This window comes from Cuculus canorus, chromosome 27 (assembly GCF_017976375.1).
Source record: "Cuculus canorus isolate bCucCan1 chromosome 27, bCucCan1.pri, whole genome shotgun sequence".
Lineage (NCBI taxonomy): Eukaryota > Metazoa > Chordata > Aves > Cuculiformes > Cuculidae > Cuculus > Cuculus canorus.
The window spans coordinates 4,946,427-5,207,727 of NC_071427.1; the positions used below are offsets into that span (position 1 = coordinate 4,946,427).

General features: G+C 48.8%; 15 protein-coding genes and 3 long non-coding RNA genes across 43 annotated transcripts in view; 10 read left to right on the top strand and 8 right to left on the bottom strand.

Moving 5' to 3' along the window:
* LOC128849236 (uncharacterized) overlaps nucleotides 1-1,085 on the top strand; it is a 5,258-nt gene extending 4,173 nt beyond the window's left edge. The window contains exons 3-4 of the long non-coding RNA XR_008447247.1: nucleotides 339-492; nucleotides 914-1,085. This is a non-coding gene — a long non-coding RNA (uncharacterized LOC128849236). The remainder of the gene's footprint in view (nucleotides 1-338; nucleotides 493-913) is intronic.
* A 27,151-nt stretch (nucleotides 1,086-28,236) lies between these two features.
* LOC128849234 (uncharacterized) lies at nucleotides 28,237-36,517 on the top strand. Its single transcript, XR_008447245.1, has 4 exons — nucleotides 28,237-28,478; nucleotides 28,985-32,452; nucleotides 32,978-33,131; nucleotides 33,745-36,517. It is a non-coding gene; the product is annotated as an uncharacterized LOC128849234 (long non-coding RNA).
* Nucleotides 36,518-40,807: 4,290 nt separating this feature from the next.
* On the bottom strand, nucleotides 40,808-53,154 carry TINCR (TINCR ubiquitin domain containing). 13 transcript variants are annotated; one of them, XR_008447236.1, is made up of 4 exons: nucleotides 52,263-53,154; nucleotides 45,576-45,690; nucleotides 43,298-43,412; nucleotides 42,492-42,627 (listed from the first exon to the last, which is right to left on the bottom strand). XR_008447236.1 is itself a non-coding variant. In XM_054049880.1 (2 exons), exons 1-2 carry the CDS (start codon nucleotides 52,520-52,522, stop codon nucleotides 42,315-42,317), a joined length of 573 nt encoding a protein of 190 aa, XP_053905855.1. In that variant the 5' UTR covers nucleotides 52,523-53,154; the 3' UTR covers nucleotides 40,808-42,314. The 13 variants fall into 13 exon arrangements, 1 of the variants encoding a protein (XP_053905855.1); XR_008447235.1 differs by having other exon boundaries at nucleotides 43,298-43,429; XR_008447234.1 differs by having other exon boundaries at nucleotides 43,298-45,438.
* A 7,195-nt stretch (nucleotides 53,155-60,349) lies between these two features.
* TPM4 (tropomyosin 4) lies at nucleotides 60,350-70,516 on the top strand. Of its 4 annotated transcripts, none has more exons than XM_009562794.2 (9): nucleotides 60,350-60,688; nucleotides 63,107-63,232; nucleotides 66,757-66,890; nucleotides 67,220-67,337; nucleotides 67,670-67,740; nucleotides 67,989-68,064; nucleotides 68,662-68,724; nucleotides 68,810-68,879; nucleotides 70,034-70,516. In XM_009562794.2, the coding sequence occupies exons 1-9, from the start codon at nucleotides 60,575-60,577 to the stop codon at nucleotides 70,114-70,116; spliced, it is 855 nt and encodes a 284-aa protein (XP_009561089.2). In that variant the 5' UTR covers nucleotides 60,350-60,574; the 3' UTR covers nucleotides 70,117-70,516. The 4 variants fall into 4 exon arrangements, with proteins under 4 accessions (XP_009561089.2, XP_009561090.1, XP_009561091.2 ...); XM_009562795.2 differs by lacking the exon at nucleotides 70,034-70,516 and adding an exon at nucleotides 69,356-69,951 and having other exon boundaries at nucleotides 60,351-60,688; XM_009562796.2 differs by lacking the exons at nucleotides 60,350-60,688; nucleotides 63,107-63,232 and adding an exon at nucleotides 64,948-65,357.
* Nucleotides 70,517-70,586: 70 nt separating this feature from the next.
* On the top strand, nucleotides 70,587-78,330 carry RAB8A (RAB8A, member RAS oncogene family). The gene is made up of 8 exons (XM_054049879.1): nucleotides 70,587-70,746; nucleotides 70,832-70,892; nucleotides 70,972-71,032; nucleotides 71,905-71,982; nucleotides 72,159-72,248; nucleotides 72,860-72,925; nucleotides 73,458-73,508; nucleotides 74,363-78,330. The coding sequence occupies exons 1-8, from the start codon at nucleotides 70,623-70,625 to the stop codon at nucleotides 74,453-74,455; spliced, it is 624 nt and encodes a 207-aa protein (XP_053905854.1). The 5' UTR covers nucleotides 70,587-70,622; the 3' UTR covers nucleotides 74,456-78,330.
* Nucleotides 78,331-78,517: 187 nt separating this feature from the next.
* CIB3 (calcium and integrin binding family member 3) lies at nucleotides 78,518-131,584 on the bottom strand (the record flags this gene model as incomplete). The annotated part of the gene is made up of 6 exons (XM_054049883.1): nucleotides 78,518-79,034; nucleotides 79,482-79,677; nucleotides 80,387-80,534; nucleotides 80,904-81,015; nucleotides 83,033-83,067; nucleotides 131,513-131,584. Coding segments are annotated over 6 exons (585 nt in total), but the record flags the coding sequence as incomplete, so codon positions are not given.
* Nucleotides 84,700-86,356, top strand: FAM32A (family with sequence similarity 32 member A). The gene is made up of 4 exons (XM_054049882.1): nucleotides 84,700-84,850; nucleotides 85,366-85,504; nucleotides 85,613-85,666; nucleotides 85,843-86,356. Exons 1-4 carry the CDS (start codon nucleotides 84,774-84,776, stop codon nucleotides 85,909-85,911), a joined length of 339 nt encoding a protein of 112 aa, XP_053905857.1. The 5' UTR covers nucleotides 84,700-84,773; the 3' UTR covers nucleotides 85,912-86,356.
* Nucleotides 86,751-94,199, top strand: AP1M1 (adaptor related protein complex 1 subunit mu 1). Its single transcript, XM_054049877.1, has 12 exons — nucleotides 86,751-86,878; nucleotides 87,428-87,584; nucleotides 87,957-88,024; nucleotides 88,574-88,704; nucleotides 88,848-88,995; nucleotides 89,446-89,572; nucleotides 89,921-90,063; nucleotides 90,840-90,911; nucleotides 91,178-91,336; nucleotides 91,999-92,124; nucleotides 92,321-92,396; nucleotides 92,968-94,199. Exons 1-12 carry the CDS (start codon nucleotides 86,837-86,839, stop codon nucleotides 92,988-92,990), a joined length of 1,272 nt encoding a protein of 423 aa, XP_053905852.1. The 5' UTR covers nucleotides 86,751-86,836; the 3' UTR covers nucleotides 92,991-94,199.
* LOC128849235 (uncharacterized) lies at nucleotides 107,606-123,660 on the bottom strand. Its single transcript, XR_008447246.1, has 3 exons — nucleotides 120,971-123,660; nucleotides 120,068-120,090; nucleotides 107,606-109,442 (listed from the first exon to the last, which is right to left on the bottom strand). It is a non-coding gene; the product is annotated as an uncharacterized LOC128849235 (long non-coding RNA).
* Nucleotides 124,666-127,377, top strand: KLF2 (KLF transcription factor 2). Its single transcript, XM_054049878.1, has 3 exons — nucleotides 124,666-124,822; nucleotides 125,212-126,103; nucleotides 126,487-127,377. Exons 1-3 carry the CDS (start codon nucleotides 124,748-124,750, stop codon nucleotides 126,660-126,662), a joined length of 1,143 nt encoding a protein of 380 aa, XP_053905853.1. The 5' UTR covers nucleotides 124,666-124,747; the 3' UTR covers nucleotides 126,663-127,377.
* A 2,271-nt stretch (nucleotides 131,585-133,855) lies between the features above and the next one.
* EPS15L1 (epidermal growth factor receptor pathway substrate 15 like 1) lies at nucleotides 133,856-177,182 on the bottom strand. Of its 6 annotated transcripts, XM_054050109.1 has the most exons (25): nucleotides 177,121-177,182; nucleotides 172,466-172,507; nucleotides 172,160-172,249; nucleotides 171,767-171,814; nucleotides 171,004-171,099; nucleotides 170,356-170,418; nucleotides 169,321-169,446; nucleotides 167,994-168,053; nucleotides 167,424-167,660; nucleotides 166,666-166,823; nucleotides 166,059-166,215; nucleotides 165,659-165,721; nucleotides 164,685-164,770; nucleotides 164,215-164,287; nucleotides 163,503-163,664; nucleotides 162,268-162,465; nucleotides 161,832-161,996; nucleotides 159,732-159,858; nucleotides 159,561-159,611; nucleotides 159,065-159,201; nucleotides 157,894-157,954; nucleotides 157,462-157,544; nucleotides 155,926-156,058; nucleotides 144,168-144,373; nucleotides 133,856-139,301 (listed from the first exon to the last, which is right to left on the bottom strand). In XM_054050109.1, exons 1-25 carry the CDS (start codon nucleotides 177,148-177,150, stop codon nucleotides 139,155-139,157), a joined length of 2,799 nt encoding a protein of 932 aa, XP_053906084.1. In that variant the 5' UTR covers nucleotides 177,151-177,182; the 3' UTR covers nucleotides 133,856-139,154. The 6 variants fall into 6 exon arrangements, with proteins under 6 accessions (XP_053906084.1, XP_009561099.1, XP_053906087.1 ...); XM_009562804.2 differs by lacking the exon at nucleotides 165,659-165,721; XM_054050110.1 differs by lacking the exon at nucleotides 144,168-144,373 and having other exon boundaries at nucleotides 139,163-139,301.
* A 1,093-nt stretch (nucleotides 177,183-178,275) lies between these two features.
* Nucleotides 178,276-183,127, top strand: C27H19orf44 (chromosome 27 C19orf44 homolog). 2 transcript variants are annotated; one of them, XM_054050394.1, is made up of 8 exons: nucleotides 178,276-178,437; nucleotides 178,964-179,596; nucleotides 179,849-180,209; nucleotides 180,703-180,779; nucleotides 180,898-181,369; nucleotides 181,858-181,953; nucleotides 182,081-182,247; nucleotides 182,675-183,127. In XM_054050394.1, the coding sequence occupies exons 1-8, from the start codon at nucleotides 178,393-178,395 to the stop codon at nucleotides 182,759-182,761; spliced, it is 1,938 nt and encodes a 645-aa protein (XP_053906369.1). In that variant the 5' UTR covers nucleotides 178,276-178,392; the 3' UTR covers nucleotides 182,762-183,127. The 2 variants fall into 2 exon arrangements, with proteins under 2 accessions (XP_053906369.1, XP_053906370.1); XM_054050395.1 differs by having other exon boundaries at nucleotides 178,964-179,506.
* A 144-nt stretch (nucleotides 183,128-183,271) lies between these two features.
* Nucleotides 183,272-195,659, bottom strand: CHERP (calcium homeostasis endoplasmic reticulum protein). Of its 3 annotated transcripts, none has more exons than XM_054050392.1 (18): nucleotides 195,539-195,659; nucleotides 194,814-194,987; nucleotides 194,141-194,322; nucleotides 193,793-193,930; nucleotides 193,428-193,579; nucleotides 192,956-193,067; nucleotides 192,535-192,624; nucleotides 191,693-191,927; nucleotides 191,275-191,453; nucleotides 190,440-190,836; nucleotides 188,294-188,532; nucleotides 187,369-187,502; nucleotides 187,007-187,093; nucleotides 186,559-186,708; nucleotides 186,323-186,439; nucleotides 185,775-185,869; nucleotides 185,091-185,276; nucleotides 183,272-183,932 (listed from the first exon to the last, which is right to left on the bottom strand). In XM_054050392.1, the coding sequence occupies exons 1-18, from the start codon at nucleotides 195,561-195,563 to the stop codon at nucleotides 183,928-183,930; spliced, it is 2,697 nt and encodes an 898-aa protein (XP_053906367.1). In that variant the 5' UTR covers nucleotides 195,564-195,659; the 3' UTR covers nucleotides 183,272-183,927. The 3 variants fall into 3 exon arrangements, with proteins under 3 accessions (XP_053906367.1, XP_053906366.1, XP_053906365.1); XM_054050391.1 differs by lacking the exon at nucleotides 183,272-183,932 and adding an exon at nucleotides 184,049-184,334 and having other exon boundaries at nucleotides 186,323-186,436; XM_054050390.1 differs by lacking the exon at nucleotides 183,272-183,932 and adding an exon at nucleotides 184,049-184,334.
* A 1,242-nt stretch (nucleotides 195,660-196,901) lies between these two features.
* SLC35E1 (solute carrier family 35 member E1) lies at nucleotides 196,902-205,090 on the bottom strand. 2 transcript variants are annotated; one of them, XM_054050450.1, is made up of 7 exons: nucleotides 204,662-205,090; nucleotides 203,180-203,250; nucleotides 202,668-202,805; nucleotides 201,856-201,981; nucleotides 201,110-201,355; nucleotides 200,414-200,664; nucleotides 196,902-200,329 (listed from the first exon to the last, which is right to left on the bottom strand). In XM_054050450.1, the coding sequence occupies exons 1-6, from the start codon at nucleotides 205,035-205,037 to the stop codon at nucleotides 200,428-200,430; spliced, it is 1,194 nt and encodes a 397-aa protein (XP_053906425.1). In that variant the 5' UTR covers nucleotides 205,038-205,090; the 3' UTR covers nucleotides 196,902-200,329; nucleotides 200,414-200,427. The 2 variants fall into 2 exon arrangements, with proteins under 2 accessions (XP_053906425.1, XP_053906424.1); XM_054050449.1 differs by having other exon boundaries at nucleotides 196,902-200,664.
* Nucleotides 205,091-207,529: 2,439 nt separating this feature from the next.
* MED26 (mediator complex subunit 26) lies at nucleotides 207,530-226,673 on the bottom strand. Of its 2 annotated transcripts, none has more exons than XM_054050270.1 (3): nucleotides 219,377-220,552; nucleotides 211,277-211,351; nucleotides 207,530-209,947 (listed from the first exon to the last, which is right to left on the bottom strand). In XM_054050270.1, the coding sequence occupies exons 1-3, from the start codon at nucleotides 219,524-219,526 to the stop codon at nucleotides 208,253-208,255; spliced, it is 1,920 nt and encodes a 639-aa protein (XP_053906245.1). In that variant the 5' UTR covers nucleotides 219,527-220,552; the 3' UTR covers nucleotides 207,530-208,252. The 2 variants fall into 2 exon arrangements, with proteins under 2 accessions (XP_053906245.1, XP_053906246.1); XM_054050271.1 differs by lacking the exon at nucleotides 219,377-220,552 and adding an exon at nucleotides 226,371-226,673 and having other exon boundaries at nucleotides 207,535-209,947.
* Nucleotides 226,674-228,944: 2,271 nt separating this feature from the next.
* SMIM7 (small integral membrane protein 7) lies at nucleotides 228,945-231,609 on the bottom strand. The gene is made up of 5 exons (XM_054050383.1): nucleotides 231,538-231,609; nucleotides 231,417-231,458; nucleotides 230,688-230,740; nucleotides 229,814-229,904; nucleotides 228,945-229,268 (listed from the first exon to the last, which is right to left on the bottom strand). The coding sequence occupies exons 1-5, from the start codon at nucleotides 231,561-231,563 to the stop codon at nucleotides 229,253-229,255; spliced, it is 228 nt and encodes a 75-aa protein (XP_053906358.1). The 5' UTR covers nucleotides 231,564-231,609; the 3' UTR covers nucleotides 228,945-229,252.
* Nucleotides 231,610-231,633: 24 nt separating this feature from the next.
* Nucleotides 231,634-237,717, top strand: TMEM38A (transmembrane protein 38A). The gene is made up of 6 exons (XM_054050382.1): nucleotides 231,634-231,827; nucleotides 233,989-234,145; nucleotides 234,696-234,880; nucleotides 235,229-235,316; nucleotides 235,413-235,530; nucleotides 235,777-237,717. Exons 1-6 carry the CDS (start codon nucleotides 231,704-231,706, stop codon nucleotides 235,996-235,998), a joined length of 894 nt encoding a protein of 297 aa, XP_053906357.1. The 5' UTR covers nucleotides 231,634-231,703; the 3' UTR covers nucleotides 235,999-237,717.
* Nucleotides 237,718-243,567: 5,850 nt separating this feature from the next.
* SIN3B (SIN3 transcription regulator family member B) lies at nucleotides 243,568-255,664 on the top strand. Its single transcript, XM_054050416.1, has 19 exons — nucleotides 243,568-243,699; nucleotides 244,317-244,423; nucleotides 244,958-245,111; nucleotides 246,071-246,334; nucleotides 246,743-246,886; nucleotides 247,136-247,258; nucleotides 247,691-247,780; nucleotides 248,217-248,335; nucleotides 248,995-249,202; nucleotides 250,303-250,419; nucleotides 250,775-251,013; nucleotides 251,244-251,427; nucleotides 251,653-252,247; nucleotides 252,805-252,974; nucleotides 253,492-253,665; nucleotides 253,946-254,038; nucleotides 254,347-254,441; nucleotides 254,850-255,054; nucleotides 255,434-255,664. The coding sequence occupies exons 1-19, from the start codon at nucleotides 243,613-243,615 to the stop codon at nucleotides 255,662-255,664; spliced, it is 3,399 nt and encodes a 1,132-aa protein (XP_053906391.1). The 5' UTR covers nucleotides 243,568-243,612.
* The last annotated feature ends 5,637 nt before the right edge of the window (nucleotides 255,665-261,301 follow it).

Below are 261,301 nucleotides of genomic sequence, written 5' to 3' on the forward strand. Positions count from 1 at the left end.
TGGGGACGTTCACGCTGGGTATCACTGCGTCTTTGAGAGAGACACTGGCACATGCCATGGTTCTCCCAAGGTCAAACCTTTTTGAGGCCATAATCAACTCGCCTGGTGAACAGTTTACCCTGGCAGCTCCAATGGAGCTGAGGGCAGCTCTGGAGACCTTGGGTGCTCGGGGGAGGCAACTCGGGAGGGGAATCCAAAGCAGAGGTGGAAGTGTCTTGCCCAAATGTGGCTCAGGGGAAGCCTGCTTCAAGGCTCCTCAGGCTTAGTCCCTTCTGGGGTGGTGTCTCCAGTGTGCAAAGAGGGGTGAGCTGACACATCAGATTTTCTCTTCGTTGCAGTGTCTGCCACTCTGATCAGAAATGTATTTTTGCTGCATTTCTTGGGAGATTCGCCTCTTGAAGACTTTTGCCTCTGTCAGATGGGACTTGTGTTGGCCAGCGAGTGCAAAATTACAGGGGGATGAGGAAGAAGGGAAAGGATACAGATGAACACGTGAGTGTGCACATGCTGATCACCTAAACCTAGTTTGTTAGGAGCCCAGACTAAAAGTAACTTGATTTGGTAATTTGATGGCTGTATTGAGAGCAGGGACGAGGTGGAATCTTGCTGGTTTGGAAGGAGAAAAATTGTGTCGTTGCTGTTCACATCAAACCACATCACATCCCCTCCACCTTGTGCAGACACGGGAGCAGCACAGGACACGCGAGGCCAGTGTTATCTGCCGGACGCGTCCTGCCTCCCAATTCCTGACCTCATCGATCGCCTCTCTGTGGGCCTGACTCAGGTTTGCTGCGTCACACGGAACCTTTGCAGATGCCAGAGCCCCTGCCAGAGAGGAGCGCGCTGTCTGCCTGAATTAAATTCAAGCCCTTGCAGCTCTCTGTTTTACTCAGGCAGGATTGATCTTTCGTAGGGGGGTGCTGTGGGAAGCAGAAATAGATGCTTGAGTCGCTTATTTGCGCCAAAGGAAAGCACGAGTCGCACTCTGAAGTCGATGGTGCCACACCAGATCTACAGAACCCTTGCCAGGACCAGCAGCTGGCCTCGAGGGTAAAGACACTGCTGCGGGAGACACTGCAGCCTTACAGAGAGGTGAGGTTTCAGGCAATTATTCTGTGCAAGGGGGGATACAGTCCTCTAATAATTCAAGTCCTGAGCTCTTATGGTGTGATGTAGAAGCAGAAATCTCCATCCTGAATGAAGAGCTTGTGAATCACAACTGTTCTTTATTCACTTTCCCCCTCTCCTACACTGCAGTGGATCCGGAGCCTTTCATCTTTGCTCTCCCTTTCCACTGTCTGCCAGGCTTCAAAAGCTGAAAGGAGAAGGGGCTTTTTTTCCTTTCCATCCTTGGGTGAGAGCCATCGAGAAGTGAATGTGGCAGAGCTGGTGACACAGGAGGTGTCAGCGCTTGCTTGGTGAGCGTGTTGAAGCAGCGGTCGGGTGTGAAGCAGAGGGGTGGAGCTGTATTGCGCTCCAGGGCCCATCTGTGGTCATTCAGGAGGGATCCTAAAAAACAGAACCTGCTTTTAGAAGCGTTTGTGTGTGACTCAAGGCCTGGTACTGTGTTGCTTTGGCATCAGCTGGGAAACCATAAGGCGGTTTTCATAACTATCGTTAGGAATTTGCTTTAGGAAAAGCCTCTCGGGAGTCGCTGTGGCTCGTTCGGTAACCAGGCTGTGAGACAGCTCGGCCGAGGGCAGCGCCGAGATCCTCTGCTGGCTACAGACTACAGCCCAGCGGGAAAGGCCTGGTGGGTTTCATGGCTTTAACTGGAGGAAACTGGAGAGGGATGTGTTTGGAGGAGGCATCCAAAACAAAAGTTTTTCACTTCTCCTTTGCCAAAGTAGAAGTAGAAATAGTTGGCCTCAAAGAGCTGTATTTGTTCCACACCGAAGCACAACTTTCTGTTGCTTTCTTGGATGCCCTTACTCTGTCCCTACAGTTTCAAACAAAATGCCTCTATTTCCAAGTGAAGCATTGAGAATATTTTGTTCTGGCTTCTTCCAAAGTGGATTTTTCACATACTGCTATTCTGACCCGAGTGTGCGAGTGGTTTCTGCTGACCTGCCCTCAAACTGTGTTTATTTACAATAGAAGGGGAAAAAGCCTCTAATCTCAAAGGGATTAAAGGTTTGGCCGATTCTGAGCAATTGCTCTGTCATAGCATGGTGTGGGAGATGCTAACAGAGATCCATCCTTTCTTTGGTTTAGGTCTTCCCTTGCTTTGTATTTTGTTTTCTTGTTTATAACTGAACTGAAAGAAGTACCAGATCCGTCAGGGCATTACTCATGGAGGCTGGGGAGGAGCAAACTAACCCAGTCCCCCCATCCCTCTCCCTGCCATGTATGTGAAGCTCCCTGGTGCCCTCTGAAGCTCCTGAAAATCAGGGGAGGTCAGCCAGCCGTGTCTGGGACTGGAGAGCCTGTGCTGCCATCAGGAAGGTGGGTTGGTTTCGGTGAGTTTTGTTCCCTCTGGGGCAGTCTGTCCTTGCTGCAGCTGCTGGAAATCCCCCAGTGCTCATCACTGGGCTTCTCCTTCCCTTTCTGTTGCTGTGGTACTTTTGCAGACCCCAGCAGAGCTCCACTGTTGTGCCTCGCAGCATCTCGCCCCGCGTGTTGGTGACAGCAGGTCTGACAGCAGAAGGGCTGGAGCACACGTTGCTTCTGCTTGAGCTGCTGTAGCGGCAGCGGGTGCCGATCCTTTGAAGAGCACAAGAGCCTTCCAGGGAAAGGGGCAGCAGGGCGCTGGCTCCTTGCACTTGTTTGAGGTGCTTCATTGTCCAATGCACATTAGCAGGGACCAGGAACATGGAAGCAAGCCCAGGAGCCCAGGGCGACTGTATTGCCAAGGAGAGCTTGAAGTCAAGGATCATTGTCTAATTAGTCCAGGCAATGCTTAGCGAGGTTATTTTTATCTCAAGCCCTTCAGAACATACATAATCGTTCCACCTTAATTCTTTCCAAACTTGGTCTCTATGGAAACCTTAATATAAACGACTGCTCGTTTCATTTTTGTATATGTGAGCCGTGCTGCAGACTCCCTCTGTGATGTGGCCGTACGCACACGCGTGTACGCACACATGCAGAGGAACACTGATTTGTGTTTTTCATCACTCGTCTCCTTTTTCACCCTTCAGACAATGGCACTTGGAGTTTATTTCTTGTTGAGATCTGCAAACCTCTGGGAGCCTTTGTCTCCAGTAAGGAGAGAGGGCAGGCATGAATCTCTGGGATGGTCGTGTCGATGTTCACACCACTCTTGCAGGGCTTGGAGCAGGTGCCTGTGGGATGCTGCTTGTGGCTCAGAGCCCTGTGAATGGAGTTTAGGGTGTGGAAAAGCCACTTTCCTATTAATTCTCTTGTATTCACGAGCACTTCTTACTGTTTTTTCCAGATTTCTCGTGTGAACACAAGAGGGCTACATTTTGTGGGGGAAAAAAAAAAGGCTGGCAGCAGCTTTACAAAGGGACAGGGAGGAGACTGAGTGGAAGAACCAAGGTGGGTGCAGCTCTGCATCGAGTTTAATTGTGTGTTGCTCTGAGATCATCAGGCTTGGGGGGAGGAGGCAGGGCCCAACTTAGGATTTCCTGCATCTCAGGCTCAGCAGCATCAATCCTTGCTTCCCTTCGGCCGTTTTGCTTCTGTGAGTCCCACAGCTGTGGTGGATGAACACATCAGGTCCAATATCTCCTCCCACCACTGAGGGCTATCATTTCCTTTCTCTACAGTGGGAAACTGAAGCTCAGGCAGGTTGCGGTTTTGATTCACTAAAGGGCACAGAGCTTCAAAATTAGCCCTAGCACCTCATTTTTAAGCAGCTGACTTGCAGATAGTAAATCCAAAATAGGACTGAAACGCCTCAGCTCTCGTCATCATGCCATGGGAGGATTTTCCTCTCCGTTCCAGGCAAATCTCTGCTTCTTGTAGGTACCTGCCTGGTCTCTGGGTCTGGGACAGCCGTGACAGATTAAGGTCATGGCTGACACATCGGCAGGGTTTCAGCAGGCTGGGTGGTGACAGATGGGCTCTGCAGGCAAGTTTAGCTGCAGCCACCCCGTGGGCAGGCAGCTGTGCAGCCGCTGCTGCTCCGTATAACTGGGAACATCAACGATGCACAGGGAGAGCACAGCCCCGGGCGGCCTGGCCACCCTCTGCTCTCTGCTATGCACCAGGCAATGCTGCTGAGAGTAGGGGAAAACCCCCTAAGAATAAACCAGATCCAAATGCTCTTGAGTGGTTTTTCTCCAAGGATGTTCTGTTCTTGGAAATCCTCTTCTAAGCCCTTGGCTGTCTCCCTGCGTCTCCACTGTCCTCCTGCCCCTCCAGGCCAGCTGAGTGGCTGCAAGGCATCAAGAGATGTGCTGGTTCCCTCACCAGCCTTACAGTTGCACTTTCCTGTTTGGAAAGGTTTCAGAGCTGCTCCTGAAGTTGTAGCTCTGTCCTCAATTCCACTCCCATTTGCTGTCAGGTTGATGAGGACCAGGCTGCCACCCCGCAACAGGATGGCAGTGAGGAGTCGGGGCCGCTCCTGTACTCAGAGGAGGCTGATTTGTACGCTGTACTCAGAGGAGGCTGGTTCATACGCTGGGTATGAAAGGCAATTCCGTTGGTCTGCAGCCCTGGCTGGGACCTAGAGCTGGCACCGGAGCCTGTTTTCATGAGTAACACCCTGGTAAAATCAAACTGGTAGCAGCTTGGGTGGGATGTGGATCTCATTCGCCCCCTTTCATTCTTGGATTGGCACAGGCAGGGTGCAGGGTGGCTGCCTGTTTCTTGCTGTGTGTGCTGTGAGTCACAGCAGTGCGCAGGCACAGGACCGGGGCTGTGATCCTGTGCTGTGCGCATCCATTGAGTCCGCGCTGGCACAGGGATACGGCTCAGGGCCTTCATATCGATTCGGTGCAGGCTCTTGGCATACCAGGCACTGGCTGACCGGGGCTTAGTGAGAAAGACTGGAGAAGGAAAGATCTTTAAGGAACAAATAACTCTGGATCAGCTTCAAATTGCCTTCACTTAATCCACTGGGCTGAAGTCTGTTGGTTCTTGCTGCAAAACCCTGTGGAGCTCTTTGCTTGTGGTGAGCAGACAGTGTTTGGTCTTCTACTCAATTAATGAAAAGCTGGAATAACGATGCTGAAGAGTTCACAGAGACATTCAACATCTTGGCACAAACTGTCGGGCTGTGAGAGGAAATTCTGGTTTGCACCTCTCAGGGGCATCTGGGCAGCATCCAGGAATCGCTGCTCACAGCTCGCTTTCTGTTGGGAGTGCAAATGCCACTGCTGTCTGCAGCACAGAGGCACGGCAGAGGTTAAACTTCATAGGTTGAGCAAACAGACTCTTCCTTGGCTTCTGCTGCTGCAGCAGACTCACTTTCTCAGGCTGAGTGAACTTTTCCAAGCTGCCAGAGTGATTTAGGAGCTCACAGGCAAGTTCACAGAGTGCAGCGAGTTGTGCGCCATCTCCTCTGTGCAGCTGTGCTGCAAGGCAGGTTCGCTGGGGTTTAAAACCACTCAGGCAGAGCTTCAGAGCTGCCAGACGGTGGCTGAGGCACTTCTATGGCCTGGAAAAGAGGGGCACCCAGCATGGCTCTCTGCTCCAGCCACGTAACCATGCCCAACCCCATCGAAGCCCTGCCAGCCACAGCAGGATTTTCCCTACTCGTCTCCAGTGGGGTAAGGGCTCTCACTGGGTCTGGCTGGAAGGTTTTTCTACCAAGAACCTTATTGTGAGAGAAAAATGCTGTGCACTGTTCTCCATGGTGATCAAGGCAGGATTTCTTAATTTGGTCTTACATTAAAAGGGGGGAAATTAAGGCAAGAAATGCAGAAACCTTCCCACGAAACGGAAGACAAGGTTCAGGGATGGGCAGTTGGATTGGGCCCCACAGCCTTGAGGATGCTGCTCAGCCCTGTTTGAGAGTCTGTTCTGTTCAGTGGGTTTATGGAGCGGGACCTTTTCCTGCTTACAGAGACGAAGCACTTTCCAAGGTGACTCACTCACCTTGAATTGCAGACAACTCTCCTCATGGCTCTGCTGGAGAAACAAGTAAAGACCAGTGGCCTTCCCTTAACCATCGAGATGATATCACTCGCTAGAAACAGCATCCAATTTCCTGATCCTTTGTTTGAACAACAAACAAATAAGATACGAGCACTGCAGCTACAGGCACATCTTCTTCATAAATACTAAGAGGCACGAGGCTCTGGCGTTAAACACCCACCTCTAAATAATGCCTCCAGCCAGAGCTGTTACCCAGGACCTCGAGCACAGCCCCTCTCCATCAGCAGGTTAAAATAATAACAAATAAAACACGGAATTATAGCTGTGCAATCCTCGAAAATGAGCCTGTCGCTTTGCGTCCGTGTTGGAAATCAATCACCCAGTCTTCGGATCAGGCTCAGCTATTAAGGCTTGGAAGCAGGAAAGATTAAAGACCTGTCCGGGAAAGTCTCTTTCTGCAGGTATGCTGATCTCCTGCAGTTTTAAACCGAACGGATCTTTTTCCTTTCCTTAGCCATGGCTTCTGTCACTGGTGTCCTTTGGGCCCTTATTATTAACTATTGTGTGTTAAAAGGGTCTATTTCACGGATGGGCAGGGAAGAGGGAGACTGCATTGGTTTCACTCTGGATGGATGGGGTAAGAGGCACGTGCAAGAGTCCTGTTCTCCTTCGCAGCAGCGAGCTGCAGGAGCTGGCAGCAAAGCCCCCAAAGCCTGTAGCACCCTTTCCATCACCTGCAATCCCACTGCTTGTGTCCCTTCTGACAAATTCTCTGAGTCAGGTCTGCAAAAGGTTTGCTGGAGAGCAGGAGGCATGGCCACAGCAGCACTGTGTCGAGGGTTCAGCGGTGGCACGCTGAAACTTGTGTTCCAGTGCACCCCCGTAAAAAGCGTTTTGTTTCATGGCATGGGAAATGAGGCCCATGAGAAGGAGTGAGGTATCTTCGGGCAAGAACTGCGCTTTCAGGGATCCAGCATGTCATTGGCAACCATTCATCACGGTCCCAATTTGGCGCCATCTCTTCTTACTTTCTTTTTCTGGCCTTTTGGCTTCTTCCATCATCCCACAGCTGCTGCTGCAGAGGCAGGAGGTGCGTCAAAGCACCAGCAAGCTCTCGGCGAGAGGGCTCCCATCTCTTTGGCTGGCAGCAGTCACTGCTTGCTGCACTGTGGATGTTGCAGCAAGGCTGGAGACACAGACGGGGCTGTGCACGCCTCAACAAGTTCCTCCTTTTAAATAGCTTTTAGTCTTAGAGAGTGGAGTGCTTTCTGCCTTTCCCTCTTCCCCCGCTCCCCTTCCCCATTCGAGTGCTGTGAGAGTTTTGTTTTAACTAAACAGCATTTTACATTTCATGCAGAACCATCATGTATCGTGCATTTGTTTTCCCTCTGCCATGACGGCTCTGACATTATTTTGATGAGAAGATTTCTCAGCATTTTGAAGCAATGCTCAGCCTTCCCTTGCTCGGGATTGCTTTTTAACCCTCTGAGCTTCAGCAGCCCTGTTGCAGTTCCTGGGGGATCTGCTGAAATCTGGGGGGCTCCAGGGACCAATTCCCTCTCCTCTTCACTTACTGCCAGCGAGATTTTGTCCACACAGGGAAATCCTGTCACACGGCTGTCCTGGGTGGATTATTCTGCTGTGGGTATGCTGGATTAGCAGCTGTGGATCTCAATTTACTTCAGAATAAGTGTAAATCCTTGCCATACAGGCAAATCCTCCTCGCAGAGACTGTTCCTGTCCACAGAAGATAGGAAGAAAGCCGTGCTGCCAAATATGAGTGAAACGTCAACTGGCGTGGCAAAAAGACCCGACGTAAATAATGTCTTCATGGCAGATGCAGACGCATGTGAGGGGCAGACGAGGTGCTGGCCTGGGCACGCTGGGAAGGTGAGCATGGGTGCAGGCAGGGAAGAAGAACGTTTTCTCACATCTTGTTAACATCAGGATGCCACCAGAGTTGGCTGGAGAGTGTCAGTGCAGGGGCTGGAGCTGTGTTTGCAGCCTGGTTCCGTGCATAGATGCATGGCTCTGTGGCGTTCCCTGCGCAGCAGCTTTCCCCAGAGCCTGGAGCTGGGTGCACGGGGACAACTCCAGGGCACATTTTTGCAGAATGGCTGATGCCTGAGCTCAGTGCTTCTGCTCTTCTGCTAATGGCCAACTCGTGTTTAGTAACTCCTGCTTACCATAGGGGTGCAGGTGTCCATCAGGGTCTTAAAATACAACCGACTGGTCCCCAAAATCAATACAAAACCCCGTTGTGGGCTTTTCAGCTTCCTCAAGCTTTCGGTTGTCTTAAGGACCTGTTTGGGAATGCAGGCAGAGTGTCCTGGCACCAGCAGCCCTGCCTGGAGCTGCGGGGAGGCGAGGGTCCTCCCAGCATTGCTCTGCTGCCACAAACTCAATTCCCCAGGCTTAGATTCAGTAATTTGATTCTGTGCTCCTGTGGGGTGCGGAAGAAGTAGGGAGGGAACAGAGGGAAGACGAGAAAGGTGCTTAAAGATCAGTAGCGGTGTTTTGTGCTTGAAACTGGAAGCTTTTCAAAGCCTTCCAAAGGAGCTTAGAGGAGTCCGCAGGTAGGACGTGCTTTTAAATTTCCTGGCATCTCTTAATCATTGGCTGCATCCAAAGGGAATTAACGAACATCAATCAACATAAATTATTCTTCATGGGAGCGTCAGCGCTGTGGGCAGTTTTTATTGTAACTTAAGCAGGAAATTGAAATATCGGCACCAGCGTGTGAAATGCGCCATTGCGGTGAGCGGCTCTTCGTAGAGCAGGAGGGAGACAGAAAGCAGATTACACACTGTCCGTCCCACTAGAGTTTTGCTCCTAATCTGCTTTAAATTGAAAAACTGTTCGGAAGCATTAGCAGCTTTCTCACGCCGTAAAGCACAGGGGGTCCCAGGCACGTGGCACCTGGTGGAGACAGCGCCAGGACGGGAGGGCGGCCAGCGCAGGGCAGCTGTGCTCTGCATTCCGACAGGGTCTCTCCCGGTCTCCTTCGCTGTCACAACAGAGCAGTGTGGTGGTCTTCCTGTGTCACCGTGGCCCTCTGGGGAGGCAGAAGAGCAGAGTCAGCACCGCGGGAGGGTGTACTGGGATGGCTTGTGCAGGAGGCAGCATGGAATCGTAGAATGTCCTGAGTTGGAAGGGACCCATAGGGATCATCGTGTCCAATTCCTGTCCCTGTACAGGACAATCCCAACACTCACACCGTGTGTCTGAGGATGTTGGTGAAACACTTCTGGAATATTGTCAAGCTTGGTGCCATGACTACTTCCCTGGGGAGCTGTTCCAGTGCTCCACCACCCACTGGGTGAAGAACCTTTCCCTAGTGTCAATCTAACTCTCCCCTGGCGCATCTTCCTGCCATTGCCTCAGGTCAGAGAGAAGAGCTCAGCGCCTGCTCCTCCTCCTCCTCCATGTGTGAGGAAGCTACAGACCGTGATGATGTCCCCCCTCAGTCTCCTTTTCTCCAGGCTGAACAGACCAAGTGACTTCAGCTGCTCCTCATATGGCTTCAACTCTAAACCCTTCACCAACTCCGTGCCCTCTTCTGGATACCCTCCAGTAGCTTTAGATCCTGCTGGCTCATCCCCTTTCTACATCATCTCTCATGGCAATAAGGTAAATCTTGAGCCCCACTAAGGGCGTTTCGTTAAATTTGAGGTACTTGAATGCACAATTCAATTGAATTCCTAATATTTTTAAGAGGGGCTTGTCCTTCCGTCAGAACAAAGGAATGACGTTTGGTAAATACCCAGGGAAAGAAAATTCCAGGAGAACATTCTTCAGGCTCTGGCTGATTGTTTTGTTTCAGTTGCGCATAATCATTTCATCTGATAACGGTGAAAGATTTCATTTGGGCTTTTGATTGTATTAAAATATTAAACACAGAGTATAAAATTATAATAAAACGTTAGCATTAATATTTCAATAGAATCCAAAGGTTGAAACAAAACATTAAAACTGCAGAGGAGGTGTAGGGTGGGGAGGCAGCATACAAACAAGGGGATTCACGCCCATCATCCACCACCTCTGTCTTCTTTGCATCGCAATTACCCTGACGTGCGCACTGCACCCCTCGCCCCAGCGTGCGCGCCGCTTGCTTCCCTCTCAGCCAGAGAAGCTCCCCCTTGCTTTAGACTTGGGAAGAGATTCAGGCAAGAGGGAGAAAACATGTCCTCGCTATTTTTGTAAATGAAGGACTCTTGATCTCTAAGTTCACACCAAAGAGACAGGAACGCAGATGCCCTGCACTCCGGGGCACTGGGCAGAATGTCACTGAGCTTGGAACTCACCGAAGGAGAAACTCCCTTCCAGGGAGAGCGTTTGTGTCCACAGTGTGTCAAGAGGAAAAGGAAAGAGAAAGGAAGGACTCGAGGGGGGTAATTTTTATAGCTTGCATTGAGAGAAGAGACCAAGTTTGAAAGCTGCCCACAGCTGGCGATCCGTCATTGCTGCACAGCTCCTGCTGCCTTTCTCCTTGGGAGAACAGGAACGGTTTCAGCGCAGGTGCAGGCATGATGCTGTTTGCCAGGCATGGCCTCATGAGGGACGTTCATTCTCTTGCTCAGAACATCCTCTTTTGATTTGAGGGGTGCTGGGGCACAGGTGGGTGTGGGATGAGGTTGCTCTGCCTCAAGTGTTCTCTGCACGCTCGGGATCTTGGGGTCACACCAGGCCAGTGGTTGCACAGCCGGAATAACTGCGTGACATCACAGGGAGAAATGACAGCTGCGCTGCAGATGCTGATGGTCTCCCAGCAGAGCTGGATGTCAGTGGAACTGGGGCTACTGGGGAGCCAGGGGCAGGCAGGGACTCAAACACAGACTGATTTTCTTTTCAGCGTGTCCTGTTTTCACTGTGAGGACCCATCTCTGTTGGGTTGCAGTGAAATACACGCTGAGGTTCAGAACTGCTTGGGCTGTTTGAAGCCATAAGCCTTGAACCTTCCCCGTTAGGTGTCCAGCAGGAGCGGCGTTAAGTTAAAGCGCTGAGGAGAGGCGGGAGGGACACCTGAAATGCTGCCTGGGAAACCAATCGCAGGTAACTCCATGTCCCCGACACCCAGCCCAGCACCACTACTTGGTGTGGACTGGTGCAGTGCCTCTGCTTCCCAGTCAGGCCAGTGCAACTGGTCGCGCATTGTCCTTCCCTGCAGCCCTCCTCTTCCTCACCTCCACACCTCAGGACGGTGATTCAGCACAGGGCTTAATGGCATGGTTCAGCTCAGCGTGGGCCTCTGAACCTTTCCAAACAGCACTGGATTAAGGAGGGCTGGGTCAGGGCCTCCCATGCCCTCCAAGCTCGTCCGCTGCCGGGCTGAAAAACATCATCTTGGCTGCTGTCTGTTGGAGACTCTTTTATCGCCAGCCGCAGGGCTCTTGCTGTAGGCAGCACAGGGGAGGAGAGGAGTCAGATTATTTCTTGCTATTGCGAATCATAAAAAGAAAGGCACAGAAGATGCAGGGAGCGGTGCTGATCAGAAGAGGTGGCCCAGGCGGTGGCTTTGAACCACTATCCCCAGCAGGATGCTCTCTCCTCGGACATCTGCTGTTTCCCACTGCTGGATGTAAGGTTGTAGACGTGGGAGCAGTGGGCAGACTCCTTGGAGCCGTGTCCCATAACAATTACCCTTATCACATCCATGGAGACGGGGATGCTGGAGCACAGGAGCTTTGTGGTTCCTGGGATCCCTGTCGAGGTTGTGCCAAACTGTTCAGAGTTCCTGGGAGCAGGGCTGAGTTCCCCCTCCTCCTTTCGTACAGAGTGAAGCAGTTTGGGCACCAGCACATGGCACCTGTTTGTCCCTCAGCTTCAGGAGCTTGAGAGAAGCAAATCAGTTACCGATAACCACAACGCCAGAAACACACCAGCTTACAATGAGCCTCCATGAATAATTCATGGCAGAGACGGTGTCCATCAGACCTGACAGTGTAACTGTTTGCCAGCAAAGTACGGGGTTTGCCTGATTTGTGACAATTATTCAGGCAGCATTTTTTTAAATAGAAAAGGGAGGGGTTTTTGTGTCTGTGCCTGTGCATAAATATATATGTAAAATGTACAAATATATAACAGCATCTATAGCTGTGAGGCGCACACACGCATATGCCGTGCGCGCTCGCTCTGTGATAGAACGCGTGTTTGTATCGCGTGGCTCAGCCCCATCAGTGATGTAACTGATTAAACCAATTGGGTTGCAGCAGCAATGAAGATTTATTTATATCTGCTCTCTTTACGGTCTAAAAATACCCAGTAATTCTCAATGACTGTATTTTGGAGCAGCTGCATTTAGAAATGCCTCCAGCCCCACATTTTGCTGTTGTGTTTGGAAAGGAGATCAGAGTTTGGGGACCTCGTCAGGAGCCTTCATATCCATGGTCTCTTTAAGGCTCCATCACACTCGCTCTCTGCGCTTTCATTCTTAAATATGGGATGTGTCTGGGCTTTATTAATTTATAGCAATAGCTGATGGAGCTGGGGAGTGAGCAGGGCTAGGAGGTATCTGACAGGGCAATTAGGGCTGCTGTCGCAGCGAGGCCTGGTTTTCCTGGAAGGGGAGCTGCTCTGACCCAAGGGTAATTAATGGCTTTTCCGGGGAAAAAAAAAGAAAACCCCAAACAAATGATCTGGACTAAAATTCTCTTCCTGTCCTGGTGTAAATCTGGAGCGGACAGGCTGATTTTTGCCTGGTTTGCATGTGCCAGAGCCCCAGCGAGCACACAGCGGGCGATGCTGCAGGCAGAGGGGATGATGCAGACAGCAGCTTCCTCACAAATCTGCCCCTCTTCGCTGCTGCCTGCTGATTCCCAAGGCATATCAAGCGTGTGGCGCAGGACCATGGGTGTTTCTGTCGGGAAGGAGAATGGAGCAGCGCTGCAAGGCTGCCTGCATCCCAGATGTCCTCACACGGTGCTTTCAGTCCAGCTGTATCAAGATGAGTCACAATCACCTTCCCTTTCCTCCCCTCGGTCTCTGGTACTTGCTTCCCTCCTCGTTCCTCTGAGCGGCACTGCTTCAGCCCTTCGTCTGGTGCTGCACATCAAGACAGGGTTGGGTCTGTGCAAACAGGAGCCTGAGAGAGCGGTCACAGGGAGAGAAAGGGTATGAGCTGAGAGGGCAAAGTTTTCTCTTCCTGGGCTGGTAGATAGCATAGAGTGGGTGGTTGTATCCTCAGTGGGTGAAACCATGACTGACTGATACCTCTCTGTCAGGGGACCTCGTGCTGAGAGCTGTGGTCCTGAGCATCCCACTGCCTTTCCTCCTCCCTTCCCAGCGTTTTGTCTGGTGCTCTGCAGGATCAGGAAGAGATGATGTAGAATGAATGGAGAGAGGCTTTGATCAGCTCGGAAATGCTGGGACACGGGTGGGTCCCAAAGACCAAAAGAGTGAAGGTGACAGGGTGAAGCAGAGGGTTTTATGAGCTGTTCATTAGAGCAGACCAAAACAACCTCTGGATTAGATGTTTTTCTTCTAGTGGAGGAAGGGGGGTTGCAGCTGAGATGTTTAGAGGACATCCCTGAGTGCAAGCACAGGAGCTGGGTGCCTCTGGTTCAGCCCTAGCTGGGGAGGCAAGAGCTGGTGAAGAGAGCAGAGCAGAGCCAGAACACCTGGGTTCTCCCCCGCTGTCACCATGTCACAGGCAAACCTTGGGAAAATCCACCTCCTGTCAAAGAACCCAGACCCTGCACAACACCTTCTGCAGCAACACCAAAGGCATTTGGCTCTGGCCCTCAGCACTGGGAAACAGGGCTGCTTTGAAGGCAGCATCCGCAGACACGTGTGTCCGCAGACACACACGTTTCCAGCTCCTCTCTTCGTCTCTGCTCCATGACCCCAGGCAGAGGTGTGACTCGACCTGCGAACACGCCACTCGAGACGGCTGATCCAAGTGGAAGTGGCAGCTCTTGGCAGTGCATCACAATCCTGAAAATTCAAACCGGGTCCTCCAAAATGTTCAGCTGAGAGTCGGCGAGGTGGGTTCTGGCTGCTGCCTCTTTCCTCTTTCACAGATCAGTGATGGAGGTGGGCCCAGAGCGCAGGTCCCCATGACATCTCTTGCTGTGGTAGGGAGTGGGCTCTGGAGGCACCTTCGAGCTGCTCCTCAGAAAGGACCTGTGCCATAGCCCACATTTGGTGCACAAACCCAGCTCTTCCTCCCCGTCTCCAGGGTAATAAGAGACACCCAAGCAATGACAGCCAGGGGGTTCCTGCTGTCTGCAGCGAGAGTGCCAGGAGGGGTACGGTACATTGCCGGGGCGAGGGGTGGTTGTCTGTGCCTCCCCCAGCCCAGCAACATGAGGAGCGAGCGGCTGTGTTGGTGTGAGGTGCACTGATTTTGGGGGTGTAGAGAGGGATAGAGCATGCCTGTGGCCATGCATGGGGAGCCAGAACGTGTGCAGAGGTGGGATGGGCTGCAGAGGTGCACATGGAGCATGGAGAACATGTGCGGAGGTGGGATGGGCTGCAGAGGTGCACGTGGGGCGTGGAGAGGGAGTGTGTTAGCAGTGGGACAGGCGGCTGTGCGAGTGTTGTGCTTGCACAATGTCTTCCAGTGGCCCCACTGTAACGAACAGAGAGTACTGGGCTCCCAGTTGCTTTTTCTCTCTCAGCCAGCACTTAAATGCCAACACAATAAAAACCACAATGCATTATTTAAAAGCCACTGTGCTTGACCCTACGAGAGCTTTTCAATCGCCTGAATGTCAAGGAGAAAGATGTTGCTGTTTCGCTGACGGCTGCTGGGTTAACCACCTCCTCATCGACAACGTGATTGAGATGAGAGGCAAAGAGATACAGAGATGACTGGGGGGGGGGCAGGCATGAAACCAACACATGGAGCGGCCTGTGGAGCTGATGCTCTGGACTGGGAAAGCAAGTAAGAGGCCGGATCAGTCCCTCAGGAAGGAATAAAAGTTTAGGAGCAGCAGCTCTTGGAAGAAGCCGCTTTCAGCCTGTGCTGTTCAGGCTTATCAAGCCAAGTTTGTTTGTTGTTTGGTCTTCATGGTTATTAGTGCTGGCACAGAGATGCCAACGAGGCTGATGTGTCTGCCCAGCTCTCACAGATAAAGGCCACAATCTGTGGCGGCTGGGCTAGCGTGGGCTGCTCAAAGTCAGTTGGTCCCCACTCCTTTTCCTTGAGGCAGAGCAGGTTTGGCCATCGGCTTCTTATTGCTCGTTTACCAGCTGCAACCCGTACTTGCTCGCTGACCACCATTAGCAAATTAGATGTTTCCGACCTCCTGTCCTGTTCTCTGGCTTCAGAAGAGATTTTTTCTTTCTCACAGACTTTCAGTGAAGCTCTCCGCAAGGCTGCAAGTCATTACCTGCGTTGCACTGCTGGAATGAGGTTGTGAGCAATAGCAAAGTCGTAAACGAGGATTTGTCTGTAAGCAAAGCTCCTCAATCATGGTATAAACAACCAGCGGTACATGTCTGTATCTGGCAAATGTTGTTCCGGAGATGAGAAAAGGTCACCAGTTGCAGTGGTGGCATTTCACCCCTTATGGCCTCATTAGAGGTTTTTCCCAAGTTGGTCACTAATTCTATTTATTTCACAATGCAACTGGATTTCTTCCCCTGCCCTGCACAAAACAGGAGCCAAAACACCTCTGCAGGAGGAGATGCTCCATGTTAAGAGCAGAGATACTTAGTGCTTGGGTGCTCTTCGCATTCAAAACACCTGCAAGGTGGCACACAATAAAAGTGAGAATTAAGCTGGGTGTGTTGGTGATGCGAGACTTTGTTTCATTGGGCAGAGCCATGAACTCAGGTGCTGGGAGGCTGTGATCAGAGCCAGCTTTGGGTGAGGAAGGGCCAAGGCAGGTGCTTTAAAGGAGATCAGCTGCAGGTTGGGATCTGGAAGCTGGAGAGCCCCTGAGGATGCTTAGCGTGCGCGTGCTCCTGCTGTGCTGTGTGGGAGGTGAGTCTGGTGCTGAGCAGATGGTGTGGCCACACTGAGCGCTGTCGCGTGGGCTGAGGGGACCCCATGCCACGTTGGGCTATCTGGCTGCTCACGTGAGCAGAGCATCATCAGCTCTCAGTCCTGGGCGATGGGGTAGAATTACTTGTGGTCTAGTTGTTAAATAATTGGAGCCGTCTTTGCACGCACTGTGTTTCTATTGTTCTCCACTCCACGGTGTTTTTTGACAGCTCTCAGTGCATCACCCGCAGTGGCCGGCAGCTTGTGATAAGGAGTAGACTTGGGGCTGTGTGTTTCCACTCAGGGGCTGCTATGGAAATACCTCTTGGGCAGGCTGGTGTTTTTTTGGCACCGGTGTATTTGTGCTTCCCTCTTTTGTTTGTCCTTTGGAAGGACCAAAAGGTCACCACTGTAGTCTGGTCTTTGTAAATGCCATAAATACTCTGTTCCATCTCGACCGTGCTGGTGCTTCTCTGTCCGTGCTGCCTCTCCAGGCAAGGCTACTCTGGGATGGAAAGCTGCCTGAAGCTTGCTAGAATGGAATGGGTCTTGGGGTGCAATAGTCAAGAAGGGAAATTTCCCATACGCTTTTAGCTGCAATATTTTTGAGTCAGGTCGGGGCACCTATCTCAGTCTTAAACTTAGAGCAAGGCTCAGGCTCCTCAGGAGAGCCTTTTAAAACTTGTTCTCAGGATCCGATGCGGATTATAAATCATTAGAACAGATGAAGAGGGATCCAGAATGGATGAGGCACCCGGTAAAATAGATTAGTTAGAATGTAGAACAGATCTAAAAGCATGAGAGCTAGAGAGATTATTAGCTCAGGAAGATGAGATTAGATAGAGCGGCTCTTCTGCTACCCTGGCTTTCCTGATCAGCCTCCCAGCAAAACTCAAACCGTACTTCCTCAGGGCTTCAAAACCAGGCAGCGTTTGAATTTGTCCAGGACTCTGCCTCCATCCCAGCCTGCCTGTCTGGACCAAGATGGAAAGAGAGGGGAGGAGGGGATGGTGAGCACTAGCAGTTAGCAAGAGCACTAGAGTTAGCAGTTAGCACCAAGCTCTTCCCTGGTGCTGGGGTGCAGTGGGCAGCTGCTCGCATGGCTCATCTGTGTTCATCCTCTGGAGCTAAAGAAGAGGGGAAGAGCCCAGGCAAGCAAAACCACTCAGTGCTTTGTTTTATTTATACCTTTACCAGCAGTTGCTGCAGTCGACCCTTTGGGTGTCCTGCTCGTTGTTGCTGTAGGGTTTTAGTGTTTGTTTTGCCAGAAGCAATAATTCCAAAGGATGGAAAAGCAGCTAAAGCTTCTTAAAGCAATTAACTCATTGCCCTGGTCCACACTGCTGGATACTGTTGTTTACTGGCAAACATCATCTATTTGTTTATATTAAAGCAGAAAAGCGAGAGGAGTGCAAAGTAGAGGCTGCAGTGAGGTGGTTCAGCCCTAGTGGGCCATCGCTGCTCATCCCGCAGGAGCGAGCGGAGCGCTTGCAGGCCCCACGGGCAAACCACAGGACCACCGTGTTAATGCGCTTCTCAGCAGTACCTTCCCTGCCTCTTGCCTGCTCGGGAATATTCATGTGCTCATGCATCATTTTAATGAACTTATCAACACATTCCTAAGCTATTAATTAAACATTTATTAGTAATCATGCTTTGGGATCGCCTCATGCATAACTCCTGGTGTTAGAAATACATTCCGCTCCTGTGTTTCACCAGCCTAGTCTGCAAGACCCCTCGACCCTTCTGCAAGGTGCAGGGCTCGTCCATCCCACCCACCCAGCTCGGCCTTGGCTCTCGCTGCTTGGCAAACTCTGCTTCCTTGGCACCATGGCACCGAGCTGGTAGGAGATGGCAGAATTCACTGGGTGATGGCCCGCATTACCAAGGCAAATGTGTGCTGTGGGCGGCAGCGTGCACAGCCGTGGCAGAGCCTCGCTGCAAGTGTTACAGGGATTTCCAGATGAGAATTAATGGACTTTCCTTGGCTGGCATAGGAGAAAATGTTCTACGTGTGGTTGTTTATTATTTCTGTTACAGTCACTGTGCTTGCTTATTGCTTCCATCTGTTGGCATCAAACTATTGGCTCTCGGCTTATCGCTGGATGGGAGCCCTTCGTGGGCAAGGAGCATGGTTTGGTGAGAGGCGTAACAAAGGTGCCTGAGAAATTTAGGTGCTTAAAGGCTCGGATGCCTTGGAGTCAGTTCCGGAGAGGAGCTCGGGGACTTAATTCCCAGAGGTTTCATTCAGAAAGAAGTATGTTTGATGGCCTGAAATATTAAGCGCATAAATTCTTACCCTTTCAGTCTTGTGAAGTCGTTTGCTCCAGACCATCGCGTCTCCAGTTGGTGCCTCAGGAGATCGTTAGCTTTGTTGTACGGGGTTCTTGAGGAACTGACAGACCCAGACCACGTCCTGCCTAAGGAATACTGAAACACTGATTTGGGCGTAACTTGATATACTTGTTCTTCCCTGCTGCCGGATCAGATGGGACAGGGTCAGGCAGGCCAACCGGGAGGTCCAGAAGCATCATTAAAGATAAAGCTGCTCTTTTTCCCCACACTCCAGGCTGTGTCTGGACCAGCATCATTATTCAAGGAGTGCAGACTGATTCAGAGGGAGCCGTGGGACCCACGAGTGACCGGTAGCCTCCACAAACACAGCTCTCGTTGGCTTCCTGCTGCCACGAGGGACCCCTTCGATAATCCCACGCAGGTGACCCCAGCTTTGCTGCTCACACGCTGCATTTGGATGAATTGGCAGGAACGGGCAGTGCTGCACCGGGTCGTGTGCTGTTTTATAAATTTTAATCCTCGCTTTGAATTTTCCAGCAGAATGGGTTTGCTCTACCTCGGGGCTGGAGGGAAACTTCTTTTTGTTACCCTGGAAACATGAAGACGACAGATCCATCGCTCATCAGCAAGAGGGAGAGAAGGAGAGAGGAAAAGCAGATGACAAAAAATTGTCGGGGGGGATGGCTGAGGGAGTGAAAGGGCCTTTCAGAGGAGCCAACTTCACCCACTGCACCAAGGCTGGGAGCCAGGAGCTCTGGGGCTGCCACCAGTGGTCAGGAGATCCCAGCGCTCCATTGGAGCTCCCACGGCACCAGATTTGCTGGAGCAATTTTGCTCAACTTTGACAATAAAGCAACGGCTGATGGATTAATGTTAATATCTCCTTGCTCCCTTCCCAGCTCTGGTGGCCTGGAATCAGCTCAGACTTTACATACTTAATCTTTTACCTCATTTAAACCTGGGATATTGTGTATGTGGAGCACGTCCGAAGGTCGAAGAGCCGCTCAGTAAGGAAATGGCCAAGCTGCAGAACAAGAGCAAGTGGCCAAAGTGGCCGTAGAGAGCACAGTCTGAGAACAGGAGGAATTCTGGAGGCCACCTCCCTCTCAAAGAGAGCTCATGAGGACTTCAAAGCAATTCACCTAGTTAAAGCTGGGCAGGAATTTAAATCTCCTGCTTGGCAGGGAAGCTGGTGGGTTATTCTTGTCCCAGCAGTCACAGAAGAGGCCATACACCCAGTGGGGCAAAACTGGCTGCGCACACAAAGCGTTGAGGAACAGGCAGGGACTGAGCTCTGAAGGACCATGCTGCTCTTGCAAGGAGCCTGTTGGCTACAGGTGAAGTCCAGGCATCTCTATGTGTCATGGCCCTGGTGGCAGCTTGAGAGCAAACCAGTGGAGCTGTCTCTCCTGCGTTGTGGGTTTTGGCACCGGCACTGCGGGCTGCCTGCAGCTTCCCCTGAGTCTGCGCAGTGGCCCAGCTCCACCAGGTTATGTCCACGCTGCAGAGTTCAGACCTAGGGCAGGAACCTCTGAGTCACTTGGTGTGACCTGTGTCCTGGAGGGCACAGGGCAGGGAAATCCCCAGTGCTGCTGAGTCCCATTTTCCCCTGTGAACTGAGAGCTCTGGAGAGGATAAACCACTCTTTAGTGTCTTGCTCAGCTCTGAGCTTCAATTAGAGGGAAAAGCATGCAGTGTTCTGCCCTTCCCACTGAACTTGCTGGAGTTTCACTCAAGGATTGCTTTTTTTTCCTGCTGAAAATATGAACGAAGAGCAGGTGAGAAAGGACTCTGCAATGCTACATCCAGCTGCTTGAAGTCATGATATGTGGTTCCTGCCCCCTAAGTTCTCTGTGCTTGCCTCCTGTTCCCAAGCCTTGATGATATAAGTCCCCCTCCTGCACTTTGCCTCCCCACTGCCCTACAAAGCACCAGCTCAGATTAATCTTCTCTCTCCTTGCTGAGTGGCAAAGTGCTTAAGGACCAGGGCTCCGTTTTCCTGCTCTTGTAACGTCCCCTGTGCTCTCGTGTCACCATGCAAATAAATACGTGGTTATGTGTAGCAGCCTCTCATCCGTGATGCTCCCAGGGCCATGGGAAGCCCATGAGCTTGCAGCAAGGCCAAGGAGAAGGTGCGTTCCCATTGCCCTGCGAGGCTGCATCCTCCATCTGCTCGGCTCGTTGTCTCTCTAGGCTCCTTCCTGGTCCCCAGTGATGCCTTTGGCTCTCCAAGTTCCTGCTTGTCACAGCCTCATGTCCCCCTCTTCTGCTGTCTCCCAGCACCGCATTTGTTAGCAGCCTGGGCTCGGCTCTAAAGCCAGACAGGAAGAAGAGAAAATGAGAAGGAAATATTTCCCCTGGAGCAAGAATCTGACCGGTGTGGACCACGTAAAAGCCATTGGCTCTGTGAGTATTTGAGGAGCTGTATGTGCTGAGTGCGGGAAGGGCGCTGAGCCGGCTGGATTTCAACCTGCCACCGCCATCTGCGGGGCTGTTCCTGCTAGCAGCCAGGCCAGGCAGTCTTAGGAGGATCCTAATCTACGTTGTGGTTATTCTTCTCTTCCCCAAGGAAGTTTGTGGTCCCTGTTCTCTCCCTCACTCTATCGCTGGAGCAGTGTCAGTGTAGCTGTCAGGCAGAGCAGCAGCAGGAGACAGGGTAGCAAGCGCTGTCTGACAGTGTTTTGGATGCATTTCAGGTGAAAACACAAAAAACCCGAGCGTGTTTGATCCTGGCTGTACCTGCCTTCCATATTCATGTTCGTGCGCCTCCATGTCATTATGGGATTAAAGCATCATTAAGCACACAACAGAAGCCTTTGATAATACTGCCTCATGCTCCTCCTCGCCTCTCTTTTTGGCATTTCTTCTGCCCCATCCTTTCTTTTTTTCCCCTATTCTCTGGGTTTTTTTAATCTCGTCTTTTCCCACCTCCCTTCTTTTTTCTCCCCAGTCATTTCAGGGGTATTCTGGAGTAACAGTTCACCGAGATACAGTCGCTGCCAGGGCTGTATTCTGGCTGTCCTTTACACGGGTGTGCGTATTGGTGGTAGCGTGGCAGACGGGGACAGAGTCACCCAGTGCCGGTCTGTGCAGCTCCTCAGCTCCAGAGCAGAGGTTGTGCTGCAGCTGAGCTGGTGCAAAGGGTGGGGAATGCCAGCAGGTCGCCAGCTTTGGGTTCTGATGTAAATCTGGGAGTTGTTCCACTGGCATCAGGGAAGCTGCTCCAGATTTACACTGGGACAGCCCTGATCGGTATCTGGTGTTCAACATCCACTTTGCAGCCTCGTTACTGAGCGCTGCAGCGTTTCAAGCCACCACTGTCGAGTGCTGGTAGTATTTTTAATAAGGGTGCTGAGACCAATCTACTCCTGGATGGCAAACGTGACAGCAATTCAGATTGAAAGCCTCTGTTTTCCAGACAGACACTCAGCCAGTTAGTGCAAACAAAAAGGCACTTGTAACTCCAGTCCTTTAATCTTACTCTTTGCTTCATGATAGATAAGGCGCCTTGACATCAAATTGCACTAATATGGTCCTGTGAAGATTAGCGCTGTGGACAATACTCGTCGTCTGGCTCTCCCTGATATGTTTTCTGAGCGCAGCAAGGTCTCGTGGTCGGAGCAGGGATGCTGGTATGGAAAATGGGTCCTTCTCCCGTTCTCCCTGCCTCTGACTCCAGGCTGCCCGCGGCTGACCTTCCCTCCTGGTTTTTGCAGTCATGAAACGGGCACAACAGATGCTAATTGTCAGGGGAGGGAGAGCACGATGGGAGATGGCTGATGATTCTTGGCTTGGGGAGAGGGGAAGAAATGGAAGGAAGGGTTTGTGGTGAGTGTAGGATGCAGGAACTGCTCTCTAGAGGTCTCAGGGCTTTTTCCTGTAAATGGGCTCGTCCTTCTCACTTGAACAAAGGGGCAAAAAAAAAAGGAAGGTGAAGTGACTAACACAAGGTGACAGGAAAAGTCTGTGAATGAACATGGGTGCCGTTGGCCTGCTGTGAGCAGCGAGCTGTGTGGCCTCTCCAGAGGGGCTGGAAGGGCTGTAGGGGCACACAGACAGCCCCTGCGCGTCAGCTCCCCGTGCTGTGCATTGGGCAGGACTGGAAGACACCTCTGCAGGCTCCACAGCTGCTCTGCTTCCACATATCCCGTGTGAGGCTAAGGAACATAGGGCCTGGGCTGAATTCTGCTCTCAGTTGCCCTCCAGGTAAACCCAGAGCAGGTTCTGGGAGAGGGGGGTGGGTGTGAGCAAGCGACAGGAGACTGGAGCCACCGCACATCTCCCAGGCTCTGCAACACACTTCTTCCTCCTTCCTAAGGACCCTCAAGTGCTCCAGGCATGAAAATCAGCCTGCAGCCCACCTGGATCTTCCATGAGTCTGCAGACGAGCCTCTGCTGAGCCCACAGCCCTGGGCTTTGCTTTGTGGTTCACTCAGACAACAGAATGAAGGCTGCTGGGCTCAAGCCTCACCCCAAGCAGGGCCACACGTGCCGTTGTTCAGTGGCTCCTGCATCCCCTGGCTCATCTCCACCCTTCAAAGAAGCTTCACTGCTTCCATGGGTTTGGGCCTGTCATAATAGCTCAGTATCCACCTGCCTGGCTTTGAGCATATTTAGGACTGAAAATGCAGGAGACTCACCTGGAATGTCCTACAGCCCCCAGAAATCCCACACTGTGTGAGGTGCTGTCATCTTCCCGCTGCTCAGCGTGGAGGGGCCGTTCCTGACCGTACTGCCAGGGATGGGCAGGCTCGAAGCCCTCTTTGACGCCGCGCTGCAGTCATCTGTGATTCCATCACAGCACCGAAGGAGATGGGAGGTGTGGGAGCAGAGTCGGCACAGCAGGGAGCTCACAGCAGCCTCACCGAGATCAAACTGTAGAAGTCTGGCTAAAACGGCCGGGGGAACAGGAGAGAGGAGGAGGATGCCTCGAGTCAATTACACCAAGAAAAACTGCGTGAGCTGAAGAAACTTCACAGCTGAGCCAAGGCAGACGAAGTGCCTGAAGTTGAGAAGCAGATTAGAGCCCTGTGGCCAGGAATAGCAACCACCACGAAGGGCCCAGCAGGCAATGCCAAGCCGTGGAGAGGCAAGGAAGGCCGTGGGTTAAACACTCAAGCCTGGGAGAGGACGTGAGGACTGTGCTGGGGGATGTTAGGATCCCCAGAGGTCTCTGCTGAGGCTCAAACCTCGGTGGATGAAAACAGTGGATACCGAGGGTTCCATATATTTGCAGGTACTGCTGGAGAACACCCCCAAAGTGAGGAATCTGGCTGTACGCTGCAGACCCAGGATGCTCAGAGGCATTACTCGTGACTGACTTGGTCCTGGAAGCCTGCAGTGATGAATTCTTTGCCAGGGCACTGCAGGCATGCCATGGGCTGGGGCAGTTGTAGATAAATCGCCTCTACATGGGCGTTAGCAGCTTTGTGTGTGAATGAGGGCGGTTTGGAGCCAGGCCCTGCTTGTGCCTCACTCCTTGGCAGTGCTGCTCCAGCTACGGAGCTCCTCGGGTGGAATAGCCCTGTTCCTGCCTGCAGGGACTGTCTGTGGGCAGAGGCTATTGCTGAGCATACAGTACCAAAGGTTTCCTGACTAGCAAGAGCCTGTTGTTGTTGTTGATGATGTTGTTCCGAAGGCTTTGAAATGTGTGCTTCATTCTTCCTTGTTCTGACATGACAAAGGGCTATTTAATAGCTGTGTGTTAAATCTATTTGGGGAGAAAATGAAGGACTGGTTCAGCCTGCGGTTGTTGGGGAGCCAGTCTGTTATCAACAGCCTGTGTTCTCCAGAGGACAGCAGGAGACAGGATCAGCCTTACCAGGGTCAGTGCTGGAGCATTCCCCAGCCCGTATTCCATGGGTGTCCCACCTCAAAGGAGGATGCCTAACAATGCGAAGGGCTGATTCTTCCCTCCTGTCGTTCCTATCCTCCTGAGAGGACAAGAGGAAATGGTCTCAAGTTGCGTTAGGAGAGGTTTAGGCTGGATATTGGGGAAAAATGTCTTTACTAAAGAGCGATGAAGTGTTGGCAGAGGCTGCCCAGGAGAGTGAGGGAATCTCCATCTCTGGAGGGGTTCAAAAAGCATGCAGGCGTGGCAATTTGGGACATGATTTAGTCGGCACCGCGGGGTTGGGCTGGCGGCTGGACTGGATGAGCTTAGAGGTCTTTTCCAAACTTTTTCTATTCCATTTTCTATTCTAATCCTGTTGACAGCCTGGAGATCCCCTTCCCTTTCACGTATTTCCATGCCGATATAACCCTGAGAACCCTGGTCTTGCAGCACTTGCCCTTGGCTGACAGAGCTCTGTCCTGCGCTGGGACTGCCCGCACGCGCTGGAGCCAGCGGGAGGACGGCAGCGGGAGGACGGCAGCGGGAGGACGGCAGCGTGACCGAGGTAGAGACGAGAGATCGAGAGTGTCTCAATATGTGGAACCTGACAGCTCAGAGTCGAGGCCCGGCTGCAGCGTGGGGCCACGTGGGAGAAAGGAGCTCATCAAACTGAGCCTGGGAAGGCTTCCAAAACCTCTTTGCGAGGCAGCGGCGTGCAGGTTTGCATAAATATCTCTAAAATTCATCAAATGGCTCAAATGAAATACACGGAGGAGGGAACCTCTCCTGCATTCAGATCCACTCACCGTCACTCCCCGTCTTTGAAACCCAGTGCTGCCGCCCCTCCATCAGCCCGGGAGCGAGGTACATTCCAGATGGTTCCCCCGTCCTAAAAACTGCACTGCACAGCCGATTAAATTCTGCTTGTTGTAATTAAGCCCGACACAATTAGCTGTCAAGCAGGGCACTCATCTGTTTTATGTTGCAATCTCTTCGACGGGCGAGGCTGCGAGACAAGATTGTCACTTCTCGAGAAGCTTTTCATTAGTTACCCTGGGCTCCATGGCAGGCGCTGAAAAATCAAAACGGGCTCAGCAGCCACGTCGGGGAAATTCTCATTTAATGTTCCTCACAGTGTTATGAAAGTAATGTACTCTGAAATGAATGCATTTTGGAACATTTCGGAAGAAATGCAATTTGTCTGCTAAGTAATAACTGCATGTTCATGGATTTACTGAATCTCTTTTTTTTTTTTTCCGATATGCCTTTAGAAAGTTGGGAGAACTTCTTCTGACCTAAAATGAGAGGAAGAGAAACTATTGATTTTAATGTTGTTCCTTCTTCTTTCTCTCCCTCTTTTTTTCCTTTGTTTCTTTCTTTTCCATCTCTTCCATGCATCTTCAGTGTGAAAAACAGGCGCTGTCTGATAAAAGCGGGGGCTTGACAGAGAAGAAATGCAGCTCGGAATGGGAAAGGCAGAAAATCATGGTGGTTGGTGAGAAACAAGGGAGTCTGTCTTTTTGTGCTGTTAAGAATGAAGCAAAGAGTCCCCTCCTACTCCTCACAGCTCAACAGCAGCATCGGTCATTGCGATCCATCGTAGATCCTTGGCTGGGTGGCACTGGTTTCCCATACTGCTCATATCGGGGCTGAGTCAGCGTCAAACACGGAGCAGTGGGGGCTTCTCCCCACCAAAATTCAGGTGCATTCAGAGTAAATAAGGTTCCAGGCCAGAGGAGCTTCTCCTTCCTGTAAAGAGATGCTGTAGGATAAACGCTGTTCCCTCTCTGGCTGATGCATTGTCTCCCTCTGCTCAATTCAGTAGAGATGAGTCAAACTTCAGCTCCAGCATTCCTGGCTCTGGGTTCAGATCTGAGAGTCTAAACTGGGATTTGGCACAGCCAGTGAGATGGGAAGTGGGGCTGAACGGCCACCAAGATGCTGCCTGAGCTTTCCATCAGCGGAGAAATGGCTGAGCCACATACTGGTTGAACTGGGCAGGAATTTGGTAAGGAGTGGAGGGGGAATGAAAAACTGGTTTATGGCAACAGGTTGGGGAAAAAAAAGAGGAAAATAAGAGAGAAATGACAGTGAGAACTGGGACTGGAGGCACCACGGGCTTGAGTGATGTGATGGGTGATGTGGTCCAGGGCTGGGTGAGCCGTCGGGGCTGAGGCAGGGCTGTCCCTGCGTCCCTCCAAGCCGTGGTGCAGAGTTGTTCTCTGATCTGGTATTGCCCCCACGCTCGCGTGTTCACAGCACTGCGTGGCCCTGAGCGGGAGAAGGGAAGCGTGGCATGTATTCACTGCCTTGATGTGCTGAACAAACCGGGGCTGTCGGTTTGTCTGGTGAGATGAAATACAGTTTTCGGGTCATGAGAAGTTATGTGGTGAAGTTTGAACCCTGCTGTGACGAGCGTTGCCCAGCTTTGTTTGCTGCCTGTTCCCGGCCATTAACTCCCCGGCAGACTCTCCTGTTCGTCATTCAAGTGGTTTTAATCAGATGGCATTTACCCCCCCTTGGGAAGGAATAAAATTCCTTTAAATTAACGCACTTTGTCCCAGGCAGAAGCACCCCTGTGAGGTTCAGTTGATCTATGACACACCTTCTCGCCCAGATTTCCTCTGCAGCAATGCTCTTGCCCAGGAGCGATTCTGGATGCTGCCCTGGGTGTCCGCGCAGGAGCTCAGGGCTGGAGCGGAGCCCGGTCCGTTAGAGCTCAGAAGGAAGGCAGGGAAAACTGCAGAAGCAGGAGACAGAGCAACTAAAAGCAGAGAGGGTGAGCAGGAAAACAGTCTCTTAATGGAGCTGGGGGAGAAGGCTTAGCGGTGATCGCAGCGCCCGTGGATCTTCGTTTACGAGAGCTGCCCCCTGCGATCTGTCCCCATTGGACAGAAGGGCCCGAGCTGACCTTACGAGCGCATCGTGCAGGAGGAACCGAACCTCAGAGGCTGCGTGCGAGGCGCGAGGGGTGCCTCGCCGTGTGCACCATTTCAGAGCTGCTCCCGAATGCCGCAGGTGCTTTTGGTCCGGAAGGCAGAGCCAGGGTTTCTCCACTCCAGCACATTCGTCTGGGGGCAGAATCTCTGTGGGGCAGCACAGAATAAAGCAGCGCTCGCCATCACGTCCCAAATAGTGGGCATCGCGACAGTCACGTGCGCTGTGGCCTGCGTGGGTGGGGCAGAACGCTGGGGAGTCACAGTTCGCTGCGGTGACAACGTGCATAAACCGAGTAAATTGAACCCAGCTGAGACAGGAGGGACCCAGGGTGTCCGTGAGCCGGGCAGTGCAGCTGCGTGTGCAGGGGGCTGTTTGACCGGGTCTCTGGACATCTGCTCTCCACCCGGAGCTACTGCTCCAGCCCAGCTGCCAGAGCTTTAACATCCCAGAGAAATGGCTCGTGTCTTTTCTTTTTTCACGCTGGGATGAAATGCCCAGGCAGAAGCAGCCTGGTGCAGGGGCACAGATGTACGGCAGCTCCGCTCCAAGTCCTCCAGCCTGGCGGGTGCTGCCCTCGACACCCAGTTTCTCCGCAAGCTGGTCACGCCATGCAGGGCTGGGGCTGTCTGCGCGGCTCGGTGGATGCTGGCTTTGCCGCTGCAGGTGGCCGGCACACGGCAGCGATGGGTTAGCAGGGACGCTTGGCTTGCTGCTTGCTGCTTTACTGCAAATGGCTTTGGCCAGAGCTGCTGTGATAACAGTAAAAACCAAACCCCAAACTTCCCCTCCTGCTCCATCCTTTAGCTGGATCTGCTGCTGGCAGGGTCTTTGCCAGCACCAGGTGCAAGGAGCAGCTCGGGCAGTGCAATGAAACCCAAATCTGATAGTTTTATGACTGTTTAACCCCTTCCTTCCCCCATTAATATTTGTCAGTGGAGCTCCTTCCCATCCTGAGGGTTATTTTCCCCTTTTGTGAGTGTTTTGATGCTGGAAGAAGACTCATAAAGAGATTGCTGAAATAAAAAGGCCTCCAAGTACTGGAATCAACCTCCAGGTGCCTCCCTTCTCCTCACACTATGGGCTGGGATGTGTTTGTCAGCCCCCATTTGGGTTCTTGCTTGGCTTTGGTTTGGGTCATCACGTAAGCAGAGGCTTCACAGTTTACCCTTGTGCTTGAGGTGAAGCCCAGACTTGAGGAGACTCACAGCCCTTTTGCTTCCTCCTCAGCGTCTCCCTGATGAAGTCCAGAGTCCTGCAGTCGCCTCTGGTTTGTCACACTGCACCGTCGACCACCACGCACTGCGCATCTCCTGCTGGTCACAGCTCCCTGGTGCCTTCATCAGCTATCATCAAAACCCCAAGTTGGCCGAAGTTTTACCACCGTGACCTCCTTCATACACATAAACCACTCAGGATCACACCCATTCTCCAAAAGAAACTGAAGGGGTGGAAGAAAAGCGCTCTGCTGTCTTTCAGGTAAATGTAAGGGCGTAGCTTTGTCTGACAGCTTCAATTGTAATTCCTGTAACTGCACGACAAGAGAGGGGAAAAAAAGATTCATCACAAAAGAGATTATTTTGGGGAGGGGAGGACGGCAGAGCTCTAGAATGTTTTATTTATGGGAAAACTGCAAATTACCTTAATAAATTCCTTTACTAAGCTGTGTCAGCTACTAAAACATTGTTCTTTGAGGGTGAATAACTTTTAATTTGAGTGTTCTAGTATTCAGCAGAGTGAGGTAATGGATTAGCAATTGCCTGTATTGTAAATGTCATCTTGGCATAATTAGGGTGATTATTGTTAACCAGTGGAGTTTAGTGTTTATCTGTCGCTGGGTGAGAGAATATAACAAAGCCCCAATTAGTTATAAACGGGGGTGGGTGGCGGGAATGGAACACAGCCTCGGAAATGCTGGTTTTGTTTTAAATTTGTTGTAGTGTTTATTTGGTTTTCACATCCACCCTAATGTGCTTTGCCCCCAGCAAAAGGGATAACGAATCACGTGCACATGTAGCTGCCAGGAATTACAGCAGCGGAGGTGGCCGGAGCAGAAGCCGGGAGCAGGGCTCCAGTTTAGGGTGCAGAGCACAGGCTGCTGCCCGCCTGTTCAGGTATGTGGAAACTGTCCTCCACTGTCATCTCTGTGGGCTCAAGAAAGCATAGAAAGATGTAAAAAAAGCTTTTTTAACTGACTGCATCCCGATTTCTCCTTTCCCCATGCACTCGCCTTCATCCCTTTGCCCCAGGAGTCATATTTGCCCTTCAGATAGGCCAAGGGAACCTTTGGTGTGCGATGTCGCTCCCCGAGAACTGAGAGCAGAGAAGCCATAGAAGTTCACGTTGGTAGAGAAGGGATGCTGAGATGCCAGAAGACAGCAAACCTTGCTCCAGCTTGCAGCAAGCTCTGGTCATGGCGCTTCTGCTCCAGTCGCTAAACGTTTGCAGTCAGTGGCTGCAGTGCTGGTTAGGTGCCTGCCCCAATCCAGCCCTCGGAGCAGCATTGCAGGCAGCAACTGTTTGGGCAGCGCTCGCTGTGTCATCATCTCGTGGACACCAACACACTCAGACCAAGGTCAGGTTTTAGGTCTTCATTCCCATTTCGGTTCTCACTGCCCATTCATTTTTAACAGCATCCTGTTTCTGAGGGTCAAATAGGTTCTTTAAGCAGAAGTGGTTTGAGTTTGGCCATGCAAGGGAAGGGATGCAAAACCTCATTACAGGCGTCCGCATTGGAAACATCCTCTCCTTCCCGCCCCAGGGCCGTCAGCAGCTGGCTCGAGGCACCAGGGTTAATGTCCTTTGCGAATACTTATCCGGCCTAATAGAACCAGGGATATTGCTATCACTCACAGATATTTCAAATCCTTCCTCTTAATCCTGACAAGCTCTTGCCCTTAATAACTTCAGTGGGACTTTTGCCAGGGCGAAGACTGTCAAGTCAGATTCTCAAACGAAATGAAAAGCAAAGCAGGAAGGGAAGTTCAAGGTGAGGGTTTTTTTTCTTGGTGCTTTTTATGGATGTTCATAGCTGGAAACTGAGGGGTTTCCTTCTGATTATCTACATGATGGATGAGTCAAACGTCCTGAGAAATATGTTCTGATCCAGCCACAAATGACAGAGGATGAAGTGAGCAAAGCCATCAGGGGCTGAGAAAAGACAGAGAGAGAAGACTCAGAGCTGGTAGGGAAATAAAAGACTCAGTGGGAAGAAAAAGAGAGATTTCTGAGGAAAACAGGGATCATGTGCTTTATGAAACTTGCACGTGGCAAGAGCTTATACATTTTTAATTAGTGGATATTTAAGTGCTCTGTAAAAATGGATTGGTTTAGGCTGTCTCAGACAACAGGTTGCTGTGGGCACAGCGCGTTAGGTGGTGGCTCTTTATTGCAGCGCTCAGCCCCCTGTGACACAGATCATCTCAGCTTTCCTTCAAATGAGAGGAACATTTCAATACTCTCCATGGCAGAAAAACCTCGAAAACATGAAGCTGAGAGGCGCAAAGCAAATAAAGATCCAGCTCTTGGTTTAAGGCATTTTCTGATTGCTGGAGACGCTCTGGCTCAAGGGAGGGAAGAGCCTTAGTGGATGGTTTGCAGGGTTTAGGGCAAGTGATGCTGATACGCGATGAGCTCCTGTCAGGATAGGAGCTGCGGGAGGAAACGAGCAGCCAGAACGGAAGATTTGAGCTGCTCTTAAAAAGAATTGGCATTTTCCTGCACCTTTTAAAAGTCGACAGAGGTGGCATGGAACCCCTCCGGGGCACCAGCTCAGAACTAGGATGGACCTTCCTCTGGCCTGCTCAGCCTTATCCAGCCCAGCACCACGTGAGGTTTGGTGAGCTGATGTTGCCCCGGGGACAATAAAAACAGGGTTTGAGGTGGGTGCAACCTGGCTTTGCTTCCCACAAGGCTGCCCAGGTACTGCTGCCATTGCAAACTCCGTAAAGCTGGTAAATACTCCGTAAGCCTGACTTAGAAATCCCGACTATACCTGAAACAAGCCCTTAACCCAATGCATTTTTCACAAATGCAGCCAAAGTTCTGCTATTATTTATTTAGATGCATCTGGGAGCTCGCAAATTTGCGATGATTTGCCAGCACAAATAGTTTTCAAAGAAGTGTTTCCCCTCTGTAAATAGTCTGCCTCCGGCCTTTGTAGGGAAAAAGATGTTTTGGCCAAAGTAGGAAAAAATAAAAAATCTATAAGCATTTATAGAACTCGTCAAATACAATTTCAGTTTGGTTTTACAGAGAAGCGGAGCTTTCTGTTCTCCTCAGCGTCTGTGGGAAGGTCAATATCACCTCTATAAACCCTTCAGCAGCGTGATTTTTTACATGGACATCTCCTCTCTCCATGGAAAGTCGATAGATCTGCTCGGTGAGATTCCTGAACAGAATGGGGGGGGATCAAAGAGGAGGTTTTGGGAGGCCAAGCTCGCTTGTATGAACTGAAGCAGAGTCTGATTCCTTCAAGGCTTGATCCAGCCTCTACTGAGTGATACGAAATTGCTTCAACAGAAACAGGCCCTGACCTTCACCGAGAGACAAGCCAGGACCTGGAGGAGCCCCGGCTGCTTAGCGCACGCAGGGACACGCCAGCAGCCGCTCCTCTCCCGGCCCTGGGCTGGATTGCACTCAGTCCTGGAAGAAAAGAGAACTTCCTTATAATGAACGGAGCGGGAGGCTTGGCTCAAGAGCACCATTTAACACCTGCTAATCCCTCGTCCCAATTTGCTTCAGTTTATTAGACAACCCTGGAAACAGGCGTGATGGAAGCACCATGGAAACATGACAGCAAGCAGAGCTGTCAGTCCACAGCCGCTCCTCCGGTGGATTCTTCAGAGAGAGCAGAGCTGGCATCTCACGGGCACCTCCCGCTTCTCTTCTCCGCTTTGTGTCCAGAGCAGCGAGACATGCCCATGCTGTAGCTGGGAGGGACACTTGCTCGTCAGGTCTGGAGAGGGAGTCAAGCCAGCCTTGTCCCCAACCATCAGCATCAAGGATCCTCCCATTGTACCAACAAAATTCCTGGTGTGAGCAGAAAGAGGCAGGTTCACCTAGCTGAGCTGAGCTGCTTGGATCTGGAGACACCAGAGGGAAGCGTTTCTTCCCTCGCCCAGCCCTCACGCTTCGGCATTGCCACTTGGCTCGGATAATTTACTTTTAATAGCCTGGTTACAAACAAGATCGCAGAGGAAGCGCGTGGCTCCGAACAGGGCTTTCTGAGTCACATTCTCATTTCCCCGCATGCCTCCCAGGCCTCCAATGAACTACAAAGAGACATTAAGAAAACACTAAGAACTCTTTATCTGCCAAGATTCGGGAACTGGTGCAGTGAGCAGGCAATAATGGATTCCTTGTATTTGTGATATGTCCTGGCGGCAGCAGCCGAACAAGGGTGACGGGAAGTTGGAGTGCTCAGGACAGACGGCCTGGCTCCGTGGCCGGAGGTGAGTGGGTAGCCAGCGAGCAAGGGCTGAGGTTGGCTGAACGCACCGTTCCCAGATGGCCTCTCGGGAGGCTTTCAGCCGTGCCCATGCCTCATTCCCTGGAAAACCCAAAAGGAATTGAGGAGCTGCTCTCTGTGCTTTGAGACATCTTCTACATCACCTCCCGGCGCGTTCTGTACCACTGGGGCCGGGTGAAATCGCAGCGTGCGAATGGGAAGGGAAGAGGGGCCACAGCCTACCTCTGCCCGCGGCGTCTCCGACTGTGACGCTAGTTCAGCAGAAAACTGCAAGTAATGGGAAAATCAGGCCTAGGGAATGGACAGGCGAATGTTCCCCCAAGGCCAAGAAATCAATGCAAAAATCAAGTAAAGGTTAAGAACACATCCACAGAACTAATTACAGAGAGAGACCAAAGCCTGGGGTGGATGCGAGCCCTTGGTGAAGGAAATGGCCCCACCAGGTAAATGGAGCTGGTGGCCTCAATGCCTGGCCTTATTTATTTTATTTTTCTCTTTCTTCATATAGGTCAGATGCCTTCCCGAGGGGCTTTCTCCTAACCTCCCTCCTAGGATCTCAATTACACACTCAAAACAGATTAACAACAACAACAGATAATAGAACAGTTAGAGCAAAAGAAACCTCAGAGGAGAAGCACAGTGCACTCAGACCAGAACGAACGGTAAGGGTTCACGGGGAAGGGAAATCAATGTGGCTGATATTTATTGCCCTCTTTATGGAGGGAGATGGGGCTCGACCAGAGCCCATTTAGAGTTCTGTTCCACTTGGGTTTCACCATAAACAAAAATAATGAGTCCAGGCCTTCATTACAGCTTTGTGCCCAGCACTTTTTAATTAGAGGTAGGAAAACAGAGGGGGAGAAAACAAAAGCAAGAAAAAAGCAAAGAGAAAGAAAAGAAGTGAGAAAATGCTCCTGCTAATTCCTAATTCCATGTTGGTTCTGTTTGGGCTTCTGCTGGGTCTTCCAAAAGCAACAGCCCCTGTCATCTGGATCGGAGAGGTTCAGATGGGATGAATGCTGTTCAGATGGGATTTTGGTGCCACACATGGAGATTAAAAAAACAACCACGAGCAGGGAGGGGAAAGGGAAAAAAGGCAAACAATGCAGTCTGTGTGGAAACTAACAGTGCACAGGGACCCACACCGGGAGGCAGAGACCAGTGGTGGTGGCTGTAATGCAGCACTAGTGGGAACAAAGTAGAAAGAGAAAGGGCAGAGGAAAAGCACTTTGTGAGCAGTGAACTCCTCCTTGCTTTCATCCTCTTGCCTCCCAGCATGCAGGGTCTGCGCAGACACACTCGGAGCCGTGCAGGAAAGCTACGCTGTATGTGTGCTCACACTTGCAGGAACACAACCACAGTCTCTGTGAGGGATTGCACGGCCCTAAGGTGATGGCTCAGGGCACGGAAACTCGTGCCCTGCTGGCTGACCAAAGCAGTTCCTCACTTACTCTGCCCCGTGCTGGCTTGCGTGCACACAAACTCAAATTCGTGTGTGTGTGTCTGTGTGCAGGTGGCTGCAGCGACCCACAAAATGCGTTCTCCTTGCTTGATCCATCCTATTACATGACTGACTGTGCTCGGACGTGGTGGAGATTGATAGCATTGAGATCGGACTCCGGTCAAGGCTTTTGAAATCTGATTTGAGGTGAGTCCTTCTTCAAGTACAGCTCAAAATCAAATCATTTCACTTGTGGCAGGGAGGGAGAAGAGAAACAGAGCAGGTGAGACAATAGCTACTGTCTAGCTAAGATAAGCCAGGCAAGACAAAATATTCCTTCTGATTCTTTTAGCACACTAGAGAGGTGATTCCATCCACCTGTCCAAATTAGAGACAGTTTCTGTCACCAATGGTGTATAATTCTGGGGTGATCAATCTTTAAACCAGATAACGATAGTAACACCCCATTATTGATGCTGTTGACAATAAGGCTGCCTGGGAAAGGGAGATCCTCTGAGGTAGTGGCTCATGTTTCTTTGCAAATGGATATGTGGATAGGCTTTAACGCTCTCTTTAAAGTTCATGAGCTTTAATGGTAGAGGAGAACTTGTCCAACCTAGACTGCATGGTGACATCTTGCATCTTCCGTTCCACGAGCCCAACACCAGACTTAATTTGGGCCATCTCCTCAAGCTCACAGCCGTGTCCATCCACTTGCTCCAGAGAGTGGCTGGGATGACTGCAGACCTGGAGGAGACCTGGCAATAAAGCCCTGCCCTGCCCCGCTGTGCTTGCTCCCAGCATTGCCTGCGATTTGCTGTGTCACCTTGAGCAATCGCTGTGGCTAGACAAGTCCTCTTTCGTATCAGGTGGCTCCTATAGGTGTCCTCATTAACCTCATTAACTAATGAGCCAAACTGATCACACACGTCTGCTGATGAGACTCGAGTTGAGTCTTGGAGTGCAAGTATTGCTCCATCACCCACAGCGTTCTGTCCAACGTGATCAAAGGTCTCTTTCCAACACTTGCCAGCACAGCAGGGGTAAAAGGAGATTGAACTGGGCTCAGTGCTTGGGAAACAGAGGTGAAACACGAGGAGTTCAGCTCAGGATTGAGAGGAAACTCTCCCCTGCTCTGTGGAATGAGTGCAGTTCAGAAAGGATACAGCCAGAAAGGATACAGACAGGAGCATCCTCTGTCGTTCCCCGCTGCTCCAGTCTCTTTGGGCAGCCCTGGAGGAGTGGGGCTGTAATCACTGCCAGGCACTAAACATGCCTCATAAACTCCTGGTTTAGGGAAGCAGGGGAACCTGTGGCTCGGGCTTTGTCTCTGCAGGAGCTGGAGAAAGCTGCAGCTTCCCGCAGCCACCTGGAGCTTAAATGCCACTTAGAAGAATTATCTCCTGCCTTTATCCCTGAGAAAAACAACTGTTTGTGTGGAGCAGACAGAGAGGGAAGCACATTGGGAATTCTTTGTAGACCTGCTTCCTCTCCTTTCCCCATGTTCAAAGTGAAAGAAAATAGAAAATTGTCAACATGGACAGGAAGGAGAGGTAATGCTGAGCAGAGCATGAGCCTCCAGAAGCTGGACTAGGAGAGAACAGACACTTGGAAGGATCCCCAGGTCTGTTTTCCTTCCTCAGGAGCCTGTGGTTGATTGCTGGCGTGTGCTCCCGAGGGACCAGCCCTGCCGCTCACCACGAGCTCCCTTCTTATGTCGTCTCTTAGGGTAGCTTTTGGTGTTACCATAATAAATGGTTTTAGGAAGTTCTCCAATAGCCCAATGCTATCACAGGGAATCTGCCAGGAAGACTTATTTCTTCTCTTCTTTAAAGAAGAAAGAAAGCTCTTTTTTCTTTCATAGGTATCAGGAATAACTCCTTGCTGAAACGAGCTGCTCGCTGTGGGAGAACAGCGCTGCACTGACGGGCTTGAAAACTGACAACTTACTATTAAACTACAAAAAGTCACCTCCCCAGTGACGGTGAAGGCTTAGCAGCAGGAGACTCTTCTCTTCCGGCATCCTTTTGCTGTACAAAAAGCTTCAGAGAAAGCAATAAGAATCCAGGAATGGGCAGGTCCAGCCTGATGTATCCAGAGCTTAATCCAGCCCTGGCTTAGACCCTGATTGGGGGTTTTTTACCCTCTTCGTTGTCATCCAGTCTTGCCCCACAACTCTCCTCTGAAGGGCTCTCTCAGCACTTGGTTCTGAGGCATCCAGGCCTCTCTGCTGCACTGCAGCAATCTGAAAGGTTGCGCCATATTAAGAATGGGCTTAAGTACTCAGAGCTACATCAAGGCTCCTCGTTCTTCCTTATTTCTCCTTTTATTTCTGATGTTGGTGTCCCCTGAGTCTATAGGTGACCCTCTACTCAGAGCTCTGTCCCACATCGACCTCGTGTCCCCGTCTCTGCTCCTTCACCCGGGCATCTGTACACAGCGATCCCTGTACATTACCTGTTGCACTGGCAGCCTTCAGCACTTGCTTGTAGGAGCACTAAAATAATGTCAAATGACCCAAACTCTCTCCCACAGCACCCCGTTCTCCAGTTCACAAGCAAGAACTATCAGCCAAAGGCTTTTTCTAGTTAAAAAACTTACCGTGCCTTTTTTCACAATGAGCTGTTTTCCTTCAACCCGTCCGGCATCGCAGGCACGGAGCGGACAACGGGGACGTCCTCAGACTGTCAGCGTGAAGAGAGATTGCTTGAAGGAGGCACCAGGTCAGTGAGACCTGTTCTGGACATTCAGATCTCATATAGGTACGATTGCATTTTAGAAGAATCAGTTCTTTAGGAAATAACACATTTCCTGGAGTTACTGCTTCCCTGGACAAAAAGCTTCATAGCTCGCAGTTTCGTCCTTTCATTTCCGTGTTCCTGACCCTGAGCTCGTGTCTCTCAGCATCTCTTCACAGAGGTCAGTACCGACGTGTCTGTCTGGAGCTGAAGATCTGCCCAGGGCTCAGTCTATTGCAAACAAGTTTCAAAGAGATTCTTGGCAAATGAAGAAGGAAAATAAAAGTCTTTTTGTGCTGTGAAATTTCCCAGGAAAAAAACAAATGCAGAGTCAAACCCATTCAAATGGCCTTTCAGGAGATCAGTGGTGGAATTTGTTAATGCATTTCTTTTTAAACAGATGGAGTTTGCAAATTTGCTTTGGGCTCAGAGGTGAACTTGTTCTGTTGCCATCATGGCCAAACCTGATTTCTGACACACGACCCAGCTCTGTGCTCACAATGGTCTCCATGCTGCCGCGGAGAGGATTCTACCCAGCATGGATGGGGTTTAATTAGAATAATTAACTTAGTAAGAATCTTGTCAAGGTTGTGTCAGCTCTTGAAGCCAGGTTACATGCGTATTCAAGTAAGTCAGGCATAAACCCACTCAGTTCTTCAGAACAGGAGATCAGAACTGAGCGTGGGCTCTCCCATCCCTCCTTGTGTAAAGCAGTGCTGTGCCCTGGGGAGAGCTGCTCTAAAATCAGTGTGACCAGTCACTCAGAGCTCTGCACAGCACAGCCAGCTCATATTTATAGCTAAAGGTCACAGATACAAGCTTGGGGCTGATTCCCCACTGCACAGTGTGAACAGTAAATTACAATTATTCCCACTTCTAAGGTCCTTGCCTAAAGAGTTTTAGTCCTATAAAAGCAAATCACTGCCCTCCCGTCTTCCTGTGCTGCTGGAGCAGAAAATGTCTTTGCAGTTGTGATTCTCTCTTGACTCCGCGTTGGTGCTCCTATTATACCCACCCCCATGCAGGGTTTATTCTCATGTGCACTCGGATCATTTAGAGGCAGGGAGGAAAAAGCTGTGATGCTGCTCAGGCTCTGCGAGGAACTTGGCAAATTGACTTTCTCCGGTTCTCTTGCGTTACACAAACTTCATGCTCCAGCGCTGCTCATGACTGCATGCGGTGCCTCCTTGTGCAGGGCTGGGATCGGGCTGGCACCCCGTTACTACTGAACCCCATTGATTTAGGGCTTTCGTTTGCTTATTTCTCCTCCTCTTGTTTTAATTAAGAAACGTTTTACTAATTATCCACAGAAAACACAAGCGCAGATTTAAAACTGAGCTGTGCAAGAAGCCAGGGTAACTGAGATTCAGGGGAAGGGGCTGACGTGGTTGTGCACTTACTCAAACATTATCTTTTCCAGTGGCTTTCACCCAGGGAGCCAGATTGGCAGCTCAGAAGTTAATTAACCCTCTCCCTGTCCTCATGAAGAGTTGCCCCACAAGCAACGGGCTCCCACGGCTTCCAGCTACGCAGTGGCTCAGGGAAGGGCAGTGACTTGCCTGCAGGAACAACACGACAGGATTTCCATTGGATCCATGAGGGAGGGATACAGCTCCGCTCTGCCCATCTGACCGAGCGCAGCAGGACAGGAAGTAAGTCACTATTTTGCTTATCTGCTGAAAGGTCTCCTGTGCATCCCAGGAAACGGCTGGCCCTGACCGCTGCTCGTGGGAAGGCAGGGACTTTGATGTGCTCTGGGAAAGCAGAACAGCTGCTGCTCAGGGCTGTGCTCCCACAAGCTCAACGCTGCTGCTCCGCGTCGCAAGCACTGAGAAAAAGGTGCGCATTTAAGTGACTCCAGAACCAAGCTTAGTGCTTCAGACTCATCAGTTAGCTTCTGAAAACGCTAGCGAGAGACGAGCTCATTTGTGGATCTGTTTTCAGGGGTTTCTTTGTTTGAAGAGGCTTATCAGCTCTTGAGATGGACAGGCAATTGCTTGAATGTAAAGGAAAAGAAAGAAATTGTTCAAAACTATTCAGATGAGGCAGCGTTGTTTGCGTTTTGATGCCAGTGCGCAGCCAACTGACAAATGCTGAGCCACAGTCTGGTGTAAATCCAGATGAATCCCATTAGCATCAACAGACTTGCTTCCAATTTATTCTGATGTAACAGAGAACATATTTCCATTTAGATTTACATCAGATTTGTTTCCTGTTTTCCATAATTCAGTCCGTTTCCATTGTGTACAGAAAACAGCCTGGGCCAGATCTTGATCTCATTTGCATTGGACGCAAACAGTTTTTTCAAATGGAGCTACACTGGATTTATAATCGCATAAATGAGAGTGGAATCTGACCTATTCCAAGTGAGAACATCCTCCCGTAGTGAAGTGCGCAGGTGCTTTACCATCGATTTCGTTGGAGAATTTTCATCTAAATCCTGGAGTGGAGCCCTGAGCTTGACAGCTTCGCACGACCCAGGTATAGAAGCCCCTCTTGCCTTCAGAAGATGAGCCAACAAGCCAGTGCGGCCACCAGATCACGACCAAACACATGATACCACGCATTTGCTTGAAGAAAAGTAGGAGCAGAGAGCGCTCAGCCTTGCCTGGCTGCTCTAAAGTTACATTGACCCTGGTAGGTTTTGTTTGTCACCCAATTATTTGTAGCCCGAGCTCCCCGTGTTGCCGTTTGCTTCCTACAGGTCTCTATCCGTTGAGGCCTTTCCCATTGTCCTTGTTCCGTTGCAATGGGAAATACTAGCAGCAACCCAGAGATGCTCTGGCAGATGAGGCTGTCTCTGCTTGGTGGCCACACTGCTAAAGATAGATTGGGTCATTGCTAATAACGGGGTTATTCCCAGCAACGTGTGCAATCAAATGGATTTACTCCTCCCCTTTGAAGCTGCTTATTTCACTGCTAGAGGGAAAATAAGGCCGTTTATTGTCATACATGGCAGCTGCAAAGGGGTTTCTGAGTAGATATATAAGGGAAGAGTGGCTGGAGAGCTGTACAGAGGAGAAGGACCCGGGGGTAATGGTTGACAGTGACTGAACATGAGCCAGCAGTGTGCCCAGGTGGCCAAAAAGGCCAATGGCATCTTGGCTTGGATCAGAAACGGTGTGACCAGCAGGTCCAGGGAGGTGATTCTCCCTCTGTACTCAGCACTGGTGAGACCGCACCTCGAGTACTGTATTCAGTTCTGGACCCCTCACCACAAGAAGGATGTTGAGGCTCTGGAGTGTGTCCAGAGAAGAGCAATGAAGCTGGTGAGGGGCTGGAGAACGTCTGACGAGGAGCGGCTGAGAGAGCTGGGGGTGTTTAGCCTGGAGAAGAGGAGGCTGAGGGGAGACCTTATTGCTCTCTACAACTGCCTGAAAGGAGGTCGTGGAGAGGAGGGAGCTGGGCTCTTCTCCCAAGGGACAGAGGACAGGACAGGGGGGAATGGCCTGAAGCTCCACCAGGGGAGGTTCAGGTTGGATATCAGAAAAAAATTCTTCACAGAGAGAGTCATCGGCACTGGAACAGCTGCCCAGGGAGGGGGTCGAGTCGCCTTCCCTGGAGGTGTTTAAGGAACGGGTGGATGAAGTGCTGAGGGACATGGTTTAGGGAGTGTTAGGAATGGTTGGACTCGATGATCCAATGGGTCCTTTCCAACCTGGGGATTCTATGATTCTATGTTGTCATATCTTCTAGGAGGACTTTGAACTCAGCTCATCGATATGGCTTCGCCACCTCACTCGTGTGTCTTGCTGTCCTCTAGAAGCCACCATTTCAACGGGACATGAACAGGAGCGTTACTCCTGCTCTGGATCTCACAGGTATGGTACAAGCTCAGCTGACCCTTAAACCACTACCTCCTCACTGCCAGAACGCTCCCTAAGCGCAGGTGTCCCACCTCAGCTCCCAGCGCTGAGGTTTGCTGTGAAAACCCCGCGCTTGGGGAAACGCAAAATAAGAGCAGCCACAGCCAGCGGCACAGCATTTGCCATTGTAAATGAACACATCCCTCCTCCAGTTGCGTTTGCAGGCCTCCTGCGTGTTTAATTCCACAGAGACTTGAGATTCCTTCACAAATTTAAATATTTCTCTTAATTTACAAACATTTTGCACCAAAAACGGGAAGACAACAATTACAAGCACAACAGCAATGACACCAGTGACAGCACCGCGCTTACGAGGCTGTCGGTATTAGCAGCACATTATGTGGCAGATTGGAATTTCAGCATCTCTGCGCTTCTCTCCCCACGTCATCCCAACCCTGTGCAGAGAGACTGGAAATTACCCATGGGTTTGGCCTGCCGTGTATAAAACAGAGCCTTGAAAAAACAAGGCAATCATCAAATTTCCAGTGTAGGCGGCAATCTGTCTGCTAGGTTTGCACACACACACATTATCGGGCCCGCAAGTGCCTAGAGGCAGCCTTGCACAGAGCAGCTCGGCAGCCCGTGCCTATAAAACACAAAGGCATACCAGGTTCTCTTCTGTCTGATGCTTCGCAGCGAGCAGCCGCTGAGCAGGCCCTATCACACGGTAACAAAGGCTGACGTAAACACTGATTTGTGATTTTGGTTCCCTATCGGTTTTATTCCATCGTGCAATATGCATTACAACCGGATCCTAATTGTCCATTTTAGGAGGCAGAGAGCAATCTGATACAGATTATAGTGCATGAGGTAACGCAGTAACGTCACAAAATAACGTAGAGGCAGCTTTCCTGTCTTCCAGGGCTTGGGCAGCCGCCGACTGAGCAACTGGGCAGCGCTGGCAGGAGTTAACGTGAGCTGAAAAAAACAGGACGGTGGGAGTCTCTGCTTAACCGAAGCAGAAGCGCCAGGAACCCTTTCACCAGGGCTTCCTGACAGACCTGAGTGTCAGAGGCAACGTAGCCCTGAAAGCACCTTTGTGGGGACACGATGCTGCTGTCCTGGGGAAGGGATGCCTGGGAAGTGACACAACGTGAGGCCCCGCCTGAAGGGCCTGCGAGGGAGCATCAGTGCAGCCGCCTCGAGGAGGAGGCCCCCGCGCAGCACGGCAGGTCCTGCCACGCCGCTGGGAGCCCCAGTGATGAGTTGTGTTTGGCCTCAGCGGCACGGCTGAGGTAGCACCCCAAAAAAAAAGCAGAGCTTGGCCTTGAAAAGAAAGCCATGTGGCTGAAAACCAGGAACAACTGAGCACTTCCAGGAGGGAACACCGCGCGGCTGACCCAACTGAGAGGCTAAGGCGGCACAGCTGCCCTGCTCCAGCGGCTTTGCAGGGAGGTGTGGAGCAGCTGCTGTGGATCGGAGGGTGTGCAAGTGCTTCTGGGAGAGGAAATCCATAAGGAGGCAGCCTCAAAGGAGAGGGATGCAGCCTCCTTGAGACCCTGCGGACTCAACCACTGCATTGAATTCTTCTGTATTTGAAAAACCTTGGTCCTCCCAGGGTCACCATTGTGGACTCATTGCTGAGAAGACAGGGCAGGAAATTAAATGAGGCAGGTGAATTAAAGCCAGACTTCACACGGTGCGACTGCTCCTCCGTTCCCTCTGGGTACAACACTGATGTAACTTTTAAAAGCAATTTTAGTGCCGAGGAAAGCTGATGGCCCCGGAAACTGGAGCATTTGATGCATCCACAGCTCAGGTAGAGGAGAAGCACGGCAGAGTCGCTGAAACATGCCTCGGTCAGAGCCTGCCCGGCAGTGGGCAGAGGGGACCCGCCTGGGCTTGTCTTCTGCTCATGGAGTTCAGGAAAAGGAGCTGGCTAGGAAGGCCTGGCTGCAGCTCCAAGGTGAAGGTGAATGCTGCAGCCAACAGCAGAGCGTTTGGGAATCCTGTCTGTGGTGCCTCATCAGGAGCAGAATCCCAAAGATAAACACTCCCAACAAGAAGAAATCCCATCCATGCTTGCAAACGTCTCCATCTTGCAATACACTCAGGCTGGTACACAGACAGGAGCTCCACGCTGTTCAGCTTTGGTCCTTGCTCTTGTCCGCACCTGTGTTCACAGAGAACAAGGGAAACGCTTATTTTAGAGCAGTTCTTGCTATCACCATCTTTCCTGGTGTTTGGAAATACAACAGCAGCCCTGTGCTCTGCAGTCTGAACCGCCTGCCTGCATCTGATGGACTTCAGCAACCAAGGAGAGACAGGGCATCTGGAACGAGACCTATTTTGCTACCGAAGTGTGAGTTCAGAAGAGGATTTGAAGCATGCCTCTGCCTGTTGGGAGACTTGACCTTCTCGGCCAGACTCAGGTAAGCCCCAAATGTCTAAATTACCTTATAGAGAGCAGCTGCCGCCCCTTCTGCCTGCACTGAACGATGTGACCCCAGCAGGCAGCACTCGGCAAGCTTTAAAGGTGCCTGAAAGTTGAGGAGCGAGAGGCAGCATGGGGAGGACAGGCAGTAGGAGAGGTAGAGTAGAACAAGTGAGTGATAGAGGTTGTCCTGCTGACCTGCCCATCCCCTCACTGGAGGTTGTGCAGTCCTGTCTGCAAAGCACTGAAAACCTCTTGAAGGAAAACAACACCGTAATGACCAGGCGAACCAAGAAAGCAGTCAGGTCTCGTTCCACCGAGCCCAGCCCCTTCTCCCGTACATCTTGCATTGGATTATGGCATAGAGGGCAAAATCAGAAATACCTCAAATAGACCCAATTAGTTTTACCTCTTTTTATGAAGGACCTGTGGCTGTTTGCAGGTGGTTTGCTTTTTCCCCTTCTTTTTCCCATGTGATAAAATCCATCATTTGAAGGACAGCAACCAAACCAGCTCCTCCTGCTCTGGAGAGAGGCAGCAACTGCGCTTAGAATAAGAGATTGTCAGGCAGATTTGAAGTGTCAATCAGAGCCTATCTCTGAAAAAAAACCATTAGCGCAGGCAGCTCCCCACCCCAGCCCAGGTAATTCACTCATCCGATATCCCCCTGAGCTGCCAAAGCCTTCCAGTGCTGGCCAGACCTGCCAGCTACAGGCTCGAGGCGTTGGAGCAGATACTGAATCTAATCCAGCTGAGGTCAGTTTGCCTCATGTGGAGCACCAGACTGTGATTGTTGGGTCCAGAGAGGTAAATTCTAATCTCCTGGGCTTTGTGAGCAAACTGCACCTTTCACTGGGAGAGGGACACAGAGGACTCGGCTGCCGAGTTTGTCCCATTGTCACTGGCTTGCCTCCACTTTAATATTATTATTATCATTTAAATTATTATTTAAGACTGCACCCAGGGCTGCACAAGGCATTTTCCAAGCACTCGGGGAAAGTACTGGCTCTGCTCCAAGAAACTCATTATTTCAGGACAGACGGACGCGCAGAGGCGCCGCATGGTCAAGTGGCAGAAACGCTGACCCAACAGCGCCGGCACGCTCTCCACTGCGTGCCTCGCTTGTTGGTTGACCTTGGCAAAGTCACAGTGCTTCTTCCCACGCTTGATCCCATCCCACTCTTTGTCCATCTCAGTTGCTTGGACTGAAAGAGTTTCAGCTGTGACTGTGTTCATGTCTCTGTCTCAGAGTCTGTTTCTGAAGTACTTGGGGGAAATATTTTGGTTCCTAGGAAGAAAATAAACCTGGGAAATTAGAAACTCCATTTTCCATGGCATTTCTTCAAATGCTTTTGTTGGAAAAAAAGAGTCAAATGTTTTCTCATCGCCAAAAAAAGTCCAGAAAGGCATGGGTTTCAGTTGTAAAACAGCAAATGCAGGTTTGGGGGGGGTTGATAGTTGCCAGTCACTGGCATTTTCTGGGGAAAGCCCAGGTTAAAGAAATTTCTCATCCTGAAAATACATTCGAGCCTAAAAACTGAGTTGTTCTGTGAGCAGATGAACCGGTGAAACCCGTTGTCCTGATTTGTCTATTACAACTGCTTTTGATTTCTTCCTCTCTTGGTGCTCCCTGTGATATCCCCAGGGCATCCTGATCCCCTCTAGACCTCTCCGGCAAAATCCTTGCTCTCCTCGCAGCTTCTTGCTTTGCCAGCAAGGGGCAGTAAGGGCAGAGGCTGGTTTGGAGCTGGACAGGCACTGAGTAACCACCAGGATTGAGATGCCAGCTGGTCACCTGGCTGCTGCAACTCCGAATAATAGGGAGCAAGAGGTGTAATTACCTTCCCTTCAGCAGGATGTTAGCTTCAATGTCTCTCTCCCATCCAGCTGCTGTTTTCATGACAACTGCAGGAATCTTAGGTCTGTGTGACCTCTCTCTTTCCATCAAACTGGGTTGAATCAGTTTAGCTTGTTCAGGAGTTGTTGGAGCGGGGAGACTGGCTCACAGAAGAACGACACGAGGAGGCTCAGTGCCTTACAAACCCTGGCTCAAAAATACAGCACCTTTGGAGGAACAGAGGGTCCCTAATGTCAGGTGAGATAGTTGCTGTCATAGTGGCCAACTGGTCTCTGCCCTTTGGATGTATAAAGGCCGTCAAGGTCTAGGGCTGTCGATGGTATGCTTGTAGTTTGTTTGCTGTATGGAGCATTCAACCTGGATTGAAATTGGGGCCCTGCCAGGCAGGAACTGCTTGGGAGCCCAGGCAGTCCCTAACCTGAGGCACAGCTGGATGGACAAAGAGTAGGAAGAAGGGAAGGGTAAGTTATCTCAGGCTTACACATAGGAAAACAGTGGCCAAGATCAGCAACTTACTGAGGAATCCTGAGCCGGCAGGAGTCTCAGGTGTCCAGTGTCCCCATCAAGGGCCCTGGCAAAGTCCACCTTCACTCACTTCATTACTCAGGTAGAAGTCACCCTTTCACAGGTGTTTCACTCTTGTTCACTGCACTCGGAGCTGAGCCCGTCTTACCCGTGCTCTGCCCTGGCAGCTGAGACCATAAGGCACACCGATGAGAAAACATCGTTTGTTGTTTAGTTTGGGTTCATTATTCATGGCCGCTGTGCTGGAAACAGTCGGAGCTGCTTTCTGAACAGTCCTTGAGCTGGCGTGCAGGGAGGGACTTACCAAACGTCGGTGGCCGGGCTGCCGTTCCACTGCCAAGCCCTCTTCCATCTGCTTCCCTTCAGCCCTCGTCACACTCCCCATCGCTCATGGCTGTGGCTGTGCTCTTTGGCATTATCTGAATAAGAGAGAGGCAAATACTTGGAGCGTTGCAGACACACAATCAGCAATGGCATTTGACCGAGGAGGCACTGACCCTGGCGTGGGGAGAATACAAACCTGAGCCTCTGCCTGTTTATTGTTTCAGTCACGCTACACAGCTGAGGATCAGCCCCTTGCAGGGTTTCAGACCCGTTTATCCTTCCGCAAAAGATGCTTTCGCCCTCCTTCAGATAACCTGCGACTGGCTGGAAGCCTTTTCCCCATACAACAGAGCTTGAGTTGCTCTAGACACGCTCACCCCCGTGTATTGGCACTAAATTGGCACTAATGGGGTTCTGAGGTTCATGAACATTTTCTAACGGGTACAGACCTTGCATAGAAGGTTTCAGTTTAGCAAAAGGAGGATTGCTTTCTTAGTTGTTCTTCCTAAACATGTAGAAATCTTCCAGGGCTGCCCCGGGAGGGTCTCCAGGACAGAAGCTGGAGGTCTTGAAGGTTTCTAGGTTGCTGTTCAGGGCTACCACTTGCCAAGAGAGCTCATGATCGTGGCTTGGACGGCAACCAAGATCCTCACGGCCTGTAGGCAGCAGCTCTTCAGGCAGCCACTCCACCCGGCCGAGCCAGAAAGTGCAGGGCTGAGGCTTCTGACTCCTCAGAATTGCTCTTTGCAATCATGCAGACCAGAAACTGAGCCTGTCCTGCAAACATTTCATCAGAACTTGAGGAGTTCAAACTTTACAGGGTGTGGTTTTTTTCTGGGTCCTAGCAAAGGACACTGCAAGCCTGCTTGAGTCAATGTCTGTCGCTGGTTGGGTTCTCTGCAGAGCCCAGATCAGGATTCATATTCCAGCAGTTGCTTCCTCACTTGGGCCTTCAAGGGATTGTGGTAGCCAAGGAATGAGCCCACTCTGCAGCACATCTGCCCATAAACACCAGGACACAGGGCAGGATATTCATCCCAACTGCACAAAAATCCTCACCTCATCATATAAATCAGCGCAACTGCAGAGAAGTGTGGGAAGCTGTGCCGTAGCGCATGGGAAAGGAACCTGGCTTACAATGTACTTTCTATTCATTTATTCTTTGCTTAGAGCCAAGATTTAGCCCCCATGGACACATCAGCTCGGTTTCATCCGCTGCAATCCCGTGCAACTGCACAGGAGAGGAATTCGGATCCCATGGACCGTGTTCTCTGTTGCTGCAACCCTCTTCGGTTAAAGGAGCTGCTTGGGCTGAACGGTGAGCAACCGAGCCAAACACAGGTGTCATTTTCTGGCCTGTACGCTGCATGAGGTCAGCAGAGGTAACTGCACCGGTGCTTTCGGAACTTAAAAATCCCTTAACTGACTTCAAGATGTGTACACCAGCAGAGAGTTTGGCCCAGGAGTTATACACAGAAACACTGCCTTCAGCCACAGAGCGGGAGACATCATTCCCCACCCGGCTGTTGCCTCAGTAACACATCTCGAGGAGGGTATGTTTTATGCCAGCGTTATTTATCCAGTAGATGGAAGCCGGCCTGTGAAGGCCCTACCAGGTCAACATATGTCTAAGCATGTGCTGAAGAACTTAATTAGTTCTCTCTGAGAAGAGAGACTCCCAGTGCCGTTTAAAGGGTCGTTATCCTACTGTGAGATGCCTCGGAGCCTGCTGTTAGGCCTAAGCTTAACAGGGCAAGTCTGTAGTGGTTGGATGGGAGCAAAGTCCCCTCTCTGTGCTGAGAAGTGATTGCTGAGCAGCCCTGGGAGCTGGAAGGTCAGCGCGAGGAGCAGGCGTCACAAAATCACGCCGAAACCCAGCGTAAGGGACTTCATTCATGTCTGGGCTGCAGTGTCGGCTTTCCATGCAGAGTCAAACTGTGTCGATTGTTATTTTTCTCATTTCTCTTTCTAGAGATCCAGCAGCATCTGCTGTGCCTGGTGGCTGCTCCCCGGGGCAATTCCAGTGAGACTGAGAGGGGGTGATAGGATTATGGAGTAAAGTAAGCCTGAAATGAGCCACTGCTGAGCGTCAATGTCAAACATCATCCCTGTGTCATCATGGCAGTCTGTGTAGGCAGTAGCTTCTTAGCATCACCTGCACTGGACTTGAGGTAAGTGGCTCAGTCATAGTTTTCATTTATGAGGCCAAAAATGAGAGCCCATAAACTGAACACCAGTAAGGGGTTAGCTGGGTTCCCCAAAGAGGGATGGTTTCATTATTCTGCCAGGAGGCAGCTCTTGAGTGGAAGCATCTTTGGAAAACCAGGCTGAAGGGCCTCTGAAGGATAAAACAGGGTCCCAAGTGTGTTAAAGCTGCGTAAGCATTGACACTCACCAGGGATACTGAGGCTGGGTTGCAGAAGAGGGAGAGTCCTGACATGTTTATCTTGACCTGCGTGGCGTGTGTACCACGTGGGACCTCGGTCTGCTCTTTTAGCTTTCAGGAGCTGTTCTGAGATGAGTTGTTATGGTAACTGAGGTAATGCCCCGAGATAGATGTTTTCAAGTGGCTCCAGGCCAGAAAATCAACACACAGAGATTCCAGATAATAGACTTCTGCTAAACCCAATGCCAGCATCTACTTTATTTAACCTATTCACCAATGACTTACTGAACTCCATTTTCTGGGCAAGCCGTATATGATGGCAATAGCTGCTTGGCCTCAACAAACCTCAGCTTCCAAAAGACTGAGGGGATCCCAGGTGATGTGTCTATGCCAGTAAATTAAATGTGCCCGGGACTGTATTCTGCATTGTGAGGACAGCTGGCACAGGATGGCCAGTGTTTTCATGTTAAATTCTTACCCTCCCAGTCTGTGTGGTTGCATCCAGACAGCCTGTGAGGAATAGTCCCCATCCCAGCTCCTGAAGTGCATCTGGACCAAACCCACAGCGTGATGCTCCGTCACTGTAACAGGGAGCAGCTCAGGTCTCCAGCCCGGACACTGGTGGATTTGTGAGTACGGACTCTGGCTGGCTGATTGCTAGAGGCAACTGCACAAGAGAGGAGCCTGGAGCCACGGGCAAGAGCTCTGTCAGTGTGCTTGTGCTTCGACCGCGTCCAGATCCAGCAGGAGCTGCACGCCCTCAGGAGCGGTCAGTGAGCAGCACACAGCATGTCTAGGACTGCTCTGATCACCCATTTACACTCTCTGTTTGAAACAGCTTGTGGGTTAAAGGGTGGATTCACCAGTTCAAGACCAGGTGTTCTCTCCACCCGGTGTCGAACATCAAAACACAGCCAACAGCTTATTGACACGGAGCAGCCGATGCCACGCGCCCACCATCCAGCGCTGCTGCTGACGGTGCCGGGGGACTCCTCTGCCTGTTGTCCCGCAGTGTGCAGCTGGCAGGGAGCAACCGGGCAGCTCACTGCAGCACGTAGCGTTCGGGCAGAGTCGTGCCAGTTTCAGGAACTCCCACATCGCCACCAGACCAGCTGAGCAGCTCCCTGGCTCTGGGGCCCTGCGCTGCCTCCGCAGCGAGCCAAACAGGTTCTGCCCTGGCGTGGTCCACAGCACCAGGACTGATCATGCCCTGGGCATTTGAGACAGCAGCCTCTGCCTGTCCTTGCGGATGCTGTAGCATCTGTGCTGGGTGGTTTCCCTTTTCACATCGAGACCTGCTGGTGGTCTCCTTGCGTTGGGCTCCGATGGCTTGAACCCCAACGACTGGCCTGAGGCCACTGCTCTGGTGAGGTTCTCTCTGCTTGTTCATTCCCAGTTCAAGTCTTGCTTTGCTTGTTTTACCCACTTGCAGACCATGTTCTTGTAAGATGTAGCCCTGTAGGGCAGAAACTGTTTTTCAGCCTGTTTCCTGCTCAGCTTCTGCTGCAACAGGATTGCAATCTCAATCAGTGCAGCAGTAATGCGATTAACGAGCTCTGCACGAGGGGGAATTGCATCCTCTGTGGATGTGATATTCCCGGTTCTGGCCTGCCTGTGTGTTTTTCCAGGGTGAGGGGTCATGTTGACTGAACTCCAAAATGGCTTGCTCGAACTTTTGAACACTAAGGTCCAAATAAATCTTCAGCATTAGCTGGTTTGCTGATCCTTTTCCTGCCAAGCTGCAGCCTTAAGTGAATTTTTATGGCTAAGTTATAAACCCCAGAAAACACGAGCAAGAAGTGGAAATGCTGACTTAGCCTTTGCTAAATGCCAATTATCTACAAAGACATTAAGGCAAGGGGGGGGGGGAATGAAAAATAGGGTCATTTTCATGTTTTCTCTGGTTCAAAGTAAACTGTCCCGTGAGCCCTTGGTGGGAACACACAGCATACAGAGTGACCATTAATATTTATAGGCACGACACTGAGCTGCAGACCTCGGCAGTCACAGCAACTCCACTTCTGGAATTAATACAGCTCTGCTTGGCTGGCATCTTAGCACAAAAGAGTAAGTAGGAGACACTGAGATTTTCAGGGAGAACTTAAGCAGATGCTGACCTTTGATGGAGAAGGGTCCATCCTTCACTGAGTCGGTGAAGTTCTAAAACCAACTCTTAAATCCTCAGGGCTGATGGCCAAACCCAGCACCATGTTCTCTCTTCCCCTCTTCTCCTGTGGCTCCGAGACAGCCCCGACACGGCACAGGCAACTCTCCCCGCATTCCCTGGGGCTGCAGACCAGCACAGCTCCATAAACATGATTGGAGCGACGTGGATTTATAATACCTAAAGATCTGACTGGATAATCTTAAGGCTCAAAATGGTGCTGTCCTCTCAACTGCAATGCAGCGCCTGCCTTCTCCCGCTCTGCATTTCTTCACTCCCAGTTCAAGTGACAGAGAGAGCCCTCCAAAACTCAGCCCTCTGCACACAGAGGATCTGGGAAGATGCAGAGTCCCAGGGGCTGAGCTCAGCCCAGGACCGGGCACCGAGCAGCACCGTGACTGCCAGACCACAAGCGCGGCTCAGAATCGAGGGGGACCGTGCGACAGCGACAGCTCAGTCACCCCCACCGCCTGGGCATTTGTCCCTCGTGCCGTACACAATATTTTGGGGGTGGCTGAGGTTGTCACAACCCATTAATCCTTCATCTCCAAGATCTCAAGGAGAGACGTGGCTTCAGGGAGAGACCGTCCACCCCCAACAATGCACCCAGCCCAGGGAAAAGGGATAAGGGATGGCACAAAGGTGCTGGCTTAGGAGTCAGGAAGGTTTTGATGAAACACAAGTAGAAGGACATTAGGAATCCCACTCCCTTTTCCTTGTAGTCACAGAAATCGAGCTGGGACTTGGAACAACAGCCTTTACGTTTTCAAAAGCAGATGGTGAGTTCAGGTGGTCACCCAAACGCAGCCCACGGGTACAGCATCTCCTGGGGGCTGTGTGGCTGCGCTTGCAGCAGGTGGGAAGAGGCACAGGGTGCTGGAGAGACAGAGCTTCTGTCAAAAGACCGCCTGTACGTGCTCTCCATCGACTGAGCTCCTCTGAATCCTTTTTCACTCTCGAAAACTCAGGCTGTACAATTTAGGAAAATAAACACTGGGAGGAACAACAAGTAGAAATTCTCCTGCCACTAAAAACAAGGTGAAAAGGAGGAGCTGAGCCAAGTTAATCAAGGCGCTGAAATGAAATGTTGGAGAAAGGGGCCGTGGTGACTTGAGGGTTGCAGTTAGCTGAGCAATGTGAAATCTCTTGTGTCTGGCTGAGCTCTGAAAGGAAATGCTTTATTAAATCTTCCTTCTGTGAGATTTCAAGCTGCCTCTGGACTGGAAAATAGGCCCATTCCAGTACATGGGATATAATCAGGAGCTGAAGTGTTTAGAGAGGGTTTGTCTGCAGAGGGAACTCTGATCAGCATTGACACATAACTCAGGGCTCAGGATTTAGAAAGCAGAATTAGACACAGCGTGCCCATGCTCTGCTATGCACCTCTCCTACCCAGTGTCCCCAAAATGCTTCTCAGAATTAATCGTGCTGGCAGCAACAACCAGGCATTAGGCGAGACAGCACACGTGGGCATAAATTCACCCCTGAATCTGAAGTATCCTGTGGGCCAGGGAGTATCGGGTCCATTATCTCAGCTTCCGTTTCCACTGGAACAGAAGACTTGCCTGGGCTGGTCTTTGGGTTGGCTCTCCTGGAAGTGCCCTTTCTGCCACAGCCTGGCCACGTTTTAGGAAGCCACAGCCTTTTGCCGTATCTGCCCTGCACTCACGGAGCTTTGCTGTCAGCTGGGGGCTCACAGCCCTCTACGCCACCCCCTGCCCCTCCCCAAAGTACTCGCAGAAAGTATCTATGATACTGAAAAGAAGTGGTGAGAGCAAGACAGGACAAGGAAAAATGAGGACAAGTGAGGACTCCTCCACATCGCACAATCTCCCCTGCTTTCCTGTCTCTCTCCCTGTGCTCGGCCACACAGCCGGGAACAGGAGACCTGATCAGAGACGGGACAGGCAGCATCCATGAGATCTCTTCCTCCCCTTACCCCCATTTCGCAGCATGGCTGGAGCTGAAGAGCCTGGAATCTCAACCACCTGCTGGAAATGGCACGGTTTGAGTTCCTTTCTGCAAACCCCAACAGCAACAGTTCCCAAAGGGCTGAGATACGCAGAGCATTCCCCTTCCATCACACCACCCCCGCTGCAGACAAGCTCCTTGCCTACCTTTTGTTGCTGACAAGAAGCAGGACAGAACCGTTCTGGATGTTGGCTTCTTTGAGAGTCTCGTGCTCCTCAAGCTGCCTGGAGTTGTAATAAAATGTCTTCTTCCAGGAAGTGACGCCCTCCCGTACCAAGTAAGCCCGAAGGTCCATCACCGTGTCTCTGGGCTTCACCGTCAGGGGCATCATCAGGTCCTCATCAGCCAGGTGCACCTTGATGTGGTACCTCTTCCAGCGAGAAAGGCTCCTTCGCAACGTGTCCATCCTTTTGGGCTCACCAGGGCCAGTGTGGCGGAGAGGAACATCCAGCTGGGAAGGTTGGTAAAGCAGGGACGTGGCTCTGAAAAGCCCGTCTGCTGTGAACAACTTAAAATGTCCTGCCAAACCTGTTCCTCCCAGTTGCCGTGCTGCATGCTTCACATTCCAGGGAAGAGCTCACCTGGCTCCAAGAGCCTGCTGGCTGGGAAACATCTCCATGAATCATTTCCACACAGCCCTAAATCCCATAATAATCACAACGTCCTCACAAAGTGCTCTTCATTCCAATGGCTCTCAGAGGACTTTAAAGCTGGATCTCCATAGCTATTAGAAACATGGATCCATGTGAGAATGACAGTGCAGTAACCTCGTGTCTCCTGTTCTACAAAGCTGCCAGCTGGGGTGGATCAGTTCGGCAACGTAGGCGTTGAGGAACCTCACAGGTATTTAACGTGGCCTTTTTAATAAAGAAGAGAAAAATATTCTGCATAGTGAAAAAATATTCTGCATAGTGAAAAATTCCTCATGGGGCAGAGCCAGAGCACCCTGAGGAGCCAGCGCCTGGCTGCGGTGAGCCCAGAGCAGTTTCTCCCTGGCAGAGCCGTACAGATACTGCAGCCACGGGCTGAGGCTCTCCAGCACAGGTAGGACTCAGCCATCGCTCATCACCCCATCTGATATCTACTGTTGACTCATATGTGCTCCTCACTGGTTCATCGTCTTGATTTTCTCTTCCTTTCAGATCCCTGACTAATTGAAAGGCGCGTTGTATCCTGCTCTCACACGTGAGCGAGGAGAGCATCACGGGGCTGCCGGGACAGCACGGATAGAGGCCTCGAAATACCAGGAGGAACAAGCAATACTTTGGTAAATACAGTGATACCTCCGAAAGGACGGAAGCGATGCCAGCCACGGGAGCTGCCTGTAATTGAATGATCCTGCGAGGCGGACTCAGGCAGTCACAAGATGATGCTTCAGAGCAAACATCATCAAGATAAGGAAATTTTTCTTTTTTTCTTCTCCAAAAGATCAAGTCACCCTCTTATCTTGTAGGTGATTTCCTGCAGCCCGTATTACGGGAATTAATTCCCTTGTCCATTCATCTCAACACAGACCAAAGTACTGCAAGACAGAGCCTGCTCTTCACTAAGAAGGGGCTGCTCTTACCCATTAGATACCAAACCGGCCAGATTCTCAGATATGGCAGCACTCGGCTCCCACTGAGAGGTGTCCACTCTCCCATTGAGAAACCAGGAGGATTCCACCTTGTCTTCACACCTCCCTTTGTTTTCCCTCCCCAGCACATCATGGCTCTGCCAAGAACACAGCGAGGATCTTCAGTTCCACCACAGGCAACGGAGATTTCCGTAGGCACCTGAGAGGAGCTGAAGCTTCTGCGAGCAGGATTTTCCTTCCAGAGTCAGTCACGGTAAGGGTATGATTGTTTTGGTGGGGCCTGGGTCTCACTCTGCCACTGAGGTGCTGCAAAGGCTTGAGGTGAGTCACATCGTGCCTTTGTGTTTCTGTTTGCCCGTCTCATGCTTGTGGCGTGGTGTAACACGTGCCCATTAAGCACCTGGTGTGAAACAGGAACGACTTTTAGCACAGTCATGGTCTGGAAGCATTTAAAAATGCCTGGATCTGTGGATCTGTCAATAATGTTGAAAGCAGGACACCACCCTATTAGAGAAGGAGAAGCTGAAGCACGGAGCGGTGCAAAGCTCTTATAAGTAAAAATGCCAAAGGCTGGGCTCTGGTCCCCATATCCAGGCATCTCCGTGAGAGGTCTTATGTTCAGAGACATACAGAAACTCTCGGACCTGGAGCCTGGTGTATCCTTCTCCACTGGGGCAGCGTTCGCTGGGGAGCCCAAATTCACCCTTGGTGTAAAGCCAGAGTCTCAGGGGTGAAACACAGGCCTGATCCGCTTCCCACTGCCATCCAAGGGCAGACTCATTGACGGCAGCCAGAGCTGGATCAGGCCCCAGGCACACCGAGGTCTGATGGCTCCGGCCAACAGAATGTGCCCGGTGAGTGCCAAGGGAAGCATAAGGCATTCGCATCTCAGCAGAGCCCGTCTGGTGTCAGCGAGTCCATCAGCTCCATCTTTAGCATACGTGACAGCCTGACAGCTGCCAAATCCCTCCCTCCGACACCTTTCAGACAACTCCTGGTTATTTTTAGGACAGCTCTTTCCAGTCTCAGCTCAGACGCGTATCAGTACATGGAACAGGGGGGTGGTGGCAGAAAGAAAACACACAGCTATTGTTCTTATTTCTTCGCCTACTACGTGGTTGCAAACTCTTCCCCTGTACCCCCATCCACCCATGGTGGGACCCTTCATTTTATGAAGAGAGGTGATATTGTAGCCATTGGAAGGCAGGATAAGGAGAAGCATAGCAGTGAAAACAGCTTATGAAATATTGAAGCAGTGAAACCTTCACTGGAACACGTGAATGTCTAATGCCAGCTCCAATTAATTCTGAATTTTTCATTAAACCATTATTAAAAGCAAGAGGACAGAAGAAATAAGGGGAATTGACTTGGGCAGTATATTAAGTACCTTGGTTTTGCTGGAGGATGTTTTATTATCTGTCCAAAGCAATTATTTCACCAGCTCCAGACAGTTTGTGGGCTAAACAGAGGTGCAGGATAGAAGTTCTAGATAGTCTTTCCTCAAAGTTATTTTAACCTCCATCCCCTACCCTGCGCCTCACAGCCTGTGCGGGTGACGTCTCTGGGATGTCATATCCAGAGGACGAGATGTGGAGCCAGAGATCTGAGGATCTCTGATAATGTGTCACTGGCACTATTTACAAATCAAATAAAAACCTATTGACTTAAGCTTTTCCCATATTGAGGGCAAACAGAAGACATGCAAACACTCAGAGAAACAATCATTAGGAAAGCCCAAAAAGCAATTTAAATCCCCGGGTGGGGCGAAAAATAAAACAACAGCATTTAAAAAATGTTGTCTCCTCCTGCTCTCAAAGCTCACTCCATCGACTAAGGAAGAAGAGGAACACCTGCCTAAATTAGGAGCTTCGTTATGATGCCTCAAGCTGGTTGAGGTGATCCTGAGCCTTAGAAAGTCTTCTTATAACGCCAGAATAGAGGCACTCATTGCTGAGGTAGGTTTTGAGTTGTTTTTTTTTCTTGGCAATGGCTGTGTTCTGCTGCTTGGCGCGCTGTCCTCCTTGCAGAGGACAAGAGAGGAGAAGTGGGATGTTGCTCTGTAGGGAAATAAAGGTTTCTTTACTTCCTGGTAAAAATCACATTGCAACATCTGGGCAAAAACTGACCTTGAATCCCCTGGCAGAGCCTCCGAGCCCTTGGGGAAGCCACTCTCACAGTGCTGCTCTTTCAGGTAAGGAGGATACTTTGCTGTTTCCTGACTCTCTTTGATCCCAGGACTTGTGGTCAGTAATGCTGAACACTAAGGCTTTTCCTCTAATGTTTGTTTGGGGTGAGTTTGTGTTTGGAAGCAGAGAGATGGTAAGAGATGAAGTGTGGGACTTGACTGACCACACTGTACCTGCAGGAGCACAGCTCCGGGTGCCAAAGCGGGGCTTTGTGTTCACTCCCCGAAGGACACGATGCTGCTGGCGGGCACATTCCCCACCCCATGATTACAAGGGGGTAATAGGTAATTAAATGAAACAGCTTTTTGGGGTCCAGTGGATAAGCACAAAATACGCAAGGCCAAGCAGTAACGCTTTTCCTGATGTAACTTCCCTACAGTGTACTCCTCAGATCCACAAGAGTGCGTAGGAATTGTATTAACTTCTTGTACACCAGGCCCAGAGAGCCTCTCTGTGATGGAGAAGCACCTCTGCTGGGAACTGGGGTAAAATCTCATTGTTTAGACCGTTTACAATCCAGAAGAGCTGGCAGGTGCCTCTCTTAACATCTACGAGAGTTGTGGGTGATGAGGGCAAATGATTGTCTGTATTTTCCCTGGCCTGTCAGGCTCTGAGGTCCTGCGCTCCCAGACCAAACAGCCTCTCCGTTGCGCTGAATACCCAGCCGCAATCTCCCATCCTTGCCTGGCGCAGGGGAGATGTCCTTGTCGTCCTGCCCTGCGCCAGACAACAGTCAGGATCTCTCCATCTGCTCCAGCAGCACAACAGGAAAAAAAAAAAGTCACAAAAAGGGGGCTTTGATCCTAGTTTCCTTCTTTTTAGTGCAGATAAGGATTCCAGCCCCCAACACTGCTGAAGTTACTGCAGCAGGATCCGAATCGGACTTCAAAAGACCCTACAGCTTCTCTGGCCAGCTGCCTGCCGTCAATATTGTGTTACCGGAGCTGGCGGACTCTGTTTGGCGTGGGACTGAACTTCATACAGGCTCCAGATCAAAACTACATCTGCTGAGCTTTGAAGGAGCAAGCTTGCCTGGTTTTGGAACACAAACAAACCTGCAGGTTTTCAGAGCAAAAGTTGGATGTGAGGCGGTGACATTTTCTGGTGGAAACGTGAAGGAACAAAACCCGGTAACGCGCGTGTTAAATGAGAACCGGTCAATGTGCAGACAATGGAACAGCTGAAAAATAAATAGGGGGGGGGAAAGCATTTTGCAGCAGTAGTTAATTCTTACTGCAGTTCTTTATAACTTCCCAGATGGGAAATTCATAACCCTAGGAGGAAGCCAGTATCCTCCAGGGTCTGGCCCGCGGCAGCCCGTGACTCACTCGCCTACCAGGCTTGGCAGTAAGCTGAGAAACAAGCAAGACAGCAAATGCCTTGTGGAAACAGCAAAACGAGACAAATGAGTTAATTGCTGGAAGAGCAAAAAAAATAAACCTCTGTGCACAAAGGACGGCCCTCAGTGGGTTGAGAGCGAGTGCTTGCGCCACTGAGGACTCCAGAGGAGCTGGCATCGCCCTGCCATTCTATTGCAGGCAAAACAAATCCACGGTGCCTCAGTCTTAAAAGATGAGGTAGATGGAAATCGAAGATTTGAGGCTCTACCAGCCTTTGCACCAGCAAGATGGTTTTCCAGGGCTCAAGGATGAAAGAGGATTTGTGGATCTACATTGCCATCTAATGGCAAGGAAGAGCTGGAAGCTTTCAGTACGGCCCAGAAGGGCTGTGATGGCAAAGTAACAAAGAGGGGATGGTCCTAATGGATGATTGTCCTGTGGTCTAAAGGGAAATCCTTCTCTGCGATAGAATGGATCTCACCAGTGAAGGCAATGCAGCCAACCCAGAGAAAAGATGGGGAGCCAGAGTCTTGGGATAGAGGCTGCTGATCCCTCCTCTTCTGGCATCCTCTCCACTCCTTTCTGCATTCGTAAGGAATGTTAACATGCGTATAGGATGGGATTTGCTTTCTTCTAATGTACCAGATAGTGGCAGTGAGACAGCTTTCCCACGCAGGTAAATGTTTCAGCTTCTTTCTTCTGCTTTGAGATGTTTGTAGCCTTGACACGTGCAGCTTTGTACATGAGGAGGAGTTAGAGCTCAGTCAGTGTAAAAGAGAGGGAGGTGATCTTTTCTGAGCAGGAGTTTAGAACAGAGCAGGAGCTGGGGGAGAAAATTGAGGATATAAAAGTATCTGCGTTTCCCAGATAGTGGCATGGGACACGGTGTGGGTCCCACCTGACTTCTGGACAATGGAAAAGGTATAGGGACTGAAAGCGTAGAAAATGTTGAGACCTGCCAGACCTGAGGCCGCAGGTCGGACCCTCCCTGTCTGTTAAAATGCCTGCTGCAACACGCTTCCCATGCAGCGCGCCGCCAAAGAAATGAGCACACTCTTAAACAATCCAACTTCATTTCCGTCTGGTATCCTCTCATATTTACACACCCAACCTTGCCAAGCCCTGCTAGCCCCAAACAATCCCTCTGAGAGAGGAGGAGAAACAAAGCAACTCCATATGGCAGCTGCCTGCTTGCCTGCCTGGGAAAACGAAATGGTTTGAAGGGCTCTTCTTTCCCTCTTGGTCGCTCGCCCTTTCCCACGCTAATGGAAGGAAGGGTCTGTGGGAGTGCAGGACTGTTCTTGCTGAGAGACCAGCGAGAATTTTTCAGGTACTTCTCTCCAGTTGTGAAGCGGAGCGAGAAAGAAGGGAATGTACCTGGCTGAAGGGCTGCACAGGGTGACATGTTCCATGGTGTTCCTTTCTAAATGTGGCTCTGAGTCACGTCACAGGGTTGATCAGAAAAATTATCTTCCTGCAGTAGAAACACAAAGGCAAAAGGGTTTCGTTCGGTGTTCACGTCTGCAGCCACCATTCTGACCCTGCCCAAGCCTGCGGCAGGAGAGGGGCTGGTGAGCAGGCTGGAAAGCCACCTCATTCCCCCCCAGAAATCAGAAATTATGAAGAAGGTGCCAAAGCAGCCATAGAAACAGCTTGAAATGCGCACCCAAGGCTGCAGGCAGCTGTCGTCCCAGGGAGAGGCGTGCACGGTCTTGCATCTGCCTTCCTCATACGAGTTCCCACGTGTGCCAGGTCAGGTCAGATGGGGTTGACGCCATCCTTCCCGGCTCCGTTTCCTCTCTGGCTTGTTGTGTCTCTCAAGCTGCACCCCAAAACCCGCTCCTTCTGAAAACAAGCTACAAACAGGGTCTGTGGCGCATCCACCCTGGGAACAGGCACAGCCTGTGGAGTCAGGTCCAGCGAGGGGGAAAACCTGAAGGAGCCACAAAACACAGCCAGCTGACAGGGAAGTTGTGGCTGCCCCATCCCTGGAGGGGTTCAAGGATGGGCCTTGAGCAGCCTGAGCCAGTGGGATCTCCCTGCCCATGGCAGGAGGGGTTGGAACTGTATGATCTTCAAGGTCCCTTCCAACCCAAACTGTTCTATGAGTCTGTGATCCCGGTACCACTCGTGGCTGGGGATCCCGTGAGCGCTGCCGACGGAGCCCTGGCAGGGCTCGTGAGGGTGTGCAGAGCACAGCAGGGGTAGAAACAAGGGTCCTGGGGTCATTAACAGGACCAGAATTTGGGAAAGAAGTGGGGGACTAAGAAGGCGTGCAGGTCTCTGGGCAGGAAAGTCGGCGTGCTTTCGATCTGTGCTGGGAGGTGGAGTAAGGCAGCGCTGGCTGCCGTCACGGCTAAGCAGGGGTGAGGGCTGCGGAGCATGTGAGGGGACAGAGAGGGCAGCTGGGGTACAGCGTGTGTTTAATAGGACTGCAAAAGGAAATCGGGCTCATCCCGGGGCCGCTGGATGCTCTTGTTGGCGTCCTCAGTGGAGCTGCTCTGGATCTTCTTCCCAGAGCCTCCTCTTGTCTTGCCTGACAGAGAAGGTGACTCCTCGGTACAGCAGAAGTAATTTATGGTGCTTATCAAACTGCAACCTCAGGTGTATTTGTTCAGTTCCCTGAGCAGTTAGAGAGGGAAATTTCAGAGACAGGCACTCAAACTCATTGAACGCCTTTGAGCCTGAACTTGGGAGCTAAGTCAGACCTCAGCTCCTGAGCACCAGTGCTTATTTTCATAGGGAAAAAAAAAACCCTGCTGGCTCATAATATATTCTGCATCCTTTTATAGTATAAATTTAGCTACCTCTTAAGTATAGATTTTTTGTTATTATTTTTAGGCATATATTTATCTTGGAGTAATCCAAAAAGATCCGTCCCTTCCCTTCATTAGCCTTACGGCATTATTCTAGGAAGGCAGGCCATCCCTATAGATCCGTTGGGCTGCTTAAGTGCTCTGCAAACACTGAGGGGTGCTAATAAGCTTCCTTTCAAGCATGTGTTCATGTGTCAACACTTCTGCTTCAGTCAGGGGCTTAAAAATGGAAACAGTTTTCTCTTTAAGAGAACAGGACCCAAATAAGGAGATGATGGAGTGGTGAAGATTCCTCTAGCCAGTCTGTTCCAGCTCATTCCTTAGAAAGGCTGTGCATGAAAGATCAGACAAGAGGCCAGTAGATCTGGGTTTTGTCCAGGGCTCTCCGACTTTAAAGCCCTCTACAACCCCTGGAGCTCATTTTCTCTGTGGCTTGGCTGGGTACAGCTTCTTTCTCTGCCCAAGCTGTGAAAAATCTAAAACTTTCCTCTTTGGAATTCTTTCATTTGTGTGACAGAGACAACCTATCCTTTAGCAAAGATGGAAGCTATCAAGAAGAAGATGCAGATGTTGAAGTTAGACAAGGAGAATGCCATTGACAGAGCAGAGCAGGCTGAAACGGATAAAAAGGCAGCTGAGGACAAATGCAAACAGGTAAGCAGAAATAACAGCACTGACGGTGGGTTTGCGCTGTGGAAATAAGTGTAACAAAATGCTATGGGGCGACTTTCTGATTCAGAAAGAAATATAATTTGAAGTTGGGGTTTCTGTTTATCTTCTTTTGAAGTCTTTTGCTGTTTTTCAATGTTGCACTCATACAGCCAGGGTTAAGTGTTAACTTTTTAAGCCATCTGAGTCTTTGCAGACTCAGCACTATCCACAGATTATTAAGGGGACTTTGTCTAAGTTTTCTTGAACCTTACATAACTGTCTTACATTTCTTATGCTTGAGATTCCATGGAAAAGGTCTTCATACTGCAAACCAAAGCTGTGTACCTGGAACACAGGTGTTGACTGGTGTTAACACATCTGGAAGAGCCAGCTGTGTCGAAGCATTAATTGAACCTCTCCTCAAGGGATAAAGCTCACCTGAGCGGTCCCTGGTTTACAGAGAGCCCCTCAGAGGAGCCAACTCTGACTCAACAGCAGATAAGAGTGTATTATTTTTTATGTTAAGAATAATCAGAAATATTTTAATTTGAAAGCTCTTCCTTTAGCTGAATTATAGTAATAATATTTTCATATACTTTTGCTTTTCAATATTCTTTGTTCTGGGTATCTCCCTTATATTTGAATTATAGCATTTTCAGGACTATCTTGAAATGTAAGTTGACTCCATTCCAGTTTCTTATAGGACTTATCATAAAATTACCATTTCTTTTCCTTCTACATCCTCTAAACATCGCTGCTCCTACTAAATCTTCCAGATCGCTATAATACATTAGTCGCATTCATTTGGCCGAATATTTTCTTAGGCTCAGCTGCAGTTTGAGATCCTGGATGATGTGCCTGAACCTGGGACTGATCATCCGTTTAGCTAAAGCAGCAGGAACAAAGTTTCCAGAAGGGCCGGCTGCTGCCGTTCCCCCTCCGCCCCCAACATAAGGAAACTGCCGGGCTTCTCTATCATTGCACTGAGCCGCTCTGAGCCACAGGCAGTGCCCGTGTGCGTGGTTGCTCTTTCTTTCCCAGCCTCGGAGGTGCCAATCGGATGCTGGTCCCGAGTGCATCCTCCGGCACGCAGCAGCTCGTTACTCAGGGCGGCTAACGGTAACGAGTGCTGTGCCTGCCGTTACATTTAGTTATCCTACATGTAGTTATTCCTACTGAGTGATAAATGACACGCTTGTGGGAGTTCTCAAGTACCTCTACGAAGGCAATTCACAACAAAAAGCTAAGTGAGCAAAAATAAATCTTTGATCTTACTCCTCTTTTCTGAATTGTCTCGAGTTTTTCAGCTTTTTTTTAATGGGGGCACAGTGCTCAAGTATTGATTTTAATGTCAGATAAAGTCAGCATCACCCCCTTATCCTGCTTACGGCCCCTCTGTTGCAGCATCTCAGCAAGCAGGATCAGTTCTCTACAGGATCTGGTTATTCTGAGTGAAAGCACAGCAACACAACCGCCTTCCAGAACCACGCCAAAAAACATGGTTACAGACGATGTTGAAGCTAGAGAGAAGGAAGTCGGTGTGCTAAAACACAAACTATTTTGAGGGAACTATTTTGCTAGACTAAATTGATGTGAAGGTGGAGCTAAATGGTTCAATTCGGTTCTCTGCAGACTGAATTTTGTGTTGCAAATGAAACGCTGGAGCAGATGGGTTTGCAGGGCCCACCCTTATCAGCAGCGAGCCCGATAACGGGAATTCTTCAGGGAGCACAGACAGTTTGTCACTAAACAGCCTCCCAGCAGGTTATAAATAGCACTGTTCCAGCATACCGTATGGATTTATATGGTATAGAAGAGTGAGTCTGGAAGGATGGAGCAAACCTTGTTGGCCCACAATTGTCCCAGGAGGATAAGTGAGGTTAGAAGAGACCTCCACAGGTCAGAGTCCCACCTCCTGCGCACAGCAGGCTCTGTCACGGGCCAGGCCTTGCCTCCTGCACTGGTTTGCAGGGTCTTGAACGGCACGTGAGGTGATTAGGGAATGACCCTTCGTTTTCTCCAGCTCTACAGGAACTGAATTGTTTCCCAGTCAACCATCAGGTAGGTGATGGTGTTAGAACACACACAAGGACATCACTTTAAGCCATTTTTAATTGTGCTGTAGAATGAATCGCTGCAGGGTGCGGTGGAGTCCAGAAGAGAAATGAGGTGGGAAGGGCTCTATTATGTATTAAACCAGATCCCGTGTGCACGGGCTGGGAACGCTGCGGTTTTACTGATTTCTCTCTGGCAACTGCTGCCCTGGGACCGCCTGCCCCAGTGGAACTGCAGTCTGGTCGTTTGTGACTCCGTGTGTGTTCAGTGGAGTTAAAGGTGACAATTAAGAGAGGGTTTAACCACATTAAACTGCAACCGGTAACACATACGAGTGCTCACTTTGGGTTTTTTATCTCTTGAAAGGTAGAGGACGAGCTAGTAGCTCTGCAGAAGAAGCTGAAAGGAACAGAAGATGAGCTGGACAAGTACTCGGAGGCTCTCAAAGATGCCCAGGAGAAACTGGAACAGGCTGAAAAGAAGGCCACTGATGTACGTACCCATGGCTGCCACATGCTGTGACCGTGCTCACTCTCTGGTGGAGAGCACCGGTGAGGAGAGGCTGAGGGTTCCTGTGCTGCTGCCCTTTGGGGACACAGGGACAGTGTGTTGAGGTTATAGAACTGTGGAATGGCCCGAGTTGGATGGGACCCCCAGAGATCATCGAGTCCAACTCCTGCCCATGCACAGCACACCCCAACACTCACAGCGTGTGTCTGAGGGGATTTGCCAAACACTGCTGGAACATTGTCCGGCTCAGGGCGGTGCCTGCTTCCCTGGGAGCTGCTTGGAGGCTCCACCACACCCTGGGTCCTGGCTGGTCGGTCCGCAGCCCCTCTGCAGCCAGAGCCTGGCCAAAGGGCAATTCCTGGCACAGCACCGTGGGGGCACTGAGATAGGGGAGCATTTGGAGGGGGAGAATTCTTCAGGAACAGTGAAAATTCCTTTCACCAAAGTGAATCCCACGGTGATCATAGAATCACCGGGTTGGAAAAGACCTCTTGGGTGATCAAGTCCAACCATTCCTATCTGCCACTAAACCATGTCCCTGAGCACCTCGTCTGCCCGTCTTTTAAATCCCTCCAGGGATGGGGACTCCACCCCCTCCCTGAGCAGCCTCTGACAGGGCCCAATGACCCTTTCTGTGAAAAATGTTTTCCTGATGTCCAGTCTGACCCTCCCCTGGTGGAGCTTGAGGCCATTCCCCCTTGTCCTGTCCCCTGTCCCTTGGGAGAAGAGCCCAGCTCCCTCCTCTCCACAACCTCCTTTCAGGCAGTTGTAGAGAGCAATAAGATCTCCCCTCAGCCTCCTCTTCTCCAGGCTGAACAACCTCAGCTCTCTCAGCCACTCCTCGTCAGACGTTCTCCAGCCCCTCACCAGCTTCGTTGCTCTTCTCTGGACACACTCCAGAGCCTCCACATCCTCCTCAACATCCCAGTGAGGGGCCAGAATTGAACAAAGGATTTGAGGTGCGGCCTCACCAGTGCTGAGTCCAGGGGCAGTATCACCTCCCTGGCCCTGCTGGCCATGCTGTTTCTGATCCACGCCAAGATGCCCTTGGCCTTCCTGGCCACCTGGGCCACTGCTGGCTCATGTTCAGATCTCTGGGGGAGCTGGAGCAGCTGCTGGGATGCACTGCGGTGTAAAGCTGCTGTTGTTGAGAAGCTCAATGTGAGCCCGCAAGGAGCACTCGCGGCCTGGAGGGTCTACTGTGTCCTGGGCTGCATCCAGAGCAGCGTGGCCAGCAGGGAGGGAGGGGATTCTGCCCCTCTGCTCCTCTCTGGGGAGACCTCAGCTGGAGGATTGGGTCCAGTTCTGGAATCCTCAGCATAAGAAGGAGATGGAGCTGTTGGAACGGGTCCAGAGGAGGCTACAAAGATGATCGGAGGGCTGGAGAACCTCCTGTACGAGGACAGGCTGAGAGAGTTGGGGTTGTTCAGCCTGGAGAGGAGAAGGCTCCGAGGAGACCTTAGAGCAGCTTCCAGTGCCTGAAGGGGCTCCAGGAAAGCTGAGGAGGGGCTGTTCCCAAAAGCTTGTGGTGACAGGATGAGGGGCAATGGGGATAAACTGGAGAGGGGCAGAGTTAGACTGGACAGAAGGAGGAATTTCTTCCCTATGAGAGTGGTGAGGCCCTGGCCCAGGTTGCCCAGGGAAGCTGTGGCTGCCCCATCCCTGGAGAGGTTCCAGGCCAGGGTGGATGGTCCTTGGAGCCCCTGATCCAGTGGGAGGTGTCCCTGCCCATGGCAGGGGGCGGCACTGGATGGGCTTTGAGGTCCCTTCCACCCCGAGCTCTCCTCTGGGCTGTGGATGCTCTGAGGACACCGGAGCAGCCGCTCCGCCCCGCGCTCCCCATCTCACCCCCCGCCCTCGGTCCGGCCCCGCCGCGTGACGTCACCGCCTCCACCTCCACCCGCGTGACGTCACGCGGCCATTGAAAGGCGCGCGCGCGCCGCCACGTGCATCCCGCGCCCTTCCCGCCGCGCCCATGGCCGCGCCGAGCTCCCTGGAAGCCGTGAAGAGGAAGATCCAGTGCCTGCAGCAACAGGCGGACGAGGCGGAGGATCGCGCTCAGCTGCTCCAGCGGGAGCTCGACCTGGAGCGGGACCTGCGGGAGAAAGTGAGACCGAAGGGCCGCTCCTCCCCCTCCTTCCCTCTCTCTCTCTTCCCCCCTTTTACCCCGCGCCCAACGCGCTCCGCTCGCAGCGCGGCGCGGTTCGAGCGCGGTCGGAGCCGCGGGGACCCGCGGAGGCGCTGCCCCGGGCGCTGTGGGGTGGGGGGGGCGGCGCAGCTGGTTCCACTTAGGGCTGCGCGGGACCCGCCTTCCCGGCATCTTCCTGCTGGTTTATCGCTGTCGAGCGGGGATTTGACCGTATAAGGAGCGGGGCTGCAGCGGGGAGAGGTGGAGCCAGGCCCGGCCCCGGCCCCGCTCGGCTCTGAGCTGGCACTGCGCTGCCCGGGGCGAGGGGCTGAGCACAGGGGGTCCGGGGCGGCTCCCGGCGGGATGGACCGCTGGAATCTGCTCCGAGGGGGCACAGCTGTGCGGGGGAAGCGCTTCCTCCCTCCCGCCCGGCCGAGCCGAGAGGCTGCAGCGAAGCGAGAGCCCTTCCGAAGGGTTTAAGGCAAAGCGTAGGACAAGTGCCCTTCCCGAGAGCCCCTGGGAGGGTCCTGAGGGAAAACAAAGTTCCTGTGGGCAGTGGGGTGCGGGTTTGGGGACAGTGAAATGCCCAGACCGGGTAGTCACTAAAGGAGGGGGTTATTTCCCTTCCAAGCAGCTCTATCTCCATAATCACGATGTGTTTCTGGACGGCCGTTTGTCCATCCTGTGTGCGAGAGATCTCCCGACAATCTTTGCATCCACCTTTGGGTTTAAAACACAGCGTTTCCAATCGCTGAGCAGTTTATTCAATAACATAAACAGACATAATGATGAAGAAATGCTTTCTGCCCGATTCCATGAGTACCCAAAGAGGAAAGCGAACTTGTTTTAAAGGTGTAGCTAATTTTGCTCTGGTTTTGTTACAAAGGAGATGCTCTCCCATGGTGTGGGGCCAACTGCATCTGCCCAGCTGCCCGCGTAGAGAGCACCGAGCGCTTCCAGGCTGGAGCCCCGCCGGGATAACGCGGTGGCTCTGGCTGCAGCCGGCCGTAGAACCAAGAACAGGGAAATCGGCCAGGAAGTTTTTGGAACGAGCCATTATGGAAACAGTTTGGGGTTTAACTTTTCAGTTCTGCGGAGATGCAGCCCTGTGAAGGGATCGAGGAGTGGTTCTCGTGGCAACGGGTGTGGAATCCTTTCTTGCAGGCAGGAATGAGAAGTACTATTAAAAAAGAAAGGAAAAGCACACACTCCCTACCTTGAAATTCCTGAGATGCCATAGTTTAAACAAACAAAGGCAGAAAGGTTCCCAGAGCCTCCCTGTAGATACAGAGAGGCCTCTTGCAGCGTTAAGGGAACTGGTTGGTTGCAACATTAGTTGGGACATAACCTCGGCTCTGGATGGTTGTGTTTCTCGCAGGCCGAAGGCGAGGTTGCAGCTCTGAACAGGCGTATCCAACTCGTGGAAGAGGAGCTGGACCGTGCCCAGGAGCGGCTGGCCACCGCCTTGCAGAAACTGGAGGAGGCTGAGAAAGCAGCAGATGAGAGTGAGAGGTACGCGTTCTTTTCTTTCTGTTTTTTTAAATAAAAAATGGCATAGATAGGAATAAAGCATTGCTGGGCAACTGATCTGCGCGTGCTCATGTGCGTTTTGGGCCAGAGACTTGGAACTAAAAGTGCCGTTTTATAAACTTACATGAGTAACGCTGGTAGCCCTGGAGAACTGTTACAGCCCCAGGACAGAGCATCTGAGTGCTGCACCAAACACAGCGGTGTGGTTCTAATGGGATGCTTTTTAGTTACAAACACTGAATTCTAGTTCAGGAGTTCAGAGATAAAAATGCCAAAATGCTCCTACATTGAAAGCACTTTGCCTTCTGCAGAGGAATGAAGGTTATTGAGAATAGAGCAATGAAAGATGAAGAGAAGATGGAAATCCAGGAAATGCAGCTGAAGGAGGCGAAGCACATCGCGGAGGAAGCTGACCGCAAATATGAGGAGGTGAGAGGGGCAGGGAAATGGGTAAACATAAGGGAGAACCGTGAACGGCTTTGTTACTCTTCAGTTTAGTCATTTTTTGTACGCTTTTCCCTGCGTGATGGTTTGATGTTAGAAGGTTCCCCAAATGAAGAGGTTTTGGTAGTGACATCACCTCAGGTATTTCATCGTAAGAAGACTGCACAATCAGAGTGATTTGGGGAAGAAGCCCCTCACGTCCGTACGCGTGCGCTTTAATCGATTTTCGTCATGCAGAAGGAAAGCAGGAGTGCAGTGTATCAGAGAAACACACAGACGTCACAGACCCGCCTGACACGGCTGTTTTCTCTTTGCAGGTTGCCCGTAAACTGGTTATTTTGGAGGGGGAACTGGAAAGAGCTGAAGAGCGTGCAGAGGTGTCCGAAGTGTGAGTAACATCAGAGCCGGGGCAGTCGTTCAGAACACAGAACGGTCAGAGCTGTATTTCTCTGACAAATCCACTCCTGGAGGGTAGGCGTGTGGTATGCGTCAAAAAGCTTTTTTGTACCCTTATACCCAGTTTTCTCCTTCCAGGCGTAATAATGGTCGTTCCTCCATCCCTTGGATTTTTAGACTCATTAAAAATTACATGAAGTCACAGCAGGGACAGTAGTAATTCCTGCTTTTTCCATATAGGAAGTGTAGTGACCTGGAAGAGGAACTGAAGAACGTCACCAACAACCTGAAGTCTTTGGAAGCTCAGTCGGAAAAGGTTGGTCCTTTCAGTAAACGCTAAGGGACGGAGCAGAGTCAAAACGTGTAAATAACACTCATAATCCAGAATACAAAGAAGGCGAAAGGGTTTCACTGCCTGCTGCCCAGCAGCAGCCGGGGGTGATGCTGCATCGGCTCCACCGGGAATCTGGGAATTACCTGCAAGGCTGTGGCAAACCAAGGGCTGTCTCCCTGCTTCCCGCACCAGGGCACGGCCTCTGCGCTCACTTTCTGCCACTGCTCTTTTCCTGTGCTTTGCCCTCCATAATGAAAACTGTTAGAACTCCTGACTTCATTAAACGGCGGCTTGTGGGTGGTGTAAAGGGGTAGGGAACGTGCACAGAGCCGGGTTTGTGCTGCACAAGGTGGCCAGGGGCCACTAAGGCATGTGGAGAAGCACAGTGGAACCTGAGCACCCCTGGGCTGCAAACAGTGTACGAACCTGGGTCTGAGAGGCCTTGGGGCAAGGAGAGAAGTACAGGAGGAGGGTTGCAGTTGCTGTTACAGGGAAGGCAGTTATAGATGGGTCACGGATTCATAAACATCTGTTATTGCTGCTGCAGCTTCCCTTCAAGAGAGCTTATTGTTTTCACAGTACTCAGAAAAAGAAGATAAATATGAAGAAGAGATCAAGATTCTCTCCGACAAGCTGAAAGAAGTGAGTGTCCATCCCCAGACTGCATTTGGGCATCATTACTCTGTTACTCTATCAGCATCCATTTACTCTGTTTAATTGTTTCTAGGCTGAAACACGTGCTGAATTTGCGGAGAGAACCGTTGCCAAACTGGAAAAATCCATTGATGACCTGGAAGGTACGGAATGACTCGAGTTCCATTTCAGAGGGGTCGGTTTCAAATCAGGAAATGGGACTCTAGGCTGGGTACTGGGTGTTTCAGGAAGGCGGCAGTGCTGGGCTGGCGCGGGTCAGTGCGATGTGTCCATGGCACAGCTCTGTCCCTGAGGCCATTTTCCTGAGAGAGCTGCTGCTTTGATGAGTTGGTAACAATAATCGGATTTGGGCAACTCGCAGATATGTGAACTCGAGAACTTCTGAGTAACACCACCAGGGCCCTGCTTAATGTAAATAATAACTTCGAGGGGTTTAAAAAAGGAAATGTAGCTGCAGCCTCTGCCCTGGCAGCTGTGGCTTTTCTGCTTTCACACCTGTACTCTGTTACCCATCTGTTTTCTTCTTTTGTTTTCCTGCCTGCCTGCTTTGCTGCTGCCTTCTGCCTGTCCGCACCTCCTCCCTGGACTGTCTGCATTTCTCCTTGCCCTGGGCCCGCAGACGAGCTCTACGCTCAGAAGCTGAAGTACAAAGCGATCAGCGAGGAGCTGGACCATGCTCTCAATGACATGACCTCCCTGTGATCCGCGCTGCGGGCGCAGGGGCTGCTCTTGCTCCCTGCGTTTCTAAGCTTTTCTTGCCTGTAACTCCTGTCCTTCCCACAAACAATCGATCCTTCAGGCTCCTCAGGCAGAACTGAGCTCAATAAAACCAGATACCTCGGCCTTTCGACTTCTGGGGGTTGTTTCCTTGTCACTTGCCTGCAACTACGCTGGTAATGATGCTGCCAAGGTGCTCGGTGCCTCGTGCCAGGGCAGGATCCAGCGGGCGCCTGCATTCGAGTGTTCCCAAGGGTGCGCATGGCAGTGGAACACTTGGAGTGTATATGTTGTGTGCTTGCGGGCTCCCTCCCTCCGGGTTGGAATCCCCAGGACAATAACGATTTGGTGAGACGCATCCCATAAATCACCTGTTAAATCTGAACAGAAATCTCTCACACATAAAAACCATCCAAACCCCTTAACTACACCAGTGCAGTTGCCAAAGCATCGGCCCCGTTTTGCGGCTGCAATTCCAGCGCTGTCTGGAACGCGAGGGTAAGTCGCAGCGCGTTCTGTTTGGAGAAGAGGTCGTAACCCCCACGTGGTTTCATCTGGGGTTTTTGTTCTTTCTCACCAGAAAAACTGGCTCAGGCAAAGGAGGAGAACCTGGGGCTGCACCAGACACTGGACCAGACGCTTAACGAGCTGAACTGTATATGAGGCGCGGCGAGCGCTCGGCGGCCGCGGGAACTGTGCTTCGTCTGCATTCCTCTACGCTTCCCTTTGTACCCTGGACCAAACAGTTCTGCTACGAACGGCGCGGGGGGCTCTGGGTGTGCCGTGCTTGACCACGGCCGCCCCTGGTGCTATACCATTGCCTTCATAGAATAGTTTGGGTTGGAAGGGACCTTAAAGATGATCCATTCCCACCCCCTGCCATGGGCAGGGACACCTCCCACTGGCTCAGGGGCTCCAATGTCCATCCAACCTGGCCTGGAACCCCTCCAGGGATGGGGCAGCCACCCGGGACACCCTCATAGGGAAGATATCCCTCCTTCCCAACGGTTCAGAGCGCCCCGCGCCTTTCCCATCATTTCTTAATAAACCATTTCTCGGTTACCGCGGGTTCCTTCAGGTCTTGTCTTTGCTCGCGTGACGTCACGGGCCCGCCGTGACGTCACCAGGGGGGCCGGAAGCGGCGCGTGGGGGGGGCGGGGCCGGCGATCATGGCGAAGACCTACGACTACCTGTTCAAGCTGCTGCTGATCGGCGACTCGGGCGTGGGGAAGACCTGCGCGCTGTTCCGCTTCTCCGAGGACGCCTTCAACGCCACTTTCATCTCGACGATCGGTGCGGGGAAGTGGCGGGGCGGGAGGAGCCCGGGGACCCCCCCCCTCTCCTCCCCCCCGGTAAACGCGCGGCCTCTCGTTTGCAGGGATCGATTTCAAAATCCGGACGATCGAACTGGACGGGAAAAGAATTAAACTGCAGATCTGGTGAGGGGCCGCGGGAGCCGATCCGGGGGGTATCGGAGGCGCCGCGGGGCGGTGCGTGAGCTCCGCTTCTCTCTTGCAGGGACACGGCCGGGCAGGAGCGGTTCCGGACCATCACCACCGCCTACTACCGGGGAGCCATGGTAGGAGCGCGGGGACCGGGAGGGCCCTGCGGGAGCCGGGCCTGCTTAGAACCCGGCCCTGAGAGGCGCTGCGTATGCCGCGTCTTTGGCTGTAACGGCAGTACAGGATGGGGGATGATGGGATGGAGAGCAGCGTGCGGGGAAGGACTCGGGGTGCTGCGGAGGAGAAGCCCCACAGGAGCCACAATGTGCGCTCACAGCCCAGAAACCAACCGTGTCCTGGGCTGCATCCAGAGCAGCGTGGCCAGCAGGGAGGGAGGGGATTCTGCCCCTCTGCTCCTCTCTGGGGAGACCTCAGCTGGAGGGTTGGGTCCAGTTCTGGAATCCTCAACATAAGAAAGAGATGGAGCTGTTGGAACGGGTCCAGAGGAGGCTACAAAGATGATCCAAGGGCTGGAGAACCTCCTGTACGAGGACAGGCTGAGAGAGTTGGGGTTGTTCAGCCTGGAGAGGAGAAGGCTCCGAGGAGACCTTAGAGCATCTTCCAGTGCCTGAAGGGGCTCCAGGAAAGCTGAGGAGGGGCTGTTCCCAAAGGCTTGTGGTGACAGGATGAGGGGCAATGGGTGTAAACTGGAGAGGGGCAGATTTAGACTGGACAGAAGGAGGAATTTCTTTACTCTGAGAGTGGTGAGGCCCTGGCCCAGGTTGCCCAGGGAAGCTGTGGCTGCCCCATCCCTGGAGGGGTTCCAGGCCAGGTTGGATGGGCCGTGGGCAGCCTGAGCCAGTGGGAGGTGTCCCTGCCCATGGCAGCGGGTGGAACTTGGTGATCTTTAAGGTCCCTTCCACCCTAAACTAATCCATGATTCTATAATTCTAACTCTGCCAAACTCAGTGCCAGCTGAGACACTCCATGTCCCCTCCTTCTTCTTCAGGGCATCATGTTGGTCTATGACATCACCAATGAAAAGTCGTTTGAAAACATTCGGAATTGGGTCAGGAATATCGAGGAGGTAATTTGTGTTGTTTACTTACCAAATACTGAAGATGCTGTTGCTTCCTCAAGAAGCAGTTAATTGCTTAAAAGTGTTCGATTTCGTTTGAATCTGGAGTATTGTGTCCAGTTCTGGACAATGTTTGTCTCAAAATGCCCTGGCCAAAGTCTGTCCCTGCTCTGTTTGTGTCTCAGCACGCCTCTCCTGATGTTGAAAAAATGATCCTTGGGAACAAATGTGATGCAAACGACAAGCGCCAAGTTTCTAGAGAGCAGGGGGAGAAGGTGAGTGCCATTGCTTTGCTGTATTCCAACTTGGACTTCCTGGAGTATAACAGCTGTGTCCTTGTTGTCTGTGTGCTGCCTTGGTCCCTCGGTGGTTTGCCTGGGTGGAACTACCTGGTGTTTCCTGAGCTGCAGCTGTGATCCATTTCCCACTGATGAAAAGATGAGTCCATTAAGGGTTCTTGTCAGTTCCTGGTCGGGGTGTGTGGGGCACGGAGCAGCAGCTGGGGTTGCTCTTAGGAAGAAAAAGCGTGCTGGAGTTTGACATTCAGGAAGCCCTGGCACAAGGTAGACAGGATTGTCCTTGCTGGCTTTGGGTGCTGCGTAGTCAGGAGAGGGGATGTCTGCGTGCAGGACAAGGTACCTGTGCAAGGAAGAAAGGACAGAGGAGCAGGTTAGAATGTATGCAGAGTGTGGGACAGCAGACCAAAGCCTGGTAAAAACAGAAGCTCACAGGAGTGAGTTAGCTCCTCATTTTTCCAAGTTGTTCCGCTGGAGTGAATCCCCAGGCTGCCCCGGATCGCGCTGGGAGGGGCAGATCCTGTGCAGTTGCTTGTGTTTAGAGCTGTTTCCACAATGATCCGACTAACATGAACCCTGCTTTTGTTCAGCTTGCTGCGAGTTTTGGAATTAAATTTATGGAGACCAGTGCAAAAGCAAATATAAACATAGAGAATGTAAGTACCTCGCCCTTCACGTGTGTTTATTGTCCTGTTTGCGCAAACAAGCAAGCGATAAGAACATTTGCTCATCGTGGCTGGAGGCAGAACTCCATTTTTACCTCTGCTTCAGGTGGGCTAGTAAGGCATAGCCATGCATTCCAATAGCCACAGTCTAACAAGTGTTATGCTAATTTATTTAAATTTAACTTGGGTTTTAGACCATAACACAAGGGTGTTAGAGGAAACTGCATTAGAGCAGCGCGCTGAAAAGTCCGGCTGTGTCGTTGCATTCATTAACATGATCACCACTCTCTAAACTCCAGCTACGCCTGCTGCAGGTGGCGTGTGCCGTTGGGAGTCAGGCTCAGGAAGGAGGTAATGGAGTTAGAAAAGGTGCTTTAGATCCTGGAGGTGGGCACAACCTGAAACCTTGGCGTTCCCGAGGAGTTCAGTAGATGTAGAAACTTGGGAAGGCAGCTTACTGCTAAACAAAAATGTTAGATGCTTAATAAACCACATTCTAACCCTTCACTGTTCTTCTTCACAGGCGTTTTTCACTCTCGCAAGAGATATCAAAGCAAAAATGGACAAGAAGTTGGTGAGTGACTTTTACTTTGTCCACACTGTATTTAATCAGGATAAAAACCGAAATAGCCATCACTGTTTCACAGCATAGAAGCTATTTTGTGCTCACTTTCACAGGAGATGTACCGGGGTTATAGAAATTTATGTTTAGTTTTGTCAAGCTGTGCTCTGACCTTGGCTTATCAACAATTGTCTCAGCATTTCAGGAATTGCCTGCAATGGTTGAAGTGTTCTAATTAAAATTCTCTTCTGTTCGTTTTATTGGAGATTGAATGAGTGGTAAAGCAGTTTAATGCTATTCCTCGCTTTTGCAGCCTGAAAGTGGAACCATGTGAATTAAACCAAAAGGAGGCCCCCTTCATACTGCCGGGTGGTCTTTAAACCAGTAGGTTTTAAAATAGGCAAAGAACTAATGAGTTTTATGATAACTTTTGCAAAAGCAGCCTGAGAAATGATTTGGTTCTCTCTGTGCAACAACTGAACACGCATCAGTGCCGGTTTGTTCCCTACGAAACAAAGCTAACATTCCTTCATCCACCTCCGCGTGGCTCAACATGTGCTGGTAGAGCCGGGATATTCCAGGCCTTGCTTGAGTGTTCCAATTTGTTTTTAGCCTCGGCTGTCTCTGGTTTATAGAAGGAAGAACGGGCAGGGTGCATGTTAGTCGAAGCCAGAAGTGGCAGATGCAGCGTTCTGGCTTCTCGTGGTGGCTGATGGGAGGCTGAGAAAAAGGAGTGATGACTCCTGTTGATTTTAGTAATGGCTTCTGCGTATGGCAGGCTGGGCTCGCCAGGATGGGTAGATGCAGTATGGATGCTAGGAGCTGTTGGGGATAAATAAGTAATGGAATGTTCTTTGCATCTTCAGGAAGGCAATAGCCCACAAGGCAGCAACCAGGGAGTCAAAATCACACCAGACCAGCAAAAGAAAAGCAGCTTTTTCCGATGTGTTCTTCTGTGAGGGACACGGCCTTAACCTGAGCGCCCACTCAGCTGAACTGGACGGTGCCTGTTGTGAGTGAGAGTTCTCTGCTTGTGGACTTAGCGTTCTCCACACACTGTGTCACTCTGTGACCATCTGAATAGAAATTTATTTTGGTAATTGTCTGACTCTTCAATTTTGGAGATGAAACAAGTTTATTTTTGTCAGATTGCCACTGGGCATACGTGTTGCCTAGCAGAGGGGATACAGATCAAACATGACTGTGGGTTAGCACCTTCGCTGACAGGCGTCAATCTCTTTGTTTGTAGTTGTAATGTATCCAAATTAGAAAGATTTAAGTTATGATCAAAATGAGAACTGAGATGCCAATGTTAATAAAGTACAGGCACATGTACCTGATACGTGTGCGCATCCACGGCTGTAGATGCATAGAGAGCGACCGCGTCAACACGTCAAATGCACTTAGGTAAGCAGTGCGTGCCCGTACCTTCTCAGAAGGTAGGAGGAAGCTTTCTGCATCTCCACCCCTTGCTACTACAGAGAAAATCCTTTATCCGCCTGTTACTGATTCAGTTGCGTTATTGTAGACAATCCACAAGTACAATTGAAGTTTAAAAAGCAAATCCTCCTTGAAAGAATCTCTATTTTTTTAAAAAACCAAAGTGTGCTGTAAATAGAACAGATCGTTGCCATCAGGAGTTACTTTATCCCTGTTAGACTTGACCGTGCTGAACTAAGTACTCCAGATGTTCAGACGCATTTGCTGGGAGTTGGTGGCTACAGTGAGTTCCATTGCCAGTGATCTGGTGGCTGCTTTTAGAGAGAGGCCGTGGGTCAGGCAGGGGCACTTACGCAGTTTGTACCATCACAGGGGGCAGCTTTTCCATCTCCGGTTGAGAACGGCTCCGATCTGTCATGGTGTAGTAACGAGCTATAAATTGTGACGAGAAGATGTATTGCACTGCTTCCAGTTGTGTGTTCTTATGCACACGTGCTCACATATGCAAATAAATGTTGCACATCTGAACACTTTCTGAAACAAATTCTTCAAACCGAGATTTATCTTGCTGCTCTGCATCCATGGTTGCAGATTTCAAGCAGCACCAAACCTGTTGACAGTGTGTTTCGATGCAACTGATGTTTAGTCCTCAGTGGGAATACTCTGTGTATTTATTCCTACAAACAGTCTCTGACATTCCAATGGATAAATGGAACAGCCAAGCAAAGCTCCTGGGGAGCTGATGGCTTTCAGTCCAGAGGTTGGAGCCTGACTCTTCGTTAGACTGACGAAGGGAGCCAGTAAGAGCCATCTCCTTCAGTCTGCTGTCAAGTGATGGGAATTATGGGATATTTAATTCAAGTGAACATATCAGCTGTGTCCTGCAACTCACTGGAATTGTTAACATGCTTTGTTTACACCGACAACTGCACTCAAGGGTAAAATTAAAGCTGATTTTAAAGTTAATGGACTTACTCACCAGTTTTGTTTTCTTCAAGTTTGGGGTGTTACGTTCTGGCCTCACAGTAGGACTCGCAAGTGCTACTAGAGTTAAAGGTGGATCAGATTCGGAATTAAACTTTACAGGTGTGCAGCGTGCACTCAGGCTCACCAGGAACATTGCCTGCTTTTCTAAAATGGGAAAGGAAATGTTACTGTATAAGTTACTGGTTTATAAAAACGCATTTTCTATGTTAACAACCTTTTCTTTTAATAGCTAGCAGATTACAGTGAGCTCTGTTTGTGATTAAAATCATACGTAAAGTTTTCCTCTAACCAGAACCTTATGATAGGTTTTTTTATTGTGGCTTTTTTAGCGTGAGGACTCAGTGAACATGCTCCGTAGTGGATTTGTAGGATAAAATTGTGTTGAGCTATAGAAGAGCTTTCTTGTCAGTATGCACTTTAGTCAGTACACACTTCAGAGCATTGTTCACACAGAGCAATAGGTTGGACACGCAATGCTTCTGTCTTGAGATGAGGAGGCTTTTAAAAGCTTTCTCCTATGCGTCAAGAAATTACCGAGGCAGAACTGGGAAGGTGATGAAGGCATGGTCCAAATGCTGTTTTCCTGCACAAAGCAGATCTGTTTAACAGCTCAGTAGTAAATGTGATTGTCTTAAAACTGTGCAGCCAGACTTGTTTTTCAAAGTGACTGGAAAAATAAGTGGCTGGTCTGACTTGATATCGCAGGCTGCCCACCACACCCCTGCATATTGCCTCCTCACTGCACCTAAACCCGTAACTCATCTGGCGTTGTATTCATTCACAAGTGGATAAAACTTGAAGGGTGGAATTGTGTTTTTCAAACTCCGCACTTCCTAAATCTTAAGTGACTCTTTTGCATTCAGAGCCAACTGTTTGTACGTCAACACTTGTTGGTTTAGCTCGTGCTGGTTGTTACAAATGTTTAGTACCTAGTTTGTAGTACCGTTTCCCCTTACAGAATGATTATTTATTGTCAGTGAACAGCTACATTATTGCCTGCTCTCAGGAAGTTTTGTGCAGTTACTGTACATGTAGGGCCTGCAGACTCTACAAGACACAACATCAGTGTTGGCAATAGGAAACCTGAAATGCACGTGTAAGGCAGGAAGAGGTTAAGGACAGTGCAGTTCTATGTATGCTTGGCTTTGTCACTAAATACAGACGTCAAATCTTGCATACGTACAATGTGTAATGGATGTTTCCATCACGTAATTAAATTACTCTTGTTTTGAAGTATGAATGTTATAGAAAACACAACGATGAAAAGAAGTACTATGTACATCCATTCAGGGAGGTATTTGGATGTAAGCTTTCTTTAAGGAGGGAAACATCTGAAATTGGATAGAAAATCTGTAATTTAGGTAGAAATTTAGGTAGATATGAAAAACTGTGTGTTTACTGCACATCCTCGGTGTCTGATGCCACTAAAATGTGAGGTAATCAATTAACACTTGGTTTGTAGAGACACAAACCCATTTTAGAGCATGTTCTCAAATTCCCTTGCTTTAGTGAGTCTCACTGAACTCTATGGCTGCCCTTAGTTCTGAGGCTGGTTGCAGTATTTCAGGTCTTTACCTTTCAGGTGCAGACCCAGCAGTAGCTCGTCTGTCAATAAATGGAGCCGCTGTTGTAGCACTTGCGTTGTCTTGGTTGGTGCTGATGGGCACATTCAATGTTCCTTGACAGCAGAGCCTTAGGCCAGCATCAGACTTTCAGCCTCAGATTTATAAATCCTATGGATTATTCCAAGTCTCTCTGCTGCTGCTGGAAATTATTTGGTTTCCACTTTCATGTGAGATGCTCATCATCTCGCTGACAATTGTTAAGGGGTTTGTTGTGGTAGTGATGATGTCATTGGCTGAAGACCGTGCTCAAAAGCTACTGGGATTTCTTGTGCTCTTGGACTTGAAACGGCTTGGGGTTGTGCTGGAGAGGAATGGAAAAACAGCTGCATGGACAGCGGTCTCCATTTGTAGTAGAAGTGCATAGGGATTGGGAAGGAATGGTGACTAGCATGTGTCTTCATTCATCAATTAAATACAGATCTGTTTGGTCATTAATGGTGATGTGCAGTCCGGTTATCTCAGGCTGCCTCACTGTGGCTCATCTCTCTGACCATGGAGTTCTGTTCTGTTCCTGGTCTCCCCGGCCCTGCTGTGGGAATCATATGCTCTATGTTGAGCGTGAGCTGGGACTTGCGGCTTCGTTTGGAAGGGAACTTAATGCATCCAAATATTTTTAAAAACAACTGTAAATTGTATTTTTAGAATGACCACTTTTGGCTGCCACCCTTCCCACATGACAACTGCTTTCTTAGACACTTCTCATGGATTTTCATATTTGTATTAAGAACAAAACTGATTTATTACAGTCTGTATGTTTTTACTGTTGTACAGGACCCTGAGCACTGCAGAAATAAACTTCTTATGAAAAGAGAATTTTATAAACTTTGTTTGTCAATCCTGTTCATCATTTGTGTGTATAGATTCTTGTGTGGAAAAGGGTATTTCTGGCAGTGAGGGACGAGCCCGGGGTGGGCTCTTCTGTCCTGTAGTGTGCCGACTTCCATGATGAATTCTGAAACAGAGCACTCTCCCCTTAGTCTCCTGAAACGTGACATGGCTTCTGTGACACACTGGGGGAACACTTCAGCAAACGGATTCCCTGGGCCACCGTTTAGACCGTGAAAGCTGGTCAGAGGGGTTGCTTACACAGTTTGATTAACGCTGATGTTTTTGAAACCATTTTCAAGAAGGGTACAGGATGAGGCATTTTCTTAGGAATTCTTTTAGACTCTAATTTGATACAAGTTCCTTCTCTGCCTGGTGGTATCTGAACTTTAAAAAAATGTTTCCCGTATCACTGTTGAGGCCTTGAGCTGGGAGGGGGAACAGACATTTTCTTAAATTACAGGGAAATCTCAATTAATTGGTCTTTTTAAAGAGGTAGAGATAAGAGCTCTCCAACTGGTTCAGTTACCAGAAATTGTCCTCTTTGCGCTCCTCGTTTTTCTCTCATGGACAGTAATCTTAGCTGAAGTAACAGTTGTTGAAGGTTCAAGAAGCGCTTCTGTCTGTCTTTCACTCAATTCAGATTCGAATGTGAAATGTGCTATTAAAAAAAAGGAAGCGATGATCACTTAAGTATCACTATTCAAAGGGATTTACTACAATTATTCCTAAGACTGTACAATAAATGGGAAACCATTTTGCAAAGCACTTGCAAAGAAGGGTAAATTGCATCAGAAACCACGTGAAGATTGTGTTATGTATTGTGTGAGCTAATCTCATATATTATCAGTGGAGCCCAAGTGCTAATATTAACTTTTTAAGTTACGAGGACTTTTTGTCGTGTTGAAAGTGCAGTGGAGGTGTAAAAAGCAAGTCAAGAAGCCTCCACATTTTCAAGGCATCTCTTTTCCCAGTTGTTGTGGTGGGCACCTCTAGAAACAGGGGAGAGTGGTGATCTGTAGTGGCTGGAGAGAGATAAAACACCTCAGAGACCTCTGAGAAAAACACCCAGAGCAACTTGGGATTAGAAATCAAAAGCAAATATTACCTGAGGAAATCTGGAGCTCGTACTATCATATGCTGAAAGTCTTCCAAAGACAGTTTGCCATCGTTGTCCACATCAGCTTCGTAAATCACCTTATCACAAACAAGGCTTACTTCTTCCGGGGTAAGTTCATTTCGGGTTAATTTGTTAACAGTTTTCTCTAGATCTGATTTGCATATGTAATCATCATTGTTGAAATCTGCCAAAGGAAACAAAATTAACTCCAAGTGACAAAAGTCAGCATTTTACATGGTTGACTGCTAAGACCTAATGGGAAGGGTTTGGTTCCCAGGCCATAATGTATTTATATAAGTAGAACTTTTAAATCAGAAGTGAAGTTCTCTGTATTTGCTTGCATAAAATACAATAACAAAATAAAGATACTGGCATATTTTCTTCTCGTACATACCGGTAACAATTCTAAGTAGTTTAATGGCTAAACGAGGTCCAGCTATAACGAAATCCTGGTAGCAAATCAGCACGACTGAACTAAATGCAAGAAATGAGGTAATGTGGAAGGAAGAGCAGGGGCTCATTTTTTGAACGTTCTCTTCTGTAACATCTCTGGTGAATCATGTACCCCTTAAATCACCAAAAAAAATCCCAATTTTGTTTGCTAGATTGTTTGGCTTTAGCTGATTATAAAGAAAGTAACTGAAAATGGTACCATAAGAAAATAACCAAACAACTTTACATTTGTCCTGGGAGAAAAGCATAAGGAGTTGTGTTCCCTGCACCCACCTGCCCCTGCCCAAACCACCCTGTAGATTTATGGGCAGCCAGATCTCGTGTGCTGCACTTTTCCAAGCAGACCCTAAGACAGAAGTATTTCTTCAATGTTTATGAGAAAAAAAATGAATATTTTGCATCCCTACACAAAGTTTTCTCTTTGTGCATGTCTCACTCACCATAGATTTTAAAAGCGTAATAAGCTTTCAAGTCTCTGGGAGCCATTTCACTCAGTACTGAAAACATGTCCAAAAAATCATCTAAAGTCATGTTGCCATCTCCGTCCTCTGAGAAAACCTCTGCAATCCGCTGGCGGAATGGATTGTCCTGGGAAACAGGAGACAGAGGCAAGGGGAGGTCATCTCCACTAGCATTTATTTCGGTGCAGATAAGACACAATTGGAGCGAGATTATTTTTGTTGTAACCTCTTTTTGGGTAAAACTCCCCTTTCTGCTCTTCTGCTCTTGTCTAATGCTGTATCAGATGCAGGCACAGCTGCAGCTGCCTTTAACCTTTGTGGAGTTCAGGGCATTTTCAGGGAGTCACTACAAATATCCAGAAATGCTTTTGACTTCAAGAGCCAAAATGTATTTGTATTTCAGCCTTCCAATAATTAGTACTGGATGAATTATTTAAAAAGAGTAGATTAATCTGAAACGTGTCACTTGATTCTGGTTTTGTCCCTAGCTCTGTACCTTCAGCTCTGGCATGCTGCCAATGAGTTCATAGGGAAGCGTCACGTCTGGTTTATCCGTATAGTCGAGCGGAACTAGCTGTGGGGCGAGATCTCGGTATCTGTAAAACAGCCTGCAAGAGAAAGAAAGGCTTATTCAGGGAACGAGTCATTTAGATCTCTGAGAGCAATGCATTTCTCTTTTCCATATCATTCCTCACACTTTGCATCCTTTACCAGACTGATGATCTCCGTCGATAAATAACATTCAGCATGCTCTGTAGCTGTCGGTGGAAGGCTGAGAGAGTTGGGGTTGTTCAGCCTGGAGAAGAGAAGGCTCAGAGGAGACCTTAGAGCAGCTTCCAGTGCCTGAAGGGGCTCCAGGAAAGCCGAGGAGGGGCTGTTCCCAAAGGCTTGTGGTGACAGGATGAGGGGGAACGGGTACAAACTGGAGAGGGGCAGAGTTAGACTGGACATAAGGAGGAATTTCTTCACTCTGAGAGTGGGGAGGCCCTGGAACAGGTTGCCCAGGGAAGCTGTGGTTGCCCCATCCCTGGAGGGGTTACAGGCCAGGTTGGATGGGCCTTGGGCACCTGATCCAGTGGGAGGTGTCCCTGCCCATGGCACGAGGGTTGGAACTGGATGATCTTTAAGGTCCCTTCCAACCCAAACTGGTCTATGATTCTATGACACAGCATTAAAAAGAGCAACATGGTTTAACTGGTGAAAACACAAAGCCTCATGCTTAGGGAATTGTGGGGTCAGGCAACTAAACCCTCCATACCTGTCTCTGAGATGAGATTGCTTTTCCACAGTTTTAGTTTTACTTTGGCATCATCCGCAATAGTGTTCAGGCACCAGTGCAGTTACGATTTGTGTATTATACTTCTAATGAGGCACAAGACCTGAAGGCCCACCTGATCTGTTTCCAAGCACAGGGAAGGTGGCGAGGTGAAATGGATCTGTTTTCCATGTCCACAATTAATGTGACAAAAAAATAATGGACTTCAACTGGAGCATGAAAGATTTGGTTTCCATGTCAGAATAGAACCCTGAGTGCCTAAAGCTGTGGGCAGGAAGGGAGAGATCTGGCACCAACTCTGCCATGTTTTTGTCCACCCTTAGTATTTTCCTGTTTTTCCATAGAACTGAGGTTCAAGAGAAAGAAAATGTGCGTAACAATGTGACTGTATTCACCACTTTTTCAGCATGCCATTTGCTTCTGTCCCTGTGCCAGACTAAGGATCCCATTCACAGCTGTTATCAACAAAACAATAGGACAGAATTTGAAAAGGGGTCCTTATCAATAATAAATATCTTATTCATGACATGGTTATAGTTCTGGCCTCTGTGTGCTACGTGGAAAGGCAGACAGATTTAGGTTTCAATTATTACTGAACCGTTCCTATTTTATCCTGTATAGAATTCACGCAGAGAGATCAAGGTTCTCAAGAGGGACAGGCTCTGCACAAAACTGTCACTTGTGCTCTGTCCTTCAGAGGAATTAGCAATAAAGGTGTGATGATATCTTGGGAGCTGCAGAAACAGAACAAGGGGTGTTTTATGAAAGAAAAACAAGTTGAGGTGTTCAATGAATTTACGTAGTCCCCGTGAACAGAACCCCAAAGCTGGCTTTGGGAAAAAAAGTACCTTAGAGGATCAGTTCAATTATTTATGTGACAACATGACATGAAAAAAATGTGAATAAGGTTTGACACAATCATCAAGGTTTCCATAAAACAGGCAGTGTCCGAAGGAATAACAGTACCCTTTGAAACAAGGTAAGGGGAACATGGATGTCACTGGCAAAGTATGCATGAAAATATAGCTTGTTACATTTCTTTCTGACAGAGACACTGGTACCTTAATATAAAACTTAGAATTCTGGCTCAGTTTAGAAACATAGACTAGTTTGGGTTGGAAGGGACCTTAAAGATCATCTAGTTCTAACAAAAGATCATCCTTAGAGATGATATAGTTTAGGGTAGATAACATAGGGTTTGTACATTAAAAAGCAACAAAAATGCTCAGATTGTCCGAAGGCGTGACTTTAAATTTGTGTAAATCTGTTTTAAAATGCCTTACCCTGTATGTGACCTGTCTTACAGCAATCTCTGTCCTTTAACCACAAAATGCACATACAGGACTCACCTCAGAATCTCTTTCCTTGTAAAGAATGTGCAATCCTATGAAATAAGAAAAGAGATAACATGTAATGACAGTTTTCAGCATGCATTGGGTCCAGCTTTTCCTGTACAGGGACTTAAATGAAATTATATTTTAATATATCTGGCCAAGCATCAAAGCTCAGTCTTCTTGGCATATAATTATTATTTTATAATCGTTCTTATTCATGTAAGAATAAAACTGCTACTGAAGTCTTCATTGTAATTTAGCACTCCTACTTAATAATTTTTAAAGCAGATTGTCTTTATAAGATCTTTGCCATTATTCAACAGCTTGTCCAAACAGCTATTTAGTTTGGTTTGTACCTGATATGCATCCAGTTGCTCTGGAGTGAAAATGGTTTGCTTATTACCCATCTCTAGCTCCGACTGCTGGTTCTTGTCCCATCGTTCTTTACTTAGAGGCACTTTTATAGGAGACCTGGATATTCAGCTATTAAAAGCTCTAACAATGAGGTTCGGGTGTAGCAGGGATCAGGTAACCGGCTTCTCTGTTCTATAGGCTGCAAAGTATCGTAACAGGAGCTTTTCACCAAATCTTCAGTCTGGCTCCTTGAGGCTCGTATCCAGCATCGCTCACCTGTCCCGTGTGCACAACAGGCTCACATTCCAGTATTTAACCAAACTGACAGCTACCTGCTTGAGTCTCGGAGGGAGCACGGGGACTGCATGGGTTGGACTTTTCATTCATTCAGATGTGGTGAGTCACCTGAACTGTGTTAGTAATGCAGTTATTTCTTGAACGCAGCAATTTCTTTAAGAATTAACACCAAATGCTGGAAGTTTATAATGGTGATGGTAGCCCCTTCATCTTTTCTTTCTCCCCTTTCCCTCTAACACACATTGCACACTAATGCTGACGGTACTTTGGGCGGGAGGCAGTATCACAAAGTTTCCTCACTCCCTTTATTGGTGACACACGAGCTGAGTGGTGCAGTTGCCACACCAGAAGGATGGGATGTCATCCAGAGGGACCCGGATAGGCTGGAGAAGTGGGGCTGGGAGAACCTCAAGAGGGTCAACAGGGCCAAGGGCAAGGTCCTACCCCTGGGTTGGGGCAATCCCCATTTTCAGTACATGACAGGGGATGATGGGATGGAGAGCAGCCCTGAGGAGGAGGACTTGGGGTGTTGGGGAGGAGAAGCCCCACAGGAGCCACAACATGCGCTCACAGCCCAGAAACCAACCGTGTCCTGGGCTGCACCCAGAGCAACGTGGCCAGCAGGGAGGGAGGGGATTCTGCCCCTCTGCTCCTCTCTGGGGAGACCTCAGCTGGAGGATTGGGTCCAGTTCTGGAATCCTCAGCATAAGGAGGAGATGGAGCTGTTGGAATGGGTCCAGAGGAGGCTACAAAGATGATCCGAAGGCTGGAGAACCTCCTGTATGAGGACAGGCTGAGAGAGTTGGGGTTGTTCAGCCTGGAGAGGAGAAGGCTCTGAGGAGACCTTAGAACCCCTTCCACCACCTCAGGTATTAGAACCCCGCCCCGCGCACCCCTGACTCCGCCCCCACCGTGTCCTGGCCCCGCCCACTAATTTCACTGGCTCCGCCCACATGCACATTTACCCCGCCCCGTTTTTCTAGCCTCGCTCATTGTCTGGCCCCGCCCCTGTGATCACATGGCTCCGCCACGCTGGACATCTGGCTCCGCCTCCTTGATCACGTGGCCCCCGCCCACTAGCCACTGGCCCCGCCCCGCGGCCGCCATGGCGGATTATGAGGCAGTGCAGCGGGGTCCGCTGCGGCTCAAGGGCGGCGGGGCGGGCCTGGGCGCTGGCAAGCGGTGAGGAGAGGGCACCGGGGGGAGCAGGGGGACGGCGGGACGTGAGGGGGCACCGGGAGGCGGGGAGGAGCGGGAACGGAGGGGCACCGGGGAGGGCGGCCGGGGCCAGGAGGAGGGGAGGGCCTGAGGGCGGCAAAGGGTGAGGAACGGAGACCGGGGCACCGGGAGGAGGGAGACCGGGTCGGCAGACGGTGAGGAGTGGGGATCGGGGGGAAACTAAGGGGCACCCGGGAAGCGATCAGGGTGGCAAGCGGGGAAGAGAGGGGACCGGCGGCACCGGGAAGGGCCTGGGGCCGGCAAGGGATGAGGAACGGGGACGGGGGGGAACGGAGAGGGAGGCCAAGGCCGGGAGGAGAGGGACCGGGGCACGGGGCTGGCAGGAGGTGAGGAGTGGAGACCGAGGAGGGCAGGCAGGGAGGAGAGGGTGCGAGGAGCACCGGGAAGGGGGTCCAGGGCAGGGAGGACAGGGGTCCGGGGACACTACGAGCTGGGCACTGACTACTCTTTGTCTGCAGGAAGAAGAAGAAGGCGAAGGACAAGGCTCAGGTGCTGGAGCAGATCGTGAGCAGCAAGAAGCAGGAGGAGGAGAAGAAACGCGGCCTGGACAAGCGGACGCCGGCACAGGTGGCCTACGAGAAGATGCAGGAGAAGCGGGTAGGACTGGGGGCTCGGGGTGGGGGGTTAACCCCAGACCACCTCTTAGTGCAGCCTCTAAGGGGCTACTAGTGCGGGAAGTGACTGGCCTCTTGTGTGTCCCCACAGCAAATGGAGCGGATCCTGAAGAAGGCGTCCAAAACTCATAAGCAAAGAGTGGAGGTAAGCAGAATTATCCCCATTTTCTCGAGCTGGTGTGGATTTATCTGCTCCTTGGGCTGGAGGAGCTGTTCTGCCTTTGGGAAGCAACAAAGCAAGGAGACAAAGGGTCTTGTGGTTCAACTATGGCGATGTCGGCACCAAACGTTCAATGTTTTCTTTCTCTTTCTCTGCTTTAGGACTTCAACCGGCACTTGGATACTCTGACGGAGCATTACGACATTCCCAAAGTCAGCTGGACAAAGTGAACGGACTGTTTTACAAGCCTTTGGATCAGGAGTTGTTTTGTTTGTACTGAACAGGGTTGCCCTGTAAATCGGTGTATTCTCCATACCGAATATTTAATATATTTTCTGAACGTTTATGACTTCCTGCCATCTTATTGTTTTATTTTTCAAAACCCAAATATTCAGCAAAGTCTTCTTGGCTGACAAGCTCTGAGGTGCGAAAGGCTATTTATTTTAAGAGATTAAGGCCAAAATCAGTTGCTGAGAGACAGCTGGAATGCATTCCTTTAATTGTTTAATACTGATTGTTCTTATTGGAAGAATATGACAGTCTCAGTGGCATGAATTTCTCTTGCAAGTTGGAAGAATTGTACAATCTCTTTCTAGCTAGAGTTGTCTCTGGAGGCGGGGGCGGTTGTAACTTGTACCTTTGGTCTAACTTCTGATTAAAGCACAGCTTTCATCATTTTTTTGGTGCTGACTTGCCGATAAAATCGGGGTGGTGCACTGACAAAGTTTGTGTGTGCAGTTTTTGAAGCGCTTTGCCTGCGGTTACAGTTTTCACTCCTTTTGCAAGATACTGTGCGTCTCAAAGTTTAAATCCTGACATTCCTCTGAACCCCAACGTTGATTTTTAAGCCCAATGCTGTTCTTAACCCCAATATTGTCCCCAGCGGCTGTTGAGGCTCCCACCTCACCCCTCCCAAACTTCCCCCGTGGCTGCAGCCCCTTGTCCCGCACCCATCGCGCTCGCGGTGCGCGAGGAGGGGGGGAAAAAACCATCCAGGGACTATTTAACAGTGTTGCTCGGCCAGTGCAGGTGTTCGTCTCTTGCCGTGGCAGATCCTTGCGCCTATCCCTCCGCGCAGCCGCCGGATCTTGTTCCGCCCCTCCTGCCGGAAGTGCCGGCGCCGGAAGCGGAAGCGGCTGCGCGCGGGCCGTGGCGATGTCTGCCAGCGCCGTTTACGTGCTGGACCTGAAGGGAAAGGTGAGGCCTGGGCCGCCGCGGGCTCTGCGGGGCCACCCCGCGCTGGGAGGGCTCGGGCGGGCCTCGGGGCTGCCGTACACGGTCTCTCGGGGCCGCCGTCCCCGGTCTTTCGGGGCTGCGGGGCCGAGCTTCGGTGGGGCGTCCTGGCCTTTGTCCCCTTCACGGTTACAGGCGCTGAGAGTAGCCGTGCCTGAAGGGCCCGGCGCATCCCATCCGGGGTAATTAACCTCTGCCGTAATTGAGGGTGGTTTGTCCCAGAAGGGTGGCTTCAAGGCATCATTAGGGCGCGTGCAGTAGTGCGTGAAGAATAACTCCGAAAAATATTAGTGTGTGGCTTTGCGGTGGAAGTGGAGGGCTTGAATTCTCATCGTCAAAGCGTTTTACCATTGTGGTTTGCATTTATAGTCTGTGTAGAGCCTGGAGCCAAGCTGGGGGCTTCTCTTAAAGTTACTTGAACAGGCCTTCCAAATGCTTTGTGCATTGATCTCGCGTGGTAACATTGTCTCACGAAAGAGGAAAAACCTAAAGGATCTGTTTCTTTCTTTATAGGTTCTCATCTGTCGGAATTACCGCGGAGATGTGGACATGTCAGAAGTGGAGCATTTTATGCCAATCCTTATGGAAAAGGAAGAGGAGGGGACGCTCTCTCCTATTCTAGCACATGGAGGAGTTCGTTTTATGTGGATTAAATATAACAACCTGTATCGTATCCTTTTTTCTGCCCATAGCTCACACGCGCTGATCTGCCCCCTGCTGCTGTACTGTTCTTGTTGTTTGCCTCCAGATGCAACCCAGGGGATGGGGGCAGCGGTGTGAGAAGACTCGTTAAATAAGGGCGGTTTATGCTTTATGTGCACCAGCAGCACAGGGCACAGAAAAGCATTTGCGTTAATTTTACTGTAACAAATTATTCCCTGAATATAATCTTTGTATCTCATGAGGCTAGGGGTACTGTTAATTAATTAACTCTTAGGCCTTTTAGCCAACTCTGGTTGCCTACAGGCTTTAAAAAGTGCACGTAATAAACATTCTTTGCGATGGTGACTCTAAATGCACATTCCTGAATATCTTTTATCAGTTGTTGCAACATCTAAGAAGAACGCTTGTGTGTCGCTGGTGTTTTCCTTTTTGTATAAAGTAGTCCAGGTGAGTGTGATGTTTCAGAAAGAAACTCCTCCTTCTCAGTTCCCTGTAAATCTGTTCTGAGTAGAACTGCATGGAGTTTTAGCATCTCTAAAAAACTCTCTGGTAATAGCGTTTTTACTTGAAAATTGGTTATTTTGTAGACTCACTAACAATGGGATTGGTATTTTGTAGCTGAGTAGGCAAAGGATGTGACAGTGTTGTAAGCAGTTGCACAAGAGCTGAAAGCACAGAGGAAAATGGTGAATTCAATGCATGAGTAGTGGTGTTTGTAGAGATTCCATGTTTGGTTCTTCTGTATCTGGCATGAAAAATATCCAGAATAAACCTTTTTCATAGTAGTTAGAGCTGCTTCTGGGACTCTCCAGCTCTCTTCTAATTGAGGTGGGTGTCCAGACGTGAATCTTCTGGACAGAATGCTGGTTGTGGATCACGGGGTTTGGTTCGAGGCTTTATAAAAATCTTTATTTTAGATACAAGAACACATTCTGAACGCAGTGCGCTTCCTCGGTTAACGTCCTCCTCCTCCTTCCCCTCCCTCCTGTGTTTCAGGTTTTTTCTGAATATTTCAAGGAGCTGGAAGAAGAGAGCATTAGGGATAATTTTGTTATTATTTATGAGTTGTTAGATGAGCTCATGGATTTTGGTTATCCACAAACCACTGACAGTAAAATTTTACAAGAGTAAGTATCTGTCTGCGTCGCTTACGGTGACGAATGCCTTGGGAAGTTTTGAGCGTTCTTCTGTATACAAACAACTGTTGTGGCTTGGTCTAGCTATCAAAACAATTAATCGTCTTTTCTTTCACACCAATCGTGCTGTAAAGGTACATCACTCAGGAAGGTCATAAACTTGAAACTGGAGCTCCACGTCCGCCTGCCACTGTTACAAATGCTGTTTCATGGAGGTCAGAAGGGATAAAATACAGGAAAAACGAAGTGTTCTTGGATGTTATAGAGTCTGTTAACCTTTTGGTGGGTACCTCATATGTTAACTGTGAACAAGAGTTGAAGTAGGAAGTGGTGAAAAGGGACTATGGCCTGACAGGAATGGTTGGTCTCGATGATCTAAGAGGTCTTTTCCAACCTAGTGATTCTATGACACCTGCAAGGGGACAACAAAAAGTCAGATTGACTGTGGCCAGTGTTCTGGGATGCTCCAAACAACATCGGTCGCTAAGACTGAGTGCCTGCAAGTTCACATCCAGTAGACAAATGATACTTAATGTGGATGTGTTGCGAATTTCTGACGTCTTTCCTCTTGTGCCCATCATCTCCCTGACCCAATTCTACTCTACTGGATTAATTTCTTAGGAGAAAGACATCCAAGAAAATATGGGATGGGGAAATGGGGTGGGAGTATTGTTTATTGTCAGGACACATCGCATCAGAGCAATCTTACCTTTGTCTTTGCTTGTTTTTCAGGTCAGTGCCAATGGAAACGTATTACGGAGTGAGATAGTTGGGTCCATTAAAATGCGAGTCTTCCTCTCGGGAATGCCAGAGCTGCGCCTTGGTTTAAATGACAAAGTTCTCTTTGATAATACAGGCCGTGAGTATTTTGAGGATATCTCTGCTATTGGGAAAGACATTATCTGAAATCATGGGGTCTAGGATGCTTGAAAGGAAACGCTCCCTTTGACAGCGTGGCAAGCCACTTTGGGTCTTGGGTGATGATACCAAGCAGAGGTGGAATCCCCTGGTAACGCACAATAACCATTACGGTTTCCTCATCTGTGTTTCACTGAGACTTCTCTAGTGCTACAAACCTAGAGCAAGCCAGAGAAGGCACCAGCTCAAAGGGAGGAATGTCAGCAGGCAGCAACTCTGCTGGGTACTGGCAGCGATGACATTTCAGATGGGATTTGTGTAGCACCTTGAAATGTCTGTTTTCTCCCAGGTGGCAAAAGTAAATCGGTAGAACTGGAAGATGTAAAGTTTCACCAGTGCGTCCGTCTCTCTCGCTTTGAAAACGACAGGACAATTTCTTTCATTCCACCTGACGGAGAGTTTGAACTCATGTCGTATCGTCTTAATACCCACGTAAGTCTGAGTCCCTGCTTTTTTATGTGATAAGGCTTGAGATTGTAGACAGAATTGCTGGTGGCTTTCCCTTAGTGTTGTTTTCTTGAAGTATGGGCAGCACAGTAGTTTTCAAGTCAACTATTAACAGCAAAAATTTGTGCTCGTTCTTTTTGGAGGAAGTAAGAGAGAGGTTAGAAATAATTTTGCAGTGAGTCTCTCTTTTCAGCTATTCATGAAACTGTTCCTGAAATACTGTTCCTGTGATGACCGCTTTTTAAGCAAACTGCGTGATGAAATGTCAGTGTGGCAATTCATTGCGCTTGACAGCAGCAGGGTTTACATCATGTAATGTTATGAGAGCGTGTTGGCCACAGTGGTAGGGATGGTTCTCCATATAGAATTTTTCCTTTCCGAAAGGAAAAGGTCCGTGATGTGCAGCTATAGCAGGAGATGATAAATGAAAAGTTTAGCATTTGTTTTCTATTTTAAAGGCAGAAGTTTGAACTGGAATGATTGTGGGGGTTGTGTTAAATTATTAAGTATTTTGGCATGCAGGTGTTTGTTATTAGGGATGAGCCTGAGACACAAGCCTGTAATTCCCATAACACCTGGTTGTTGGCCTATCAGTGCTTCCTCATTTGTGTAATTGTTTTTTCTTAAAACACAGCCTGTTTGTAATTTTGAACACTGGGGATTTTATGCTCTCTCTGGGGTTCACGTGTTGAGTGGAGCTTTGTGGGGAAGCAGCGTTTTCACGATGGTGTCAAAGCTGTAGCTGTGTTTTTTCCTGTTAGGTAAAACCACTGATCTGGATCGAGTCTGTGATCGAAAAGCATTCCCACAGCCGCATCGAGTACATGATCAAGGTCAGCAGTTTTAAAATCATAATGGCTATTTTTAATCTTTTCTTTCATGTATTTTTAAGCTGGACCAGGAGTGCATGCGTGTTTGTGTGAGTATTTAGTATTTCTGTGGGACTTTGAAAGCTTCCTGGGTAAGGGGCAGCCTCTGTATTGCAGTGCTGTGTCTCGGTGCCTGCACCGCGGTGGAGGGATGCTGTGAGTAACAGCTCTCTGGAGTCACCTGCAGAATATTTAGAGGCTTTTCTCATTTTTTTTTTTCTCTTCTTTAGGCAAAAAGTCAATTTAAGCGTAGATCAACTGCCAACAACGTGGAGATTCACATTCCAGTTCCAAATGATGCAGACTCGCCAAAGTTTAAAACCACAGTTGGAAGTGTCAAATGGGTTCCAGAGAACAGCGAAATTGTCTGGTCCATTAAATCTTTCCCAGTAAGTGTTATTTTTAGTCTTACCGCTTAATAGCGTAATAATTACTTACAGGTAGTATTTTATGAACGTTCAGACTCTGCCTCAGGCAAATTCTAAGCATGTCAGACAAGTAGTACTGGCCCCTTCCTCTTTTCCCATGGATGAAGGCTTGGAACTTGTAATCGATGCTGAAGGTAGTGTCTCTATTTTTGTTTAACTGGGGTAATTTTGAGAACTAGGTTAGAGCGCAGATTTTTGAGCGGTGTCTGTGGGTGGTGCAGTGCCTTGGCCTGGATTTAGCAGCAGCTGGTTTGATTTATCAGACTGTGCTGCTTGGGTGGTGCCGCGAGCCCTTCCAGGCACTCAGGCTGCAGCGGTACAGCTGTCCATCAGTGTTTAATTGGAATGGGCAGTAGCACCGGAAGAACCTCACTTGCTTTTCTTCCTTTTGAGTGTGATGCTGGAAGAAAACGAATCATGCCTCAGGCTGGTCCTGATTTGATTTGTATCTTTAAAAAAGTATTTTTACGGTAAAACCAAGTGCTCCCTTCTAAGCCATAGAGAAGCGACAAAATGAGCAGTGGAGTTCAGCAATTTGACGTGAAGAAAATCACTTGTATCACTGCAAGCTTTAGGCTTTTTTTTTGTTTCATGATAAAAAATGACCTCTCTCTCTTGGGTAGGGTGGCAAGGAATACCTGATGAGAGCTCACTTTGGACTGCCAAGCGTTGAAGCTGAAGATAAGGAGGGAAAACCTCCCATTAGTGTAAAGTTTGAGATTCCGTATTTCACCACTTCAGGAATCCAGGTTAGTGCTTGAAAACAGAAATACTGATGAGTGAATGTGCTGGACTCTTAACACACGAGTTTTCCTTATCTTCTCAGTGATTACTGTTCAATGGTAACCATGAAATGTATTTTTGGCCCAAAAAAACTTTCTTTCTGGCTAAGTGCTGCTCAGCTGAGGGGACAGACTTCATTTCCTAACTCATATTTCTGTCCAGGTTCGCTACTTAAAGATCATTGAGAAGAGTGGCTACCAGGCTCTCCCGTGGGTTCGCTATATTACCCAGAATGGAGGTAAATAGAAAGCGCTAGAACTTAGACTGATCCCCAGCTTGCCTACTGTGTTTCTCAGCACACGCCTACAAATGGAAACGCACAAACCAGTTTGCTCCTGTTCCTCAGTATTAAGCCGTAGGGGCTAGGTCTGTGTTAGCTGAAGAAATGCTGCTTTGTCCAGTCCCTGGTTTTGATGTCTTTGTGTGGGGCAGTTCCACGGTGCTGCTCGAGGGATTAAACTGGGATTTGGGAAGATTTTTGGAATATACATTTTAAGAGGAATTGCCCACACAAATCATCCTGCTGGCTTTAAGGTGTATAAGATGCTGCCTACTAAAAGATCATTTGCAAGTAAAAGCAGTGGTGTTTAAGGTTTTTCTTTGCTTTTTGTTGGGTTTGCTGTTAACTTTTTTCCCTGGCTTGGAAGCATGACTGCCTGCAATCCCCTTAATCGCTGTAGCACCCGTGTTCATGGCTGTTCTACACCATGATCTGGTTTTATTTTACATTGCTTCATCCCAGTTTGCTGAGCTGCCTTTAGTGAGACAACTGACTACAACTGTTTCTTGGCTTTTTCTTCCCTTTACAGACTACCAGCTTCGAACGCAGTAAAACCTCGCAGGCACCACAGGCGACCAAACTTCAGGCCTAGGATTGGTTTGCAGAAGCTTCTGTGGTACCGAGAGCTGTGAATGTTGTTGCCAAGGGTCTTGTTTCTGCAGTCTTGGATTGGCAGGAGAAAGATAGCAGATTTACTGTTTTCAATAATGTGTTTGAGCATTTGAACCATAGTATTGATTGTGTGAATATTTATTTCATTCTTAGAACGTGCTGATCTTGCTGCTAAGTGCTACTTACGTTAGGAACAGCAGTGACCTTGAGGAGCCAGGAATACAGAATGAACAATGTCTCGTCAATGCCTTGTCCGTTACATTCACAGAATTTCTCATATTGATATTTTAGGGTCTCTAAAGACATTGGCAGCATTTTGCTACAAATTAGGCAGACGATTGTGCGATTAAATGACTGCTGAACGCTTAGTTGTATGTAGCCCAAGATATTTATTTGTTTCCGGGCATCTGGGTGCCTTATCTCATTCAAAGCTCCATTAACTTATAAACATTTATGGAATACGAGTTAAAACTATCTGGAGTCCAGCAATGCTGTTTGTTCTTTTTGCATGGTTTCAAACCAATTAATCTAACAGAACAACTTAAGTGAAGAGTTTAGAAACAAAAATCTGGGTTTGTTAAAGTTAACTGAGAACAAGAGATTGCAGAAGTAAATGTCCATGTGAACGTCTCTGTGGAAGCAGGATGATGGCTCCTTCAGGTTAGTGAAGATGCAGACTGGATGCTTTCAGGGATGCCGCAGGGTACGGAAACCCTAAGCCAATTGACAAGTATTTGCTTCTTTTTTAACTTCTATTCATAAAACAAGTCCAAAACTGTAATAAGTGATAGGCATAAGACCTTACAACAATTATTTAAAAGAAAAGATTAAAACAATTTTGTAGGTGGTGAAATTTGATAGGAAGATGGAGTGTTTATTATTATTTTTCCAGATAATAGTAATAAACTCCAACCTTTTCCTGAAAACTGGTTGTGGTTTATGAAGAGGCTGATCAAAATACAGTGGCCATCTTCTTCCACCTTGCCTTTGTGTTAACCTAGGGCGAATATTTCCCTTTTTTGCTATATTTTGCTAGAATTGTTTAACTTTGCTGCCCTAAGGGGGATCCTTTTTTTTCCTCAGTCTTTCCTGTTGGTGAGCAGCTGTTGTTAGAACATCCTGACAGAATGGGTAACAGTTCACAATGTTTTACTGAAAGGTGTTCTTTTTTTTAACATGCCATTTCATTTTTTTTTTTTCTGAGCAGCTGAGGTTGGCATGGCTGTACATATTTTTGTTATTTTGATTTTTCAGAAATAATTTTGACGGTTATCAGTATTTTCTTTAAACGATTTTTAGAATGTTTTGGTTTGAATTTAGTCCTCCTGGCATGCTAAATTTAAACCATCAAAATCTAAATATCTATGTGTCTGCAAACATGGTGGAACACTGCGTTCCAGGTTCTCCGCACTGCTGTGCTGGCAGTCCTTGACTCTCCCACAGGCTTGAAAAGATGTTTAAGTCCTTGTGCCCACTACATCCGTGTAGACCACATATCGGTGTCTGTGTACGCAGTTTATACTGTTAGAAAAAATTTGACTAAATCTCCCTGGGTGCAGCTGCTGTCGGAGCACAGGAGGAGCTGCCTCGGAGAGGACGGGTATCCGGAGAGCCGTAGGCAATAACCAGACAGCCACTGAGGCAGCGGGAAGTGCGGGTGTGTAATCCTGAGTCAGGTTACTGTGTTTGTCCCCAACAAGCTCGATATTGAAACACATTAAATCATCTTGTTCAAGATTTTGTTTCACTACTCATTTTCATTTGAACAATTACGCTTACAACTGGACTAAACGTTTTTATATTAAAACTGTAACTGGTTGACAAATCACTTTCTGATGACTGTTCTTCGAGTATTTGCCTGTACAATGTGACTCTGCATTCCGATTTTCCTGTTGAAGGTTGTCTCCTGTGGACCGGAACAGTGTTTTTCTCCCGTTTTGTTGCACTTTGACTGTTTGATGCTGGTGCGTCAGCCGTGCTTGTCCAGCGAGTAATAAAAGGCAAAAAGTCCGCTGAATCAGTTGCACTTCGCTTGCTCTTTGTACCATTTGATCTACAGCAAGGTGTAAGCTGCTCATCTCAGCGAACCCTCGATTGTTCTGCGGCCTGGATAGGTGAAACTGAACTTCATAAAAGCTGAAAGTATTGGGATTCTTGATTTGTTTACCAAATACTGACAAAATCTTGGCTTTTTTATTGTTCTCCGCAAAATTTGCCCATGCACCATAGAATTAGTGCTCATTAACACCCTCTATTTCTGAAAGCAAAAAAACCCCATCTCCTCATCCGTTCGTGGCTGAAATGGAGGGTCCATGTGTGCTTGCACAGGCACGAAGGCAGAGGCTGAGCGATGCAATACTTGCTCTTGTTCAAGGAGTAATTTCTTTTTTTAATAAGGTTTTTCTTCGGGCAACTGCTGAGTCGTTCTTTTCTTGGTGGCTTCTGCCCTCTGCCTGATGTGGAAAATGTAAATTTGATGGTCTGCCACGGTGTTACAGGTAAGTGCCTGATATAACCATACTTCAGAAAAACAATTTACATAATTCAAATAAGCAGTAAGCTCTCTTTTTGCTTTCAGCACGATGTGGTTTCAAGAGCTGGTACCTGGAATTTGGAACTTTAAAAAGTGAGCTTGTTGGATGGCTCTGAAAGCCTCGCTGCTGGCTTAGCGTTGGGAACAATGGTTAAATGTTCTCCACAGTCTTGGGTTTGGGATAAGCTGGGAAGCTGGTTATTTTTTCTCCACAAGCTTTGTTGTGTTTGCCTCGCTCTATCCCTCACACAACTGCTGGCTTGGAATACTTCAGCAGCAGGAAGCGTTCCTCCTCTCCCTGCCCTGGGCGTGCAAAACTGGAACCTCATCTGTGTATTATTTAATTGCAAACTGATGAGCGAGCTGTACCTGGGGTTTACTCCCTGTAAACAGGGAATTGGGCTTTTGGGGTGTCTGGCACCTGGGCTTTCTCAGAATGAGGGATTGCAACAGCTCGGTGCCCTTTGGTTGTCCCCTGCGTGGCCCGTTCCACCAGCAGATGGCATTCCCTGCACGCTGGATGCTGCCCAGGGATGCTCCGAGAGGCAGACACCCCTGCAAGATGTTTCTGATTTAAAGCACAGCTGTTCCAGTGCCGCGGTGTTCTCTGAAGACATAGAAAACTACAATTAATTTATGGTTTTTTTTGCTTATACAGTGATTTTTGGAGTTCAGTAACTCCCTGACTTGGTTGGATAGTTTTCTCCCCCGTTCTCATTTCTGTTACTCTCGTGTGGCTGATAACGGCCACGCTGTGACACGCAACGAGGGCATCAGTCGCGTGTAGGGTTGCGCCGCTCGGCAGTGCCGCAGCAGCAGCTCCGCAGGGTTGTGTGTTTCTGGTGTTGGACGTTGCTGGGTCACGAATTAAGGCTCCACTGGTGGTCTGAAGGCTTCTGTTTAGTACAACCTATGAGAGAGAGCGTTTTTCCCACACATGGGATTACCTCTAGAGAAAACTGGCTTTGTGTCAGGGGAAGGCATTAGAACCAACCTCTCAGTCAAGTCAAACGGGAGCCTCAGTAAAGCTTCGTCCCCCTCTGCTTCCAGCTGGGCAGCTTGTTTTGTTGGCTTTCTTCTGCGTGTTTCTACTCTTCCTTCCCTGCTGCTGTCTTTTCTGCCTAGATGCTGTTTGCTCTGCCTGGATCTGCTTCCCGACTCCAATCTGAACTTGTTCTGTTCATAAAACATCCTTATGCGGGGAGAGATGGGGAGACTGTAGCCATAGCAGCTCAGAGATTGCACCTGTTTATTTCTGACTTCATATTCTGTGAGAAGAAGCAGGCTCCCTGGCACCTTTGTCTTTATCTTGTGCCAAATGTGTTGCAATTCGTTCAGTGTTGGTTTTCTTTCTCCCTTTTGTGGGTGACACCCACTGCTGTTTGCGCCTCGGGCAGCGCTGGTACCACAGCAGCTGATGGCCTTGCAGGAAGCAGCGTGAGAGAGCGAAGCTAAGGGACAACATGAATAATCTTAATTGCTATGGTAATTAACACTGCATTTATGCTACCGGAGAAGTTGTGATGAAATCACAAATGATCGTAACCCCCTTTTTCCACTGAATTTTATGCAATCCAGAGTGTTTGACAAGTCGTGCCCTCCCTCTGCACAGATAAAACTTGTTTCTCTCGTCGTTACGGCATGTTGTCTTGACTCAGCATTTGTGAAAGCAGAGTTGGTCACGTCTCTCGCTGCAGTCAGATGCAGGAGGTTCCCTTTTGTAGTTACTTCACTTTGTTATTAGCGCGTTACTTAAAAGACTTTGGGTCCTGCTGTGTTTTTTCCCCTCCTGGGGCTGGTGGATGGAGCTGGGATTGGTCTCCTTGGCTTTGGCCGTGCAGGGTCTGTGTGGGTCGTGGCTGCCTTGGGTGGAGGCTCTTCCCAACGTGACCATCGCTCTGGGCAGCAGCGTGTCCGGCTCCGTCCATGCACACCAGTGCCAAAACAGAAAACCGTGGTATTTTTTTCAAGAGAGGAGTTGTAGCTAAACTCAGTTCTGTGTTTGTTCTCCTGAAAAATGAAGGATTCTTGTTTTATTAGGACACGTTCTGGGCTAAGTTCCCAGGAACTTGGTGAAACAGCCATCTGAAACTGAGGTCATCAATAGCCCTGCACAATCTGTGGCACCACGCAGGAACACGAAAGCCGCTTTTCCTACTGCTCCGCTGCTCTGTGGCTCCTGGCAGGCTGGTGGAACCGGAGGGTTTGAGTTTAATATCAGAAATCGCGCCCAGCTTAACCTTCTGACCCCGCTTTCCTTCCCCTTCAAGCTGCCAGCATCTCTTCGTGTTCACCTTGGTGGTGCTGATGCCGCTTTGTTGTGCTGTAAGTGGAATTACTCTGGTTTATTCTGTTACAGACTGGAACCTGAACCAAGTCCATTTGCAGGCTGATGGTCAAATAAATAAGCAGAAACAGGCCTGAACCAAAACGATCAGCAATGTGAGGAACAAGATGCTCCCCGAGTCAGCGTGCTGGGCTGCGGCTCGTTCTGGAGAGAGTTTTGTAGGCTTAGTTCAAACCTTGGCTGTGGATTTGTACCTTGGATCAAAGTTTTGTTGCAGGCCCTTCTCCAATATAAAGCAAAGAAACGTAAAACAACAAATATCTCGTGAAATCCAAACACGATCTGCTCGATGTTATGCTACAAAAATGAATGAACTCTGCCTCCCACCCTCTCCCACTGTGGCTTGCTGTGAATAAGCATCGCTCAAAGGAAACCATCGCAAGAAGTTCTCTCTCTTGCCAGCAGGAATAACAATTGAGCAGGGAAAAACGCTGACTGGCTTTCTCTCTGCTCTTCCAGTCAGGCAGGTAGGAGTGAGGAGCGGATGGGGCAGCAGCATTGAGAGGACTCGCCCTGAGCACAGAATTGAAGCCCAGCGTTCCATTATAAGGCTTCAAAGATGTTTTTCTATGATGTTAAGAAAAATCTCTTTTCCATCCCTCATAAGGAGCATCCTGTGCCTCATTGGAGACTTTCTTCACCCATCACAAGCGGTGTGGCTGTTGCACCACAGGTTTTGAAGGACAGAACAATATCTAAGGAGATCAAGCAGACTAAGCTAAATCCATACGTTTAAGGAGTTCTTCCTTAAAGCTCCTGGGATGCTGTGCTCCAGGCTGGGTACCAATGGAGCTGTTGGAACAGGTCCAGAGGAGGCTACAAAGATGATCCGAGGGCTGGAGAACCTCCTGTACGAGGACAGGCTGAGAGTTGGGGTTGTTCAGTCTGGAGAGGAGAAGGCTCTGAGGAGACCTTAGAGCAGCTTCCAGTGCCTGAAGGGGCTCCAGGAAAGCTGAGGAGGGGCTGTTCCCAAAGGTTTGTGGTGACAGGACGAGGGGCAATGGGTGTAAACTGGAGAGGGGCAGATTTAGACTGGACAGAAGGAGGAATTTCTTCCCTATGAGAGTGATGAGGCCCTGGCCCAGGTTGCCCAGGGAAGCTGTGGCTGCCCCATCCCTGGAGGGGTTCCAGGCCAGGTTGGATGGGCCTTGGAGCCCCTGATCCAGTGGGAGGTGTCCCTGCCCATGGCAGGGGTGGAACTGGATGGGCTTTGAGGTCCCTTCCGACTCAAACTATTCTATGATTCTATGAGGAAATGAAATGTGCTCTTTCATTTTCAAACAAAAAAAATACCCAGTCTAGAAAGTTGGAAAGAAAAATGTTTCAGGTTGACTATAGAAAATATTACAGGGTAAAATTCCACCTTTCTGCTGAATTTATTTAGAAAAGCACTTCTCGTTCATTGCCCCACGCTGGAGGTCGAACCCTTCGCTAACAGACCTGAGCTTCCCTCTTCGTCCCATCCACCCCTAACGACTCCCTGCCCAACAGCGGGCGCATGGCTGCCGAACGAGTGTTTATTTTCTTTCTTGCTTATTTATTAAAACAAAAGCACAAGACAGAACGCTTCTACGTGTTGTGAACTCTACAATTGTTAAAGTTTCCGAGAGGTCACAAGGGTCCCAGATAACATTAGCAGCTCTGAGCCCGTGTTGTCCTTTTGCGTTATCAACAGGAAACATCTTTACCAGCACAGGAACTGCAGCTCCGCAATTGGCCTGGTGCTAGAACATGACAGTATTTTCTCATCCTATCAGGACTCGGATATTTTGGGAGCTGGTATATAAAGCTCGCGGCACACAGTGTCTTTTGGACACTAGGAACAGGTTCATGGCAGAAATCAGTGTGCTTTGCTATTTTAGTAGTTGCTATAGTTGCAGAATGAATGATTTCTCTTGCCCTGCGTGGCTCAGAATGGTTTTTCATTACAGCTCTTACGTATATTTTTATTATTTGAGTGCAGATGGACATATTGAAAGTAATTAACAGAGTGATACAAGGCTTGTAAAGAAGCCCTCAGCAAATTAACGATGACTCCATAAATCATATCGTTGCAGCCTTGTTTAGCTTTCCTTAAACACTCGCAGGCTTGTGGGGCAGTTCTGAGCTCCATCCAAGCAAATCTCACAGTCGCTAGATGCTAAAATGTTATATTTGGGCTCTGAAATAAGCAGCGTTCCGGGCGCTGGATGAGCCGGGTGTTGAAAGGAGCAGCCCTTCTGCCTCCTGCAGTTAATGGCAAACAACTCCGGTGCCATCCATAGCCGCTGTTGGATCAGCACAAACAGCATTTAAATGGGGCTGTGAAGAGCCGAGCTGGATGGGGGCCAACACCGCAATTAATAATCTGTACAGAACTCCACCACTTTGCTGATGAGAGCAAACCTCACTTGGACCTTTGGATAAAGCTGAAGTGGTTTTTTCCACAACTGCTGTCACTGTTTTCATCCAAACTATCGAGAAGGAAAAATTACAACAACAAACCCCAGCACGACGATAGCCCAAATTTTGTCCTAAAAAGTGCAATAATGAGAAATTCTAATAACTGGGGGTTGATTTTAATCCCTCAGAATAAGCAGAGCTGCGCAGCCTTTGCTGCACTAACCCACCGCTGCTCTCACAGCATTCGCAGAGCCAAAGTTTCCAACTTCCACTCTTATTACAATTTTTCTTGAGCGTCTCTTGCCTTCATAGATCAATTCTTGCTGTAGAGCAAATTCATTGCTCGAGTTGAGCGAAGGGATCGTTTTGTTGTCAATAAAACCAACTTCTGCCGTGAGGAAGGTCAGGATTTTGGTTTTCTTTTTATTCTAGTGCACAAAAGAAGCCCCCAAGCCATTGCAAGCACGTTTTTGGCACGAAGCAGCATCCCTCCCCGATGCCGGTCCGTGGCAGCGCTGCCCCAGAACCTCCCCCAGGCCAAGGCAGAGCCGTGCTGGGATGACTCGGGACTGCTGGGCAAAACTTACATCCTCCAACTTCTCTGTGTATTGTGTCAAATACCAAAAATATCAGGGGCCGATGACAACAGGAGTTATTTCCATGGGACTGACACAGCGCATATAGATGGAGCATTGTAAGAGCTTTTTTTTTTCCTCCCTCTTGCTCACTCTTGCAACACGCCGGTGGAGGTGCCGGGAGAGGAAAGAACACTTTGGTCTTCCTGACTTGAACGTTTGAGTAACCGAGCTCTCCAAGGCAGCAGCTGAAGCAGTTTGCTTTTTTCCAAGCGGTGTTTTGTGACAGTAGAGCCAGAGGGGTTTGGATTAATGAAGTGAATTGTTTTTTTGCAGCAAACACAAGATTTTTTTTTGTTTGGTTTTGTTTTTATTGGGGTAGGAACATGAATTCAGCAGAGAAAAGAAACAGCAGCTGTGATGGCTGGGAGTTAAAACTGAGCAACATCAAGTTAGGAAAGAACTGTTTGCTTCCAGCAGAGCGAGAGTGTGTGTGTGTGCAGGTATTTGCTGCTGGAAGAGGTGATGCAGGGAGCTTAGAATTCCTTGTGTGAAGATGGGAATATCTCCTCCAGAAGCTGCGGTCTCGGAGCAGCTGCAGCTCAGGTCCGTGGGCACACAGTGGGCTCTGTGCTGTGCATGTAAAGGACCATCGTGGTCCTTTGCCTCCAAAACTTCTAATCATAGAATAGTTTGGGTTGGAAGGGACCTTAAAGATCATCCAGTGCCACCCCTGCCATGTGCAGGGACACCTCCCACTGGATCAGGGGCTCCAAGCCCCATCCAACCTGGCCTGGAACCCCTCCAGGGATGGGGCAGCCACAGCTTCCCTGGGCAACCTGGGCCAGGGCCTCCCCACTCTCATCGGGAAGAAATTCCTCCTTCTGTCCAGTCTAACTCTGCCCCTCTCCAGTTTATCCCCATTGCCCCTCATCCTGTCACCACAAGCCTTTGGGAACAGCCCCTCCTCAGCTTTCCTGGAGCCCCTTCAGGCACTGGAAGCTGCTCTGAGGTCTCCTTGGAGCCTTCTCCTCTCCAGGCTGAACAACCCCAACTCTCTCAGCCTGTCCTCGTACAGGAGGTTCTCCAGCCCTCCGATCATCCTTGTAGCCTCCTCTGGACCCATTCCAACAGCTCCATCTCCTTACGTCGAGGATTTCAGAGCTAGTAATCCTGCTTAGAGGTTTTTTTTTCCCCCTGCTGAGCTCATCGAAGCTCCTGCCCTCGCAGCAAGCCGCACACCTCCACACTCCGTTTGAGTTTCCTGCAGGTGCCATGGGATGTCCCCGGCTGAGCGTGGGGCACCACGCACTGAGTCAATACGCCGCTCGGAGGGAGCCTGCGGCAGGATTACATCTGCTCTCGGAGAACTTCTCACCCACGTTTCCTGCACAAATCCTGGGTGAGAGTGGCAGTCGTGCGAGGGCACGGGGGAAGCCAGCAGCGTGGGAAGAGGTGACGGTGCATGGTACCTCCCAGCCCGCTTTCTTGGACAGCTGGTACCAAAAGCCTTTTGTTTCTTCTTCTCCATCCACATCCACAGCCCTTTGCTGGAAATACCACCTCATTTTCGGGCTGAGTACCAGGTAATTTCCCCTTTCCCCCTCCAGGACATCGGTTACCCTACCCTTTGCCACTGGGGTTAGAAGCTGTTGGCTTCCTGTTTGTGTGGAGGATCTGGTGTCACATCTCCTGGCCTCTGACCATCTCCTCTCTCCTCATACCCACAGAGAATATAAATATTAGAGCCGCTTTTCCTTGTATCTGTGGTGCATTTCGGAAGGAACGCTCTCAGTGGGTCTTTTTATGGTGCACCATTGACTTGTGCTCTACGTGGATCCCATCAGCCACAGCCTTCAGTGCAGAGCTGTTCAGAAGCTCTGTACGCAGAAGGAAGTTTCAAGACCATCTTGCAGATACGGGGCCACCTCAGGGCATAGGAGGAATCGGCAGTGTGGGTCACAATGGATTTCCTCCAGGATCTCGTTCCTGGTGGTGGGAGTGCTGCTCTCCACCCACCGCCCGTGCGCTGGGGTGGAGGTTATTGGCACAGGTGGGCTCTGCACTCAGCCCGTGTCCTACAAACCCAGGCTTGAAAGGTTTGGGATAAAGCTGCTGGAGTTTGGGTAACGGGGCGCAACGAAGCCGTGCTGAGCAAAGGTTGGTGTTCTGGTGGAGAGTGGCAGAAGCAGTTGCTGTTAACTGGCGTTGCCAGTGTGGTGTCAGTGCTTTCGACGAAGGAAATGCAAACACGGCTGCACTTTGCTCACGAGAAGGATGAGGCACCCTCTGTAGATTTAGCAAACCATCCCTCCTGCAGGGCTTTGAGAGGCTGCAAAGCACAGTGTTTGTAGCACCCTCAGGGTGGTGAGGTGTCTGGGGCTGCGATTCTTCACCTCTTTGCTCTTTGGGGTTTTTTTGGGGTGGCTCAGTCGTTGCTTTTATCTTGCTCTACAACAGGGGAAGGGCAGCTGCAGCCGATTCCCACGGGCCTGCAGAGCAACGACGGAATAAACTCGAAAAGCTCCATAGAGAAAGGCAGAGAAATGCTGCTGTCAGTGTGGCTGAAAGTGAAAAGGCTGAAGGAGCCTTTGGCCCGCATCGGGAGGGGAACGGCTTCTTGTTTTTCTGATACTCCTGAAAAGAAACAAACAGCTGCTTCTCATTTTCTGTGGCTGCAGCGATGGGGCTGAGCTGAGCCCGGGTCTCCCGGCTGAGCGGTGGCACTGCTGGGCAGGAGCAGCGAGTTAGAACCATCCGGAGCAGGGAGCGGTGGGAAAAACATCCTGAATGTGAATTTTTATTTTAAGGAAGCTTGCTATAAAGCCGGATTGGCTTTTGGAGCCATCATTAGAAGGCAAGGAATTGGGAGCTTCTTAATTCCCATTCCCATGCTGGGGCGTTGCAGCTCTATTTGCACTAAAAAGAGCCAACAGTGAGCACGGTACAAAGGATAAATGAACCTCTTCTATTTCAGGGAGGGGTTTCTGCCCCTCTATTCCTCTCTTGTGAGATCTCATCTGAAGGATTGGGTCCAGTTCTGGAATCCTCAACATAAGAAGGAGATGGAGCTGTTGGAATGGGTCCAGAGGAGGCTACAAAGATGATCCGAGGGCTGGAGAACCTCCTGTACGAGGACAGGCTGAGAGAGTTGGGGTTGTTCAGCCTGGAGAGGAGAAGGCTCCGAGGAGACCTTAGAGCAGCTTCCAGTGCCTGAAGGGGCTCCAGGAAAGCTGAGGAGGGGCTGTTCCCAAAGGCTTGTGGTGACAGGATGAGGGGCAATGGGGATAAACTGGAGAGGGGCAGAGTTAGACTGGACAGAAGGAGGAATTTCTTCCCTATGAGAGTGGGGAGGCCCTGGCCCAGGTTGCCCAGGGAAGCTGTGGCTGCCCCATCCCTGGAGGTGTTCCAGGCCAGGTTGGATGGGCCTTGGAGCCCCTGATCCAGTGGGAGGTGTCCCTGCCCATGGCAGGGGGTTTGGAACTGGATAATCTTTAAGGTCTCTTCCAACCTAAACTATTCTACAATTCTATGATTCTATTTTCTGTAGAAAAAATACACTCTTACAGCCCACAAAATACCTTTGGGCAAAACAGATTATTTTTTGGACAGCATCATTCACGAAGCACTACGCCACAAGTTTGGTCTGAGAGAAACCACACACGATTTGCCTCTTTTTATCTCGTATCAGCGGCGGAGAGCTCGGTGCGGTTACAGTTCTCTTCATTTCTGAGAAGAGAGGATCGTATTTAATCATTGTGTCAGTTGGCACAAACACCGTGTGCGTAGTGAAATGCTCAAAAACAGCACGGTTATCTTTCCCTTGATCAAGATTTGAACGATAGAAGCTCTTAACGTTAAAATACATCAGTAATGAGATATTTGAAGGGCTCAGCTACCCAGGTTGTTTACTGTGACTTATTTTAAAGAATGGCCTGACCTCTCCAGCCTAATATAAAAAAATACCGAATCAGTGATCTCCACCCAAGGGCATTCATTCCTTGGCAGCCTTCGCTTTGGCTCTAAGATACTATTCCTGGATTTTTTTTTTGGGGGGTGACAATGACTAACTGGCTTCGCTGAGCAGCACATTTCAAAACCCAAAGTGCCTGTAGGGGTTGCCTCATAGCACGTCCTTACCAGCTGCACGAGCGGAGAAGCCAAGAGTAATTTGGAGGGAGAGAGAAGTTTTGGAGCCCAGGGAGAGGCTGTGATTCCCCATCTGACCCAAGCCAGAAAGGCTGGAGAATCCCCTGCCGTTTCCTGCAGCGAGCCCGTCACCTCCGCTCGGAGCACCGCGCGTTTGGGAGCTGTGCTGTTGTGTAGAGCGCTGTTTTATTACCCGCTGCGGGTGGGATCGATTGCCCTGATTCTTCCTATTTTATTGGTGCTGACTTGTGCTGTGGATGAAGTGCTGAGGGACATGGTTTAGGGAGTGTTAGGAATGGTTGGACTCGATGATCCAATGGGTCGTTTCCAACCTGGTGATTCTGTGGTATTGAGAAGTCCCAAGCCCAGGAACGCCTCCCCGACTCCACGAAGGGAACAAGACCTGAAGAGAAAAGGCAGCCCTTGCCCTAAGGAGATCGCTTACCACTCACTTCTAAATCCAGCTGGGGTTTAACCCCTTTTGTAGGGCCAGTGTCTCTCCAAGACCCACCCTGCACACAAGGCTGAGAGCCTGAGGAGGTGGGCAATGCCACCCATGAGATGCAATGAGTTCTGTGTGTGCTCAGACTGGGGATTCGAAGAATAAAGTAAGTTTGAAGAACTGCTTTTCTGCAGAAAAATGCTAGTTGAGCTCTCAGAAAACCGCCAAGAGGAGATGCCAACAGCAGGGTGCCACTGCCTGGATGCAGGCGCTGCAGGGACAGGAAGAGTCTTGTCCTCCAGGAGCACCTTCCATGCCCTCCCCATCCGCTCGAAAGGGAAAAAGGAGCGTTGCTAAGATTGGCTTTGATTCGGGCTGTGTCAGCTCAGCCCCTGCATCAGGTGCTGTGCGGCAGCTCACGAGACCATCGCTTTCATAGAAATTTGAGTTTCGGTGGTTTTTAATGACTTGTTGAGTTTGTATGAAATTGTGGAGGAGGGAAAAAACTCAGCTGCGCTCTTGGCAAAACCCAAGTCAAATGAAAAGCCAAAACACAAAGCAGCACTTGGTCTGCCCCATGTCCCTGCAATGACTCCTTGCCCTGGAGATGCTGTTGTCCTCCTGCCACTGACATCCCATTGCAATCCCTGTGCCTTGAAGGCATACAGCAACATTCTACCCAAACTATTCTAGAATTTTAGGACTCTAAATACATTATATGTATATTTATATATACAATAAGGGTTTGGGTGGAAGGAAAAAAGTGTGCTGAAGCATTTAATTCTAAAAACCTGCACTATGGCTAAATAACTTCTTTTTTGCACGGATATCTCTGCCTATAGAGTTAAGAGCCTTCCTCCAATCCACCTCTCAGACAAAATAATTTGGTTCTTATATGTGTGAGTGGGCGTATTTGCATGTGTATCCATACGTAGATTGTATAGAATCACAGGATCATAGAATAGTTTGGGTTGGAAGAGACCTCAAAGCCCATCCAGTCCCACCCCTGCCATGGGCAGGGACACCTCCCATTGGATCAGGGGCTCCAAGCCCCATCCAACCTGGCCTGGAACCCCTCCAGGGATGGGGCAGCCACAGCTTCCCTGGGCAACCTGTTCCAGGGCCTCCCCACTCTCATAGGGAAGAAATTCCTCCTTCTGTCCAGTCTAACTCTGCCCCTTTCCAGTTTACACCCATTGCCCCTCGTCCTGTCCCCACAAGCCTTTGGGAACAGCCCCTCCCCAGCTTTTCTGGAGCCCCTTCAGGCACTGGAAGCTGCTCTGAGGTCTCCTGAGAGCCTTCTCCTCTCCAGGCTGAACAACCCCAACTCTCTCCGCCTGTCCTCGTAGGGGATGGTACAGAGAAGTTTTATCTATATTACATACGCATAAATATATATAATTTAATAAGAATGCAATTCAGTAACTAGGCTTGCTCTGCAAATGAAGTACCAATAAAAGATGAGTTATGATGTTATAAATCTCTATCAGGAAACTGGACCTTTGCTAAATTCAACAGCTGCAGCGCCTCGTACTTGCTGTCCGTGAAGGATTTTATAGAAAAGCAGAAAGCATTGAGTGGAAAACCCAAACCTGAGGTAGGCAGAGGCAGCTTTTTCACTCGCTGTTCATGAGGAGGGAAACAACTTTCATTTCTCTGGCAGCTGCGAGGGAGCAGCTGTGCAACGAGCGGCCGACTGAGCTGGAGCTGGTTTGCATGGCTTCACTTTCAGGGAAATGGGACCAGAGATGTGCACGTATCTCAGTGCCACTGGCTGGATGGTCTTTTACTGTACCTGGGAAACTCCATCTCTGGAGGCTTTCCTCTCTCCTGGGAGAGAATTGAACATCCTGTTAGAGTGAAGGAGAGCTAAGGCTCATCTGGTTGATTTAATACTTTGATACGACGTTGATTGAACCCAGATACAAATCCTAAAGATAAAGCCATACATCCTGAAACATTAAAAAAAGCTTTATTTTATCTGTCATCCTGTACTGAAATGTCCTGAGGGTCTCAGGAAGGCTTCAGCTTCTTTGGACGTGGCTGTTTGGACTGGATTGCCAAGGAGCAGCTCCAAAGATCCAGGACAAATCTACCCCACAAAAAGTCCTTGCTGGTCTGTGGCCCTCAGGCTGGGAACCCAGGGAAAGGGCAGCTCAAGAGTTAAAAAAAAAAGAAAAACAAAACTTGGGGGAAGGAGAGAATTGGGCAAACACATCTCTTGAAGTTTTTCTGCAGGTGGCTTCAGTTTCAAAGCCACTCGTGTCCTTCAGCGCAGAGTATGTGGCCGTCCACAGCCCCTTGAGGTTTGCTGAGCGACTGTGAAGCTGCTGGAGCCGAGAGCGGAGCTTTATATAGAGGAGTTGTGGGGAGAACCGACAGTGCAGAGGCTGCAGAACAGCCTGGTGGGTTCAATTCCAGCTTCGAGAGGAGCGAGGAAAGCAACAACAAAGGGCAGTAGTTTCAGGCTTTGAAATGCCAGCTCGCAGCACGGAGGCAGTGCAAAATAATACTTTGTAAACTTCTTGTTTAGGAAAGAAAAAAAGCAGAACACTTCCTTTAATGACACACGAGCTGACAGTGGTGCTTTTATGAGTCTTCCCTACTCACCGATGAATCACTGGATGGAAGTGCAGGGACAGACTGTTCCTATCTAAAGGCTGCCGTCCCGGAGGTTCTCTGCTGCCCCAAACAAGATACTGCTCTTGCTTTTGCCCTCCCGTATCATCATCATCAATTCAGCTGATCCGAGCTCGAGCAGGGCGGATCAGCCCAAGATCACCTGGGATAACCCAGTGGTTTGTGTGTCACCAGCAGAGCCGTGGAGGAAGGCGGCTCCATCCCCAGACCATGGCTCTGGGCTCTTGATGCCAACATCTTGGCCGTGTCACCACCACCACAGCTCGGGCTTGTGCCAAGGTGCCTCTGGAGCTTATCAGGCTTTTCTTCCATCGTATTCATTCCTAATGCACTTCATATGTGTAGACATTTCCCTTCGCAGGCTTCCGTTCTTTCAAAATTCCTTACATTTTAGATTATATATCCTCGGGTTTGATCTTTTGCATTAAAAAATATGCTTTCATTCGAAGCTTAATAGTGAGGGCTCAGAGCATCTGCCAGAGTTCCTGGCACAGCCAGCGTCCTACAGGAGCAATTATTTTCCAGTGAGTCTCTAAAATTGCTTATTTACTTTCACTTGTATGCCAAAAATACTTTAAAATCAGGACAGTTTTTTCCAGTTACACAATCACCAGAAATATCTTGACTCCATACACTTCCACTGTGGTTCAATAGTCAATCTGAAAATAGTCAGAACGGATTATAAAGTATGTAAAAAGCCTTCTCTCCCAGGATTCAGCAGCCCAGGTCCATGCGTCCAAGTCAACAAACACTACAAAGCTAAACCAATTCCCCGTCTTTTATATACGTGGGGAAGGGAGACGGCCAAGGCGAGGGCAGCCGATCTCTGCTGCTCTTCACCGGCTTCCTGAGTGGAATTATCGCAGCCAACCACTTCTAGAAAGTCCTTTCATGTCTGTTCACGTCGGGTTTGTTACTGCTCTTGGCAAAACAACACAACAGTTGATCCCTGAAAAGCCACCGGCTTGAAGATTTTTTTTTTCCATTGGAGTTTTTAATTAATTGTTGCTAATCTAGGACACCAGTGTGGGACCTTGGCTGCTACAACCCCTTCGATTTATCAAAAGCACTGATAAAAACACAGTTTTCAGTAATCCCAAGTTGTGTCAGATCCTCTCCCCTCCCTATCCCCAGGGCACAGGTAACAAAAAGTACCATCTTCTAAAGGTCTCCAAGCACTTTGCAGATTGAGGGCTCCATTTGTTTTCCTTACTCATGCATATTTTCAATTCCCTTTAAGTTTCAACGGTTTGCTTGGGTGTAATTCAGAGCAGGCTGGGGCCATACATATTTTGCATACCGACGAGTTATGTGAGTCCAATTTCTGGGAAAAAAAAAGAAAGATTATCCGAGCATTATGATGCAGCTGAGGAGTGACTGGCTGGGGAAAAAAAAATTACAACAAACCCAGGAGGATTTACTTTGTAATATTAAGTTTGTGTTCACAAATGAAAGCAAGCGTTGTGTCCATCAACTTAGACAAGATATAACGAAGAATTTCTTCCCTATGAGAGTGGGGAGACCCTGGAACAGGTTGCCCAGGAAAGCTGTGGTTGCCCCATCCCTGGAGGGGTTCCAGGCCAGGTTGGATGGGGTTTGGAGCCCCTGATCCAATGGGAGGTGTCCCTGCCCACTGCTGGATGATCTTTAAGGTTCTCCCAACTCAAACTAGTCTATGATTCTATGAATGAGCAGAACAGAATGGAATCAGCCTTTCTCCAAACCTACTCAAGAACCATGGCCTTAATTTGTAGGTTTAAGTTACTAGCACTCTTTTTGGGTCTTTTTTTTTTTTTTATATATATATATAAGGCCTCTAGACTTGAAATGATATTGCAAAAGTAGAAATAGCATGATAAACCTTCAAAGCTGAAATAAAAAAGAACCTGTGTTTTAACTTAGCATTGAGTATTTATACAGCCGGCACCATTTAGTCCGGCATGTTTGAATGAGTGCAAGTCTGTGGTTGCAGTTGTGTATAAAAATATTGTAGCCTGCTCCTGCTTTAGGAGCTAAACTTCAGTTCCCAATAGCTCCCTCTGTAATTCTCTTTCCAAATAAAAGGAAGAACTATTCCTGGCTCGTAACGGTGTATTTCTGTGGCTTCTTGAACTATAATGAAGGCAGTCTGGAATGTTAAAAATTATATACTCAATGCCAGCTCTTAACCCACAGTAATTTAGGCTTTAAATGTTTTGAAGTTTACATTTTGAGTCTGTTATTGTACAACTTTTTAATTAAAATGTTGCTGCAGTCCAGATCACTAATGCTTCTTGCTCAGAGATCCATTAACATCTGTCTTAAAACCACTACTTAGGGAGTTTGATAATTTTGGTATTGAGGGTGAAGGCCATCTGCTTGGAAAATTATTTGGTTTTTATTTGGCTCCTTCTAATTGTAGAAATTCAAAGACATCTTTGATATCTACTGGATTCCAGTGATGGAAACATGAGTTCTCCTGCTGTAAATGCTTCGGTGCTTGTCTCTACTGTAGACTTTCCTGCTGCAGTTCAAGAAACAATCTGCCAAGCTGTCACTGATGAATCAGGTTTGGATTTTCCCTGTAGAGACAACGTGAACCATTGCTGCTCATTACTGTCTCTGTGTTTTCCCATCAAAATGCTACTAAATAAATGAGAAAAAATGTGACGGGCTCACTTGGGCCTCCTAGATGTCATCACAATCCAATAATAGCTATTCTTTGGATTCACAGCCGCCTGGACTCTCCTAGTAAAGACCCACAGCAGAGAGGCTGAGACGTCTATGTGTGAAATACGTCTTCACATTTACATCCTCTGTGCAATGGGAATTTAGTCCAATACCAGTGAGAGACACAAACCCTCTCAAGTCCATAGCAGTGATAGGGTTGAGGTTTTTGGGAAGGGGTGGTGGCAAGTGTCTGAGTGTTCCCCCCAAAGGCGATGTCAGAGCTGGCCCAATTTTTGAAGAAGATTCCCTCAAGGATTTCTCAGCATGGTCCCAGAAACAGAGTCATAGACTAGTTTGGGTTGGAAGGGAACTTAAAGATCATCCAGTTCCAACCCCTACCATAGGCAGGGACACCTCTCACTGGATCAGGGGCTCCGAGCCCCATCCAACCTGGCCTGGAACCCCTCCAGGGATGCAGCAGACACAGCTTCCCTGGGCAACCTGTTCCAGAGCCTCCCCACTCTCATAGCGAAGAAATTCTTCCTTATATCTAGTCTAAATCTGCCCCTCTCCAGTTTATACCCATTGCCCCCATATCTCTCCAGGACACCGTTTTAGTCCCAAGACGTTGGCCAGCCCAGAGTGGCAGTCTCTTCCATCCTCTTCCCGAAGCAGATCTGCTTTCTCTGACAACTCATTAAAACCTACACGACCCCAGAGCAGAAGAACCCTGAAAGAAGACACAGATACTGCGTTCCAGAAAAGCAGCGTTCTAACAGCGGGAAGCATCCTGTCCAACCACAGCCTGTATACTGTACAATTACACAGCTATTATTCTATTTACATTGACTAATTATTGTGCAATGAGAACAATTTCCACTGCAGTGTCCCTGGGACCTCTATGCGACTCCCTTCATGCAGCGTAAATTGTTTCTGAGAGCTTAGAGAAACCTCTGGGATGCTCCAAGGAAGAAAACAAAGCCCTCTCCTATCTCATCCCCCAGGCCCGCAGTCAGTCTGCCAAAAGGTACGCTGAAAAGCAGAGTGGGAATCTTTAGTTTCTGACCATGGAAGCTTTAGAACTTGACTTGACACCTTGATGTTGTGTACGAAGAGAAGTAGACTCCTCCGACACATCAGTTCAAATGAGCTCTCTTCACGCCAGCCACACGCATCCCCTGACCTGACATCGTATTCTGCACCATAATGTATTTTTAGCTTTGAATTTTGTTTTTCAGGTGTCAGTAAAATGAGGTGTTATTATTTCCACATAATCAAGGCAAAAAAAACCAGTTTCACTTTCTTTGAAGCTTTTTATCTCCCTACAACTGGATTTGAATCTCTGACTTCATCACCACAACCCCAGAGCCATAACCACAAGGGCCACATGGTCCCAGAGCTGTTTTTGGAGGTGGTAGTGATGTGAGTTATTTTAGAAGCTGCAAGCTATAAATTTCAGTTATATTTGAAGGAGGGTGAGTTGGCTTTGAAAGCCCCTGGTGAGGCTGTGCTTCAGCGACTGGGGGGCAATTACCGAGGCCGCGGGCAGGAGCGCGAACGGGAGGCTGTCCTCCAGTTTCTACCAGAAACCACCGAGTACAAACAGACAGCAATTGTGAACAGCAGTTAAACCGATTGTCCCTATTGGTATTACTATCCCAGGACAGGCTGTGACGCAGAAAGTCAATCTGCACAAAGTCAGTGTTTCATTACGCTGCACTCCAAATAGCATCAAAACAAGTCAATTTTTAGATTGCTTGACTGCACAAGATAAACGCAGCCCAACCACCTTGAGCCTGGTTTAAAAAGGCTTCGCCCTGACCCTGCAGTTCATGGTGCATTTTTTGCACTTACGGTTTCCTGCCTGAAAATAAACGTGAAGCTGCCATCGCAAACCACTTATTCCATTGCTACAAGCTGTGACTCTAAGTATAAAACTTACATTTGCAAAATAAGGATAATTTGTCAAAGCGATTTAAGAGCCTTGCATGCTAGGGCTCAATCAAAGGAGGATGCCCTGGCACAGACAAAGTCCAGGCATTGGGTAGGATATGAGATAAAAGCCCTGAACAAGGAGCGAACTGAACACTACAAAGAGTTACTAAAAACTACAAAATGTAGGATTCAGCTCCTTCACATCTACAAATTGTCTATGTTTTTCTTGTCTCGCAGGAGCAATTTTCAACTGCAAAATTTAACCACATCTGTGGGAGGGAATTCTGCTCCTCTGTTCCTCTCTGTAAGATCTCATCTGAAGGATTGGGTCCAGTTCTGGAATCCTCAACATAAGAAGGAGATGGAGCTGTTGGAACGGGTCCAGAGGAGGCTACAAAGATGATCGGAGGGCTGAAGAACCTCCTGTACGAGGACAGGCTGAGAGAGTTGGGGTTGTTCAGCCTGGAGAAGAGAAGGCTCCAAGGAGACCTTAGAGCAGCTTCCAGTGCCTGAAGGGGCTCCAGGAAAGCTGAGGAGGGGCTGTTCCCAAAGGCTTGTGGTGACAGGATGAGGGGCAATGGGGATAAACTGGAGAGGGGCAGAGTTAGACTGGACAGAAGGAGGAATTTCTTCATCATGAGAGTGGGGAGGCCCTGGCCCAGGTTGCCCAGGGAAGCTGTGGCTGCCCCATCCCTGGAGGGGTTCCAGGCCAGGTTGGATGGGGCTTGGAGCCCCTGATCCAGTGGGAGGTGTCCAACCCAGGGGGTTGGAACTGGATGATCTTTAAGGTCCCTTCCAACCCAAACTATTCTATGATTCTATGAAATGTAGATGACTTTGGGAGTAAAACCATAACAGTCATCTGCGAGATGGTGGTAGTTACTGATAAGAGATTGTGCTTGATACACTCGGCTCCCAGTTCAGTGTTTCATTGTCACTGGTGCAGGGAGGCACAGCTGCTGAGCTGCACTATTGCGACAGGTCAAACAGACATTCATTTCACTCTCTTCCTCATGCTATGGATGATTTTTCCCTTTGGAGATATTAACACTCAACAACCAAGTGCCAAGGGAAAGTCAGAGGGGCAAAACACTGCTGTTACACACACACACACACAAATATGGTCAACCTAAAAACCAGAATAATTTAATTTTTTGTTCCTATAAGGCATAACCTATTGGTTCAGGGTGGGACTGAAGAAACTGAAGGACCGAAGAGGTTCCTTTAAAGAGGAAGAAGATAAATCAGAGGGAATTCCACAAAGCCGTTGCTGTTAGCTAAGAACCAGCCCCATCATCCTAGGGTGGGATGAATTCTCCATCACTCTCTCCTTTAAGTACAAACAGAGCTTTATCATTTAACCTGCATACTCAAGCTGTGGATAATGAAAATTGGGGAGGAGAATGCACACATCTTACTGCCCAGCTAGCAAGGAAAAGGGCAGGGAAATCCTCCTGCTCCAGTGAACGGAGCCCTGACAACAATTGTGCTCATCCCTTCAGTGTTGGAGTTCAATATTGGGACTGCCGAGGCCAGGTAGACATTATCGATGGCTTCTTTTCATGCCCAGGGCAATAAATAACCCTTAAGGTGATGATGACCCAGACAAAGATGAGACTACTGGAAATAGTCCTAGAAAATAAGAGATTCTCGTAAGTCTCATGTTCTGGAGTTGTCAGCTATGACCCAGTGACAGTGGGAGATGTCACTTCACGGTAAAATTCCTCAGCATCTTGTAAAACGTCAACTCAGGAGAAAACAGCATTCGCAGCATCGAAGGTCACATCAATTTGGATACTTGGAAGCACTTTTGGAAGCAGGAGGCCTTTTGGAATCGCAGTGAAAAGTCTGCAAGGACAAATACAACGAAGGACTAACGTTACACATAAAACACGGGGTAAAGGCACCGGTAAATGCATGTGACCTCTTCTGCAGTCTCTCAGGAAATCAGAAGTCAGTCGTTCCTGCTCTAACTATTATTTAATAGCTGAGGAATGGCAGCACACAGAGCCCTGTGCTCAGCACTGGACACAGCCCCACTGAAGAGCTCACAACAGCCATTCTGTCCTGGCTTCCAGGAAGGAACCGTTGCTCCTGGAGCCTAAGAAAACCGTCCCAAAAATCGTGAAGGAAAAAGAAAAAAAAAAAAAAATCAAAACCCCCAAACAAACAAGGAAAACATTTCACTCGAGCCCATCTTTGGAAAAATATAAAAATATTTTTCCATCCCGAGCAATAACTATAAATAACGTCTGAACTATTAAAAGGGCGAGCGCAGAAAAAGGCTATTTACATAGGAGCATTTTGTGCTGTTTCAGTCTAATTTGTCACCGATGCAGGAGCCTCATACGTTAGCTGGAGGAAATCCAGAGCTTTCAAAGGTTTTCTGTCAGGGCTTGAAAAGTTGCCAGCTTTTTTAACGGAGCCGAGCAGTCTCAAGCCTGTTGTTCTCAGAGATTTTGCGAGCCAGGGCCGCATGTTAGCAGGAAACAGAGCCAAGTGGGCTTCCTGAGCGTCTGAGAGAGGAAACACTGTAATAAGCATGGAGGCTGTGGTTAAAAATAACTCTGGTATATAAAGGCTGAGAAGGATCCCCTCTCGCTCATACGCGCCGCTGCCTCTTGGCGGGCTGCTTCGCTCTGATTTCATGTGAATGAGACGCTTCGCCATCGCATCGGAGCAGGTGGTTCCTAAGCAGAAGAGGACAGAAAACAACCCGTGTAGAAGTCTACAGAGATAGCTCTGATTCTGGCTGTCTTCAGCAAGCAGGAACCTAGGCTTTATTTCATAGAATCATAGACTAGTTTGGGTTGGAAGGGACCTCAAAGCCCATCCAGTTCCACCCCCTGCCGTGGGCAGGAACACCTCCCACTGGATCAGGGGCTCCAAACCCCATCCAACCTGGCCTGGAACCCCTCCAGGGATGGGGCAGCCACAGCTTCCCTGGGCAACCTGGGCTCAACTATTTCAGGAGTGTTGTCAGGCTGAGCCGAGCTGCGGCCATGGACACGGAGTTTCGGTATCTAACTTTAGGCTGAAGTAAAAGTCAAGTTGAAAAATAACTGGGGTTTCTGTGATACGAAACTTAAGAAAAAGGGAAGAGGGCGAATCACGCAAGCTCTTGAGCAATAGGAGAAAGGGCCCCCTAACTTCTTACCACCAGACCAAATGGGGTTTGTACCACTTCTGCTCCAGCAGCTCTAATCCCACCTGGGGCCCCCACTCGCCTGGTATTGGCCACTAAATGTGGCCACCAGGAGCTGAAGGAGTTGGCCACGGGCAATCAGTGTTCTGCAGTCCCCCTGTGTTGCTTTCTCACCACCCTGCCTGCGTCTCCTTGCTGAATTTTACATAGAATCGCACCCACCTCTTTTCTTTCAAAGGTGGCGATTTTCCTTGCAAATATGGGATGAAAACCATCCTGGTTATTTGGCAAATCAAGGCACCCTTTTCCCCCGCTGTAACCTGACACCAACATCCACACTGAGCTCCATTCTGAACACTTCTTTGTAGCTCACATCATGCTGTAATTGGCAAAACACATTCTTCCCAGGCGTGTATTTTTATTGCAAACATTTATTTGGCACTTTATGTGGCAAATGAAAAGAAAATTTCACAACTCATTCTACAAAGTTGCATTGTATCAGGCTGTCCCTTGAAAAACATTTTATTGCTCAAGAATAGCTGTAACCGTTCAAGGGATTTCAACAGCATTATTCTCTTAAACTATAATTGCTGTGTACACTACATCTGCTATAGCACCAAGTACTAATAATTTTGATCAGCATCAACGCTGACAACTGGCATTTAATTCCACCCTAGAGCTTATTGCAGGCAATAAGTGTGGCATTCCTGGAAGGCGCATCAGCCAAACTATTTGGAATAAATGTTCAGGTGCATGAAAAAAAAAAAAGCTGAGGTTTTGTTTCTGAATAGAAAGTCTTTTCTGCATGACACAAAGCACTGTTCCTAAGCTCAGATCATAGAATAGTTTGGGTTGGAAGGGACCTTAAATAATATCAGGGACAACCTGTTCCAGGGCCTCACCTCTCCCATAGGGAAGAAATTCCTCCTTCTGTCCAGTCTAACTCTGCCCCTCTCCAGTTTATCCCCATTCCCCCTCATCCTGTCACCACAAGCCTTTGGGAACAGCCTCTCCCCAGCTTTCCTGGAGCCCCTTCAGCACTGGAAGCTGCTCTAAGGTCTCCCAGAGCCTTCTCTTCTCCAGCTTGAACAACCCCAACTCTCTCAGCCTTTCCTCCTACGGGAGGTGCTTGCAGGGGTTAAATACATAAATATCCTAAAAGGTATTAATAGCTCAAGGGAAAAAAAAAAAAAAGGGCTCAACAATAAACATAATTGTCTGGGGAAAAAAAAAAAGTCCGTCCCAAAAATAACCCACTGCAGTTTTAAAGCTTAATCATAATGATATAACGAATTGTGATCATGGAAAAAAAAAAAAATCTATACCATTCTGGATACTCCAATGATCTAAGGCTGCAAAGGACTCCACAGCCCAGGAAGAGAAATGAGCTCAGCTGCTCTATACATGCAGCCTATCATGCAGAGATGCCTGTCTTCCTCTCACTGGCCAATTCACCAGCTCTGATTCATACTTCCATGTATTCAAACAGGGAAAGTAATTCCAGGCAGCCAGCAATACCAATTAACAGTGTCACAGTTAATGAAATGCTTGCTCCAGTATTTCCCATTACTCAACTGCAGGACATATGACTAATAAATAATACAGGTGCAGTACAAAGAAGGTATTTTATAAACGAGAAGTAAAGCCCACACGATCATCACGTTAAACAAGGCTTTCCACCTTACACCCTATATGAACTCCTACTTTGTCTATTTGGTGACTAAACCTCCACTTATCAGATAAAAACATCACCTAGAAAGATGTTCTGTATGTCAATGAGGGAAACAAACCCCAAGCCTTCCTCATTTCTAAGCAATTTTCGACTTGTGGCTGGTTTTAAGCTGTGTCCAGTCTTCTCTTTCCCTCCCCCAGTTAAAACCTGTGAACTTCAAAGTGACAAAAACTCTGCCAAGGCAGCCCAGCTGCATCTGGCGTGCTGACTCAGACTGCAACAGATCTCACAAATTAAAAAGAGAGAAAAGTGCATCTGATTAGCTCTTTGAAGAGCCCTCAAACAGAATTTTTTTTTCCCTACGTTAATTAAACCCCAAACACAGTTCTCGCGTCTAAAACCAGTTCGCTTAGCACATCTTACAACATTACAGCCATCCCAAGTGGACTTTGAGATAAGGCATCATTTTACTTCTGCTCCTATCATCTCCAACCAGTTATAGAATCATAGAATCATAGACCAGTTTGGGTTGGAAGGGACCTCAAAGCCCATCCAGTGCCACCCCTGCCATGGGCAGGGACACCTCCCACTGGATCAGAGGCTCCAAACCCCACCCAACCTGGCCTGGAACCCCTCCAGGGATGGGGCAGCCACCACTGATCTGGGAAACATGCTCCAGCGTCTGCATTTTGGGAGAGAACTCACATAATGTTGTTGCTGCCCCATCCCTGGAGGGGTTCCAGGCCAGGTTGGATGGGGTTTGGAGCCCCTGATCCAGTGGGAGGTGTCCCTGCCCATGGCAGGGGTGGGACTGGATAGGCTTTGAGGTCCCTTCCAACCCAAACCAGTCTATGATTCTATGATCCCAAGTGGACTTAAAGATAAAGCACCACTTTACTTTTGCTCCTATCGTCTCCAACCAATTATGTGAGTTCTCTCCTGAAATGCAGACCAGGAAAGACGTGGCTAGAACAAAAATCTCACGACGTTAACACTCATTCTGCTCCAGAATTACACGAGTTTCATCTTATTGCACTCCTGACTGGTGGAAGCTCTTCACATGTTTGTTACTAGTACCAGTAATTTTGCTGAATGAAACCCCACAGGTGTTTTCCAACCCATCCTCCCATTTTTCCACATCCCTACGGCTCATTTCTCAACTAGAGATTCAATTCTTTAATAAAAAGTATTTGGCACCAACTAAAATCTGCCCATCACAATCAGTGGCCGATATTTTAAGCAGTTTCACCGGTACAATCAAACACTCTGGCAGAGTTTTTGAAACTGCGGTATCGTTTCACAGTTCTGTAGAAAAAAAAAAATGCTCTGTCAAATGTGTTTTTAATCGACAGCTGAGAGGGACATCTGCAATACAGCATGTGTTCATCCAACACACACAGCAGTAAAAGCTGGCAGAAACACAACTACATATCTAATCAAAGCTGATATTTAAAAATTGGCATGAATTATTTCGATTTGAAGAATCCCCAAGTAAAAAACGACAAAAAATCATTTACAGCTGAACCCTATCATTCTTCACACAGCAAACTCAAGTAACAACACATAATTACCTCGATTAAATTCACTAAACAGCTGATTTGTTGCACGATTTACTGAACCATGAAGGTACTTAGAGACAGGAACAGTATTTTCTTGCATATTTCTGCAAAAGATTTTCTTTGTATAAGTTGATTTTAGTTATTGGAATGGAATTGAAGGTTATTTTCCCTTCGCATCGCTGGGCGTCTGCCCGGTCAAAGCGTGCAGTGGTTCAAAGTACCAACGCTTGACATTCACTGATCTTCGTGAACGGAGTTAATAAGCTTTTACTAACGCGAATTAAGATTGCCATCACAATGAATGGAAATGATAGAAGTGTCAATACTCGTGCTGAAAAAGCAGAAGTGCTAAAACCCATTTCTGTTCTCTCTTTGGGAAGGAGCCAGATGCTGTATTCAGATCAGACAATAATGATGTCGAAATACTTTCCATTCCAGTAACTAAGGAGGATGTTAAAACAACTGCTACTCATCTCAAACAATATTAAGTTGCCAGGTCTGGGTAACTTATAAGGAAGTGTTTCAAAAGACCGAGCGAAGGACATATCCAGATGGTTAATGTTTATTATCAATCCATTGCAGAGCAGTGGGGAAGCCCCAGGTGACTTGAAGAATGTTAATATTATGTCAATATTTTAACAGGGTAAACAGAATGACCCAGAAACGTCTGTCAGCGTTACACAAACCTGGGCAAGGAACCGGGAGGGCTCGATACATAAAAAGCATTAGAAATAACGATGGTTTAGTTAATGACAATGGCTTTTAACAGTGTTCTAAATAAAGCGGCAGCGCTGATGTAACAAGCGAATCTCTGTAAGGCTTTGCCTCGGTGCAGTATGATTTGCACGGTAAGAAAGAAGAACATGACAAATCAATATGGTGTGCACACGCAGCTTGGGCCAAACCCAAGCTGAGACATCTTGAAATCTCATTTCAGTTTTAATCAAGCGGGTTTATTAGCTCTTGATCTTTTTTTTATCTTGACTTACCATTCAACGTCGTTAACAATGACCTGGAAGAAAACAGAAACTGTTACTGATAAAGTCCTAGAGGACAAAGATCGAGGAAGTGCAGCATAATTTGAAGAACGTGCCATTGTTAAGAATTATTATAACTGCTTCACTATCCAAGCAGAAACAAACACCACGCATGGCCACACTGACAAGCTTAGGGCTGTGCTTCGAGGAATGAAAAATGTAAGCAACTATATATTTTGGCATAGGCAAAAAGAGGTTCCTACCTAAGCCAACCTGGGGCAGCGGGAGACGGTCATTGTCCGATGCCTCTTCTCCCCGGTGCCTTTATGAGAGTGGGGAGGCCCTGGAACAGGTTGCTCAGGGAAGTTGTGGCTGCTCCATCCCTGGAAGGGGTTCAAGGCCAGGTTGGATGGGGCTTGGAGCCCCTGATCCAGTGGGACTTGTCCTTGCCCATGGCAGGGGGTGGCACTGGATGATCTCTAAGGTCCCTTCCAATCCAAACTATTCTATGATTCTCTGACTGGGAAGCTGCGATGGGGTGGAAGATCTGGAGGAGAGGAAGGTTTGTGTAAGGGTTCCTCATGGGTGAGAACACGCAAGCGCAGTCCTCAGCTCAAAAAGGAGCGACTCGTATTTGTCTGCTGCTCCACATCTCCAGAGCCCAGACCTCAAGAAAGATTTTGGCAATATGCACGTGCTTCAGAGGAGAATCACAAAAAATATTAAAGGGAAATATATCAGACTAAAAACTTAATAAGCCCCTTCAACTTCAGGTGTCAAAGAGATGGTTCGCCTTTGTCTTCAAGTCCCTGAATGGGAAATACCTCCACTCATAATAGGTCTGGTCCAAAAGGTTCCTTTATCAAATTAATTCATGATCTTACTTTAATCAGGCTGCAGGATTAAATCACTCACCTCAAATAAAGACACTCCAAAACACATCTATGTTTTTCATTTCATGTGGTTGTTTACATCATTCGATCAACTTCCTTGAGAGCAGCTTCTAAAAGGCACTCAATCTGAATTTGCAGTTTAAATTGGCAACAAAAAACCCGTATAGGCAACAGAACTGCGGCAACTGGAGGTGCTGGGCAGGGGAATCCTCCCTGTTGCTGGTCCCATTTGAATATGAAGTGCTTGCTCCCAGTGTTACTGGTGCTTTGGAACCTCGGGGCTAAGAGGTCTCACTCTCAGCTCATTTACCCCGGTAGGATTACGTTTGCTCTACATGCAGCCAGGACTTTTCTGAGAACAATCTCATGAGAAAGGAGTTTTTTGTTTGTTTGTTTGAGTTCTGTAATGACTCAGAGTGCTCTAGCAGCCAGGTGACTTGGGCACTCACCAGCCCATCCAGCTGCAGTGTGTCACAGTCCATCCCCCCAGCTTCGAGCCTTCTATTAACGTGTAGAATCTTGTTTGCAAGCCCTTCAAACGCTTCTCTTGGTGTAAAAGCAACAACAGAGATCAGCAGCAACACCTAGAAAAATCAACTTTGCCATAGAAAAATGGTTCAGCCTGTGTTTGCTTTGGCTGGAAGACAAATCACACATCATTTAGCTCTCCTCTATCCACAGCATATTAACAAATACTTTCTAATCTCACATTCTTCACATTTATACACCAGTGGCATCACTCCTGATCTGGGCTGCCGTGAGTGAGATCAGTGCCAGGCTCCTGGGTTCAGATATTTAAAATAAGCCTTACACAGAGCAAAAAGCCAGAAAACGTCAGCACGAGGATCACAGACCAAGTGGAAGGTCATGGTAAATTGTACCCAAGTTGTACAGAACGAGTGACTCACAATGTAAATAAATCTCACATTGGTCTCACCAGGTTTAGCAGAGCGATCAGCTTTTAGCTTCGCTGCTCTATTTGAAACCAGAAAGAAACTAAAAGCAGTGAACGTATTATTTGGTGCGCTTGGCTTTCATCCTTGCTACCCACTAAATATTTCCTCCACGCAACGAGAAAAACACATTTGGGTGACAGAATCCTCACAGTGCTACAAACAAACGTCCTTGCGGTGCCTACTGGAAGAGAGCATCCGACTGGAGCTCCCAACGCGATGGACACGTACAGTTGTATATCCTAGAAACAAAATATTTGGTTATAGCTGTTGCTGAAACCTCAAGCACATAAACTGACACAGCCATTCGGGGTGTGTTATCTGGGGAACATTCGCATTCATTCTGAATTCATCAGAGTATATTTTCTTGGCTGACTCACAGCTCCATATATACGTATCGTACACTTACTAAGATTTTATTAGAGGAAAAGAGTTTACATTGAAAGATTACACAAGTGTGACATTGCCGAGCTATGAGTCATACATCTTTGTGTACTTCGTTACCATGCATTCAGTGTATTGATTCGGCTCCAGTCACAGAAGTTTGGCTGCTCCTCCTGGCCATCCTGTGAACTTCTAGAATAAAAAGTATAGAAAGTTAAACGAGAGATATCCATTATTTTAAAACGCGCATAGCTATTGAGAAGATCATTTGCTCACCCTTAGCAACCGTGCTTTCCCAAGGTGGGCTCTAGCAAACATGGTCAAAATGCTGCTGAGAAGAAGAACCCACCAAGGGACATCGCTCCTTCCCCTCATGGCACACAGAGCGCATAAAAGTGAGAGTTGTTCTCCTACACCCTTCTGATCTCCAGCTCACTTAGAGATCCTTTGAGAAGCGATTGCAAAGGAAATACAGAGGAGGTACGGCGAAAGCATAGCTCTTTCCCTGAACAGGCTCTCAAAGAATCGGTCTGCCCTGTTATAGATCATCATTTTCCCTTCCTTTCAGAATCACCACTTTTGCTCTTGGCTGACGGCCAGGCAGCCGTGAACCTCAAAAACAGGACTCTGGGGCACCTTATCAAAAATTATAGGAGAATAGCTCCTTCAGACCGGGCATCTGAGCTAGAGGCCCAGGTAAGGGAGGAGAACAGCCTTTCCTTCCGAAAAAAAAAACCAGTCCAGGACCATAAATTGGCCACGAGTAGAGGAGATCACAGAAGCTACTTGCATTATTTCTCTCATCATGTCACAGGGAAACGTTGATCTTGGCAATCTCTGCGCAGCAAATGGAAACTCTGCTAGAGACCTGGACTGCCATTAAATGCAAGTCTGAGGCACTTTCCTAGCGGGGAGACCATGCAAGAGCGGCACTAAACACCTTTTTGTCAGTACAGAGATGGGGCTGTGAGCCCTTTAGGGTGACGGAGGGTCTCCATCACCATCTCACGGGCGTGGTTATGCACTCAGGGCACCTCCTGCTCAGAGCTGGTCCTTCCGTCTGCCCCAGGAATGCTGCCGGGCCATAGGGCAGCTGCCGTGAGGGGAATCAACACCCTCATTCACGGTGTCCTCCTCAGCACCCTCTGAGCAGGGACCCTGTACCACAGCAGGGCCTTCACAGCCTCTGTCGAGCTCGGACTCAACAGTGTCACCTCACCTCACAGGGGGTCCTTTGGTGTTCCCAGGCCAGGGACGCCTCAGTGTCCCCGTCCCACAGCAGGTCCCACACGGGGTCTCTCAGTGCCTGTTCCTCTGGTATCACAGAGGGCCCCCCAGTGCTCCTGGGGGTGGGACCCCCTCCATGGTCCCTCAGTCCTCAGCATTCCCCAGGGAAGGCAGAGACCCCTCAGCCACCCCCAGGGCTGGGATGCCCTCACTATCCCCTTAGCGACCCTCTCTGTGTCCCCTCACCCCTCGGTGTCCCCAAGGGAGGTTGTGACTCCTCAGCATCCCCTCAACCTATTGGGGGGTCCCACGGGGGGGCAGGGATTCCTCAGCATCCTTTAAGCCCACAAAGGTCCTTCAATGTTGCCAGGGCTGGGACCCCCTCCATGGCCCCTCATTCATCCCCGGGGAAGGCAGGAACCCCTCAGCATCCCCCCAGCCCACTGGGGTCCCGCAGTGTCCCCAAGGGAGGCAGAAACCCCTCACCCCACAAGGGTCCCTCAGTCTCCAAGGGAGGCAGGGACCCCAAAGCCCATAGGGACCTGGGGGGAGGCAGGGACACCCCCCCCAGCCCATGGCAGAGGCAGACACCCCCACAGCATCCCCAGGAGAGGCAGGGACACCCCCCCCAGCCCATAGAGGTCCCAAGGGGGGTGCAAGGACACCCCCCCCAGCCTGTGGGGGAGGCAGTGACACCCCCCCAGCCCATGGAGGCCCCAGGGGCATGCAGGGACCCCCCCCCCCCCCAGCCTTTGGGGGAGGCAGGGATCCCCTCAAGCATCCCAGAGGGAGGCAGGGACACCCCCCCAGCCCATGGGGGTGCAAGGACTCCCCCCCCAGCCTTTGGGGGAGGCAGGGATCCCTTCAGCATCCCAGGGGGAGGCAGGGATCCCTCTAGCACCCCTGGGGGATACACGGAGCCCTCAGTCCGTGGGTGTCCTGGGGGGGATGCAAGGACCCCCCCCAACCCACGGGGTCCCCAGGGGGATGCAGGGACCCCCCCCATCCCCGTCCCGCACCCCCCCAGCCCGGGGAGCCCCGCTCAGTCCCGCCCCGCTCGGGCTGGAGCCGCCGCTGCCTCCTTTTATACCGGGGCTAAATTTAGGCTCAGCCCGAGCCGCTGCCTCCGCCCGCCCCGTCCGGGACGCGTTTCCTCCGCTCCCTGCAATTGGCCTGAGCTCGCCCGCGCCCGCGTTATAAGGTGCGGAGGGCGGCTCGGCGCCGCGTCCCGCACCATGGCTCTGAGCGAGTCCATCCTGCCCTCCTTCGCCACCTTCGCCAGCCCGTGCCGCGAGAGAGCCCTGCACGAAGTGAGTCTCCTCTCCTCGCCCCGCTGAGAACGGCGCCGCTCAGCGCACGGGTGGCGGCGGCAGCGCCGGTCCGAGCCGCGCCTCAGCCCCGTCCGGAACCCCTGATCCCACCTCTGACCCTGTCTGGCACCCCCAAATCCCACCTCTGACCCCGTCTGGCACCCCCAAATCCCACCTCTGACCCCGTCTGGCACCCCCAAATCCCACCTCAGCCCCGTCCGGCACCCCCAAATTCCACCTGTAACCTTCTCCTGTGCTCCTAATCCCACCTCTAGCCCTGTCCCTTTGCTTTCTCCCCACTCATCTCCCCTAATCCCACCTCTATCCCTGTCCCTTCGCTCTCTCCCCAAATCCCACCTCTAACCTTATCCTTTGGCTTTCTCCTCCAGAGGTGGAAGTGCGAGCAGGAGGCCAAGACCCCCGCCGGCTCCTGGGGTGGCCTCTCCCCACGCAAGGAGGATGAAGACCTCAACAACGTGCTGGATTTTATCCTTTCCATGGGCAGTGACGGCTACGGGCAGGGTGCAGCCGGTGGGGACTATACCCCTGCCCAAGGGGACACCGGTGGTTTTTACCAGACCAACCCATCCCCGGGATGCTACAGCCCCCTGGAGCAGGGCAGCCCACCGCCCTACAGCGCCGGCATCGTGCCGGAGATGATGCGCTCCGAGATGGACTCCAGCTACTGCCCACCCAGCAATATCCACGGGCGATTCTTCGTGACACCCAGCTTCGGGGCCCCGCAGTTTGTTGAGAACATTAAGCCTGAGCCCGACATGGACAATTATGGACCGGTCCTGGGTCTGGTGCCCCAGGCTTGCCCAAAGATCAAGCAGGAGGGCAACGCAACTTGCATGATGGCCTACGAGCAGCCCCGAGTGGCCAACTCCCCCCAGATCCCTGGGGCAGAGACACCCCCGCTGAGCCCCGATGACCTCGTGGTAAACGACTGCCACACGCAGATGATGTGCCCCTCGTCTGTGTCCTTCCAGCAAAGCTACCATCCAGCCTCCAACTTCCACCACCCGCAGACCCATCTCCAGTACCAGAACACCTCCCAGTTTGGTCTTTTTGAGGACAGCCTACCCCTACAACCCTCTGCTCCCAGAGGCATGCTCACCCCTCCTTCCTCTCCTCTGGAGCTGCTGGACTCCAAACCAAAAAGAGGACGTCGGTCCTGGCCACGGAAGAGGACAGCCACTCACACGTGCACCTACGCAGGTTGTGGGAAGACCTACACCAAGAGTTCACACCTGAAGGCCCACCTCAGGACACACACAGGTAAATATGGCCTTCACCTGGAGATAACACCGTATGCCGGTTGCGATGGGCACCTGTATAACAGAGTTTGCAGCCTGTAGCCTCTCAAACTCTGGTGGGATTCATGGTGTAGCTATGGCAGGTGGTCAGGTCCATAACATCCAAGTGCTTTCCTATGTTTATGTTCATAAAAGCTCTTGCGAGGGCTTCCAGCCTCAGGATTTCCACTGCAGGTGTAGGTTAGCAAAGAAATTGCTAGAGCGGTCTCGTTGGGCTCGCTTGGATCTTAGCATGGAAGAGCTTGGTAGCAAATAAAAGGCTACACCGCGATGAACTGGGGAGGCTGCGTGGTGGAGGTGAGGTGGGAGTGCCACTCTGAGTCACCTCTCTGCTTTCCCCAACAGGTGAAAAGCCCTACCACTGCAACTGGGAAGGCTGCGGCTGGAAGTTCGCCCGCTCCGACGAGCTCACCCGTCACTATCGCAAGCACACCGGCCACCGGCCCTTCCAGTGCCACCTCTGCGACAGAGCCTTCTCCAGGTCAGACCACCTGGCTTTGCACATGAAGCGGCACATGTAGCCCGCGAGGCTCCCGCAGCGGACGATCTCGAACTGCTCAGGTGCAGAAGCGTTAGAAACTTGTAGCTGGTACTACGTAGGGAGGCACCGAAGCTCTGGCGGTGGACGCTGAGGAAGGTTTGACACAAGGAGACTTAGCCGGTCATCTCCTGCAGAGAATCGATGTGACTGTGTCAGCGAACGCCCGTCCCGCTCCGGGGCAGAGGGGTTATTTATGCAGCTTCTGGGAAGGGCAAATTTCCGTGAGGCTCCATACAGACTGTAGAGAAGAAGCTGTAAATATGTTTTTTTTCTCATTCTAACTGCCCAGTCCTAAGCTTTACAAGACAATGTTTGTATGGAAACTGCCTGAAGTTGACCCTAGAGGAGATTAATGAATGTTTCTGTAGCTAACGATGTTATTCTAGCTCTCGGTTGAAGGCATGGCTAAGAGAACACTCCTATTGTTAGACTGTTCGTTTCACAGGTGCAATAATATTCTTGTCTGCCATGATCTACACTAGAAGTACAGGGCTTGACGTCTTGTAAGAAAATAACCTATTTTACTGTAATTTTTTTTTATATATTGTAAATAATTTTATACAATGAGAAATATTGTATATGTAAATAGAAGACAAATGGGTATTTTGCCTATTTCTGTTTTTATAAAAACATAATTTTTTCAATGTTTGAAAACATTTCATCTTTTTAATAAAATAAGTTTTTAAGTGCTGTGATTTCCCTCTTCTCCTTTGAGATCTCGCTGTCACTTCTCCCCCTGAGCGCTGGACCAACAACCACCTGGTTAGGTTTTAAATTGCCGAGAAGATGCTTAAAAAATCTGAGCTATAGATTTTTTCTAAACAAGATACCGGAGCACATAACTCATTGGCAGCAGGAAACAAGATTCAGCGCGGTGCTTTATCAAAAATCAAATAGGAAAGTAGATCACCTTCGAAATATGCTTTCTAAAAATGGTTAAGTAAGCAACGCTGTAATTTCAGTCTCATTTCTAGTTTATGCTAGACTATTTTAATAGCATCCTTAATGTTTTCCAGATGCAGTTACAGTTTTGCCAGCAGTGTGTGGGTTTTTACTATAAATTTAAACACTGCATTTTTGTAATTACGGAGGCTTATTTTAAGGCATTCTTGTACATAAATTATCCTTGCTCTCCAGAGCTCAGCGCGGAATTCCAATAGAACAGTAGTGGAATTCAAACATAAATTCACAACACAAGTTCAAATACCTTCATAATTCATACCCAAAAACTTATGTTCACTTAATAATTCTGAATCCCACCTCGACTTCAGGAGTTAAGGAAGATATTTGCTATTTTTGAGGAAAAGAAGTTAGCCAGGAGTTCAGCTTATGAAAACTAACTCCAAACAAACTGGATCCTGTGATGGGTCCTCAACATAGGAGAGAGATGGAGCTGTTGGAACGGCTCCGGAGGAGGCTACAACGATGATCCGAGAGCTGGAGAACCTTCCGTATGAGGACAGGCTGAGAGAGTTGGGATTGTTCAGCCTGGAGAGGAGAAGGGCTGCCCCATCCCTGGAGGGGTTCCAGGCCAGGTTGGATGGGGTTTGGAGCCCCTGATCCAGTGGGAAGTGTCCCTGCCCATGGCACGGGGTGGGAATGGATGAGCTTTGAGGTCCCTTCCAACCCAAAGTAGTCTATGATTCTATGGTCACAGCAAGGCAAAACAACCCCTCACAAAGCACTTCCAGAGCTGTAAGTGAGTTCATGAGCCCAAACTGAATATCTACGATTACCCTGAAACTCTGAGGAGGCTCCTCTGGTTTTACAGCTCCGGTTTAGTGGTGAAGCTTTGACGCTTGTCAGACAAAATCGCCGATAATGAAGTGTGCACATTCAGCTGAATATTAGAGCTTTTTTCCTTAACAGCTGGATACTTGGAACTTGATTTTCATCAAGTTTGTGACATTTTTCTGCCTTTACAAGTTAGAAAACACAGGACTGAAATGAACAGGACTACATTTAAAATAACTACGAATATAGCCATTCTTCTGTGAAAGCAGAGGCTGTAGTTGGCCATGTGGAACAGATGTATTTTGAGCTTCTAATCACTGACATGGAAGAATGAGTTCCACATTTCACTTTTATGGCTCTTTCAAAGTAAAATATAAGGGAGATTTAACATTTCTTCATTAAAAACAAAAGTCATTTCTTTGCTAGAAAAGAAAAAAAAAATAAATTGCACAATCTAATTCCAGAAAGCGAGGATGACTTAAAGATGCTCTAAACTTAGCACATTTGTTGCTGCAACAGTTCTAGGTATTTCCTCCTCTTGCCCCACAGCTGAGGATTGTCACATTTCAGCGTGTCCTTTGGAGATTAGAACCACAGTTTTGAAATGAATTCTCGCCTTCACCTTTCCACGGTCACCTGCTTTCCTCTGCTCTCCCTGAAGAACTGGGAATGTGTCAGTCATCCCCAGGTTTCAGTGATGCAGCTGCAATGCTAAACCATTCCATCTTCTGAACCATCACTAGGGTTTGGGACCTCGCTGCCGTGGGTCCGGCGGTGCAGCTGGCTCTCAAGTTCTCCCTTTCCAAACGGGGAGAGCTTGGAAGCATCAGGACACGCTTACCTGGCTCTGCTCCTCCCCAGCCGTCTCCCTTGACCTCTGTTGGAGGCAGGGAGGCCCTCGGGTCTGGCCAGTTTTGCATCCTCCCAGATCCCAGAGGTGAAACTCAGCACAGAGCGTGGATGCCGCACGGCGCTCGCACGCAGAGTTAAATGTCCCTGCATTCACCAACCCTCAACCCCCATCGCAAAGGTGCTGCTCCTTCAAGTGCCTCCGCATGGGAAAGTTGACGCTTCCCCGTGCTCCGATGGAGCTGTGAGGGTCACAACCTCTGCCCCCTCCGTTCCTGTTCCCCAGAAGTTCTGCAGATAAGACCTCTCGTTATCTGCACGGCATCGTGTTACCAAACAACTTAAAACACCAGTGATGAGTGGGACCACGTTCTGCCGCGCGCCGTGTGAGGAGGGGCGGGTTGCGTCCTCTGAGCTTTTAGGCTTGTGGCTCACCCGAAAATAGGACAAAGCCACATATAAATAGAGAAAAACATACACAAATAAACAAACACGGGGTTGAAAGTGGGGAGAGATGGGGGCACAAATCACTGATAAAAGCTTATGACCCCCTTTATTTTAATTGTGGGAGGGAGGGGGGTGTGTGTGATAATTGCTGTGTGGTCTTTACAGGAAACTGCAGGTTGTTGAATCTCCAGATAATCTCGTAGCAGAGAGAGACGCTGCTCTCATTCTTCTCACATTCTATCATAGACTCAGAGAAGAGTTTGGGTTGGAAGGGACCTTAAAGATCATCCAGTTCCAACCCCTCTGCCATGGCACGGACACTTCTCAGTGGATCACGCTGCCCAAGGTCCATCCATCCTTTTTTAATCCCTGAAGTGGAAGACTGGACAAGGAACCCCCTGGCTTTCCTAGACTGGCAGGTTTGGAGCTGATCGCAGCTGGGGGAGTTTTCAAGCTTGAATTTTGGCCCCAGCTCCCTTTGTGCCGGGCTGGGGGTTCAGCTCATGCGAGGCTTTGGTTACTCACAAACTGCCTGAAAACATCGACTCACTCTACACTTTGGTCCTCCGTCCACAAGAAGTGCCAAAAAAAAGTTTGTCCGTTCTTCAAAATTACAGGATCGCGTGGTTCAGTGGTTTTCGGTGGCAGAGGCACTGTGGTTTCTATTTTGTGCACCTCTAACACAGAGTGGCTGTTAGGCTTTTCTTAAATGGAATTTTCAAAGCCAGAATCCCAAGCTCCAGCAATTTCTTTCGCTATTTTTAAATAAAAAAAACCCTACAACAAAGCCCTGTAGCCATCACTATGGTAACTGGCAGTGTTGGGGGGAAACAGAAAGAGGAAAATTCAATCCAAACCCCATGTAATTTAATAGGGAGAAAGCTCTCCCCACTGCTGACATTCCAAACGCGCTCAGTGGGATCTACAAACCTTACAATTCCTGTGCATCCCTGAAGCAGCTGCTCTCGGCTGGGTCTGTAACAGCTCCCACCTGCCCGGGACTCATCCTGCCTGCTGAGAGCAGCGAGGTTTGGGCTCCTGAACCCGGCCAGGATGGCAGCAACCCCTCTCTGGAATGCCCGAGGAGCCGGGCTCAGGCACAGCTCCGATGGGAGACGTGCCTCGCGTGGATTCGGAGAAGGAACAGGTTACAAACCAAACACCAGGAACAGAAAGCACGGAGCCATACGCGCTTCCCTGGAAGGAACTCGCTCAGCTTATTGATTCTCAGAGACTCTTTAAAGCTCCATTCTATTTGATCCCAAACAAGTGATTCCCCATCACCGGCTGAGATCGGGAACAGCCTCTGCCTGGAAACAGTCCTCTAAGAGCACGGGGGAGGCAGGGATTTATCCTGAACTTGCTAAGCAGAAAATATGATGTTTGATTTAATCTTTTGAGGTCTGACTTTTCAGCCACAGTTATTTGATCTTATAATACCTTCTGCAGACACAAAAAAATGAGTCACATGCGCTACTGTATATAACGAAGATGTATTAGCTGTAACCAAAGCACCTTTCCAAACACAAGGAGAGCAGGAGCAACACCGTTTTCATTCACTCTGTAACCACTCCCAGCATCGCTTACCCGCTGGCTTACCTGCTTCTGTTACAACTGTGCGAACCTCATGAGGTTCAACAAGGCCAAGGGCGAGGTCCTACCCCTGGGTCAGGGCAATCCCCGGGTTCAATACTTGATGGGAGATGGGATGGAGAGCAGCGTGCAGAGGAGGACTCGGGGTGCTGGGGAGGAGAAGCTCGACATGAGCCGGGAATGTGCGCTCACAGCCCAGAAACCAACCGTGTCCTGGGCTGCATCCAGAGCAGCGTGGCCAGCAGGGAGGGAGGGGATTCTGCCCCTCTGCTCCTCTCTGGGGAGACCTCAGCTGGAGGATTGGGTCCAGTTCTGGAGTCCTCAGCATAAGAAGGAGATGGAGCTGTTGGAACGGGTCCAGAGGAGGCTACAAAGATGATCCGAGGGCTGGAGAACCTCCCTTACGAGGCCAGGCTGAGAGAGTTGGGGTTGTTCAGCCTGGAGAGGAGAAGGCTCTGAGGAGACCTTAGAGCAGCTTCCAGTGCCTGAAGGGGCTCCAGGAAAGCCGAGGAGGGGCTGTTCCCAAAGGCTTGTGGTGACAGGATGAGGGGCAATGGGGATAAACCGGAGAGGGGCAGAGTTAGACTGGACAGAAGGAGGAATTTCTTCCCTATGAGAGTGGGGAGGCCCTGGAACAGGTGGCCCAGGGAAGCTGTGGCTGCCCCATCCCTGGAGGGGTTCCAGGCCAGGTTGGATGGGGCTTGGAGCCCCTGATCCAGTGGGAGGTGTCCCTGCCCATGGCAGGGGGTGGCACTGGATGAGCATTATGGTCCCTTCCAACCCAAACTGGTCTGTGATTCTATGATAAATCCTTTTAGCAAATCAAAGGTGGCCTTCACAGTAAGCATAAATTCAGCAACACAGAAACTGCAGGTGAACTTACCTGATACAGGTTTGTAACTGGAGACGGTTTCCCTTTAAATCACTTTTACTTTGGTTTCTCGCACTTCTTACAGCTCAGAGCATTCCTGGAGTTCCGACCTATCATTATGTCATCAGGAAACATCTGGAATATCACACTGGGCATCTTTGGTGACATCGAATGTATTAGGCAAGAAGCTACTGAGCCTGAGGCTTAAACACAAAACACAACACACACAAAAATCCTGAAATCCCACCCAACCACTCGTCTTACAGCCCGTGCATGGTGACACAACAGGCGGATTTTGAGATATTAATCATTTTATATCACAAGCACTTGCAAAACAAAGTCTAAAGGATGCCTGGGTGCCCTCTCTGTGGGTGCAAGGGACAGGCAGAGAAAGCACAGGGTTTGTTCTGCTGCCCGGTGCCCTTCTGAAAAGCTGTGACTGAGGACATTTATGTGAAGTTAAACACAGAAATATATTATGTTTGTAGCTGGCAAAGAGCGTTGTGAGAATTCATCCACAGGGAAGGCTGAGCCTTTGTAAGAAATGCTGTCTCAGCACCAATAAAAAGTTTTAATTGCGGTCATCACATTAAAAAAAATGCCAACCAGGCTGGAGGTGAAAGATGCCCGGAGTGACTAAATCGATACTCACGTCCAGCAGAGCAGATTCAGCAATTTCCTCCCGGCAGCACCTCCGCCAAAGACACGACGGCAACCGCAGCGGTGGGGATGGTATCAAGGACTCCAAGACTTCATAGCATCACAGGATGCTTTAGGTCGGAAGGGACCTTTATAGGTCCTCCAGTCCAGCTCTGCTGCAGGAGCAGAGGCTTCCACACCACAAGCCAGGCTGGATTTAGGTAGGGCAACAAATGCAGCATTGTTGTTGAGGTCTAACAGCTGGGTTCAGAGCTTCCAGCTCCTTACGGCTGAGTTTCTACTCGCAAACGTTTCTTCTCGCACCCGCTGCCTGCACTGTGCTTCCCTTCCCCATGGAGAGCCTCTACGTGAGGCCTGGAACATGGAGGCTTTTCGTCTTAGCCATGGACACTGGCGTTCGGGCAGGTATTTGGGAAGCGTTTGGGTGAGCACGTTGTCAGACTGCAAAAACTTGAGTGGGAGCAAAACGGATGAGAGGAGCATTAAGGGATGAGAGAACTTGGGTAAGAGCCAGCTCCAAGCTTCAAAATGTCAGTGCACTAAAAATATTGCTGGAGAGCAATTTCAGGAGAAACCTGCCCTGGCAATCGGCTTTTAAGCGTGCCAAGAGTAAATAAAACAGATGGGAGAAGGATGACTCAAAGTGAGTGATGTTGGACAGCCCGATAGCGAGGTGTGTTTTTCCAGCACGCAGAGAGGGTTCGTCTCTTTGCGATGGTTCCAACCCCTCCCAGGGTAAATTGCCTGGATGTTCAGCGTTGCAGCACACAAATTGTTTTGGAAAGGGTGCGGCGTTGGATTTTCTGACTGGTCTGCACAAACCAAACGTAGCTGGGACGAGGAAGAAGGGGAAAGACAGAAGGGAGAACTGCGCAGAGGGCAGCAGCCAAGAGAAAAGAGATCTCAACCCAGAGAATCAAGCAGTGGCTCAGAGTAAGAGTCACCAATCCAACTGAAAAGTTGTTGAAATCATGGTCAAAAAAAAACAAGTAAAGAAAGAGTCCTGAAGTCTCAGAGCTCCAAAAAGTAACTTCTCATTTATTATATTAAACAATGACATTTCTCTTATTATATTAAACAATAAACACATGAGATGGGTTAAAATTAAAATAACTTTCAATTTGTTATGATATTGGAAAGATAAATATAACTACAATCATGTACATATTTGGAGAGATTAGTCAAATTTAGGGCAACATTGCAGTTTCCACTTTGTGTTTCCACCTTTTTTAGGTCAGACTACAGAACGTCGTATGAAAAGGGACACCAGCAGAGCACTCTGTCATTGTAACAGCAGAAGGAACCACAGCCAACGGGAATTTTCCTTTGAAAGTTAAACTGAAAGGGGAAGGCAGAAATCGGAAAAATGAAAATTCCATTTTATAACAAATTAGCTTTTATTTATAAAACTTTCAAGTAAAAAGAGCGGTATATCAACCAATAAAACAGGGGTGTCGATGAACAGTGAACATATTTGCTCTAAAAATAAATCTTCTATGATTCCACCATACTCCAAGCAAATTCCTTTCTAAGGGAAGTCCAGAGGGAGAGGCAATGGTTGGCACACACCAAAAACTTCACTGTTTCACCAGTGTAGGAAGATATTGAACCAGAGTGTTATTAGCACAGATCAAGTCACTTAACAGAGTTCCAACTCTAAATGAGAATTAAACAGAAATGAAATTCCTGAGAGGGAGGAATAAAATGCAGAAAAAAAGGGAGAAACCAAACTCCTACATGAGGGAAAGCAACAACTCTACTTGGACCAAAATTCCTCGGTTCTACAGAATAAATACTCTTCTCCATGGAGAAACACTAAAGAAGAAATAGTAACCCCAAAAGGATTATAAGAAGAATCCAAGAAAAGTGCATTACCTTTGAGCATAAGATGACAAAATAATGTCTACATAATTTCTGACAACAGATTTCACAGACAGGAATTAAAAAAAAAAGAAGCTTATGCAGTCAGACACCGCCTGGAATTTCCTACACCTCGAGAACACTTTACATGAAACGAAATACAGCCGGGACTGCTGATCCGCACAGGGCAGAGATTCCATAAGGGAAAATTTGCCAGTAGAAAAATATTTCATCCAGCGCTATTGTCGAAGCGCTGCTTTTATCAGCATCTGTTTTTATTGCAGGCTGACTGGTATGTTTTACAACAGGACTAGGTGAACGTAACTTAGGGAAACCACTCGAGGCAAGCGCAAACACTGGTCTGTAAAGGATAATGTGGGTAATTCAATACCTGTGTCCTATATGCAAAGTTTGCCTGCGTAGGTTCAACGTGAATAATCGCCCGTCTTTCCTGTTTTAACTGCTATGCCTCGGCGCTGTGTGCAATTCATGGCTTTCCGTGAGTCATTCCAGCACTGACGAGAGCTGTATAAAGTACACGTGTGTCGCTGTAAAAACCTACAAACTCTGTGATTGCTCAACGTACCCCGGCGCCTGATAATGCATCCGAGTAGAAAGCAGAATCACCTCCATTCCTTCCTCCAAGCCAAGAATGCAACGGATAGGCATTCCTCCTGATGTAAGGGCTGAGGTGGGAATGGAGGAAACACAGAGCTGAAATCCAGATGACAATTACGTGCAACCTATATAACTGGAATGAAGCAAGAGAAACATGTTTTCCACCTTAGCCTACGACTGTTTGACGTGTGTGTGTGTGTGTGTGAGAGTACGGGAACAGCTCCTGAACAATAGTTTTTTTTAAAAAGGGGAAAAAAAAGAAGAAAGAAGTGCAACTAGAAGCAAATGTAGGAGAAAAAATCACTGCCTCAGCCTAGAAAAAAAAAGACAAGATGACCTTCACACGCAGATAGATCAGAAACCGAGCCCACGTTTCAACAAGACACTGTAAACACTCACAAGAAGGTGAAATTGCGTCCAGCGCAGATGACAGCTACTTTCTGCCAGGTTCCGCTCTTACCCTTGGCACAGCTCCTGAACACAGGTTTGCATGCCAATGACAGTAATCTTGAAATAAATGTATTAGAAGAAGTAATTTCTCCTCTTTTTTTTTTTTTTTCTTTCGCCAGAACTTTGAAATTCTACGAGCCATGATGTAATCGTCATTTCTGTAAGAATTCCATTTCTGTAAGAATTCCATTCCTGCATCCATCTCTGTTTAGAGAATTCATACATACACATGAGCTTTCATATATAGAATATATGTGCATATTCTACATGTTCATTGTATATACACATCCTATGTACAGTACGAGTAACTCTATCCTAGACGTTGTATGTGGACATATATAGTATATACACACACTATTATTACATTATACAGTACACTATATATATATATATATACACACAGACACAAATAATATGGATCTCAATGTACACTGTATATGCATTGTGTATACTCACATTTTATATAGCTTGCATTGTACAGATTTTCTCTGCCCAAATAGCAACAGGCCTATTTGTGCTTTAAATTTCACTGTTCTGGAGGAAGAAGATGATCTATGACAAAACTTTTCTCAAAGAACAAGTGCAGGTACTGTACAAATCACTGAGTTGCAAGCGAAAGGGAAGAACTTTATATGGAAAACTGTATTAAATACCAAGGGAGAAATCAAAACGAAGGTTTCTTCTACCACAGTGTCTAAAAGTTTGACTTGAGCGTTTCAGTAAATCTACGGTTACTAAATCAAATGCACTGTGCAAAGAGAACAGGTTCTGTCCTTGTTCATTTGCTTGATCCTCTGTTACTACCCAAGCAAAGACAGAGACTGAGTCAATAAGGAAACAGGAAAATAAGCAATTAGATCTAATGTTATATGGAATGCTAGATAAATTCACATTTCTGGCTTCCTGCTGAACGTCTTGACAACAGCGACTCATTGCCTTGGAAGCATTATAAACTGCAATATCTCAGAGCACTGACAAAGCAGCAGAAAGTCTGGTTATGGTACATAACTCAGAAAATGACTCAAGCTATTCAGCTCATCCGCCCCATCCCGCTGGAGTGACATCACCCAAGCAGCAGCTCAACAGTGGATTTCCTTTCTAAAATGACACTAAGTGTGAATGGGCTTTTGTTGCAGTAAAAGAGACACCACAAAGACTCAGGCCCGAATGAAAATGAAAAGGAGAATCTCACGCACGGACACAATTTAAGTTCACTGACAATCCTGCAGCCATTCAGCTGGGAAAATTGCTCTTTCATAGCGAGAGTTTTATCTCCCATGAGCCACAGACAGACGCAAGTTTGCTGTCAGAGACCTCAAATCCTGCACACCAACAGAAAAGAGAACTTGTGGACATTTTAGGATGTTTGATCATAAATCTAATGTATATTAGAGAAAAACTCCTACAATAGGAAGGGTTTTCAAATCACCTTCTGTAAAATGAGAAATATCTCCTGCTGCATTCACCAGGAGTCATTAAAGACAATACTAATGGACACTGTACGGTTGGTTCTGATACCAGAATGAATCTTCTCCCCTTCTGAGCGGAACCGAAGGTTCCTGTTATTTGTAGTACCATTAGCACAAGAGACACAGAGCAAACGTGGAGCTGGGACTCCTAAAGCTGCATTGTGAGAGATGGGGTTCCAGGTTTGCTGCACACGTCAGCAGGTGGATGTGCGCGTATTTGTGTGCACACAGACACACACTCACCCATACACCCGCTCACAAAAGCCTGAGACAACAAACGCCACACCTTGGCTGCGTTTCAGAGCTGAACGACGGACTACAATGATCCAACCTGACTCCTAGCTCTGCGGAAGGAAAGCATCCAGAGTAAGGCAATGACAAGAGAATGGGGAAGATCGGTTGTGTTCAGTGAACAGGCACTATCATCGCATTCTGAAAAACAATAGCAAAGAAGCAGGGACATAGAAAACTTCAGTGCACTGAAGGTGATGAAGGAATACCACATTTTCAGAAAAAAACCCCAGAGAAACTGTTATCAGATAAGGGCCACATCAGTGAAAACGCAGCACGTTAGCTTTGCAGAACCAAGGAGAGCAGATACTTAGGAAGGACATTTGATAAGTTTGGTGCTAGATGCCTACTCTGTTTAGAGATAAAGGTCCAAGGCAAAGACAACTGAAGTTTTAGAATTCCTGTAAGCAGAAAAGGCATTTTTAGTAAGTAAATAATTCACAGACTTATCATAAGGACTTCTATTTTACATCTGCCATGTAAAACCCATTCGGCGTCACCCTCACCAGGTGGAAGTATGAGCTCTACAGGTATAAATATATCAAATCTGCCCCTACTCGGACCAACTGCTGCGAGCCGTGTTCCAATCCAGTCTACCAGGACTAATGTATTTGGCAAATCGAATCTGCTTCAACTTGGCCTTATTTCAGCTAAATTATGTTCAATCTGTAACCCCACAATGTAAGATCGGTGGAATTCAAGAGAGGTAAAGAGTCTCTCACAGGCAATGGGCAAGACAAACAGAGTCTGTGTTCTGGAACAAGAGAGGGTAAATCGATTTGTAGGGATGAACACTGCTCAGGCTTTGCAGGCTTCCCATTGCTTGGTTTTATGTGAAAACAGCCCTCAAACTTGTATCACAATCCTGCAATCATATCTGCTTAGCAAGATTTTATCTAATGATTTCACTGCCAAATTATTTGTCCAATTTACTACAACTTAATTAACTCCCTCTTGTGCAACATCACATACAGTTACTAGAACTGAATGCAAACAAATGTTTAAATCAGAACTACTCATTCAGAGAGGCTTCGAGTATTTTATACAGTTCACTAAGTTTCTATTCATCGTATCTAAATTGCCAGATTCTTTGTAAAAGCCACATCTCCTGCATAAAAAGGGACCATCTAATGCTGGAGACATTGATGTCGATGATGCAGATGACATATTGATTAGCCTTCCATGAAGGATTAAATAAATGGAACAAGTGAAAGCTAATTCTATTAATATTATCTTTTTATGACATTGTCTTTGAAATTCATACTGCAGCCTCCAAAACTCAATGGAATTCAGGTAATAAAAGCCAGATTTACAAGTTGCAGTTTACTATATGCAACATTGTCTTCCAGGTAAAGCAACTTTGCTTTCAGTATCTTAGGATCATACGTTAAATTTCTTACAAGCAGCAAATTCGATCCAGAACATATAATATAGCTTATACGGTGATTCCTGCATGTTATGCACTTAAGAAGCCACACGGAGCCCAGTTTGACGCAACCAGCCAGTCTCGTTTAGAGTTGAAGGTGACTAAAATGATTTTCATAACATAAACCGAGAATTTAGTATTTTTATAAAAGCCATGTTTGAAGGATTCATGTGGACAGGGTGGATGGAGCCAGAGAACCTCTTCTTAAGAATTTGGCATATCAGCCTTACTGAGTGCAATAGCCAACTCGAGGTCTTCTTGTTCTTGTCTCCGCAACCGAGCTAGTCTTTCTTGCTCTGCTTTTTCACTCTCGCGCTTTGCCCATGCCAGCTGCTGCTCTTCATTTCCAAACTAAAAAAAAGAAAATGGAAAATAAATTAATTAACGTACCAAAATCTAGAAGAAACTCTGTGAAGAATACAATGAATCAGACTTATTAAATGCACAAATCAAGTATAGCAAGCTGTTTTAAGGTAATTATTCTGGGTTAAAATAAAAATCGACTCACTGATTTCTCACTTTATCCTTTCATTTCATTTATTTCCTTAATTTCTTCCTCCTCCCACCTGGAATTAACCCACCTGGGCTTCAGGGCCCTGCACCCGCCTCACCTGTGGGCGAGGAGGGGCAAAGGACTGGAGCCAAACGCTCCACACACACAAAAAAAAGCACATTAGTGGTTTGGGAGCACGGCAAACTCCAGCCAGTTTTAAGAATAGTAAATTGCTGGTAAAAAAAAACAACCCAAGAGTTATTTACTGTTGCGCAGCTCCATCACCGAGTTTATTGTAGCGTTTCCTGCCGAGGGTGAGGGGTTTTAGTAAAGACTCTGCAGGCTGCTGGTTTGTTACAAAAAGCGCCTCTGCTCACGAAATAGCCGCAGTTTTCCCAGTAAGGAATAAGGTAAGAGGATCCAATTTACTTCAGCAGAAAACACAAAGGAACTACCACCCAGTATAAGACTCAGCTTCTACGCCCGAGCTTCCCAAACACCTCCAAGCACTCTGAAGCAAAGCTATTCCAACCTGAAGGGGCTACAAGAAAGCTGAGGAGGGGCTGTTCCCAAAGGTTTGTGGTGACAGGACGAGGGGCAATGGGTGTAAACTGGAGAGGGGCAGAGTTAGACTGGACATGAGGAGGAATTTCTTCCCCATGAGAGTGGGGAGGCCCTGGAACAGGTTGCCCAGGGAAGCTGTGGCTGCCCCATCCCTGGAGGGGTTCCAGACCAGGTTGGATCACCTCCCTGATCCAATGGAAGGTGTCCCTGCCCATGGCAGGGGGTGGCACTGGATGAGCTTTAAGGTCCCTTCCAACCCAAACTATGATATTCCAGAGTGATACTCCAGTGTTTGCCCCTGGCAAATATAAAAGTTCTCATGTTTGAGCTTCTTGCACAAAATATTGCAATCTTTTATTGCAATCATCGCTTCCAACTCCACTATCAGCCGTTACGGTTTCACTTTAGCAGTCACTGAGGAGGTCGGTGCTCACGGAAGCGTGCACACAGCTGCATGTAAATGTTTGCATTCGATCCCACTTCTAAACTTTGCTTTGTGCTATCTTTTTTTTTTTCCTGAATGTTCAGGAAAACATATGATTTGGGTCTTTTTTTTTTTTTTTTTGAAGAGAAAAACCACATGGAATTCATCGTTTTAATTTCAGCTGAATGTACACAGCACAAAGTGCCCCGTGGCCCTCACTGCAGGCCCTGCGCCGCAGACGAACCCGCTGCGCTCATTGGTACAGACACACCGTCCCAGACCACCAGAATCATCAAAGTGGGTATTTCACCTCAACTCTGAGTGCCAGATCCGTGCCGAGCAGCCTCTCTACTCTCCGATGGCCCCTCTGCCTTTTCCACTCTGCCCTGGGCCTAGAATTCATGTTTTTTAAAGAAATGCATCTATTTCAATTTCTTTTAGCCCTTTCAAGTCTTATTTACTCATGATTTAGTTAAACGATGCTTTATCAACGCGCTCCTGGATGCTCACAATCCCTCATTTCATTCCTCTCAATGTGATTTTTCAGATTATTTGATGTAAAAAAAAGAGGAACTCTCTTAAAATTCCTTTTCTTCAAACCATACCTCCGCTTTCGTTGCTATCAAAATAAGGACTTTTGCATTCATTGTTACTAAATACAATAAAAGTTCCACGTATTTGATGATATTTAAAAGGAAGAAACCCCCCTCTCATTATTCATTGCAGTAATGCCAGCTGACAGGCAAGATTTAAAAGCTCACTGAGTTTTCAAATGATGATTTTTTTTTCACGGTACAGTAAGGATGGACTCAAATGGCAGTAGGACTGCTCCGCTTATTCCAAGAATTCCAAAAGATCATATAGCTGGGACGGAGAACAACAGTTACTGTTCTCAGAAACACAAGAAGCTTTGGTCAAACCCTCTAGGGTGCCTTGTTTGTTTTTAATGTTGACAAAACAGTGTTACTTATATAGCTTCTACCTTAGGAGAACGCTTTCAAAGCTGATAGAAGTCCCAATTATGACTTGTTTAGGGTACACAAGTTATATTTTTGTGGTTAAAAGCGCTGAGTTAAAATAAAACCCAAAACAAACAAGGCAAGCGATGTACTGGAAGCCAATCTGGATGTGCCTTAAGGCAAACGGTTAGCAGAAGTGACATTTTCAAGAGCATAACTGACCCTCAGATAGCAAAAGAAATACCAGTTCCCTAATGTCACTGGTTCCTGCACAGACTGCCTACAACAAGGTGATGTAACTGAATTACGGGTCGTTCAATACAATAACAATTTCTCTGCACATGCCTAAGTTTCAAGCAGTCTATAAATACCTCTCACAGCTCTGCCACTTCATTAAATCCCTCTCTTCGTTTCCAGGAGTGCAGTCAGATTCAGGGTATCAATGAGGAAAGGAGCCGACTGCAGCCAAACCAATCCCACATATAAACCTGCACTGACCTGTGCTTACAGAATTATCAGCTTATAGTAAGAAATAATTTTAGTTTAGTTCTAAGGGCTTCATTTCTTGGCAATTTAAACGCCTTCTGTTGGTGGAAAGATCCCTTTCTTTGTTGTTCTTTAAACAGGAGCTGGAACCTAGAAATCCCTGAAACATAAGCTACCAAAGCCTTTGTTTTGTTCCAGAGTCTCACTTAATGCCAGCGGAGAAGGTAAGGCAGCAATGAGAATTTACTGGAATTCTGGGTGCGTGGATTTGCCAGCATCTCCAAACAAAAGCACCAGATTTTCTGGAGTGCTACTACGATCCAGGGAAGGACCTCACGCTGCTTATTTGCAGCAGGAAAGAATTCCATCTGGAAATCAGGTTATTCGATTATTCAAACCTACACCATTCTTGATTCTGTTCTCAGAATGGACTCAAAGCATGTGTCAAAAACATTCTGGAGGTAAAATGGCTTTTAACTTCCATTATGAGCCAAATTTCTCAAACATCAGGCAAAGAGAAGCACAATGTTCCTGGTAATCGGTGCACTTACAACTTCATACAGAAGGGTTAGGAATTACCAAGTGTGGTAACATCACTGTGTTATAAGCAAGTAAAAAAAAACCAACAAACTAAAAAGGATAGGGACCAAGTCTCTCTCTTTTCAGCCAAATTCAGTTAACAATTCTTTTTTTTCCCTTACAGCATTAAAAAAAAATTCACAGAACCAACTAAAAAAATAACTTCATTTGATGACGTGCCACTTAACAGCAATATCCTATGTGGCTCCTGCTCTAGACCTCATTTTTCCTGCTTTTCCCTTACCATCTACAGTTAATCTCATCTAAAACCCTGATGGCACAGCACATGGAACCCTAGAGCACCCGCTGGGGATCCGAGATTTTGGTCAATCATTTGATACAATCACTCGGTGTGAGCCACACTTTTAAGAAATGCAGTCAGCAAAGGAAGACGACAATGGCTGGGTAAGAGTCATTCCATCCCATTATTTCTCTTTCATCGGAGGAAGAAATTAGATGTTATTCAAGAAATTTCAGATAAAGCAAGTTTTGTGTCTTATTTTTATTAAGAATGTCACCATTTTGTACACAATGACAGAATCGAACTGTGCAAACCCACAGGCCAGCACTGACTGTGGCAGAGCATACAGAATACCTCGAACTTTGACATCTTCAGCATCAGAGATAAATTAAAGCACCGAGGCCAGCTAAGAGTATGCACAGATGACCTCAACTAACAATCCAAGAGCAAAGCGATACACATTTACCACTAACTAATAACTAGGGGAAAACCATGAAAACTGAGCAAGCTGAAAGATTCAGCCGCAAGCCCTCCTCTTGCTGAACACTGAGCTGTCCCATCGAGTTCGGAACAGATTCAGCCGGCAATTGCACTGCACGGCAACGGGACAGAACCAAACACATGAGGGGAGGAAGAGGCCTGACGCTGTGGATGGAACAGATCTCTATCTACTCATGGAAGCAGCAAGAACCACACTACTACCGCATTTACAATCATTTCCAATTCAATAACGAACTTGCCAGCACTAAAACCGAAATCAGGCTTTCGGAAACCCCGTTCTTTGTTAATGAACGTGTGCTTGGCGTTGCTTCCAAACCTTCTGCTGGAGTGCAGCACGGAGGGTTCTATATTGGCGCTACAAAACAATTTTGTTTTCTTTGTCTACCAAGGGCTTTTCTACAATATCAGCAACTGGAACAAAACTCAACAGCTCTATTTTCAATCCCTGTCTCGTGTATCTATCTATCTTCATGACCATATTCCATCGTACACAGCAAACATTGTGACAGGATTGTCAGAACTCTTTTCGCAAACCATTACAAATACTTTATGGAATCTCTCTCTCTTTAAGGATTCGCTTCTCAGGATATGGTGAAATTACTATAGAAATGTTTTCAACAATTGCTTTTGAATCTTTACATCAGTGGCTCCCAAAAATCAGTTTACAAAATAGCCTCCATGCACAAAAACAATACAGAGATTCTGCTACAAAGAGTTTGTGATAAAGGCACACTGTACTAAAATAATTTAAATGCAAGTAAACCCTTTAAAATTTAGTATGAAACTTTTTTTTTTATTGAAATAATGCCTTTTCATTACAGAAATATTAATACAAAAACAATGAGGACAGCATGAAGGTACTGAGAGACAGAAGCCAGTGAACAGTAGGTTTGCAGTTAAACCAAAACCCAACAGATTTCTGCAAGCAGAGCGGAAAGTGGTTTGCTCAGAGACAATGAACTTAACTTACAGAGCTGAAGTCTGCAAACCCCAAGGAAGAGTCTTTAGAAGTTTTACTTGAAGAGGAGGGAGCAAATGGATCTTTTCCACTAAATGGGTCCCCAAACCCCTTTTTACTTTGAAAGGGGTCACTGCTGTCAGCCCCAAATGGCTGGAATGGATCATGGGGCTTGGGAAAGTCTGCAGACCCAAGGTGGCTTACGGGAGTGCTTTTACCTGGAAAGTTTAGGAAAAAAAAACAAAAGGAGAAAAAGAGAAGTTACTACTTACCATGGACAATGCAACCCCTTCAACAGGAAACTGTGCTGGTACCCCTTAGCATCATCCATGCTTCCTGGAGTGGTTTAACATTCAACCAGATACAATAGTACTCATTTCTCAATGCAAATAATCTCAAACAGTTGCTCTATTCAAACAGATTTATCATCTTACACATACTGTACAGTATTCATACCTTCAAGATTTTAAATGGTAAAACCCAATATAAAGACATTTGGTCAGGAGAATTTGACAAGTATGACTTTGGTTCACTTTCCAGGATTAGAGCTAGTTTGTCTTTTAAGTTTGGGATTATACAAAAGACAAAATACTTAAATATACGTATCACTAAAGAGAGAGAACTAATTGCATTAAATAGAATTGAACAGTAACTTATCTGTGACTTGATAGAATGCACACGTGCTGATCTTATTCCTGGAGCTGGTTTAGCCTTCTGCCACCACACGGACAAGGGAAAAGAGACCAACTGAGAAATTACCTTGTTCTGGGGTGCTGGCTGTCCATGCTTGTTCTTGTATGCCACCCCAGTAATGCATGAAATCACAGGAATGATTGTGTACACCGATAAATAATGGCTGTATATTTCATTTGTTGCAACTAGAACCTCAACTGTTAATTTTTAATGTCCCTTGCAAGAAGTCCTATTTTGTTAGGTCAAATAACTACACAGATAAATGTAATTTGTTTTCTCTTAAAACAAAAAGCTCGTTCCTGGCAGGTACGCAATCCAGCCTCCAGGGAAAATGAAAATCCCCTTTGGATGAACCATGGTGATTAGAACGTGTACTTGAGAAACGAGAAAGGAAAATCTAGAAACACATAAAAAACCCAAACAAATATTTACAACTCCTTGCATAATAACTTGAATCAGAGACATTATCTACCTTACAAACAAGCAGACAGAGATGCAGAAAACAAGACACAAGAAGCAGGAGATAGAACTGGATCTGTTCGCTCTAAAGAGTGTTCAAGGGGAACCCGCTCACGGTCCTGTATCCATCAAGGAAAAGGCTGATGGGATTTTGATTTGACAAGAGAGTTTTACATTAGACAATCTGTAACGTTTCGAAAACGTAAGGATACCCCAGACTGCCCAGGGAAGTTGCTGCATTCCATCATCACCTCCAGGAGGTTTGAGGAATGGTTTCTAGAACTCATACTGGTTTAGCTGCCTTGAAGCTGGAGGATAAATGGGAACTCTTAATGTCCCTCCAGCACTGCTTTTCATGGTTCAGTCCGTGCTCCATCCTGGCTAGCAGATGTGGCAGGGACAGAGAGATATCCGTATGACCAAACGCGTGTGGGACTTCTAAAGACAGGTAGATCAGACCAGCCATGTGTGTCCTTCCCACAAGCATGGACCCTCATGCACCACGGTCTCAAACTGTCTTTCCTATCCACAGAGGCCACACCTTGTTCTCCAAAACGGACGCCGCATTCACATCCTGCCCATCACAACGGCCGTTAGGAGATCTCACCTTCAGCCACAGCTCTGCAGGGTTAGGGAACTACGCAAACCTGGGAAGAGATGGACTCAGCACATTGCACCTAATTGTCCAGATAAAAGAGCAACTTATTTTAAATTACACAGAGGTATCTGCATTTCTAATTTAAAGGTCAAGGCAAAACAAGAGCCCTCTGCATCTTTTCTCCTCCCTCCACTGCCAGGTACTAGAGAGCAAATTCCCCACAGCATCCTTCACCCGATATTGCTCCAAACCAGTTCTGACTGCTGAAGGCAAAAATGACCCATTTTAAGCTGCCCTTTTCTTAGATTAAATCTTCCGTTGCCCAAACCACTGTGTGGAATTGGTGACTGTTAATATTAACGTGGGGTTTGCAATGCATTTGCTCAGCAAACCTGGTTTTCAGGTGGCCCGTTTAATGTTTCTACCCTAAGCCCTTAGTGGTTTCAGAACATCCACAAAGAACATTGGGGTTTCTCATGCTTCATCTTCACAACCGATCACAACGAATAACTTTGCAGTAGAGGAAATGTTACTGCTAATAATAGTGAAAATCTTCACTTTACTTTCCGAGCTCCACTTCATCCAGTCTGTGTATGGTAGAGAACAGAAGAGGGCTTTAATTCTGTTATTTTGAAGGCAAGGTGAAAGGGGGAAACCCTTCTAAAGTCAAGTTTGTTTTTGCAGAGCAATTTAAGGGCAGTGCCCTTGCTGAACACTCCAACCGTGGCACTGATAGCAAAGCCTTCTATGAGCCCTCTTCGTACACTGCTTATTGTTTAATTTATCCTGCCACACTCAGCAAAACACGGTTTTGAGGTCTGGCAGGAGTTTGTTTGGTTCAGTTAGATGAGTAAATTTGAACATCAGTTGGCCACAAATTAGTAATAACGGCAGCAGAATTATCTCTGCACCATCCTTGCTGGCTCACCCCAAGTGCGACTCTCCCGGCGCAGCGAGTACTGCAGTCCCCAAAGCTTTTTGCATTCCCATGTTTAGTGTTTCAAGAATTTGAGTGCAGTATTTCTATAACATCAAGCAAAAATACCCAAAAAAAGTCACCAACCGAACTGAAGGACGTTGCTAAAAGTGTAATATTGCAAAATACCCTCTTAGTAGAACTGAGATTGCATTAATCTCATATTCACTGGAAAATGGCACGTTTCTACCTGCCACTGCTCATCGGTTTTGAGGGAGGGCAATGCGAAAGTGCAGGCAAACAGTTGTAACCCTTTGCTTTTTGATTTTTTCTGCTAATAGTTTCAGGGGAAAAAAGTTCAGAAAAAAGCAAAACAGGTCCTGCTCTGAAACCACAGCAGTTTCAGCAGTTACCCAAGTGGTGCACCCAAACCACACCGAGGACTCACTTCAGCAAAAAGACATCATGAGCAAAATGGTTTACCACAGCAAAAACTCCACCCTTGCGCGGGCTTTATCTAATTTCATACCCCACAGCAAACTTTGGGGTTGAGATCTATAGCTCAGGACAACTATAATCTCACTGGTGGGACGCAATTACAGAATTTCTTACTGAATTACAAGACGCTGGCAGTGAAACAATGAAATGAAACATTTATAGTTTTCTTTACATTTCATGTTTCAAGGATGGTCCTGACTTTCTGCTGAGAATATCGCATTGAATTATGAGCAGTAACAGGTTTTCAGGTGTTTGCAGACTGGATTATGCACGCTGACAGTCCAACGGGGCAGAGCTGAGACAACACAGCTTTAAACTCTCACTGAACAAGCTCTCCTTTCCAGGGAACTTTCTGAAGTGAAGCACATGCTTTAAGAAGTTAGAGCCGTGCTACACAGCATAAGCAGTGACAGCGTGAGCTGATCCATACCTGCGATTATCTTTGAAGACACAGTACCGGGGTTCCTACCTCTCACATCTTTTATACGCCAGAGGAAGCGTGGCTCTAGAAACCTCGGAGACTGCAGCAGGAGGTGCCTCCCAGCACATCTTTCTCCTGGCATTTTACCCAATTTCTGTATCATACCTAAGCTACTCAGCGTGTTTTACACCATCCCGTTAAATTATCCAGCTCTTCCACTGACGGATAATAACGCTCTCATAAACTGTGAATTTTGGGAACCGATACAAAAATTATTACTAGTTTTTAAACTGTGCCAGAAGGTTCATTATATTAAAGATACTCAGAGGTCTGTGTCTTCAGCAGAGGCTATTCCTGCACCATGTTTCAAACTCAGCTGTTGGGTGATAACGCTCTGCACAAAATCACAATATATATTTTTAGTAAGAGAAGGAAGGATTTTTCTTATGCAAAAGCCCCTCAGAACTGCTTTTGCTTAATATTTGCAAAGTTCACACCTCAAGCCAGCCCGTAACTCTGGAAACCTTAACTCAAGAAAAATACACTATGAAAACTATGAGCTCGAGAAGTGAGGTTAGAGAAATCGTTATGCATTCAGCCTAACGATCAGTTCTGAAACAGATTCTGAACAGCCTCTTTCAACAATCGGTACTGAAATATCTTTACTGCAGAGATCAGCGTAAACAACAGAATCAGAGCGTGAATGGAATTTTCAGACTGCGGCTGGGCAGGTGCTCCACCCATGAGTCATTTATCCGACCCAGCACGGGATGCTCTGCTCGAGCGCAACTGCCAGGGCTTCTACAAGGCATGAAAAACAAAAAAAAGTTTTCCTGTCAGTCACAAGCTTTGAGGCTGAATTTTTCACTCTCAGCTGCAGATGAGTTCAAAACCTAAAGGTAAACAGGCACTGTGCTATTGTGAACAACCCTGAGTACTCGAGAAACTCGAAGGAAGCAGGTGTGTGGTACCACTCGAAATAAACATCACGCAGAGAGTGAAGAGCAGAACTCTCTGCTCTCCTCTAAGCCAGGCGACTGATCCCCAGACCCTGAAAATGTCCATGTAAATAAATGCGAGGGAATCATTTTTTTTCTGATTCTTAATACAATTCTTCCTTTTGCTCACAACTCCCCGTTCCATCTGTGGCACCAACCAGGGCTTCTGGCTTCTTCAAATGATCTCAGCAGATAACACCGAACAAATGTCTGTGCGAATTCCTGTCCTGGGGCCACTGTACACGGTGCAGGTGAGAAAGAACGGCCACAAACCACGATGTCTTTAAACACTTGCTATTTGTGAGACGTGATTTTCTTTCAAGAAACAAAAGCGGTAACTGCACATAGCAAAGCACTCGGCCTCTGGTTTGTATGTTTGTTAAGCAGAATAGTGAACAAATCCTTAATTTTCTTTTAAGTGAGACTCTGAAAACACACCACAGGCACACAAATGCTACTGAAAAACATCTATATGTTCAACTCAAAAATGAACAAAGCTCTGTGCTCTTTTTCCCTGGCTGACAGCTATCAGTAAGAGGTTAAGGGGAACGGACAGGGCTCCTGTACTGCTTTATAGGTGAAAAATAAGCCTAAAATGGTAAAAACAGTCAAACCATAAAATGCCTTAAATTTAGAGAAGTGACACATACGAGAAAGAACTATATTTATCATTGCCAAAAAGGAGGAGGAAGCATCAAACACAAAGGAAGAACTGCAGCACAGGGCTGCATCAAACACTGCCTTGCCATCAGCTGCCTGCCCTGCCCTTCTGATCCCTGCGAACGCAGCGCTGCCTGACAGCATTCAGCATCTCATTGTGGGCAGAAGGAGCGAGAGGCAGCCAAAACCGTTCAAGGGGTACAAAAGACTGAGTCAACCTAGCTGAAAACCTTCTAGTTAGACAGTCCTGGTGCAGGTGAGCCTGAAATGTGGGTGCACACCAGCTGCTCACCAAAGCTCTGACAGCAAATTCCCTTCAGGGTATCTTTTTTTCAGTAGACATTCTTACTCAGGAGCACTGAGTTAGCAAATCTGCCTTAAATTTACCTTCCAGAGCCCATGCACCACACAAACAGAATAGAAAGCTGCTCTGTGAATTGGCTGCTGCTAATTTTTCTTGCGTTTCTTGTTTCTTTGAGGCTGACAACAATCTCCTCCTGCAACCACACTTGTGGAGAAAGGGCAAAGGATCCTCACCCAACATCAAAATTTCTACAGGTGATGGATTACAACTTGCATCACAGCTAAAGGGGGCTTCAGATTAGTTCAATAAAATGTTAAGATCCTGAAGATCTTCATAGATCTGTAATAGATCTTAAAGCCTTTTTCATTGTTTTAAGCCACCCCCAGGTTCAGGTGCCATTTCTCTGCATCTGCCAACCATCAAGATGAACAAAATGGGACTTGATCAGTCAGATGTTGCTTAAGTCAGTAAAGGCCTCTTGTGACTTTGTTGGTGGGGCAGCAAAATACATTCAGCAGTTTTGCAGCATGTGGCCGGGTCAAAAAGACAACCCCTTAACGCCTTGGCTGGTTAAACTTGTTATCAATAACATAATTAATACTTTTTTTTGTAATAATTCCTAGTCACCCATATTAAGCACAGTGCAAACCTTTGTGCTCGCACCAAGGTCTCCTGGTGCTCCCCTCGAGCCAGGCATCCCTGAGGGGTGAGAATCCCCCAAGTGCCCCAGGCAGGCTGCTCTGTCCCCGGCTCGGGCTTCTCAAGACTTATCCCAATATCTTGACATTTCAAACCCACTACCAGTCACAATAACAACATGAGAACGGCATCGGAGACCTTAACTGAAAGGCAAAGCTGTTAACCGCTAATCCCTAAAATGGCAATTTATAAATTCAGCTGCCAGCAGAGCTACAAGGAATAAAAGCATCAAAATCCAAAGCCAAAGTTCTGTGACAAACACACAGTGTCCAGTCTGGAATACTTATTCCCAATATAATTTATTTTCACACCTGTATTTCAATAGCAGCTTAATAAATGCACTAATTCCTGCCTTACATGGGATGAATTTGATGCGTAGTCCTTTGAATTCCAAGCTACATGGTATTTTTCTGCTATTTATATATTGGTATCCCAAAGAAAAACTGAACTTTTAAGTCCATTAGCCCACTGTTAATACAACACCCACCATCTCTATCAGTCACTAATACTCAATATATTATATAAATCATAACAGTGATAAAAATAATTGGTTTTATTAAATAATCTTCGCAAGAAGCACACTGAAATTGGTAAGCGTATTTTCTTCCTGCATTTTTAGGACTTCTATATTCTTTCAAGGTTAAAAAGGTCAAAACCACTATAAGCAAGCAATAAAAATTTAGCAGGGGTTGAAGGTTACACACTGGTTAGTGGTGAAGGTTCTTCCACTAATATCACTGGTTAACAGTACTGTTATAACCGCAATGTGGAATGCATGGGGCTGCATTTAAAGGAAGTGGTAAGGGTGGGGCAAAAGCAGTAGGTCCCACGATCAAAGCACTAGAGCACTGAATTTTACTTATAACCCAATCACTGACACCCACACAGCGACTTCCTGTGCTTTAAAAAAAAAAAAAAAAAGAAAAAAGAGAAAAAAAAAATCTGTTTCTCTCTTTCTGTAATCAACAACTTTTACCTAGAAACTAGTTAGCGGTGAACTGAGGCTGATCTCAATCTGCAGCTCACGGCAGAAAACAGAATTGTTAATCTGTGAGAACCTACAAACCCATCTTAACTGACAGGTTTCAGTGTATCGGCTCTTTCAGAGTTTTTTATTCCTAATCATACAAAGTCCTACAAAGCCCAAGAATGAGCGTAAGAAATCAAATGCGACCAGAGGTTCAGAGTGATGAACGCTGCAAGGCAACTCTCGACAGCACAAATCAACACGCACTGACACACCCACAAACCTTAGCCACGATCCAGGGCAGCTGGAGAAAATACCTTGCACTGGAATTTAGACCCCAGTCACGGGGCACCTTTGCCCAGGTCTGTCAATAAACACCACTATCATCTCTCTTAAAGCAAGCAATTAATAATGTCTTCTTTTCCATTTATCGCAGCCCATTAGGTTTTCTATCTGGATAATTCTTCGGTGGTGCTTTTTAAGCATTACTGAGGATACAGCATCAATTAATACAGAAAAACTTGCACCTTTCTCTGAAGAAACCTCCAAGTTCACAGGTACCACCTGGGGAACATCAGATTCCTTCAGCCAGGTCCTCGGAGAGCTGTACAAAACCTGTCCACTAGGAACTTCATGGACTATGAGGACATTCCTGAACAGAAAGAACATGCTCACACTCCCCTGGGGTTTTTTTGAGAGCAGTCTAGACAGAAGAGCTGAAGAGCTCTTTCCTAGCTGATCTTCCTCACCCTAAAAAGATACTCTCAAACCAGGCAGAAAACAGAGACACTGATTTTTCGACTCTTTGTATCTCACAGATCTGTTGGAGCTCTGATGGATGATGTATCCAGGTTGCTGCTCCTGAAACCCCTTGTCATTCTCTGTTTTCACTCGCTGCTTTGTTAGCCTCCTCCAATTCTCTCTTAAAGATTCTGCCCTTTAAATAATTATACTGAAAAAACACAGAAGAGCATTTAATCAGAAACACAAAGAGAAGAAATTTCTCTTGGACCAAGCAAGGATCAGTTTAAGGCTCTGTAACTTCAAAGATCTTCAAAGAATTTGGTTCAAAAAGAAGTGAGAAAGAAGAAAAATGGTTTACGAGGAACACAGCAAGCATAAGCCTGAGATTCAGCCTCAGAGACAACTTCAAGGAAATAATCTCACAGTTGTCACCCCCTCTCTTAACCTTAGTTCTTGAGAAGGGAAAGATAAGGGTTTGGGGGGGTGTTTGGTCCATGCCGCACGGTGCTTTCCTATCCTTGCCAGACCTAACAGCCCGACAGCTCTCAGTTGAAGTATCTGCTCATCCAGCCAGTGCCTCACAGCTGCTTCTCCATGTCCAAGCTTTGGAAAAAAAATAAACACTAACTAAAACCAACCAACGATCCAAACCCACCAACCAATCTTTGCTCTACAAGCAGCCAGCAAACAAGTCAGGATTTATTGGGCCGGATAATGACCACCACTGCTACTGACACAGCTGGGAAGTTCCCTGAGGCACAACAGTAAGTCCACTGTCTCAAAGCCTTCACATTACAGCAGCTGATCTCAACTACATCTTCTACAGGTTTTTGTAGGAACATCTGAAGGTCTTTGGATTTGACCTTCACTAAATTGTGAGCAGAGGCTGTGTCTGTGGCGATTCTCTGGTCCCAAAGCCTTGCTCTGCCTTTGGCTTCATGAAGAAACCAGACCTGATGCACAACCCCTCATCCATCTGGAACAGAGAGACGTGGGCACCATGGGAACGGTAGCAAACTTTGGAAGCACCACAACCTGCCAGGATACTCTGCAACACCTCAGTGGTTGATCAGACAATGCTTGCAAGTCACAAAACTCCTAAAAACTGCGTATAAAAAAGCACTGAATCAGAAACAATCCCTGGTGGATTTTACTAGTTTCCCCTATCAACAACAATTTGGACATCGGAGAGCTTTCAGTGCTCTGCAGAAGTATTTTTTAGTATTTTCTACCTGACTGTAGAGCACTGAGGACAGGAAAAGGTTCACATTGGATCTTCATCGCACCTGCCTAACAAAATGCAGGCAAAACCACACAAGTACTTTCCAATATGAAAAATCCCCCCCAAAACAGTAGTTTTACCAAAAGGAGGACAAACTGGGCACAGAAAGGCAAATTACAGATTTGTCTGGTAATAACGAGCATTTATCCATCCTGCAGCAAGATCTTTATCACCTACTTGTTTTTTAATTAAACAGACCAATGAGCAAGGTAAGAAACAACGGAAGTTTCTTGTCTGTTGTTTGTTTTCTGAGCAGCGTTCCCATTTCAAATGCATATTTGCACGCCTGTATCTCTGCTAGAATCGCAGTTTATTACTATATAATTTCTCATGCTTTAACCACTGCAGATTGCCTTAGTTGTGGAAGGAAGGGAGGAGTGTAACTGCACAAGCACATGAGGCTTGGTTGCTTTAAAAAAAAACCCTGCTTTGTTTCCTCCTGAGTCTATTTTATCATAACAACATTTGCTTTTGGCAGAGCAGCGGAACCTCACAAATGTTGTCTCTCCCGAGAAGAGGGGAGGGTGCACAGTTAAACAAATTTTGAAAGGATTGATTAAAGGCTGAGTGCACACATCTAAATGCAAAACAAGGAACTAAAGCTAAGAGTTCTCCCAAACTCCTCATTATGTACAAGAGAGGGAACGAAGAGACGTGAATCCAACCGCCCCCCATGCAGGGGAGTAAATCCTACAGTATGTTCTCTCCATTTTGCTGCTTCTACTATACTGCAATTGCTAGGAATAATCATGGTTTGAGCAAGAAAGGGAAATAAACCAAATTAAATAGATAATACGGGTGTATTTAGTATATGTTTGACTCATCTGACTTAATACAGGCCCTTGAAACACTAAACTATTTTATGTAGGCATTCCTTAAAAAGATGGCCACCTACACACTTCCCTTGAAAATCAAGTAAAGAAAAAACCCCACCATTTATACCTGTAAATACAATGACCTTCAGCTTTTGTATCTCTGATTTTACTCATTTGTGTTCGATCAGTTGATATTTGTCAACATTACATATTATGGGGTGTTTAATTACTGAAGGCTCTCCATGACCTCAGCACTAAGAAACACTGACACGAAGCAAGCACGGAACAGCCCACTTTGGTCCTAGAGCATCTCCTGACAAATTTCATCAATACTCACCTACACAGAACCTCAGCACGTGCAGAAACAGCTCTTAAGCAATAGGAACAAATGAGTGGTGCTGCAATGGCCTGCTTGTAAGTCTATTGTATTAGCGAACATTTTCCAGACCCTGGATCAATGTACATGACTGGTAACAACATCTTCAGGGCACCCCAGTAGCAGAAAGCCCCTTTCACATTACCCAAGGAGGCAGTTCTAGCACAACTGGTTTGCAAAACCAGCCACATCATCAGTAACTGTTATAAACAGGATGGGTGCAGGGTGCATGCTCTGCTCCAAAATGCAACAGCAGAAAGGCAGACAATCCACATATTTAGACAGGGAGATATTAATAAAGAACCTGTTTCCCATGTATTAAGCTTCCCAGACTGTCAGTGGGTACATGAGAATACGAAATGTTGACTCACGTTTGATGCAGGACTATATTCATAAGCAGAATCCAGGCTGGGGTGGTTTTTTTTGAGCCAACTAAATGTTTGCTGCCAGCATTAACCGAACTCTGCCACTGCTGTTAAAAGGAGACTTGAAACCAACAGCTCTGCATGGCTTCAGTTCTTAAAACAGTTTCACCGCTATATGAATCTTTTGAAAACCAGCTCTAGGGAAGGCAAACAAGCAGAAGCTGCTTCATTAAACAAGACCTCACTTTCAATTCAGGAGATTCCTACTTTAAGAATTTCCATGCAGAATGGACTTCAAGGAGGAATGAGCCAGTTATTCAGATTTCATTAATGCAGCAATGTGTGAAAGCAAGAATGATCAAACCTGGACAGATCAGGACAGGTCCACCCAGACTATACCCTGGGCTTGTTAGTACCGAGTGGCAGATGCCTCAGGAAGCACATCAAAACAAGGTCAAGATACAGCCGTACTTCAGACTCCCTTGCAGGCGCACAGCAGCACAGGAGTCAGAGAGAGTACTTTGGCTTTCATAGACCCTGCTGCCCTCTGGATTTCTCTTCTAAGAATTACCTAGTTTGTTTTTAAGCCCATTTAAATTTTTTTGCATTCACTGTTTTCTCTGGCAAAAAAAGAATAGCCTAAATTTAGAGTATTGTATAAAGTGAAGCCTCTGTTAATTTGAAGGTGCCATTTATTAATGTCATTTGTCGCCTATTTGGAAAAGAAAGAATTGTTTTTTCCTGCCCCAAGTGATTTTACAGATCTGTCGTACCACTCCCTAATCATCTGCTTTCTAATCTGAAGAGTTGCAGTGTGGTGTACTGACACTTTCTGCCAATTTACTGATCGGCTCATACCTTCCTCTGTGGTTGAAATACAAGACAATAAGACAGAAGTCTGTCAACTTCTCCGTATGACCAATAACATATAGAAAATGGGGGGAACTGGCTACTAAAAAAAGAAAACCTCCTTACCACTGGGTGGCTTGGGTCGTGGAGGGATATTTTTCTTCGGTGGTAACGCTGGTGTGTCTGATTTGCTTTTGAAAGGGTCATCTGAGAATCCCACCCCTCCAAAAGAAGAGGCAAAGGGGTCTGAAGCTACTGACTAGATGAGAAAAAAGAACAGAAAAAGGATGTAAGCACAGTGCAGAGCATCGGTTGTGTCATGAAAGCTGCAAGCTAAGTAAAAGCATTAACTTCAAAAAATGAGGACAGGGTTACAGAACTGTGTCAGTGGTGCGAGCGGCTAACGCCCACTGGCAGAGGTGCTAGGACGTCATTAACACTCTGAAAGTACTCATGCTCTTAATCCCTTAAGTACTTGTAGAACTTTTAGTCCTAGCAAAAAGCTGGTGAGAAAAATAAAAGGAAGTAAAACTCTACTTTTTACAGTCTGGCAATGACCAGCCCCTAGAGCCAGGCCTTGCCTCTCATGAACAGCACCATTACAGAAATCGGACGAACACAGGGGATTGCAGCATGGTAAAAGCCTGGAAAACAGCTCTCCAAGTCACACACAGTGACTTGTCTCTCTGTAAAAGCTCAGGTTAAATTCCCAAGCCACGATTTTAATGTTTCCTCTATTCAGGTGGCTCTTGATTAAAAAAGGCACAAAAAATATATGCCATCCACGGAAATTTATCATTCTGAAATGCAGGAAGAGGAATGTTGTAGGCAAAGCAAAGGCTGGCAGTTGGCCCTTGGCCAACTCTTCCAATCCAAGCGTGGCCATGACTAGCTGAGAAGGCAGTGCCATCTAGCGGAGAGCTGGGCCCCACGAAACCATGGAACGGTCAGAACAAACACAAGAAATTTATAGCCAGTCATATGCAAATCTGTTTTCTACTTAGCATTTAATCTACAATGTCCAACTGTTATAGAGAAACTAAGCGTAAAGAGTTGTACAACTCATGTCAACTGCAAATTTCGTCTCAGAAAGTTGACAGCAGGCTGTGACTGATCCAGAGGAGGTGGTAAGGACAGAGGTCCATTTGGAATACCCTAAGTACTCAGTTTATGCCAAGAACTCAAGGGAACAGCAGTTCCGTTAAGAGCTATGAAATGTCAGCACACCGTGTTTTCCACTTTCCTCTGGTTCCCTGCACTCATGGAGAAGCTTAAGAACAAGTCAGGATTCTGCAAGCGTTGAAGTATCCAAGAAGCAGACTTCAGGACTCAGAGGAAAGCTGAACATTGAAGCACCTTCCTATCTGGAACAACTACCTTTTCTTACAAGTCAAAACTAAAAGTTATTTCTTTTCCTCCTCTGGTATTTAACAATGTTCGTAAAAAATTGATTTATTCCTGTCGAATCTTCCGCTCTCAGTAAGACTTCATTGTACCCAAGACGGACGGAAAATGCTTCGCTAAGTAACTGCTGAGGTTGGTTGGAAAAAAACCCTAACAGAAGTGGGTTGTCAGCTGAAAAGTTAGTCATATCACAGGCTTAGAAACAATTACCTATACATCAGTTTCTAAAAGGACAGTTGTTTTCCTTGTAACCTTTACCTTTGACATCTGACTGAAGTCTGCAAACCCCTCACCACTACTGAAAGCACCACTTCCAAATGGATCCAGCGTTCCGAACGGATCTGAAACAGATACAGGAAAAGAAAAAGTTATTTAAAATAACAATTATGAAGAATGACTTGGTGTCAATGAAGGTGATTAAAAAACATTTGCGTTTGGACGTGGTATGAAATATGAAAAGAAAGCTCCATAAAACAATAGCTAAGAGCTCTTTTGAGGAAAAACTAAAAAGAAAAAGTGAAGTACATAGTGTATGTGAAGAGTTAATCTTCATAATCTATCAGGAACATAGGACAGTATGTGCCAATAGTTCACAAGACACCTTCTTTAGTGTCAACTTCTACGTTTCATTCTTCTTTCATAAAGAGACATCTCCTTAAGCATCTTCACAAGAAAATTTTTCCTCCTTACCTGGACCTTTTGAAGAGATACTGGAAGGCGTGAAAGGATCACTGCTTTCAAAAGGGTCAGGCTAAACAAGAACAGATAGAGATAATTACTTTTCGGCTGCACTGTGCACTTGCCTTTCCATACATATCAAAACCTCTTGCTTTAAGACAGATTATTTCCTGTTTCAGACCACTGTTCAGCGGACACCCAGCAGGGTCAAATCAATTGATTGTACCCAATTTGCATTGTTAGTGCATTTGGCTACTGATAGCCTTGAACAGGCTATCAAATACCTACAGGTGAAACACACTCAAGGGGAAAGCGCATCACACTGCAATACAAGCGGTGTGAGTTACCAGGGCCAAATAAGAAATCACACACAGCAGCGTTCAGGCATTAAACAGAGCCTGAATTTCAGGCCAGGAATTTCCCTTATGATGGATTCAGAGAGGCTGTATATCATTTCTTTTTAAATAGATGGTGTTTACAGTTGCTCTGCAGTCTGAAAAGTCTGTTACCTGAGTACAAACCTATGTTGCAAGACTTATACAAATCTCCCACCGATGAATCCTGGAATACTGCTCTAACACTTAAGTGGCAGTAGTCAGTGAATGCCACAAGGGCGAGGGAGAGGATTCATTGAAAAACCAAACCAGAAAATCCATATCCATCCCCAAAACAACTACACATATGTATGACAGCTTAAGAATTGTGACTCTACGTTTGCCAAACGTGTTCTGCACAGTCCTTCCACCGTGCTGGTGGCTCAGTAACCCTGATCTTATTCACTATGTGACTGCACAAACAGAAACGTGGATGGAGCAGAGGTAACCGCGTGAGTGGGTGGGTGCTTGTGGGCTGGAATTCCCAACACAGAAAAACAAATATCCACCTAACTGTATCTTCATGGTGAACACATCATTACCACGGAAAATGCTTTGCTAAGTAACTGCTGAGGCTGGTTGGGAAAAAACCTAATAGAATGGGTTGTCAGCTGAAAAGTTACAGTCATACCACAGAAGAAAAAACTGCTGATTGCCTTAATCCATGTTTAATTTTAAGAATAAAATCCATGGTATTTCATCAGTCAGGAAAAAAAGCGTTTAGTGACCTTTCACTCCTTTTAGCTTTCAGACAATAAGCCTGTCAATAGTAACAGAATCTATTATGAGTAGATTTAAAAATTACTGACCTTTGAGGGTAAAGTGGGCGGTTTTGTGAACGGATCTGAGGTAAATGGGTCGCTCTTCACCTGTTTCTTGAAGAAATCCTCAGGGGCAGAACTTCGAAAGGGGTCACTTTCCTTAAAGGGATCACCTCCAAATGGATCTAGAAGGAGCATTAAAAGTACATAGAATGTAGCACCTAGTCTGTCCCCACAATGAACCATTCTACATTTCACTTCACACTCAATGATTAAAACACATCATGACTTGGTAAACAGGATAAAACTTCCTGATACCTCTCCTAAACAGGGTATTAACTAAGTTTGACCACGTACATGTATATATTAAGGTTCTGGGCTTACTAAAGCATTACAGGCATCTTATCAACATACGGATCCTGAATGCCACACCCTGTCAGGTTTTAAGTTCTCACACGCAAACCAAAAATCTGTGGCCAGGGAAACCTTGGAAATCTTTGTATTTGGCTATAAACACCCGTCCCATCATCAAAAGGGCTGTTACCTGCTGGAGCCGGCGGCTGCTCTGCAAAAGGATCATGCTGGAATGGGTCACCTATGCAGAAGAGAAAAAGCAGTTTTTATCCACTATTAAGCAAGATGAGAAAAGCTTGTGAAAATGTAATTTAGTCAACAATCACTCTTCAAGGTCTCGGGTAAGGCATGGATCACTTACTGCCTTTGAAAGGGTCGGCTCCCTTAAACGGATCAGATTTAAAAGGATCTTCTGAATGGAATGGGTCTGAATGCAATTCCTGTGTATTACTGGTAAACACCAAGGCTTTATTCTTAAATGGATCATCCTAAAAATTAAGAGGAGAAACATTAGAGCAACTTACGATAATTAAAATGCTCAGTTACCCATTTAGCAGAAATTCTATGGTATCTTGGTTCCTGTTTAATGATCCTAAAAATTACTTCTTAAAGAACTTTCTGAATAAATGGCTTTTAAGCAGAAGTCATTACACAATAGAAGGAAAAACAAAGCCCGAGAGGGCAGAGCACCAAAAAATAACAAGATATAGAAAAATAAAAGGTTAAACTGTTTCTCAGATTAATATAATATAGTCAGTTTTCAAGTACTGAAATAACAAAACCAAACTAAACCCCAAACCACTGCACTGTCAAAACATTCTTCGCTCACAGCTATTTCACAGCTCAGCTTCAGGTAAAACACTTAAAAGGAGAGGATACACAAATCATTTAGGGGCTACAAACACAAGAAATTACTGCTGAGCACCCATACTCAAGATCACTTCTTCTTAACTCACTCTCGAGCTTAAAGCTCCCAGCACTGCTTTTACTTCACAAAGCGCAACGCAGCAGGAAGAGTCACCCCAGCGTGGGAGGACAGAGAGGTCTGGAGAGCAATCTACAGCTTTGCCACATTACAATCACATCCAGTATTAACAAGTAGCAGACTAAAGCTATGAAACTTCCTCATCGCATTCCTTTGGACTTTGTACCCCCATCTTTTGTCTGGTTTGGGTCTCTGATGAAACCAGTCCTCGCCACAGCAGCCACGGGTGCACCCAACACCCGGACAAGAGAGCTCCAATGACAGCTAAACCAATGACACCAACTCCAAGGTGAGGAACAGCCAACAACCACCACCGCTTACACTGCCTCCCGCACTGGAACGGCGCGGGATTTCTCTCCTCCCTTTACAAGATGCAAATGAAGAAGTCTTAATGAATACTTCTCAGAACAGCAGGCAGGGACGTGGGGAGAGGAGGAAGAGGAAGGAAGAATTAAGAAACAGGAAAGGGACACAATGGTCTAAAGCATTTACTATGAACACAGACTGGAGTTTCCTTCCAGTAAGCAATTCTTAAGCTTGCAAATAAGAGAAACATCTGGAAGTCTCCACTGGAAATGAAATATCACGTTTATGCAAGCCATGCAAGCACAGAAACTAAGCCCCAACGTGATTGAGGATCGTGAGACTCAATGTGGTGTTGTTCTTAATCTTGTGCTTACAAGGATTCTGGAAAATATGTTTCCCTACCAAGAAAGCACCAAGTAGATGTGCAATAGAATCAAGCAACTATGCAATTCTTCTATTCGAAGAAACAGGTTCAATAAAAAGATCTTGAGATTTATAGTTATTTATAAAATAGCCAAATCAGCAGTAGGCATCCAAAAGAAACTGACTGGGAAAGTATTTAAGAACCCAAAGGATCTTATGAGTTGGGAAAAATACCGATTAAAAGAAAACATAATAAATGAGGTCAAAGATGCTGGAACTGTTAAAGCAGCAGAGAGCTGCCTATGTATTTTGGGAAGGAACTTCTTTTACTGAAGTCTGTAATAAACACAGCTCCCTGCAAAGCAGAATCTGCACAGCTTCTTCCAGCAATAAGAATGAAACATATGAATAAAGGGAAGTTTCCAGCGAAAGAAGGTGTCACACAAACATGAAAAAAACCCAAATCACTTGAATTGGAAACGAAGCCCTACCCAATTCCTGAGACTAAGGGCGAACGTGACCTTTTCTTTGGTTTTGTACATCCTTACAGTTTGCTGACATATCCACACCGTCAGAATTACACAGGCACAAGATCCTAGCACAAGATCTAATCCAAACCTTAAAAATTAGCTTTTCTGTGAGCATTAAACTCTTTGCCTTGCCTTGTACTGGATTTCTGCCTTGCAGGGATCGTGGTGTTTGCCGACATACCAAAAGCCAAATACACAAACACCTTAACAACTTCAGCTCAAGTGCAAATTACCGAGTGACTATAAAATACAGTAAACAGCAGTCATTTTTTCTTACCATAGCTCCATAATTGCTCCTTTCCGGCTGCCCAAGGCCTTCACTTATGTCTGCTAAATTCGTCAGACTGCCACCGTGAACCCCATTGAGCGCTTCATTATATTCCTCTATGCTCTTACTGACTTCTTGGTGGCTCTCTTGAAGCTGAGAAAGTTTACTTCTTGCCTAAGCAGTGGAAAATGCTTCAGTAGGTTATGCATTCAATGACCCTATCACTCTTGCATTCTCATCAAGTATTGTTGCAAAATAGCTGCATTTTCCCCCCACCAGCACCGAAGTTTTCCTGAGTCAAACCAGGAAGGAACCTACCAAGCAAAAAAGTTTATTCAATCAATCAGTATTCTTTCTTTTCTGAAAAATCACCTTTCTAGTTCATGTTCAACTCTTCACCTTGCAAGAAGCGGAAAAAAAAAGTCATATAAACTACAGTGAATACCTGGTTTATTTCTTCCTGTGTTGATTTTAGAGATTTGATTATTGTTTCAAGCTGCACTTTTCCAGCCTGGATGCTCTGCTCTAGCTGGGTCTCTTCTTGCTGGAGACGATTCAGCTCTGCTTTTGCTCTATTAAGGTCATCTTCCTGTGATTTTAGATCTGATTCCTGAGATTGAATCTGTATTTTTAGAGATGAAATCTGAAACAAAATATTACAAAAATCAGAGTGAAATCTGAAATAGATGTAACTTAATAAACTATGAATTCATAATAAATAATAGAAAGTTGTAAAGCAGCCTATCAACTGCTAAGCACGATAACAAGAACTTAATGAATAATTTAAGTGAGAGAAACACCACAGCAACTCTAAAGGTAATTTAAAAGGTGTTTCTTATAGTTACTTTGTAGTTTTCAGAACCGGTCTCCTTTTCTATTCAAACACTTATCAAATATTATAAAGGTGATTTTTAACTCTGACAAGAGTTGCAACTACACGCCTGCCTATGACTATTCTTGTACACTTCCTTTCACAATCTGACACCCTATGTTTCTACACAAAGATAACATCCTAGCTGTACTCACAGTTGTATGCCCTGGAAACCTGTTTCTAACTCAGAATACTGACATGAGGTTCACAGTGACCACAATCCGTACCACTGCCCGTGGGCTGTTAGGTATAACACTCCTCAACTACCCTAATTAGGTTGAATAAATGTTTATAGTATTTTATACAGAAAGGGACCCTTGAAAATCAAGTGGTTCAATCCCCCATTTATGACCATAAAGCAAAACCCTTTCTCGGACCTCTGTGTATTTCTGTGGAAATTGCTATGTATGGTAAAAAAGAATAAACACAGACAGCTTATTCATTAAATAAATAGAATTTCATAGAATCATAGAATAGTTTGGGTTGGAAGGGACCTTAAAGCCCATCCAGTTCCACCCCCTGCCATGGGCAGGGACACCTCCCACTGGCTCAGGCTGCCCAAGGCCCATCCAACCTGGCCTGGAACCCCTCCAGGGATGGGGCAGCCACAGCTTCCCTGGGCAACCTGTTCCAGGGCCTCCCCACCCTCATGGGGAAGAAATTCTTCCTTCTGTCTAGCCTAAATCTGTCCCTCTCCAGTTTATCCCCATTGCCCCTCGTCCTACCACTACAAGCCCTCAACGAGAGACACCACTTTCCTTCAACAAGAGACACTACTCTCAGTACATCCAGCATTAGCATCCACTCACCACCTGTGTTTCTTCCTGGCACTTCTGCCTTACATCATTCAGCATATCCTTCAGCTTGGCTTTCTGCTGGTCCATCTCATCCAGGCGGTCCTGGGCGTCTTGTTTCTGAGCCTCTAGCTCTTGCAGGTTACTGGTCTCCCGATCTAAATCATTTTGCAATTCCTGCAGAAAATCCCAGAGTTTTTAATGGACATTTAGGGGTTGCCTTACAGGAACAATCAAACACAGACACACAGACAAGCAAACTCCAGGAGATTTTCTATGTTGCATAGGCTATTGCCTGCCCACGCATGGTTTGTTTCTGCGAGAACTTGTGTGAAACATCAGGAAACAACTCCACATCTACAAGATGGAAAGAGACTATGACACCACACACAGGTAATTAAGCTATCCTAATCAGCAAAGCCAATAGTCTTTGAACAACGATGTCCTAAAATACAGTGTTAGTCAAGCACTAAGAAGAAAGACATTTTAAACTATTCACATATCATCCTCTATTTATAGTGACCTGCATCAGAAGAAAACATTTCTGATGGAGAACAGGAAAATTAAGATCTTTCCATAAGCCAGAGGAAAATCACATGAAAGGAGGAAAGATTTGCCCAGAAGCGACTTAAGGAAAGACAGAAGAAAGAAAGCTCAATTCCCCATATGTTGTTTTAGATTAAAATGAAAACTAATAGTGATAAACCAATAAAAAGTGAGGTTTCACCTGAACTTCATTGGTTTTCTGTCTGATTGATTCCTCCTTTTCTCTAATGTCTTGCTCTAGAGAATATTTCTCTCTGTAAGACAAACAAGCACATGTATTCACGATTAGCTAAATAACACACCACACACATGTGCACATGCAAAAAACAATAAAATATTATTATGAAAACACCACATGACCAAAATGCCAGCCCATGTTCTGATATACTCTTTAAAGAAGTAAAGGTCAATTATTCAATTATCAGCTATTCTTGGAAAGTACTGTCTGCTCCATAATCGATCTTGTAAGGTCACCTGGTAGGATCCGGGCTGGCTGTACAGAACTGCTGACTGGAGGGTACTGGGGGAGCTTTGCCACCACCTTCAGTGACACACAACAATAAACTGACTACAAGAAAATAGAAGGAACAGATACTCTGTACTGAATCGCTTCTATTCCAAGATTTTCTGCTAAGATTCCACAACCCTTACCTCTGCAGCTGTGCGATTTCTTGACTGATATCATCCAGTTCCTTCACCCCTGTAAATTCTCCTGACCCAACGGAACTTGAGCTATCCTGTTAGGAAAGAAACAGTCCATTAAAATGCCCCGTCGTAACAGATCTTCCTTCACGAAGGCTGAGGAGAACGGTGAGACACAATCCTCACTGTATGCATTTGCAAAATCATATGGGAGACAGTAAATCCTTAGCAACAGCCACTGCGTACGCCACCCAACTCTGCCTGTGACACAGGAGGGTTTGTCCTACGCTCGTTTAACAGACAGGAGAGTCACAACACACAGCAGTTAAAGGACACGCACAATGCCAATGAGGAAATCACAGGCGATGGTAGAACTAAAACTCAAACCCCGAAACTTCAGCCCTGCTATGGTCAATAGCAACACTGCCAGTGAAATTAATGAAATTAGGTTTTAATTTCCGTTTTCTTGAGCCCTGCTGCTAACTAATGTCCATTTCTGCAGTTATACGCCACCTCCTGCAGGGCAGGTCACTTCTACAGCCAGGCAGAGATCGGGGAAGACGCAGAGGGCATCTCCTGCCTTTTAGATAAGTAAATTGCCATTGTTACGCTCAGCTAAATCCACAGTAGATGGAAAAAAGATCCAATGACATGAAAACAACGGGAAGCTCTTGCACCCAGATGTATTTACTGCCCACAGCTTCAGAGAACCGGCACACGAGTAACTCCAAGACGTGAACACTGAGCTGCCCATCACAGAACTTCCTGACAGATCAGTGTATCTCGAACTGCTGAAGGAAGCAGCATCGACGGGTCACAGCCAACACTGGAAACTCCACACCACCGTGACACTGTCCCCATGCCAAGAGCGAGAGTCAGGGAACACCAGAGCAGAGACAGAAGAGGGTACGGAAATAACGACTTCTGAAAAGTCACAAGCAGTGGCACACATTTGCATTCTTTGGGATGTTATGATTACTCACACGGCGCATTTCTGTTAGTGCTGACATCTCAGTTCCTACAGGGGTCAAGTACCCCGACAGAGTCTACAGAAAAAGGATAGAGGAAAAACCTTAACAGGACCAGAGCAACAGCAACAATCGCAACGTATTTAAAGGCTCAAAAGCATTCTGGTCAGGGAAAGTAGAAAAGGTAAAGGGAAATACCATATAATTTATAGGAAAGATTAATGTATTGACATGACAGAAGTATTTATTCATTTCGGTTTCAAGAATACACAATACGCTATTGAGGAAAGGAACAAAGCAGGGCTCAGAAAAAGATCAGATTAATGACAAAAATTAATTACAAAATTAATACTGAGAGCCCATTACTTTCAAAGCACATCAGCTCAGTGTTGTCCACAATTAATCAATGACATACCTGTATGGGAGTGTTCCTCTCCGTGGGAGGGATCATATCTGGGGACAGCACTTGTGGTGGATCAATCCCTTTACTGACCTTCTGCTGAATGAGGTACATGGCCAGTGCAAACTGATCCTTACTGAGCTTTCCCATCTGCCTCGTGTCCGCCAGAGCCCTGGTAAAACATAGATCACACTTAGAAACAATAAAAGTTTATTTCTCCTCCACCAAGAAACCTGAAATGCACATGGAATTTTCTTTTTACTAAGCCTTTTTAGAACTGGCCTGTTCTCTGAACGAGATCCAAAAACAGAGCAATATTTTAACAGACACATATAACTGGACAGAAGAGCATTACTGAGAAAATATTCAGAGCACTAGAACTTCAAAACACAGCCAACAATTCAGAGATTGACCTACACCCACCTCCCAAAAAAGCAAAGGGAGTGTCTATTTCTCCCTCATTAATCCATAGAGCCCACCTATTGTAGCACAGCAATGGAACAAGGAAAAGAGCTTGGATTTTGTTTGTTTTCTCTTTAGTGTCAGGATCAGAGCTCTGGCTGGATAATCTGAGTTCCCAGATCAGTAAGTTACAAAAACACAGCTACTCGGGAATTCTTACCATATATGCGCTAGGAGATTCTGAGACAGACCTGAATGCATAAAAATGTCCTTTACTTCTTGGCCACTCACAAACCCATCCATGTCTGTGTCTGTTTTTAAGAAAATTTCATCGTATCGCGCTTTTTCCGACACTGGCACTACCCAGTTCACAGACGGCTGGAAAACAGAGTTCAAAAGAAGACGAAGTCTTTATCAGTGCACTGAGTATACATGGCATTAGTCAGTGAGATGTGCAGAGCATCTTGCACAATTCTATCTAACTGGTATATGGGTAATTCCCCTTTTCCTGTGAAAGTTTTAGCTTTGTACTTTTTATCTGAATTAGAAATACTGAAAAAAACCTATACAACAGGTGAAAAACATTCATTCTTTGGAGATACGGACCCAAAGGCACACCGAGTCCTCATGCTAATAGTACAGGAGCTGTAGAAGGCAGATTAATGATTTCTTTAGTATTAAAGCAGAAAACAGGAACAAAACCTTCATATAGTTTCACTTCCTATGAAAAGTGAAAATTCCCTGTAAGCTTTGCTACCTCACGTTACTCTGACTAAAATCTACCTGCTCTTCCTCTATTCCTCTAAGTCTTACCTTCTCACTTCATTCCCTCCATCCAAATTGCTCAACAACAAATACCTTTTCAGACAAGTGCTCACGAGGCAGAAATCAAAAAAGAGCTTTAATTTTTCCTAGAGTTTACTAAGACAAAAAAAAAAAGAAAAAAAAGAGAAAAAAAAACAGGAAAGAGATCTGTACCTGAGCTTGTTTGATGCTGTGCTTAGGAGACAAACTCCCTGTGCTGTTCAGGCTGTTGACACTCCCATGAGATGGGGTAGAGCGGAGGCTGTCTTTTGGCGGAGGGCTCGCAGGGAGAACAGGAACGGCACCGGGAAAGACGGGCGTCTTCTTTCTTTTAGAAGGCGGTATGAGAGAAGGGGGTAACAGTGAAGGAACCGGCTCTTTCTCAAGAGCTCTATAAACCAAATGCATTGCCTGCAAAGGCAAAAAGGTCAGATAACGTTAGCAATTAGAAAAAGCAACAAGATTTTCCAGTGTCAGGCATTTACATATCAGTAAAACAGAGACAGCAAGATCAGAGATGTAAACCAGAGCAGATCATTTGGAATGTAATTCCACAACGGTTAATCTTGATGACACAGGCAAGTGTCAGTAGACGGATCTGAGAAAGTCCACTTAAGAGCTCCATGTGAACAATTTAGATCAGAACAGCCAACTGAAGCAGGGAAAGCTGCAAAGCTCTTGGGAACAAACTGAGCGCCTTGCCCTAGCAGACACACTGTGAACTGGGAATTTAAAGCAACCTACCACAGCAAACTCATCCTTGTCCAGGTGACCATCTTTATCGATATCACTGAGATCCCAGACCTGCAGCAGTTATGAAAAAAACAATGATTTAGAGAAGTAGTTCTATTTTATGCTTTTGACGTTAATCGTCATCATGCTAAGCACGCTCTCTAAAGACTTCTAACAGACTGCTGGGATCTGGCTAAACACACTCTGATGAAACCGCCTGGATTAGAGCGTCTGCATGAATCAACACTGGCTCTAATAAACACTGGATGCAACACAGGCAAGTTTTTCATCTTTCTATGCCATAATGAAGGAGTCATCAAGCTGACTAAAACCATCAAGCGGTGGCTTTCAGAACTGTCCAGAGGGCTAGCAGATTGCCCAAATTTCTCTTATAAGGAAATTACACAGCAGAGTGGACAGAACACTACGACTGAGGCTCAGTCATGTGAACCCTACTCATAGATTTATCACGGGGGCCCTGTACAAATTTATGCTGGCTAATCAGTCCTTTGCCATTTCCTCAGCCCCTCTCTTGACCACAAGCTCTTCCGGAACATGAAAAAGCATCTTGCATTCCTATCATGACAATAACAAGAGAAAATCTAAAGCCTTTCCAGACTGAGTAATTCACCATGTTAAAGTACAGAATTAAAACCAGTCACCCTTCGATTTTGTAGATAAGATGGAGAAAGAGGCTGTTCTTCCTGAACAGATGGAATTACCTAACACAGACACCACTCTTACATAGACTGTATTTACTCTCAGTCATATCAACGTGCAAAAAACTAAAGAACATATATTTTAAATGGAAGTAGAAAAATAAGGAGGTTTGCTTCTTCTGCAGATATGCACTAGATGCACTGAGGTCAGATCTCAGAAGCATTTATAGATCTGCATGAAAAAAAACTGACAATTTGGCAGCTGCGATAAACCGGGATGTTTTTAAAGTGTTCCCTTGTACAAACAGTGGGCAGATTTAATGGTACACCTAATAACTTGGGTTTGGAACCATGACAAAACAGTGCAATATAATGTTATAAAAGCTATTATGGTTTAGGAGAGCTTTTTCTTGCTTTTAAACAATCAAAATCAAAATTTCCAGCTCTTAAAATGAATACAGACACAATGAAGCCAATCTACTCCAGTACCCAAATTACTATCATTATTCTTATTTCTAAGTGGAAACTTCAAAGCCTACCTAATGTTCCTGCTACACAGCATACACTTGATGTAAAATCCCAGCCAAAACCTGATCTATGTTGATGTTACATTTAAATATTTAACACTGCAACTATGAGAAGTTAAACAGAGAAGAGCTCAATCTAAACAGTGTACTTACCCTTCCTAGGATATCAAGAGGTAGCTTTGAATTCATCAGAACTGGTTTTACTTTGTCTCCTGAAAGTAAACCATTTACTGGCAAAAGGCTTTCAAAAATACCATCAAACTTTGCTTTTTCTTCCACCTAGTTGGTAAGAAATAGCCTGAATAAGTAAAAAAGTGTGCCTGTGTGAGTGTGGAAAATGAGATCTTGCAAGAAATTAAGACTGGTCAGTAATGAATTCATTCTAAATTTCCAAGTTCTCTTGCGAGTGCCGCCACACCGTATCAAAGTGCAAACCCCACAGAGCCAAATTCGGGAGCTTAGTTTGAAAGCCAAATTCGGGAGCTTAGTTTGAAAGCTAAGGTTACGACAGCTCAGAGATTTTAACATGCAGCACACAAGACGTGTTTCAATGCATTCGGATTAAAACACTGCTGACCAGATTTTAGACAAACTCTGGAAAACTAAAAACTGTTCTCCCCAAGTAACTTGCTTCCCACTTTGAAGTACAATATGCAAATACAGAAAAACCATAGTCAGCATTACAAGTTATTTTATTTAATTTCTACCTTTGGGAAAATGCATTTGAAAAGTAACTGCATACAAATATTCCCATCTATCAAAAGCTAGTTTTTACCAATGATACACGTTGTGTGTACCACTGAATACTAATTAGAACATATGAACTCAAGCTTTAAATCAATACTTCAGGATGGATTTGGTGAAAGGCTTTGCTGCTCTCAGCGGGGCTCCTTTATACAAACACCAAAGTGCCTACTATGAGGATTCTGGAAGAAATCCAGGCAGAAGATTAAAATTCATTGTGTCTTAAAAACATCACAGCAGGGGTTGTCAAAGGCTTATTTAATTCTATTTCAAATATAAGACTACAGCTCAATATTCTCCATTGTGCACAGTCTGTCATCAGAAGGGGAGGGCTTTTGAAATGGGAAATATATTTGACACAAATTCCTCCCACTGGGAAAATTACGGACAAGAAAAATATTTACTTTTAAAGAATGGATGGAATGCATTGCCTTTCACACTTACCCTAACAGCCCAGTGAGTCTCTGTCGAAGGTGGTGTCATCAGCAAGGGACTGCTGGTGTCATGCTACAATTAAAGAGATTTTAATTCATATGTATACATAGATATAAATATGCACACTTCTGTCTCAAATCCTTACTAATTGTTTTAGGAACGTGGTTACAGACATGAAGCTTAACTACACTTAAAAAAAAGCAAAGAGGCTGCACGTGTACCCGAAAAACAAAACAGGTCATAGTGATTAATACTACTTCAATAAGAACATCGTGAAGTAGGTACCCAGAACTCAGACAAGCTCACGGAGGTTCTGCAGCACCCACTGCAGGCAGAGCTGCACTCATGCCCTTTGCCACACTCTCCTGTTGACCTAGCGCCAAAAATGATCTTAATTTTTCTTTTCTGTTTCCAGAAATGTAGGGTTCAGCCACCCCAGCTCCCTGAACAAGCTGACCACAGTTAAGCTCACACTGATTTCATAGCCCAGGAAGGGTTGGTACGTATGACTCGGGAGGACAGGACTGCAGTTGTCTAAGGAACAGTCTGACAATGGCTTGAAGTTTCAGAAGCACGACTTTTATGAAAGAGGAGATGATTCCAGCGTTCCGACTGACACATACAATACAAACATACATTCAGGTAAACATTACTTACAAATTTAGGAGGTGGCACAGTCAAGTTCAGGCTGCTCAGGTGCACATCGTGGCCGTTCTGTGCACACGCCACAAGGCGCAATGCAAGATAGAAACCCTGCAAACAACAGTGGTTTCTATTTAAAGAAGCAACTGGTCTGGATCAGTCCCCAAGAACATATTGATGATTTCGACTAACACCATACATATGCAATGGAGAGAAGTATGGAAACAAGATATTCAGACCCACTCTGTTAATCGTACAGCAAAAATGCCCCACTGCTCTTAAAGAGGATTCAGGAAAAACTTTACAATAACATAGAAAAAACAGCAGAACACTTCCAAGCTTGTTTTATAAAGGACTCTCCTAGATTAAGTAAAATTCATCAATTTTTCTTAAAAATTAGTTATGTCTACAAGTATATTGGTGTCTGACAATCCAAGACAGTTTTAGAAATGCTAGTTATATTTTTTCATGCAAGAAAGACTTCTAAAGTAACACTTTAGTTGTTGGTATTAGTGAAAAACTCAATGACTACTTATCTATATATCACATTCCGATTATTTGCAGAACAACAGAGGGCAGAAAATTAGATCTTAGCTTCTCCAGCAGTGTCACCAAGTAGGGTACTCAGATGGGAGCAGTGCTAGGGAATAACCCTCACGCTGTAAATGAAAACTGGGAAAAAAAGCTAAAGACTACTAGTGCGGATGCCAGGATTTTCCTGAAACAAGGCTAATCTGTGAAAGATAATGTAGGAGGTCTACAGGCACGTTTCCTTTACCTGTTTATCCAAGTATCCTTTACCCTCTGGGTCAGCCAAATCCCATATCTGGGGAGACAGAAAATAAAAGCCACTGTGATTTCAAAATAGAACTTAACTCAGCTCAACAGTCCACAGCGTAAGCTGCCTTGAAATGTTTGTTGCAGCTTTGAAGTTACGACACATAATGTGATTTAATTCTCACATGTGTTACACAAAAGACAATTTTTCCTTTTGGATTCCTATGAAACTTGGAACAACCCCTTGGAGCCACCACCAGCCAGTGGGTAACCTAATGCTCAGAAGATCTGCTTCGCGTTTCACCAAACTCCCTTTTGCAAACCACTTCTGCCCAATGTGAGCTGCACTAAGCAAGCACACAATAAGTACTGTTACCCAGTTCCTTCAACTTACTTTTCCAAGGATAATATCAGAGAGACCAGATTTCTTAAGGAACAGCGCAGCTTCACTTGCCCCAACTCTCCCCGTGTATGTTGGATCCACCTGGAAGAGAAAAATTCACTTTCAGTTGAAGCACGTCTATCACGAAAGCAGAGACGAGCCAGGAAAGGTCTCCTGTCTCTAGGGGTTACACGAGCTTGCACTGCCACTCGGCAGAGAGAACATAGAGAAGTTTAGCACATCAGGGCAAAAGGAGAGACAGGGAAATCTTGGGGAAGAGGAAACTGCACTTCATTTTAATTTTTTTTAACAACTTACCTGTTTGTAATATGTTTCATACAATGGATTCCCAGTAGAAAACTGAAAAACAAGAGAGAGATTAGGAAAAGAGAGAAGGAACTGCAACCACAGACAGCCTACCTTTAGGGACCAACAGGCAAAAAGCGCATGATACTTTGGGCACTAAATACAGAGCAGTGTGTTCACTTGCTGTGTTCCAATCTGGGTACCTGAAATCTAAACGTGGGTAACAGCAATCCCCCAAAACTCACAGCTGACAGACTACCGACACCACCAGCATTCGTACTTCTATTCACACTTTTAATTAACCACACTATATGGCAGTAAGGCTTTGTAGAACAGCTTTGAACTCTTTGCCAAGGTGTTTCAGATCAGTTTGAGAACCACTGACACCAAAGGCAGAGTTTTCAATCTCACACTGCCCGAGTGCTTCCTGCATTGTAATGTCTATGTACTTATGGAATGTGGGCAGCAGCCAATTATACACATGCATAGACAGAGCCCTGGTATCAAAACATGCCGCTTTATGCAATTTTAGGACTGGGATCTTAGACTGAAACACAGTAAGAAAACAATTTAAAAAAAAATTGAATGAATGGTTATTTATTGGGTCTCTCAGTTCCCTGATGATGTTGTGTGAGGATTCCAACCTGCTGTTATCACTGCATTGCACAAAAGCAGCGCACACAAAGGTGGGCTCTGCCTTTTCGGAAGACTAAACAAGCAGTTTCCTCTTGCTGACATTCCAAGTCAATGGGAACTGCAATGCCAGGAGAGGCAGAAGCCCCAACACCCATCGCTTCTCTGGCCTCCTGCAGCTGCCACCCGAGTTCCAGCCCTGTGCAGGCGACGCCTCCACACTGTTCTCCAGCCTCAACACCAAGAGCAAACCACTCTCAAACAAATCACCCCTCAGAGCAGTCAAAGCCCTTAAAAAAGAAGCACCATTACAACCCAATTAACACAATGTAATGACTGAAACACAGAGACTTCAGAACACCCCCCAGCCTGCTTGGGACACCAACTCTCTGTCAACAGGACACATCAAACACCTGACAAACGCTGCTGCTGCACTAACTCTGAGCACAGCTACATCACCTCCCAAACACCACTTTCTTCCTTGTCTTTCACATGGATTTCTGGATGTTTTGCCTACACTGAGGGGAAGGGAGAAATATGAAAGAAAAGACTGATGAAGAGCACTGCGACTGTAACTCATCAATCTGACAAGCACTGTGTTCCTGTCCAAGGTAGGAAACATCACCCAGAAAAAGGGTGGAAGTAGGAAATAGTCTGTCACGTTCTGACTAAAATCCAATGTTTTAGCCCACCATCACCCAACTACACAAATCCTGTCTGTCAGAGGGCTCAGAGAAGCCAAAGACCAGCTACAAGCTCCTCTAACTTGGCAAGTGTCCGAGAGCATGCAGAGACTGGAACTCACACCAAGATACAGAGCAAACCGCTCCAACAGCAGTGCTGAATGAGCTCACCACATCGCTACATCCTCGTCATCCTCATTTGAGGCTGTCAGCCTTCACACTGGGCTGGCAGACCTGACGGAGGTGGCAGGAATCCAGGGTGATGGGCCTAAACGCTGTGAAGTTTCCACTACAGCAATAGATTCATCCAAGTGCCGCTGGAAAGCATTTCAGCACTCAATTGTCGACTTGCAGAATTCTACGAAGATTAAGCCTCCCTGACCGATTTACCTAAGTGACTGCATCTCTGTGATGAAGTAGACCAGACAAAATGGGCTCGAGTGATAAAAATAGCAGAGCTGCCTACCTACCCGTCACTACACGGGACTTCATCGCTACCACTCAAGCTGATTCTGTAATTTGACGGCATCTGCTGATGAAGAACCTACACAAGACTGTGAGCTTTGGCAACGACAGAAAAACATGTGCAGAGTTTGCAGCTGATGAGTGGTCAGAGGATAGATAACCTGTCACACAGCAGTTCAGTCGGACTGAGAGTTTAACAGTCCTCCAGCTTCTATGCCTGCTCCCTATTCCCTAAAATGTCACCTACAACCAACACCTTACACCATCTCGCAAAGAGACACAGCAGAACCCTGGTGCCTTGTTGTCTGATCTTTAAGTTGATTTTCTGTACAAATTTGAAGTTTCAACTGTGCACTCTCACCTCATACCCAGTTCACTGTGCATGTGGTACGCAGCACACGGAGACATGTCCATCTCCCTTAACACAGGGCCGGGAAAGAGGCAGACGCGAGCTGCAGCCACCAGGACAATTAATGGAGACAATTCCTAGCAGTCCTCTCTCCCGAGGTCACCTTGGGGCCACAAAGAACTCTGGATCAGATGAATTACTTTCCTGTTTCACAATTCTCTTTCAGCCACTCTTGTCGTATCATATGGTGAATGAAAATAGGAACTGTGAAAGGGGAAAATCCAAGGTGTCCCACTGAGATAAGAGCCACAAGAAGGCTGCTGCTGCCCCAGAAAGATAACCTTTATCCCTACTCTACTCGCTGAGCATCCCGAGTTGTCGCAGAAGACCGAGCTACAAAATGATCAGCGCTGTCCTGATAGATATCCCTAATAGAATTCTCCACAACCTCCAGAGGCTGCAGATGAACATGCCTGGCACAGCGGAAAGACCACTAATAAGGTGGAAAATAATACTTCAAAGTAACTGATACCTTTCCAGAATGTGGCCCAAAATACCATTGATGCCAGACTCTCAAATACCAATTAGAATTTAAACAACAACACAGCAGCAGGATTTCCAGTATAATAAATATTTGGCACATGTTTGTCAATGTACTATAGAAGTTCCACAAACTCTTCCAAGTCCAGAGTTCATCTATATGTATATTTTGCAGCCCATTACTTCATTTGAAAACTTTTGGTAACAGTTTGTTCATGGATGTTTTCAGATGTTTCCAAACACATTTGTTCAATTAAATGGATGTTTAACAGGACTCTTGCTGCTCTTTAGCACTAAAAAAGACAGCGTTCTCTTAGTAAGACGCACAGCAAATTACATATTGCCTGATCAACACACAGCCTCATCCAATGATAAATCTTCAGAGTATCACAAACACAAGTCCATTACTAAAAGGAAATGGATATGTAGAATAATATGGACTATCAACAGCCATTGTTCTGAATTCCTGACTGGCCTGGGCAGTGCAGAACACAGCTTTAATTTCAAGGCATTGGAGGTGGGGTTGCTCTTATTTTGTTTTAAGAGAAATAAGTACACCAACTATCCTCACAGGATCATGCAAAAGGATAAACAGTGATCCCACTTCTCAGGTTTAAGTGATTAATCTCAATGATTTCGTAATTCCATAATTCTAAATGTACTTTGGATACACATTTTCAAGAGGCAGTGGGCACAAGCTGAAACACAAGAGGTTGCATCTCAATACAAGGACACACTTTTTTACTGCGAGCACCGGCACAGGTTGCCCAGGGAGGCTGTGGAGTCTCCATCCTCCTTGGAAATACTTAAAAGCCACCTGGACATGGTCCTGGGCAACTGGGGAAGCTGGAACAGATCACCTCCGGTGCTTCTTTCCAATCTGAACGATTCTACGAAATTATTTGGGTGAGAAATTAAACAAAACCTTGTAACAACAGCAGAAACCAACTCATGGGTCCCCAATATTGGAGTAGAGCCTGAGACAGAGCTGGGCAGCTCTAGGTGCCTGGGTCCCCCGCTGCCTGCCGGAGCTGCTGATGGGGACCCTCCTGTCATCCCTGCATCTCAGGTCTCAGCCCTGCCTGTGCTACTCCTGCATCCCTCAACACCAGGCACTGTCAGGCGTGTGCCGTGACCGGGGTGGGTGCTGTGACTGGTGCCAGGGCAGGGGACGGTGCCAGTGCCGTGACCCGCACCATGGCTAAGACTGGGACCCATGCCACAACTGGGGCCGTGACCGGGGCCATGGCAGCGGATGGTGCTGTAACCGGTGCTGTGGCTTTGGCAAGGGATGGGGACGGTGCTGTGACCAGGACCAAGGCCGGGGCCACAGCAGGTGCCGTGCTGTGACAGGTGCCATGACCCATGCCATGACCGAGGCCAAGGCAGGGGCTGGGGCCTTGGCAGGGGACAGTGCCACTGCTGTGACCAGTGTCATGGATGTGGCTGGTGCTGTGACCCGTGACTGGTGCCGGTGCTGTGACCGGGGCCAGCACAGGGGCCACGGCAGGGGATGGTGCCGGTGCTGCCTTGGCTAAGACTGGGGCCCATGCTGTGACCAGGGCCGGGGCCAAGGGCCGGTGCTGTAACCAGTGCCGCGGCCTTGGCGGAGGATGATGCCGGTGCTGGGACCCGTGCCTCGGCCAAGACTGGGACCCATGCTGTGACCGGGGCCGGTACTGTGACCATTACCGTGGACGTGGCGGTGCCGTGACTGATGCCGTGCTGCGACCGGTGCCGGTGCTGTGCCCCGTGCCATGGCTAAGCCCGGGCACTGCGCCGTGCCCAGTGCAGGGACCCACCCGTCCGCTTCTTCCCGCGGTGCCCGGCCCTCCCCCGGCGCCGCCCGGGAGGCCCAGCACGGGCCCCACTGCCCTCGGGCTCAGCCCGGGGAGCCCCGCGCCCGGCCCTGGCGAACAGCCCCGCTCCGGGGAGCCCCGCGGCCCGTCCTCCCCCCCACCGCGGGTGCGCAGCGCGCCCCGGGCCCGCCCGGTTACCTGCGGCCCCAGCGGGAGCAGCGCCGCCATCTTCCCCGCGATCGCGCCGGGCGGGGCCGGGGCTGAGGGGCGGGGCCAGGCCGAGGGGGTGGAGCCAAACACGGGGGCGTGGTCAAGCCCTGAGGGGCGGGGCGAGAGGCGCCCTGGGGCTCCTGCTCCTTCGGGGTCCCTCTTCCAGCTCCCTGCTCCAGGTATTGTTCCCTGCTCCCCTCAGACTCCCCATTGCCGCTTCCTCAGGCTCCCTGCTCCAGGCATAGTTCCTGCTCCCTCAGGCTCCCTCCTCCACTCACAGCTCCACTCCTGCTCCCTCAGGCTCCCTCCTCCACTCACAGCTCCACTCCTGCTCCCTCAGGCTCCCTCCTCCACTCACAGCTCCACTCCTGCTCCCTCAGGCTCCCTGCTCCACGCACAGCTCTACTCCTGCTCCCTCAGGCTCCCTGCTCCACGCACAGCTCTGCTCCTGCTCCCTCGGGCTCCTTGCTCAGCCTCCTTTTCTCCAGGCTAAACAACCCCAGCTCCCGCAGCTGCTTTCCAGAAACCTTGTTCTCCAGCCCCTTCCCCAGCTCTGTTCCCTTCTCTGGACACACTCCAGCTCCTCAATGTCCTTTTTGGAGTGTGGGGCCCTAAACTGAGCCCAGGAGCCGAGGGGCAGCCTCACCAGCACCCAGCGCAGAGGGACGATCTCGTCCCTTCTCCTGCTGGCCACACCATGGCTGATTCTAGCCAAGATACCAAAAAGGCCTTCTTGGCCACCAGCTCGTGTTCAGCCACTGAGCAGCACCCCCAGGCCCTTCTCCACCAGGCGGCTTTCCAGCCGCGCTTCCCCAAGCCTGGAGTGCTGCATAGGGTCGTTGCAGCCCAAGCACAAGCCCCTGCACTGCGCTACAGCCACCCTGGGCCTGGGGCAGAACCGGGAGGAAACGGGGCAGCCCCACCCCGGCCACCGCCCTCACACCTTCAGGGCCCCATGGAGGCTCTGATTGGCTGCGCCCTCCCTATTTATTATGAGGAAGCTCTGATTGGCTGCACACCCCCTGTTTACCATGAAGCGTGCTCTGATTGGCTGCCCCCTCCCAGGGTATTATGGAGCGTGCTCTGATTGGCTACGACTCCGGGGCGGGGCACGCTGCGGCGAAATGCATGCTGGGAGTTGTAGTCTCCGCTGCCGGCGTCTGAGTGGAGCTGCTGAAGCGGCGCGAGGAGGGGGAGCGGCGCTCCGGGACGGGGAGGGATCTGGGCCCGGTCTGGGGAGCCGCTGCCGCCCCGTCCCGCATGGCTGCGATCGCCTGGGCTCAGAGGGCGGCGGGCGGAGGGCGGGTGAGGCGACCGGGCTGCCTGGGGGGGCCGCGGGCCCAGGACGGGGTTTCAGGCCGTACCGGAGTGCAGGGCCTGGGGGGCTGCTCAGAGCGGGGACTGAGGGGTTGCAGCCCAGGGTAGGATGAGGCAGGGCCTGGGGGAGCTGCCCAGAGCCGGGACTGAGGGGTTGCAGCCCAGGGTAGGATGAGGCAGGGCCTGGGGGGGCTGCTCAGAGTGGGGATTGAGGGGTTTTAGCCCAGGGTAGGACAAGGGCAGGGCCTGGGGGGCTGCTCAGAGCAGCGACTGAGGGGTTTCAGCCCACAACAAAGGGTAGGACGAGGGCAGAAAGCAGGGGGGCTCACTCAGAGCGTGGACTGAGGAGTTTTAGCCCAGGGTAGGACAAGGGCAGGGCCTGGGGGGCTGCTCAGAGCGGCGACTGAGGGGTTTCAGCCCACACTGCAGGGTAGGATGAGGGCAGGGAGCGGGAAGGTTCACTCAGACCCGGGCCACCTGCGCCTGAGGGCCCTCTGGATCCTTTTCTCTGCAGGGATCCAGCGATGCTCCGCGAAGAACCATCACCGCCGGGCGCAGTGTCCTCCCACGCTCCTGTAGCAATGGCTCCGTGGCTGACGTGGAGCTGGAGAACACAGGACAATCTCTGTTCCACCACAGCAGGTTCCTAAAGGCGCGCAATGACAATGTACGTGGCGGGCAGTGGTGCCAGACATGGGGAAGCGCAATGCAGACCACAAGCAGACACAGCACCCAGAGCGCTCTGGGAAGCGCTGCCCGGTCAAGCTCAGCTCTGAGGAAAGTGGCGCAGCTGGAAAGTAAAATCATGAATCGAAAAAAGCAGATGGAATTACAAAATACTGACTTGGGCCAGAAGCCTTTGGAGGAGGAGTCCTTCTCATCTGCTTCCAGTCAGGAACACAGTGCAAGAGGCAAGAAATACCTGAAGAAGTATACTGCCACCAGTGGAAACGTGACCCTGGGCAATGCCAGCTCTAGAGAAGCAGAAAGCATCCAAAGCCCTAAAAAGAATGTTATGGTTAACCAACAGCTTCATTTGGGTAGCAGTGAAGAGGAGGTGAGACAATTAACGAAGAACTCTTTGGAGTTTTCCAGTGGAAATGAGAATCAGAGGGTTGCTGCGAGTGATTCCAAATGGGGTGGAAAGGTAAATGCAGATTTTTCTGGATTGTGGGGTTTTATTTACATAGTTATAAAATTGTTTTAGTTGGTAGGACAGTTTAAATAGTGCTAGAAACTAAATTTGCATTTTGCATTTGTGGGTTGCTCATGAAATGATTTAACTTCAATTCACATTTTAAAATTGCTCTTTAACCCTTTCTAGTTTGTTTTCCTTTTTAATGATCCACACATAATAAATGAAGTAACACATAAATCTCTTTTTCATGTTCTTCAAAAGAGTAAGAGTCCAGTTCCATCACGAATGCCTCTTGCAGCTCCAGCTAAGGAAATTTCACCGACAGAGGTAGCTAAAGCAGCTTCTTTTCGAAGCAAACACTCGGAGAAAAATGGTTTTGGTAGAGTTAACTCACCAACACCGTCACCAGCCAGCAGAAACTTGTCTGTACGACATAATACGAACTCTCAGTCACTGTCTTCTTCCATAAAGGACTATACTGTACAGATTGCTCTGCCTCGAGCAGGCAATGCCAAGCAAAGCCAAATATCACTCGAGAGCGACAGAAGTGAAATAAAATCATTAGATGATTTATTTTCAGAAGCAGCTGGTGCACAAAACTCAACCAGCAGCGACTCACATGGTAAGTTAGTTCCAAAGTAGTCTCTGTAGACTTGATGTGAATTGTACTAATAATCTGCTGATAAGTTTAGTAAATGTGGGCAAATACTCACTTTGAAGGGATTCAGTCCTGTCATTTTACATAAACCGAGGTTCTATTTAAGGAATTATGGTGATCTGTTTCTTTTTTTGAGTGCAATATATTTCTATTTTTCTTGGCTTTTGGTTGATTGTCGGTAGGACCCACGTGCTGATGGGTCTGAGCGAGAACAAGGGTAAATGGGAATCTCTTGAGTTCAGGTTAGTAGATGCCCAATGGGGAAAGAAAGAAGTGTTGCAAAGAGCTGCTGCTACGTTTTAACTTAAGTTTAGAGTGATTCACTGCTATTACATTTTAGTGTCACACTTCAAACTAGGAATATGGTACTGATTTGTTTTAAGCCACTTTTCTCACTTAAGGGAAATTGTCCAGTAATTGTCATGCAAATTCTCATAACAGTGTCATCTGTTTGCAGACTTCAGGCTGAATATCCTGAGCCTTGATGACTTGGCACCAGATATCACCAGTGAGGTGGCAGAATCAAAGCAGAAAGTAAGTAGGAATTCCCCGCTAGCCTCTGTTTCCACTCGGTCTTTGCTTGGTGGAAGGTAGATATTGTAAAATCCTTCTAAATTCTGAATTCTCCTAACGTGCGTGTTTTGTTTGACAGGGGACAGGCGTTCCAGTTACTCAGGAATCAAAGAGCAATCCAGAGAACGATACATCCCTGGTGAAAAAAGACCAGACTGCTCTGAAAAAGACCGGTGCAGTAACCGGTGGGAGTGGTGCCTCTGAAGGGGATATTGAACAACCTGCGACTGAGGCTGAAATCTCTGAGCTTTCAAGTGGCAGTTCTGCAGAATTTCCTGGACATAAAAAGGATAGTCAGGATCATGAGGAGAGAACTGTTAATTCGGAGTATTCTGAAGACTTTGAAAATTCTCTGCCTACAACAGACAGGGAACCTGTATCAGAAATGTCAGAGGAACATTCCAAGAGCTGCACACGTTCTGGAAAACACCGATCTCCACCATCATCACCATTACTGACCAGAGTGCTGCATGACCGGGTACACAGAGTGACCGTCAAAGAAGCTGCGGTTCAGACGGTGGATTCTCCGTTCGGCCCTTACCAGTCAGCGCGTAAGTGCACGCGAGATCACCCTGTTCAGGCCATTCTTACATTTCTGTCTGCTCACCCTGTCAGCCTTGGCAGATTCTTGGTTTCAGTACTGCCTTCCCCTGGCTGATGTTACGTTAAAACCCTTCTAAAGCCCCACACTTTAGTCTGCTCTCTGCAGAAAAGAGTGGGGTTGGACAAGGGAATAAGAACTTGGCACTGATTTTTGCTACAAACACCCAACAGGAGCTCTGGAAGGAGGAGCTCCTGTTAGCAAGAGAGCTTGCAATAACCCATGTAATGTTCTCAAATGGAACCCAAGGTTTTTAGTGCATCTTTATTATCGTTAACACCACCATGGTACTATTACTTCTTTTGGCTGGCAGAATTCCCTCTCAGGCTCCACAGCCACTCTACGGCAACTGGTGTCCTGAGAGACCGTAAGGATGCACAGAGTTCCAGTGCTAAGCCTTCCACCTCCAAAGCCAGGAATTCTGTTTTCTTTACACAGCAAACGCCTCTGTGGTGCTCGAGTCATCTGCAGGAAACAGTTACGTTGATCCAGTACCTGTTGCCAGTCACATCATCAGCACGGAAACGCTAGAAGGTACAGAAAAACTTTTTTCAAAAATTCCAGTTTAGTCTGTTTGATTCCCCTAACCCCTCCACGGGTCATTCAGCCCTCGCTATCTGACTGCAGCATCACTGAAGTATGTACCCTCCGTTTCCCGCAGCCCTGACAGCGCACGGCCCCTCGGCGCTCGTTTTAAACACCATCTTGAAACAGTATGTGATGCTGACGCAGCACTTCATGGAGAACATTCGCCACCTTCACACCTCCCTTGTGGAGTCCTTAGAGAAGGAGAATTTCCACTACCATACCCTGGAAGAGGCCAAAGAGGTATTGGTGATAGACAGGGCAGCAACCTTGATCACATAAGCCTAGATTCCTTCCCAAATACTTCTCACGTCTTCAGCAAACAGATTTTCTTTGCAGATTATTCATGAGTCAGATTAGCTCATATTATTGTTGCATAAATTACTTTATAGACGAATACACTATACTGCTCATGCCCATATTAATAATGCATCAGAAACCAATACAGTAAAATACTTGAGTCTTTCTGGGGCTGTTGCTTTGGAAGCAGCAGCTTTTGCTGTGCTGTTTGGCTGTCCTCAAACGAGCAAGGATCTCCCTAATGCTGCCACAGAAGGGCTGCTTTTCCTTGCTTGCATAGCAAAGTACGGGTATAGATGTGAAGATTTTAAGTACTAGAAAGTATTTATCTATATAATACATTTGTATATTAACTTTTTTTTTTTGGCAGTACATCAAGAATCACAGATTCCCACCCCTAACAAGTGAGCAAGCACAGGAAGAAATTCAGAAAGCACAGGAGGAGAAACAGCATTGAGCCCTTGAACTTTAAATTTACATTTCCAGATCTCAAGGTGGAACAAAAAAAACCTCCCAGATTGTACAGATAAATTATAAGCCAGGTACTGGAAGGATTCTACTAACTGCTCTCTGTCTTATTAGAATATATATCTGAATTTTTCACTGCTGTACAGAGCACAGGGACAGCAGGAGACCAGAGCAGTGTTCAGCAAAAAAGAAACCCAGAAACCCCTCTCTCTGGAGGGAGCATGGTTAAGGCAGTGTTTATGGGGTCAATTGCGAGAGCTGTGCTCACAGTAGAAGTTAAGTCTGCACTGCAGCCCCTGAGGAAGCAAATTCACAGCATAGAAACACCATCCTGACTTCAGTGCCACATCCAAACAGTGTTTATACGGAATCAGCTGCGTCATATTGCTACAAACCCAAACCCACACAGTTCATAGCAATTCAACATAAGGAAGGCTGACAGCCAACGCGCTGCAATCCACTCGCTCTGAAAGATGAGCCACTATTGGATTTTTATTAAAAAAAAAAAAAGTGTTTATTGGAAGGCAAAACAATAAAATTCACAAGTTGATACCGTACAGGTGCATATGCTGATTCACAAACAGGTACAGTTCCACAACTACAGCAGATCTACAACAAACGGATATCTCACCATGTTAACGGAACGGTTTTACGAGGGTCTCTGCTCTACAAACAAACAGCTCTGGAAGAGGGAACCACCACACCGGCGGCTGGAGTGGAAGCGCTGGGAGGGCCTAACAGCGCTCGCTGGTGGTCTGGAAACGGTTACAAAAGGGCTTTTTTTCTCATTTCAATTAAAGGAAGTTTCCAAGAACGTTTCATCGTTAGAAACTTGCAGAGCAGAGAAAATCGATTCTCTTCTACTCAACTAATCAGCTTTATTAAAGGGTATATACAAAAATATAAAAAGCATAAAGAACGTCTTCCGTTACAAAGCATGGAGCATCCCTCAGTGAACCCTCGTGCTCTGACCGAGTTGGGACTGCAGCAGCTGGTGTGTGGGGCGTTAGGTTGGAGGGCAGGCTCTAACAAGCTCGCACAGTGCTCATGGGTCACCTGTACTGGAACTAGAGGCGTCACTCCCCTTTTAGACATTGGGATACACTGCTCAGCATCAGTCTGACTCGAGGCAGCACCCCTCCACTTCAAACAGAATTAACCTTTGAGAGAAATAAACATACATTATGGAACTAGAGAACATACAACCGTGTCAGTAATGTCTACTGCCCAGGAATGACTGAATCGCGATCCTGCACTGGGGACAACTGGGCTGGGGTTAATTCTAGTATAAAATGGGTAACTAATTAATAAATTTTGCAAGATAAATGGAAATTCCTAAAATCACCAGATATCAGGGTTAGGACTGGCCTTTCTTAAGCACTAACTTGTCAAAGTACATGTCCTAGCTTTCCATTTGTCACCATAGTTTTTAAGTAACTCGTTTCTCCCTTCCTCCAGCCTCTAATCCGGATTTATACAAGTTTAATGTTTTGTAGGAGGTGCAAGACATCTTTCTTCAGCGAGTTATTCGGGTGCTGGAGGGTCTTGCGTTTCACGCTTTGCTGAAACAATAGGGAAAAGAGTTCTTACTCATTCTGCAGTCACCTAAGCTGTCAGAAAGGTTTCATGGAATGAGGGCTCTAGGAATAAGGAATTTTTCCTTTTGGGCGTTACTTGAACCCATGTGATTACACAGAGCTCCTGCAGCGCAGGCTGAAAGTGACTCCTCATTCAGCATGCCAAACGTTTTCCTTTCAGTCCTAGGCCAATGCGGTCGTTCTACCTAACACAGACTCTCTGAAAATGGATTGGGCAATGTCTCCATCTCACGGGAAGCACCTCCGTGTTTCCTGAACCCTTCCTGCACCGCAGTGAATTCATTACCGGTTCTGGCGTTGGCAGAACACGGTGCTAATGGGGCAGGGTCAGGCAGTAAGCGTGGCTTAGCTCCAACCACAACCACCTCCCTGTCCCAGCACCCATCCCTCCTCTGGCCCCACTCCCTCCGGGATTGCTCCTGTTTTCTGAAGGACAACATTCAGAGCTGCTGGGGCTCCCGCGCTTGCAGCCAGCAGGTGGCTGGCCCAGAATGGGCTCATTAATTAGTGCTTCAGAAATTAGAATACAACATAACTCCTAAAAAAGGAAAAGATGCTGAGTTATCAGAGTATGAGTCTACTTACCTGTGGTGTGTCGTACCCATTACGTGAAAGAACTAAGAGTTACCAGTGTTTGATCTGGCTTTACAGCCAGCAGCAAACAGGACAAAATCGCTATCAGGCCCGCACAATTTTTAAATGGCTGAGAATGGCACTTACATTCATCTCGGGCCTTCATGCGTGCGATGAACGAGTAACTTTTATTTCTTCGGTAGTTTTCATAAGGGTCATCTAACGCAACTCCCACTCCTTTATATTGATCCCATTTGTCTCGGATATCCCCTCCTTTAATTGGATCCTGAATTCCTTGTTCCTTGGCTCCCAATCCACCAGATCCGCTCCATCCTGCAGAAAGGAGACAACACTGGAATCCTGTAACTGTTTCTTTATTAGGAGAATCCTGTAACTGTTTCTTTATTAGGAGAATCCTGCAGACAGACCGCAGACAGGTTGGAAACAGCTGTATAAAGTGGCCACTCGGTACAGCCAGGTGGTTACAGCCTGAAACAAGACAGGGATGGTCCCCTCTGACTCCAAAAGCATCAATAGGCAGCGATTCTGGAAGCTGCGGAGCATCAGCTCCATCCCTAAAATCTGGTGAGGGGGCAAGTGGAAAGCCAACGCCAGCCCAGTTTGTCTGTCAGCCCTGCGGCAACTCTGAGCTCTGTTTGATGCTAAATCCACGTCCCTGTCTTCCACATACTTCCCAGAAAGGCACTGCTCCATGTTCTTGTATCTCTTGGAATAATAAGGGATTGTTATATGCATTAATCAACTGTATCCACGAGACGGGTGCCTCATTTTGTTCCCTGGCTCGTGAAAGATTCCAGAACAGTATCTTACCCATTTTCACCAGCATTTGATGGCCTTTATTCTCTTCTCCAAGCCTTGATTCAGGTACAGGAGGCCCAGAACTAGAGCCCAGACCAGCAGAAGAACTAAGGGAATAAAAAAGAACAAATGAAGAAGCAGCGACCCAATCCTGCCACAACAGAAGGCTAGTTTTGTTCTGTTAAAACATTAACACCCAGTGTGATCCCATCTGCTCCCACAGCTGTTCTTTTATAAAGCTATTAGACGATGGAGGTATAAAGGTGCTAGAAACACTCAACCTGCTGCTCTGTACAAGAGAAATCAAACACCACTGTCTCCCCAAGAGAGGACTTGCAGGATTCTTCCTGCTTGCTCAGCAGGCGTACGAGGCCTTCGGAGTCACACAGGGCTTTGTTATAACTAAAAGCCACCACAACAAAGCAATATCCTCTCTATAAGCACACAGCATATCAATAGTTTCTAAATCAGATTTCCACCTTCTTTTCTACTCTGTTGAGATGTTTAATGTACCCAACTCATGAGGAAAGTGCCCTTGTTGGTACGAAAAGAAAGCTTACGGAGGAGTGGGGCTGCGAGAGCGAGACCGGCGCCGCCTTCCTGGTGAGTAGGATTTCGATCTCGATCGTGACCGTGATCGTGAGCGGCTGTGAGAAGAGCGGGACCTGCTCCGGCTTCTGGGAAGGGAGAGCACAAGAGATCAGTTACCAGAGCAACCCCCGGGGTTCTTCCTGCAGTCCAGAGGGTTGGGTTTTGTCCACCCTCCCAGTTCCTGAGATTCAGCCCCTGCACTCACCTGGACTGCGAGCGCGAATAGGATCGTGACCGAGAGCAGGAACGAGACCGTGACCTCGAATAGGAGCCAGACGATTTTGAAGATCGCGAATTGGACCGGGAAGATGAGCGACCTCGGCTCTTAGAGCGACTGCGAGAACGAGAGGGCCCACTGTACAGACAAAAGCAGGGAAACAGTGGTGAAATGCTTGGGAGAAGCACAAGAAACACAAATACACTTCTGAACAAATTCCCATTACATACAAGCACTGCGTTTTCTGCAGACAATCTAATGACAATGAGTGGCAAGAACTATTTTCTGCAGATTAGGGCAATTCCAGCGATCTGAAACTCAGTTGTTCCCCCAGCACGTTGCTCAACAGGCCCTCCCTCTGCCCTTAGCTCACAGGACTCCTAGCACCTTCCAAAGGACCAGCGTGCACCAGAAAGCAGCGGACAGGATTGCTCACCTATTTCTCTTCTCCTGGCCCTTTCTCCGCCTTGCTCTCATTTTAGCTCTGAAGAACTCGTACAGCCCGTTCTGCTCCCAGCCTTCACTGCAAGAAATCAACCACACAGAACCGATGTCTGTAAAATTCAACTGTGATCAATGGAGATGTCCAGGGTTTCCACAGGATTTTATAGGGAACAAAGGGCCTGGGCAAAAGAATCTCACAAATCGTGGTGTATGATCAAACAGTGTGTGCAGTTTATGATACAAGAGCACTCAAAATTCAGCAGAAGAAGAGCCGAGACACAGATGAAGGGAGAGACAGATGCTCTGTGGTTTCAGGCAGCTTTTCCTTACAGCATGAGCTACACCTACTCTTACCTGTTTCTAGGCCTGTCATGAGATGGTGGGCTATAAAATGCCTCAACTGCAGCCAGGAGTCTCTCACTGGGAGGCATCGGGGGTGGAAGACGTATGTCTTTAGGATCTAAAGGTTTATACTCATGATCTTCAAGCTGCCGGAAACAAAACAAATCACATTTGTGTCATGTGTCATAGGGTGCTACAGATTTATAGATTTAACTGTGCTAAGACGTCACATTTCAAAAAACAGTCCAGAAATAAGGATTCTGCAGGTGATTCGGTGCTTTCTTGTGCTATCACCACCATTCTGAGCTTTACAAGAAAAGCCAGCACCCCACAGGCTGCAGAATGAGCTGGGTGACCAGGTGGGTAAGATGCAGATCTCCTTGATCCACCTTAGTGGCCGGAAGGAAGCCTGGCAAATGCTGGTGTATGCTGAGAGTAACAGCGTTAGAGATGGAAGAGACCTATTTGTGCATCTCAAAACCAGAATGCATACATGTGCAGAGATGCTGGTACAGGCATCTTCCCTGTTCTCTATCACCCTTTGTATATTGGTGTTGCAAAGCATCTCTATAAGGAAGAGCTCTGAATCCCAAACACTGTACAGTGGCCACATCAGCACTGCCAGGTCCCTCTGGCCACTTGAAAATCACTGGGGTTTTCTTATCTTCTAAAAACAGGGTAAGATTTTAAAGAGTAAATGAGTCTTTCACATATATGAGCTCAAATGGCTTTCAGGGGGACACAACACTTGAAAATGTTACCATTTCCACTACCTCCTCCCCTCTCCTGCCCTGGCACACCCTACGGCAGCCCCAGCTAATGGGAGCTGGACAGAAGGATTTGAAATCATCGATGTCCACGTTAAACTGTCCCTAATATTGACCACAGGATTTTGATCTTTTATCCCTACTTGTCAGGGCCCACTGCAAGCACTTACTTTTACGAGAGGAGCCATCAGTCCAGCAGGAAGATCAAAGTAGGGAACGTTTGGCACCAGGCTCGGGTCGTCGTGGTTCATGTGAGGGGGCCCTTGTCGCCGCATGTGAGGGGGCTGCCCATTAAACCCATGCGGGGGAGGCCCGAACTCGGGGTGCTGCGGCCCTCCCCAGGGAGGATGCTCGCTGATCCCAGGGTGAGGCAATCGGTGACCGGGGTGGTGATGAGGAGGTCCAATTTCTGCGAAGTGAGAAGAGTTAAAACGTTTTATTTAGCTACAAAGAAAGGAAGGCAATCAGAGAGACGTCCTGCAATCGCCGTGTTGTCCTAACGAACCATCTCAGCACCCAGAGCCTTGCAGATCCCAAAAAGCAACAGAACTGGCAAACTAAAGCCTGGCTACAGGTCCACATGCAGGAATGTCTCGCAGTGCATCTCTTGCCCTGACCACAGCAACAGCTGTTAAGACAACAGCATGCTTAAACCCTAGGCCACTGCCCACTTTGGGACATGCTGCGGTCAAAAAGTACCAGAAGAAGGAGACATGCAAGAACAAAAGGGTTCAGACACAGCAGGGCAGCTACTGGGGGGAAGTAGCTGGGGCTATTTATGAAGCCTAAATGCACAATCATGGCTTAGCATGTAATTACCTGTAATTAGTTCTGTCTCTAAGCCAAATCAACATATATAAAGACATAAATATGGCCAGAATTAACTCACAGGAGCAGGTGACACGTTAAAACAGAAGGGAATGACATCCATCCACCACTGATAGATCTGCCACAAATGCCAGAAATCACTGCTGAGCTCATTTCACCTTACAGAGAAAACTGACAGGCTGGAAAACCACACATTCTGCAGCTGGCCCAGCAGTTTTCCCAGGAAGAACCATTACAGCCACTGCCCAGGCTCCAGCCAGCACAAATGAACTTGTCTGCACCAGAGCCTGAGCACTGCCCGCATTCATTGCTTCATTGATTTCCTAACTGTAGCCATCTGGTTCAGTAAATCCTCTCCTCCAACAACTTCACATGAAGAACAGAGGCTTTGGATCCCCACTATGGTCCAAAACAGAGCATCTTTCCTGAGCTTAAACCATTGTTCTCCCCACAAGAAAGCTGCTCTCCCTGCTCACTGCCACAACTCTTAAACAAACAGCAAAAGCTACTCACTGCCACAATTCTTAAACAAACAGCAAACCCAAAGAAAGCAAACCAAGAACAACCTCTGCTGAAGAAGCTAATCACAATCCTAAATATATAAACTGGAATTCAATGGTTTTGGGAATCAGGGAATTAAGAACCTTTTAAGCCTAAAATAGCAACCCCTACCCAGCAGCCTAATTGGTCTCTGAAGCAGCTCGTCATGCAGAACTACAGCGATCTTTAGACTTTACAGTGATAAGGATCATTCCAGAGTAACCATGACTTCTGCAGGAGAAACAGAAACTACAGCAGGACAGAACCGTACCAGACCTCACGAGGGAGCCTGCAGCCAAACCTGTGTCACGAAGGCCAGGCAAGCAGCACCCAACCACCCTCTCAGACATCCCGGTGCTCCAGCAGGACAGTAAACCAAAAGGGAAAGGAGATCTGGAGGTACAGATCATCCCACCAGACACTACTGAGCCACACTACATTCAGGCAGATAATCAGAGAGATTTCCAGTACAAGTAAAGAGAACAAAAGAGGGCACAATGAATGTGTGCACACGAACAAATGCTTCCAGCTTGGCTTCCTCAAACTTCCTCCACCTATGGAGGCTACAACTGAGGAGCCCTCAACCACAGCCTGAGGTGCCGGAGACCAAATTTACCAGCAAATGCTGCTTCTCACCTTTAAGCTTACTACTTTTAAAGTGCAAGAGTCACAAAAGAAGTGCCTGTAGAGATGCTGACTTGAGTTTGGATTACAGTTTCTGATTATCTGCATCCATTAAGGAAGATTCAAAAAGCAACGATGCACCCAACCCCATGTGTATTTCCTAACAAGTTGTTGGCAGGAGCTTCCCGAACCCCCAAACTCAACATTGTTCAGGAAAAACACAGCAGTCTGCCAGGACTAAGCTGTCACCCCAAAGCACTACATCATTTCGTAACAGCAATCAGCATAGCGACATAAAAAAACCTGGCCCGGTACACACTTTACCTTGAGGAAAATCCCCCTGGGGGTAATCAAACCGATGAGGATAAGGAGGCCTTTCAAAGGGATGGCGAGGTGGAAAATCATCCTGCATGAAGCGAGGTGGAAAGCGGTTGAAATTATGCGGATGCGGGGGCTGGTTGAATTGGGGATGTTGCTGATGTGGAGGAAATGGGCCTCTGAAGTGAGGTGGCCGCTGCATTCGAAATGGAGGTTCCCTTTGCCCCCCACCCCATGGAGGTTGTTCGTGCTGGTTGTTCCACGGTGCTTCAAACTGGTTGTTCCAAGAAGGATCAGGCTGGTTGTTCCAAGGTGTCTCTCGCTGGTTGTTCCAGCCTTGGTCTCTCTGTTCGTTCCACATTCCTTCATGGTTGTTATTCCATGGAGGACAATGAGGTGGTCCCTGGTGGGGGGAAGAAGCCTGGTCATTAGGCTACAAAAACAAAGAATGCAATGAAAACTATGTTCTTTTACAGTGAATACAGCCTGGAGGCAACACACACATGTGAAAGAACTCTCCAAATACTTGGTCTGAACAGCTGCAGCTTCAGAGAAAAGACACGAAAAGACCAAACCGTTACTGAACCAAACATTTCTGTACACAAGATTGCTTCTTGTTCTACTTGTTCATAAGAGAAAAGGCAATGGCTGACACGATAAAATATGGTTTATACTGAAATATGGTTTATACTCTGCCTTTAACTGTGCTCAGAATGAGAAAGCTTGGCTTTTTAATCTGGCTTTATACCTCTCACAGCTTTTCACCCCACCTCCACACCACAGATGCTCGTTCTGAACCTTCTCCTCCCTCTACCTCTCGTTTCAGAGCTACGTTCCTTACCTGTTGCTGGCCCCATGGCGCAACAGGGTGAGGCTGGTCGAACCAGGGTGGTTTATTGGGAGGGATCTGATCGTGAGATCCAGGGCCACGCGGTCCCCCCGAGGCAGGATCTTGCACTCCAGACCCTGATGTGTCATACTCGGTAGAACCAGCCAGAGGCAGCTGCGATTTACCATCATCTGAAACACATTGCAGACAATGATACGCACCCAGGTCAGGTACCTGATCTCAGCGTAACGTTCCTATCTTTGGTTTTTTATGCTGCAGCGCCAGACCATGCCAGCTGCCAGCAGTCTCCCCCCAGTTTCAGGCACTGCCTGCAAAGCACAGCAGCTCACAACTGAAAAAGCAACAACCTCTCCCCTCCCAGCGTTGCCAACCCACCAGTTTCCGTGCAACCCCCAGAACAGGCTCGTACCTGCTTGTGTGACAGGAGCCGACGGTGGAGCTGCAGCTGGTGGGGCCGTGGGGGCCTGAGGCGGAGGAGTTGATTTCACCTCGTTCTCCAGTGGCGGAATCTGCATTTGTTGTTGCTGCTGCTGCGTTAAGCTGTTCACGAACTCTTCGTGTTGAGTTTTCAGGTTCTGTATCTGTTGTTGGAAGGCTACTTGCACAGGCTGTACTACCGATGCGTATTCAATGATCAAATTTGCCTGATAACATGAAATAAATTAAGAAGAACAAGTTCACACCTCACTAGAGCAGTGATTCTACCTGCTCATTCAGAATCTCCTCTACTGGTCTCCACCCCCTCCCAAGAAATGTCCGGAAGCGCAGGATAACCCGCTGGCTGAGGAACCCGGCACACCATGGAGCTCTGAAGATCTCTGGAATCCACTGCCTAGCTCTCAACTCCGGCTAAAATCAACAGCATTCTTTATTAAACACTAAAAATGAACAGTTCCTGCCACACCAATTTTGAGGCTTAGCGAATACAGTTTAAAGCTATGGTCCCTTTAGTTTCCTTTTACCAAACATAGATTTCCACAAAGAGAGGACACGCTGTCTAATACATTACAGGCCTGTGTAGTTACAAATGCAAACAAACTTTCTGGGATTGTATCAGCAACTGGATTATGGAATGTTTGAAATAACAAGGTTATGTTTTACATCATTTTCATAATCCCTTGTGTACAAGTTCAAGGGCAGGGGGTGGGTGGGTCTTAATACTTAACTTTCAAAAAAAGATAATGTTTCCTACATTTGTTTTCAAAACCCTTAAGTCAATAAGAAAATCGTTACTTTTCTCTAGTGGCTAACCTGGTACTGGCCAAGTCCAAGAGCCGGGCTCTGTAACTGCTGAATGATTGACTCATCAAAGTACCCATTCTTCTCCCATAGTTGAAGAAGCTGCGTATATTCAAGAGTGAAAGGTTTTTAGAACTGATAAACAATAAAAATTGAGGCACAGCATTTTTATTCTCTAGCTTTGTCAGAAGACTTTGGCACTCGCCTTTGAACCACTGAAGATCCAGATGCACTCATCATTACCATAACTTTTAAACAAAGCCCATGTATTTTTAAGTTCCAGTTTAAATACAAATCAAATCATTTTCTGTAATAGACTTCACGTAGACAATTACACTAGAAACATCTCAGTGCTCCTCTTCCACCCCCACATTTGTGAGCTTGCCTAGCACTGACCTAACAAGCATCAGCTAAACCAAAACCAGATACTCACTCGGGCAATTTTCTGTTGCTTATCCTCCTCCACCGCTAGAAAACTGGTACAATAAATAGGCACCACCACCTTCTGCAAGGCAGCCAGGAGATCTCGTGCTTGCTTCCGCTGGCTTCAGAAAAGGAATGGGGAGAGTTACTGCCTTTCGGGGTAGCTCTGAGAGTACTGTAATAGTCAATTCACCCCAACTTCCACTACACTAAAAACAGTAGATTCATAAAAGAGAGCGCTCTGTCCTTTATGTTTTTACTGTAAAGTCTCAACTGGAGGAAAAACAAACACAAAGCAGGTAAAAGCTGAGTTTGGTTATAAAAGCACTTGTTCTTTGTGCCAGCAGTGAACATAGTAAGACAGCTGCTAAAAATAATGAATCCGTTAGAAGCGACCACTGACAAGAACAGTGCCTCTAGCAGAGAGAGACTTCGCTAAATTCACCAAAACATCAAACTGGAAACCCTCATGTAATTCTTACCAGTGATGCAGTACATCATTGATTAAGTAAATGAGATGTAACCGGAGCTCAAAGTGGGCTCCTTCCGCTGTTATACGATTTCGCAGGTGCCCAGCCATCAGCTCACAGTGGGCAGGAGATTTCGCGTTGCTAAACATCCAGTTCTTGCCAGCCTTTGAAAAGCAAGTTTAAAGGATTTCAAGTTAGTCTGACATGTTCACTTCCTAGAACTCTGAAAAAGCTCCAAGAAGGGAAGATTTCCAATAACAACCACCATCTCACCTACAATAAACAGAGCTGCTGTTTACGGTACAGACAAACCCAAAATTCAAGCAGTACGTGACCCACACCACCACTAAATGGCTGCCCAGCTTCAGATCACTTACTGAGATTGCATCCTTCGTACAAGTGTCAATTATGGGCTGCAACAAATTGTCAAATTCGTTCATATCTAACTGGGTTTCTTCCAAAACTTTCTGCATTTGCTGCTCAATGGCAAGGGCAACCGCGGATGTGACTTGTTCCTGAAGTAAAAAAGGAAAAATAACAAAAGAATCACGTTAGATCAAACACTCTTTAGAAGAACTGAGCTGCTGTATCCCCATCCTCTTAACTGCAAGCTGCTATCTGGAAGACCGAGATCTTTTACAAGCAAGAAGCTTTGCTCTCCACTCCTCATTTTCACAGCCACTGGCAGTCTGGGTAAACCAAGCGAGTTCTTATCTTAAACCAACCTGTCTCATAGCAAGGAGGTGCTGCTCCTGCTGCTGCAGGTTCCACTGACTCTGCTGGATAAGCTCCTCCACAGAAGGAGTGCCCTGAGGAGCTGGGATGGGCGCAGCTGGCGGGAGAGACGGCTGTGGCAGCGGCTGGATCTGCGCAGTAGCCTCAATATCTTGACTTTGCTTGCACAACACTATCAGACAAAGTAAACTTTTAAAGTAAGCCTCACAGAGACATCTGCCACCACCAGCCCACACGCGGGACCCATGCTGGTCCCAAACCAGCCCCTCACGCTTAACACAAAATGAAACTCTGCAGTCAAGGGAGGATGGTGCAAAGGAACAGCGTCAACGGCTCCTTGCGCACTTCCAGAGGAATGGCTCCGACACAGGATCCGCCTTGGGGCTGCTGCACTGGGACTTCATTCCTGAGATTGCTGGGTTCTATCCAGCCACGATGCAGGGTCTGCAGCTCAGGACAACCAACCTCCACACTGGGGGCAGCGTGGGGGGCTCAGCTGCCAGCCTGGTGCTCAGTGGGCAGAAATGGGCTGCAACCCAGCCCCGGCGGGGCAGGATGAGGCTGGGAGTGGGGGAAGCAGCTCCACAGCAGGGCTGAGGCCAGAATCAGCGGGGACCAAGCCACCGTGAGCCTGTGCTGCCCTGAGCCCTTGGCCCCACTCACACTGCTGCTGCTCCAGGGCCAGCTTGTACTTGTAGTAGCCATAGAAGTCTCCTCCAAAAAGGAAGGAGAATTTTGGATTCTCCTTCTGCTTCTCCATCGTCATCTTCTCGAACTCGGGCCCATTCCGTGCCACAAACTGTGCCAGCTTGTCGATAACATTCCGCAGCTCCTGGTCTGTGGGGAGGCAGCCCCATCAGCCCCGCTGCTGCCACCCCATGCCCCCCACTCCCGGCTGCACCCCCCATTCCCCTCGCTCTCCCTGAGCTGCACCCCCGAGACACCCCCCGCTACAAACCCTGCACCTCCCACCCCCCCAGCTCCCCCGCATCCCCTGTTCCCCTCACAAAATCCAGTACCCCGCTCCAAACGCAGTGCCCTGCTCCCCCCCTAGGCCCCGTTCCTCTCGCTCTAAACGTGCCCCCCGTTCCCCTCGCCCCTTCTGCATCCCTCGTCCCGCTCCAAACCCGGCGTCCCGCAGTCCCCCATTCCTCTCGCTCCAAACACGGCGCCCCGCACCCTCCAGGCTTCCTTGCTCCTCCCTGTGCCCCCCATTCCCCTCGTTCTTTCTGCCCCCCCAATCCCGCTCCAAACCCGGTGTCCCGCTCCCCCTGGACTCGCCGCCCGGCTCGGGCCCCGTTCTTCCCGCGTCTCCCCCGGTCCCTCCTCTCCTCCGGGCCGCCCTGCGCTCGCCGCCCAGGCCCCGTTCCCCGCCGCTCCCCCCTCACCGTCGGGCGGCATCGGCATCTCCATGGCTGCGGGGCACGGGACTGGCCCGCCGCCGCCGCTAGGCCGCACCGGCCGGAAGCGCCGCGAGAGACCGGAAGCGCCTCGAGAAGCCGGAAGCGCCGCGAGAAGCGCGGCCGCGCTTTACGGCCGCGTCGCTATGGAAACTGCGGCGGCCTGAGGGGAGAATGCGGACTGAGACGCAGAGGAGCCGCTTCCCGCGCCTGGGTCGGGGCAGTCCGGTTTGAGTACAGAATGGGGGATATGTGATGGAGAGCAACCCTGAGGAGAAGGACTCGGGGTGCTGGGGAGGAGAAGCTCCACATGAGCCACAATGTGCGCTCACAGCCCAGAAACCAACCGTGTCCTGGGCTGCATCCAGAGCAGCGTGGCAGTAGGGAGGGAGGGGATTCTGCCCCTCTGCTCCTCTCTGGGGAGACCTCAGCTGGAGGATTGGGGCCAGTTCTGGAATCCTCAGCATAAGAAGGAGATGGAGCTGTTGGAATGGGTCCAGAGGAGGCTCTAAGGATGATCCGAGGGCTGAAGAACCTCCCATACGAGGACAGGCTGAGAGAGTTGGGGCTGTTCAGCCTGGAGAAGAGAAGGCTCTGAGGAGACCTTAGAGTGACCTTCCAGGCTTTGAACCCCTCCAGGGATGGGGCAGCCACAGCTTCCCTGGTCAACCTGTTCTAGGGCCTCCCCACTCTCATAGGGAAGAAATTCCTCCTTATGTCCAGTCTAACTCTGCCCCTCTCCAGTTTATCCCCATTGCCCCTTGTCCTGTCACCACAAGCCTTTATGAACAGCCCCTCCCCAGGCAGCCCCCCTTCAGGTACTGTTCCTCAGCACACAGTGTCGATTTATCCAGGGAGAGCCCCAAGAGCTGCAGGCACCTGACAAGCACCTGCCAAACCCATCCAAATACCTGATTTACCTTAGACAGGAGATATCCCAGTACCTGGAATTCACCACTGTGTTTTCTTCCTGTCTTCCCATAAGAGATCCCAGCTTTGGCAGTGGCAGGGGTGCGTTGCAGGCAGTCCAGGCCAGTAATGTCCAGAATGTTACAGAACAACAGCAATGGAATAGGAACAGGACAACAGGACAGAAGTGTTCATTTGCTTAAGTGCCAGATTTCGTATTAGTGAGAAATAAAACCACACATATTCACATCAATTTATAGTTACCAACATAAAAAATAAGAGACGATAGGTGGTGACTGCACATCGATGTAACGCAATGGTATCACACCTCTGTGATCTCAGGAGGAACACATCTGCTCTGCCTGCCTGTGCCCACACTGCCAAGATATCCCAGAGTTACGTTTCACAGCTACAACACAGCTAAGGAAATGGAAGCCTCAGAAAAACAAACTGTCCTTTTATTTATATTGCACCTTTTTTTCACAAAGCTACATGGCAGAAGTTTCTGCTGCTGCAAAATGCTACATCAGAAAAACGCAGGTCGAACACACGTTGGAAAGAAAAGGTTTTGAGCTTCAGGAATCATCATCAACCCAAACCATTGTATGATTCTATGATCATGAACTGCCACATGATTTTTACAGAGCACTGTACACCTACAAAGCCCAAGTATTGCCTCAGTTTTATTTAGCATTTAGTTATTTAAAAAACATAAGTGTTTTACCAGATTATAAAGATGCTCTAATCGCTACAGGTACTAAAACTGAACCTGCAAGGGGAGCATTTTGAAGATCTCTTGAAAGAGCCCCCCTACAGACCTATCTAGAGAAACCCACACGCTGTGGGGAGAGGTTGGTTTCTTTGACTCTGGTATTTCTAGAACTATCCAGGACTGTTTTGGGAAGAACTCACCCATTTTGTGATGTATTTACACGTACATTAGAAATGCACAATGGAAATCAAGGCATTTCTATGGGTCACCAGTGTCCTCACACCAGTTACAGCATCTGAGCCATCCCGGTTTCAGTCTCACTCCATGAGGTACCACACCCACATGGCAAAACATTAACCGGATTTCTGGCATGTGGCCACTGCTACGAACGCGGGGCACTCCCAAAGCTTCCTGCAAAGGGAAAGCCCGCACCAGCCCCGTCACCACGATCCAACAGCAGGGTCGTTATACACGATTGTCTAGATACGCCCTTTTTATTCCAGTGTTTCCACACCTTCTACAGACCTATGTACACAGTTAAACACGTCATCAATTTACAAATCATGTTAAAACAAATGTTTCACCTTGCCAACCAAAATCCCGCTGTGGTCCAAGATTAAAATACATCTTACAACAGTATTGGAAACTTCCTTTACCGGAACGCGGGCAATATTACTTATGGACTCAGTTCTGGGTACTCAGCAAAGCCGCCTCCTGTAACTGAGTCACTGAGCCGTTTTAATTACAACTTCTACCATACAAAATTAACCCTGTTGACCCGAACAAGAAGAGCCTGAACCCTGTCAGGCATTCAGAGATTGATTCTCCGGGCCCTACATGGATGATATCTCTGTTCTGGATCAGTCCCTGTTTGCTTTGCAAGTACAGTAGGCTTTGTTCTAGAGATAGCGAGGCTGTGAGCCCAGAGCACAACCCGGGACAAGGTGTTTTCAAGAGAAAGCCCTCGCCTGCTGCCATGCTCTGGACAAAGCTGAGCTGCAGACCTGCCAGAATAAGCATGCAGCACCAGCCTTCTCTGAAAAGAGCTGCAACAAAGAGCCGGTTCTGTTCTTTAAAAGGAGACCGTCTAAATACATCCGATCGATCGTGCCTCCGAGCTGCGAATACAGTGCACCGAGCTGTAATCCAAGTAGCAGTTCCAGTTGAGCGAGGATGTTACAGTGGCAGGCGCATCAGAAACTGTATGGATGAACTCGGTAGGCGTGCACATACCCAGGGATCCCGCTCAGAAAGCCGTCGGAGGGCTTTGCCCCCCTTACGAATCCCAGGCTACATCTCATCCTCACACTCGTCTTTTGCCTAGCCGGAACCTAATCCAAACCCAGAGCCCACACAATCCTTTTTACACGTGTGTAAAAGCACTTACATATCAGGAAGGAAGCCTTAAAATACACATTTTGCACCTTCCCATATTAAAGAGAAATAATTACATGTGAATTAACACTGGAACAGGCAATTTCATCTGAAAGAATGCTTTCCTCATTATCTTGCTCTTGTTAACCAGGGTTAGGGAAGAATCTGTTTAGATTTTCTAAACTAAAAGCCCAAGTTCTAAGCAAGTGTGAACAGACTCAACTCCAGTCAAGTCAGGAAGTTCTGCTCACAACTTTTAGCAGCATTTAACCCATCTTCAACATTTCAGAACCATTTCCTCTTTTGGGCTGCATGGTGAAAGTCGGTCCGTGTAACTCCCTCTACAGTCAGCCAAAGGAATCGGAGCAGGTTGACTTTGCACTTCAAAATCAATTCTTTATTATCCAGAAAGGACCCAAATCATCACCTCGCGCCACGGAAATGGTCATTTTAAAGCAATAAATAAGGGAGGGAGCATTCTCTACCACACCCAGAATTTAGTCACTGGTATCTAATACCTTTCTAGTAAAATCATAATACCTATGCTATCAAAAATCTCACTGTACAATAGCTTTTCCATTAAGGAAAGAAGGCCTCTAAAATCTTCTTTTGCTAAAGCAATAACAATCTGATTCAGTGAACTCCAAGTTCAACTGGTTTCATCCTTCCATCCGATGCCCAACAGTCATCTCAAATTAAGTACGTTCATTTATACTGAATCAGCTGCTCTTTACCCTAAATTAGCTATTTGCTGCCAATTCCAATAATTTTTTTCTTAGCAACTTACTACTTAAGCTGGGGGAGCAGCAGGAACAGAGCAGGACACAAAATGTAACTTCTTTCAACAGACTCAAATAGAAGTTGGGCCAAATGTGCACAGCAACTCCAGCACCAGCGACCGAGAAACTTGAAAACAAGTAGGATCCAAAAACAGGGGCTTAAGAAACAATTAAGAATGATGATTATTCAAATCAATGCATTCATAATGAATCATATAAGAGCATCATTTACGCATAAAACTGAGAAGAAAACACCTTAAACCTTTTGATTTCTAAAGCAACAGAAAAGTTTTGTAAGAACAGGTGTGAAGCAAGTAAAATATAAAGAAATATTATGTTATTCCAAACCTTTTATTTGTGGGGGCGTTTTCTGGGTGGCCAAGGAGAAGCAACGCCTGAAGGTACAGGACTGCAATATTCCAAAAACAATTAGGATCTGAAGCTCTGACTGTTTATCTACAGTGACTGGCACAGGAGACATCTTAGAGAATTCCGTTTCTCTACGTCTGAAGCGCAGTTCTCGGGACCCAGCTCCCTGCTGCCTGCGCTTTCAGAAACGCTGCTGGTTTATCATCGACAACTGAAGGCGTGGGCACAAGGCAGTCAAGACCCACACAGTTTTTCAGTTGGCCAAAATGAATCCGGGTCTGCCTAGCTGCAACTGCTCTACCTAAGCCAATCCTCCTCCAAATCCCGACAGCCAGGAGGACATCTTCGCTTCACTTCTTTCTGAAAGTTTCATTAAAGGGAATTATCATTAAAACATATTAGAGAACAAATTAAAGGTGATGTTACCAGCGTGGAAACAAAATACTGGCCAGAATTTAGCTGCCAAAAGGACAAAGAGTTGACAGTCTGCCAAGGAGCAGTGACAGATGATGTTTCACTCTCCAGTTCTGTACATGCATTTCGCCAGGCTCTCTGGACGATTTAGTTCCAGGGTCAGATCCCACCGATTCCCGTCTAACGGAGCTCACACTACACATGCATCTTCCCTCTGCACACCTGTACGATAAAATGGCTTTACATTCACGCATGTACTAAAAGTTGCTGATAATGCTGGGGGTGCCTCGATATCACTGTCTGTACCTGATTCTCGGACTCTATATATCAAATCGATTCATGTTGTAAGTGGCTGGATAGTTTTGCCGGTTATACTGGAAGTGGTCCGTTAGGATATTGGTTCGACCATACTGATAATCTCCATGCTGGGCAAATGCCGTGAGTCCATTCGGAGACTTCTCAGGAGTGTTTCGATGCCGATCCAAACTCACAAGGTCTGCAGTTGTAACTGGAAGCAGCTGCTGCTTCTTTGCTTCTTGGTTTGCATCGTATTTTGTCTAGGAGAAAAAGAAGGAAAGTTTTTCATAGATATCATCCAAGATATTTGCATACCTAGAAAACAGCACACCGTTTTACAGTTACACTGCTATCTATGCCTGGTAGACTGAAAGTATGAGCAGCTTCTAAGAAAAACCTTGTTCCTCTCATAGGCCAAGTCAGAAAGCTGCTCTTTCACTCCAGAGATCAGAGAGAGTTATCTCCCAATCTTCATTTTTCAAGAAAGTATTAAAATCAACATTTAAGTTTGTTTGAGGTCCAACAGCTGCCAGGCCCGAGCGCCTGAGGATGCACTCAGGGCACACACGTTCCTCCTCAGCAATGAAGCTTTATGCGATGCATTCCACATCATTGTTCTGCTCGCTGGTAGCTCGTTGTACAAAAACTAATTCAAAGCTCCTGGAGTGTTTTCTGAATAAACAAACCAACAGACAAACCCCTTACCTTGTTATACAAGAAGACCCCTAAGATGGCCGTCATCATTCCAAGGACATTGGTGCTCGTCACTGGGTTGCGAAGCATTATAAGGGAGACCGTGATGACCATGATTCTTTTTGTGGCGTTTGCGACAGAGTAACTCAGCGGGCTGATCAGGTTCAGAATGCTGAAGGCAATGACGTTCTGGGCAAAGTTACAGAAGCCACTGATTATCAGGAGCATCAGAGTCCAGGACCAATGGGACATTGAGCTCTGTCGGGAAGACAAACATGATGAGAAAACAGAAATGATCTCAGGTTACAGGTGAGAGACGAAGAAATACAAACACAACTGGAGCCACTTCTTATCCATCACTGACAGCAGGAACACCTGCCACGTAACTCTAGAGAGGCACCTCAGAACGTTACACTGTGCAACCACCAGCTCTAAGAAAACACCACTCCACATGCTCGGAATGCACAGGCTGAGTGCGTTTGTTCCGTCTCCAGCTGCTAACTCCTGACATTTACACTGTCACGTGAGCTTCCTCTACTAACCCGGACACAATTCTCACAATAAACACTGTGCTTGGTTTTTTTATGCTATTCTGTGAAACAACTTGCAGGTATTTCCCAACAGTTCCTTCCATGCTGACGAGGAACTACACTGAGACACTCCAGCATGCTTTGTGGCACAGGTGGTGGTGTTTGTTGCTGTATTTTCCTTCTCATTTCTTTCTTAACAGCAAACAGTTTCCCAAACACAACACTTACCAAGTCATTCTCTACTAAGAAGGAAGAAAGATCAACCAGAACCCACGTTGGGATCATGAAGAACACAGCATGGCACCCAAGTATGTTCAGCAAGCGAAGATGGTGTATTCGGGAATCTCTTAACACCTGACAAAACACATCATTAAACAACAGCCTTTCTTCAGCCTCTGCCTAAGTTATCAGCAGGGACTCAGGACCCTCGAACAGAACTGCGTTAGACAATATAAATGATGGCAATAAGTAAATACTGTTATAGGGTTGAATTTCCTATAAGGGTGAGCAAAGAAAACCAATGTCCATCTGGAAAACAATCATTTCAAGAGCGGTGACTCTCAGTACTAACAAGATAGTAACACATCTAAAATGGTCCACAAACCAGAAGTCATTTTATAACTACATAAATTCAAGATATACATTTTAACTTTGTTTCTAAGATTTCAAGGATCACCCAGTGTTGACACTGACTCATTCTCTACAGGGAAAGGATTTCATACACCAAGGTACATTAAAAGCAACATCAAGTGAGCTGCTCAATTTAAGCACTATCCAACTGTGGAAATAAAAAAAATCCATGCTGAAGGGTAAAGAAAAGGCTCGGGATGAACTCTGAGTTCTGCCCAGTTTCAGTGCAGCAGTTTCAAGAGGCAAGAGGAGCTGCAGAGAACGGCGCATAAACCCACCAACTGCTAATTTGGGCCCTTTGATATGAAGTTAACTTACAAGGAAAAAAAAAAAATATATATACACATGTACTGGAAAATCCCTGCTGCAGGACGATGTGCTCACCCGTGTGAGAACAGCAGAACCGTTACCTTCTTTGAGAAGATGTTCTGGAGTGAAAAGCAGAGAGTAGCAGCGAGCGCACTGATGAGCCCCCACATGTCAAAGGAAAGTTCCGTGACGGTGGCCAACAGGACGCCCGTTATTATGGGGATCAGAGACAGGTAAACCTGAAGGAGGAGCAGAGAGGAGCAGCTCACTTCTAAGAATTTTCATTTCAACACACGGCTGATTTGGGGAAAGGAAAGGAGAAGAATGAAGCAACAGAACCAGGGACCAACTTTTACACTATTGCAGTTGGAGAAAATTAAGCGACTGCAATACAGACTTCAACAACTCCGGTGCATCAGAAAGCATCACCCTGCGCACTGTTTACAGGTGTTTTCTTTACATTCACAACAAAAGGAACTTGTAAAATCTGCATAATTGAATTTCAACCACAGCATTCCAACGGCTCGCCAAAGCCTGAGCTCCCCTGACCCCAGCCAGCAGAGCCCAGCGTGGACACCACCCAGAGATGAAACCTCAGCAAACCTGCCCGCACCTTCGTCGTCTGCTTTTCCTTCATTATGATCCGTGAAAGCAGCACCACCCATATCGGCATCGTCGCTTTTACTGAGAACAGAAAGAAAATGTCAGTGGGAACGTGCAGCTTGGGCCAAGTCCACTCCCCACCACCAGCAGCAGGTGAGTGCTGGGGACGCAGGAGGGGTGCAGGATCGGTCCCACCAGTGCCAGAACTTCGGCCCACATGGGCTCGGCTCTTCTTATCCCTGTGCGGGGGACACGTGCAAACACAGACTGCTGCCTGGTGCTCTGGGACGTTGTGCTGGGCACTCACAGGGGCACAGCGAGACCACACCAGGCACCGAAAGGGGGGCACACTGGGCTCTCTCCTGGGGCACAACCGGTGCTGGGATCCAGGCACAGGGCCCCCCTCCCTCCAGCACACAGACCCCTCACTGGGCACAGGGATACAGGGGGACAACTCCCCAGGCATGAGGGGAGCCCCTCACTTCAGGTAGAGGGACTCCCCCTGGGCACAGAGATCCTCACCCCACCTCTCTCAGGTACAGGGATCCCCCACTCTGGGCACAGGGACCCCTCTCTCTGGGCATAGGGACCCACACTCCACATCCCCCAGGTACAGGGACACCTCCCAGATACAAGGACACTCCCCCCCGGCACAGGGACATCTGGACACAGGTACCCCCATCCCATCTCCCCCAGGTAAAGGGACACACACACCCCCAGGCACTGTGACCCCCAACATCTGGACACAGGGACCCCCCCCCTTCACCTCCCACAGGCAGAGGGATCCCCCTGAGCACTGGGACACGTGGACACAGGACATGCAGGCACAGGGGGACCCCCCCCTTCACCTCCCCCAGGTACAGGGACCTCCTTGGGCACAGGGACCCCCCCCACCCCAAGCACAGGGATCCCCAGACACAGAGATGTCTCAACACACAGACCCCCATCCCATCTCCCCCAGGCACAGGGACCCCCCCAGACACAGGGACCTCTGCACACAGGGACCCCCGTCCCACCTCCCCCAGGTACAGGGACCCCCCCCGGGCACTGGGACACCCCCCCGGGGACAGGGACCCCCGGATACAGAGACATCTCAACACACAGACCCCCATCCCATCTCCCCCGAGCATAGGGACCCCCCCCACACAGGGACCTCTGCACAGAGGGACCCCCACCTCACCTCCCTCAGGTACAGGGACCCCCTTGGGCACAGGGACATCCTCCCCAAGGGACAGGGACTCCTGTCCCAAGCACAGGGATCCTCAGACACAGAGACATCTCAACACAGAGACCCCCATCCCATCTCCCCCAGACACAGGGACCCCCACCTCACCCCCCCCAGGTGCAGGGACACCCCCCGGGCACCCTGACCCCCCCCCCCTCAGGACAGGGACCGCTGTTCCGCGCACAGGGACCCCCGGACACAGCCCCATCCGGACACAGGTACCCCCCCAGGCCGGGGGACCCCCAGCCCCCCCCCACCCCCGCTCACCGGTGTGCGCGTAGGACACCGGAACCCTCCAGAGCGAGACGTGTGCGGACACGGAGGCGAAGTACTTGCCGAAGGCGAGGGGCAGGATGTAGCGGGGGAAGGCGCGCGGCGGCAGCTGGGCCGGGCCCGCCGGCGGCACCCGCCAGGCCCGCAGCAGCGGCGGCAGCAGCGCGCACAGCCCCAGGATGTGGAACAGCGACACGGTGACGGGCCGCGGGAAGGCGCCCAGCAGCAGCTTGTTCACCACGTTCCCGCCCGCGCTCAGCCCGTACCACGCCAGGCAAAGCGCCGACACCCGCGCGCCCTCCCGCAGCGCCGGGGCTCGGCCCGAGCCCGGCCCCGCTCCCGCACCGGGCCCCGCCGGCGGCGCCGACATGGCTGCGAGCGCCCCGGGAGCCCCGGCACCGCCCCGGGACCGCCCCGGCACCGCCCCGCCGCTACGGGGGCCGGCGGGGACCGCGTCCACCGGCACCGCCCCGCACGGTCAGGACCGCCCCGCACGGACAGGACCGCCCCGTATCGACCGAGACCGCCCCGCACGGCCGGGACCGCCCCGCGTTCACTGGGACCACCGCGCATCGACCGGCACCGCTCGTTCAGCCATGCCGCCCCGCTCATGGGGACCCCCCCCGTATTAGCCAGGACCGCCCCGCATCGACCGAGACTGCCCCGCATCGATCGGCACCGCTCCCGCCCCGTCCCGGCGCTGCCCCCCGAGCCGATCCCGCCCCGCGCTGCCCGCCACTCACCCATCCCCTCCCCGACTCACCGGTCCCCCCGCGGGGCCCCTCCCGGTGCGGGGGCACAGGCGGTTCCCAGGCGGCCCGAGCGCTGCGGGGAGCGAAGGTCTTTGCGGGACGGTCGCTCCCGACCTTTGGAAGCGGCTGCGGGAGCCGCGGGGACTCGAGGGGCCCTTTCGGAGGAGGCGGCGGGGCCTTCATAGAAGATTTTAGGATCGGAAGAATCGGTTTTGCGGGACAGGAGAAAGCGCCCTCGGGCACGAAGGAGAGCGGGGACGCGCGGGGAAAATGCATTTTCCCTTTACAAAATCGACAAAAATCACCATGTAAACCTCCCCGCGTTTGTGGAGCTCACAGAGCGGGGAGTACAGGAACGCCAGAGGATGATCGGCGCCTTCTCCCACCCGGGGTGACATCCCGGGGTGACATCCCGGGGTGACCTGCAGAGAGGGTCACCAGAGGGACGAGGACGGGAAAGGCGCTGTGGGTGAACTTCTCCCACCGTCGGTGCCTCCAGACGAAGGGCGGCTCTGTCCAACCAACGCTCACCCAGCGAAGGCGGCATCAGAGCAGCTGCTCCGCTACCGAGAGCAGGACAGGATGGGAAAGTGGTGATGAACGTAGGGCGTCACCTTGAGAGGTCCAGAAGGGCCGATTGCATCGGAAACACCAGCAGTGGAGAAGATGATGGGGTTTATCAATGGAATACTCTGCCACTTCCTGAATTTTGCCCTGCATTCAAAGGCCTCCAAAGAGCTCGGACCCTGTTCCCAAACAAGACCGCTCTGGGAAAGAGGGAGAACGGAAGGGGATGAGATGCACAGTATTTTTTTTACATAAAACTCCAAATATTTCCCCAAACGCCAGCTTTGCAGCCCTCCACCATCAAATGGACCTTCCCGAACTGCGAGGCAGCAGCTCTAGAACGCTCCATGACCGCACCGACTGCAGGAGGACAAAATGGAAGTAACTGAAAAGACACTTGGGAACAGTTTTCAGTAAGCGCTTGTGGTTTCCCCTCTCAGACCTCAGGTTTCAGAAATGGAAGCGAGCAGACATCGGTCACCGTTTCTGAGACACCCACACGTTTCAGTACCACTCAGGCCACAAAAGGAGTCGGTTTGAACAAGAACAACTCAAAAAATGAACCGAGTCTTATCAGCTGCATCCCAAGGAATAAACCGGCCTGACGCACACCTGGCGAGGAACGTACTTCTAAAACCATTGCAGAGCTCAGCTCTGCTCAGAGGTGGGAGAGCTCTTGGTGGGGGTCTTCTCCACGGAAGCGAGATCCAGCAAAAACAGGTTAACAGCGTTAACATGGCTAATCCTAGGAATGTTTTCAGTACAGTGTCCTCTCCCTCTTTCCCCAGGACAGAAGCAGAACGGAGTACGCAGAAAACAACTCATCCCAACCATTAAAGCAATGACAGTCAACAGAAACTCTCAGCGGTCTACGCTGAGCCAGGCTGCTTTGGAAAGCGTTGCAACCATCAGGAATAATATATCCCAGAATCACTGAGAAGGAAGAGGAGCTGGGATCGCTTTAGGCTCTGAGGTACGTGAACAGCACCGGGGTTCTCAGTCTGCAGTCCCGGGGTCCAAAAAACTCCAACCTGTGTGACTGAACCCCCCCAACACACCTTGGAAGACATCGCGGACATCCCTGCCAACTGCTTCCGACAGCGCCGGGTGGGAGCCACTGCCCCACTCGCGTTCTCGGGGCCGATGGTCGCTCCGCTGGCCTGAGAGAGGAGCAAACTCTGATAGAATGAGGTCAGGAGAGACAATTCACAAACTGGTTTGTGCAAATTTTTTTTATTTCCACATTTATATCACAATGTGTCCGCTGAAAGGACCAAAATAGCAAAGTTGCTCCCTTCTGCATCCCAGGAACGCAGAAGTCTCGGTTCTGTACATTCACTAAGGCTCTTTGTTTTTGCAAATTGCGTTTATGATGGATATCCATAAGGCAAACAATATCTAAAGGAATGGTAACAAGTATATTTCCAGCATACAAACAGGCTTCCTTTTTCCCTCTCACAGTACAGTTACAAACTTGTAGCACCCTCATTACATTTAGATTCTAGAAAAGGTGATTTCTTTTTCTCTTTTTTTTTTTCTCTTTTTTTTTATTTTTTATTTTCTTTTTCCTATAAGTTTGCAGGAAGGGAAAAGGAGGGAAAATATTTGGCTGGTGGTGGTGGGATCAAAAATATCATTAAACATCTAGTTTTTGCAGCATTTCTCAGAGACTGGATTTAAACTGAAACCAGACTAAAGTATGTGGATGCCTATGGAATGTTGAGCTGAAGCTGGCGGCCCAGCCTGCAGTGCAACACCTGCCCTTTAAAACCCAATCTCCGTACCACATGAAACAATGCCGTCATGTTCAGAGATGTGATACAAATAAAAACTACAGTTTTTGCACATTGTCTCTCGAATATCTCACTGCCAAATAAAAACCCAAATCAAGTCAAATAAATAGATGCATATTTTGTTAAGGTAACTTCCACGTTTTGCTCTGTACCTGCCTGTGGGTAAGATTCCGGCATTCAGAAAGTGCTGGAAATCCTCTTCACTTCCTGGGGACTAACACTTTTTTATAGCTGGCTCGCTATAGAGTTTTGAACTCAATTTCTCAACCTTCGTATGCCTTCCTTTGCAATTGTTAGTAAACTGGTAGCAGCATTTCACAAAAGGAGAATTTAGGGGAAGAGCCGGCCGTCCCCAGCTCCCTCCCCGCCTCTGCTCGTGGGGCCCCTTTGTCCAGGACGGGAGGCTCTCTCCAGCGCGTCTGCCTTCCTCGCTAACTGCAGATGTAAAAAAAGCATTTTTAGCAACCCTGGGCTCAGTCTAAGCAGACGTAAGGCAGGATGTTCAATCTACCGTCATCCCCGTGTGGATCTAACGATATGCACTGTGTCCAATCATACCAGTTACCCTGTGTGTCGTAACAACCGTTCACGCCCGGCCAGTGGTGCTCCCGTATTCTGTCGAGGTCATCGCTCGTGACCTCCCTCGTCACCCCAGGCAAGTCTGTAGGTTTGCTGTTAGGAGCTAGAACGTGAGTCTTTCTAGCCTCTTTTCTAGTGCTTTCCTCCTGCTTTAAATACTCAGACATGAAGTAGTGAGCTCCTGGAGTCTGTACTCCTGACGAGGACAGCAAGCTACTCTGCCTGTTTAAATAGGACTGAATGATTTCATTTCTGGACAATTCTTTCCAGTTCGTTTGTTCAAAAGGGCTTTGCAGGTTGGGTTTTTGCTCCTGCTTTTCCGTTTCTGTCCTGTGCTGTTCAGCAAGCGCAGGGATTTCTACCTGCAAAGGATCTTTCTGTGTTAAAGGTTTTATCTGTCCTGTCATGGGATCAAAAGTGAGCTTTCTTTCTTTTAACCTCACGGGTTTCACACCCCCTTCTGTCACGTGCCCGTCCAAGTTGACCGCATAGTCTCTGGGCCGGTACCTTTTCTTCTTTTTACTATCAGAACCTGAAGCAGCATCGTCACTGTCCATTTTGGAAGCGTCCTGTGAGAAGCCCATGTGCGGCGCGAGAGATTCCCCGGGGTGGGCGCTGGCTTTGCAGCCGGGAGCCGGGTGCTGTTGGAGCGTCCCCGCTGGATGCCTGTGCTGGCTCTCGGGAGGCCCCGGCTGCTCCGGCCAGTGCTGCGATACCTCAGCTGCCGCCTGCTGAGAGAACTCCAGTCTTTTCGCTGGCATGGGAGGCGTGGAGGGTTGCATCAGGGATGGCGGCGGCGACGGCACCTGCGCAGCATCCAGGAACTGAGACCTTTGAGATGGGCTCGGCATCGAATCCTTTGGTGAGTACATGGTGTGCTGCCGAGCAAAGGCCTCGTGCCTGACGTTCCTGGGGCTGAACGAGGCGCAGCGAGGACTCTTAGGTTGGTGTGGCCCTGTGGTTTCTTCCGATTTATCATGCTGCTGAAGCACCGCAGTCTTTAGTAACGAGGAAGTGCTTGAGGGTTTTACAAGTCCTGGAGAACTGGTGTGAGGTTTTACAGCATTGACCGGGATCTTACTGTGTTTGTCATTCTCGCTGAGCTCTGTCCTGCTGCTTTCAGGCCCCCCAAGTAGATTTACATCTACAGGACTAGGAAAATTCTCAGGACTCCCCCCAATTCCATTTGTTGGAGGGGGTGAAGAGTTTTGTAATACTTCATGACTAGCTTTGGAGACTTTTGGGGGAGGAGGGCCCTGATGCCCATCCCTGTGTTCCCCTTTCCTTTTCCGATTTCCCAATTTCTCTGGTTTGGGGGAATTTAGTTTCTGAATATCATTCCTGCTTTTCAATTCGCTGATGGGCTTTGACCCAGCCACAGCAGGAAGTTGCGCGTCTGGTTTGCAGTTGTGAGCACCACCGTTGGCTGATCCCGGTGGGTTCGGCAGCCCCCTTGGCACCGGTTCATTCGGGGTTACAGGTTCAATCAACTTTTGCCAATTCCGCAACAATTTCTTGGCACGTTTGGCAAGCTCCTCATTGGATGTCTTCTTCCTCACCTCATTGATAAGCCTCCCGAGTCTCGTTTCCTACAAAGAAAAGAAAAGTTGTTTTACAAACAGGTAGAATTCCAAACAGAACCCTTAAGGAACCTCTGCTTTGCGGCGCTTACCCTACGGAACACCTGGCTTACAACCACTAAGGATTTAAGTGGTGAATTAACCCCTTCGGAAAGGATTAGTGCATCTGGTCCCGTGCTCTGGCACTTACCATGAACTCTCCGTCACCTCGCAGTCGCCCTGTCTCTATTCTTTGGCCAAAGCACAGAGCCGTTAGAGGGGAAAAACACCAGAAAGGGATTCTTTACCCAACAAGAGTTTGGGGAATAACGGTGTGAGGTCAGATTCAAGGGGAAATGCAGCACCCAGGGCAGAGAAGGTGCACGTTTGACACAATGGAAGTGCAAGACCTGCAGAAAGAGGCAGAATTCCAGCCCCATCGCCTGTTCCAGGAAAGCACAGACACTAAAATCCTCCATGTCACAAACCTGCCCTGCCAGGGCACGACTGACGTCCGGCCTTCTTCCTCTATCTCTCCTCTCCCTCCACTCCCCAGGATCTTGACAGGGTAGGAGAGCCCGATTTAAACGAGCATTCCTAGAGTGTCCCAAAGTGGTTTCACAAGCGGAAGGAAGGGAAATGTTTGATTGTTCCCAACGCACAGTTAAAAACAAAGAACCGTTGGACAAGTCAGGCTACTTAAGGACAGCTCTTCCAAGGAAAACAGACCGGATTGAGAGGAACAGGCAATGGGTTGTGATACAGACGTTGAAATGCAGCTGGAATTATAGTCAAGCAATAGTTAAATGCAAATAACGCCAATAATTTCAAATTAAAAACTGGGAAAAAAACCCTATAAATTAGCCATAAAGGCTTCTCTGGGCTCTGTTTGTGAGCGGCCGGTGAGGCTGGGCTCTTCCACCCCTCAGCTCACCAACCACACCAGCCCCTGGAACCTGCCCCCCCAACAGCAGATTGATTTTCCAGACCCATAGTAACCACATTCCTGTTTTAGTTTCTTTGTTCCTTGGCCACCAAACATCCGAAAAGGTGAGCGAGACTGCAGGAGGCAGCGCGACTGCTGCTGAACGCAACAGAATTAATCAGCAGCAAGGGGCGATTCATTTAGTGCCCTGCACAAACGAGACTGCTGCACGGAATACTGATCCGAGCCCAGACAGAATCCCTGTGTCTGCACCATGATGGCAGAAGCAACATGAGAGGGACAAAATAATATCTTAATTGTGAATCCTTCGCAATCCATCTATTGTTTCGAGAAAAGCTATTATGGAAATCAGACAGGCAGAGAAAGTCGCTCTATACAGACAGACACGAAGCGACGTTCAGAGGGTGACATACCTCAAGTGCCTCTTTGGTAATGGGGTATTTCTCCAGGCTGGAGATCACTTCCAGCACTGCCACCATGTTATGGATCTGCAACAAGGAAGACAAAGTCACTTCATGTTTCATGTACAGGTCTTCGTTATCAAATATAGTTTTAAGACCTTCCACTTTCTAATTGCTGGAAGCATTAATCACAAAATTGGTATCAGACTGTCTGGCTTTGGGAGCCGACTGCTCAAAGAACCGGGACAAGGACACTTTGCTGACCTTGTTGGGTGCTGCAGGGCTGTAACACACACACTCTTATGTGGAACGCAAGGAGACAGCAATAAACCCGTGTGAGCGATGAATGCAGCGTGAGGCGCCAGCCCAGGCAGCAGTTACCATCAAGAGCCTGGCTCGGAACGCCAGAGCCAAGAGGAGTAAGGCATCAAATCAGAAACACTGCATTTATTCTCCTTTAGCTCTGCTTTGCACTTCCACGAGTCACCCTTCTCCAATATCCAAACCACCACTGCTCCCTGCACACACCGTGTCCAAGGACCCGGGTACAAACACAACTCCCAGGAGCCGGCGCGGTGCCCAGCAGGTGTCCTCAGCCCATCACCCGCACGGGCACAGGACGCAGAACCTCCCCAGAACCTCCACGGCACCCCAAAAGTGTCCTCCCGGAAACAGAAGATAGTGAGGAGTAACTGCGGGGATCCACATGCCACTAACAGCATGGATCCAAGTTCCTGAGCGGCCGCGCTGCGACACATCTTTCTGTGTGAGGGAGCTCCACACAAAAGCCACTCTGCTACCTGCGCGAGTGGATCCATATTTCCATTATCTGACACTAAGAGCACCAAACCCTGGAGTTTTTAATCCACCTTTGTAGATAGATGTACAAGATAAGCAAAGGAAAACGTGAATCCCAGTCTCATTCATTGCCTCATTTCATTTGTAACTCAACTGACGTGAACTGCATCTGAGAGTGAAACCTCGCAGCAAGAGCGGCTGCGGGGATCCCTCACTGCCCTGAGCATCACCAGGCAGCCCTGCCCTCTCCGCCACGCGCCGCTGCAAGATTCCGCCTTTTAAAGAGACTGCACGTTTGTAGGAATTGGCTTTGTCAAGTTCTATCCTGCTACTGAGATACAACGGGAGGATAAGGAGCTGAAGTCTCTTCCTTTCAGGTATTCTGGTGCACAGATGATGTTTTCTCCACCCCAGCGAGACTGGTTGATGTCAGGGATACCTGGAGAAAGCAGTCGGCAACGCAACGCTGGTAAATCTAAAATTCAGGCCAACGTATCTTTAAAGTCGTTGTAGGGTCTGAACAATGATAACTGTTACAGGTCATAAAGCCTCCTTCAGCCTCAAGATGAACCCGTTTGGCAGGGTCACCTCCTGGCTGAGCCGCACGAGGCCCCCGCGGATACCCGACAGCTGGAACGCTGCTGAAGCTTGGAAGCGGCAACGGCAGCATTTGACACACTTTAGTTCTCACTGCTCCCCTTCAGCGCATTGACGCGTCTCCACGTGGCGACCCCTGCGCTGCCCGGATGGCTTCACGCCACGGTTTAACACCTAACACCCATTTTATTTCAGTTTCTAGACCAGCTAATGTTCAATTCAGGGAGTTTCCAGACAAACATTTTTAGACTTGCAAAACACGATACTCTCCTTCCCAACCCGTATTGTAGTGAATTACCAGGGCGCAGAGAGGCTGTGCACACCACTAACCGGCTGAACTGTTTTTGCAGTTACTGGTAATCCCCAAATATTCAGGATCTAAATGGGAAACTGAAGGCAAAACAGGATCATTGCTCCGTCAAAAGGTCAGGGTGGGGAAAGCGATAACTCGTGTACACACACCCAGGAGGGATGAGACTGGGCAGGGAGTTTTCAGTACCAGCTGTGCCTCTGTTTCAATAAACCCAACGCGCATCTGTGGATGCCCCAAATGCTGAATCACCATCCGGAGCCCGGCTCTGCACCAGGACCCCCACACGGTTCCTCCGTTCCCTCACACGGCGCCAGTGATGACAGCAAAACATCAAACACAGCGCACCCCCTGCAGACTCCTCACCCGTTTGTACCCCACTGCAAAGGCACTGCTGCATGGAGTGCTCACTGCGAGGAGCACACAGGCTCGAGCTCACTGCAAGAAGCCCATCTCAACTTCTCTGCCCTTCTCCGGGAGTTCTGTGTTGTTTTCTTGGAAGGCTTCACCCGAACTGCCATAAAGAGAAGCCCGTGATAAAACTAATATTCCCCTATTTAAAAATAACGTAGACTGTGAGATTTGTTGCAGTAGAGTTAAATGTGATAATGAAAATAAGATGACCTCCCCAAAACGCCTCGTGTGTCATCTGCTCCATGTGAAGACACCTATTTTATCAGCAGCGCAGCCAGTACCGCACAGTGGGATCTTCACCTTAAGCCTGGCACCAGCTTAATAAAACTAATATATTGTCACATAACTGAGCTGAGACTGAAGTGACAAAACCCACCAGGACATCACCCTACTCTGAGCAGCACCAAAAATGATAATTTATTAACACAAATCCATGGCTACATAGCGGATAGGCAGAGGGACATAAAGCAGAGTGGGACGAGGGAGCGGGGCAGCCTCCCTCCCTTCCGACACTGGTTAAGAGTACTATTGCACACGTCAGCATCTCAGGAACTTGCACATCATTTTAGTTTCTATTTCTGTTTAGTTTTTATTTCTTCTTTGTCTCCTCACACTGCAGCTCATTACTATCACCCCAAACCAAGAACTCCCACAGAGCAACCCCAGGATCTCCCATGCAGGCGCCCACAGAGAACGGCTGAGAATGATTTCTCCAGCCTTTCCAATCGCCCCACGCTCCTCCCGTACTGCGAGACAGACGGGCACGCGGCCTGAGTCACTCCAAAGTTCATTGGAGAGCATCTGCTTTGAATCCCCTACATAACCCCTTCCTGCCAACCTCAACACCAGCCACAGCAAACAAACCTTACTGATTCCAGGCCCATCTCCAAGCTGTTCAGCCGTGCTCTGGAGCTCACTGCCCGTACCCAAGATCTTTCCCCAAGTTAAGCACTAAATGTTTTTACTGCAGCCTCAGACAAAAGCGAGGGTTTCTGAGTTCTCTGGAAACGATCAAGCAGCTTAATTGCCTTTTTTAAACTGCCATCTTAATCCTATTTCAGCTTTTACACAGCAAGAACAATTCAGTAACTAACGTCAGGGTAGGTGTGACAAGGCAGTTGAAAAGGGTAAGAAGCGTGTTCGGGTTCAGCCATTCCCGGCCACCTCCAACTCGGACACAAACACAAACCACGTGCCAGCGCAGCACCTTCCCGTCCCCCTCAGCTGCCTCGACTCACAGGACAACCCATGTCTCACCCCTCTGCTGCCTGAGAAACCAATGCTACAGAAACGCTCCCTTCAGTTCTCCAGATAAAGCAGTTTTGGTTTTTTAAATGTTTCACAGGGATGTTCCTAAAGACCCATATATGCACACCCAGACCACGGCAGATGACAAACCAGATCCAAGGGAGCGTGGGGGATGCTGCTGAGACACTCGCTTACACAGGCTGGGAGTGGGAGGAGGAGGTGTTTCCCTGTCACACCAACACCCGAGAGCTCAGCGCAGGCAGAAACCCCTGCAGTGGAACTGCTAACGCGAACTCGCATCCCTGTCCTGCCGGGTTCTGTCCGGAAAGGCTTTTTAAACACTTGCACCAAGTCCACCTAACAGCACTAACAACATCTTCTGATGCAGCATCATCACCATCCACACGGGCCACGGCAGCACCTTCAGGAGCTCCTAACGGGCATCCCCACTTGGCCCGGAGTCCCTGATCACAGAAACTTTTCCAAAACCAGAGGTAACGCTAAAATTCCCCTAAAATCACCAGTTGTAACCATCAATAACCTGACTCCAGGACAGGCATTCTCAAACAGACCACACAACCAGGAGACAGTGGCTTTCCCAGGATATTTTTGTCACCGTACTTCACCTTGGTCCCTCAAAATACATGATTAATACTCGGTGTTTTGCTCTAGTTTCAAAGAAAGAACTTCTGTAACGTTTTCCCACCTGTAACATCAAAGCCATTACACAAAAACAGAGAAGTGGCTGCACGGCAGGAGACAGCACAGACCTGACTGTGTCTCCTACGGACACAGCTTCCGAGCTCTGGTGCCAGGCTGCTGCCTCCTGTTGGCAATTAAGATAAGAAAGGCAGTGTGGTCTCTACAGAAGCTCACAGGAGCATTTCTACCATTTATTGTCCTCCCGCCTCTCCCAGAGACGGCAGCGTTCAACCGGGCAGTTATAAAAACTGTCGAGTATGTCTGGGCCGTGCGTATGCGTAGGGACTGCACGATAATGTTGAAGAAAGTCCTGGGTTCAAGGTCAATAACAGTGCAGTTGCCAGGAAGGCGGAGCTGATTCACCGGGAGGTTCAGCAGCAGCAGCACAGTGATCGCCTGCACCTCAGCACCCAGCCCTACCCCAGAGTGGGGGCTCTGGTCAGGATCAGACCCTGCCCCGGCGCTGCGCTTGGACAAAAGCCACGCCACTGCACAATAACCTGAAACACAGAATAAGAAGAAAAGTTTTGCTTGATTCACAGAAGGCTTTATTTACGTGGAAATACAGTAGGACGGTGTTTATTTAGCACCTCATATAGGCCGCGTTAGACACCAGGCACTAACGATAATGATCACGAAGAGTAAACTCAAATGCCATTTTCTGGGAGACACCGACCAAACACCCAGTCAGAATTCAGGTTACAACCTGCTGGTACTTAGTTCAGTTCCCTCACAGCTGATCTATTAACGGAGCCCCCTGCCCACAGCATTACACAATGTTGTCTAAAGACAGGGGACACGAGGTGCTGTTCACAGAAATGACACGACAGGAGACGACCACGCACTGCTTTGTTCATCATCACTGGAAATGCTGGAAAGTCCATTTGCCAAACAGAGCTCAAATACTCACCAGTGCACACGAGAGAGTCTTAGAGGTGGAGGTCAGATTTCTAAGGGTATTTGGTAAAGCCAGTCTTTAAAGATGAAGGCATTGATGGTTTGGGTTGAAAGTCGCCCACTGGGAGCCTCTTCTAAGTAAGAGAAATCCCTTCGGAGTCTATGCTGGTCAAGAATTTGCTGCAAAACACCAGGTAGAAGGACACTCCTTGACTGCCAAGAGCAGTCAGAAAGCAGCGAGGCACAGCAAGCTCTTAACCTTAATGCTGGCTTTCAAACTTCCAGGTCTAGCGTAAAGAGTCAAAACAATTTGCTTATATTTTATTTGTACTTAGGCTTTATTTAACGGTAAATAACATCACCCAGACGCCTTCCCATGTGCACTTCCCAATGCCCAGAAGACAAGTCCAATTCCAAAATAATACTGCACTGCGAAGAAATCAGACAACCTGAAATCTTTCCCCTGGGCGAGGCAATGGTTCAGCCCTGTCACCTTTTGGCAGTTCGCACGCACACAAGGAAGGCGCAGGGAGATGGCAACAGCCAAGGGATGACGAGGAATTGGCCAGCAGAACACAGTTTGCCCTGGCAGCGACAAGAGCCTGAAGCACAACCCCACAGCAGCTTGTCAGTGCCACCAGCACTCCAGCTCCTCTCCACACGGTCCACTCCGAAGGAGATGTCCAGCTCTAGCATAGGTCCTCGGTGCAGCAGGAAAATGCTGTGCACTTTGGCATGGAAAGGAACCCCCAGCGAACGGAGCATCCATCAGTGGAGTCGTTCAGCAGGAGAGATAGAAGAGGCAGTAAAACACACATACAGCGAGGGGACGCTCATGTGGAACAAGGGCACTTCACAAAGAGCAGTGGCACAGCGAGGGAATCCGTCTGCTTTAGGGGAAGAGGGCTTTAAGGCAAACAGAAAGCAGTTGGCAACACCGCTCTCCTCTCATATTTATCAGCCAATAACTCAAAGACGTTCTAGTCAAGACAGAGAGGAATGTCTGTCTGTCACCTCCAACATCCACTGCACTTCAACACAGCTGAAGCAGAGTTGGTTACATGGAATATTATCAAACTGGAAAGACACGCAGGGCACAAGTTCAAGATAAGGGAACAGAGCAAGGAGGCGTGGGCGCTGCATGCCACGGAGCCAGCGGTCACTGCCACGGCAGGGCAGCCCCCGCGGTATCTACCACAGCGCGCAGCAAGCAAGATAATTTTAGTCTTGTTTTCCACTCAGCACTATTCTGATAAGGAAAGGCAGAGAAATCAAGTTCAGCTGGAGTTATGCGTTCACCTCAAGGCACCACAATTCAGGAAGAACCCATACAGAGTTCAGAGGAGAGTCATGATAAGAGGGTTTGAAAACACGGTTAATAGGAGAAAGTTTGAGCACTCAGTTCACACAGTACTGAAAAAAAATAAGGAGGAGACGCACAAAGCTGGAAATGAGCCTTCCCGTACATTATTAGTCATAACGAAGAAAATGGTGATCAACTGTTTTCATGCTCACTGCCCTAATTTGCAACAAGACAAATGCTGATTATGTATTAGGAATAACCAGAAAGCTACCAATGCTCAAATAAGCTCTCAAACAGTTTCCATAGCCACTACAGAGGACTAAGAAGAGCTGAGCCAAGCCTGGACGGAGCTGGTTTGCAGAGGTGATGCTGCTTCAATGCAGTGATGGACCATGCAGCCTCACGACGCCCCTCCGGCCGCCCAGCCCTGACTCGCACCCAGGGCACGGACACCGCACAGCTCACACCAGAAACGCTGAGACACCTCATCTCGCTTCTCCTCAGCCAGAACAGAGAGCTGACTCAAAAGAGTCATTCTGAATTCCCTCCTCTCCGAGATACGGACAGGTGGTTATACAAAGCCGTTTTTATCATAAGGGCTCACATAATCCAGCCGCTTCTTGCCCACGGCACAAGCTGCCCCACGCGGGGCAGGCTCACTGTCTTGAGTGAACATGATCCCAGAAGAAACAGCCAAGGCTGCCCCGGCCCTCCCAGGCAGCTCGTCCCCATCCAGGCTCTGCGGTTCCTTCACATCACCATTCCAACCACCTCGTGCTGACCCCTCCACATGCCAACACCTGAGCACCTTTCTCAAACAGCACAGTCCTGGCGAAATGAAGCATCGTGAAACAAAAGCAACCATGGAAGCTGTTGGGTTTGACCCAGCCGTGGCCATCACTGCCTTCTGGTACAAACACCACTGATCACAGGGCCAGCAACAAGCGTGTTTCACACTCATCGGAACAGCGTACCACATCTCGCCAGAAGGAGACTTGCCCAGTGTTGAGCTGCACAACCAAAGAGTAGAAAATAGCATGGCACGACCCACAGCCCTCACTACAGACACTCCAGCACAGTGACACCCGACATCACCTCTTGCATCTTCTCTTCCACCTCACTACACTCACCTCTACACAAACCAACTGTAGTTTCTCCAAAGATAAACTATAACGTTGAAGTATAAATTTTGCTGGAACTTTCAGGATGACCACTGATACACAGACATAAAAATCTCACGCTCCCTCCCACGGAAGCGATTCACAGCACTCCTTAAAGCAATCAGCAGTTTAGACCAGCAGCGCAGCCCCGGTGCTCTGCAGGCTGGAGAAAACAATACGGGAGAAGAGCCCCGCCAGCGCGCGGGCCGCTGCTCCCAGACAAGGTTTCCACCCCTGCACACGCAAAGGTTCAAAATACGCCCAGCTGAGCGCTGCCGAGTTCCACAGACAGAGCTGCAGGTAGGATGCCTCTCCTCCCCATCCCTGGCTTAGGAAACCACTTTGCTCAGTAAAACAGAACTAATTACCTTTTACTTCCAGTGATTCCTCAATAGAAATTCCTACCACCAACTGTTTGGACATGCTGAAAATTGTATAGTTTGATATTAACAATCACACTTAAGCACGCACCGCTGCCCCGCGAAAGCCATGCCCCAGAAAACATCAACACGCTGTTGAGTTTAGCAGATTGCACCTCAAATTAAAGCAATTTGCTGGCACTTAAATATTGTTCCAAACACCAAAAGCATGAATTACCTGCAGAAAGAGTAATTTAGCTGTTAGAATACTGAATAAACAAACCCACAATTACATTAAACAGAATGGGATGTACTTCTCTTTACCTTAAATATTTCTTTAAGGGCCAAGTGTGTGAGTGGGGCCAGGCCAGTCCGCACCGTATGGACTGGAGAGAGTTCATGTGGAGTCAGCAGCGGGCACAGAGTGGGTGGGACGAGATAGCAGCGACACCTTATCAGCCAAACCAGACACATTTATTTTTATTTATAAAAACTCTACTGCCATTAGTTTAAACTCCAAATCTGCCATAGTGGAGTAACGACACCTGAAAAGAAGCACTTCTTAGTTAACACCAGGTCTCCCCCACAGCCAGAATCAATTCCTTCTTTTCCCATTGTGAAACTTTTGTGGTTCCTGATAAAATAAAACTCTTACTTGTCAACTGCAGCAGCTCCTCAGAGAAACTGGAAAGGCTCTGCCCTCACAGCATACTGGGAGAAAAAGCTTCTGCTGCTCGGAATGGCTTTGATCGGGAGCCAGAGCTGCCAGGAGGAGAGCGCTGCTGTGTCATACGGCCAAACCAGAGCCCGCACCTTGCGCACTCCTGAGCTGGGCTCACCTCAACTCACTGTGCAACCTCCTAACGACACACTGGAGTCTCTGCCCTAGGTCCAGGTTTCTGAAACCCAGGTTAAGCTGCAGGTCTCTGTGTTTTCCAAGACACGGACTGAGTCTCTCCCCACTTGGGAGCTTTTCACAGCCAATATTTTCCCTCCTGCCTGTGCCAGAGTTGGGCTGCAGCGCCTCAGCAGCAGGCACCCACCCAGCTGCACCCCACAGCGCAGCACCCCGGGCTCTGCTCCCTGCATTCTTGGGTTAATTCCACGCCAGTGTGTACTGACATGGCTTCACGCTTTTCTCCCAGTGCACCAGTGGCAACGCTGCTGCCCCAGCTCAGAGGAGCTGGGGAAACCACAGCCTCCAGTTCCTTGTTCTCCACGACGCGTGCTTTAGGGAATCTCTCTGGGAAGGATGCGCATCTCCCACCAGCCATCTCTTCCGCATCACAGTTTGTGGCGACTGCAGAGATTGCTCCCGGTGTTCATTCTACTTACAAGCAGTCGGTTCTTCCATTCAGTCAACCGCTTCACGGTCACAGCACGAAAAATGTGTTAGACGAGTTATTCCTCTCTCTGCAGCCTCTGAGCGACTCAAGTGTTCCTCTCCCACCAAGGCCCACGCTGCAGCAGGCGCAGGCAGCCACTCGCTGCAGAGTTCTACCGTCTGGGTTTGGGAAGCCTGGGCCCCTCCATGGGAACAGCCGGACAAGCGGACAAGCCAAGGGGGTCTGGCTGGAGAGCACTGCTCCGCTCGGGGCTGCTGCTACCCCGCCGTCCCTCTCCTCGCCACAAGTGCTCCCACAGCTCCTGCTCCATGCCAGAACTGCCACTTCCCAAGCCTCAGAGGAGCCAGGGCAGGGTGGGAGGCCCAGCTGAGCCTCTGCAGGGAGAGCCAGGCCAGGTGAGCTCCCGCGGGGTCAGCACAAGGGAGGGAACAGGTGAGCAGCTGGAGGTGGGGAACGGGTGGGGATCAGAGCAGCTCTCCTGCAGAGTGCAGCTCCATCGGTGGTTCCAGCCGGTGGGAATTCAATTTATGGCACTTAGGAGTATCAGCCACACAGCCTCGACTACCCAGGGTGGTTCCCTCTTTAGCTGCAGAGCTCACTCATCAGGTACTACTGAGGAGCATCCTAGAAGAAGCTTTCCAGCATTTATCCCAGGAACACGTGCTGAGCTCTTGCATCACAACGAATGCTGGGGATGACTCCGGACCTCAGGGAACCACACGCAGCGACAGTGACAATAAAACCTCTGCCAGTGAAAGGGGACCACAAGGAACTCAGTCTCATCTCAAAATGCAGACAAGCGTGATCACCTTTCACAGGATCCCAGACTATGCTCCTATGAGCTGCACTACGGCAGCAGGGAAGCACGAGGAAGCAAACAGCAATCCATACTCAGTTCTATACTTATTTAAACACTTGATACCCAGTTCTGTGTCAAGATAGTTAGTAATGTGCCCCAAGTTTTACCAGGTAACTAAGCTACATCAAAAACTACTCAGGGAAAAAAGATCTATCTTCTCGTTTTTAAGCTCTGATTGACTCCCCAGCTCAGTCCACCAGTGACTCTGCCAATCGCTGCACTGGCACATAGAAAATGGGCGTGGGTAGCAAAAGCAAGAGGTAGGTGTTATTTAAATTGTCCCTGATGCTGAAACAAACACTCAAATTACAGCTTAGGAGCAGCGCTATGGCCATCACCTCTGTGACTGACCAAGCTTCAAGGAATTGACAATAGAGAGGCGATGTGGCATTCCCCTTCTCTTGACCCCTCAACCCAAACTCACTGCTGCTTCTATTTTACTCAGGTTCCGTCTTGGCAGCCTCGGCCGTTACAGCAGTCTCGCTGCTGCAAGGGGCACGGTGCAAGTTAGAACTGTTTAACTGCCTCAAAAAGCCTCTCAGAACAGAATAGGCTGTATTGCCACCAACCCAAACCGCCAAGACTAGCAACCCAACCCATGTTAACCTGGACCAGTTACACTACGTATCCACGTAGCATCACAGGCGCTGCTGAAATACCCTTCCACCAAGCAGAAAAAGCTCTTCTGGCAGGAGGTGGAGAGGAAAGCTGCAAGCAAGGCGCACAAATTGACCATACCACCACTGTCAACCTGGTAAATTCCAGTGTACCCAGCTGTCCACAACGCAGAGCATCCAAAAAGGCAGCTGTCCTCAGGTAAGGGTATGTAGAATTACAAAGCAACTGCATCCAACGGGACTCACTGCAACCGGCCCAAGTCTTTCTCTGGAACCCAGGACTGAGACAGGAACGACACTGCAGACCCATCAGGGATCACCCCAACCACCTGCCCGCGTCACCCCACTCCTGAAACACAATCCCTGCCTCGAGCACAAAATGAAATGGTACTTGCGATGAGCCACAATAAGGGAAGAAACAAAACCAGCAGGAGGTGCGACATGTTCCAGCCTCTGCACCCTGCAGCCTCCTTGGAACTTGTAAGCTTATTAGGGCTTCGCAGAAAGGGATCAAGCTAAAGCAAAAGCCATGCACTCGCCCACATGTAACGCTTCCCTGTGCCCAGAGAAATCACCGAGACTCTCCTGAAGGCCCCCTCCACTCCTAACATTTGTATCCTTATAGCAGTGTCTGGCACCTTCTCCCCCTCTTTTTAAACTCAGTTCTAGAAAGCGTATTTAAACCTGACGAGAGGATTTTGTGTCTGGGACTTGGATCAAGCCATCGCTACAGCAACCAGCCAAGGAACTATCACTAACCATCAACTCATGCTCAACTGGCGGATCACCCCAGACCGACGCGCTATTGAACATATCGTAACACGGACCAATTTATCGTTAATAATTCGGATCACGGCCCCTCCTGCAGGTCTGAGCAGTGAGGCCAACAGAGATACTGCAGGCAGGGCACCCTGATTTACCACCATCTCTAGCCACACGGTGTGCCCAGAAGGGGCTGTTCCTCAAACCAAAGCAGGGTTTGCATCACAGACAGGTGTTAACAGCAAATAATTAAATTATTGTCTAATGGTGAAAATCAGGAAAAGATTGCTACATGTTCAGGAAGAGGAACCATTTAATTGCGAGCACAACTCCAGGTGGAAAAGACAGCATTTCCCTCAGAGCGAATACTACTAGCTCTCATTATTCCTGACATCAGGTAACAAATTCCCTGAGGACCGCTGAGCACAATTTAACAAGGTGAAGGTGCTCTTCTTGCTGGAAGAGGTGGCTCCTCTACACACCAAGCCCAATGTGAAAAGTGCTGCTTCTTCCAGAGTCAAGAGTATCTCCCTGGTAAGGCCACGCTCAGTTGCTGCAGGAGGGCTTGGACAATCTTCCCCAGTCACTCCTTCCACTCTGTTCTTCCAGGAAAAGGTTTTTCCTGCAATAAAACCTTGCCACCCATCATTGCAGGCAATATCACTAAACTCAGGCCTTCCCCTTGGTGCGTCCTCGCAAGCGCGTGGCTTTGGAAGGGAAGCGATGTCGATCCTCGGTGCCAAAGTCACGCAGCAGTAGCAGATCGCCCATATGGTTTTTCGCGGGGAAAAGGCTGAATAAATGAAGACATAATAACCACACATCCCGGGTGGCTGCTGAGATGATGTAATTCTTTAAAAATAGCTTATTTCTTATAGGTCTCCTTTGAAATAGAGGTTACCCCTGTAAATCCTGAACCAAGCATGTGAAACTCAGTTCCTGTAGCTCTGACTAGGAGAAGTCTCAGTGCTAAATGCATCTGTACAACTGAAGCGCTGCTCCGGAGCCAACTCTGCTTCATGCACCGGTTAAGGGCGAAGAGTCAGCACAGAAGATGACTTTGCAAAGCAAGCAGTTTCTGAAAGTGCGGCAAAAGATCATTTTGAGCAGTTCAACTCAGCCCAGGTAGGGAAACTTCGCTGGTTTTGTTTTCTTTTACATTTAAGGCAGAACCTCAGAGGTATCCAGGATCTGTACACACCACAAAGACCATTGCGGCTCTACTGGAACGAACATCCACATGGGAGAAGCAGCCCGTATTAGTGTGCCACTGGAATACGGCTGCCCCATAGGAAAGTACTGCACAGAATCCTCCTCATCCCACAGAACTGGACTGGTTTTTGCACGTCGGACAGCACCAGCACAATTCTCACCCTCTCTCCTCTCCAGAAACAGGCGCACACACTCCTACAGTCATATTGAAAAGCCTGAGCGAATTTCAGGTCTCAAAGCTTGGCTTTCTTGGCAAACAAGCAAGTCTATCGCAACAGTGAACGCCGAAGTTTGAACGCAACCACTTCTTTTAGGAGAAGATCTTTAAGGCCAGAAGAAAGCAGCCGGACTTTTCCGTGTGGGAACACAGCATCACAGTTCTTGTACCTTCACGCTGGTGCTGAAGCGCAATGAAATCTCGAATCTGCTTCTACACACGTTCAAAATTTCTTTCCTTCCTTTCATGAAGTGGCCTGGCAGGTGTTTCCATCAACTGGTTATCACATATTCCATGTGCTTTGGAGAAAAAGTCCGAGCTCTGAACCTGCACAATGAATCTCAAAGACGTCACCTCTGCTCTCCTCCAAGGAAGAGGTTAAAGTGGACGACAGCCCCTGCCTACAGGCACTTCTGAACAATGGGCCAATTTTTCCACCACCGATTACTGCCCTGGATAAGTATCAAGTATGTAGAATTACAATTTCACATACGTTGCTCTTCGGCTTATGGCAGATCTGATGCTCAGCCTCCCCTTGCGGGTAGCTGCCTGGTCATTTCTGCTCCCTCTTGTCACAACCAGACTGCATGCACCTCTGCGGCATGATGGAATGTTAACGTATGGAGACAAGGAAAAATATCCATCACAAAATACATTTCCCAGTTGCTTAATCCCACAGAGCAACAGTATTTTAGAAAGTAACAGCAAGGCAATCAGTGCTGCCGGCAGTTTGGGTGCTAAAGGACACCAGAGATCTGTTAGAATTTTATTAAACTTCAGTTGACAGTCGATTCATCATAAAGCAAAACATTTGCAGCCACAAAAAGTGAACTCGGAGCAAACAGAACTCGAAGTGCATTGACTAGTGTTTCAGCAAGATCCACGACAAAGCACTTCAGATTCAAATGACTCCGATGCTTTAAAAACCCATCATTCCCACCGAAATTCCTCACTCAAAGGTGTAGCACTGCAGCTCACGACACATGCATGTTGCAGGGGTTATTGAAGAACCCGCCAAGGTCAGGGCGGCTTTTGTGCAGCTCTCCCATCACACACAGGCCCCTCCAGACACTTCCGAATGGCGATAACTTCATTCCCTGCTTCAAGTCTTCAGCGTGGGTCTGTTACAAGAAACCCCTCACCTGGGCAGAGGGAGGTGCAGCCGCGATGGCTCCACAGCACCATTCTGCAGAGCCAGACTCCCAGAGCAGCGCACACACGTGTGCGTTCAGCCCAAGGCAGCCGCCCGCACGCTGGGGCCAAACCTGCACCGCCTCCTGCTCCGGGGCTGCTGATCCACGGCTCAAAAACCTGAGAGATCGCGGGAATAAACACCCTGGCACAGAAACGCCCAAGGTGCCAAAAAGCCCCTCGGAAGGAGTAAGAGACGGTTTGGATAACTGAGAAGCAACAGCCACTTCCAAGCAAGATCTCCGCCTGCTCCCGTGCGTGCGCCCCGCCGCAGGAGGAGCGGGGGAGCTCAGGGCGCTGCGGGGAAGGCGAACGGGGCAGGAGGCGGCTCCGGAGCCCCCGGCCGGGGCAGCCCCGGGGGCAGCGCCGAGCCCAGAGCCCCCTGCAGGCCGAGCCCGAGCCGCGGCCTGGCGTGGGGAGGCGGCGGGGCCGCATGGCCGGGCGGCGGCCGCGGCGGGACCCGGGACCGCCCGCAGCCGAGCAGCCCCGGCCGCGGTACCGGACGGGTGGGAGCCCCGGGGGGGCGGCGAGGGGGGAGCCTCAAGCTGCGGCGCGGAGGGAGCCCAGGGAGACGGAGAGGAGGGGACGGGAGCCCCGGGGGAGACGGGGGGGGAGGAAGGCGAATCCAGGGAGCAGAGCCCCGCGGGGGGAGCCCGGAGGGCGGCGAGGGGGAGCCCCCGGGGGGCTGCAAGGGGGGGAAGCGGTGCCCGGTGCCCCTCGAAGGGCAGCGGTGCCAGGGGAGCCCTGGGGAGGGGAAGATCCGGAGGGTGGCACAGGGGAGCCCCGGAGGAGGAAAACGATCTGGGGGTCGGTGGAGAGGAGCCCCAGAGAAGATTGATCTGGGGAGCAACAGGAGCCCGGGGAGGAGCCCCGGGACGGGCCCCCCGGTGGAGCCACCGGCGGCGAGGGGAGCCCGGAGAGAGGGAGGCTCGAGGAGCAGCGGTGTCCGGTGAGCCCTTGAGGTGTGGGAGATCCGGGGCACGGCGGCCGGGAAGCCCCGGAGGGGGAAGGGCCGGGGGGAAGAAGGAAGCCCTGGGAGGGACCCCCCGGTGGAGCCCCAGGCGGCAAGGGAGGGTCCGGGGGGAGCCCCGGCGGGGTCGCGGCCCGTACTCACGTTGCTCTGCGGGTCGATGGCCTGCAGCAGCCGGTCCCTGATCTGCTGCGGGGAGGGCGCCGGAGCCGCTGTCATTGCCTGGGCGAAGCGGGGCGGCTGCGGCCGGGGCGGGCGGGCGGCGGGGGCCGGGCCGGGCCGGGGCGGCGGCTCCTCACTCGCCGGCCTCCTCGGGGAGCCGGAGTCGCATGTTCGCTCCCCGCCGGGCGGGGTGTGGAGCGCGGGGGGCCGGGGCGGCGGCGGTGGGGGCCGCGGAGGGCGCTGAGGGGCCGGGCCCGCCTGCTCCGCTCGGGGCCGAACTCAACTGCGGGCAGGAGCGCAGCCCCGCGCAGGGCACGCTGGGACCCGCCCGACGCACGCACGCACTCACGCACGCACGGCGCGCGCCCCTGACGCAGCGACGCACGCGGCGCCGCGTGCCCTGCGCATGCGCACATGGGGGGAGTCCGAGGGGGCCGCGGGGGTGGGTGCGCCCCGGCTGGAGCGCGAGATGAGGAGGGTGCGGGCCCGGCTGGAGTGGGGGGCTGAGGGGGGTCAGGGGCGGGCTGTCCGCGTCTCGTTTGGAGCAGGCGCTGAGGGGCGGCCTGGCCCTGGCTGGAGTGAGGGCTGAGGGGGCAACTTCATCCAGGCTGGAGCAGGTTCTGAGGGGCGCTCGGGGTGAGGGGGCATTCCCAGCCCCCATTGGGAGCGGGCTCTGAGCGGCAGTGGGGGCTGAGGGGGTGGCTTCGCTCGGCCTGGAGCGGGCGCTGAGGGGCGGCCCAGCCCGGGCCCTGCAGCCCCCTCGTCCCCCTCAACCCATCCCAGGACAGGGTGCAGTGCCTCAGGGCCAGGGAGTGGCTGTCCCAGACCCTGCGCAGCTCCCATGGCGATGGTGTGCACTCTGGGCAGAACGACTGTGAGGATGGCTTTGCCAAGCGCCAGAGTGCGGGGTGATCAGGGTAACAGATGGGGCACCACGGTGGCGCACCGGGCATTACCAGGAAATGGGCTACCCCAAGCTGATCCAAAGGCTCTGCAAACAGATGTTGGCTGCTCCTCAAATCAGAGGAAATAAATAGCCATTGGTGAGCCGGTCTGGTTTCAGCAGCCTGCGATGCAACCATGACTCGGTCCAGCAGCAGCCTTGCAGCAGAAATGGAGAAAACAGATGGAGGGAGCATCCCCTGCAGCACCAGAACGACCCAAAGCACTGCAGGGCTGCTCAAATGAGTCCTTTCCAAAGCAGCTGCTTGGGAGCTGAATGACAACTTTGTTTCTTTTGAACCCCTGAAATGCTGAGGTGACAGCACACCGTGAGGCCACACATCTATTTTAGGGTGATAAAATTGTCCATGTTCCTTGACCAGCAGAGTTTAATCGCCTTCGATTCTTTGTAGTCCCAGTGTGCAAAGCACCGCTCAGAAAGCGGCGTGTCAGCTCCGCATGGAGTCCAGGGCACTGTAGTGGGTTACACACGGACAGTGGCCACTTCCGCCCCTTCCTGGTGCAGAAGATCAGGGAGAAAATGTTTTCCAAGAACTATATAAAGCCCTGGATTTTGTTTGGATGCCAGGACAGGGCAGCTCATGCTGCTTGTGTCCCATTCAAAAGAAAGTATAAAATAATGAAATTACAGACAAGAAATGAATCTAAATGTAACGAAGGATTGTAAGGGTTTCTGCCCCGTTCAAGGATCTTCTGCATCAAGGATCCTCCCCTCCATGCATTTTCCTGTGTTCATTAAGTAAGGCATCTTCCCTCTAACGATCCCTCCCCTTTCATGCTTCATTACCAGGGAAACGTCAGGCGACGCAGAAGAGGGCGACTCGACAACGCTGTGAGCGCCCAGCGCTTCTGCCTGGCTGCATCCAGGGGAAATCCAAGGTGTTCCTCAAACCCTGAGCCTCGGAATCATTTCCGTGAGGTTCTCCCTCTTTCACAACAGTCAGAAGCTACAGGAACGGTGGCTGAGGAAGCTCTGCTCATCGTTCAGCGTGAGTTAAGAGCCAGCCAGCACTGCACTCCCTCAAATGGCCTTGGCAATGCCGGGGAAGTCACTGATCAGAGGCCACATAACATAAATAACACAGGAACCCACACACAGGTAGGAGAGGAGTTAACATTTCTCACAACATACTGATACTGAGTCGATTTCTCCCATAACAGAATGAACATGGCATCAAATACGTACTTTACCCTTAAATAGAACAACTTTATTCAACCAAATCCAAGATTATTCCAAAACTATTCCTTAGGATTGGCTTACAGAATTTTTCTGATTCCAAAGCCCGTCCATATTGCTTAGGAAAAAAAATCACCTCTCCGAAATTTTAAATTAAAACCCATTTTGTTGAAAAAACAGTGAGAAGGCGAGAATCTAATTTTAATTATTCCTCTTTCTCTCTAACAAAACTACATGGAATTGTGAGAAGTTGAGCCAATACTTGGCTCAACTTCATAAACACAAGAATCGCGCCATGCGCCTCCCCAGCGCCCTGGCAGAGGGGTGGGATTCGCGATGCGGAGTTTTGAGGCCATGCTCTCACGCATGCTGGTGCAGGTGTTCCCTGCCCCCAGGCACCGCGCTCCAAGCCCAGCAAAACAACTCAAAGTTCTCTTTATTTCAGGAAAGTTGAAGTGATTTCACTGTGAAGATTTGGGTTCAGGGGCCTAAGGGCTCGATCCCACCGGCAGTGAGTAAACCCACGTGCACCATGTTCAGACAGGACTGCCTGGAGCAGCTGAACGTGTCCTGTCCCTCAAGTGCGTTAGGAACTCGTACCAGAGAACGGACCACCATCCCGGGGCTGCGTTTGGAAAGCATTGTAACCTTTTGCTATATAGAAAAGTTGTGTTTCCAGCCAAAAAGTCTCTTCCAAGGTAGCAGGAGTGTTTGTGGATGACTTTCAAGATCCAAATAACCTGGTGGTGCAACAGAAAGAAACAAGATGAGAACCAGGTACGGCTGTGAAAGCCAGTGTCCTTCCAAACCACCCCACCAGCACACATCTGGCCAAGGTTCTGCTCCTCACACGGCCCCCACGGGAAGGGAAGCAGCCTGCCTGTCCAAACTTCACCCCGTTATTCCAGACACTGTCCTAAAGGCTGACTCCCATTCTATTACTTGGTAGGGGGTTTCCCCCTTGAAACCTAAATCATCCCCAGAGTCAAACGGGAATGCTGGCTGCAAGGCCGTTCAGTCTTGGCAGCCCAACACAAGGAACAGCATCTCTGAGGCCAAGCGACCTGCACGCTCGCAGAGGTTTGCATGCACTACAGGCAACTGCATTAGCAAAAACTGTGAGGACAACCAACACCTCTTTGAAAACTGAATAAAGAAGTGAAATGGAAAGGAATATGGAACAGTAGAGACAGAGAAAGTGATTGGAAGAGCAATATCTCTGCATGAAAAATGCCGGTGTACCTGAATTCAGATGAACACACGGCGAGGTGCTGCAGTTACTTACACAATCATGCAGAACATCATGAAGATATTCCACAGGGCGATGAAGATGCGAAAGTACCTGAGACTCAGCAAGAACTCTCTGATATTGTCACCTGAAAAGAGAAGCCCTTAATCTGAAAATACCAAATACGCTGACGTGTCACATCTTCAACAACATTTGCAGAACATGAGCAACTTTTGACAGAAAAAAACCCACCCCAAACAGGTCAGACAACCAAAAACTGAAACTTTCTGCTCAAATCACCCATTTGGGATCAAGGATTTGGACTGCTGTGTCTGTGTGTAAACATCACAGAGAGGAAGGAGAGGTTGCAATTTAGTAATTCCATCCAGAAAGGACTTCACGTTCCAACAGAATGGGGCTGAGCTTGGCCTTTGGTGCCTTGGAAATGCTTTAACCAAGGGTTTCAAAGAATCACAGAATGGTTTGGGCTGGAAGGGCCCTCAAAGCCCATCCAGTCCCACCCCCGCCATGGGCAGGGACACCTCCCACTGAATCAGGGGCTCCAAGCCCCATCCAACCTGGCCTGGAACCCCTCCAGGGATGGGGCAGCCCCCACTGCTCTGGGCAGCCTGGGCCAGGGCCTCCCCACCCTCACAGCAAAACATTTCTGCCTAAGATCTCATCTCATTCTCCCCTCTTTCAGCTCAAAACCATCCCCCCTCGTCCTGTCCCTGCATTCCCTGATGAAGAGCCCCTCCCCAGCTTTCCTGGAGCCCCTTTCAGTGCTGGAGACTGCTCTAAGGTTTCCCTGCAGCCTCCTCCAGGCTGAAGAAACTTCTCTAGGGTTCCCTAGGGAGAACGCCCACCCCATCCCCCAGGGGAGCGGCAGCCTGGGGCTAGGCCCTGCTGTGAGGCCCCGCTGCCCCGTTACCAGTCGTGGGCTCCCTGGGCTCCTCGCCGAACCCCTCCGTGTCTCTCTTCCTCCTGTGGGACAGGGGCATGAGGGCGGTCGGGTCAGACTGGGGGAGCCCTGTCAGGCTTGGGGGAGCTGGGGGGGGGGGGGGCATCAGACTCGAGGGATGTCCTGTCAATGGCAGGGGGGTCCCTGTCACACTACGGGTGGATGGGTCAGACTAGGGGGTGCCCCTGTCAAACTGGGGGGTGTCCCTGTCAGACTGGGACTGTCCCTATCAGTGTGTGTGTGGGCCGGGGGGGGGCTGAGTGGGGCTGTCCCTGTCAGACAACTGCGAGGGTCCCTATCAGAGTGGGGAGGGTCCCTGTCAGACTGGGAGGGTACCTATCAGACTGGGGGGGTCCCTGTCAGAGTGGGCAGGGTCCCTGTCAGACTGGGAGGGTACCTATCAGACTGGAGGGGTCCCTATCAGACTGGGAGGATACCTATCAGACTGGGAGGGTCCCTGTCAGACTGGGGGGGGGTCCCTGTCAGATTAGGGGGTGCCCCTGCCAGACGGGGGGGTGTCTCTATCAAAACGTGACGGTCCGTATAAGACTGTTGGGGGGGGGGGGGGTGTCCTTGTCAGACCGGAGTGAGCCCTGTCAGTCCATAGGGTTTCCTATCAGCCTGGGGGGTTATGTGGGGGCCTGGGGGTTCCCTATCGGGGACGGGGGTCCCTCCCTCTCTCCCCCCCGCCTCGCTCACAGCCTGAAGTTGAGGACGGCGCCCGCGTTGACCAGCAGCGTCCTAAGGGAGAGACAGACAGACAGACGAGGGGGGTGCTCGGGCCGTGCCCCGCAGCGCGACCCCCGCCCCGGCCCCGCACCCGCAGAGCAGCAGGTCCCCAAGCATGGCGGCGCCGCGGCCCGGCAGGCGGAAGGGGCGGCGGCGCGTCCGGCCCCGCCCCGTGGAGGAGGAGGAGAGGAGGAGGAGGAAGAAGGAGGAGGAGCAGGGGGAGGCCGGGCCGGCGGCCCGGGCGCAGCGGCGGCGCCATGGAGCTCGGGGGGGCCCTGCCGGTGGCCGAACTGGCGGCCGCCTTCGCCGCGCTGCCCGTGTTCCCGCTGTTCGACACCGCCTACTTCATCGTCTCCGTCCTCTACCTCAAGTACGAGCCAGGTGAGCGCGGGGGGAGCGGGACGGGAGCGGGGAGCGGGGAGAACGATCGGACCGAGGATAACGGGAGTGATCGCAATGGGGAGAACGATCGGACCGAGGAGAACGGGAGCGATCGCAGAGGGGAGAACGATCGCACCGAGGAGAACGGGAGCGATCGCAGCGGGGAGAGCGATCGCACCGAGGAGAACGGGAGCGATCGCAGAGGGAAGAACGATCGCACCGAAGATAACGGGAGTGATCGCAGCGGGGAGGGAGCAAGAGCAGGGGGAGGACGGGAATGATCCCATCGGGGAGGGTGAGAGCAATCACATCGAGGATAACGGGAAGATCGCATCAGGGAGGGTGAGAATGATCGTATCGGGGAAGGAGCGCTCGCAGCAGGGAGTTGCAGTGATGGTGTCGGGGTGCCGATCCAGCCTGGCCTTGGCCACGGGGTTCGGAACTCTGGCTACGTACGAGGCCGAAAGACCAGGCGCCCGTGACTCCAGTTTGGAAAAATAACCTTGCGCTTTAAGGTTGGGTTCCAGCACAGTGAAGTACTTAAGGCCGGTCACTGCTGTGCTGCTCTCTGGGACTCAGTGTTACGTTTCTGTCCAGCCACTTGGCTTTTCTGTTTCTGGGGCAATCCTTCCCCTGTTCGAAAGGCTGAATTGAAGCCTTGGTTCCTCCCAACTTCCCGCAGTGCCAGGCGCTGTCCTCGGGCACCCTACTGACCTTGCTGGGTTCAGTCCCTTGGGTTTATCCTGTGAAGATCCACAGATCGGCATCTCCACTTTCCCTTTCCGCACCCTCGCAGTCTGGCTGTGCCTTGCTTCTTTCTCTGTGTTGGTGACAGCGAACATACTCTCTGTGCTCTGTTTTGGACAGCTTCAGTGTAACTGCCCAATGACTGAGGAGACAGAACACCCTCCGCTTTGGTGTGATTTTTAAACTCTCACAATCTACCTCCCATTCTGTTTAAACTCCGGGTAAACAAAAGTGCTGGACTTTCAGGGCCTGATCCCACACAGCTGTCTTCCAGCATTAAGTCCCAAGCGGAACAGTTAACAGGCAGCCCTTGTGAAAACAGCTGTTGAAGCTATGTGAGCCCCGTAATCCCCTTGGAGTGGGTACGGCTGGGTGTGCTTTTCACTGGATTCCTACCGTGCTGCATCTCAGGGCTCCTGTGCTGGAGATCAGGGTTGGGACAGTAACGTCCTGCCTTCTCCTTGGAGGCAGTGTGGCCTCCTGGAGCCAAAGCAAAACAAATGTTACTAAAGTTAAGCCTTGAGCTAAACTTGTAGTTCCTATAGAACCAGCTTTACATAATGGCCAGTGCAGCTGTCTTGCTTCCACTGTGTTTTCTGCTGGCTCAAATGCCTTTAAGGATGGAAGAGTATGAGCAGAGCAGTTTTAGCATGTGCTGATTCACTCACTGCTGTTGAAGGTGGGCTATTGCTAGGAACACTGGTGTAACATTCCAGCATTCTCTCTTTTGACTGCCTGTCACTGGCTCACTGAACAGTCTGGTGTCTTGAAATGCTGCACCAAGGACTCTGGAGCAGTGTAAGGTGATGAAACAATTGTATGAACTGATGTTCTCAAGAGAGTTCTTTGAAGCAGTGCAGAGGTGGATGAGAACGGCTAGAGTCAAAGGGTGTTTCCAAACTCACGCAGGAGCATGGGGGAATCCCCAATCCTCCCTTTCAAATAAGAGTTAAGAATCATTGTTCTATTTTTACAGGTTATCTTATGAATGAAAGAGCTGAGCACAATGAATTGTAGAGGGCACCTAGGTTGAAGCAACAGTGAGCATGGTACTAGTATGTGTTTTAATTTTGGAGTGTAAAAAGGTATTGATTTCAGGGAGAAAATTGTTGCCTCTGATTGCAGTCAGGCGCAGCAAATAGAGGAGGTAGACTCTTAGCCAGTTCATAAACTTCTCGTGACTGGGTTTGTTCGAAAGCTTTCGGGGGGCCTGCAAGTTATGATCATGGATATCATTTCTTGACGCTACCTGGTACTCATTCCGGCCTCACAGAACACACTTTAGCTGTTTTACCAGCAATTTTCTTTGACTGACTCTGTTGGAGAACATGCACCACAAGCCCCTTTCTTAGAGGGTCTGGCAGTTTCTACTTATGAACTGAATCCATCTTCTCATGTCGAATTTTCCTGGCAGGAGCTGTGGAGATGTCTCGCAAGAGCCCCTTTGCCTCCTGGCTTTGTGCCATGCTCCACTGTTTCGGCAGTTACATCCTCGCTGACCTGTTACTCGGAGAGTCACCTATCCACTACTTCAGCAACAACTCCAGTGTCATCCTGGCCACGGCAGTCTGGTGAGTCTCATTTATTAAGCACAAGATGCCACTGGCTGGGTACAAACCCATCCTGTGCGAAGGGAGCTGTTCTGTTTGGGTGACTCATGTATTATTCTGCTTGGATTAACTGGGGCCGGAGATGGGGCAAGGTAGGCTCTGAATCTTTTGTACTCCTAGGTCTAGTTTCCAGTTTCTCTGAGCAGTTGCCCAGTGCCTGGGCTGTAGGGGTTGGGTCCGGTCCAGCCACCGGGTGTTTCTATTCATAGCTGCCGCAGCAGAGCCGAGGCCAAACCACAAGAGCAGCACGCGCTGCGCTGATACCACATATAGCAGAGGAGTGGCGCACACGGAAGGTTTGGGGGCATTTTATACATCCTCTTAGTGAAACGTGCACAAGTTAACCAGTTACTTCAGCTTTAATGTCCTCGGTGCCAGTCAGGTGTGTGTGCTTTTGCACCTGGTTCTGGACACAATTCAGGCTGACACCACAGTGCTCCCAATCAATGCTCTCCATATGCCCCAGATCAGGATGTACAAATGCGTCCTTGAACTTGTGTTTTTTTTCCAGGTATTTGATATTCTTCTGTCCCATGAACCTCTTCTACAAATGTGTCAGCTTTCTGCCCCTGAAGCTCATCTTCGTGGCAATGAAGGAGGTGGTCAGAGTTCGCAAGATCGCAGCCGGGGTCCACCATGCTCATCACCATTACCACCACGGGTGGTTCATTATGGTGGCTACGGGATGGGTCAAAGGTGAAACGTGGGATACTCCTAACACAGCAGCCCTCAGCCCCATGGGGAGGGACGGGAGAGCCTGAGCAAAGCTCAAGGTGACCACACGGCTTGGTGCTCCGTGTTTGCTGCAAGTGTTTGAGCCTCAGTGAATGGAACAGAGGGAAATGCCCTTTCCCTGCATCGGGAAACACTTTGGAGAAAGCCTAGGAAGCGTTTGCCCTGCTCTGCTGTTTAATTTCTTGTGCACTTAGGAAGAATGCCCCGAGGCTTTTCTTCCCCTGAGGAGATCCTTATCCCATGGGGCCTAGAGAGGATGGCAGAGCTCTCCCTGGGGTGGCAGCTCTAGCTGTCCCCTTTGTTTCACAGGTTCCGGGGTTGCCCTGCTGTCCAACTTTGAGCAACTGCTGCGTGGGGTCTGGAAACCAGAAACAAACGAAATTCTTCATATGTCCTTGTAAGTAGCTTCTAAGTTCTCTGTCGGACCAGGAACAGCATTTAAAGAGCCACTAAGGGCTGGATGCAAACCTAGAAACGCCTGTTTCTCTTCTAGCCCTACCAAGGCCAGTCTGTATGGCACAGTCCTCTTCACCCTGCAGCAGACCCATTGGCTCCCTGTCTCTGAAGCCAACCTCATCTTCTTTTTCACCATGTTCATGATCATTTGCAAGGTAAGTTTGTTGCAGGTTTAGCGCAAACAGACCCAGAGCAAGGGTAGGGACTGAAACTGGGGGTGTTCCCCTTCCTGAGGGCTGGGCTGCACTAGGGAATCTGCTCAGGAAGTTACAGGCTGAATTCCCCATCACACGGGCAGTACGGGAGCAGATCCTTGTGGTACAGCCTTGAGCCACATACAGGGGCTCCACATGAGTTAGTGTTTGTGATCTGTAACTTTACGTATTCCCTGTTGGTGACAGGTTTTCATGACGGCAACTCACTCCCACGCCTCACCTTTTGCGCCACTGGAAAGCTGCCTCTGCCCGGTGTTCTTTGGCTCCGTCTCTAGCGGACACGCGAGTCACCACCATGATCAGCACGGGGCCTCCCAGGAGGCTTCCCATCTGCCACCACCTCCTGCGAAGTCAAAAGAGGAGCTAAATGAAGGCACAAGGAAACGGAAAGCCAAAAAAGCTGAATAAAAAAGCAAGCACACAGTAAACAGGCCAAGGAAGTTCTTCCAGAACGGAGTCTCAAAGCCACCTGTGATTTGTTACCCTCCAGTCCTTCTCTGACCCCAGAGGAGGTGAAGTCAGGACAGTGCCAGGCGGGTCCCTCAATTTCATTTGTGCTCTGTGCTGCTGCTTGGTCTCAATCTCTGTTCTGATTGTGTTTTCAGGGAGTCGTAGATCCATGCTAGGATAAGTGGGTGCCATTCCCAAGGTGTCAGCAGTGACGATACAGCATTTTCAAGGGGTGCAAAACCTATGCCTGTATGTTTATGAATGGAGGCAACGATTTGTGCTCCCGCAGCCCCCATGTACCTTTGTTTCCACTGACCTCTTTGCTGTCTACCAAACCAACAAACTGTTTAGGCGCAATCGACACGGAAATTGGATTTCATACTCCAGGAAATTAAATGATCTCATATAAGCCTGATCCAATTTCTCCTCTCCCATATTGCCAATTAATGAGACATTTAATCTGCAGTGAGGGCATTGACGCTGGCGCCCTGGCCAAGCTCTACGTTCCCTCTGATGAACAGACAGAACGGTGCCACTTTGAACTATGTCTGTGTTTGCGAGAGTTCTGCAGCTGGGAATGTTCCCAGTGCTGAGTACTGGCACTGGTGTTATTCTAAACGTTGTTAATAATACTGTGTCCCACCTCAAACTTGAACATATTTAATTAAGGAAGCAGCATGGTTCTAGTGTGTGTAATCCTGTGGGATACAAGCAGGGTGTGTGAGTGTAAATACATATTTATTACTGTTTATTTATAATTGCCAGGGCACCCTGATTCATGGACCCGAAAGTGGCTTTTTAAAACGTGGCATCTTTGTACAGGGAACTGGATGCTCCTGCGCTCACAGCTACGTGGTGCCAGATGCTGTGATTCTGGAATGCTAACGGACAGCCCGAGCGCTCTCTTTGGATGTAAGAAGGAACATTTCCTATATTCTTAAATTCACATAGGCTGAAGTGGATTGCACACCAGCCAATTAAAATGACCTTCAAGGACTGGTAAAAGCCCACCGGCTGGAGATACCAATTGTCCTTAGCAGGTCCCTTTTGGCCAAACTACAGGGCTGCAAAAGCCACTGTGCCCAGTGAGTGGAGAATCTGAAATCCCTTGCATGGCTCGGGGAGGAGTCTGTCTGTCTGTCTGTGTGCTGCTCAGTGACTGCTGGCTTTTAGATGAGTTTTAAGCTGTTCCTGTAACTGGTTGTGTTCTTAAAAGTGTCATCACCTGAGGGCTGGGATCACTGCGGTGCAAACAGCACGTGAGGATGAAGCACTGGGCTTCCAGGGAAGCAGCATGTTCCCACCCCCAGCGGCGTTTTGTCACCCTGCAGCTGGGGACAGGAGGAGTCAAGTGAAGTGTGTGGTGGGGGGATTGTGTGTCTTAAAAATGGAGATCAGTGGTCAAATAAAGAAATGAATAATGTTGTGTACAACCAGATGAATGCCAGTACAAAAGGTTGAATCATTTGGGGGCTTTGGTTTTGATTGTGCCTTAATCTTGCGAGTTTCCCTCCCCTTCAGTAGGAAACAGGAATTCTGCCTGACAGCTCGTCCGTCGGGTTCTACGGATGCTGCTCCACTGAAACCCCACGTACCGCTGGCACGCAGCAGACTCGAAACATTTTATTCGAAGGGATTTTGTTTCATAAAAGATGTCAACAAATAAAAATGGTGAAGTGACTCCACTTGTCCCCTGGCACCTGAGGAAATCCCATGTTTCTTTCACTCACGACAGTCCCGGAAGCCACAAACTCCTAGATTGATTTAAAATCTCCCTGACCCAATGTCAAATGATTCGTTGGTCTGTCCTGCGGCTACACCCAAGCATGGAATGGTTTGGGGACCTCAGAGCCCATCCAGTTCCTTCCGCCCCCGTGTGCAGGGATCTTCCCCTGACTCGCAGCCCCAGCGACCCGGTACAGAGGTGTCTGTCATGGTGGCGTACAAGCAGCCTTCCGAGACTGCAGGAAGGGAAAGGACACCATCTTCCTTTGCTGTTGGTATTGGTTGACTCTGCCTTTCCTTTTGTTGCTATAGGAGGCAGGAAGTCGTTCCCCTTGGACAGGTAAATGCACACATGGAGCCACGCACACGATACTGTGTTTACACAGCTTCAGGATTTCTGTTTAAAACTCAAAAACCCAAAGTGCTTTGAGCAAGGGTGAGTGTTGATTCACACGGTGCTGTGAGCTGCTGCTCCGCTTTCCGAGTGCCACAACCTCACTCCTCAAAGTCTTTTGGACCGAGGCAAATCACAGGTGCCAAGCAGGATCCAGGATAAACATTCCAAGGGATGTTAAGGCTCTGTACACCTTCACTATCCCTCACCACGTTTTGCTCGGGACCTGGGTGGGACAAGAAGCAAGAGAGGCTGAGGAGAGCAGGGCTTCCAAGTGCTCTGAGAACTCTGCGATGTCTCCAGAGTCCCTGGCCATCTGGAATGTTCCCAGCTCCAGACTCTGCAGCGGCACTGTGGAGGAGAGGAGCATGCCATGGCTTAAACTTCCCTGGGACAGACGTCATTGCCTCCAAAGATGTTCTGATCTGCTAACTCCTGATACTGACTCCAGCGAGATGGAGCTAAATTTAGCCCTAGGTTTAATCCTCAAAGAGGCCCCAGTTGCCTGATGGAAAAAGCAAAGTGTTGCAGATGCAGCCCTCAGCACTTCTTGCTGAGCGACAGGTTTCCCTTTTCCGTTGCTCTGAGCGAGCCAAGCCAAATGTCTACAGTTTCTTCGCCGCTGCAGACCAGCTTCACAGCTTGGGGAGCTCTACAGCCCTTACTGCGGGTGCAGGGGAAAAAACACAGGGTAACTTCATGGAAATGTTACTAACTCCTCCCAGTAAATGAACTGGAGTAAAAAAAAAAGGTAGCCAAAGGAAAGAATTCCTACACTGATGAGCTGATGTGAGGAAGGGCAAAGCCAACCCAACAGAGCCCACGCTAGAGCAGCTAGGGTTCCTCTCTTCCCTATTATTAATGACAGCGTGCACATTCTTCCATGTTTTGTCCACAGAATAACTAAATTACACGATCCAGCAAAGCGGAGAGACCCAGAAGGTAAAGGTGGATGTTACCTCGGCCATCTCCAGAGCAACAGAGAAGCTGTTCCTTTCAATACATGCCAGGTGATTTGCTGCCAAATGCCTGCTTCTTCCTCCTGCAGCCCATTTCAGTGCTGGGTGGTGCTTTAAAGGTGCAAAGCACCAGGTCAGTGCTGACAGCATCAGTCCAACAGCACACACAGAGGCATTGAAATGGCAGCTTCATGCACTTGCACATCTTTATTTGGGCCCTCAGCTACAACTGCCTGCTCTACGGTTCGTGTGCTGTTCTCTAAAGGACCTGGCTGGCCACCACAACATTCAATTCCGATCCACCAGCACAAAAGCAACGAATATTTGTGAAGCACTTCTTGGACAATATCCAAATATTTCCCACTTCCTCTGCCTACTGGGACGTAGTTGCCACACTGAGCTCCTAAAGTGGAAACTGGCAGGGGGTGGCAATGACTCGGGTTTTCAGGAATTGCAAAGTTCGGATTCCCCTTCTTCTGAAAATCAGTCACTCCATCTCTATTTTCACACAAGAAAACATGAGCTCAGATAGGGTCTCAATGCCACAAAAAGTGCTTTGCAAGGGAAGAAACTGCTGCAGCGTCTCCTCCAGCAGGACGCACCACGATGAAGAGGCTCTTCGGACAGGGAGGCGTTCCCAGCAGAGGTCAGCGTTTCCAGGAACAGTCGCAGCTGCTGTTTCTGGAAGGAATGCAGGTGAAGTGCCGGCAGTGTGAGCTGAGAGGGCACACAAGGACACAGCGAGCATGAAGGTTTTACCTGCAACGCCTCTCCGAGTTGTGGCAGACCTGATGTATTTTTGGGAACGGTTTGGGGATGAAGTAAGTAACTAGATTTTCACCAAAAGACAGGTTATTAGCTAAACCCACTCTTTCACTGTAAAGTTTGGCATTCCTGTGGGCTGAAGCATAAAGCAAATGCAAGGATTTCCCCGTACCTACTGCACCCTTGGGGAGAGCTAATGAATTATTCCAGGGCTGTTGTGCTGAGGGCGAGTTCCATGTTGGGCAGACATAATTCCTAACACCAGGGAGCTCCTTCTTCATCTGATGCTGGCACGGACTTCATTAGAGATCACTTTTCACTTAGAACAGTCCCAAGGAAAGCTGCAGATACAGCCATTCCCTGTCCTAATTTTAGCTCTCCCTCTAGCACTACTCCATCACCCGAGTATGCAGCGCCACGAATGTTTACTTAATTTCAGTGAGAGAATATTGCAGTTCTGCAAAAATTATAATCTCAGATGATAAAACATATGGAAAGAGAAAAATGTCCTCTATTTCCCCATGTCTTTTAATTTTGCAGTTGTGAAAAGCATCCATGAATGTAAGCCCTGTGTATCCATGAACAGGGGAAGGGGCGTGTGTGCGGGCGCTGGGAGTGAGCACTCAAGCTCTGTGTGCGTGTATATGCGTCTTCTCAATTTATCTTAAAATTTCCTAGTTTGTTGATTTAATTAAATGAATATGTTGCTTAAAATGTGTCGCAAAGATGTTTGTACAAAGTGGTAAACTCTCTTGTAAAATGCACAGCAGGGGAAGCGGCCTCAAAATGGCACAGCCTCGACTCTGCATGAGAAGATCCTCGGTGGGTAGAGTTGCCTTTCTTGTGGCTGTTTATCACTGCCAACAGTGTGACTGAGGGGTCCGAAATAGGATGGGGGACTCTGCCATGGAAAAATGCAAGACAGATATTTCTCTGGATCAAGGCTGCTGTATTGTATTCTGTAACCATGCAATCCAACATTTCCAGACCCAGAGGTTTCCTATTAGCAAACAAAACCACAGTGTGAGAAGCCAGTATGGAACCCGGATCCACCAAAAGACTCATAAATGCCTCATTCTGGAGGGGCCTCTACAGGAAGCCAAGTTTTCTTCTTTGCCAGCCAGCAATTTGTCTGTTTGATCAGAGCAGTTTACCACGACCACAGCGCCTGCTGCCCCACGGCAAGGACCCGTCAGCAACCTGGACTCCCTCACAGCTGTAGCGCTAAGGAGAAGGGACAGTGCTGCTCCTGCCTCCTCCTTAGAATACCCGCTTCTCCCTGAGGGGAGAAACCCTGCCACACCGCTGCGTTTGCTCGTGTTTTACACTGTACCCTTTCCTATATCATTCGAGGGCCTGGCCAGATAAGGCCAGCTCAGTTCATTACACACTGTACATCACAAAAATACACTACGGCAGCTCTCACAGGCCGACCACAGTCATGTTCTAAAACACTTTTTTGTCTCTGCCCTCTTAGGAGTGAGTGTAACACACAGACAAGTGTTGGTCAGCCTTCTTTTCTTTGTGCCTTCTTGCCTGGAGACAATTAGGAAGCAGTGCCAGCAGTGTCTGAGCCGGCGCAGTGTCTGTTCCTACCCTGTTCTCATTTCACTGTGCAGATTTCAGCCGCCTGATGGGCCCCTACACAATGCTCACCGGATTCCTCAAAGGTAGGATTAGTCCTGGGAGCAGACACAGACCAAGAACAGAACTGATCAGAGAGCCAAGAAACATAATAAACAGAGCAGGAAGGAGAGAACATCTGTTTCTGCAGTTATACAATTTCGCCTGTGAGCTTACACCCAGGCAGGATGAAGGTCCGTTTCCCTTCGCACTCACTCCTGCACTGGTCCCATTCGCAACCGCTTCAACAAATGAGGATAAAGTGGGTCATTTTGTTGCCAGGACAACAAAAGCACACGCTGACCTAGATACATCCGAGGGAATCTAAGCTTGCTCTTGGCACCACCACGGGGGTCAGACAGGGCAGGGGGTTCCAGCTGGGGAAACGCAGCATGTGAACCATCTCTAAGCATCCCTTTCTGGCCGTGGTGTCAGCACCGCCTCTCCTCTTTGTGTCTCATGGCAGGATTCAGGTACTAAACAGGCTGGTAATATCCTTTGTGTTGTAGGAAGGGAAACAAGCCATGCAGGAACAGCTTGGGCAGGCACCAGAACGGAGGCCAGACTGCTGAATCCAGAGGCAGCGTGTAAGCATTGTGACTGGAAGCTGCAATTGCAAGATAGCAGCCAGAATATTCCAGCACATAATAGAGACAAATATTCTGGATTCACATATCAGCAGCAAGTTTAAGGGCAAGGCAAGAAAGACCTCTAAGTTTCTGTTATGTGAATCAGCTATCACACTCCAAGGAGAAACAAGCAGCATGGCTTATTTCTCCCCTCTCCTCCTTGCCCTTCCTCTGACCCAGTTTTACTGAGTTCAAATTCTCTGGTGACAAGAGACCATTTGAGGAAAGTGGCACATTTTAAGCCCAATCCTATCACCCAGTAACACCTTTACCTCCCACTTGGTGCCTTGCTGTCCGTACAGCACACAGACCCAGCTCCTGACCAAGCTGCACTAGCCACAGTTGGATTCATTGCAATAACGCAGGCTGCTCACACAACCTGTGAGGAGTTTTGCTGCCCTACGACCACCCCTCCTTGGCACAAGCCACTCCAGAACACCAAGGCAATGTGGGCAGTAAAATGCAGAAAGAAAGACAGGGAAAAGTCATGCAAGTATGACCAAAGAAATTCTTTTGGGAGCCTGATTCATACCAGCCAACTCTCTCAAATCAGTGGCACACTGTAAAATGCAAAGATGAATAGGATAAAGCGGCATAAACACCCAGGACTCAGCTTGTGGGTTTCTCTTTCTATCCTTTCGCCTTAGTGTCTCAGAATTCCAATAAACTGGGGAGGGGGTCATAGAACCGGGAAGGGGAAAAGAGGCCTGGGGGATCTGGAAAACTGACACACACGCACACTGTAGGCATTCAGGGTGTACTGATCATAGAATAACAGAATGGTTTGGGTTGGAATGGACCTCAAAGCCCATCCAGTGCCACCTCCTGCCATGGGCAGGGACACATCCCACTGGATCAGGGGCTCCAAGCCCCATCCAACCTGGCCTTGAACCCCTCAAGGGATGGGGCAGTCACCTCTGCTCTGGGCAACCTGGGCCAGGGCCTCCCCACCCGCAGAGCAAAACATTTCTGCCTAAGATCTCATCTCAATCTCCTCTCTTTCAGCTCAAAACCGTCCCTCTCGTCCCGTCTCTGCACTCCCTGATCCAGAGCCCCTCCCCAGCTTTCCTGGAGCCCCTTTCAGCGCTGAGCGATACCTCGGCACCGCGCTGCTGCCGCCACCACCGCAATAACCACATGGGGGAGAGACATAAGGAAAAGAACAACCCCAATCCCAACCCTAACCCGCATTTATCCCTCACCCTGCCAGCGGCCTGAGGGAGCGGAGGGGGTCACGGGGTCGGGGCTGGGGTCGGGCATTGGGGCCGGGCCCGTCCGCTCTCCGTCTGCTTGAGGCGCCACTCCCGCCATCGCAGTTGAAACACCGGAAGTCTCCCGCGCTCCGAGCGGCGCCCGACGGTGGCCGCGCGGGGTCAGACTTCGCCGCTCCGCGCGCGCGCGCGCCGGCCGACGGTAGCCGCGCAGGGCCATCCCGCCCCGCCCCGCGCGCGCGGCCGGGGGGCGCGCGGCTCCCAACATGGCGGCGGGGGGCGGCGGCGGCCGGGGGGGCAGCGCCCCGCGCTGGAGTGGCCGGGCTGCGGCGCAGGAGAAGCTGCCGGTGCACGTGAGTGCGGTCGCCACCCCGCACGGGGCCGCCGCCATCCCCCCTGCCCCTAAAGCGCCGCTCCACGGCGCCCGCGATCCCCCCGGCCCGGCCCGGCCCGCCCTCCCCCGCCGCGGTACCGGTTCCCGGGGGTCCCGGAGCCTCCCCTCAGCCACCCGTAGGGCGCCCCTGTCCTCGCCATCCTGTACCGTGAGCCCCCCCCCGGGCCTGCTCGCCCCGTCCCCGTCTCCTGCTCCCCTCCGGTGCCACCGTCCCCCTCCCGGGGGGCCCTGCCCGCCGTTCTCCCCCCGCCCCGGAACCCCCAGCCTGCCCCCGGCCTTGATCCCCCCGCCCAGGGCCTGCCCTCGCCTTGGGGCCTCCTCGTCCAGCACCGTGTGCCTCCCCCTCGGGCTGCACCCCCTCCTCCTCTATGCCCTGGGGCTCCCCCGGGGTCTGTTCACTCCTCCCTCCGTGCCCTTGGGTGCCCCTGTCCCCGTTCTGGGATCCTGGGGCTCCCCTGGGGTCTGTGCCCTCCTCCCTCCGCGCCCTTGGGTGCCCCTGTCCCCATTCTGGGGCTATGGGGTGCCCCAGTGCCCGTTCCCTCCTTTCTGGATCTCACCTGGCTTCTTGCCCCGCAGGTGGAGGATGCACTTTCCTACCTGGACCAGGTGAAGATTCGCTTCGGCAGCGACCCTGCCACCTACAACGGTTTCCTGGAGATCATGAAGGAGTTCAAGAGCCAGAGGTAAAAGTCCTGAGGCAGCTCTAGGGACCCCTTCTGCCTTTGCGGGGCTCTCTCAGGCTTTGCGGGGTCCCCCAGCCTTCACTCCATCTTTCCCTCTGCAGACAGAGGCCTCCCTGCTCTGTGTTCCCCCGTACTGCAGTCACTGGAGGTGAACAGTCTCTGACCGTTCCATCACTTTCCAGAGATGAAATCCATAGGGAAAAACAAATCTAATTTTACTTCCTGCTCTGAAACGCAGATCTGGAGAAATACGTAAAGAAGTGTGAGTTCAGAGCCCGTCTGTGCCCCGCCAGCCCTGCTGGCCGTGGCTGCCTCACCTCTTCTGGGCAACCCACACGCCCCTTGTCTTTCCAGACAATGCTGCCAGTGTGAGGCTGCAATGCGTGGCACTCGTTAATTTGAGCTGATTTCTGGGTCTGACATCCCCAAACTTGTGTCTCTAGGAAGCCAGAAGCTTCACACGCCTCTGTAATCTGCTACGCTTCGTTTGTGTTTCTCATTTAGACTCGAGTAACAAACCCTTCTCAATTTCAGCATTGACACACCAGGAGTAATCCGACGTGTTTCACAGCTTTTCCATGAGCATCCCGACCTCATTGTAGGATTCAATGCTTTCCTCCCTCTGGGCTACAGGATAGAAATCCCAAAGAACGGGAAGCTGAGTATACAGTCACCTCTGAATAGTCAGGTAGGTTAAGGAGCTCATGTTCTCGCAGTAAATCCTGTTACATCTGTCATTATGCACATCTCTTGCACGGTTCAGGACACGTAGGTTCACACATATTCCATATCACTGAAGTTTTCACATGGCTTTCAAAGTCTGTGATGATGAGTACAGTATAAATGTAAATCTTTATTCCCCAACCAGTTGTTAGTTTAGCTGACAAGAGTGATATTGCCGCACAAAGCGCCACTCCAGCTCCAAATACTTCAGTCAGGTTTGAAAACTGAAATTGCAACTGGCTTGACACTTTGTGTAGATCCTTGGTAGGTGGAGTGACAAAAAAGAGATCCTGGAAGAGTCGCATTTCCAGGCTCCACTGAATACGGGGAGATGGATTGAGGCAATAGGAAAAAATGCAGGTCAGGTGTGGCCGTGCAATCACTGACATCCTGTGATGAGACACCTGCTTTAACATGCATTGGCTGCTGCTGTTTTGTTGTTGTGCGGTTGTGGAGCCTGAAACGGCCATTGCTGAATTCTACTGATAAACTTGTGGTTTAGCTCTAATTGGCAGCTGTAAATAGCTTTTAAATCTCAGCTCCCTTGGATCTCTCTGCTGCTTAGAAATGTAGCATCTCTTAGAGCCTGACATTTTAATATGTTTTCTAAACTGACAGTTCCTCTGGACTAAAGCAGTGGTGATGGAGACCGCAGTGTGCGTTGTTTGTTCACCTATGAAGCGCAGCGGGTAATGCAGTGACAGTCAAAGCGGTTCTGAGCCAGGCGGGTCATGAGCCAGATACAACTTATGGGCTGTTTTTAACTGATGGTGTTAATAAACCAGGAAGGGAAGCGTATTGGCTAATCGATTTTTTTCTTTCTTTGTCATGTAGTGATCTTTTGTAGCTAAACAGCTTGAGAATCCCAATGTGAAGTTGCTGCTTTGTTTCTGTGCCGGTCACTTCTCCTGTCTCTGTCCCCAGGTGCCCTCGGAGCCGGTTCCCAGCGCACTTCCTGGCAGTGGGCTGCTGGTCCATTACTCCCAGGAGAACTCACACAATCACAGCGACTGCTCCGAGGAGTTTAGGCAACAGCTTCCGTACAAAGAAGATAAATCCCAAATTCCTTTGGAGTCTGATTCTGTAGAGTTCAACAATGCTATTAGTTATGTCAACAAGATCAAAACACGTTTTCTTGACCATCCAGAAATCTACAGATCCTTTTTAGAAATCCTTCATACCTACCAGGTAAAAAAGCCTTCCACCTGAGGGGCTGGGGGTTTGCGCTGCAGCTGCTCGAGACATCATCGTCAGGTGAAACGTCTGCCTGTTGAACAGCCTCACGCAATAACCCAGCACAAACCTTTGGCCAACACACGTCTCACAGCTATTCGCGTGAGATGACAGAAGGATGAAAACTGTAAAACTTCCTTGGGTCTGAGGGATCAAGGGGCCACACCTAGATCCGTCTTTGTTAACCTTGGGGTGAGGTAGGGGTATTTTGTGTGAAGGGACACTCTGTGAGAACTCTGGCTTATCTGTAGTTATTTAAAGTTCGTATAGCGTAGGGGTTTTGCCTGTTATGGGGCTGAGGAGTTTTCTTGCAGAGCAAGGTTTGGCTTGGCCTCAGTTTAACATCTGTGCGTGTCTTTTTAGAAAGAGCAGCTGAACACGAAAGGCCGGCCCTTCCGAGGCATGTCGGAGGAGGAGGTGTTCACTGAAGTGGCAAATCTGTTCCGGGGACAGGAAGATCTGCTTTCTGAGTTTGGACAGTTCCTCCCAGAGGCTAAAAGGTCTTTGGTACGTGTGCGCTTTGAACGGGGCAGAATATTGAATGCTTTCTGTTTGTGGAATACGTAAAGAAGCTTTAGGAATGCCAAACATCATGGAGAAACGTTCAGCCAGTAGGTGAACTTTGCTCCTCTTTGCTGTTTGGAATTCTGCAGAACAGGTGACTTAACTACACTCTCCATCCTTTTCTGCTGTGTAGGATTCTTTATTTGCACCAGTCAGGAAGAGAATGTTGATGTCATTGTTTATTTACTTCAGTTCACAGGAAATGGACCATGTGAAGTGAACAGCGTCCAAAAGACCGAGCATGAGAAGAATCTGGAACACAGCAAAAAGCGATCCAGACCACTGCTGCTGCGCCCCGTTTCCGGCCCAGCAAAGGTATCTTTTAGGAAGTAAAAACTTAGAATAACCTGATATTACTCGTTGTGTTTAGGTAAAGGCTTCGATAAAGTTGTAATGAGCAGCTTCTTTGAGGTGTGTAGGTCTTCATAAGAAAAAGGAAATGTCAAAAGTTTGACTGTAGACAACAGGAATTGTTAAAGTATGCATAATATGTGAGGTAACGTTGCAAACTGAATATGAAAATCTTCTGTACTAAGTATTGTCCTGGAAAGGGACAATTTATTGCTTGTACAAAGAAATCGTCGATGGATAGAGGTTGCTGTGGAGGACTGGACACAGCAGTGCTGGGGCGCTGTTTGGAAGGTGCTGAGTTTCAGCCTTTGCAGAACCATCATGTGTCGGCGTAGTGGAATTTGGTAGCATTTAAGTCACTACATTTTAAGGATAACTGTTTTGTTCTTTTAACAGAAGAAAATGAAACTGCGAGGAACCAAAGATCTGTCTGTAGCAACAGTGGGAAAATATGGAACACTGCAAGAGTTTTCCTTCTTCGACAAGGTCAGTGTTCAGCCTTTTCTCACAGTTGGTGGGCTTAGTTTCAGCCGTTAAGGTGGTTATTAAATGGTTGGGTGTCCATATGACCTGTGTGTCAGCACTTAGCGATCGCCTGACATTTCCAGTAGCAGCGAAAGACAGACCGAGAAAAGAAAATAGGTGGGGTTGTAAGATGAATAGAAACTGATAATGAATCTTTTCCTGAACGCTTGTCTCATACAGCTGTGTCTTTCTCCATTTTCAGCAGTGTTTCCTCCCGGTACCGTCTGTAGGTCCCAGGTTGTTGTTTGTACTGGGCATTTCCATGCATGTTCTCTTTTTATGTTGCAGCGCAGACAGAGGTTTGTTGCTGCACCCGAGGTTCAGGCTACTTAGAACGTGAACTAAATAGAAGTGGTGTTCAGGGGCTCTGACTGTGTCTCTCCGAACTGTGCTGCAGGTGCGCAGGGTGCTGAAGAGCCAGGAAGTCTATGAAAATTTTCTGCGTTGCATTGCTCTCTTCAACCAGGAGCTGGTTTCTGGCTCTGAGTTGCTCCAGCTCGTTACACCGTTTTTAGGGTAAGTTACCGACTGTCTGCTCTGCCCCGAGAGACTTTTTTAGGTCTTTGCTCTGTTACTTTTTGGTAGACAATGTGAACTTTGTTCCTGAAGTTTTGGATGTAACTTCAGGAGTATCTCTTAGGTAGCGTGCAAGGAACCGAAGCCTAATCCATAAGGAGGAGTAATGAAATCCGAACCTTTTAACCTATGTACGCAGCTCTTAAGGAGCATTTTGAGGAGGCTGTTTGCCCCTCTCCGTGTATCCCACTGACAGCCTCCGGAGCAGCAGACTGCCTGGTGTTATTCAAAGTCACTGGGGGCAGAGAATCCCATGAATTCTGGAGGGTGATCTCTTCACGCTCCCTGTCCTAATCTCTCAGATATAAAGTTCTCAGGCAGTTTCGTTTCCAACAGAGGAGCAAGAGTGACAAGGCCAGGACCAGGGACTCCAGAGTTGGCTAAAGGGAACATTCATGATGTTGTGAAGGGAGATTGTGTTCCTGCCTTAAGTCAAAAAGCACATAAAGCAATTCGAAGAGAATGGTAACAGAGGTAAAGTGCTCCTGACAGAATTCTCACTGCAATGCTAAGTGTGTTTAGCTCTTCTCCCTCACTTTTATGACACACATTAAACTGTCTGAGTAAAATAATGAACTACGCTTGCTTGTGTCTTGAAGGAAATTCCCAGAACTCTTTGCACAGTTCAAGTCCTTTCTTGGCGTGAAGGAGCTTTCGTTTGCTTCTCCACTGAGCGACCGATCTGGGGATGGAATGAGTCGGGAGATTGATTATGCTTCCTGCAAACGCATAGGATCAAGTTACCGGGCTCTCCCCAAAACCTATCAGCAGCCGAAGTGCAGTGGAAGAACAGCCATTTGCAAGGAGGTACGGAGGACTCAGCGGGCTCAGCCCCTGAGCACACGATGCACTGACACAGCCCGAGAGCTGCAGCTTCTGCTCGTTAACGCTGATTAGCCAGCTTTTATCTAAATTAGTTATTTGCCCAGTTTATTGAAATAAGAGCATTCACTCACATTCTACTATTTTTATGTAATCCCTTCTCAAATCACATCTTTCCCTGTGATGAATCGACCTTCCAGTGCCTGAAGGGGCTCCAGGAAAGCTGAGGAGGGGCTGTTCCCAAAGGCTTGTGGTGACAGGACGAGGGGCAGTGAGGATAAAGTGGAGAGGGGCAGAGTTAGACTGGATATGAGGAGGAATTTCTTCCCTATGAGAGTGGGGAGGCCCTGGCCCAGGTTGCCCAGGGAAGCTGTGGCTGCCCCATCCCTGGAGGGGTTCCAGGCCAGGTTGGATGGGCCTTGGGCAGCCTGATCCCATGGGAGGTGTCCCTGCCCATGGCAGGGGGTGGGCTTTAAGGTCCCTTCCAACCCAAACTATGCTATGATTCTGCGTCTTCTGAGTCTGTGTGCATGCACAAACTTACTCCTGTTGACAGAAAAGAATAATAAATAGCCAGAAATTAATTTTCTAGCAGTGGACCAATACGGCTTATAGAGAAATATTTTCTTTTGGAAGAGAGCACTGTGCGCCCTTGTCTCAGGCACAGTTCTCGCTGCGAGCAGACATCTGCCCATGGCAGAGGGGTTGGAACTGGATGATCTTTAAGGTCCCTTCCAACCCAAACTGTTCTATGAGTCTATGATCTGCAGCGCTCCCTCCTCGCTGCTGTTGGCCACTCCGTCCCCTGTCCTTAAGTTGCTGATGTGGGCAGAGTGACCTCTGTGGTCGGTGAGGTGACACTGACGGTGCTGCTGACCATTCTGAGCAGGGCCCTGGCACAGCCCACACAGAGCTCTCCTCTCTAAGAAGCAGTTATGGCAGTGACTTGTGAACTAGGTCTGGCCCTTCCAATAGAAACTCGGAGAAGGACTGTGCAAAAATAAACCAAAGAGGTGTCAGATCCCATGGGAACAGCTCTGGGCTCATCAGGCTTTGCTCAAGGACATGTCTTTGCGCTGTTGCAGGTGTTAAATGATACCTGGGTTTCATTTCCATCCTGGTCTGAAGACTCTACTTTTGTCAGCTCCAAGAAGACTCCTTATGAGGAGCAGTTGCACCGCTGTGAAGACGAGCGGTTTGAGGTACCTCTGCTGCCTGCCTGCCTCCTCGGAAAGCAAAACTTCAATCTCTGAGGATTTTGACAGAATTAATTGGTGGCCAAATCCTGAAAGTTCTCTTATTGTTCATTGGTTTGAGCTAGTTTGTTTTCTCCACTTGTTTGGAGTCTAATTGTTATTCCTAGGCCTGAGCCCAGTTCTAAAAAGTGTATTGCCTTTGGGGCAACTGGTGGAGGTGTGTTTCCCAGTAAGAAACCTTACTAGTGCTTCTTGCTTCGCCCTGTGGGGCTGGAATCTGTGCCATAACCCTGAGTGCTGCTGATCTCGTGCTTCTGCTGTGCCTGTCCTTACACTGCCTTTTCTGTGAACACTTTTACAGCTGGATGTTGTCTTGGAGACCAATTTAGCCACAATCCGTGTGCTGGAGAGCGTGCAGAAAAAACTGTCACGACTGTCACAGGAGGATCAGGAGAAATTTCGGCTGGATGATTGCTTGGGAGGAACGTCAGAAGTGATCCAGCGCAGGGCCATCTATCGCATCTACGGTGATAAAGCGCCAGAGATCATCGAGAGTCTTAAGAAAAACCCTGTTACTGCAGTTCCTGTTGTTCTGAAGAGGTAATTCCCGTTCTCATGTCTTCACTTGGGATCTTTAAGAAACTGATAGAGAATGTTTAAAGCATTTTTAAACTGTTTTCTGTAGATGTTGTTTCAAAGGGTAACTCATCATCAGCGGTGGTGCTTTCATTAGTTATTCCTTCCAGGAATCCTGAAAGGTTGTTGGTGCCTCGCAGTTAAAACACTCTGTGGTTGCTTTCTGAACTGAACTGATTCATACTTTCGTGCAGATTGAAAGCAAAAGAGGAGGAGTGGCGGGAGGCCCAGCAGGGCTTCAACAAGATCTGGCGGGAGCAGTACGAGAAAGCCTACCTGAAGTCCCTTGACCACCAGGCTGTCAACTTCAAACAAAACGACACCAAAGCTCTGCGCTCCAAGAGCCTTCTGAACGAGATCGAGAGCGTCTACGATGAGGTGCGTATGCTTGTAAACAATCCTTCCCGCATGTCCTTCCCTTCTGCTATTCTTGAGGTGTTTACGTAGCCCCTGGGACCCTGTTGAAATGGTGGTGCTCTGGAGAGCTCTCGGTGGAAAACGACTGTCCCAAGCATAGCATTAATACTGGCTTATTTCTTCTGGCAGGAATGGCTCTTGAGCATGGATTGGAAGGATCTTTATCTATTTGTCTCTTGATTACAGCATCAGGAGCAGCATTCAGAGGGGAGAAGTTCGTCCACAAACGAGCCTCATCTTATCTTTATCTATGAAGATAAGCAGATTTTGGAAGATGCAGCGTCTCTTATCAGCTATTACGTGAAAAGGCAGCCTACTATCCAAAAGGAGGATCAAGCCACCATTCGGCAGATCGTGCATCACTTCATCCCTGAGCTGTTTTTCTCTCAGCCCCCCGAGCACAGCATTTCTGAAGAATCGACAGATGAGGACAGAGAAAACCACCAGGGGCAGAACCTCGATACTCCTGAACTACGGAAAAAACACGTGCCTGGGCCTCCGAGCAGTCCTTTGGAGGCGAAAGCAACCTTCTGTGACGTTACAGCTGCTGAGCCCCACAACACTCTGGATGACGTTTACAGTCTGTTCTTTGTCAATAATAACTGGTATTTCTTCCTCCGCCTGCACCAGACTCTGTGCTCGAGGCTTCTAAAGATTTATCGCCAAGCTCAGAAGCAGCTTCTAGAATATCGGACTGAAAAAGAGAGAGAGAAACTGCTTTGTGAGGGAAGAAAAGAAAGAACCAACGATCCAGCCATGGAACTGAGACTGAAGCAACCAAGTAAGAATAATCCAGGATGTAATCTGTTCTTCACATCTGTGTTGCTGGGGCTCAATTGTTTGTATCCAAGTGACTGAGACCAGCGGGAACATAGAGGTGCAGACCTCCACTGCGTTTGTTTTTTGTGGATCATGTAGTGGGATAGCTGGTTAGTGGGATAGCTGGTTAGTGGGATAGCTGGTTAGTGGGATAGCTGGTTTGTGGGATAGCTGGTTTGTAATTTATATCGGAGGGCTCTCATGCGGATTTCAAAGAGATGTCACACAAGCCCAATATTTTCAGATTTTTTCCAGGGTTTCATGGTAGGGATCTGTTAGCTTTGATTGGAAATGTAAATGGCTCCACCACAAAATAGTTGCCTACACAAGGCAGTGATGGAAGGGCGTGAGAGAAAACGGTTCCGGTCAGTCAGCACCTCACAGTAACCTTAGTCTGCATGTAAGGTGTTCTCAGTACTGAGTGTTGTGGTCCTTGGGCAGAACTGTCCCTCGTATCTCTTGCCTTCGCTCTGCCTCTCGCATCCATTAAGTGACATTACTTTTCCCCTGCCCACCCAGGTGAGGTGGAACTGGAGGAGTACTACCCCGCGTTCCTGGATATGGTGAGGAGCCTGCTGGATGGGAATATCGACCCGACACAGTATGAGGACACACTGAGGGAGATGTTCACCATCCACGCCTATATCGGCTTTACTATGGACAAGCTGGTGCAGAACATTGTCCGCCAGGTAACGGATGTGATGGCTGTGCTGTGTCCGGGGAGGCCGCGCGTCCCCCTTCCCTAGGCAGACAGGTCTCTCCCCGAGCTCTGCAATGCAGGGACTCACTAAAGTTAAAGCAAATTCATAGGAAAGTTCTGTACATAACAGAAGCTGGTGAGATAGTTCAGCTTCAGAACAGGTACCGCCGTAGGGGATTTACCCTTCCTGGCTTTTTCCAACATTTTAAGTTCCAGTCTTTTTAGAGTTCTGGTGTTCCCCCCCAGGAAAAAAGGTCCAGTTTTTTCTACTCAAAGCTGTCTTCTTATAATCATTTTGTTGCAGTTAATGCCCAGCAGCCTTGCACTCTTCTCTGTTCTTTTATTGCAAAGTAATGAAAGAGAGAGCGCAGGGTGCTGAGCATGGAGTCAAACCTCTGGTGGCGCTCTGAGGTGTGGTGCTGTGCGGAGCTGTGTCCTTTCACGATGCACCAGAGTTGACTCTTGGCCCAGTCTTGCTGACTGCATTCCTCTTTCTTTAATGGCAGCTTCACCATCTCGTGAGCGACGACATCTGCTTGAAGGTTGTCGAGCTCTACTTGAATGAGCGGAAGCGAGGTGCTGCTGGAGGGAACTTGTCCTCAAGGTGTGTCCGGGCAGCAAAGGAGACCAGCTACCAGTGGAAGGCTGAGCGTTGCATGGCAGATGAGAACTGTTTCAAGGTAAGAACTCACTGTCAGGGTCCTTCGTAACGAGACTGGGGCGCTTGACCTGGGAGAAAGGAGCTTGGAAGCTCTGAGGCCACAATGGTGAGAGCTCAGTATGTGGAGAGGGCACCAAAACCAGAGCACAGGCACGAAAGGGGTGTACTCGCTCACTGAAAACCCTGCTGCTTGCTTCTCTCCTAGCTCACGTTTGTCATCCGAATGACTTGTGAAGAATATACAGCATTTTATGGTGAACCTCTGTGGCCAACATCTTGTGCCTATACCTTTGTTACAGGTGATGTTTCTCCAGCGGAAGGGGCAGGTGATCATGACCATTGAGCTTCTGGACACGGAAGAAACCCAGACAGAAGATCCTGTGGAGGTCCAGGTAATATTGCGATGACCGTGGCAGCTGCTGTACCACAGACAAAGCAGGTGTCTAAGAATGCTTTCCTGCTTCCCAAACATGCAACTCGGCCAGGAGGACAAGTTCACCTGCAGTGTGGGAATATTTCCTGTGGGGCTGTGGTCAGAAACGGGTGTGTTAGCAAAAGAGCTTCAACATAAGTCAGTGTGGGGCCGAGTGAGACACTAGCAGCTTCATAAAAAGCAGCTCGGAAATAAAGTAGTTCTGTGTAGTGGTGTTTATCTTGATGAGCGCAAAACCTGACTTGAAATTGGTCTCTTGTCGCGTAGCACCTGGCGAACTACATGGAGCAGTACGTTGGGGTAGAGGGAGCTCCGAACAACCAGAATGATGGCTTCTTACTGAAACCGGTCTTTCTGCAGAGGTGAGCGCTCCCTTCTCCTGAGTCACAGCTGCAGCCGCTGGCACCGCTTCCTCTCTCCATGCGGGGCAGTGGCTTTGGATGATGTGACATACCAGCAGCTCTCGGGAAGCGCACTCAGCTTAGGGTCCCAAGGGGCTGCGGTGGCCCAGTGCGCTGCACGTGTTTGTTGATGAAACTCTGTTTAGAGCAGAGTGGGAGTGTCTGAGCAGGCCCTTCTGGGAGGAATTTGAAGTCTAATTTGTTCCCTTTTCACTTTGTATTTGTCACTGTGTGGAGGGACAATCCTGGAGAGAATCTGAAGACTAAACTCAGAAATACAAATGTCATACTCATGCTGTCGGCTCTGCTAGCTTAAGGGAACGGACAGCCAAGTGCGACACGTGCTTCCTAATCCTTCTTTTGTTCTAGAAACCTAAAAAAGTTTCGCAAGTGGCAGTGTAAGCAAGTGAGGGCTCTGCGCAGCGAAGTGAAGAGCTCCTGGAAGAGGCTGATCGGGGTGGAAAGTGCCTGCAATGTGGACTGCCGGTTCAAGCTCAACACCCACAAGATGATGTTCATCATGAACTCGGAGGATTATATGTACCGGCGGGGAGCGCTCTGCCGAGCCAAGCAGGTGCATCTCCTATTGCTCTCTCTGCAGCTCGGGCGGTGGCAGAGGTTGAGGATGTGAGCCAAAAGACAGGTACCCATAAGAAGTCTTGTGGCTGAATTCCTGCACTCTGCACCCAGAAGTTACTGCTCTGTGTTGGATGAAACACAGAGGAGAGCTGGTAAATGCTCTGTACTTTGGTTTAGTTTAGTGGCCTTTTCTTTGCCAGGCAAATTTTAAGGGGGAGTGGCAAACTTTAAGAAATAGAGATCTTTAAATGCAGGTATGCGGTTCCGTGTTTGTTGGTTGGATTGTAAAGCGTGTGCATCTCAGACATACAAAGAGGCGAAGGTTTGGCTTCTCCCCCACAAACCTCTCAGTGATCTTTCCTGTCCTGTTTCAGGTGCAGCCAATGGTGCTGCTGAAGCACCACCAGCAGTTTGAGGAGTGGCACAACAGGTGGCTCGAAGAGAATGTAACCATGGAGGCCATTGATGTAGTTCAAGACTGGTTAATGGGAGATGAAGACGAGGAGATGGTGCCCTGTAAAACCACCTGTGAGACGGTGAACGTCCACGGGGTCCCCGTGAACAGATACAGAGTTCAGTACAGTCGCCGTCCAGCTTCACCCTGAGCAGAGACTTGTTCTGGCACTGAGAAAATTAGGAGCATCGCTGGTGAAACACATTTACTCTGAGAATAGTGGTGGGAATGCAATGTATGTATTAATCATATTTATCCAAACAGCATTTTACGTTGGATTATGATGTATTTTCCATATGGCATAGACTTGTCTCCTTGCAGTGTGATCCCCCAGCCATCATGAAGAGACTTCTAAAAGTTTTATGGGAAGAAGGCTCTGGGCGCTGCCACTCCACGTTCAGTTGTTCCCTTGCTCTGGGCGGCTGCTGACAGCCAGTGCCGGAGGGCTGGGCGAGGGGCCTGGGCTCTGGGCAAACACCCATGGTGGTGTGAGCAAGGTGAGGCTGGGCTGGTGTCCAAGCAGATGCTGGCAGCTGCTTCCTCTCCAAAGGGTTTAATGTTCCCTATCTTCCTGAATTTATGCCGTCTTGGAGCCCGTGGAACTCTCTGGTGTAACCTCCATGTGCCAGGAGGGCTGAGAGCGCCCGGCACGGATCGCTGGCCCTGCTGCGGGCTCTTTGTTATCCACGTGTACTAACAAGGCGATGAACGCAGTATTTCCTGGTGCTCTGGTGAGGAAAATGCCAAAACCGAGGAGGGTGAGCGGCGTACTCAACACTCCAGCTCTCACTCATCGACCGAGCGTTGCGGAGCATGAACTGCTGAGGGGAAAGGCAAGAGGGTGCTTTGCGGCGCGAGGCAGCCTGGGCCCATCAGCTGCCCCTGCCGATGGGCACCACATCCCGTGTTGTTGCTCGGTGAATTTAGAACCTGCAGCAGACTCAGCCTTCTTGGATCTGGAGCTCTTGGAGTGTGTGCACGGGGAGGAATATCCATGGGGAGGAACGTCCATTGCGAGGTCTGGCCTGTTGAGGATTTTTAATTGTATTTTGCATGTTGATTGGCAGCCTCTGGAGATGGCGTCCCCAGGCGCTTCGCTTCCCTTCTGCATGTCCGCCCGCCGTGGCTCTGCTGGGTTGTGCCACTTCACTGACAGCGGTAGATGGAGCTCGTGGAGCGCGGTGTTTGCGCTGGATGCTTTGCCGTTCCCGCAGGGTCTTTGCAGTGACACACGGAGATCTGTCACAGGCAGATCCAGCCGCAGCCAGCGCAGACGAGCTTTTCCTCTGAACCCTCTGTACTTCTACATAAGCTTTTTCAAAACAAAACCTAACAAGAACCCCGCTCCAAACCGTGCAAAACCCTACGCCGATTGTCTGACTTCATCTGTTGAACAATCCAGAAGATCAAGTTGTGTCTGTCCTGCAGCCTCGCGACTTTGCTCTCCTTTTCCCGGGGCCAAGGGTGCGTGCACTATCCATGGAGTATGTAGTGAAGATCACATCTCGAGGCAGGGCCAGCCTCCTTCCAGCTCTGCTTCCGACTTTTTTCCTGGCTTTTGGGGGAATACCCTTCCCAGATATTGTTGTGGCTTTGATTTTTTTGGTTCTGATCTCTGCCAGACCCACGTAGCGGCCTCTTGGATCTGTCCTGGGCTGTTGCCACTGCACAGCGTTTGGGTTTCCAATTGTCTCACTTGACAGCAGAAAAACCAGCCTTTAGGGTACATTTGAGGGCAAACTGTGCTGCCTCTTTGTCTTCTTCACAAAATGATCTGTAGGAGGGGAAGAGGGAGCCAGTCTGGCGCTCAGGGCCACTGGCACAGCCGCTGCCAGCAGAGACTTCATCGAGAGCTCTTGTTGGTGTTCCTGGGGCTCTGTTAAGTTTTGGTTGCTGAAATGAGCTGAAGGTTCTGCCCCTGCTCTGGTCGCAGTCAGTGGTAAAAGCGGCTGACGAGGTAGGGGACACCTCAGTCCTGTTCCTCTCTGCTGTCTTCAGTGGAGGCAACAAACGTGCCAAATTTTACGGTTTTATGATACAAATGTTTACTAGAAAATAGGTTGCAACTTGTGGCTTAAAATGCATTTGATTCCAAGTGTCCAAGGTGTCAGAGGGCAGCAGCCCCGGGCACCGTCCCGCTCCATCTCCCCATTTTTAAGTGTACTTCAGGTATTTTTAAGCATCCTTATTTTGTAAACCTTAATTTATAACCTGCACCGATTCAGAAGGACTTTGCCCTTTGCAGCGCTGTTGTTTCCAAAGCGATGGCAGCAAATGAAGTGAACGGAATCAGCAGGCAGAGCAGGTTGAGAGGGGCTTGCGAAGGGCTGAGAGTTCGGGCTTGACTGCTGTCTTGTCTGCTTGCACAACCTTGATCGAGGGTTTGTTCTTCCATGTTTTTGAAGGATCTTTGCTTTGGGGCTTGTAATTGCTTTGCCAGCTCTTTGAATGTAGGTTTTTTTATATTTATTTGCACATTCAAGTAAAATAAAATATTGATTTTAAAAGTCCGCAGCTCTCAGTGTTTTAAATTTCTTTGGAATTCATTTAAACCTCCCGACACTCCCAGAACCGATTGTCTCATCCCTGAAACTAAATTATAAATGGCAGAAAAATGCAATTGGGAAGTTGGATGAATGGAGAGGCTGCAGGATCTGTGATTTCGATGTGTGGCAGCTCTCTTCTGGCAGGCAGAAGCCTTGGGCTCTCTAGTGGAACAGGGAATCGCGTTCCCCCGAGCAGCAGGGACAGGAGTCCACGCAGGATGGCCAGGCCGGTGGCTTCGTGCGCTGCCGCAGCCCCTGGGAGCTCAGGTCTGTGTTGCCAGCGCAGCGTGTGGGCTCCCAGCTCGGTTCATTTCTAGCAGCACCTTTGCCGTGAGAGGTGTGGTACAGAAATATATCCCAGATTCAGCCCCTGAGCGCTCGTGCGCTAAATAAAACGGACATTCAGGAAAGGGACTGCTCCCAGTTCCCAAACCTCCAAGCACATCTGTTCCAGGTTAGGACAACACAAGTGCAGCCACGGAACCCACCCTCCGCCCGCCTTCCCCACAGCCTCCCCACATTCCTGGGTAATAAAGTGTTTCACTGCGCTCCCCGTGAGCTCTGCCCAGCAAAAATGTGTAGATCTTGCAAATGAAGCTGCGGTGATGGGACCCAGACCCCACAGGAGTTTCCTTTACCTCACTCTCAACACTCCCGTTGCCATAACAAAAGGCAACTCCACCTTCTGGGCAGCGCAGCGCTTGCTCACAGGGAAACAAAACGTTGTTCTAATAATCCTCTGATGCATAAATTGCATGGAATAATTTGATTACAATGCTGGCAGTGGGGTCTCAGAGGACACGGCCTGCTTCACACAAGTCTTCTCGCGGACACCTTGGACGCCTCTCAAAGAGGACGTTCCCCGTGCTGTGGAGGCGCAGCCAGCTCTGACATCACCCGAGAGCAGCTGGGGATCGCGGGGAGCTGACAGCTTTGGCAACGGCAAAGACAGCTTAAAAATATCCTTCAGGTTTGTGGGATGGAATAAGAATTCATAGTTTTCTACATGAAATGAAGAATCACTAAAGGGAGAACCTGAATTCCAAATTTAATCCTCCAGGATTCTGTTTTACCCTGTGTCCATGTGACAGCGATGCCCAGAGCCGGGGCTGCGGACCGGGAGAGGGCTCAGCAGTGCGTGTGTAAATGAGTTGAGTTTTGGTTCGTGCTTCAGTCCTCCCTCTGGATCAGAATTAAATAACATTAATTTATTAATTCATTTCTGGTGTGAAACCAGAGGTACGCTCTGCCTTCCACTCACCAAAATTAACAACTCAAACTCTACCTAAACTGTAATCCATCCCTGTGCTGAGGGAGGGATCCAAACAGGCAGAACCATCCGAGACCTGGCGCTGCCCAGGGACGATGCTGTCTCTTAGGCAAGGGAGCAGCCAGCGTCGTCACCCGGCTGAGAAAGGACTGAAAGAAGCTATTGCAGAACATCTTGTGAGCTGTAGCCATGCTAAAAGCCTTCCCGTATTCCTGGAAATCTTCTTCGTGGGGGTTTCCTACACTGACATGAAAACTGCAAGCGAGCAGAAGAGGAGTTCTTAAAAAGAAACAGCTCCCCCAAAGCATTAGAGCAGCGTAAGTGTGGCAGCGGTGAGGAGGATCCGAGCATGAGGGGCAGAACCAAGGGAAAGGACTGGGTGGGATCTCAGGCAGAGGGACAAGTGTGGAACAAGCAGAAGGGAAGAGGGGCCGTGAGAGTCCCTGGAGCCGCAGAGAGTCAGGGCGATGGTCTGAGACCTGCCAGAGCAAGAGGAAACAGAGCTGGTGCGATGGCAAAGCCGGGGAGAGTGCCCCAGGCATGGAGCCCTCCGGCACGGGCCAAAGCCAACAGAGACCACGCTGGGGTGGGGGATCCTGGATCAAGGACACCGCTTCTGGTTTAGTGGTGGAGGCTTTCTGTGCCCCGTGGTTCTGAGGAGGTTTGGACGCTGGGCAAGGCAGGGCCAGCATTGCATTCAGGGAAAATGTGAGGTTCTGCTGGCACTATCAGAAACACTTCAGGCTGCCAGCGCTGGGGCAGAGCCGCTGCCTCCTGTGTCTGTACCACGAACACGAGCTCAGTCTTGGGGGGGCAATTGGCCGCACTAAGATTTCGGTCTTCACAGCTGTCAATCTGCAGCTGAAGAACTCCAGAGATGCTGGAACAGAGCAGAAACCGCCAGCCCCATTCTTCACCTACCAACATTCGCTCTTCCAAGCCTTCGAGATGCTGGGACACGCCAGGCAGTGTTTGCACCCTCCCGCTGAGCTCTAAAATCCCCAGCCTGTGTTCCAGCATTACATCTTCTGGGTTCAGAGCCATGGAATAAAGGAGCGCCTTCTCCCTGGAGATGCTCCGTTGCACAAGGAGTTACTTTAAACCCAAAGTGTTACCCCACAGGCCAGGGGTCGCACGACTTGAAGAGATGTTAACAAGCCGTGACAAACCTTTGGCGTTGGGATTTTTCAGGCAAGCTGTTCTGCATCTGAAGCAGTCACTGAAGATCACAGAGCATCGGAGTTTCGAGGGATACAGCAATGAGTAACCGCGCTCTACTCCACTCCAGAGACCGGGCCATAGGAAGCACGACTGCGATTTGCACACTATCTGAACCTGATTAGGTCTAATTTTTTGCATACAAAGCATGGAAAGGATCCGGGTTGAGGCACGGAAAATATGTGGCTGCATGAGTCATTCTGTAATGGTTCGTAAATCCTGGGAGAATCACAAAAGCAAAACATCCAGCATTTCATCTTCCCTGTCCCTGCCAGCGGAACCCCACCTCTCGACACGCTTGGCACAAGGATGTGGGAATATGGGGAAAGCAAAGGAAATAGGATCATTTTCTCCTTGGAATAGAAGAATCCCATCAAACAGCAGCCAGGCTCGGATTTGCAGCCTTCAAAGAAGAGACCATTCATAAGCTAAGGAGGAAGAACTGAACAGCTTCTGGGGTTGCCAAACCAAATTCACAGCTCCTACTGCCCCGACTCAGCTTCTGGCTTTACTCCCTTGCGGAGCCAGGCAGGAACTGGAGAGCAAAGGCCTAAAGCCCAGCAGCCTCCTGGCCCACGGGCTCCTGCCCTGCTTGATGACCACTGGGTAAGAGCTGGGGCTCTCGCATGGGCGATGGGAGAGGATTTGGGATTTGCCCAGCAATCACAGAATCACAGAATGATTTGGGTTAGATGGGACCTCAAAGCCCATCCAGTCCCACCCCCTGCCATGGGCAGGGACACCTCCCACTGGA

Bases quoted from the DNA above. Each gene is read 5' to 3' on its own strand.
- AP1M1 (XM_054049877.1), top strand. From the start codon at position 86,837: ATGTCTGCCAGCGCCGTTTACGTGCTGGACCTGAAGGGAAAG. The intron at 88,996-89,445 runs GTGGGTACCTCA...CTTGTTTTTCAG, and splicing joins TAGAGTCTGTTAACCTTTTG to GTCAGTGCCAATGGAAACGT. The intron at 91,337-91,998 runs GTAAGTGTTATT...TCTCTTGGGTAG, and splicing joins GGTCCATTAAATCTTTCCCA to GGTGGCAAGGAATACCTGAT.
- RAB8A (XM_054049879.1), top strand. From the start codon at position 70,623: ATGGCGAAGACCTACGACTACCTGTTCAAGCTGCTGCTGATCGGCGAC. The intron at 70,747-70,831 runs GTGCGGGGAAGT...TCTCGTTTGCAG, and splicing joins CACTTTCATCTCGACGATCG to GGATCGATTTCAAAATCCGG. The intron at 71,983-72,158 runs GTAATTTGTGTT...TTTGTGTCTCAG, and splicing joins GGGTCAGGAATATCGAGGAG to CACGCCTCTCCTGATGTTGA.
- KLF2 (XM_054049878.1), top strand. From the start codon at position 124,748: ATGGCTCTGAGCGAGTCCATCCTGCCCTCCTTCGCCACCTTCGCCAGC. The intron at 124,823-125,211 runs GTGAGTCTCCTC...TTTCTCCTCCAG, and splicing joins GCGAGAGAGCCCTGCACGAA to AGGTGGAAGTGCGAGCAGGA. The intron at 126,104-126,486 runs GTAAATATGGCC...TTTCCCCAACAG, and splicing joins CCACCTCAGGACACACACAG to GTGAAAAGCCCTACCACTGC.
- TINCR (XM_054049880.1), bottom strand. From the start codon at position 52,522: ATGGACACGTTGCGAAGGAGCCTTTCTCGCTGGAAGAGGTACCACATC. The intron at 42,628-52,262 runs GTAGGCAAGGAG...CTGTGAACACAG, and splicing joins CTTCTTGTCAGCAACAAAAG to GTGCGGACAAGAGCAAGGAC.
- CHERP (XM_054050390.1), bottom strand. From the start codon at position 195,563: ATGGAGATGCCGATGCCGCCCGACG. The intron at 193,580-193,792 runs GTAAGTGATCTG...TGCTTTTCAAAG, and splicing joins GTACGAAGGATGCAATCTCA to GCTGGCAAGAACTGGATGTT. The intron at 186,440-186,558 runs GTGAGTGCAGGG...CTCCCTTCCCAG, and splicing joins TATTCGCGCTCGCAGTCCAG to AAGCCGGAGCAGGTCCCGCT.
- FAM32A (XM_054049882.1), top strand. From the start codon at position 84,774: ATGGCGGATTATGAGGCAGTGCAGCGGGGTCCGCTGCGGCTCAAGGGC. The intron at 84,851-85,365 runs GTGAGGAGAGGG...CTTTGTCTGCAG, and splicing joins GGCCTGGGCGCTGGCAAGCG to GAAGAAGAAGAAGGCGAAGG. The intron at 85,667-85,842 runs GTAAGCAGAATT...TCTCTGCTTTAG, and splicing joins CTCATAAGCAAAGAGTGGAG to GACTTCAACCGGCACTTGGA.
- TMEM38A (XM_054050382.1), top strand. From the start codon at position 231,704: ATGGAGCTCGGGGGGGCCCTGCCGGTGGCCGAACTGGCGGCCGCCTTC. The intron at 231,828-233,988 runs GTGAGCGCGGGG...TTTTCCTGGCAG, and splicing joins CTACCTCAAGTACGAGCCAG to GAGCTGTGGAGATGTCTCGC. The intron at 235,531-235,776 runs GTAAGTTTGTTG...TGTTGGTGACAG, and splicing joins TGTTCATGATCATTTGCAAG to GTTTTCATGACGGCAACTCA.
- TPM4 (XM_009562794.2), top strand. From the start codon at position 60,575: ATGGAAGCTATCAAGAAGAAGATGCAGATGTTGAAGTTAGACAAGGAG. The intron at 60,689-63,106 runs GTAAGCAGAAAT...ATCTCTTGAAAG, and splicing joins CTGAGGACAAATGCAAACAG to GTAGAGGACGAGCTAGTAGC. The intron at 63,233-66,756 runs GTACGTACCCAT...TGTTTCTCGCAG, and splicing joins CTGAAAAGAAGGCCACTGAT to GCCGAAGGCGAGGTTGCAGC.
- SMIM7 (XM_054050383.1), bottom strand. From the start codon at position 231,563: ATGCTTGGGGACCTGCTGCTCTGCGG. The intron at 231,459-231,537 runs GTGCGGGGCCGG...TCTCTCCCTTAG, and splicing joins GGGGACCTGCTGCTCTGCGG to GACGCTGCTGGTCAACGCGG. The intron at 230,741-231,416 runs GTGAGCGAGGCG...CCTGTCCCACAG, and splicing joins GCCGTCCTCAACTTCAGGCT to GAGGAAGAGAGACACGGAGG.
- EPS15L1 (XM_054050109.1), bottom strand. From the start codon at position 177,150: ATGGCGGCGCTGCTCCCGCTGGGGCCGCAG. The intron at 170,419-171,003 runs GTAAGTAATGTT...CTTTAATTGTAG, and splicing joins CTGTGCCACCTCCTAAATTT to CATGACACCAGCAGTCCCTT. The intron at 157,545-157,893 runs GTAAGGAGGAAA...TATCTGTTTCAG, and splicing joins TATCTCTTCAAAAGGTCCAG to ATCCGTTCGGAACGCTGGAT.
- SLC35E1 (XM_054050450.1), bottom strand. From the start codon at position 205,037: ATGTCGGCGCCGCCGGCGGGGCCCGGTGCGGGAGCGGGGCCGGGCTCG. The intron at 203,251-204,661 runs GTGAGCGGGGGT...TTCTGTTCTCAG, and splicing joins GGTGTCCTACGCGCACACCG to TAAAAGCGACGATGCCGATA. The intron at 200,665-201,109 runs GTAAGGGGTTTG...TTTTTCTCCTAG, and splicing joins GGGTCTTCTTGTATAACAAG to ACAAAATACGATGCAAACCA.
- SIN3B (XM_054050416.1), top strand. From the start codon at position 243,613: ATGGCGGCGGGGGGCGGCGGCGGCCGGGGGGGCAGCGCCCCGCGCTGG. The intron at 251,014-251,243 runs GTAATTCCCGTT...ACTTTCGTGCAG, and splicing joins GTTCCTGTTGTTCTGAAGAG to ATTGAAAGCAAAAGAGGAGG. The intron at 255,055-255,433 runs GTGCATCTCCTA...GTCCTGTTTCAG, and splicing joins CGCTCTGCCGAGCCAAGCAG to GTGCAGCCAATGGTGCTGCT.
- C27H19orf44 (XM_054050394.1), top strand. From the start codon at position 178,393: ATGGCTGCGATCGCCTGGGCTCAGAGGGCGGCGGGCGGAGGGCGG. The intron at 180,210-180,702 runs GTAAGTTAGTTC...ATCTGTTTGCAG, and splicing joins AACCAGCAGCGACTCACATG to ACTTCAGGCTGAATATCCTG. The intron at 181,954-182,080 runs GTACAGAAAAAC...CGTTTCCCGCAG, and splicing joins CAGCACGGAAACGCTAGAAG to CCCTGACAGCGCACGGCCCC.
- MED26 (XM_054050270.1), bottom strand. From the start codon at position 219,526: ATGTGTCTGGTTTGGCTGATAAGGTGTCGCTGCTATCTCGTCCCACCC. The intron at 211,352-219,376 runs GTAAAGAGAAGT...TCCTTGTTGCAG, and splicing joins CCCTTAAAGAAATATTTAAG to ATCCATAACATGGTGGCAGT. The intron at 209,948-211,276 runs GTATGTCACCCT...TTTTCTTTGTAG, and splicing joins TTACCAAAGAGGCACTTGAG to GAAACGAGACTCGGGAGGCT.